Consider the following 266,780-nt stretch of genomic DNA (forward strand, 5'->3'; position numbering starts at 1 on the left):
GGTGGTTTTTACTTTGACCAGCCTGTGGTCTCCAATTCTCCTAAAATGATTTAATAATAATAATAATAATAATAAAGCATGTTTTGTAAGGTTTATAGAGGGCGACACGGTGGCTCAGTGGGTAGCACTGTCACCTCACAGCAAGAAGTTCCTTCTCCCCGTGTCTGTGGGTTTCCTCTGGAAGCTCCGGTTTCCTCCCACAGCCCAGACACGTGCAAGTAAGGTGAACTGGAGATACAAAATAGTTTATGACTGTTTGATATTAAACTTCTGACTGTTTGTCACGAATGTAACCAAAGTGTGCAAAACATGACATTAAATCCTAATAAATAAATAAATAAGGTTTATGATGATGTAACTAAAGCTTTTGATGGTTTACGTCTATTGGGACTCACTCTGGAGAGGTCAGAGGGTAACGATGATTAGAATCTGGACATCTACACTTTGTAGGGCCCTCAGAGTTAACAATATTTATTTATTAGGATTTTAACGTCATGTTTTACACACTGGTTACATTCATGACAGGACAGGTAGTTACTGCTTAGACAAGATTCATCAGTTCAAGTCAGACAATTTTGTATCTCCAGTTTAACTTACTTGCATGTCTTTGGACAGTGGGAGGAAACCCACATGGGGAGAACATGCAAACTTTACACAGAAAGGACCCAGACCGCCACACCTGGGGATCGAACTCAGGACCTTCTTGCTGTGAGGCGACAGTGCTACCCACCGAGCCACCCCTATAAACCTTAATTTTACCCGATCAAGTAAATCCCGGAGTTCTCAATTCTTATAAAAATTTATTTTTAGTGGCAATTAAACAAATCAAAATGACATCATCTTCATCTACACTGAAGACATTAAATATAAGACCAGGCTTCGATGCTTCTTATATTACAGGAAAATCAACAACAGTTTTTAACCAAATATCATCGATATCATCATCAAGCCATAAACAATCCGTCATGGACACTTTATTTATTAAAAGTAAAATCTTTTGGCAGGAAACTATAAAAACTGTTTCATTTTTCTGCTTTTTCGACTCCTGCAGCTGCGTGGATTTGGTGGAATTTCAGAAAGTGATGGATTATTGGTCTAAGAACGTCTCTGAGGTTTAAGTTAAGCTCCTCGGTCTCTGAGCAGGGTTCTTCATCACTGCTCGTTCTGCTGACCCTCGGCGATGGAGGACACCGCGCCCTGGCCTTTATTCACGTCGCTGATGCAGGCCCACTGTCCGTCCACAGACTCCTTCCACAGAGTCACCTGAGAACGCAGAACCATGATTGAATTATGCTGCATTATTAAAGACACTTTTTGCATCACTTTTGACACACTGATTTTATTTCCACAATGACATCATGAGTGCAGCAAAGGTTTGTTTGTTCGTTGTTAAACACCATGTTTACACATTGGTCATTCTCATGGCAAGATGGGTACCTAGATTTTGTACAGGTTATTTATTTAGGTTCTTTGTCTAGTGTCCTTTCTGTGTTTTGGTTTTCTAAAACAATTTCAACAATTGTATGTTATTGCAAGTCTTTGTCATTCTATGTTATATTATGTGCATTTTGTCAATAAATGTTCAATGGTTATTTGTGTATTACAGTGGTCACATATCGGTGGACGCTCTTCCTTCACCAGGGTCCAGCAAAGGCGTTTTTTTACTTTGGCCAGCCTGTGGTCTCTAATTCTTCCAAAATAATGTAATAATAATAAGAAAAGGACCCGGACCGCCCCACCTGAGGATCGAACCCAGGATCTTCTTGCTGTGAGGAGACATTGCTACCTACCGTGCCGCCCTCCCTTTTTGTGTAAAAAAAACTGAAATGAAATCAATCCCACCTTAAATAAATAAATGAATAATACAGATAAAGAAAGTCTCCTCACATAATACATTTGGCTGGAAAATTCCGAACCTGGCAACCCTGTAGTGACGTCAACCAGGCGAGGTGAATAATGTCAGCGCGCTCTGCTGTTTAAAGTGAATATCGATTCTTTATACATGTGAACTGATGTGAATCGTTACACATGTGAATCGATTTTTAACTGTCTTGTGGTGCATCGTTACATCCCTAGTTTATAGTGATGTAACTTTGAAGCTTTTGATGGTCTACTACGGCCATTGGGACTCACTCTGGAGTCAGGGGGTAATGACCATTAGATTCTGTACTACTAAACTCTGTAGGGTCACTCAGACGCACTCAGCATTTAGCAGACGCCTTTATCCAAAGCGACGTACACTACTGTGGCAGTATACCGTCCAAGCTATTGTGGGTTGAGCCTTGCTCAAGGGCCCAACAGTGACAACCTGGCAGTAGTGGGGCTTGAACCAGCGACCTTTTGATTACCAGTCCAGGACCTTAACCACTAGGCTACAACTGTCCTTCCCTAGATGCCCCTACAGCCGTTACTAACACAAATACATCACCTATTGACTTCACTACAGCAGAATTTAAAGCTTTGTGAGCATTCCTCTCCTCAGGTTGGGAGAATTTCTCTCCCCCTCCTCTCGATTAGGCAGCCGTGCCAACATCTGTTGCTCTCGGGGAATTGGGCTTATGCTAATTACCAGTTGATGGTGTTCAAGATTAGCAACATCGGCTTAACGACATCAGCATATTTTGTGCGAAACAATGCACACAGACAAAAAAAAACAAGTCTTTACATAACAGACCATACAGGTCGTCTACATTCAACTATTGATTTAAACGGCATAAATCAGGTTCTGATTTATTTCAGCGGCGACGGCTTTTACGCTCCATTTGCAGATTTTAAATCAGTTGGAAAATGATTTGATTTACAAATTTATTTGCTAATGGTGCATTTTTTTAGAATTAAAGCTTCCACGAAGCGGATGGACCCTGAATAGTGACAAGGCGGGACCTCTCGCTGAAAGTGCAGGGCCATTTGCAAACCCTCTGGTTTGTTGGCATCATCTAGCTCGGTTAAACACAGGGTAACACACTTGGTTTTACTCCTACAGCTAAAAGTGGCAGAAAATTGAGGACGTTCGTTAATGCATGATGTCCGTTCGTCCTGCTGTTACATTTCTCTTCATTAGCCACTTTATGTCATGAGCGTCAACAACAAATACTGCAGTACATTTAGGCTGTGAAGGAATTTCAGTGGCCTGCACTGAGCCCAGACATCAGTAAAACTTCATATCGAAGCCAAGGACTGACCTCACAAATGCCTTTTTGACTTTAAGGCCACAAATGTCCACAGACACACTTCAAATCTGAAGTGGAAAACCGTCAAGAGTGGGGGCTGTTCTAGCTGCATTTACGTATCTTTATTAACTTCCTAGCAAATCAACAGTCACAAACGTCTGCTGTTAAGTACATCAGTGATTCCCTGTGATCTGGGGTCTGTGACATGGCGTTAGGGGTCTGTGTTTTTTTTTTAAAAGACAAACAGACATCTGACGTTAACGGATGTCCTCAATTTTCTTGCATTTAGGAGCTTTATGAGTAAAACCAAGTGTGTTACCCTGTGTTTAACCCGAGCTAGATGATGCCACCAAACCAGAAGGTTTGCGAATGGCCCTGCACTTTCAGCAAGACGTCCCAACTCATCACTATTCAGGGTCCATTCGCTTCGTGGAAGCTTTAATTCTGAAAAAAATGCACCATTAGTAAATACATTTGTAAATCAAATCATTTTCAAACTGATTTAGCAGTGACTTTATTAATAATAAAAAAAACCTGCTTTCACTCTGACTTGTTTATATTTTCAAAACAGAATAAGGAGAAAGAGGAGACATTGCTACCCGCTTAGCCACCGTGCCGCCCTCCCTTTTTGTGTAAAAAAAACTGAAATGAAATCAATCCCACCTTAAATAAATAAATGAATAATACAGATAAAGAAAGTCTCCTCACATAATACATTTGGCTGGAAAATTCCGAACCTGGCAACCCTGTAGTGACGTCAACCAGGCGAGGTGAATAGCGCCAGCGCCCTCTGCTGTTTAAAGTGAATATCGATTCTTTATACATGTGAACTGATGTGAATCGTTACACATGTTAATCGATTTTTAACTGTCTTGTGGTGCATCGTTACATCCCTAGTTTATAGTGATGTAACTTTGAAGCTTTTGATGGTCTACTACGGCCATTGGGACTCACTCTGGAGTCAGGGGGTAATGACCATTAGATTCTGTACTACTAAACTCTGTAGGGTAGCTTTATGAGTAAAACCAAGTGTGTTACCCTGTGTTTAACCCGAGCTAGATGATGCCACCAAACCAGAAGGTTTGCGAATGGCCCTGCACTTTCAGCAAGAGGTCCCAGCTCATCACTATTCAGGGTCCATTCGCTTCGTGGAAGCTTTAATTCTGAAAAAATGCACCCTTAGTAAATACATTTGTAAATCAAATCATTTTCAAACTGATTTAGCAGTGACTTTATTAATAATAAAAACAAACCTGCTTTCACTCTGACTTGTTTATATTTTCAAAACAGAATAAATGAGGCACCAGAAACAGTGCAAGCTCAGCGGCTAAGGCACTGGACTAGCAATCAGAAGCAGGTACAAAACCTACCACAGTAAAGTTGCCACTTGTGTTTAGTTGTTTGTTTTTATAAAGCCATGTTATCACATTTGTGATATTCATGAATGCATGAATCAGTGTTTAATGCTAGTTGTATTCGTCTTGTATTATATAAAAATATGTTTTCAGTCGTATATTATTAGGGAATTTAAGTCAGTCTTTGTAAGTCACTTTGTATAAGATTCGTCTCCTAAATGCTGTAAATGTAAACATATCAACATACGACACGACACGACACAACACAACCATCCACGCCGATGATGATAGCTGAGGCACCCACCTTGTTGTCTCCTCCAGACACGGCCAGGATGTTGCCAGTGATGGACCAGCTGACGTGCCACACCACATCGTTGAATTTGTGCAGGAGTTTAGCAGTCCACGAGTTTCCGGACGGGTCGTCGCACGTCCAGATGAACACTCGACCGTCCTGTGAGGGAAAAAATGATTTGGCTTAACAGCCTGTCAGGTGTAATAACCTATGAAAAAACTTAAAGCTGAATTGGGTCGATGTGCCATCGTCTCCAGGTAACAACATCTGGAGTGGAACACACTGGGCAAAGCAATCCAATTAAGGAACGTGTGTCCTGTTTATACTGGTCTAATCAAACAGAGTGAAAACGACCTTTAAAAAACTGAGGTTAGGAAGGAAGGTGCTGTGAGACTGATCACCTGAGAGCAGCTGGCAATGGTGCTGGTGGGGAGACCAATAGATGGAGCCCAGCCTACATCTCTCACCCAATCACTGTGTGCCTCCAGCTTCTGGTCCTCCTTCCACTGGCCATCTTCTTCTCTGCAAAGAAATCAAGTACAGACAGCAGTCGTCAGCACAAATAGTGACCAGTGGTTGATGATTTTGTGTTAAACTGTTGGTGTTCAGTTCGTTCTTACTTCCACAGCTTGACCAGGTTATCACAGCCCCCAGAAACGAATCTCTTGACGTAGTTGGGTTTCTGACCCGTCGGCTGCTCTATGAGACTGCCCGGAACAACAGCGGGAGCCCAGCTCACTGCGTTACAGCCGATCTGTCATCGAGGAAACAGAGAAAGACCATTTACACCAGATCAGAACAATCATCTCAAACACTGCACAACAGGTGCAGCTATAAATCTGTTTTGTTTATTTGGTTTTTCTAACGCTTTGTTTACGCAGCTTTAAATTAGATAGATTAAAAGACAGGCTGGCTTTTCTAAACTATATTTACAGTAAATACTCACCGTGTGCGCGTTATTTATCTTCTTAATGTCCCACTGTCCATCACCGGTGTAGGTCAGGATTGAGATTGCACCATCGGAGCTTCCGCAGGCCAGAATTAAACCGAAGTCATAGGGTCCCCAACAAATAGAGTTCACTACGAGAGACCGGAAATGCACGACGTCATTCAACAAAATGCACCAGCGCATTAGGAAAACTGAGGTGGTCTATTAGTAAAGCCACCACCACTGAGGATGCGGGTTTGAATCGCAGTGGTGCTGCTGGACAAAAAAAAGAAAATTCTGATGAGTCTAATTTTGACCCAACATCTTGTCATCTACTGGTTAGAGAGAGACATCGAGAAGCCTACGGGCACAGTGACAAGCACCCACTGTGAAATTTGGTGGAGGATGCATAAATTAATCTGTGTATTATAAAATCATGTCCCACTGCCAATCACCCATGTAGGTGAGAATTGAGATTGCACCATCAGAGCTTTTGAATCACTAGGGTGAAGCAGTGGTCAGTAACACTACATTCCAGAGGTGCTATTGGCCTGCTGGGTGTCTACACAGACATGATTGGGTATGTCAGAGACAGGGGGTGGTTAAAGCTCTGTGATGGACTGGCTTCCTGCAGGCAGTGTTTCCCAGTGGAACCAGACCCACTGCAACCAGGACCAGGATAAAGCAGTTAATGAAAATAGAATAAAAGTCCCTAAACGAACTAGTGAGTACCTGAAGAGTTGTGTCCCGTGTATTTGTACATTTTATCCCATGTGCCGTTTTCTTCTCTCCAGATGATGACTTTTCTGTCGTAGGAGCAAGAGGCCAGGATGTTACCGTAGGTGGGGTGTGCCCAGGCCACCTGCCAAACTGGACCTTCGTGTCTGCAGAGAATCAAGCCGGAGCATTAAAATCACCCAAGACTTTATTTAAAGACTAAAATCTCGCCAATATTTCATAAACGGCTTGATGTCGCAATCTGATTCAGTGAAAAAAAGTTATACTGTAAAACCCTAATTACAAAATCAAGATTTCACAGTTACGATCATAAGGTGGTGAGAGCACGACAGATCCACACCATGTGTACAGTTAAAGTTAACATACATCAACAGGAGTCATATAAGTACTGCCTGAATGCACAAGCTACACAAGCTACAAATATATAACATATAACAAGTAAATCTAAAACAGAATGGTATCCTTCTCTCCTATCCTTGTTCTCATTCATTTTCAAGCTGCTTAGTCAGATTTTATGCTCTAAACCATTTTTGCTTCAAAAGATCCTAAATAAATAACACATAATCAGTGTTAAGCTCTTTAGTCTGGCTGCACACATCCTACATTTTCAAATCAGTAACTTATAACTCAGAACCTCTCATGACCCAACCGATTCCACACAGAGTCATTATTAAGACTTCTCACCCCCGCAGATCAGCCACAAGAATCTGTCCACCGTTCTTCACATCGAAGATCTTGACAGAGCGATCAGAGGAGCAGGTCGCCAGCCTGGTGCCATAATAATCCATCTGGGCGTCATGCTAAATAAGAGATGATTACAAAATAAGAAGCTGCACGAATTAATAAAACGAAGGGCGAGCAGTTAATGAGACACCAGAGATACTTACAATCATGTCCTCATGTGAGGTATCCACGGTGTTGATGACCGACACCTGAAAGAAAAGTGTGATATGAATAAACATGGTAGCTTTTACATGACTTTAGAGTTCATATACAGTATATGTACACCGATCAGCCATAACATTAAAACCACCTCCTTGTTTCTACACTCACTGTCCATTTTATCAGCTCCCCTTACCATATAGAAGCATTTTGTAGTTCTACAATTACTGACTGTAGTCCATCTGTTTCTCTGCATGCTTTGTTAGCCCCTTTCATGCTGTTCTTCAATGGTCAGGACCCCCACAGGACCACCACAGAGCAGGTATTATTTAGGTGGTGGATCATTCTCAGCACTGCAGTGACACTGACATGGTGGTGGTGTGTTAGTGTGTGTTGTGCTGGTATGAGTGGATCAGACACAGCAGCGCTGCTGGAGTTTTTAAATACCGTGTCCACTCACTGTCCACTCTATTACACACTCCTACCTAGTTGATCCACCTTGTAGATGTAAAGTCAGAGACGATCGCTCAACTATTGCTGCTGTTTGAGTCGGTCATCTTCTAGACCTTCATCAGTGGTCACAAAGCATACAGAGAAACAGATGGACTACAGTCAGTAATTGTAGAACTACAAAGTGCTTCTATATGGTAAGTGGAGCTGATAAAATGGACAGTGAGTGTAGAAACAAGGAGGTGGTTTTAATGTTATGGCTGATCAGTGTATACAGGTATGCTCAGTATATATACACGTATATACAATATATATATATTTATAAATTCATTACCAATTAAATAATCTATAAATAAATAATTGTTATGTATGAAATAAACGATGCGAGTTTAATAACAATAATCACTGCATGCTAATGTTAGCTAAACAGCAGTAGGCTAGTTTCTAGTTTCTCAACGACCACACAGTAGTTATTAAAGTTGTACTCACCATATTTAAAAGTAAAGTTTCTAATAAGAATTAAATTAATAAACGTATTTACGGTTATTTATACTCGGTTCGTTCTGATCGAACCGCTCTGTGTTTTCGACGTGGCAACCAGTAATGTGGACCTTTAACTTCCGGTCACGGCTGGTAAAGCATTTCAAAACAAAAGTCCCAAATAAAAGTACACGCAAACCTTACATTACATTTTCATCAACCGCTTTATCCTGATCAGGGTCGCGGCGTTTTGCGTGTTTTTTTACATCAGTAAACAGTCGGTGCAAGAATGCAACACCCGGAAAAGGGCACGTCCGTATTTTGGGTGGCATCCTAAACCCGATAAAAAAAACAACCAAAATAAAAGTAAAGTAAATTATATTAAAAAGATAAAATGTGTTTCTTGTTTAGTATAGACCCGAAACTAATCTTCCTTACTGGTATAAATACAATCAATTAATTCCAATCATTACACGCGTAAAGTAAAAAAAAAAAAAAAATGTTAAAAAAAATCCAAAAGTTTGAAAGAAAAAAAGCAACTCAAACAGCAACTCTCACCTATAAATACAATCTGACACAAAAGATTCACATACCTGGCAGCCAAATTCCTAATTAGTTTATCTTCTAGGTTAAATAAAACAGCATCCTCTAATATTAACAAACCTAAAGCATTTTGTTGTAAATGATACTTTCTAAGAATTCCAGGGTTGGGGGTTAGAAGGTCCTGGGTTCGATCCCCAGGTGGGGCGGTCCGGGTCCTTTCTGTGTAGAGTTTGCATGTTCTCACCATGTCTGTGTGGGTTTCCTCCGGGTGCTCCGGTTTCCTCCCACAGCACAAAGACGTGCAAGTGAGGTGAACTGGAGATACAAAATCATCCATAACTGTGTTTGATATAACCTCGTGTGAACTGATGAATCTTGTGTAATGAGTAACTACTGTAACTGTCATGAATGTAACCAAAGTGTAAAACATGACGTTAAAATACTAATAAATAAACAAATCTAAGAATTTACTGAGTGTAACATACTGGGAAATATTTTGCACACAGAACAAAATATTTTACACACTATATTTTATACATAATCTTAGCATATTAGGTGGGTGGTCCTAATGCTTTGAGTTTTAAATTTGTTTACACAGAAGCAAAATAATAACATTGATAAAATAATTACAAAGTAAAAACTAAAAAAGTCACATTAAAGAAACAAATAGCAATAATATGTTTATTATTGCGGCGGTTATGCACTTACCTTTGAACTATGACAGGAAAACGTATTGAAAATGATCAAAAAAAGGTTTTAAGCAATGTCTAGGACTCCATCGATCCACAGTGAGAGCTATGAACTCCCAACAGGAACCATTTCAAATGTAGTAAATGTTTACAATTGTGGCCAACATGCAAACAAATTTCCGAAAAAAAAAAAAAATTGGAGTTTTTAGAAAGTGTCATTTTACCTGAGATCCTTTTGATCCTTGATTTTTGATGGGTACTTGGGTGGTGCAGCGTTATTACACCAGCGGTATTACACCAGCCCTCTACCACTGGGATCTAGTGCTGCTATTGGCTGGTTGGGCATCAGAGTGGGGTGAACAAGGCTCAGTGATGGACTGGCACTCCATTGACATCAGACCCACTGCAAGCCTGACCAGGATGAAGCCTGATCAGGGTAAAACATGAAAATGAAATGATTTGTGCTTGAGGAAGACTCTGGCAGCATGTAGGCAGCCTGTGTAGTTTGCAGTCGGTGGCTTTGAATGCAGCCATTTATTTTGACCCTATTAATAACTGTCTCTGAGATCATGTTACCCAGTACAGACCACAGACAGACGCTTCAATCACCTGTTATGCTCTTAGTCAGCCAAACATTTAACTTTTTTATTTAAACACAGACAGGCCGACTGATTTCTGAGGTTTGTGCTAAAATCTGAGGAGCCAGAATGTCAAATGTCACCTATCACATTTCCAACCTGTTGGAAAAAATGACTTCGACTGACAAAGACTTTCGGTAAGAGCGCCTGCGCTGAGCCGCATGACTAATATTAGCCTGTAAAAATAGAATATTAATGAAATGCCCTGCAGTTCTTCACATCGTATTATCTTTTTACACTGCAATCATCACAGTTTATATGGAAACAACATGAAGGAATCATCTGACTGACTAAATGTTATGCTTTTTATATTTATTCTAGATGCACAGGTCAGTATTGCAAAGTTCAAGTGCAACTGTGTCATAAGACTGAAAAAAAACCCTAAAACACAGTTTAACAGTTGCTTATGCTGGTGTCTTTACATTTCTTTAACCAGTCACATTATAGATCCTTCCCTAAAGCAAACATGGCAGACTCACTAAGCTGCTAATACCTGTAGATAATATCTACAATGATCTTTTCCTTTAGATAATAAAAAACAGACAAGCCAGGGAATTTAAAGGACACTGAGACTCAAAATGACACTTAAACAACACAAATGTGCACTTCTGGCGCTGCTGCATGTTTCTTCAGCCGTAGCCCCAGCACCCAAGGCGAATCAAGCTCGCTCAGTTGTTCCAGCAGCTTTAAATGAATAATTAATGGTTTTTGAATTAGATCTGAGCATCTGGACAAATTTCCAATGACAACTTAAGTCCCTCCACCTTTTAATTTGGTAATAGACCACTGTTCCACGGATTTTTAAGTTAAGTTAAACTAGCCCTATTTGTATGAGCGCAGAGAGCTGACTAAATTACACTTTAACAGTACAAAATGTACAAAAATTTCCTCCCAATCTAATTGTTGCCTGTTCCCCTGTGTCAATTCTTCTTGCCACTCATACCTCCCAACGCACAGGTAAGGAGGGCTGAGACTATCCTGTGCCCCCACGGACAATCACGTAGTCGCATGGTACATTACAGACAACTATCATCTGCGTATGGAGAGACAAGCTTTATACCCTGTGAACACACCACCACTAGTGCAGGCTCCTGGACCAGGCAGCAGACGTCACAATTGCACATCGGCAGTAAAACATTCATTCTAATCCTCCCACAGGCACAGCCGACCTGGTCAATAGCGCCACCTGAATGGCCAGTGATGTATGCTGTATACTGGGACAATTTATTGACAAGCGTTATAGCTAGATGGTGTTAAATCAACCTGATTTATATAACCATAACCGTTATTAATATCTATGTACGCTTACATTCTAACAAGAGCAAAGACTGAGACATTTCTGAACGAATCAAGTGTACCAGCATATCAACATATCAAATCAGAGCTTTTAAAACAAGTGAGAATTTTTTATTATTATTTTCTATTCTTTAGGTTTATGGCCACCAACGATCTAATGATGGAACTACAGAAGGATTCGATAAAACTGGATGAAGACAGTGAAAGAAAAGTGGTCAGCATGCTTCTGAAACTTCTAGAGGACAAAAACGGAGAAGTTCAGAACCTAGCTGTGAAATGGTGAGTACCTTAAAATGTTTAATAATCAGCATGAACACATAATTTAAAGATTGATATTTAATCAGGTCTGTTCTGTTTCTGTGACTGAATGATTGGAACACATATTTCTTTGTGTTTAGAATTATGCAGTGGTGCAGAAAGTTCTATATTGTTCTTTAACTTTGTCACATGACCTCCTCATTTCTTGATATTGGTTATGATTGACCAAAGCTGTGACTTCTCTGTGGTCATATAACTGTAACTGTACCCAGTTAAAAAATAGATAGAACAGCAGTCTAATGCCAGTCAGGGAGGCTGAGAAGCAATTTGTCTGGAACATACATGACAGACACTATCCACTATCCAGGCTTAATATCTTCTTTATGTGCTCTTTTGGAGCTGCTGCTTGTTTCTTCAGCCGTACCCTCAGCACCCAAGGCAAATCAAGCTCACTCAATTGTTCCAGCTGCTTTTAATGAATAATTAATGATTTTTTAATTACATCTGAGCATCTGGACAAAATTCCAGTGACAACTTAAGTCCCTCCACCTTTTAATTTGGTAATAGACCACTGTTTCATGTACTTTCAAGTTCAGTTAAACTAGCCCTATTTGTATGAGCACAGAGAAGTGACTAGCTATAGTCAATCATAATTATATTGATCCAACTCCAAATCATGAAATCCCAAGCCGACACGTATGTAATTGTAATGTGGATGGTTATGAATGATGACTATAATATTATGTAATATGATCTGTGCAGTCTGGGTCCACTTGTAAGCAAGGTGAAGGAATACCAGGTGGAGACGATGGTGGACACGCTGTGCTCAAACATGGTGTCGGACAAAGAGCAGCTACGTGACATCTCCAGCATGGGGCTGAAGACTGTAATCGCAGAGCTTCCACCACCATCTGCAGGTGAATTATTACAGCATATTGTAACAATAGAGGGGGCGTTTCATCGTCTTTTCTTGACCCAAAGGTAGCTGAGATATGCCTCTTCATACACTTGTGATTGGCTGTCTAAAAGGGAGTGGGCAAGGCATCGTGATTAATTGGTATCCTGTCCAGGCTGTGGTACTGCATTGCTCCCAGGGATTCTGGGAAAGCCGGACCCACCACGACCCACCCAACCTGCTTTCAGTCAGACACACTTCAAAAAATCCAAAACCTTGGGAGCATTTGTAGCTTGGTGGTTAAGGAACAAGACAAGTGATCGAAAAGTCACCGGTTCAAGCCCCACCACTGCCAGGTTGCCACTTTTGGACCCTGAGCAAGGCCCTTAACCCTCAATTGCTAAGATAGTATACTGTCACAGTACTGTAAGTCGCTTTGGATAAAAGGGTCTGCTAAATACAGACTGAATGTAAATGACTGAATGATGAAATAGGCGTGTCTACATCATTTTAGCCATATAGCACATTACTGGTAGTCGTACTGTTTTTTATGCTAAACATTTTTGTACCTGTTCACCTGTGTAGGTTCAGGTCTGACCGCTAACGTCTGTAGAAAGATCGCGGCTCAGTTGATCAGCGCCATGGCTAAACAGGATGACGTGTCAGTGCAACTGGAAGCTCTGGATATTCTTTCCGATATGCTGGGAAGGTATAACATTTCTTACCGGAGAAACTCTCTCCTGAATCATCTCAGGACATCATCTAGATGGTGATTCTGCAGAAGCTTCTGATTATCAGATCCAGAATTAACATCCACAAGGTTATTGTGGTCACGCTCAGGTCTGCATCCAGTTCCAGGAACACTGGGTACAGGACAGGGAGCTTGATCCTAGCTTTAATCTTCAGTGTCTGTGGAGTTTTCTTGGTGCCTTGGTGCCGTGTTAGAGGCGTCCCAGGACAGGCAATGGAAGAACCATGACTGATGCACCTCATACTATGAAGTCATTCCAGTAAAACACCCACTACCATGTTATTACCATGTTAGTGTCATTGCAAGGCTCTTGGGTGTGCAGCAGTCTGTTATGCTAGCCCATGACCATTGAGATCCGAGGTTGAATCTCAGCAAAGCTATCAGTCAGCCAGTAGACCACACAGACATGACTGGTGGAACAGGACCTTCCGCTACCCTGACCAGGATAAAGTAAATAGTGTCACTGCAGCTTTGAGAATGTTCCACCATCCCATCCAAAGATCTTCTGGTCCCCTTTAGGGCTTCTTTAGGTGTCCCTTTCAAGGGGGGTGTGTACAATGCAACAAATGTGCTACAGTCAGTAATTGTTTACCCACAATGTTTCATCTGTATGACTGTATGGTAGCTGTAGCTTATAAAACAATCAGTGAATAAACACACTAGATAGATAGATATATAGTTCCTAATAAAGTGCTTGGTGAGTGTTTGTGATCAATATTAACAGAATGTTCTATCTCTGTAGGCTGAGCAGCACACTGGTCAGCTTTCACCAGTCCATTCTGACCAGTCTTCTACCCCAACTGACCAGTCCTCGTATGGCGGTTAGAAAACGTGCCATCATGGCGCTCGGTCACCTGGTGCCCAGCTGCAGTCCTGCCATCTTCACCCAGCTCTCTCAGCACGTCATCGGGGAACTGACCCGAGGATCACCCGCTGCTAACACACGTACCTACATCCAGTGCCTGACCACCATCAGCCGGCACGGTGGGCACCGAGTCGGTGAGATCCTGCTTCGGTTTTATGGTTATTTCAAGAGCTTACACACACTCGTAAGAGAAGTGTGTGTCATTTTTATGTATGTTTGTTTTTTCTGTGCCTGAGTGATTGGACTCACCCACACTCGGTGCCAATTTAAAGTAGCCAGTCCACATTTTTACATGTTTTGAGAAGTGAAAATGAACTAGAGGAGGAACCTGGAGGAAACCCACAGACCCACACCAGGACCTTAGAACTGTGTGGCACCCAGACTGCCTGCTGTACCACTTAAATAAAATACAAATAAATCCAAGTGGGTGGCACAGATGCAAAAGCGTCTGCTAAATGCCGAAAATGTAAATGTAAATGTGTCCTCTGTCTGTGTGGGTTTCCTCCAGGTGCTCCGGTTTTCTTCCACAAGTCCAAAGACATGCGGTCAGTCTAATTGGAGGTACTAGAAATTGTCCTAAGTATAATTGTGTGTGCTCTGTGATGAACTTGCGACCTGTCTGGGGTGTTTCCTGCCTTTTACCCAAATAATCGAACCCACTGCAACCCTGACCAGGTTAAAGCAGTGGTTAAACAGACTATGAATGAAGGTACCAGTTGAATGTGTTCCTCAGGTGAGCACCTGGAGAAGATCATCCCAACGCTGGTAAAGTTCTGTAACGTGGACGATGATGAGTTAAGAGAGAACTGCTTTCAGGCGTTTGAAGCTTTCGTTCGTAGGTAAATGTTTTAAATCTAAACGTCTCGATTTTAATGATCAGGTGTCGTATTAAAATGTAAACTTTCTGTTATTTTTTTGGAAGGTGTCCTAAGGAAATATCGCCTCACATCCCTACAGTGATTAAAATGTGCCTGAAGTACATCACCTACGACCCGAACTACAACTACCAAGCAGAAGACGACCAGGAGGACGCCATGGACATTGAAAATGGAGAGGATCAGGACCAGGGTTCATTATTTTTTTCTAAATTCCTTGGAAATTAGGGCTTGTTCACTGTCGATACTTTAACTTATGGCCTAAAGCAGAGGTCCCAAACCACCGGGCCGCACAGTGGGTACGTGGGTCATTTATTACCGGGCCGCACAGAAAGAATAAATAATTAGAGACGCTACATCAGCAATGAAAACACTGCTTCCATTGCCAACACACGGGTGTTTATCATCTCATATCACCCTCAGGTGGAAGCAGGGTCTCGTTGCAGCGAAAAAAGCTCATTTGTGAACAGTATAGTTGTTCTATTTTAAGTCCCTCCGCCCCCGCCGATCTGTGAAATTATATTTTATATGAAACCGGTCCGTGGTGCAAAAAAGATTGGGAAGTGCTGACCTAAAGCACAGTGGTCTAATGCACCAGCCTTCCACCATACAGAGCTTGAGCTCTGGAGTTTGAATCTCAGACATGCTATCAACCAGGCTGGGCGCAACTGGCCGTGCCTGAGGGAGGGAGGTCGACTGGGTTTCCTTGCCGCTGCAAAACTGACTTTGGATTTTGAAGAATCAGATTTTTTTAAATGGAATTTAAAAACCTGTGGCATTGTTTGGGGGTTGGTGTCCCTTTGCTGTCATAACAGCTCTTACTCCTCTGAAAGGCTTTCCACTAGAGATCTCTAGATACTTGTATAACACATGGTGATTATTTTGCATAGTGATCTTGTGGGTGGCTGCTTGGCCTGCCACTTCATTGCTGAGCTGTTGTTGCTCCTAGACCTTTTGTGGTTTGCAATTACAGATTCAGTCGGGTAAATTAAGGAATGTATTCTCTAACAGTGCCATGTAAATCATGACTAAATAATTAAACAGACTGTAGTGGTGTCCATATATATATATATATGCACAATACGAGTAACTTTCTCGTTCCACAGAGTCGGATGACGAATACAGCGACGATGACGACATGAGCTGGAAGGTAAGGCGCTCGTCTGTGAAGTGTCTAGAGGCGGTGATCAGTACCCGGAGAGACCTGCTGGTGGAGCTCTATGGGTCCGTGTGCCCATCTTTAGTGGGACGCTTCAAAGAACGCGAGGAGAACGTCAGATCAGACATTTTCTTGGCTTTTGTGGCATTACTGCGGCAAACTAAACCGCCTCATGGGGCCGCATTAGATACTGGAGCTAAAGAGGACCCTGCAGTTACCCTCCTGAAGAAACAGGTATTAGAGTGTGATAGAAATAAGCATGAAGTCATTAAGAATAAAGATGATTGTACACCAATCCTTGTTGCTGCTCCTTGGTTTGATCCAGAATGGTAGCTGGTCTAAAGACATTGAGAACCACTGCTGTAAATACTTCACTTCTCAAACCAGACGTTCCTTGCATTCGCAGGTCCCCACAGTAATCAAGGCCTTGCACAAACAGCTGAAAGAGAAAAGCATGAAGTCCAGACAAGGCTGTTTCAATATACTGACGGAAATGGCTATTGTGCTTCCTGGGGCATTGGGGGAGCACATTCCTGCCCTCATTCCTGGTAAGTTCTCTGTCCAATTTAGTCTATTATAATGATCCACTGTTTCATCATCTGACTATAAGATTGTTGGCTATCCCGTATGAATAAGTTGTACCCATTTAGTCATTGAGCATGTATGATGTTAGGCACCAATGTTGGACAAGTAGGCCTGGCTGGTGATCAAATCTTCAATACAGGTCAGGGCTAGAGGTTGCCAAAAAGTCAGAAGCATAAAATATATGATATACAATTGCTGTTATACACCTGTTTGCATTGGGTGTGGCTAAAACACCTAAACTCAATCATTTAAGGGCTTCAGTCAATGGCAGGGCATAAAGAAATACTGTATTTTTTTTGTTATGAGAGTTTCAATTATTTATTTATTTATTTGGCACGTGTTTTATCCAGAATGACTTACAGTTGAGGGGCTTGTTCAAGGGCACTGAGTATTAAACACACAACCTTTTGATGAGTAGTACCAAAACCAATGAGCGACCACTATTACCTTTCAAGCAGAGCAAATCGACCATCATGTTGTCTGACAGCTGAAGTCTTTGCACTGTGTTCAAGCGCCAATTGTTACAGAAAATCTGAGGAAATATTGAGGCAACAAAATAAAAACTGTGTTATTTAATGCTAGCTTGGTGTCAAGGCCCCAAAAGGTACCAATCTAAAATCTAAGTTTCTGTAATCATCTCTCCTTCATATAAATGTGTTCTTTTTCCACAGGCATTGTCTACTCCCTGACTGACAAGTCTACCTCTTCAAACATGAAGATCGATGCTCTCTCCTTTCTCCATGTCCTCTTGACAAGCCACACCCCAGAGATCTTTCACCCCCACATTAAGGTCATCCTGCCACCGGTGATTCACTGTGTTGAAGATCCTTTCTACAAAATCACATCTGAGGCCCTTCAGGTGACCCAGCAAATGGTCAAGATGATGCGGCCCTTAGATAGACCCTCGACCTTTGATGCAAAGCCTTATGTAAAAGATGTCTATGCTTGCACCTTGAAGAGGTTAAAGGCAGCAGACATCGACCAGGAGGTAAAGGAGCGGGCCATTTCCTGCATGGCGCACATTGTCAGTCACTTGGGTGACCAGTTGGGTGGAGACCTTCAGTCCACCTTGCAAATCTTCCTGGAAAGGCTGAAGAATGAAATTACCAGGCTCACAGCCGTGAAGGCTTTGTCCATAGTGGCAACATCTTCACTTAAAATAGACCTTAAATCAATCTTGACTGAAGGGATCCCGATTCTTGCATCGTTCTTACGAAAGAACCAGCGAGCCCTCAGGCTGAACACGCTAACAGCCCTGAACATAATCGTCACAAACTACAGCGACAGTTTCAAGCCTGCCATGATCGAGTCTGTGTTGAATGAGGTTCCTGCTTTAATTCAGGAAAGTGATATGCATGTATCTCAGGTGGCCATCATGCTTCTGACATGTATGAGCAAGGTTTGCCCAAACTCTTTATCAAAGATTGGAGGCACGGTCTTGCCTGAAGTGCTCCATCTGGTCCATTCTCCATTATTGCAAGGAGGGGCCCTCAGCTCCATTGTTGAGTTCCTTCAAGCCATCGTTTTGACCAGGAGCAGCAATACTGGGTACAGTGACCTTATGAAGTCTTTGACTAGTCCTTTCTATAAGGCTAAATCAGCCGAGTCTATGCCATTGCACAAACAATCCTATTACTCAGTGGCAAAATGTGTAGCGGCACTATCCTCTGTTTGTCCCAAGGAAGCTTCTGGAACCATCACTAACCTCATCCAGGAGGTGAAAAATCAGAAGACTTCAGAATCCATAAGGATCCTGTCATTCCTTTGCCTGGGAGAATTGGGGCGTTCAATGAACCTGGGAGCTCACAAGGAACTGAAGACAGTCATCATGAACGCCTTTAGTTCCCCTAATGAAGAGGTGAAGTCTGCAGCATCTAGTGCCCTGGGCAACATCTGCGTAGGAAATCTTGAAGACTACTTACCATTTCTGTTGAAGGAGATTGGTGGTCAGCCTAAGAGACAGTACCTGCTTCTTCATTCCCTTAAAGAAGTGATCAGTACTTTGCCAGCTACGAGTCTCAAGCCTCATGTGGAAAACATTTGGACTCTGCTGTTTAAGAACTGCGAGTGCCCAGAAGAGGGTACCCGTAATGTCGTGGCAGAGTGTCTGGGCAAACTGACACTGGTCAACCCAACGGATTTTCTGGCCAGGCTTAAGAAGCAGTTATCCACAGGTAATCTGCTTCAAGTTGCTTTAGGCAACATCTGGTAAGAGTTTATTTTAAGGGTGCTAACACAGGGCTAAAGTGGGCATATGAGATACTGTCCTGTAAGGGGTCCAGACTTCTAACATAGTTGATTGACTGTTTCTTGTTTTCTTGTTTTTAGGGTCCCCTCTTGCCCGCAGTACTGTAGTGACAGCCATAAAATTCACCATTGTAGACCACCCCACGTCCATCGATTCACTTCTTAAAGAATGCATAGGTAAGACCACTCCAGGTTTTGTGATAGTTCAGTTCCATTCAAAAACACAAGTACACATGACCTAGATGGGCTGGTTTTGTCACTTCCTTCACTAGGTGACTTCCTGAAGACCATTCAGGATGCAGACCTCAACGTGCGGCGTGTTGCCTTGGTGATGTTCAATTCGGCCGCCCACAACAAGCCTGGTCTGATCCGCGGTCTCCTGACCACCGTCCTTCCAAACCTGTACAAGGAAACCCAGATCAGGAAAGAGCTCATTCGAGAGGTAGCTAACACTGCATGCAGTAAATTTACTTCTATACTTTCATACGACTTTATAAGGTTTGTGAACTCTTTGGAATTACTTGAGTTTCTGCATCACTCATCAAATGCAGTCTGATTTTCCTAACAAGACCAGGTCTGCTGGATTTTCCTTTAAAAATATTTAAAGTCTGATTCCACTCTTGTTTAGGAAGCCGAAGAATGATCTGTTCATGTAAACCACGTGCTCATCTGAACTAATTTTAAAGGGCCTCAGAAGTAGAACTGGCTCGGTTTTTAAAGATCTGGATGTTCATAAGAAAGAATCTGGTACTACAGTATTACACCCTAACCTGGAAAAGGTGAAATTAATGCTATGTGACCAAATTCTCTTTGTTTACTGTCCAATAACCAAAAGCACTGCTCTTCAAAAACACTTTTGGGACAGGAAACTACTCCATGGAAAGATGAGAGAAAAAATTTAGATTTTGGCAGAAATACAGACTGGTATGCGGTGGAAAAAAAGGCAATTAGCACCAACCCCAACTGTAAAGCATAGTGTTTTGCTGCCTCAATGCTTGGACAGCTTTTAGCAGTCGATAAAAAAAGAATGAATGAATTACCAATTAATTAATCTACGCACAGACGATTGATTATGTCCGAGGAAACAGCCGAGGACCCACAGTTGATTGACGGCCTTTCCGGGGTGTGTTACTGCATTGCGCCCAGTGGTTCCAGGGAAATGAAATGAAATAAAGATCACATATTACTGATGAACGTAAAACTGTAGCTAATTCACAACCACTGCACCTGAGGATGAATGTAGAATACTTCTGAGGCATTTATTTAATGCAGGATTGGTATGTTCTTCACTCTTTCAGGTAGAGATGGGTCCCTTTAAGCACACAGTGGATGATGGGCTAGATGTGCGTAAAGCAGCTTTTGAATGCATGTACACACTGCTGGATAACTGTCTGGAATGCCTGGATATCTTTGAGTTCCTCAACCACGTGGAAGAAGGTTTAAAAGACCATTATGACATCAGGGTAAGTTAAAGATGCCCCACCCCACACCCCCGAGCACTTTCCCTTACCGAAGCTTTTACCAAAGTCATTTATTGTTTTTAAATAAACACATGTAGTGTTGGTACATGTAGGTAGTGTTGGTGCTGCACAGCTGTCATATGATGTATGGATCGTTCTTCCTTTATTCGTGTGGGGTTTCCTTTAGATATACTAGCTTCCTCCCACATTTCCCTTCATTTGGTTTTCCTCAGATGTTAACTTTTATCATGCTAGCAAGACTAGCCACTTTGTGTCCAGCTGCCGTGGTCCAGAGGTTAGATCGACTAGTGGAGCCCCTCAGAGCCACGTGTACTACAAAGGTAATGTTCCATTATTCAGTACACCGATATTAAACCTACTGATATTTACTTCAAGCGGGTCTAAAATCAAAAGAAATACTCCCCTTCTCCCACTGAATCCATCATACAGTCCATGCACATGTAGCATCTCTGTGACCACGACATTTATCTGAATGTTTAGGTAAAGGCCGGCTCGGTGAAACAAGAGTTTGAGAAGCAGGAGGAGCTGAGGCGTTCGGCTATGCGTGCAGTCGCTGCTCTATTATCCATCAGCGATGTGGAGAAAAGCCCCGTGATGGCCGACTTCGCCACCCAAATTAGAACCAACGCAGAGATGGCCGTGATCTTTGAAAGCGTTCAGGGAGAACCCATGTCGGGAGCTGTGGAGGCTATGGACACTAGTTAAGACTTTCACCTCAGTGTGCTCTACAATGCGTGTGATTTAGAATTACAGTGGACTTGTGAATAAGGATGTACTGATGTAGTTCTGATTATTTTAATATTAAACAAGAGTGAATTTGCACTATCAATTAACAAAACATCAAGTATTTTTTTCCCCCAGGAAATTTCTTGCTCAGCAGCTTCCAAGCCCAAGATGTAAGCTCTTATGACATTTGGACATTGATTCTAAACATCATATCAGCTGCTATGGCCATTATCATGGCTAAATAAAAGGTTTCATCTTAGACATTGACCCTTGTGCATTTTATAATGTGAGGGAAGCCTATTTTTTGGTGTTCCTTGGATCAAATCTGACCATTTGTTCAATTTCCTTCAGCTTAGGCAACAGACCATAAGAAAACTGTATGTACCTGCGACATTGTGACCTACAAGTACTTATAACTGGCCCTAAATATGACAATTGCAGAGCACGTGGTTGTTGCTTGATGTAATGGTTGGGAATCCAAGCAACCCCATTTATATGAGCACAGCACAGTTAAACCACATGATTTCAACCCCAAAATGAATCACGCAAGTTGCTGGATGTACAATTTAGATCAGACAGTGTGACATGTGGTCACTGCACAGAGTCAAATACTCACATACTTGCACTATTGGGCAAGAGCTACGTTACATAAAATAAACACCATCAGCTCAATCAACATCAACACAGTAAAATATGGCTGATTTCAAAGTTATTGTACAGTTCTAACTCTACATTATATTTACACTTATACTAGAACCCTTGAAGCATCATGATGCTGCGTAATTTAATAAGTTGTAAAGACGTAAATTATTTTTTAGTATAATAAATAACCCGAAGCTGCTACTGTTTAATTTCTCCTCTATTTCTTGGGTTCCACTATCATTTGGTTTCTTTGCACCTTGATTACAGCCAAAAAACGATCAGACAAGACTTGGCTTTTATAATTTTTAACTTTATTGAACCAGCAAAGTTCCAGATTATTCGTTCTCCTCGCTGCGGAGTCTGGCGTTGGGGTTTGTGACCTTGATGGCCAGCTGAGCCGCCCGCTCAACGATCAGCTTCCTGTTCTTTGAGGAGACGTTGTGGGCAATTTCTGCACAGTAGCTCCTGCAATATGAAAGCAAATACGATGTGTGAGCAAAGTTTAAGCAAGTGTGTCAAATTCACAATCGCATTGAACATCAGTACTATAGCACAGGTATTTAAATGCCATCACTACATTTACAAATGATGGATTTGCTGTGAGAAACCTGTTGCAGATTATCTTCCACCAGCAAGCTACGGGCAGAGCTCGAGGTGGAATGGGTATCTCCTCTGCCACACTTTCCCTCCACACTCAATACCTGACATGAACATGGTAGATTCGGCAGGTACAAAGGTGGAGAGAAAACCAGCAAATGAGCGAAGACTAATAAAATAAAGCTTTAATTGAATGTTTACATGAGACATGCAGAAAGCACAATACAGACAGAAACTGAACAGCCAGTTACACAGTGTGCAAAACATTAACACTACTACTTATTGGCCAAACAATTTAAAAGAGTGCGCTGAGACAAATGCACCCTTAGTGGGAACCAATCCTAGTATCCTGCTCTCACTGGCAATTTCTAACAGCTGGGCTACAACTTGTTGCAGTGAAGTCAAAACATGGTAGAAACAACCAGAAGCTTAAGGACAGATGGGCTCCTGGGAGAACTGGGCTGCTACACAAATCTCACCAGACACTTCCATGTTAATAATTTTACATCCTGTGAATCCTCGTGTCTGGATAGATCAAAAACAAACTGTTGAAATAACACCAGGTAAAACAGCCAGTGCAAATGAACCGATTGGTAAAAAATCCATTACGGGAAGCTTTTACTTTAGCAGAGACGCTGAAGAAAGCACTTACTTCACCTAACACAAACTCTAGGCTCTGAGGGTTTCATTGTAATATCAAGGCCCAGGGATCATATAGACTTTTGGTAGCTTGTTACACCTTACTCATATCACCTATATGAAAGGCCAGAAATAATTTGTACAAACAGTACATCACGTTCCATTGCATGGATTAACAAGCAAGGTATTGGACTGTACACTGTAGTCTGTACACTACAGTCTTTACTTAAGACTGTATTAAGTTCTTACTTGTTGCTCATTAAGAGAACTTCAAGCTCCTTGACATTGTGCACTAGGAACTTCTTAAATCCGGAGGGCAGCATGTGCTTGGTCTTCTTGTTGCTACCGTAACCGATGTTGGGCATCAACATCTGGCCCTTGAAACGCCTACGGACCCTGTTGTCAATACCTCTGGGCTTCCTCCAGTTGCTCTGCAAAACACTCATAGTTAGTATTTGGAATAAACATGGAATTCAACTGTTATAGTATAAAATGGTTCTATGGGTAATAACAGAAATGCTGAATTTCTAGTTACTTTATTCTTCTCAGTAAATGTACACTCAGGCTGATATTTAGATTCATAACAACCTTCAAAACAGTATTACCAAGGAGCTGAACAAGCTAGGGTACAAATATACTAAAGTTGGACACCAACTTTACACAAGACTACAAGGTGAGGGGAAAAAACCTCCCAAAAGTGCACCATGCACTATTAAAAGGCACAATTTCAACACTGCAATGTTCAGAAAAAGCAACCAGTTGCAGAAAACAAGAACAAGACTTACCCTGATCTTAACATAGCGGTCTGACTGATGTCTGATAAATTTCTTGGTCCTTTTCTTGACGATTTTAGGCTTCTTAAGGGGTCTCAGGGCTGCCATGATGACTGCAGAAAGAAGATATATAGATACGTTATTGATCCCAAAGAAAATAAAAGTGCCAGTAAAAAAACAACAAACATAACCAAGATTGAAAGTAACGAATTACATATATTGCATAACTACAGTGCACACAGAACATAAGAATAATATTTAATCTATTTATTTATTAGGATTTTAACGTCATGTTTTACACTTTGGTTACATTCATGACAGGAACGGTAGTTACTCATCACACAAGATTCCTCAGCTTTTTTAATGTCAAACAGTCATGGACAATTTAGTATCTCCAATTCACCTCACTTGAACATCTTTGGACTGTGGGAGGAAACCCACACAGACAGGGGGAGAACATGCAAACTCCACACCTGGGAATCTAAACCAGGACCTTCTTGCTGTGAGGCGACAATATTTTATTTTAATTATTAGAATTTTAACGTCATGTTTTACACTTTTCGGTAACATTCATTGCAGTTCACAAGTTTAATGTCAAACACAGTCATGGACAATTTAGTGTCTCCAATTCACCTCACTTGCACATCTTTGGACTGTCGAAGGAAATTGGAGCATCCAGAAGAAAACCATGCAGACACAGGGAGAACATACAAACTCCCCACAGAAAGGACCCGGACCACTCCACCTGGTGATCAAACCCAGGACCTTCTTGCTGTGAGGCAAGAGTACTACCCAGGGATAAAGTGCGTTTAATCAAATAAATCCACATCAGGTCCAGTAGGACCTGGAACTTGTGAGGTGGGACTATGAGGAGCACCTGAAACTACACCTGTGACTAGTACTTCCACAAAACAAACTAATTTAAGTCCTACAGTGATTTGGAACCAAAATTTTTAAAAGATTAGATAAACAGAGCTGCATGCTCAGTGTTTAATGCAGAGCTCCTAAAGAAACCAAAACCTGCATCAGAGAACCGAGTTTTCATGCGTGTAGCAGTTAGCCGGTTAGCATAATTGAAGCTAACGATTAGCACGGCTTAATATCAAAGTCTGACCAAAACACAATTCTTACATTTTATGAACCAACATTAAGCGTAAATTTTATTCTAATAGATTTATTTATGCTACTTATAACTTACAGCTTTAAAGCGAACTGCTCGCTAAACACAGCGCTACTCCACACAGGCAGCCATGTTCGCTAGCTGTCATTTTAATCTAAAAAATCTAACATATTAACAAATTTAGACTACAATATGACCGCTAAAATGATTAAAGTACATTTAGACACAAATATGTACAACGATGAGTGGGATTATTGTGTTTGTACAGTAAGATGGAAGCAGATTTTATTTGGCACTCACCAGTTAGTCTGTGTCCACCAACAGACCGAGAAGAGAAGAGGAGGAAACAAAGCGCGGAATGCTGGGAAATCAACTCCCAAACACCGGAAATACACACACAGCCGGCTGCTTTCAAATACAACCTTGTGTTCTACACTAGTACCCTACAGAGTGTGCATAACGTATTATGACGGACACCCTATTTAGTAAACTATAGATCTAAAATCAAGTTATTTGAATTACAACCCATGATATAGCGTTAGAGTCCTTGCGTTTTTAAGTTTTCTGATTTGTTTATAGTGCTTAATATAATTGTAATGAACCCGCTATAAATAATAGACACTATAATAAACAACTTATACACATTTAAAAGTATAATGACTGTATATTTGCTGAATGTATATTTTTTTCTGCATGCGCAATACTTAACTACAATGTGCAATTCTTCGTAATGTCAGTATTATCATTATTATTATTTAACTTTTGATGTACCTTTTTAGTCCTACATATTTTTCTTCATTACTAATTTAGTTTTTCAAAATGACAATAAAGTAAATCTTGAATGTAACCTAATAATTAAATCGTAAAACGTGCATAAGTTATGGCAGATGTTATATTTTGTTCTATTTATTCAAATGTTAGACTCAGCAAACTCAGAAATAAAAATAATTAAACACTTAATACATTATTTTAATTTTAAATAAATGAATAAATAAATACAATCGACTTAAAATATTTCTATTAATTTCTATGACAGCAAGAAGGTCCTGGGTTCGATTCCCAGGTGGAGCCGTCCAGGGCCTTTCTGTGTGGAGTTTACATGTTCTCCCCGTGTCTGTGTTTGGTTTCCTCTGGGAGCTCCGGTTTCCTCCCACAGTCCAGTAGTACAGTGACAGTGGGACAGTGATAGCCTAGTTGGTAGAGCTTTGGACTATCAACCAAAAGGTTAAGAGTTCGAATCCCAGCTCTGCCATTCAGCCACTGTTGGGCCCTTTGGAGATACAAAATTGGCTGTGAAGGTGTTTGACAATGAACTTGAACTGCTGAATCATGGGTAACCTGTGACAGCCTGTTTTGTCATGAATCGAACCAAAGTAAAATCCTAAAAAAAATATTTTGTCTCATATTTAGGGGTCACCACAGCAGATCTTTCTGGTCCTACTACCTGCTTTGGGACATTTTGTATGCACTATTGATGGGTGACTTTCCTGACACAACCCTCTTTTTTTATCCGTCCTTGTGAACATCATGGCCAGTCTGCCACCATTACAAGGCAAGAAACACAGCACTTTCTCAAACTTTAAAGTGGGTATGAAAGGCAGTGGTAGCTCAGCAATTAAGGTAATTGACTAGTAATCAGAAGTTTGCTGGTTCAAGCCCCACTATGCCAAGTTAGCATAGTTGGGTCCCTGGGCAAAACTCTCAACTCTCAGTATCTTAATGATAATTGTAAGTCGCTTTGGATAAAAGCGTCTGCTAAATGCCGAAAACGTATACAAATACAAACGTATACAGGAACAGTGGTAGCCTAGTGGGTAGAGCTATCAACTAAAAGATTGGGGGTTCAAATCCGGGCTCTGCTATGCAGCCACTGTCGGGTCCTTGAGCAAGGCCCTTAACCCTGTCTGCTCCAGGGGCGCCGTACGATGGATGACCCTGTGCTCTGACCCCAGCTTCCAAACAAGCTGGGATATGCGAAGAAAGAATTTCATTGTACTGTACACGTGTATATGTATGTATAACAAATAAAGTCTATCTATCTATCTATCTATCTATCTATCTATCTATCTATCTATCTATCTATCTATCTATCTATCTAAATGTGTGTAAGTGGAATACTCAAAGACACACACACACACACACACACACACACACACACACACACACACATATGGAAGAACATACCAAACTCTCAACAGACAGTGGCTGGAGGCATGGATCAAACCCAGTTTTCAAATTAAGGTTAAGCTTGCTTAGAAGAGCGGTAATCAGGACCAGCTTTAAAACATCACTGATGGTTTTAGATGTGGTTTTGAGTGTCTGGTGTCCACAAAGGTTGCAACATGACTTTTTGTCATGTATTTTTGTCTTGTGTCATTTAACTTGCAGTCATCTGTTACAGCTTCTGCATTTACTTGTTCTTTAAAGTGGCACTCGTTCGTTAAAGTGAATGGTGTGAAACAATTAGCAACTGAAATTCTGAAAGGAAGTGAATGTTGCATAAGACCCTTTATACAGTAAATACAGTACCGGACAGAAGGAGCGGTCGGTGGGCGTGGCTTCAGCAGGACGCTGCGTTCACTCGGACCAGAGCTAAAGAAGCTGAGTGAAGTGTAGGTGTTGCACAGTTTAGTATTTTAAGGTTTTAGAGTTTTTATTGAATTTTGGACTGCCGTATTTCACTCTCATATGGAGGGAAAAGACGAGGATACGGGTGAGTTACTGTAAATCCGTCTCTATTTTCTTATACAAAACCCCCAAAGTCTGAACCCTCCTGGTCAATTTTCCTATTTAGTTGATTTTAAGGTTGTTTGTTTGTTTATTACGATTTTAACGTCATGTTTTACACTTTGGTTACATTCATGACACGGTAGTTACTCATTACACAAGATTCATCCGTTCACAAGGTTATATCAAGCACAGTCATGGACAGTTTAGTATCTCACTTGCATGTCTTTGGACTGTGGGAGGAAACCGGAGCACCCGGAGGAAACCCACACAGAAAGGACCCGGACCGCCCCACCTGGGGATCGAACCCAGGACCTTCTTGCTGTGAGGCGACAGTGCTACCCACTTAGCCATTGTGCCGCCCAGTTGATTTAAAGTAAAAATAACACATTATGGTACAGGATGTATGTTTTGCACATTTAAATATCTATCTGCTGTTTATTAGCTACATTTCACTTACTGGGAAAAATGGCATGTGCAAAATAAATGGCACATTTATAAGTTTATTTACTTATTTATTAACGTCATGTTTGACACATTTTGGTTACATTCATGACAGAAACGGTTATTTATGGTAATTACTGGTTACACAAGATTCATCAGTTCACAAGTTTAATGTCTGTTTACTGTTGGAGGAAACCGGAGCTCCCGGAGGAAACCCACACAGACACGGGGAGAACATGCAAACTCCACACAGAAAGGATCTGGACCGCTCAATCTGGTGATGGAACCCAAGACCTTCTTGCTGTGAGGCGACAGTGCTACCCACTGAGCCACTGTACTCACATTTATAAGATGATATTTTTTCCCTATATTGTTAAATTCAGTAATGAAAAAGGAATATAATTTAATGTATTGAAAAATGGCATATTTGCTAACTATTTTACTTAGAATATGAACATAATGTGAACTTTTGTTCATGCCTATAAGGCTTGCTCTGTGCACAGGGGCACAGTCATGCTGGAACAGGATACGGACTTCCCTAAATTGTTGCTGCAAATTTGGAAGCATAGAATTTCCATTATATAATAATTATATAATTACACCTCTTTGCAATTGCTGTAGAATGGCTGAAACACATACATTTAGAAATTATAAGGGATGTCCCAAAACTTTTGTCCATATAGTGTAAATAACAGTTTATCTTGTGACCCTTTTTAATGTTTTACTCATGTGACTTTACTTGCTGTGTAGACAGCATATGATTGAAGAAAAAACAGCACTAAAACCATTGTAAAGATTGTTATCAGCTTGCTTTTTAGACAAAAAGTATACAACCTTGTTAAAAGTCTGTTTCTTAGTACCAACTGTTCCACTACAGTAGAACTGTGATCTGAGAACCACTGGTTGTATGCAGAGCACCCTGAGGTGGCCTGTTAGATGACCTGGGAATATTTGAAACTCTGCGTTTAGCGTTAAAGAAATATATAGTAGTCAGTAGCTACAAATGACGAGACAGAGGGCGACGGAGAAAGCTGACACATATATGCAGCCAACCATTACAAAGCGATAATGGCGTAGTGACATGGCACGACGTGAGTCGCAGTCATGAGCCCTCTGAGATTTATCTTTACAAAACCTAAAATCAAACACCTCATAACAGTCATACATTATGCTAGGGTGGACTGACACCAGGACAAATTATGCCAGCTCTAGTGGATCAAATTTGTTTGTAATAGTGAGGTTTAAAAATGAGCTGTCCTGTACACGCCATTTAGTTACTGCGATAGGCCTACTGTTTTTTGTGTGTGTGTGTGTGTGTGTGTGTGTGTGTGAGATGACTGTGGTACTTGGTCTAAATATTCCTGCACCACAAAAACGACATAAGTTCATGGGAACAGAACTTTCCAGTGTTGCTTAACATCTTGTGTAATTTTATTTGCAACTCAATCTTTCATTTTTCTTTTTTAAAATTCTATTTATGCATTTCACCCTTTTTCTCCCAGTCTAGTTATATTCAATTACCAGGTTGCATATCACATCTACTCCTTTGGACCCCTAACGTGCCCTCTTCGGCATGTGCAGTAGCCAACCGCCTCTTTTCTTTCATATTTTATTTATTTACCCAATCAAAATGGTTAAGGGCTTTAAAGGGAGCTGAGTATGGTTTAAAGGTTCCTGTGCAATCTAATTAACTTTTTAGGAGTTGCTGATCTGTTATTAAGGATGGCAGGAGGACATTGGGGTGTTTCAAATGAAATAGAAATAAATATTAATAGATCCTGATATATGTGTATATAAGATAATGTAGAGATGTTTGTAGGTCAGTGCCAGAATGTTTAGCATGAAGAATAACATCAGCTTGTTCAGAGAGACCTTAACCATTTAATTATCATTATATAACGTTATATCATTAATATCCAGATGTGCCAGATTTGTTCTCTCAATCACATTGTTAAGTCTGCGTTGTGTGTTGAATAAGTACTTGAGTGCTTTAGGGTTCATGTTCATGTTAATTTATCCATTGTTGTGTAGCAGTGCCACACAGTCTGCACAAATAAAGCCATGAATTGGTCCCTGGGTAGCAGCTTTTCCCACTGGGGCAGTTATACTAACTATACATCCAAAACCAGTCCAATAAGCTTCGATCTACAGCACACTATTAAATGCTTTGTCCAGGAGATTAGGATGTGCTTCTGCCTTAATGTAGCCTGGAATATTTATTAACGAAGCAGCTATATCTGGATTTTTGTAAAAACTTAACATCCCTTAATATTTACCGTTTATCTACTATAAACTGTTTGTCTCAGTTTTTGCATATTTGGCAAAAAGAATGATTTTAGATTAATAAACAAAACATATTACACAAGGAGAACACATTATATTTACCAGATGATAATCTAGGGGCAAATGGAATAGACCAAGAGTGGGGGCATGGCAAAGCTGGGATTCGAACCCACTGTCTTCCATTTGATAACCTGAAATAATGGAACCAAAAAGTTGCTGATTCAAGCCCAACCAACACCAAGTTCCTCCTGTTGGGCTCCTGAGGCCCTTAACCCTCAATTGCTTGCATTGTGTTCAATCAGAGTTGTAAGTCGCTTTGGATAAAAGCATCTGCTAAATGCCACAAATGTACATGTACTTTACATTCATACCAACTGATATTCACAATCTGGGGGGAAAAACCCTTCACTTCTGCATGTAATAAATGTTTTCATTGTGTGCTGACAGCCGGCCAGTGTAATCTTGGTTTAAAAACACGTGTTTTTTTTTCAGAGTTCTCCATCTGACCCCGGCAGTCTATTTTCAGAACATTGTTTCTCCAGCCACTGTGCTTTATTCTCTCCATTCTTCTACTTTCACTCAAATACCAATCTGAAGTATGATCTCAGCTGCATTCATGCTACTATTTATATCTCCTTCATAGTAGTATTGTTTATTGAGCTAAGTGTGAGAACTACTGGATTTATAACTGTATTCTGGCCACTTTCCAGTCAATAGTCCAGGACCTTAAACACTGAGCTGCTATGTTCTGTTTTTTATATGATTTTATATCATCCAGACGTAAGCCACAGCTGATTTCAGCTGTTTAATTAATCAATCTGTCTGGGTCTTGGTTTCAACACGTAAAGCTTTACATTGTTGGCATTTAGACTTGAAATAACTCTGCCCTTTGTAAATAATATAGGGTGTGATCAACTAGGAACAGTTACTGGAGTGGTGAACACACATAGATTGAACTTACCACCACAAAAAGGAGAGCTACCTGTGAGCTACCAGAGCCCAAGTCTAAGAGTCATTTTGTCTATAATTCATGTTTCTCTGTGATGGAATAGACATTCGTAATGCTAATAAAGAAAGGCAGTTCAAACATCTGTTACTTTAAACTCTTGGTTTAAATGCAGACTATATTTCAGTTCCTCCAGCTATTTCTCACATTATTCTGCTTTTGTAACCAGTGCATTGTGGGAAAACACGTATCCTTACCATTAAAAGTGTACTGATACTCTGTGGCCAGTACAATATCTAGAATTACATCTAAACATACAGTGTTTGGGGAAGAGTTTCTCCTACAGTTTCAGCGTTTGTATTTGTTGTGTTTATTGTATAAATGGTTTTTATCTGCACTGTGTATGCTGTATTGTTTATACTTGTGTTCTGTGCTGCACCCTGGTCCAGGATGGACGTTGTTTCGTTTAAATATGTACTTGGGTTTAGCTGAAATGTAAATAAAGCCTCTTGATCCTGATCGGTTCTCTCTTTATAGGCTCGTTTGAGATCATTCCTGAGGAGGGACCTTCAGCGCCCCCTGCAGGCTGGCTGGACTCTGTAACGGGTTATGAGGACAGTAAGGGAGGAGGTAAGCATCCTAATTGGACTCATATTTGACTGAAATAAACGATCTTGTATATGATCTCTGTAGGACAGATATCAGACCTGTATTTGAAGATCTTATGGTAAAAACTGAGACATAGAGTGCAGACCTGTATAAATCTCAGGAGCCTCTGTAGAACGAGAGGAGCCCCGTTAGAAGTCAAATAGATCTAAGTCGTGGCAGTCTTGTAATTTCAGTGATTTTGGCATCAGTTTTCCTTTTGACTGAATAACTAAAACACTTCCTTTTTTATGAAAACAGAAGTATGTGTTTGCTACATACAGTTTTGTAATGTCATTTAACTTTGTGACATGGCTGCCCAATTCTCTGTGCTCATAAAATAAGGAAATAGTTTGATTACATCCATTAGACTGAGCTACACTATGATAGAAAGGCTAAGAAGCTCTGTATAGATGTCACAAAGCAGATCATGGATAGTGAGAAATGTCTCAGAGTCAATTTTATTAGACAAACAGGGGGGGAACAACAGCCAAGCAAGCAGTCAAGCAAAGTACATCTCTAAGAGGCTGCTGGGCAAAAAGAAGCTTTTGCTCCCAAAGAGTTATTTATTCTTGTAAAACCCAACAACACTGTACCTGCAGTGAACGTGGGAATTGTCTTTCTTGCTGCCATCCAGTGGCTAATAAAAGGGATTGATAATGCCTAAAAAAAGTTAATTTATCCTCATATCTGTCAAATCATTTTGTGTCATTTTTGGTTTCATTGTGAAGGTTATGGTCAGAGGTAGGATTATGGTTATTAGCTTCACTTTATTATGGTTTAGAAATGCTGTTTTGGTTTACACAATGTCAAAATATCCACAATTTAAAGAGGCTCTTGTTCAAAAAGTAAAAAGTAAACACATTACAGTATTGCTGCTTTATGTTTGATTTGTCATTTATGTTCCATCAGATTGCACGGATCAGATCTGTCCTCCTCCTCCTCCTGACTTTGTGCCCCACCCTGAGAATGACAGGAACGCCTCTGTCCCTGATGTGATGTATGTAACTTTTCGTACACATCAGTACAGTTTATTATAGGGTCGGTGAGATATTCACTGGGGTCCATAGTTCTACTTACACTAGTATATTAATCCTTTATTTTTAAAACTAAAATAAAATAAAATAATAAATAAATCAAGGAGAATCTAGTGCTTTTGGTACTGGTGTTAGTGTTTTGGACCCTAATGATTAACTATATGATTGTATGTATGTATGTGTATTATAACTGAATCTAATATGAATGAAATTGATTTTTCAGGGTGCCTCAGGTGTCTGAAGATGTGGCCCGAGAGGCTTTGCTCAAATTTGTGGGAAAAAAGTGGACGTACAGCAGTAAACCAGCACAGAACCTGGTCTTCAAGGATTTAAGACCTTATACAGTGTATCGTGTAAGTTGTTTAAAGTTATTTTATTAGTGAGATGATTACGCTGGGTTGCCACTGCAAACTTAAACCTGATGTGTATCCATACAAAGACTTGATATACTTTTTTACATATTTTATAAATGATATATATTTATATTTGTGCTTCAGTATCGCTTGGAAACATTTACCGAGTCCAGATTCAGTGCTTGGGAGTGTGAGACATTTACAGGTACTGAATATCACATTCATCAGGTATGTGCTGATAATTATGCAGCACAGCTCATTTTAAAGGATGGTATACTCAGAACATAATTAAAAAGAACATTTATTTAATGCCAGTGATAGCTCAGTGGTTAAGGTACTGGACTAGTAAACAGAAGGTTGCCGGTTCAAGCCCCGCCACCACCAAGTTGCCACTGTTGGGTCCCTGAGCAAGACCCTTAACCCTCAATTGCTCATTGTGTTCAGATCATTGTGTAAGTCGCTTTGGATAAAAGCGTCTGCTAAATGCTGAAAATGTTAATGCATTCATTCAACTGTCTTTTTTACAAGTACAAACCCACTTTTTGGAAAAGTTGGGACATGTAAAATGTAATACAATGAACGATCTGGATTATAGAATTTGTAGCTAAATTAAGTTAAATGCACATGTATTATTGTTTAACGTTTCATTGTTTTATGATCAGGTCAGTTTGTGGACAGGCCGCAGAACGGCAGGATCCCTCCTCCGTGGGAGGTGCAAGTGCAGTACCCACCCAAATTCATGGACACAGTCCAGAAAGTGCGTGTGCCTCACACCTCCTTTTTAAAGGTACTGTCTTAATTAAAACACCTTTATTTAGTAGTTTGTCATTTACTAGAAAGGCAGAACTAATAAACTGGCAATTGGGCTTATGTATTTCTACAGTATATAAATAACTGAGGTTTTCAGCAGGACCAGTTCATCACATTAGTGACTAATTCAATTTGAATCCATCTTGTATAAGGTAGCTACGTATATCCAGTACCTAGCCATTGGGGGGCACATATCAGTCCCATGCCTGGATAAATATGGATAATTATAAGGGTTAAGTCACGAATATATATACTGTATATCCAGTAAATCACTGTAAAGCACATTTGTCTACACTACTACTTCATGAGAACTAAAAACCAATAAGTCACTTACATGGACGCTGTGTGTCTCATTCTGCTCTTTTTTGCTGTTTTCTCAGCCATGTCATTCATGCAATGGGAGAGGACGTGTACGCTGTTCGCACTGCTTCGGCAGGGGATGGGTAAGTAGACGTTTAAATCAGAAATTCAAGTCAAGCATCAAGTGAGGCTTGATCAGTGCCCAGCCATACAGATGCTCTTTTGACTGAATGGCCACAACTTCCCACAGACATACTTCAAAGTCAAAAGATCACATAGAGGTCTAAGTAATGAAAATTTGAAATAGAAATAGAACCCCTTGTTGTGGACACACTCTTTATAAGTGCAAATTACTCGTTTTTGTTCCTTTGTGCTCAGGCGAGTTGTATGTCATGTCATGGTGCTGTACATGGCCGGAACAGGAGATGTGTTGGTTGTCATGGAAGAGGACGGAGAGTGTGTGTAACCTTCTTTATCTACTCTATAAATGATTATAATTACTGTTGTGATACATATAGCGTTAAAATTAGCATGATGTCGAATTTATACAAGGAAATCATTTTTGTAGGTGTTCGTGGTGCCATGGCAGCGGCCATAAAACGTGTGGCAAATGTAACGGCCATAGAAAACTGGTGCATTTCATCCAGCTTACAGTCACATGGTAAGTGTTGGATTGGATTAATAAACATTCAGGTTATTAAGAAACATATTTTAGTTCTACTGGCATCGAAAAAGCCTCAGACTATAATACTACCACCACCGTATCAGTAGGTGGTGGTAGTTTTGTTGGGTTGCATTGCATTATCTGGTCATTAAAGCCAAATTAATCAATCAGTATAGAGCTTTCTGCAACACCAAATTAGTAATCTAAGTTGCTGTATGTACATATATTTGCGTATATTTGGCTGATAGCACCGCTGTGGATTTGAACACTGGATCCCAGTGCGCCACTGAGTGCCATGATGTTCACATTACTTATTCTGAAAAGTCAATGAACTCACAAGACTCGCATGACATGCACTTCCTGTACACGTGTATGTAGACTTTTGTTAGTGTATATATGTTTTATGACTCTATTATAGGATACTGTTTATGTTTGTCATATAATATTCCTCAGGAAGAACCAGGTGTATGAATTTATACCTGACCACCTGCCCGAGTTCCCCATAAAGAAGTTTAGTAAGGTTTCTGGGGAAGCATTCTTCATCGACGAAAATCTATTGGTAACTGTTTAATCATTAATTTAATTTACAACTAATTAGGCTCCATAGAAACATTTATAAACTACAAGGTCTTCTGTTTGAATATTTTTTAACACTGGTTCAATATGGATTTGTTTTTGTGCAGCACTACCACTGAACCTAACATTATGAAAGTGATACTAAAGTTCGAGTTATTTTTGCAGGTGTATCCTATAGTGGGCTTCCCTGAGCAGGAGATTTGTACCGCCTCGAAAGAAGCCATCAATGAGCACCTAAACAAATACTCCTCTGTCAGTCGAATTCTGCAGCAGGTGAGAGAGAGAGAGAGAGAGAGAGAGAGAGAGAGAGAGAGAGTGTGTGTGTGTGTGTGTGTGTGTGTGTGTGTGTGTGTGTGTGTGTGTGTGTGTGTGTGTGTGTTGATAGATCCACTAGGGGGCAGCAAGTGCTTTCCAATTTCCATTCTGGATTGCTGCTGTAATGAAGAGTTGAGGATATATCTCAAACCACGTAGCGTAACAATGTGCTAAATAACATTCCAGGTTTCTTGTAAAAACTGTTTGCATTATAGTCTCCTTCTTACAGTATAATGATTCACATAATATGTGTGCTCAGAAAGGTGAAAAGATATTGGGTAACAATAAACAACCTTCATAAACATCTTTTTAAAGTTTCAGATTGCAATAGAAGAAGTAAAAACATTCATTATGGTGCATGTCTCAGGTTTCCAACAGACGATCTGTGGATGTGGTTATTAAACCTTATCCCAACTGTAAAGTATGGTGAAGAAGGCATCATGACTTGAAGTTACTTTGGGTTAAAGGAAAAAAAAAAAAATTTAAAATTGTACCAAGCGCTTCCAAAGAAAAACGTTAGTAGCATCCATCACCTAAACTGGATAATGGGATCTAGGTTACGCTCATGTGACCTTAAATGCGCTTAAATGATTTAAAGTCGACTCACTGTTGAGCAAGGCTGGTCAGTTCTGCTTGTTAATAGCCATGAAACCTACGATAGTCTGTGTTGTTAGTGTAGACAGAATGTTTTGTCTATTATTATGACTTAAAAGAAAATAAAACCACTTTTTAATAAAGTATTGTTTTCTCTTTCTTTATTCCACAGCGCCAGTCAGTGGAACTGGTTCCTCTCACTCAGGCCTTCTACTCTTACAACGGAAAAGACTACGACTATTTTGTTTATGGAACTGAAAAAAAGGTTCACACCACTAAATATCCGACCTCATGTGTAATCCTGTAACATCCAATACCCTCATCAGTACTGTTTCATTATTTACGTTCTTATAGCAAATACAGGCTGTTGAGCAGCGGTTAGCATTTAAAACAGTGTACTACAGAGATTGTTACAGGACTGAAATCATAATTAAGCCAAAAATCCATTGTATTTTTTTCATTCAATTTATGTTTATGATGTTTATGTCTGTTTTTATTGACAGTCGTGTGTTGTAGAGTTGCAGAAACAATTTCAGAGAGTCTGAGACAGATATGTAAACATTTGCCTAGTATCAAAAGCTTAATGTATTTTAACATCTGAGAAATTCATATTTTACATGATGAAAGTGCTTGCAGGGGAAAGTTATGTATGTTTAGATCTTTTAAATGTATAAAGTTTACTTATTTTTAAACCACTATTTTGTATTTTAATAATGAAAAATAATGTTTGATATTCTGTCAGTATTTAGCCCTGAAAAAGCACTAGATTCAATATTGTACACTACTACATTAATAAATAAAGTAAGTCATTAACTGCATCTGTATTATTTGTTTTATTCGAAATGGTAAAATGTCTTTGGAAGGATGATCAGGTTTCAGAGTTACGGTGGATCTCTTGTGGTAAAGTAATGGAAGCAAAGAGCCCAGAGAACTTGACCGTGTTTCTAAAGGTTGTTGATATATGGTTCCGCTTTGCATAGAAGAGTCTTAACTTTCCAGACCAACTGTTTTGTTTTATAGGTGCATACTAGTTTTTAATGTTTTGCTGTCTGAGGGACTGAAAGTCATTTTGGGTTTTTTCTTTGCCCTCGAAGCACAATGATCTTTCCAGATGCTATGTTTTTTGTTAATGCCATAGTCCATAGATGGTAAAAATCCTGAATTGTTGGCATTCATGCTTTGAGAAATGCTGATAAACTGACTACTGGTAAATAGTCCCAAAAGAGGTTGGCTTTCTTTTTTACTAATAAAATTACAAAAGTGCTAAGCAACAGTAGAATCAACTAAGAAAGATAAAGCTCTCATATCTCATCCTGCGTATCCTTAAATTCACAAACAGTAAATGGAACATAGTTGTTATTCTTAAGTTCACCTGCATAAAGCCCAGTGTGTAATGCAATAAGGTACCATCAGCTACATGAGGGCCAGGCAGGTGAAGAAAGAAAATACAGTATAAGCTGCACTTTTGTTATGGAAGGCCAAATGGAAACAGAAACGTAAACAATTTACATTGTTAATGGTTCACTTTAGAGCACAAAATTCTCTTTAATAAAGAAAGTCTATGAGGAATTGTAGACCCATTTCCAAAATATAAAAATGCAGATTTACATCTTAAAATAATTTATCAAATATATTCATGTGTGTGTTATTTATTAGGATTTTAACGTCATGTAACATGGCCCTCATGTTACATTTATGACAGAAACGGTAGTTACTGGTTACACAAGATTCATCAGTTCACAAGTTCAATGTCAAACACAGTCATGAACAATTTTGTATCTTCAAATCACCTCATTGCACGTCTTTGGACTGTAGGAGGAAACCCACATAGACACAGGGAGAACATGCAAACTCCACACAGAAAGGATCGAACCCAGGACCTTCTTGTGAGGCGACAGTGCTACCCACCGAGCCACCGTGCCACCCCGTCTGAGTGTGTGTAACAGAAGGTGAACGATGTTCCAGTCATAAATCAGGGGAATATTAATGACCATGGTTCTGGAATGGGATGTCCAACAAGCTTATGGTTAGGTGCCGCCATAGTGGCTATTTACTGTAGAAGGGCAGGTATAGCCTAGCAGTAAGGTAATGGGCTAGTAATCAAAAGGTCGCTGGTTCAAGCCTCACATCTGCCAGGTTGCCATTGTTGGGCCCTTGAGCAAGGCCCTTAGGCCTACTTGCTTAGACAGTGTACTGTCACAGATAAAAGATAAAAAGCGTCTGCTAAATGCCAAAAATGTAAATGTAGAGTAGTCGATTGGCTGGTAGTTATGTGTTATGGAACTGCACATGGTCACAAGATGCTTAAATATTTGTGTTATTTGTTCTTTTGTAAAATACGTTGTGTTAATGTTAGTGGTCAAATAATGATACAATAACATAGTAGGAGGAATATATTAGTTTAAAATCCATTTAATGGATTTTAAAGGATTTAAGTACTGGAATAGTAATCAAAAGGTTGCTGGTTCAATCCCCACCACTGCCAGATTGTCACTGATGGGCCCTTGAGCAAGGCCCTTAACCCTCAATTGCTTAGACGTCTGCTAAATGCCGAAATTTAAATGAAAATGTAAATTTGAAGGTAATTTAAACCTGGTGTGTGGACCGGAATGATGCTTGACCTGTTTGGCGCTCCATATTGAGTAGGCTTGGCTCTGCGCGCACGTGCCTGTTGTTTATAGCATCTGGCTGAGCGCGAGACGTGGAGAAGAGACACGCGCGTCATCATCCCAACTGACTGACTGACCGGTTCTGTAACGGATCAGAAAAGTGGAATAATTACATTCATTTATTCATTATTAAGAAGAGAAAAGGAGAATAAACTTTTAATCTGGTAAGTTTATTTAAAAAAGCTGAAATTGTACTTTTTCAATTCAGCTTAATTAACTTTGGGAGAGTTTTGAGAGCTGAGGTGTTGTGACGGTTGGCACTGACCGTTATTTTAAAATTTAAATTTCAGTTCTTTTGTTTGAATGAGAAACTGTAGTTCAGTGTTTATAACAATTATTAAGTCTAAGTTAACCTCTAAATGAACAACATTATTTTAGGCACAGAAGTTGAATAGCAAAGCCTCACAATAAGAGGTGTTCAGTGTGTTTGTGATGAGTAATGTCCTCTAATTGTTTTGTTTTCCTGTTATTCTTGTTTCTTCATCCATCTATCAAACCCACTGTACTTGCCTATCATTTGTTTACAGTGATGTATTAAAGGTTGATAAACTATATAAATATTCTTTAAAACATCACTCACCAGATATGCAGTCAGAATGTAGAATAAATGTAGAATGAATAGATGTAGAATAAATGTAGAATGAATAGATGTAGAATAAATGTAGAATACCAGTGATGATAATCCTGGTCATACAAGGAAATTGTGCTTTTTACAGTGGACAGTGTTTCAACTGTATAGCAACTGTATAGATTCCAAGTCCATAAAACCCCTGATGAGGGGGGAAGAGGACACGGAAAAACTCACTGAATTCCACACTCAATAGGGAACCATCCTCCTTGATTCTGGGGCAATTTCAGTTCTTATTCTCACCATGGAAAAAATTGAGCTTAGGGTTCTTGAGCATGGGAAAGGCGCTGTCTAAATAGAAGTGATGATACTGATTTTTATTAAGTTTGAATAGACTTTAATATTAACATATAGGATAAAAATATCAAAACATATAGTTTTATACAGTATTGTTAGCAAAACTATCTATTTGTAAAATATTTGACAAATCACAAATCATCTTTTTTATACTGGCTAGGGGCCACACTTCGCTTTTGCTTGCAATATATATTATTCCCTTACAAATAAATTTAAAAGTTGTGATCCCTAGTTTATCTTTAATTGTGATATTAATAGTATAAGATAATAAACAAGAAATACACAAATGTTCTTTTTTCTATTCACTACAATACCAACATCAAGCTTTTACATACACTGACCATATGCCTTTAATAAGTGCAGCGGTCCAGAACTGTGTAAGGGTTATATGTTTTAATGTAGTTTGTGTCCAAGATTTATTTTTGTACAAATGTCGCCCCCTGAGCACTACATTAATTAATCAGTGTTTTAAAAATGTCACCCCTTAACCGCTAACTTTATAAGTTAATATGTTTGTAAAATATTAACTTTTTTAATGGCCTTGCATAAGAACATTATTAAGAAATTGCTAAGTAGTGTATATTATATTGTATTGTAACATCACCACCCATGTTAAAGATGTTAGGTTATTGTTGTCAGTTTCTGTACTCACACTACAAATCAGTTTCCATCAGCTCGAGTACAGCACATTTTTGTGGTTTTTATTGATCTCACACCTGATTTAACAGTTTATTTAACGACTAGGCTTTGTGGGTATTTAAGAAACGAGAAATCACAGAAGCGTGCTGGACTCTGGTCCTCCAGGACTAAAATTGATGACCCGTGATGTGGCCTCATTAGGAGCTTTGACCGTATCTCCCATGAGTGTTAGTTTTACACTTTAAGATTGATGGATAGTCTGAGGAATGTTGAGGATTGCTATAGAGATTCTTTGGTGTGGATTTAATTCATTTGTATGTGAGATATGCTGGTTAACTCACTTGAACTAAGGCTTTAAGTCATGAGTCAATGTATTTTTCATGCTAATTTAGGTCACAGCACAGATTTGCAACAGTGTTGTGGAATTTTATCTGTTTTGGCCATGACTGTAGTGCGTAGTTTGTTTCTGTTGAAGTGACCTTTACTTTATGAGTACCTTCTTGTACCCATACACACTATTACAAACTATTTATTTGCATATGCACTCAGTCCAGTCCAAAATGTAACTAGGCAAAAAAGCTTAAGAGCCTCTAAAGTACATAATCACTGTAATGAACTGGCCTGCTTTCTAAGGAGTATTACCCAATATTTCCGGGATAGGCTTTGAACCCAGCATGACCTCCATCCGGCCCTGAAGCAGTTAGAGTAATTTGTTTAATTTTACTTGAATTTACAAAATAAACTAGTAATAAAGGCTGTTTATAACATTTTGTTTAAATTGATTTGAAGGTTTTTTTGTTTCAAGTGAATCTTGCGCTACGCAATTTCTACAATCTGCGAAGGACGGACTGTTCAGCATTTTGCATACTTACCACTGAAATGACTGCTGAGTGCCGAGTGGCACAATTGTCTATATTTTTACCTCATGATTGAAATATGTTTGAGATTATGAGTTTAAATCCCCACAAATCCACAGACGTCTGTGGCATGATCCAATGAGGGCATTCCCATCCACCTTGTTTGTCAGAGTGATGCTAGACACGAGCTGTGTTCCGTTAGCACAGACATGCGTAATAAGGCAGTTGGCACTTTTGCGAGCGTGTTCACTTGCGGTGTGGTGCATGAGCAGCTGGTTTTATTCGCTTCAGGAGGAGCTCAATTTAACTCTCACCCTCCGAAAAAACTTATCCCCCATGGATAAGGCCTAGGTTCATCCTGGTATTTAGGCAACCAGCTGTAGCGTATCGTTACTAGTGAGCATAATTTACTTGCTGGTATGAAAATCACGCTGCCTTCCTTTAAAGCAGGTGTATCCTGGTAGAAGAACTTTTAGAAAAAACAGCTCCTCAGTTGCATTTCCCGAGGCCTCATCGCTTGTTCACAGTTCTGTTCAGCCTTAACCAAGCCTCAGATTGCTACATTCTAGCAAACTGGGATAAAGCTTGTTCCAGTTGTAAGGGAGGAAAAGGGTCATTGTCCCCTTTGACAATGAGAACTCACTGTGGTAAAGGTCAAGTTTCAGGATGTGGCTCTTGGAGATCGTTTTTCTTTCATACTGTTTATACTAGAGGTTCTAGTACAGGGCTTGAATGATGCTTACACGGGATCACTTACCTTTTTTGCATCATGGTGCGACTTAAGGGTCTGGCTGCGCAGTGCTGTAAGAAATTGTCACTGTTATTGCTTTGGTTTCACTGGTTTGTTCCAGAACAAACTAAGCAGGCATGTAAAAAACATCACATCACATTGTCATGGCTGCTTTATTGTGCAGGCCAGTATGTAAGGCATTGGGCCAGAGGTATGTCTGGATTCTGTCTGCCTATGCATGAATAAGTTTCTCTGTTCAAAACTCTCCAATCCATCTTAATTTTCCTTGATTGGAATGTCATTGCACTTGCATTTTCCATGTTGTAACAGTTCCTCCTGCTTTTTCCCAAAGGGTTTTTGCAGATCTAATAAGATAAGTAAACAGAAATCAGTCTTAGTAGTTGGAAAATGTCTAAGACTAAGTTGGCGCTTGGGTGGCTCAGTGGGGTATTACAGTTTCCGGGTGTGTACACAGACATAATTGGCTATGTCAGAGGGGCGAAGCGGGATTAAAGCCCTGTGGTGGATTGGTGCCCTGTACAGACTATTCTTGCCTTGTGCTCAGTGTTTCCTAGAATCGGACCTGCCGCGACACTCACCAGCATAAAGTGGTTGATGAAAATAAAAAAAAATTAAATGCATAGAATGAAATTCACAGCTCACTCTACAGTATCATATTTTGTATTGATTAGTAAATAGAAATACATTTATACCACACAATCCCATTAGCTAAAACAACAGATTTAGGTAAGCTTTTGTGCACATCATTTGCACCCTGGTTCAAACTCATTTTATACCTGTACAGTAAAAATGAAATGATGCATTTAGTATTGAGAAATAGGATTGTTAATCAGTACTTTATATTAAGTTTATAGTAATTATTCGCAGTCAGTTATCAGACATTAAACATCTGCACAGATATTGTTCTTCAGGGTGCTCAGAGTCAGGGTGTGTGTCTGTAATCAGTGTGTGTGCTGGTGCAACACTGCGGAAGTTATTAACCACAGTGTGTGGGAAACAAAATCAGCACTGGAAGGCAAAATAACTTTAGTAAGCGGACGCTATGTGCAGCCGAGCCATTGTAAAGGGGCTGTTGTAGCTACTGTGGGTTGGTTGTCTCAAATGTGTTCTTGCTCCATCCTCTCCTGCTTTTCCTGTGTGTGGAGGAGTCAACGAATATCGAAAGAAAGAAAAAGAAGGGCACAGACCACCCAAAAAGAATGTTACTTGTGTCCAGCTAGTGTAGCCTGTTCTTAAATGCTGTGGAAAATCCTGACTGGGTCATTTCAAATTCAGTTTCCCATAGAAATCATGGCAATGTGAATAAGATAAATCACTGACCTCCACGTTAATTAATTATAGTCAAGAAGTTTCCAAAACAAATAAATAAGTCCATTTTTATTGTATTTAAAACAAGCCTGGTAATTGAAGTATGCTAAGTTTATTATTACTATAGTTATTGTGTCCAACTCTAGCATTAAGGATGTGACATTTGAACTTTATATCACTGATATTTAAAATAAAAACATTCATATATTTATGGACAAAAAGCATTCTTTCATGGTTGACATTTGCTTGGAACTGCTTTTATATTCTAAAACATTATGATTATAAAAATGTTCAGTGTAGTGTAAATAAGTGTGTTAAATACCAATTACAGTATAATTACCTGTGAAATCACATTGGCTATTTTATTCCTGGTTTACTTGTCTTGGTTTAAAAATTGGCAAGATGACAAACAGCTTATTTGGCAAGTCTTTTAATAGCCCATTGTATTGCTTTCTAATATCCTAATTAATTGCCCTGCTCTTATGAAGTCAACAATGACTGAGCCTTGCCAAACAGTGCACTGCCTTTCCAGTGTACATCTGAGTAAATGCACTGGCCGGCGCCAGCCTCTGGTTGACTGGCTGCTTTAAATGACTTTATGTGGGGCTGATTTCCTTCATGCATACCTTCAGATGGACAGTGGTAAATCTGGACAATAGCTTTAGACACTATAGATGTTAAAGATGTTACAGGGGTTGCCCCAAATTCTTCCACGCAAACAACTCGAAAAAACGATTTCCTCATTAAAAAAATTATTTGTGACGTGATGAGGAAGCACATTTGACGTAAACCAGCCTATTTTTGTAACCCTATTGTTCTCGACTTTAAATGACTTTGCTGGTGGAAGTGAATTAATCAGCAGGTTGTTCTCGAACTAGGGGGTTGTACAGTAAGTGAGTGTTGTGCCCCCGTAGTTTACAGTGTTTACCACAAAAATGTTGAATGTTTTTCCTCATGTCCTAATATAGATAAAAAAATCATTTCTACAAGTATTAATATTATTATTAATAAATAGCTATTTATTGTTACTGTTCAACTACTTTTTACAAATAATTATTACAAATTATTTTTAAACAAAAGTTTTTTTTAATGTTCTTAATTTTTCTTTGCTCAATTAGCAGACAAAATGTTGTGATAAATAAAAATGGTTTAATACATCAGGTTTTCAATGCTGATTTTAAACAATTGTGTTGGATGAAAAAAGTCAAGTAAAAGTCCTGAAACTCCAAAGCATTATCTCCTCACTAAGAAATGTTATTTGTGATGCAACCGAGAAATTCCCTCAGTCTGAGCCAGTCTCTTACTGTTCCTTGTTGTTTTTGGTTTTAAATCCATCTGAATTTTAGTATTTTTTTTAAATAGGAAGTTAAGATGGCTGGGGTTAGTGTTCCCAAGGCTGTGATTACAGCGTTCAGACTTTGGATTGTTCGGAGATTGGAAGTAACGGGAAACGACCCTCTCAATAAACAGACCAGTGTCAAGGCTTTGATAAGCTCCTACCAAGTAATCTAAAGCCTGTAATGGGAAAGAGCTTAAAGTGTAAAGTGATCATATGAACCTCTGTGCTACTGAGAGAGTTAAAGAGCTTTTCATGTCGTAATTAACACACATTAATAAAGGATAAATCAAAGAAACTTCTTCTTGAATGTGGGATTGTTACACGTGTCTGTTCGCATCTAAGTACACATCTAAGTTTTTTCCATGTCTGTGGGTTTTCCCAGTGTTCCCTGGTGGCCCCAGTCTTTACCACAAACCTGAACAGAATGAAGCAGTTACTGGAGCTTAGTGTGTCGGAGAGACCTAAGCTCCAGTACATCCATTACAGACACAGCCAGTCATGTCTGTATGTGGGCTCCCATCCAGTTGATAGCACATCTGAGATTCAAAGTTTGCAGATCATCATGAAACTTTCTCTTCTAACATATGTCCCTCTTACAAAAGCGCATGCTAGTAGTTAGCTGCTATCATCTTTTTCCTCTGACAATCTTAGTGATGGGTTGACCACACCTGGAGCAGAAACAGATAGCCCTCGTATGGATGTGTGCTACGATGACCCCTCCACTCTCCAGGGAACCTCACCTCCCAATGCAGAACTCCTGCTGTGTTTTCTCTTGCACTATAACAACCAGCATTGGAATTTTTCAGGCCAAAAGGGCCAAGATAAATCAGCTGAAGATTATGTACAAGTATGCATCAGGCAGACCTACAAGTGGAGTTAAAGACCCATTGTTGGCCGCTTGTTTGTCTCTGATTTACATCTTTTCTTGTATCATCCTGCAGTTCCTAATACTCTGGTGAGTGAAGTTCTAGAGGTCTTACAAAAAGATTGAGCCTGTCCAGTTTGGTTTTGTAATTACGCATTCCTCTGATTGTGTAAATCAGTTGCATCATGCTGCATAAGTTCAGAGCTTTTAAGCTTAAAGTTTGTGCCCCTTAAACAACTTTAGCTTTTGAAGCCCTTAAAGCCTCTGACAATATAATATACTTTGAATTGTATACATTTGGGTTAATATGTATTAGGTAATGATGCACATGATGCATGTTGATAAGCATTGTGACATGAATGCAGGATTTGGCCTGTATGTAATAGCAATATCACAGCTCAGAAAGCAGTGCTGAAATTTTGATTATAGTGTAGTGTAGTAAGTCTTTTGACAAGACTCTGAAGTAATGCAGACATTAGCAAATTACTCTTTAAGACCCTGGCAAAGTAAGCAGCAGGTAACCATAATTGCTTCCTCGCTTTAGTACATGTCCTCTTATGTCGGGCCGTATATACACTAAGCCTAAACACTTAGCAGACTTTCCTAACAAGCAGCGTCCAGATGACGCCATGACAGACCCCAGCAATTGTGGACGATCCGTATATGTCCTTACTTAATGCCTTAGGGACACGGAGAGCTCTGGAAGTACTTTGCGTAATCGAAACAGAGGACTTGATAATTATGCCTCCCTAACCCAAAGGCACATGCAGTAAAAGAAGCTAATACAGACACTATGTATTATAACTGCATGCACACATAGTGAGGTCTGATCTTAGTCTTGGGTTGCTTTACATGGAGAAGTATCCAAATAGGGTTCTGAAAGATGAGAGAGAAGATAGCCGTATTGTTTAAAACAGACTGGCTCCACTGTCAGTATAGATTAGTGTGGTTTGATTTACTGCTTGGATATTTAGTTTTCTGTATGAGGATGCATGAACGTGTTTGTGCTTAAAAACTGATTAAAAATATTGAAATTATTATTATTGAATTTCTTCTGCAATCATTTATTCTCTGTGCTAGGAGGAGTGTATTCTGACACATTGTACACACTGATATATAAATTGCATAAGCTTTTACTGTCTTTAAATGTTCACTCGATAGTTTTATATAGTTATATAGTTATATAGTTTCTATAGTAAGTGAACAATTTTACTACTGAATTTAGTTTGTTCACAGTGCCATTGTTTTATGTGTCATATGTATATGCACAGAACTGTACAAATCTACATTGAACTTAAGTTATCTTATATTGTTATATGATATTGTGTCTTTGTTTTTTGCAGCATGTTCTATAAACTAAACAATAGCAAGTCTTTAAGTCTTTTATACTGGTCTTTGGCTAGGGCATCCGTTCATTGTCAGGCTTTACAGCAAAACGAATAGGTTTGTTGTGCAGCAGGTGCCGCACCCTCTTCCATCAATGCAGACTAAACACCCAAAGAAACACAATGTGTCTAGACTCTTTCTTGTAAGACCCCCTGCCGAGAAAAGTAAGAGCTGAGCCAATATTTATCAAGTGTCTTAAAGTCTGAACTTGGATCTAGTATCCGCTTCATCTATGACATTAATTCAAAATCGGAAGAAAAAGTGTTTGTCGTGCTGTGAGTGGTGTTGTGTTTGCATGCTGTGTGCTCCGAGTGGAGTAAAGGTCATGAAGCCGTAGTGTGCACCGCTATAAATCTCTGAAAGGAAAAATCTTGTGTGGGTCTCCACACATCTAATGAGAGAATTGTCACCGTGCTCTATTAGCATCGTCCTGCCATGCCATGTTTTGAACGGAAATCCTCTATAGTGGGGGGTTTTCCTTGATTTGTCTAACAAAGTCAGTAAACTGTCATTACTGTTTCTTCCCCTAACAAACAGTAATGTTTTTTTCTAGTTGTTTCCAATTTCCCCATTGTAGAGCCACAGACCGTATATGTGCAAATTAAGAGTAAGAGTAAGTTATCACATAAAGGGGGTGATAACAGGATAATAAAAGTAAGCTTTTTCCAAAATCCATGGAAACCTAGGAAATACTTTTTCATTTATATTACTGAGGGTAATGCCTTGCATTAATGCTTTACATTACCAATACAGGATCAAATTAGATGGAACATTTACAGTTTACAATATATATAATGTATACTGTATAATTCATGTTATAAACCACAATACTTTTTCAACACTTAAACATATAACTAGTATACAGAACTTTCAGTCTTTTTATTTGAGTACATTCAGAGGAAACAGAGTCACAGTGCTTCATCTTTTGCAGTATATGCATGGTAAACTCCCAATAGGTGGGTGTAAACTGACAACATACTCATCCGTGACTTTTCCCAGCCGATTTCCACTGCTGGTTCAGGATTCCCAGATCTCAATGAGAGTGCTTTTTCTATAGGCAGCAGCCGAGTGCGAGTGTTAGAGTGACAGGATTAGAAAGGGTCTTTCTTTCACAAAAAAGCCTTTGTGGTGACATGAGACGTCATCGTTATTCGGTGAGCTTGTATGGGAATCAGTTGCCTCTGAATACCAAGTGATTCGCTCTGAATACCTTTACCCAAGTTCAGGAAAATAAGAGGTGGTGAGATTCCTCCATGTTGTGCACAATTAACGGTTTGTGTAAAGCAAAGAGGACTTGTGTAATGAAAAGAGGATTAGGAGTGAGAATGAGCAGGGTGGTTCAGAACTGTCAGCCAGACAATTAGTGAAACTACACTGACACTGTGCACAGGCCTGTAGGCTAACGACAGCAGTGCTTTATGTAGAAATGGAAGTGCTTGGCACCGGCAGTTGCACCAGTTTGTAGGTGTTCATGCTCTTTCTGCTGTATTTTGCATCACCCGTAGTCTTCAGTAGAAATGTTTAAGATTACCTAAATCAAACCAGGAATCATCTGGATTTTGTCATACATGGAATCAGATCTGACTGTAACTGCTTCATTGTGGGTACAGTGGAAAACCAAGAAGCCTCTGAGCTCTACTATGAAACATAGATCATTTACATAATTCTTAAGTGAACCAAAGTAAGTGAACCCTCACTTTGATTTTCATCTTTAGAAGCAACTTCTTTCTGAATGTTTTACTGGGAAATGGCTAACCGTTAGTAACTTGTAGTGATCCTACAGTCTATCACTGCATCTTAAGAAACAGCCGCTATTCCAACCACTGAGTGGATAAACACCTCAGATTCACTTTACAGCATCACACAGAGCTTTTGCCAACATTCCTTCACACACATTTTCTGGCCAGTCAGTTTGGATTTACCTATTTTGGACCAATTTTGGACATCTCAGTTTATTACTTCCCTGACTTTACTTGCACCTCTCCTGCTTATTCAGCTAAGGAATTTAGAATGAAGTATTTCAGATGAACACACTCCACCAGACAAAATGAAACCGTGTCCTTTTTTTGGCCTAATACCAACTTCTGGATTTTCTCAGTGCTGAAACCTCTGAAGTGGACAGTGCACCTTTTTGTTAGCCAGATGTTGCTATGCAGAGGTGAAGAATTCAGGCCTGGAGATGGCCTTGTGGCCTGGTATGTGAATGAGTGGAGATTTCTTTGGTCCAGTGATCATACCATTCAGAACAGATCTGAAGCAGAGGGGCTGTTTGTTGCTGTGGGAGGTTAGAACTTTAGATATGTGAGAGTAATATCCCCGAAATGTACTCCAATCAATCTCTGTCACACAATCGATACCCTCGAGTCTTTTGTTGAATACACCCACAAGTACATAGCTTACTGTACTGAAATGATCCCCACACTGAACTGCCAGATGATGCAGGATGGGAGGAATGATTCTGCGGTTGTTGAAAGCTGAGACACATTTTCATATTACTCAAAGGCAGCTGAAATATCTTTGTTATCTTTATAGCTTTGCGTGCAGACATTAAAGTGGGTGGTGGTTCTTTTGACGGAAAACACCAGGCACTGTCCTTTAAAAACAAGGCACCAATTCAAATGTTCACACCTAATTCTTATCAGATGACCTGCATAACCTGTAGCAAGACACAGGTTTATATGTAATGCTAGGTTTTGTCAGTCTCAAGCATGCAGGACACGGTTTCTCATGTTCTGAAATGTTTTAAGTGACCTCAGATCTTTGGAGAAATGTGGATTGACGTACACTAATCTATAAAGAACATCTAATTATTTTTCTCCTCCTTATTAATGACCTTTTACCCCGAAAATAAAATAATAATTAAATAGCAGAAGTTGAATGGAATGGTTCCTTTTGACTAACTAAACTGCCTGTTTAATGTAGAAATAGATCAAATAGCATTTTTATTCAGTTACATATTAAATATTTTCCTGTAATAAAATTAACACATTGTTGATTCATACTGGCCAGTCTACTAAATCACATACTTGTTCAAAAGTAATGGATAAAATACCTGATCCTAGTTGTCTAGTGTAAAAATTACTTTTTTTGTTTAAAAACAAAAGAAGTCATATATGTATACGTGCATATATGACATGATTATCCTAGTAAATAAGACAGAGTAATTGTGTACTTATATTGCTTCCTTATCTTTTGTTCTCACTGATTCTTGTTGGCATGGGCTGCCTACAGTAGCTCAATAGCTTCAGACTATGTGTCTCCACTGCTTTGCCAACTTATGCCCATGGGAGCGATTAGAGAACTTTAATGGCACTAACCATTGAATCTTTTCCTAGTTTTTAAAAGATGTTTCCTGAATAGGAAACAGATCTATCAGCTGTCACTGTTGATCATGCTGTGCTGCTTCGTTTGTTTAATCGTTCCACCGAACAGATCTCAGTATTAAAACAGTGCAAGTGTTTCTCTTCCACATGCTTTGTGTTTCAGTTTTAGAATAAAAGGACTGGCTTGAATTAGCTAGCTTGGCATCTAAAGCCCTTTTGGATACACATCCTGCGTGCATTAAGCTGCTGTCTTTGCAGTTGTTTAAACAGAAGATCCCGCTGCTTGTTTTTCAGCTGGTTAAGTCCACTGTTGTTGCCTCTCAGGGTGGTAAAACTTTTTACAGCCCAGTAAGTATCACAATGGGAAGACGACAATTTTTCCCGGCTACACTGGACTTCATTAAATCTGTTCTTTTAGCTATAGCATGTAATTTTTCTTTACATCTTAACATGACATTATGTTAAACTATAGTAAGTAACTGCTAGATTTGACACTTGGCATTCCATTAGGAAGTTATTGTGGTTTATCATTAGATTGGGTCATAAGACTATATAATAGGCTAATTAATTTAATTATTTAATACACAAAGGAAGATCATTTCCATATTTACACTACCCAGTGTGTATTTGTCTGGATGAACCATTTTAATTAAGGAAGTTATCTATGTATCTATTTTAATAAATTGGTACATGGTGTGGCAGAATTAAAGTCATGAGTAGTACAATTTCCTTTCCATTTATTTAGATGTATGCACTGTAAGATATTTATTTTTGTTTATTTTATGTAACACTTACATTTGTTGTCATTTGTTCTGTAAGTCTGAGGAACTGGACTTAATACTGCTCATAGTCGTAATTAACTACCATAATTAATAACTAACATCATTTTTTAATTCTGTCAGTAAAACACTAATTCACAGCTTAGTGTAGAAAGCATGGTGGGTGGGTTTTGGAGTCACACTCACAAAAAACATTGTCACTCAGCATGTCTTATTAATCGTCCTGCTTTGGGAAAGGTGGGAATGTCTAAACTGGTGACATGCCAGACGTGATGAGCGATCACTGAAGCATATCTTGGGAAAGTGCCTTTTCTGTTCCTTCTATTCTGGCCGAGCTCAGGCCCGCTAAGTCTGTGGGGGACATAAAGGAGCTCATCTATTACACTGACAGCACCAACGCTGAAATCAACTCAACAGCAGCCGTCATGTTCCTGGCTGAGTCTCTGCATGCCTGTTGTCTTTCCACTTTTTAATCTTAGCGTTCTGCACATGAAAGAGCTCAGTGTGTTTGTGCTAGGTGTAGGGGCTGAGTTCTAACAAGAAATATCTCAATATTCTTCCACTTGCTTTTTTAACATGATTAGGCACTTTAGTGTTCGCTACAAAAGTTCTCAGATCTATTATTTTGAAAACTTAAAAAGAACAGTCTGTCTTAGACCCTGTTAATAAATCAGCTTGTTTTTCCAAACGCAGATTGTCAGATAATTAAGACCTGAGCATGTTTCATATAAAACCTTTTTATTTTCTCAGTTCTTGTCTGTTGTCCTTGGCCTGTGTTCCACAGCTGCAGTATACAGCGATTAGGTTAGATTTATTTTCCATAGATTCCTTAGTTGGAAGTCATGCAATAAGCTGTTCAAGGCTTTGCCTGGATGACTGTTACTAATGACAGGGATTTAGCATATATGTCAGTTATTGTAATTGGTAAATCTACATGTAAGTTCTGTGCTCAGAAATCTGTGGTATTTTTTTCTGATCGGTAAGTCATATATCTAAGGAAACTGGAGCCATAGCAGAGAAAACAGCCAAGGGCCGAATTTCTTCCCATTCAACAGCCTTGTCACATGGAAGTGCCTAAGTATAAGCTACTTCCTCTTCCTGATGCGTGATGCTTTTCCCACACTTGTGTGTTTGTTTTCTTTCCTAGTATTCAAAAGTTAATGACTAGTTTGTACCTTGGTCTTAGGAAATCAAGCTGTGGATTTGATTTGACTAGACTTATCAATGTTGTCTGATTAAGCAGAATCGCACCAGGACAAATATGTTTATAATGTCAGTGTGTTATATTACTTTTATCTATCTTGGAAATTGATGTATTAACAAACTACAAAACACACTGGTCTCGTCTGTGGTTGTAAATACTCATGATCATTCGAGTGTACTTAATTACTGCTGGATTCGTTTCAGAAATGGAGCTCAGCATGTAGGGATACAGCAGGAAATCTCTGTCAATGCATTAATGATGATTGAAAGTACATTTGTATTCTGAATATAGCAATGATCCATAGAATTGCTGTTTTAATATGTATTTATGGGATGTAATTCAGATACTTTTATTCCTCTCAACTGCATTTTGTCACTGTTAACAGAGTGATAAAATCCCTGAAGGACTATTTAGCAGAGAGGTCATATTTCTTATTTTATTAATAACAGACTGGTTCACTTTCTCCTTAAAAGCATATTCTCATTGATCCAACAATGTAAGTTAATTTGTTAAGCTAGAAAGATTAATGGCATCGCAGTAATTAAGAGGAAGTTAGTAAAGGCCTCTGATCTCTTGTTGAGTCGAGCACCTGCAGTGTGGGTGCTGTCATAAATCCAGTCCCAGGCATGGGTCCAGGTCCTGAGGAGATTATGCAGGTCTAGGGTGTAAATCAGCAGCCACACTGCAGCCCAGATTCTACCATAAAGCTGTTGCCTCCTTTGTTCCTTTTTATACTCTCCAGCCATCCCCATAGACCTGTAGGGATTGTAAGAAGATCACCAGGACTTGGTGTGGCGACTGGTGACTCAATTTTGGGTTTTTATACTGACATTAAGTTTGGTTTAAAATAGAGGTTGTGCTTTAGAGGTCTTTCTTGAGGACTTGAGTTTGCTTAACATCCTGTTCTATTGTTCTGTGTTGAAGCTGCATTTGTGTAAATAAAAAAAAAAATGAATGGCTGGAAAATGTTCATTTTGCATATGTTTAACCCCTAAGCTTATTTCACGTGTGTTTGAAACTCTCCCTGGGGGTCTTTGTGGTAACATAAGTGGTTCTCTGTGGCTTAGGCTACAATAAACCCAGCATGGGAAAAGGCCTGGTACGTATAGCCAGTACAAAGATGGCTACTCATTCAATTAGCTGGCATATTTTTGGTTTCTCAGCCTCAGCAAATTAACGAAGCAAGAAATCTGATGAAAGAAAAGTATTTCAAACCGGGCTTATTATTAAAACTTCCACCATGGTTCTGTGTTGTGACATCACAGTATTGTTTACGGTGGGCTTATAATGGCCATTCAAGTGTTTTGAGGTTACACAAGCAATTTGTTTACACAGCATGACCTCTGTGGGGAAATAGTATAAAGATTGCAGGGGTCTGATTAGCCATGGGAACGCTTGTCTAAACAATGCCTCAACTTCCCCTTGGGGTGAACCCTGTCCAGAGCAGGTCACACACTGGCACACCACTCACACGCATAAGGGTCAGGTATCGCCTTTCTAAATAATCATGCCCTGGCTTTAAGGGTTTGCGCTTAAGTACTCACTACTATAGTAGATGCTAAAGCACTCCTCGAGTGCTCCTGACATCAGGATGGCAATGACATTGATGAGGATGTGCTGTTAGCCGGTCCCAGGCTGAGTTTACTTTGGACTCTTTTTAGAAATACGTCAAAAAGCTAAGTGTCGTTGTGCAGAAATGTCAGTAGCCCTCTTTAGTCTCGTCGAGGCATCCTCAAGTTGAAGAGAAAAAGGTCGTATTTACGTACTTTCAGTCCCGTATGGTGCTTTGACCATAAATGGACATGCTCAGTACTAGGTAAGTAAATCTGTTGGCATGAGTATGTCATGTTTAGAAGTTTATTTTTTGCACATTTAGAAGTCCTAAAGATCTTAACCACATCTATTTTATTACTCTGTTGATTACTTCATAATATTAAATACACACAGGTGATCCAAGAGTCATGGCTGGTTAATGTATAAACCTGGATGAAGCATCATCACATTAGTAGATGCGTATTGTTTTGGGTTTTGGACAGCTTGCATTAATTAAGCAAACAGTAAAATTACACATAGAAGGTAGATGGGGCAACATAATGAGCCTAACCAAAAGTAAATTAAACTCAAAATGTACAAGTCGAGCCAAACCAGAAGAATTAATCAGACTGATTAGTGTTTGATTAACCCGCATTCATCCGATCATGCGTTGCCAGCATTTGCTATTCCTGTATCATGAACCGCTCATACATGCACACATGCTTCCAATTATCGACCTCCAGTAAAGGTATATTTTATCAAAGAGAATATGATGTTTGTGAACACTTTATGAACATTTATTCCTGACTGTTCCTGTATCCATGTGGTCCCTACAGCTGAATAAAAGTAATGTAAAGGAAACTTTCTGCATCGGGACCAGAGGAAACTGGAGATGAGGATCGTAGGATTGTGGAGTGCAGGCTGCATCTGTCCACTGCTGGTCGTGCTGCTTCAGTGGCTTCTGCCGTCCATCAGAGCCAGTGGAGCATGGAACCAGAACATACCACGACTGCAGCTCGCCCATGCAGGTCAGAAATGAATAAAGCTATTTAATGTTTAACATTTTTAACATAATTTACCATTTTGTTTTGCATAAGCAATCTGCTTTTTCTACTTAAGTATGTTACCAGATGAGATGGTTGTGAATTATTGCTGCAGGAGCGCACAAAATAGACACACCCACCCTATTTTGTATTTTTAATTTAACATACAGTACATATTAAAGCTCTAAATGCTCATGGTCATAACTGGAATAAAGTCACCATTTGCTTCCAAAACAGGTTTAATTATCCTGAATGGTTTATTGAATGTTGAAGCATCCTTTCAAAAGGAAATCCACTCTAGAACTTCCATAATGGTTCCATAATGGTTCATGTTTAAATCTGGTGATTCGGGCTTCATAAAAAGTGCTTATATTTATACTGGCATTAATTAAATAATTCTTAAGTGACTATAGCAGCATCTGTGGTAATCATCAACTCATTGGCAACCCATATAAACGGTTAAAGGCATCATTTAACTTCCTTCTAACAGAATTTCATCCAGATGTTGGAAATATTGACTCCACATTTTGTAACCTTTTCGAGTGTCATGCACCACTTCACTGGATTTTAATACAAAAATCTTCTAAAATCGTATTAGATTCAATTAATATTTTAATGCTACAGCAAACAATGCCATTTAAAGCACTTTTTTGTTGCATTAAAACATGACCATTAAGCTACCACTGAAAAAGAATGGAAGAGAATTCCTGCCGTCTTGTCCCAAAATCTAGTTTAGAGTGTGGAAGGGATGTTCAGGTCTTGAGATGTAGTGTATGTATCGTACATACCTTCCTATCTTTAAAATGAGGACTTTTATTGTAATGTTGCATTGATTTAAACGATTATTTAGTTACTCATCTTTAATGTTCATGATTAAGTTAGTACTGTAAGTTATTCTGTAACTTTAATAAATTAAGAGTGAAGTTGAAATGTTTAATCTATTTTTCGACACAATGTTATCAGACATCGTAATGTGGACAGTAGTTACAGTTTCTACAAAACACTATTCCCATAGATAATGTCTCGCCCCTGGTGACATTTTCCTAGTCACCCCACAGGGTGTCTGTCTGGTCCTTCCTGCCACGTTGTTGCGCATCCCAAAAGCCCTCATCTGTTATCAGCTCATCCCAGTCCACAATTTGCACTGACCTCCAGAACCCTCCGGAACCAGCCTGGACTTAGTCGACTTCCTAACAGGAAAGCGCCTTACAGTCAGGCGTCAGACAGTTACAGATCGTCTGTATCTTTAATGTGCCTCCCATTATTCCCAAACGTGTACATTATATCTAAGGCACCAGTGACTTTTGGATATTAGAGCTGTAGAGAGACTTTGAAGCCAGACGATTTTCATTATCAACTGAAAAAGGCGACTAGTGTTGCTTATAGGTGTCTGTCAAGTGGCCAATCTCCTCTGTCAGAGAGTATGTTAAAAAATGCTTGTGCACGGATATTGGGGTAAAAGCACCCTTCTGTAGTGGGACAGTGGTACTTCATGTGCATGTAACATTTTCTTGGCCGAAGCCCTGCAATGGATTGCTGCCGTGTCCAGTGTACTCCTGCTATGCGTCCAGTGTTTCCCAACCCTGACCAGGATAAAGCGGAATACTGATGACCCTGTGAGTTTACAGTAACAACTGATACCACGCTGTGTTAACTTCATAACTGGAGTTAAAAAGCTGGCTTGGCTTCTGACAGAAATACAATAAATGGATATTCTCGTGTCTCCTGACATTATTTCCGGTGCTTTCCAGTGTATTTCGCACTTAAATGTTTTTCCAAAACAGAGTAGACAGACAGCAAAATGGATTACAACCAAAGTAATCATGCTTCAATGACATAATGTCTTACTTTTTCCTAGCATGAATGAGCTGCACAATTAATTTTAAGTCTGGCCGCTGCAGTCTGTGTCTCAAAGACAACAAATGACATCAGACCCTGACTCATTACCAAAAACTGTGAATTAAGGGGAATTTTCAGAGTTTAGGCTCTTCTTTAAGAAGGCGCCTTCTAGGAATGCTACCTATTCCTAATAGCAATGCTCTTAGTGCCACGTGGTGTCATAGCGATGACCCCTGGCTGTGTGACATCTGTGTACACATTCCGAATGACTCTAAACTTCAGGTTCGACCCACTGAAGGCGTCAAGCCCGGACACTGAGCAGAGCAAGCAGGTCTTGTGAGGAATGCTTTCAATTAAAGGACAGACACAAAAAAGGGGAATGCTGGCTCTGTGGCATGGGGCAAATCTTTATCTTTTACACCATACCAAGCAGATAAATGACCACATTGATCCTAAGGACCAGAGTGTAACCTATTATTTGCCATTTTAAAATCTGGTGCCGCTGAACTTTGCACAAATAACACAGCAGAACATTCTGTTGTTTTATATGTATTATGAGACAGAAACGGACTGTTTTAGTACTGCATAATGTTCCAAAAAGAGCTGTTAAATCTTTATAATTAGTGATTTTTGACAATAGATTATCCAGATTTTCCCAGTGTAAAGGGATATGCCCAGTTAAGCATTAGCTGGACCACCAGGCAGGTAAAATCTTTGTTGACTGTCTCATGGGTGTCACACTTGGTTTAAAAAATCTACCCAGTATTGATTCTGGTCAATATTGTTCCTCTCTTGACCCTAACACTCGGACAGTGCAATAGCTCTGATCCTATCTGGGATAAACTGGGATAAAAAAAAGCATTTAATTGTACTGTACAAGTATATACAGTATGTATATATGACAAATATAGGCATTCCATCCACTGCCCCAAACCTCATTTTATGAAGTCACTCTAAAATTCTACGACTTTTATCACTTGTTACCCTTTGGGAAGAAAAAGATCTGTTGTTGGCTATCTTTAAAAAGGCATGAAGCCGTATCCTTTTGATAAAACTTAACTCACACTTAAATAAACCAGTCTCTTAATCTCACTCATCCACCTGATCATCTTTTGCTGATAAAATGACAAAACCATTTGGACTCAGTACTAGAGATAAGAAAACCTGAACTGTATGTGATTGTGTATCTCAGGCGAAGCAGCAGGTCTATTATTCTTGTTTAAAGCAGAACAGGATCTGGAGTGCCTCACTTGCCTGAAGTATCTCTCTGTGCTCTCGAGTGTGAGGTGCAGCTTATTATTTGTAGCACTGCATGGTGGAGTCTCTCCGGGGCTTGACGTGTCACAGAACACTGCGAAACATAATGAAGTTAGCAGCACACAGGGCTGAGGGTTACAGTTCTGTCATGAAAGCCTCTCATCACCGCTGTGTGCTATTGACGCTCCATTACCCACAATACCCCAGGGAGTCCCAGCTCATCCCACACAGCCAGATCGCTAATACAGTGACTCATTCCGTGTCTAAATTAGTGAGCATTATTTGTGTTCATTCTACGCACAGAAAACAGCTGTGGCAGCACATTGTGGTAAAGTTTTACATTTTAAAGCAGAACAAAGCAGAAATAAGCTATACAGAACGATCCTTTTGACTGTCAAACTCATACTCTGGATTTAGAGTCCAGTGGTGGTGTTCTTTACATTACTCACAACATTGCACTGCACATGAAAACCAAATTCCTGAAGCTCCAAAGAACAGGGCTAAAATTGCTTGGAGATTCTGTATGGAACTCAGTAATGAGTATTGCGACCAAGTAAACTTTGGCTTTTTAAGCTTATGTGGTCTTCTGCTTCACGTTTGTGCTTTTCTGCATCTACATATTTCTATTTACATTTACACTACTGACAAGGGTGAAACTAGTAGGGCAAACATTTGAAGAACTGACATTAAAAAGGTGGCATTCTGTGTAAAAATGTACCCTTTGGATCCCACACTGCCTCACAGAAAATGTGTGGTCCTACATTTTAAAACATTGGCATTTCATTTAATTGTAACCGTTCAGTCCTACACAGGCTCCCATTCTTCGCTTCTAAGACCACCAAGTGTAAATGAGTGAATACGGAAGAGAGGGGGCTGCTTGTCATTCTGCCCGTTTTTCCTTTTCCACACTCATCAGGGTAATGAGACTGACCCTGAACACCTCACGCAGTGGGGTTTGTGGGTAATTATAGTCAATGGTTGCCAATGACCCAGCTGAAGGACCTGGGGTGTAATAGAGTCTCTACAGGTCCTCCAACTTCAGAGTGAATTTCTGGATATTGCAAGTTTGAAAAGTGGAAGATGAAGAACGCTGGAAATTAGGGTTAACTAAACTTCCTTCCTGCTTTCCAGAAAAGCATCATTTCTTCCTTTGGAGAGAAAATAACCACAGACTCCTACAATGAGGGAACTATTTTCATCTGGGCTCAAATAAACAATTGAGTTATTTTTGTGGCTGCAGCAATATACCGTGTAAAATTAAAGAAAATTTATTTGATTTGCTGGTTAAATTGCTTTTATTTCAGATGAAGCATTAGTTCAAAGAACTGGCTCTCCCTGTCCTATTTATTTATTGTTATTCCGGTGCACAGCTATCTGGTTGTAATGTAATTTGATGTACTTCATTACCCTGTTTCGGTTTTGATGCGCTCCACCCGTGTTGTTTTAAAACAGTCGACCTTTTTACTTTTAAATGCACCACATCTGCATATCATCGATAGCTGATTCCTCCTGGATCTGTTAAATGCAGGAGGAAACCTGAGCAGAGCCACATTTTCACCTCTTCATACTCCCTTTCGGCCTTCCTGGACAAACAAAGGGAAATTTTCTTAAATTAAACTTGGAAACGTCACGGTGCCGATAAGCACTAAAGGGAGGAAGTTTGACTGTTTGATACAAGAGAAAACTTCTGCTGTTTGTCATCTTTATGACCACAGATGCACATCGTAGCTATCTCCTACAGAACATTAACAAATCAATCTCAACCTATCAATAGGTAAATATTGCAAAAAATTGCTCTTGGCTCTGACGCTTGACAAGAAAAGTGGAAAAGTTAGTTGAGATGTGAAAAGAACGCTGGAAATTGATTTTTAATTAATAAATAAATGGTGGAAAACCCTATGTATAGGTTGCAAAGCAAAGCTGTCAATATTATTCACAACAGGGATGGCCTAGCCATTTACATTTCAGCTTTCACTACATGCCAATGGCACCATCATACTGTACCTAAGGTCCACTGTATGACTTTAATCACTGTGAAAATGTGTAAAAATTTGCACTCTCTCTTGCTCATACACAACAGCCATGCTATGTGGTCTCCTTACGTCGTTATGCTTTCCGCTGTGTTATGCTTAATTAATTTGATATAAAACTCTGCCTTGAGTCATAATAAAAGAATGGAGAATAACCAAAGACAGCACGCTTAAGAGTATTTCCATGAAAGGGACCAGACCTTTATGTCTTGAAAGACCTGCTCAACACAAATGTACACAAATTGCAAATTTATTTCCTTGATGTGAGGATAAAAATCGACTCTAAGAAAAGCAGCTGCAAGCACAAAACCACACTGAACACCATATACAAGTCGAATGAGTAATTCTGACCACTTGGCATCAACACATTAGCTAGATTTAGGTCTAAGCCTGACCACAGTGGGAGTTCTGTAGTCATAGTCCTGCTCCCACTAACGATGCTAATAGTTAATATCTGCAAATACATTGATAAGCAGAAATGCATTCCTGGCTTTAGCAGGTGTTTGAGGTTTTGACTCAGAGAACCTGAAACCTTTGCCATTTGACGTATTCACTGCCCAGTGCTTTGCTTACTCAACCATCAGGCTGCAAACGCAGTGGCATGGGCATATTTCTCTGATTCACTCCTTCTCTGCCTAAGCACCTAAGAATCGTTTCCAAATGTCGGCATCTTCATGTTTTTTCTGTCACTCGAGCCTGACGTCCAATCAAGTAGCCTGAAACAGATGGAAAATTAGAGATGTTGTGGCAGATGGTTTCTTCCTAATAGCTTAATAATCTATATGGAGTGGGTGTTACTATGGCTGTCGTGACAACAAATCATTAAACAGGACATGGTTCTATACACCTGTAAAAAGGGTTCGAGAAATGTATTATTTCAGGTAATAATTAGTATGATTAGGACAGCTTATCATCAATGTTTGTATTGTCTTAGACGTACATGTGGATCAACCATTTTTTCAAACCAGTATGCCGTGTGATTGGTCACTATGTTTTGAGGATGACAGAAAGTATGCTGTTAAGCTTATGTATAAATTATTTTAGTTCCATTTTTTCTTTTGGCTGCTTCTGTAATGTGATGTCCGCATACCTGATGTAGCACAATTGCCCTTTCTGACAAACCCTTAGAAGTGAACCCCGCCTCGCCAATACAATGTCTGTGTTGTTGACTGGTCAATAGCTAGACCAACACTGCTGAAATCCATTTAAATCTAAGTTATAAGTGGCGCTGTGCCACCGCAAAGGACAGGGATTTCAATCCCAGTCATTTTTACTCACTAAAGGGGTCCCAGCCCTACATTAATCCACTATTGGAAACTTTAACACAGGATCTGCCTTTTTCCATATATTTTACTTACCCAGATGTTGCTATTATGGCTGTCATTGACTGTGATTTAATTCACTGATCATTGACTTCCTAGAATTTTTTTTTTTTTTTTGGAGCCACATTCGTGCTCTATTGGCTTTAAACATGTCTGATGTCATCTGATATTTATCTGTGAGGTGCAGGTGTTAGGCACACATCCAACACATGTCTGCTTTTCATTGTAAAAGTTGAAAACAAAGACTGGTAACACGGATTCCTTTCCAAACCTCTTGTGCACTATTACTTTAGCACCATGAACTAAACAGAACCGCCCTCCTTACAAAGGGGGGAAGATAAGAGAACTAGGCCTGGACTTGATTTCATGGATTATGGTTGGAATTATGTTAGATCTGTCACTATAGATACAAAGAAAGCTCAGGGCAAATAGTATTTCTGGGTGGCCTAATCTGTGCAAAAGGACTAATCCCAGGTTGCTCTATTTTAAGAAAATGTTAATCAAGACATCACCCTTGACCTGTGAGATCTTCTGTGTTTCAGCGGCTTGACTATTTAAGATCACAGCTGAAATAAAACCGAGTCAACTTTGCCCGTGGGTGTTGACCTACAAAGACTAATAGGTGTTAAAAGAAGGCACCTTCAAACTGCTAATCACTCCAAAAGAAATCATGCAGACATGAAAGCAAACACATTCGACCTTCTTTTATTATCAATCATAATAGTATCGTGCAATTTTGTTTCCAGCTGTCTGTAAGGAGTTTGGTATTTATCTGGGTACTGGGTACTCCAATTACCAGTTGTATCTCCTCTACTGCTCTAGTCCCCGGCTCCTACTGAGGAGGGCTGGAGTAACACATACCCCATCCAACCTTTGTGTAGAAGCCAGGTGCTTCTTTTCACCTGCATGAGGTGGCTTCACACAGGGATCAGTAGTGCATTATTCTTCATTTTTTATAAACATGTCTGTGTAGGTACTCGACTGGCTAATAGCAGAGCTGAGAGTCGAACTTGAAAGACTGAGATCTTAGCAGTGTTGGGCTTCCATGTCCACATGGCGTGTCCCTGAATAGGTGGTGCGGTTACATTGTGGATTACTACATGTAATGTTTGTTTTATTTTAAAAGCTGGGATTTTGTCAGCACAAACATACTTTGAAGTACTTTACACATTTACTGATTTTACAGGTTGCATTGCTATTTATTTTCTTTAGCAGTGTTGTGTTAGTGTTGTGGATTGTGAGGATTAGTGTGTGATGCACTGCGATGCTCCAGTTTCAGGATCCAGGAAGGTATCAAACCTGTCAGAACACTTATCAGATCAACTTATTGCAAGAATCATTATCGATAAAATGTACAGACAGAAAATCTAAAAGACTGAAATGCTGAAATAATACTAAATATAAAAAACACAGTATGCAATGAATCACAGCTTTAGACCGGTATGTGTGGTTCCTATGACCAATCCCAGATGTTGCTGACCATCTGCATCACGTCTGCCTTAATTAGTGCCGTTCTGTGCAACATTGTGAGCGCTGACCCCATCTGGAGGAAGAGCACCTTTATAAACACGTCAAGCCTTCTATCAGCTAACCAAACCAAAACCACTCAGCTTGGGTAATCCCGGAGAGCCAGTGCGCTCACTGATGTTTTGTGTTTGCACATTCATGCTTGTGACGTTCACAGTTTTGACTTTCCCTTATAGAGCCTCCAAAATTAATACCAGCTTGATGAGGGATCCTGTATGAGGTTGCCAATTGGAATCAAGCCACGTCTTTTTTCTTTCAAACTGAAGATGACCTCTACCACCTGGTTTCACCTCCATTTGGCATGACTTCTTACTGAAACACTCCATCGAGGGGGAAAACCTGCAAACACACACACACACACACACACAGATGTGTCTGCATGCAGGGAAGAAAATCTGGTGTGTCTTGTTCATAGAAATAAGATGTTAGAAAATGCGTGATAAGTGAGGCAGAGTTTATTAGTCAGGTGAAAAGTATTAAAATATGGGAAATGTTTTTGATCTAATTTGTTGAGCTTTAAAAAACATGTGTAACATTCAAATCAGTCAGTGTTTTTGTGTGAATGTGCACACCTTGACCAGGTGGAGTAGGTGGACATCCAAACATCACATACTAGTCTCCATATATAAGTAGGGCTTTTCATTAAGGTTTGAGACTACAGGGATTTTCCTATATTTCATGTTAAGTGCATAATTAAGGTTTGGCAGCGATTTTGGGAAAAGTTTGCAGTTGGCATTACAATCCCTCTCGCTGCATTAAGGTCAAGGTTCTCAGTACGCCAGTAATGTTCTTCCATTCTCAAACTCTCCTTATGGAGCTCAGTTTGTGCTGAAGCAGGAAAAAGGCTTGACTCCAAGTTGGAGGCACTGAATTTTGTTGCATGGGGTTTTTCCTTTACTTGAACTAAGAGGCTGATCACCAAATTACCCAACATAGCACCACACCATTATTCTTCTTCCAATAAACCTTTCCTTTGGTAGGCATCTGTAGTGCTCCTCTGGCACCAGAATGTATGGTTCATTTTGCAGACTGGAATTAATTAAATTAGGGGTGTCCAGATATTAAAAACATAAAAAAATTATGCAGTCCTGGATAGGTTTTTTTTAAGACAGTTTTATTTTTAAACAGGTCAGTATTATTTGTGAAAAAGCTGGTGTGTAAGCAGTCTGTCAGAATTCCCGTAATTGTGTTTGGGTTAAAGTTCAGTGGTGGGTACATGGTGGAAACCCAGCTGAGTCAGAATTTAGTCTAACAGGTGTTGTGATTACTTTTTGCCCTTTTTTAATGGGTGCTGTGATGGATGGCCCTGACAAATACCAGTTGGAGGATTTATTTGTACTTGTCACTGAACCATTACCATGTCTTAAGTCCAGTTTCATTTCAGTTTGTTATATGACTGGTCTGAAATAATGAAGTCTATATTCATGGTAATTTTACTAATGATTTACTAGTAGAATGAAGGTTTAATGATGGTTCTGTCATTGCGTCTTTGCAAAGTAAAATGTAGGTCTTAGAGGTTCAGCTCAGCTGTATGTCTGATGGACATGTTTGGATCTAAGCAGTAAATCTGCTGCTTTATTTCAGAAATCATCTACATGCTGTTGTTTAAGTCAAATGGCCCAGTTTGGCAGTCAAATCTCCATTAATAATCACAATTTTTTTAAAGTACTTTCTTGTACTGTCACTATAGACAGAGTAAACTTTTGTGTCTGTGGTTTAGTTTTTAGGATTTTGTGCAAGCCGTAAGTATCTCTATCTAGAGCACAATTAGGTGATAAGTGATTTAACGTACACTTATGACTTGGACTGTCCTGTGGTTCAGGTTATTGTAGGTTTGGAGTATATCTCAGAAACACTGCATGAATGTTGAGACTCCATTTATGTAACCTAGTAAATATATAAAGTGATTATACAAAAATATATGGAAAAGTAATTATACCTATTATCTACAAATAAAGAATTTAAATAGTGTATTTTAGGGAAAGATAATTACTGATTTAATATGGCACTATAATGTCTTTATCATGGTAATCTATTCAGCAGGCTAAATTTATAATTGAAGGGTTTGTGGTCAGTCATGGTCTTTAATAGTCTGTTATTATTAAACTCAACAGGACATTCTTATTTCTAAACAATAAACTCATTACGTTCAGGCTGCTCTATAATGTCTGGATGTACACTGATTCTTTAGAATTCTTTATTATGAGAGCGGAATGCAAACGTCTGTCATGAAGCTCTGAGTAGCTGCTGAAGAGGTTACTTCATCACGGCCACTCTACACTTCTCTCTCAGTCAATTCATCTCCATCAGCAAGTAGTGTGACGTGGTGACAAGTCCCACTGCTCCCAAGAGCCAGGGATGGGAAAAGGGGTTTCTATTCAATGGATGGCATAAGCTACTGTTCAACTTGTAATTTGTACTGTGGGAACACAAATGGAAGTATTTGTTTTCAAAATCACTGGACAAATGGGAAAAATAATAGGGTTGTTATACAGAAGCCTAAGCTTAAAGCATCCTTATACTTTTATACCCACATCATATACTTTTAATGCACAGTTAATAGAAAGCTGTAAAATGTTTTTTTTATGTGGTGGGAATTAAATTACTCCAAAAGGAAACAACATCCAAAACATTTGATTAAGGTCCATGATCTTTAGTTCTTAAATTGTATCTTGTTTCAGTCGTCAGTCTTCAGATAAAAATGTCTGCAAACTGCATAAAGGTAGCATTAATAGATCTATTGGGTGGAAATGCACACAAACAGCAACAATTATCCCAGCTATGAAGCACAGTGAAGAAAGCATCGTGATTTTAGCCACTTTGTGCTATCACACAACAGTGACCCAAAATACATGTTAATCAACAACTGAATTGTTTAAAAAAAGAAGATTTGTGTTCTGAGAATGTTGTAGGTGTAAGTCACTGCTAAATTGACACTGTTGGGCTGGTCTGGATTTATATCGGTAAGCAGATACAAGAAAACTTTTAAGCACAGGGTTGTTGAACATTTAATCAGCTTGAACTATTAATGATACTTAATGTGTTTTATGAAAAAAGACATGAGAAGTACTGTTGTGTTATGAGATGATGCAGAATGTGTATGTTGATTCATATGATTTGAATAAAGAGTAATTGATTAAAAATCATTTTGCCAACCTAATTCTTTCGACTATCACATTTTATCCCTTGACACATATGACAAAATATGTGTCGAAGTATATACATCTTTTTGTGAACCCACACTTCACAACGTGTAAAGTTTCCAAAAAGCTACAAAGACTGCTTTTAGTCAAATCACAAGCCGGTATGTAATTACAGACGTCCCCTCCCAGTCCCCAGTCTGATGGACACGTTGCACGTCAGCCAGGGGTGTGCAGGGTTAATTGGCACTGATTGGACCAGGTCATTTTCTGCCTTGTTAAATTCCCTTTGCCAGAGCGGGGTGGTGGGGTCACAGCGAAGCATGCTTCAGCTATGAGGAGAGTATGGATGTGTGTGTTGTGTATGCTTAACCTGCATGTGTCCGATATAACTGTTTCCACAGTTCCCACCTGGGACAACACACTCTTATTTCTCCACATGACTATCGGAAGGCCTATTTTGTGAAAGTGGGCCTAAAAGGTGGTTTTATGGTGTATGATTGACATATTTATTTTACATGTCTTGCAAATTAATGGCACACTCTCCTTGACCCTGACCATGAGACATTTGATTGACATGGACTTAAAATGCACTAGTGATCTTTCGGATCAGTGATTATTTTGTCTACAGTTTATATTTGATAAATTATCTAAAAAGCTTGGATTAAAATTCTTCAACCATCATCTTATAACTGTGAGCCAACAAGCTGACAAATGTAAAGGTAAAGCATGCACGTTCAGCCTCGAGGGTTTAAAAAATCCTGTGACTGTTCATACATTCTTCAAACAACCAATTAAAGTTTATACTACAAAGCACCGTTAATGCCCTGCACATTTTGCTGTGATATGCAACATAGCAAATGTATGTACGACACGTTTTAACTAGTGAATGTGGAATTTTAAGCAGTGAGTTCATAAAACTGCTAATACATGCTCTATAGATCAACACAGGCAAACTAGATACACTATATGGCTAAACGTATTTAAATATCTTATTTTAAAAATAAATGCTATTCATTTATGCTCATTCAGTCAAAAGATGACAGCATTTACTTGGCAGAGCACTGATGTTGATGATCTGGTTCTTTCCAGAGCTGCTGAGTGGGGCTTAAACCAAGTTCTTTATGTCTTTATAGCCTTTCCTAAACTGTTGCTGCACACTCGTGTCTGAAACACATGAATTAAAAAATTAGAAGGTGTGTCCCTATACTTTTGTCCATATAGTGGACACAATTAAATCTTATCAGATTTCTGCCCTGCTCTTATCTGCTAGTGCTACGTTGTAAAGTGGAAACATTCAGGAGCATCAACAGCTCAACAAGATGACAGAAGTGGCAAAGCAGGTTTCATGGCCGAATAAGTTGGGTGGTGTAAAGCACAAGACATTCTATCAGTTCTTTGTAGCAATGAACCACACTTCATCATCTGGTCTCTGATAAACATCTGTTTTGGCAGATGCCAAAGAAACACTATCTGTCTGAATGATTGGATTAGTATTTCCACTGGGCCAGTTAGTTTTAGGAAATGGGGATGTTAGTGCAGCTCACAGTGATCTGCCCCCCTTAGCTAAAGCCCTGACTACAACCTCTAGCCTACAACCAACATCTCCTCATCAAACTGGTATACTGAACCTAAACCAGGCCTTATCACCCACCAGTAGCTGCTGCTATATTCACCGCTGTTTCTGTTGATGAATAGAATTGAATGCCTGCAGTCAGATTCTGAAATCCAGTGGAAAACATGTTTAAAGCCATGAAATTCAATGTGATGTGCTAACGTTGAGTATCTAGCAGCATTAATGCGTCAGTGTTCGTTCAGCAATGCATGTTAATCTCACATCTTTCCATTTTTTTGCAGATCTCAGATCAAGTAACAGTTCAGCTGTATTCTGGCACGGTGGCTTCGGGGTCGGTGGGTATTACGAGACTCTGCTGTTAGATGAAGATCGTGGCTGGCTGCTGGTTGGAGGAAGAGACTATGTCTACATGCTTCATTCTGAGAATCTGAGCCAGACTATACATAAGGTCAGCTCACCTAACTAACTTTAAACAACCTAAATAGGCATGTACAACAATGTATTCCAAGAACTAACTGAAGTATATTAGTATTTTAAATGATCAGCCAGTATTATCAACACGTCAAGCTGCTTAATAATGTAGTTGTGGTGGTTAAATACTCTACAGGACTGTGACACTATGACCGTTAAGTGCTTATTGCTTTTCTCACTTCATCGTGCCGAATGCCTCGCAATTTATCATGAAAATTATGACGTCTCATGAGGCTAAAATGGCGTTCGTGCATGAAACAGATGAAGCTAACAATTTCCTGACTGACAGAGTTGTTTGAGGGCAGGCTCGTGTTAGATTGCAGTAGTGAGTACCATGTGTGACCCTCTGTCACCAAATACAATATACAGTCTTAGAACTAGCAGCAGTTCTCTCGGCCTGTACCTGGGAACAATTTCAGAATTCTGAACAATTCAGAACTCAGCGCTAAGAACATTTAATGTCAGACTGTTACGTGGGAGAGAAAGGACTCAAATGCGGAGGTTAAAGTAAATAAAAGTTTATTTATTAACAGAAAAACACAGAACATCACACACAAGACAGAACTCAAAAACAAACATAAGGAACCCCGATGGACTTTAGCTGGGGAATGCAGGCAGCAACAAAAAGAAAAGAAGAAAACTAAAAGACGCTGGGCGCGAACCCCGGCCGCTCGGGTGAGAGCCGGGCGCGTAACCAGCGCGCTGCTGCAGCGGGGGGAAGCAGATGACTTCATGCGCTTAAGGCGCTACAATTATTTTTTGGCTACAATGCCTCGAAATCGCCTCAGGCGCAGTTCGAGGTAACAGACGGCTCCGTTATCAGCCGCAGCTAGAGCCAATCTGTTAAAGCCCACGAAGAGGGTGCAGATTCGAACCGGGTGAGCTGGCAGTACGGCCACGCGCTTGGCGGTGTCGCCACCCAGCGGTTGCAGAATCCCAGACTACATGTTTTACGCTACAAAGCCCCGAAATCGCCTCAGGCGCAGTTCGGGGTAACAGACGGCTCCTTCATCAGCCGCAGCTAGAGCCAATCTGTTAAAGCACACAAAAGGGTGCGGATTCGAACCGGGAAGGCTGGCAGGACAGCCGCGCACTTAGCGGTGTCGCCACCCAGCGGTTGCTGAATCCCAGAATAATTATTTTTAAGCTACCGAAAACCCCGAAATCGCCACTGGCGAAGTTCGGGGGAAACAGAGGGCTCCGTCATCAGCCGCAGCTAGAGCCACTCTGTTATGCAAACTGAGTAAAGCTCCTAGTGCGGATTCGAACCGGGGGTGCTGGCAGATCAACCGAGTGTTCTACCGAGTCGCCACCCACCGGTTGCCGAATACCACAACTAGAATAGCTAGGTAGACATTAGCGGGGAGAGGACCAGCGCCGTGTCACGGGGCTGGCTTCACCCGCTAATGCTAAATACTAACGGGCAAAATAAAAACAGTACGAGGACTGCACGACATCGCACCACGCTACTTCTAAGAAGGTAAAAGAAAAGCTAATTACCTCAACCTTGCAGTCTACACACCCTGATGACCTAATGCCACCGGGGGTACCTCTAAAACTACAAAAGAAGCGTGGGGGAGCCGTCAGCAGTCCCCACGGACACCGCAGTGCCCAAAACAAAAGGAACAAACAAGACAAAAAGGTGCGACACCTGCAGCCAGGCGGCGTACCCTTAAATAAGGGAGCCGCAGCTGCAGGTCGTCCACCCTAACGAGCTGGCCTAGTATTAAAGGCCTAGCTCTGTACTGCTCTGTAAGGCCTGTGACGTCAGGGAAGAGTGGTAAGTCCCACAAACGCCACAGAACCATTACAGTACCCCCTCCTTAAAGGGACCTCTCCTGAGGTCCCTAGCCAGCGGTCCAGTTCCCCCAGGTTGCTACTGGCAACCGGGGGATTCCCCCAGGTTGCTATAAGCAACCAGGGAGTGCCCCCCCAAAAAAATTATTGGGAGAGAATGGGGGTCCTCCACTGAGTCCAGAAATGGTCGCACCTTTCTGTTACGTGGGAGAGAAAGGACTCAAATGCGGAGGTTAAAGTAAATAAAAGTTTATTTATTAACAGAAAAACACAGAACATCACACACAAGACAGAACTCAAAAACAAACATAAGGAACCCCGATGGACTTTAGCTGGGGAATGCAGGCAGCAACAAAAAGAAAAGAAGAAAACTAAAAGACGCTGGGCGCGAACCCCGGCCGCTCGGGTGAGAGCCGGGCGCGTAACCAGCGCGCTGCTGCAGCGGGGGGAAGCAGATGACTTCATGCGCTTAAGGCGCTACAATTATTTTTTGGCTACAATGCCTCGAAATCGCCTCAGGCGCAGTTCGAGGTAACAGACGGCTCCGTTATCAGCCGCAGCTAGAGCCAATCTGTTAAAGCCCACGAAGAGGGTGCAGATTCGAACCGGGTGAGCTGGCAGTACGGCCACGCGCTTGGCGGTGTCGCCACCCAGCGGTTGCAGAATCCCAGACTACATGTTTTACGCTACAAAGCCCCGAAATCGCCTCAGGCGCAGTTCGGGGTAACAGACGGCTCCTTCATCAGCCGCAGCTAGAGCCAATCTGTTAAAGCACACAAAAGGGTGCGGATTCGAACCGGGAAGGCTGGCAGGACAGCCGCGCACTTAGCGGTGTCGCCACCCAGCGGTTGCTGAATCCCAGAATAATTATTTTTAAGCTACCGAAAACCCCGAAATCGCCACTGGCGAAGTTCGGGGGAAACAGAGGGCTCCGTCATCAGCCGCAGCTAGAGCCACTCTGTTATGCAAACTGAGTAAAGCTCCTAGTGCGGATTCGAACCGGGGGTGCTGGCAGATCAACCGAGTGTTCTACCGAGTCGCCACCCACCGGTTGCCGAATACCACAACTAGAATAGCTAGGTAGACATTAGCGGGGAGAGGACCAGCGCCGTGTCACGGGGCTGGCTTCACCCGCTAATGCTAAATGCTAACGGGCAAAATAAAAACAGTACGAGGACTGCACGACATCGCACCACGCTACTTCTAAGAAGGTAAAAGAAAAGCTAATTACCTCAACCTTGCAGTCTACACACCCTGATGACCTAATGCCACCGGGGGTACCTCTAAAACTACAAAAGAAGCGTGGGGGAGCCGTCAGCAGTCCCCACGGACACCGCAGTGCCCAAAACAAAAGGAACAAACAAGACAAAAGGTGCGACACCTGCAGCCAGGCGGCGTACCCTTAAATAAGGGAGCCGCAGCTGCAGGTCGTCCACCCTAACGAGCTGGCCTAGTATTAAAGGCCTAGCTCTGTACTGCTCTGTAAGGCCTGTGACGTCAGGGAAGAGTGGTAAGTCCCACAAACGCCACAGAACCATTACACAGACGTTTGCTTTTTAGTTTTGTGCAGTAGCTAACAATTAATGGAAGAGTAGCTTATTAACTGAATTATGAATAGTTTTGCACAATAACAGGGATAGTCTGGGTCTACAGATGTAACCCAGCATTGTGATGCAGTAGAGTTGGTGCTGCATGGATCCAGACGTCCATGTGGTCCTGTGTAATACAGAATCATAAACATGATTTTCCAAATGTTATTGTAGCCAATTCCTATGTGCTAGCCAAGGCTTCCCAATGATCTGAAAGGGTGTGGTTGAGCATGCAGTTCTCCATACACATAAAGTTATTGATAGTTAGCAGATAGATTGGCTTACATTGCTACATTGCTTGAACTGACATTGAACAAATGCATTACAATACAAATCTAATCAGAAGTAAAAAAGTATGAACGTAGGGTGTTAAAACAGGGTGCATAAATAATGCGGATTTAGTCTTTAAAATGTGACAAACCATTATTTTTCTTTTAAAAAATAGGTTTTCATTATATAAATAAATGTCTAATATGTTGGTTTGAGTTGAGTTACACCTGTTTAATACTCTTTAAACCATTAATTGAGCTTTCATACTTTCTGGATGAAGCATTGTCATCAAGAAAGATCAGAAAAAATTGATCAGGTATTTAGTTAAAATAGTTTTGTATTGATTGTAGTGACTATTCCTCTTAAGGTATGAAGTTGACTTAAAACATACCAGTAAAACACCACCCCCCACAGCATCTGTGCACAGCATCAGTATAGATGTATGTTTTTTTTAAATGCATTTGGTTCTTACTTGTTGTTTGATAATAATTATTATCCAAATAAATTAGACCAGCAAAGCAGAAATGCTCTAACAACACTTCTGATCCTACTGTTTACTGTAGAAACTACACTGCCCTGTACAGACCGTCTGTTTTGTCTAAGCCCTGGGAAAACAGCTTTTGTCTTGTCCATTTTTAGATTCACTGGCCAGCTGGACGGGAACATATTGAGCGGTGCAAGCATGCAGGGAAGAATCTGTCGGTAAGTCATTACAGCTTTAAAAGGCTAAGGAAGTTCAAGTTCTTTTTCAGTACCAGCTGCTGTATATAGACCAGACATTCTCCCACACTGATACAAGCAACACATTAAAGGTTTTATTGATTAATCTACAGTATAATCTATTTAATCATTTATAAGGAGGTATGTTCACTGTCTCTTGTCATGAATATTTCCCATTTGAAACATCAGAGAGTCTATTGTGTGTTGATTTAGAGCTGTTTTACACCCCCCACATTCACCTCATTCAACTACCTCTCATCAGGCTTTAATCTGGTATGATGTTGTACCTTCACAGACTGACTGTGCCAACTTCGTGAGGCTCCTTCAGCCCGTCAACAAAACTCATGTGTATGCATGCGGAACCGGAGCGTACCACCCTCAGTGTACGTTCATTGATCTGAGCCACAATGCTGAGGTGAGAATGTCTCTCTTCTTTCGGATGAGCTGATATTTTTTGTCAGCCCTGTCATTGTTTATATTGCTCTTTCTACTGCCTTTTATAGCTACCGGCCGTTTTATATCATTTCTCCTTTTATGGTTTGTTACGGACCCACAGGTGGCATGAATCAGACAAAACGACATTTAACCATGCTACTTTGTCAATATAAACACCACGGGGGTGAATAACACCCTTGGTCACGCACCAAGTCCAGGCTAACAATGAAGACATTATATAAAACAGGTTAAGAGGGTGACATGGTTTTCTGTCTCCTAGGAACCTGCATTTAGACTTCCAAGCAATGCTGTTGAGTCCGGGAGAGGGAAATGTCCCTTCAGTCCACATGAGCCATTCACCGCTCGACTCAGTGGTGAGTATATCCAAGTGAAGGATTTTCAAAAGATCTGCAGTAGGAAAAACTGATGATCTTAGTCAACCACTAAAAAGCTCTTTATGTAAGCACCTAGTTGATTAGGAAAATAATGCTTAAATGTAACAAATTAATTTCTTTTTGTGAGTTGTGATTTAAAAAGGCAAAAAGTCATTTAATTTATTTATTACAGTATAATATGTGAGCTGTCTATTATTCTGGCCCACCATTGTTGGGTTCCAGGTTTGAATCTCAGTGGGTCTATGGGCCGGCTGGGCATCTACATATCTACACATCTAGAGCCCTCTGTCCGAGGGATAAAATGGGGGTGTAGGGGTGTTGGCCAAAGCCTAGTTGGTAACCGGACCGGGATAAAGTGGTTGTTGGAAATTTGTGAGGCACTTTGGCCTGTTTAGCTCATACTCCAATTAATAATAAAAAAGCATCTGCTGGCCTGCAGTAGACATTAAGCACTCTCACACAAGACTTCTTAGTTTCACCTTCAAAAACACAAATTTATTTAGACTTTTCTCTCAAACCTATGTGACCCACTTGAGAAAACACATATAAATGCCAATTGCTTATTAAATCCCCCCGTCTGTATGATGTCATTGATATAAGAAACAGTACAACTCGGAGAACTGTCTTTATCTGGTTTTATTGTTTCCTATAATTACATTGATAACTGACGTGATTAAAAACGGCCTTGTTGTTAATATCTTGTTATTCTTTGGTCAGGAAATGAAAGTTAACTGCGCAATTCATAATTCTTGCTTTTTTACAACTACATAACCACAGACTCTCTGGTGACCATAATACATAAACCATATGCTTCTAAATTAAATACCACTGCATGGTCTACAGACTTCTGTTATTATCACTGAATTATGCATACAAGGACAATCTGGAATCAACCCAGATTCATAACTGGTCACGGTATTAAACATGCACTGAATATCTGAATACACGTTTGTAATGAAACTTATTGATGTAATGTCTCACTCACTTTTTTTGGATAGATGGAGATCTGTACGCTGGAACATCAGTGGACTTCATGGGAAACAATGCAGCCATATTTCGCACCTCTGTCCACACAAGCAGTCAGCATTACATCCGTACTGAGGCTTACCACGACCACTGGCTTAATGGTGAGGATTCCTAAAAGTAACTATATAAGGTTATATGTGTTTTTTACTGGTACTGTGCACAACCTGTCAGTCAGCCTGCAATCCATCCATCACTAAAGAGAGACCACCACAGACAACATTAATATTTCTATTTGATGCTTTGGTTTCATCTCAGAAACATGCATAGGGATGTATTCAAGCTTTGTGGGCAGTATTTCTGGGTGGCACTGGATCCATTACAACTCAGATTTAGATACATCTGTTACTAGTAAAGATAAATAAAGAATCTTGAGACTTTTAATGCAGCATTAAGGGTGGTTTTGTTTTCATAATCTTTATGATGTTATTTCTTCCCCAGAGCCGGAGTTTGTGGGCTCCTTCTCCATCCCCGACACACACAGTGTAGATGATGACAAGATCTACTTTTTCTTTAAAGAAACAGCTGTGGAGTCTAATCAGCTGGACAAGCGCATCTACAGCCGAGTGGCCAGAGTCTGTAAGGTAAGGCGGCTGACATTGATTGTTAGTGGAGAACAAAAACAAAAGGCTAACTAGAAAATCACAGGTTGATAAAATGAAGCTTTTGAGGACTTCAGTGAAAACTGGGCATGAACAGTGTGTACAGTATAAGGCTTGTAATTTAATTCCTATAATGCACATGCTGGTAATTTGGTGTGAAGAAATGGAAAAGGTTTGTTTGTTTAAAAGCATATAGAAGTGCATTTTAGTCTTTACTGTTAAATAGTGTATTGTAATATATAATGTGTGTTTTTAATATCGTTATGTTATAATTTCCCTTTCCACAAACACTGGATTTACCTGCTGTCATAATGGATAATAGCTAATTCGTGGCCACTACAGCAACCCAGTTTTAAATAAAAGGTTCTTTAACCAGTTCTTTGAAACTATATTAAGTGAAACTGTGTGGCCTCTTTACTGGCATGAAGTTACAACTGAAGCACCTTTTGTTTTTGCCTGGTGAAAAACAAAAGGCTGCATTCCAAACCACGTACATTTACATTTTTCGGCATTTTGACCAACGCTTTTATCCAAAGCGACTTGAGGGTTAATGGGCCCAACAGTGCCAACTTGGCAGTAGTGGGGCTTAAACCAGCAACCTTTCAATTACTAGTCTAGTACCTTAACCACTAGGTTACACCTGCCCCTGTAGTACTACTGTAAGTAATAGTTGCACATTGTGTATCACAGGTGTATGAGGTTTGGGATGCATCTAATCTGCAAAAATTTAAGCAGGTAGATTTTAGTAAACACTGTAAATGTAAATGAATTCTGACATTTGGCTGCTATCAGACAAGTTGCTGATAATATAAACCTGGAAATTAATGTAGGCTTGTAGCATTTTAGACATGAAACTGGGTAAAGTTATGTTTGGTAAAACTTTAAAAGACACTGTGATGTTATATTGCTGTTGGCTTATAAGATTTAAAGAAAATACTTAAACTAGTTCCAGATGTTAAAAATACCAAAGGAATTGTTAATCATCTAATGTGTGGTTTATGACATTTTCATCCGGTGAAAAATCACCTCTGAAAGCAAGTAGCTACAGCAACAGAATGTGATGAATGAGATTACCCAGCTCGATCATTATCGCCAGCATCCATTAAAAATCTGTTCACACTAAAGGAAAGCATTTCACACTTCTCTTAATAAATCATATGAGGTGTCATTCGATATTGTTCATGTGTTTGTCAGAATGACATTGGCGGGAAGAGGAGTCTGATTAATCGCTGGAGTACCTTTCTGAAGGCCAGACTGATCTGCTCAGTACCAGGGCCCGGAGGCATGGACACACACTTTGATGAGCTAGGTATGCACACATACTTCATTTATTTAAGTTTTATGAGACAACACTCAGGACTTCATTTTCAGAGACAGAGAAATACAAACATGAAAGCTAAATAAAGAGATTTAAAGTCCTCTGAAGTTTAATGTAGGTGTGTGAGGTGCTGTATTGATTTAGGTTAGAATAAAGCTGAGTTTTATTGAGCACAGATGACTGCAGTAGTTAAGTATTAACAGGAATGGAGAGACAGATTTTGGACTGACTTACTTTCTAAACTCAGCTGAAGGGGGATCTTAAGGATTTGCGGCTCTCACAGAGGGTGTGAAATTTGGGATTTAAACATGAAGGCCACCTCCTTAATAGAACCCTGGAGTTCTTTTTAGTCTTTTATTTATAAGGATTTATGCCAGTTGAGAAATTATATGAATATTGCACATTTATATTATTCTTGAAGCTAACATTTTACTATTTAATTATAAAATAGTATTTTTTATCCATAATCTATTTTCACATGTATTAATTCTGACAAAAATTATCTTTTTTTAAAATACATTTAAAAAACAAAATTGAGTAGATTTTTTTATGTCACCTATAATTAAATATTCAATTACATTTGCTTTCCTGTAAAATGTTTTAATCTACATTTGTTCATGTAGAGGATGTTTTCTTGTTGGAGACAAAAGACCCACAGAATCCAGTCATCTACGGAGTCTTTTCAACGTCCAGGTAAGACTCAACCCCCTAAAACTTATTTTTATTATAACTCTTTATCTTGAGCGACTGAAAGATCCAGGCACAGTTTTACTGTTCTATACTACACCGCAAGTATGAAGTAAATGAGCTGTTGCTGCATTTTGTTCTGGCCTACTCGCATTTATTCATAAAATGTTCCTTTTTTTTGTTTGTTTTGTTTTATTTTTTCCTGCCTGGTGTCAAAAGTTGTAAACAAAATCATCAGCACTAATTACAAGCTGGACTGTTTTGGGACTGTTTATAGCATCATCCAGCCAAATCTCCAACACTGACACATTTATGTTTTATATTCCTTTGGTTTGGAATATTGCAAAGCGCTGGTAGCTGGCTTCTTAAATAGACTTAAGCTAGTACAGAATGCTGCAGCTCCTGGTTTGGTTCTTTAATCTGAAAAAGAAAGTCTGATCATATTACCCTGATTGTATTCACTTTACTCTGACTTCCTGGTAAATGCTGTATTGACTACAAAGTTCTGCTAATGGCCTTTAAAGCCCTTAATGGTTTAGCTCCTGCATATCTGCATAGCTGATCTAAAGCCATACAGCCCAAATGACTTCATTTAGCCAATTCAGGACTTCTCTTAATCTCCAGGGTCGATTGCAGGTTATCTGATGGATTACAAGCTTAATAATTAGCTTTCGTTTTAAATTGAAAACACAATTGTTTATTATATAGCACTGTAAATGGATAATAATTTGAAAATAGTAATTAAAAAAAGATGTAAATAGAAATACAAAACTTATGGCTTGCTGACTTTTGAAGAAATTTGGTTATTTTAAAACTAATGATCTTCCTCTTGTAGTCATTTAAAATATTGTTGTATTTATTATCTTTTTTAAGATCCATAAAACTGTATCATCTGAATATCAGTCTAAAAACAGTCAAACAAAGAACATCTTAAAGCAATAATTACATTAATAATTATTTATGATTAAACCTGAATGTAATAAAATGCATTAATTATAAATGCTAACTAAAACGTTTGAATATCACCAATAAATCTAATTTCACGTTGGTGAAAATCCCTAAAAACCGCAGCACAAAACTTCAAAGTGTGTTTAAAAATGTTCTCACAGATTTACAGCAGCTGTACCACAGATACTTGGATTTATGTAATGTTATTAAGTCTTTTTGTCTCCTCATCTGACATCAGTGGTCCTACGCCCTTAAAAGCAACAATCTGGGTGCAAAAGTCTTCTCTCGACTCTTTCAGAACAATCTGTCGTGGTTCCTCAGGAGATGGCAAGGTTCACAGGCCATTCAGTATGGGTCAGAGGTGATTAGGCTCAAGGGCCTGTTATTCTAACTCAGCAGCAGGCCAAAATTCACTTCCTCTTCTTTTCTTCTTTTAAAAGCTCGGTCTTCAGAGGCTCGGCCGTCTGCATCTACTCTATGGCGTCCATCCGAGCCGCCTTTAATGGGCCCTTCGCCCACAAAGAGGGTCCAGACTACCGCTGGGTAGAGTATAAAGGGAGAATCCCGTATCCACGGCCTGGGACAGTGAGTATGTGTGTGTGAACCGGGGTGTAGGCTAAAGTAGCGGCTGACTAATTGGAGCCATAACAATGAAAACAAATGTGGGTTGATGGTTAATGTCTAACCACAAGTGTTCAGTGAATAAGTAATATTTTCTCAAAGATTATGATGCACTCATTTCCCATCAAATCAGATCGAATGAGGTCCATTTTAAACAACATCTTAAGCTTAGAATTACATCATCATTCATTATAACAGCCTAAGCCAGAAGTGATTTATAAAAGAAAGCATTTTTAATGAGAACTATTCATAATTCTACTGTCCTTCACTACTAACTACTTCACTCTCCCCTCAGAGATAATAAAAACTATTAAATGTTTGAAAATATAATAAATGAAGTATTAAGTCACAAATATATAAAGTATTAAAATATGTATATAAAAAATAGTCATCATTGACCATTGAAACCGACTGAAACCCACTATGAAATATTGCAGTATTACTACTTCACCCTATTATTTTTGCACTTAACACTATCCTGTCTGTATCGCTCCAATGTGCTCGTCTGACATAAAACAAAAGCTCTCTAGAACTCTCTAGAACCCCCTGTCCAAATTAGTTCCTTATTCACTCTCTAATTACTCTTGCTTTAATTCAGCTCTCCTAAAACAAGCTAATTTCACTACTGTCGTGTTCCTACAGTGCCCAAGCGAGACGTACGACGCACTGCACAAGTCCACCCGCGACTTTCCTGACGATTTGGTCAGCTTCATGAGAGGCCACCAGCTGATGTGGGAGCCAGTGGTGCCAATCCACCGCCGGCCGCTGTTTATGCAGATCAACGTTTCTTACAGGCTGAAGAAGGTGGTGGTGGATAGAGTGGAGGCGGAGGACGGCCAGTACAACGTGCTGCACCTGGGTACAGGTATGTCGGACAAGTGGTCTTATGAGCTTAACTTGGACCACCTTGGATTTCTCAGATGTTCTTTGAAGTTGAGGAAAAAGCAAAAGCTTACAGATCTGTCTGTTTTTTCTAGCACCACTGATAGTGTGTGGGATCCACTATAATTTACCAAGTCAAAGAATGACATTTGAAGGCAGTTTTAAACATTCCAAGCTACATTTATTTAGAAATGTTTGAATCTTTAAATTAAGCATTTTAGACACTTTTTTCTTAATTAATTTTAGCACTTTAAATAAGGCACCATGCACCATTTTATCTAAACACTTATCTAAAACACTTTGGCCTACATAAACAAACCCATAAAAGCTTAAGTAAATATAAAAATCTTTACTGCTGTACATTAGAGCAGCTGTGGAGCTCTTCTCCTTCGTTTTAAAGCCTTTTCATGAAATAAAAAACATGTTAAATGTATAAGTTGGGTATCATATTTATAGATATAGAACATTTATAGTATAGAACATATCATATTTTACCTTCTATCTTCTTAAACAAGCATGTTTGCTTTTAAAGCAGTCAGCCACAAATAACATACTCCATACTTAGTCTAGTATTGGTGACCAGTTGTGTATTCCAATCTTTAATAGAACAATAGTAGTCTGTGTCCACATTTGTTCATGACCTTGGCTTCATTGCTGTGAAACTTGGCCGACATTCTGGAAGCAAGACTTCTATTTTTGGAATTTAAACGTGTCAGTGATCTGTGCATACGTATTTCTTATGCTATTATAAACTTTTTCCGGTGTATATAAGTTGTTGGACTGTTGAATAAACACCACTTCTTGCCGCACTGCGATGTGCCAGGTGACATTTTTTACTCACTTACGTAAAACGCTACCGCTTTGTACGAGTCTGTGAACCCTGCCATGTGTAAGTGAATCATTTAGGGTAAGTACAGACTCTTAATGCCTTTGTGTGCAGAGGACATTCTTCCTTCCTAACCCATCCTACAGCTGGTAATCAGACAAGTGTAACAGCTGTTAGCCATCCGGGAGTCGGGGTAATCCGCATTTGAGCTCCTCGTCTTACTTATTAGGTGCATTTACTTCTGCTGTGTCAAGGGATGACGGGGTAATCACAGTGTGGGAAGCGTTTAAAAACAGTAATAGAAGCCTAAGGAGAATAAAAGGTCAAAGTTCAGGATTATTACTGAAATTTGAGGCGGGTAGATAAATTGAAATAAATGCTGGATGCTACAGGTGAATCAGGCCTTACATTGCACTATAAAAAATAAATCGTCAAGAGACAGATTCAGGTCTCAAGTCTGGAATGCACTGAGATAATTATTTGCTGATTTTATGTTATGTTAACTGCTGAGTGATAGTTAGCCTATGAACCCAGGCCATGTCTGGATTACATTTTTGGTAAGTAAGTAATAAAATACAGGTTTGCTTTAAAACTCTTTGCTGTAAATTGTGAGTAGTCATAGTTTAAAAGACTTACATTACATTAACACTATTTTAAAAGGTAAAAGTATTTGAATGTTATGGACTGGTGACCTGTCCGGGGTGTTTCCTACCTTGGTGTTACCCACCGTGACCCTAAGTAGGATAAAAGCAGTTGTAAATGAATGAATGAATAAATGAATGAATTTGAATTATTAAAAACTAAATTTAAATTACTTTAATGGCCCATTCCCATTGACTTAAAACGTTGCTACAGTTACTTACAAGATGTTACTGTTTAGACTCTTTATTTGTAGCCTAAAACATCCAGCATTACAAATTACATTTTGTCTTTGTGGTATATAACTTTTTTAAGTTATTTTTTATGTTTTGTTTTTTTTAAGTTATTGTGGTTTTGAATGCAGAAGAAACCCCAGAATATTCAGTTTTATTTTCTGCTTATTAAAAATTGCTTTTTTAAAATGACATACCATAAGACTTTAATTTTTTTGTACTTCTTAGAGCATCTATCCAGCTTGTTAATAACCATTATTTGTTTGTAGATGATGGCAAGATTCTAAAGGTGGTGTCCATCCCCAAGGAGAACTGGGAAACTGAGGAAATCATACTTGAAGAGCTCAGTGTCTTTCAGGTAATTCAGCAATCCATATGTTGACCTGCCATCTGATCTTTGGCCGGGTGATTTCTGTGGTCAAATCTTTCCTGAACCGATATAAAAAAGATCTTCCGCATAGTTCCTAGGGTTTCCTGCCTGCCTGACTTAACCCAGGCAAAGGGAGGAAGAAACAAATAAGTAGGCAGCAACAAACGAGCAGAGAGGATCATCTTTGTTTACTTAAAGAAAGAAAAGTCAAGATCATCCATTTAAGGATTTAGACAGCAAGAAAGACCTTCAGGGACACAACAGGAGGAACTAAACTAAACTAATATTTCAGGCTTCAGGGTTTAATGGAAGGTGCCAAGGAAACGTCAGGTAAAATAAATAAGTTGCAGACTTCACAAAAAATGCTTTTAGAAAATTAAAGCAGCAAAATAATGTCTAAGATTATGATTATTATTTTTAATCACGTTCACCATTATTTATCAGTTGAGGATGTTTGGGTGGCACAGCCTTAAGTTCTCTTCATTTTAATGGTTAGCATAAATAGACTTTAATTAAATAAATAAACAAAGCATCATTCAATTAAGTAAGTAAATGTGTGTAAGGCCCAAACAGAAATTTCTATTAGATTCTGTTTAAACACACACATGGGCACACACACATTTCAGCCACTTCACCTGCAGTTTAAATGTAGTCAGTTTAATTTGCTTTATCTAATCCACCGGTCAGCTGAATGCTATTAACTCACCAGATTAGCAATGTAAAGAATTACTCAGCATTTTACAGCCATAGCAAAAATGTAGGTGTCTCAGTGCTATGGCTCCTGGCAATTAAGATGTGATACAAACAGATCAGACACAAATTCCTCTCTGAGCCATTTGTAAAAGAGAGAGTTGTTTTAAGAGTCAAGGCCCATTTGCTGGCAGCGTTATGGAGAATAAATGAAGCAATGAGCCGGAAAAGCCTGCAACTTAAAGAAGAGCCCAATATACCACTTGTTCAGTTCCAACAATGCGTGTCCCCCCCTCTTAACAACTCCCTGATTCAGGAGATGATTTATGTAGGCAATTTAATCTATGTTGACAATTTGTTTTCTTTTTTTGTCTCCTAGAGTCCAATCCTGAGCATGGAGCTGTCCACCAAACGGGTATGTAGTGATGGATTGTGCGTGTTTATTTAATGTTGTGTTTATTTAATCAGATAAAAAGAAAGCTCACTCTGATTGATTGAAGTATGGTTTTTATTTAATCTATAACGCTGCATCCTTTAACATGAATAAACCTTAAAAATCTGATCTATGGTGATGAATAGGCATTGTGTATATTATAAATGTTCATGACTCCTGATACAATGACGATGCATGCTGGTATATACAGAAAACCTAAAAAAAATAAGTGAAGAAAAATAAAGAGAGTGTACCTGTTCTTCCTAATCGAGACATAATATAATAGTAAGGTTGCAGTGCATAAAACCCTCAGTTTTCAGCGGTACAAAAACTATGCTTGGGTGGCACAGTGATTTATTATGCTTGCCCACCACCACTGATATCTGGTTTTGAACATAAGCAGTGTATTTTACATGGGATGACTTAGACTTGGTGATGGATTGGCGCCCTGTCCAGGGTGTTCTTGCCTTACGTTCAGTGTTTCATGGTGGGACTGGACTTGCCATGACCCTAAACAGGATAAAGCGGTTAATGAAAAAACACAGCCATGAGTCTACAAGTTCTAGACAGTTGTGCAAGGCATTTGTCGTGTACACCAGGAGAACAATACTGGCATAGTACCCTTACAATGATTGTTTAAACTGTTTTATAATCATCAGATCTCCACCTTGCTAAATAATTATACAATATTTCTGATTGATATATTCAGAAGGATAAAACAACTTTGATTAACTTTCCCACAAATGTGGATTAAAAATTTGCACTTAACTAAAGGGATTCAGCTCAGTTCAATGCCAAGAAGAGATTGAATTATTAAATAATGAAAAGATCCAATACAGTATAATACCTAAACATTTATTTTTTCCTTTTTTAGCAAGCCTTGTTTGTGAGCAGTGCTGATGCAGTGGCTCGGTTGCCACTTCAGCGATGTGAACTCTATGGAAAAGCCTGTGCCGACTGCTGCCTGGCACGAGATCCCTACTGCGCCTGGGACGGTGCCACCTGCAGCAGCTATTTCTCCACTAACAAGAGGTAAGCTGTACAAGCTGTAAAAGTCTGATTTAATCGTATGTCAGACATACAGTTATAGACCCTAATGCGCACTGACCTGGTGCAGTATGTTGTGTCATCATACTGAACACGTTGCTCATTTAGACTCCTTTGAAGCATTTGTTCATGACTGTTTTAAAGAGTGAAATTCTGCCCGAGGCGGGCATACCTGTGTCTCGTTTTGAATATCTCTTGTTTATGTGCGACTGTTTACTGTAAAGCGAGCACGGAAAGCAGTCTGTTTGTTTATGAGGGGTGTAAAAATTTACCCCTGTTTTATAGGGATATGATGCTCTAGGCAGAGCAGTAATGAAGTCTGCTAACCCAATAAAGCAAAATGGCTCTTCTATGCCAGCTGCCTGGGGGGCCTAGCTTTATGTAAACAATGTGAAAATGGGAGTAAATCTGCCCTCGGTTGCTATGTGCTAGTGAAGGTTTACATTCTGTTTAGTATAAAGACTGATAAAGAGTCGGGTTTCTTCTTGCACTGGTGTTGTTTTACATAACAGTTAAACCAGTCAGTTCCACTGCTTGATAAAAATGTGTAGAAATGATTTATTGTAACGACTATGGATTTTATGGATTAAGAAATAATCCATAGCCTCAGCACGTATCGGGAACCACGCTACAGTCTTTATATTGTTTTGCTGCTTGTGCCACCACAACAACTAGACAATAGAAGTCACTGTTGCAGCAGCCAGTTGTGTGTGTTGAGGATGGCACTACCAAGTGGCAACCTGAGGCAGATGTAGCTCAGCGGCTAAGGCACTGGACTAGTAATTGAAAGGTCGCTGGTTCAAGCCCCACATCTGCCAGATTGCCATTCGCAACATATACAGTCACAGTGGTGAGTCACTTTGGAAAATAGTGTCTGCTAAATGCCAGAAATATATACATAAAGTGGCAAACCCATCTCCCCCACATTTAGCTATGTTAAGCTGTGATTCTCTGAAGCAATGCTAATAGAAAACCATCAGATAATACTGGTTGGTTATTTATAGTAATGATGGTAGTGAATGTGTAAAAAATACTAATTCAATGTCTTTAAGATTGTAGAAAACTAAAAACTTATCTGACAGACTAACTTGCTCTGCACAGGCGCTCACGCAGACAGGATGTGCGTTACGGAGACCCCTGGAGCCAGTGTCAAGATCTGGCAGACGGTAATAACCCTAAATTTCTCCTCGGAGTACAACTGTCACCACACAGAAAATGACTTTGGCATGTTTATTTCTTTCATGAAAATTAGTCTTCAAATCTTTGATTAGGTCATTAAGACTGAACTGTTGAATTCTTTAATGACCCCCCTCATCGCTGACTGGATATCAAATTCATTTCAGGACCTGATGACACCGAGCTGAAAGTGGTTTATGGAGTAGAGAACAACTCAACTTTTTTGGAGTGCGCTCCTCGATCTCCTCTGGCAGCTGTTAAATGGTCCGTGCAGCCGAGCCACAGTCAGAGTACAAGAGAGGTCAGAACGAACACACAGACGTCAACACAATATATGATTTCAGTACCGCACTGATACCAATATACAGGTTTTTATTAACAAAAATAAATCAACTAGGGCGCTCGGGTGAAGCAGCGATAAATTACGCTTACCCAATAGCACTGGGATCAAGGATAATGCAGCTGATAAAAGTGAAATAAAATGAAAGTACTAAAGGGTTTTATAGAGGGTTTTTAAGATGCAATACACTGTAAAACAATATTGCTCAGTAAGCTTGAATTGGAACATGTACAGTGTATCACAAAAGTGAGTACACCCCTCACATTTCTGCAAATATTTTATTATATCTTTTCATGGGACAACACTATAGAAATAAAACTTGGATATAACTTAGAGTAGTCAGTGTACAACTTGTATAGCAGTGTAGATTTACTGTCTTCTGAAAATAACTCAACACACAGCCATTAATGTCTAAATGGCTGGCAACATAAGTGAGTACACCCCACAGTGAACATGTCCAAATTGAGCCCAAAGTGTCAATATTTTGTGTGACCACCATTATTATCCAGCACTGCCTTAACCCTCCTGGGCATGGAATTCACCAGAGCTGCACAGGTTGCTACTGGAATCCTCTTCCACTCCTCCATGATGACATCACGGAGCTGGTGGATGTTAGACACCTTGAACTCCTCCACCTTCCACTTGAGGATGCGCCACAGGTGCTCAATTGGGTTTAGTCCATCACCTTTACCTTCAGCTTCCTCAGCAAGGCAGTTGTCATCTTGGAGGTTGTGTTTGGGGTCGTTATCCTGTTGGAAAACTGCCATGAGGCCCAGTTTTCAAAGGGAGGGGATCATGCTCTGTTTCAGAATGTCACAGTACATGTTGGAATTCATGTATCCCTCAATGAACTGCAGCTCCCCAGTGCCAGCAACACTCATGCAGCCCAAGACCATGATGCTACCACCACCATGCTTGACTGTAGGCAAGATACAGTTGTCTTGGTACTTCTCACCAGGGCGCGGCCACACATGCTGGACACCATCTGAGCCAAACAAGTTTATCTTGGTCTCGTCAGACCACAGGGCATTCCAGTAATCCATGTTCTTGGACTGCTTGTCTTCAGCAAACTGTTTGCTGGCTTTCTTGTGCGTCAGCTTCCTTCTGGGATGACGACCATGCAGACCGAGTTGATGCAGTGTGTGGCGTATGGTCTGAGCACTGACAGGCTGACCTCCCACGTCTTCAACCTCTGCAGCAATGCTGGCAGCACTCATGTGTCTATTTTTTAAAGCCAACCTCTGGATATGACGCCGAACACGTGGACTCAACTTCTTTGGTCGACCCTGGCGAAGCCTGTTCCGAGTGGAACCTGTCCTGGAAAACCGCTGTATGACCTTGGCCACCATGCTGTAGCTCAGTTTCAGGGTGTTAGCAATCTTCTTATAGCCCAGGCCATCTTTGTGGAGAGCAACAATTTATTTCTCACATCCTCAGTGAGTTCTTTGCCATGAGGTGCCATGTTGAATATCCAGTGGCCAGTATGAGAGAATTGTACCCAAAACACCAAATTTAACAGCCCTGCTCCCCATTTACACCTGGGACCTTGACACATGACACCAGGGAGGGACAACGACACATTTGGGCACAATTTGGACATGTTCACTGTGGGGTGTACTCACTTATGTTGCAGCTATTTAGACATTAATGGCTGTGTGTTGAGTTATTTTCAGAAGACAGTAAATCTACACTGCTATACAAGCTGTACACTGACTACTCTAAGTTATATCCAAGTTTCATGTCTATAGTGTTGTCCCATGAAAAGATATAATAAAATATTTGCAGAAATGTGAGGGGTGTACTCACTTTTGTGATACACTGTATAAGCTTTAAGCTGTAAGTATAAAGTGCTAATAATGTCATAATGTTAAATAAAAGGCCTGTCAGAACAACGTTCCCCCAAAACATTCTGTTCTTTTTCTGATTAAATTGGTTCATCTTAAACCCTCCTGAGTAAATACTGAGAGTAAATATTGAGATGTTACCTTGCTTCACTGCAAACTATCATATATTGCTTGATTTAGAGTGAATCAATAATATGGTGACTTTATTTTCTAGCTGCATCATGGTGAAGATGATATCAGCATCACACAGAGAGGTCTCCTCCTGCAGCGCATCACCTCCTCAGACGCCGGCCTCTACCTGTGCACCTCCCATGAGCACTCATTCTCTCGCACACTGGCTCGATACGAGCTGCAGGTCATTCCCCAGCAGCACGTCACAAACGTCCGCAACACACATCTCACCGAGTCCAAAGTGGGTGGAAACTTCGCCCCGTCATCGCTGAGCTACAAAGACCTGCATCTGATCGGAGTTAGTGGACTGACAGCAGATGAGTACTGCGAACAATTGTGGTACCGGGAGAAACGGAGGCAGCAGAAACTGCGCACGCTAAAGTGGAAGCAGACGGCAGAAAACCGAAAGGCTAGAGTCCGGCGGCAATATGAGCCGTAGCTTCAGGGAACGTATATGAGAGAAAATGACATTTGAGGAAAACTAAAGGACACATGAGTTTATTAATGGGTTGTTCTTGCTGTTTGTGGATCATTCCTCCCCACATCACTAGAGAGCTTTTATTTCAAAACATATGATACATATTTAATAAGAGTACTCAGAATAGCAACAGATATGGTGGAACTAATTTTTCATGCATAACAGCCAGAGATGCTTATAAACCATTCGGCTTCCTGTATAGTTGATATGAAACTTAAAAACAGGAAATGATTTATCTTAACACCTACACTTCATGGACAAAAGAATTGGGACACCACTCCTTATTACGTTTAGATATTCACAACACACACATTCCTATCCAATGTGTGAAGTAAATTATGTAAAATAAATTATATCCCTCCAAATATGTGGCAACAGTTTCAGAAAACCATTCCTATTTCTTCTAGTGTGACAAGCAAGCTCAATAAAAACATGGTTTGGTTTGGCAAGTCTGGTGTGGAGAAACTATTCAGAGCCCTGACCATAAGCATGCTAAAAACCACTGGGGTAAAATGTTGATGAAGAGCACGGCCTTCTCGTTTTGAGTTCTTTTGACTGAATAAGCATCTCAAAAAGAAATTGGTGGTGTCATCCTATTAATGCCCATGGTTTTGGAATAGGGTGTTTAGCAAGCTCATTGGAAGGTGTCCAAATAATTTTGGCCATATAGTGTATTTAAAAGAATGCATTCAATGATTTAACAATAAGTGGAAGTTTTTTAGGCCACAGTAAGTCTGATCAGGGAGGGACATACTCAACACAAATACGTTAAATGCAGACGCGTCCAGATTGATTGACTTATTTTTCCTAAGAAAACAAAAACAACAAAAAACAACACTTCGTCCAAACATTTGTATACATCTAAATGAAATCACTTGTGTATTTCCCAAGCACAATCATATATCAGTGTGAAAGGACTCTAACAATACCTCACGCATGGCATGTATTCATCTGAGGAAAATTCTGGACCATAACAGGTGCCTCTGAAGTCGTGTAGACTGGAGGAAGCTCACCACGCCTGCTACACAACTCAGGATGTTCCTTCATCTGTTTCCTTCCCGTCCAGGAACAATCTTCTACATGAACAACCTTAAACAATCCGGACCGTTTTCCTTTCTGTATTGTAGAGAAAACAAGGCAGTTGTTCAATCGATTCCTGTAAGAGCCGAGATGAACATTTAGCATCATGTCATGCTGACGATGGCAACCGAATCCTTATAGCTTACATTCATTTAAGTGCCAAGACGTCTTTTCATCCAGTCATATTGTAACAATCAGACATTGCTGAGTGGTGTTCAGATAGAGACTTTTCGACTCTAAACTGGGCATTTGTGTTGGACAGAACCTCAAAGTGTTAAAGCATCTGGCAGAAATAAGCATGAAATATAGTGGAAATTATTATCAATCCTTTCTGAGTAGTGTCACTCACCATAAAATAGCTTCCAAAGTCATCTGGTTAACAGTGATTTCTCTTCTAAACTTCACAAACCAAATAAAAATCGTGTCTAAAAAATGTGTTAATTAAAAGATAAAAGGATAAAATCAGTGGAAAAAATAATTGGCATGTTTTTTTTGTTTTTTTTTGCACAAATCCCTAATGAATCAAAATAGGTTTGGTCATGGGTACCAGTTTAACTCACACTACAGGATAAGGATTCACAACCTGGTCCTGTGGGCTAGATGCAGAAATAGTCACTTTGCTCCGTATTTGTTGTGTTAAAACGCTCTTAAATCTATCCAGTGTTACAAATTCACTACTGTGATTTTATAGATCTTAAAGGATCAGACAGCTTCATAAGCAAAAAAATAATGTCATGAATGTGTCCTTAATCTTTATGCATTTTTCTACTTTACACTCAGATTTGAGTTGATTTATCAGTTTAAACTAATAAATAATGATCTGTGAATTTTTTGTCTGCCAGTTTACAAACAGGTTTGACTGTGACTCAAGATTTACTATACCTGTACCTCTGCTTTAGGCTAAGTAAAGGTGGAATGGGTCAATCATAGAGGCAGGATTATTATTACACCTGAGTAAGTCAGTTCTGCAGGATAAACAGGGACGTAGTAACTGCTTCCTGCAGCACAGATATGGTTACATTTTACCTGGTTTGGCCAGGATGCACATTTAAGCTTGTGGGCTCAAACGTACATACATTCAGCTCTTCGTCAAGCTGGTGAATAAACACCAGATTCAAGGGGTCTAAATACTTCTCTGAATCTACTGTATAAATGCAAGCACAAGATTATTGTTCACCCAAGCAGATGGTAAATAAAAACAAATGAATAAATGATGTAAATAAATATTTGTCCAAAATAATATACAATAACATTCAATTCAGTTTACATTCCAGTTTAAAATTTGTATAAGCTGTCACTCAAACATTCATTGTACTGTGTACCTGAGTAAGGTGTGCACAACATGACATTTGTCCCACAACATAGACGTGTTACTTCATCATAATCCTAACACTGATCTGATCCAGACTCAGGATGTTTTGAGCTGCTGTACAATAACCGCCTGCTCATTTTCATCTGGTGTTCATTTTCACTATTCTTCTAACCTGTACATCTGGTGTTGCATTGTTATTATTACTATTATTGTTATTATTGTTATTATATAATTGTGGCCAGTCTGCTATATCTGCTAAATGATGTTTTATTATTTACAGTGTTATTTACAGTGTTATGGTTATTTATGGCTTATTTAATCAGCATCGGTTTATACTGAAACAATGTTTGCATGTCTTAATCTGAAATCAGTCAACTGTCAGTTTGTGTACAGTTTCATTAAACATAACTCTGTATAAATAAATACTGTGTCAAATCAATTAAAACGTGTCTAATATTCTGTCTAAAATTCTCTGGGTGAGTATGTAGGTGCCTGACCATGGATTTTTTGGAAATCTTATTCCAAAACCATGTGCATTACTATAGAGTTGGCTTTTGCACTTTGCAGTCCTAACAGCTTGATGTTGGAACAGAAGGCCAGTTCATCCCAAATGTGTTAAATGGGGTTGAGATCAAGGCTAATAGAGTTGGAAAAGCTTTTTTTTTTGCAATTTGTTATATCGTTTTAACTGACTTAATGAAAAATGTTAGATTTCTACCAATATTAATGTAAATAATAATAATATTGGAAATATTACTGTACTAGATGTTCTTTAGTTTGTATATGGTAGTTATTATTGCAGGATTGATTGTAAAACATTGTTAAAACAATCTTATTCACAATTTAATTACCATTAGTAATCTGTGGTTTAAAAAGGATTAGCAGGTTGATGTGGTTTTAGCAAGTGCATGCAGGCTAAAACTTTTTTTACTTGCTTGTAATATTAGATTTGTAGCTTTAGGTCTGAAACTGAAAAGCAGTCTGAGCTCACCAAACATGTCTTGATTCATCATTAGGACAAACTTGAGAGGTGTTTTGGCTGAACTGTTTATTTAAACTATACTTAATATGCATTTATCTAAAGTTCTTTCTATCAAAACCATTTGTGGAGTTTACACCTTCAGCATTTAGCAGACGCATTTATCCAAAGTGACTTTCAGTACTGGGACAGTATACAGTCTGAGCAATTAAGGGTCTTGCACAAGGGCCCCAACAGCAGAAACCTGGCAGTGGTGGGGTTTGAACCAGAGACCTTCTGATTACTAGTGCAGTACCTTAACCACTAGGCTACAACGTCCCAACAGTAGTTAATGAATCTACTGTCTATCTGAAACAACAACCACCTGAAGCGTATTAAGCATAGCAAAATATAACTGCTTTATGCAGGGTAGGTATAGTTCTGGAACAATAACGGTTTAGTCTGTGTGATCTAGAGCTGAAAAAGTAAACAAACCAACCACGCCAGGACTTATTTTCTGACGTGTGTAAGCTAATTTCCAAACATAAACCCGAAAGTGCTGTTTAAACCAGCAATAAAATTATACTTAGCGACAGAAACCAGTTTGGAACAGTGATTAGGGACTGGTAATCTGTCCTGCGTTTGTTTTTTGAGTCGGAACCTAATTTTAAAATATTAATATAATCGTAGAAACGATGACTAGCCTGAATATATACTAGCGTACTAAATAGTGTGCCAAATGAGTACGCCACCTCGTGTTAATCTGTAAAAGCGCACTATGTTTACATACTATTACTTTCAGTAGTATGCGGCTAACACATGTAAAGTAGCCACTAGAGGGCAGTATGAGACAATTATTAAAATACAAACGCTTATGTATTATTACTCGTGCATTTATTCATTTTTACTAACCGCTTTATTCTGGTCAGGATCGAAATCAATCAGTTTGGGGAAGGTCATCCTTGCCCCCATGCACAAAACAAAAGGAGGAACTTCATTAGCCCAAGGAAAGCCATGATCCCACCCCATTATACACATTTGGGTTGAATAAAAATGTGTAATTGTGAGCCAGGTCTTTTGTTCCAGGTCAGTACCTGGCCTCAGAAATGCTCTATCAAATGAACAGGCATAAATTCCCATAGGCACACTCCAAAAGATTGTAGAAGTTTGTTTATTATTAGGATTTTACCGTCATGTTTTACACTTTAGTTACATTCATGACAGGAACGGTAGTTACTCATTACACAAGATTAATCAGTTCACAAGGTTATATCAAACACAGTCATTGACAATTTAGTGTCTCCAATTCACCTCACTTGCACGTCTTGGACTGTGGGAGGAAACCGGAGCACCTGGAGGAAACCCACGCAGACACAGGGAGAACATGCAAACTCGAATCCAGGACCTTCTAGATTGTAGAAGAGTGGAGGTTAATATTTTTGGGCAAATTCATATACATGTCTTTTGAAATGGTTTTGAAATGGAATGCTCAGCAGGCTCACAGTCAGGTGTCCTGATAGAAAGGACTTTTGGCTATATATGAACACACAAAAAAAGAATGTTACCTTTGATACTGAGTGTATAAAATAAAGAGTACAGCTTTCATTCTGCTTATATAATTAAAAAAAATGACTATCAAACAATTCTAAGCCTCTCTCTTGCTCAGAGGCTTTTTAAAAACAGACCATAGCTTCCTAAATTCTTCCAGGAGAGCAAAGACCTGTTTCTTTTACATAACACCAGCCTTCTCTTAGTTTATCTAAGTGCAGCACTGAACTGAGCACATACCGTTACAGACACTGTTCGGGTCCTCTATCCTGAGTTCTTTATTCTAGGCCAAAGATTACAGAGCTTCATCAACCCAGTTTTGCTCTAAAGCTCTCAGCATTCTTTGTACATACTTCACTTCTAACATCCTTTATAAATGATTGGCTGGGTTTATCCGTCACTGAGCAGAGGCAGGAAAGTAGAATAGATTATAAATAAAGGAAAAATCTTTTTGACTCCAGATAAAAGCGGCTTTGTGCTTTTGTTGGTGTTATTCATCATCAGAATGTTACTTTTTCTGCCTCACAGGTTAAATTGCAATTGAGGCGAAACAGCTTTTTATCCTGGTTTAGTCAATGCAATGTTTTCAGAATTAAATTCAGCATCGATCCATCCATCCATCCATCCACTCATCTATCCATCCATCTATCCCTCCACTCATCCATCCAGCCATCCATCCATCCACTCATCCATCCATCCATCCACTCATCCATCCATCCATCCATCCATCCATCTATCCATCCACTCATCCATCCATCCATCCATCCATCCACTCATCTATCCATCCATCCATCCATCCATCTATCCATCCACTCATCCATCCATCCATCCATCCATCCACTCATCTATCCATCCATCCAACCATCCATCTATCCATCCACTCATCCATCCATCCATCCATCCATCCACTCATCTATCCATCCATCCATCCATCCAACCATCCATCCACTCATCCATCCATCCATCTATCCATCCATCCATCCATCTATCCATCCACTCATCCATCCATCCATCCATCCATCCATCCATCCACTCATCCATCCATCCATCCAAAATGTACATGCATGCATCTAATACATGCATCTAATATTCGGATTTATGTCTCTCATTTTCATCCAGCCAGAAACACACTCACAAAATGAAATGCTTTGATAAAATGAAATGAGAAGTGCAGTGAACACGATCACGCCTCCCATGAGGGTTCCATCTCTTGCTCTAGTGAGAAATCAGTAGACGATGAACTGTAAGAACACCAGCAGGTTTTCTAAGGCAAAATCTGTTTCTGCAATTGTTATGTCATGTGAGAAACTAGGTTTATTTCACTGATTTATGTAGTTATGGCAACATCGTGGTCGAGCTGATGGTGTGGGTGCAGTAAAGCAAAAGTTCAGATCTGTATCTGAAGAGTTCTGCATTTTTCTCTGGTCTCCATGGGTTTTCTTCATGAACGTGATGATGAGATTCGTTAATTGATTTGTTCTTTTCTCTTCATTGTTCAATGCAAAAACATTGTGAGACACCTGAGAGTCCATGTGTGCAGTTGGGGGGTACAGGGTACATTTCATTTTGATTACATTTTTGTTTTAATAATTAATGGCTGAGATCTTAGGTGCATATAATTATACAGTGGAAACACTAGTGTGTCTTAGTAGTTAAAATATTGTAATGAGGGTTGAGGAATGAGCGTCTCAGTAGTAAGTTCATTCGTTGTCTGTTTAATCCTGGTCTAGGTCAGGTCAGGTCACCAGTCCATCACAGGGCACACACACATACACACTAATACCTTGGGCATTGTCTTAGACTTGTTGTAAGAAAACCAGAGCACCTGAAGAAAACCCATGCAGACACAGGGAGAACATCCAAACTCCAAACAGAACAGACCCTGGCTGTCTGGCTGGGGAATCGAACCCAGGCCCTTTGAGTTTTTGAATAAAGGAATCTGCCACATGCATAAAGGTAAATTCTGTTCAATTTTAGAGTAAAATTTAGACATATTCATGATGCTTTTTGTTGTGCACGGACTCCTAAGAAGAAGCAACTACTAATTCGTTGTGCAGCCGCTATAAGTCTAGTCTTGTCCAGATAATTACTGCCAGAATGAGGAATTATTGAGGCTTGGACAGATGGTGCTAAACCCACATCCAAACTGTGGCGTGTTGAATCTGTCGATGGTCTCTGCTCAGAGAGTGCGAACTGAGCCACAGTTTTAAAAGGAAGATCATTGTACCTTAACGGTGGATCCATAAAGGTGAAAACTCATTATAACTGTGTAACGAATTTTTTTTTTTTACAATACTAGCCAACAATAACAGCAAATAGTGCAAAACCACACTGGTGTACGAGATTTAAGGGAATTTTAGTTTGTATTATTATTATTCATTCATTCATTGTCTGTTTGACTACCGCTTTATCCTGGTCAGGACTGTGCTGGGTCTAATTCATAGGGTAAAAGTCAGGAAACACCCCAGTGGGGTCACTAGTCCATCGCAGGACACACACACACACACACTTTCAATTCTAGGCAATTTCTAGTAGCTCCAACTGACTGCATGTCTCTGGACTCATGGGAGGATACCAAAGCACCCAAAGAAAACCCATACAAACTGAGTACACAGAAAGCACTCAAAAAGGGAATCGACCCCAGGCGCTTCTTGCTTGAACCACAGCGCCACCATGTGGCCCTATTTCTATTATACACATACTGAATGTATTGACGTGTTTGAACACCGCAGTTCTGTTCTATTATCTACTACTATTCGAACACTTTGTTTCCACAGGCAGGATGAGTTTATAACTCCAGATACCTGTAGGTGGAGAAGTCGAGCTGTAGGTAAGACCGATGATCTAGACAAACACAAAAGCCTTATTTTTCTCCATGTGTTGCGTTATGTACAATAAAATGACTGCTTTAGCTTATATTTTTTTATTTTAACCAGATATTTAAAGAGTTCATGATTTTACTGTAGGTTTAATAGCTTTAATACCTCCTTCATCCAGTTGTTTTCAGAAAATTTGCACATCATTGGAGTATAATACTGTAAACAGCAGAGCCAGTGGTATCCCAGAAACACAATCATGATTGAGCCCAGAATTTGGAACTTTGGTTAGATGCCTATACAGACATGATTGTCAAAGTATGATGGTGAGAGGGTCAAGGAGATTACAAATAACTGCTGCAATTGCGGCCTCTGCTGGTTGGTCAAAGGTGCCTGGACAGGCATGGTGAATAATAGAGATCAGTGGGTGAATCTGGACTCCATACTGCTTTCACCTTGGGCAGGTGAAAAGAAGCGGTTGGCAACTACACACCTTAGCTACAACCCTCATTGGTCAAGTGATATATATATATGGATGTGACTAAATTGGGAGATAAAGGAAAAAATACATAATTATAATATAGATAGAATAAGACATTAAGACCAAATTACTGACCCACAGATTAGAGTTACTGAGGAAAACAGCGCTAGTGATTTTGACTGTGCGTGACCCATTGACCCGCTGTGACCCTGAGTGTGAATAAAGTTAATGCACGTCTGTGCGGTCACAACAAGAAGGTCCTCAGTTTGATCCCCAGGTGGTGTGATCCAGCTTTTTTCTGTGTGGAATTTGCATGTTCTCCACGTGTCTGTGTGGGTTTCCTCCGGGAGCTCCAGTTTCCTCCCACAGTCCAAAGACGTGCAAGTGAGGTGAATTGGAGACACAAAATTGTCCATGACTGTGTTTGATATTAAACTTGAACTGATGAATCTTGTGTAAGGAGTAACTACCTGTCCTGTCATGACTCATGGATGTAACAAAAGTGAGTAAAACATGATGTTAAATCCTAATAAATAAACAAACATTCTCTGCGGGAATCGACACGAAAGTTCCGGAGTCGACTCGTGATAATTCCGTGTCGAAAAAGAATCGACTCTTTTGGATCAACTGGTTCATTTAATTGTAATGCTTCTTTTTATTATTATTATTATTTAAATAATGTTGCTAAATGCATTTTGTAGTTTATTATGAAGTCATAAGACTACAATAAATCTGATTTATACTGTAGAAATAAAGCAGTTCGGTTAGGTACCATTGAAGTGGATCTGAAACAGTATCTGACCGGCACAGTGTGACAGCTCGCAGTCGGCATCATGTGACGGCTGAACGGTGGCGCAGCGCGGTACCGGTAACACGCCGGACATTTCACTGCTGGGTTAAAAACACCCACGCGTGGGTAAATCCAGTCTGCGTAACATTTGCACATTGGATGGATGGTGCGTGTTTACACCAAGAGGACGCGCCGACCGGAGAATTACACGTACGCGCGTGCGTGCGCACTGATGCTCGGAATTCCGCGCGACTGACTCACCGAGGATAGCAGAAAGCACTTTATATAATACGGTGCATGCACAGCACGGAGCATGCACCCGGTACACAGTCGCGGTTCGGACATAAGCAGACGCGGTGATTTGCACGGATCTTGATTAACTTTCATGCCGAGACAATCATGTGGACGCCGACAGAGGACGAAAAGCTCGGAGTCGGTGAGTTTGCGCATTTGATTCTCATAATACGTGTGTGCTCGAGGTTTAACGTGATCTGTAATCCAGTTCTGACCAGATATACTCTCTAAAATCTTTACATTCAACGAAACCTCAGTAAACGATGCTGCAGTGAGCGCATCTGAACCTCCTGATGATGAACGGCTGCGCAGCTTGTGCACTCTTGGCTCGGTATTTGCGCGCTATAACAACAAATATGTAAAATCATATTCATAATGACGGTTTGTAGCCTGACAACACAGGGACTATTTAGTATTCAGTATCTTAGGTCATAGTAGGTGCATGCTATGCCATTTTTGGCTACCCGAGGGCGCCATAATGCACCCCCACCTTTCCAACAGGTGCACAAAATGCAGCACGATTATTAACTCCAGAGAAAACACCTCACAAACCCAAAACTGGTGTAGTACAAATACAAATATCAGTCAGTATATTCGCACAATAAGCTGGTGAATATTGGTGTGATGGATTATTTTCCTACACGTTTATCAGTCTTGGTCTGAACATTAAGGCCTGAACATTTGAACCACTCCATGACGCACAGCAGCACAAGTTGCTGGAACATCTAACGCAGTGAACAGAAACAGAACACAAAGACAAAATGGATGAGTATCCTACTGCTATGAGTCTGTTTTCACACTGACTTCTGAGTCATCATTATAAGAACTGGCACTGTAGACTAGGCCTGAGTACTTGTCCAAATTACAATAAACGCACAATAGAATCATCAGCTGAAGTTGGTGTCCTGTTTGCTTAGTCACAAGCATAATGTCACTTCTTACGTTCGTACTGGCTATGACTGTTTATTCCAGGATCTGAGGTGTCAGATTGTTCTGTACAGTACCTTGATTACCACAAACAATGAATTTTACACAATGGAATGAACTGTATGACAATATATGATACATTTGTTTAGTCTAGATGAGCAGTTGTTGACTTTTTAGTATAAAAAACAACAGTAATTGTTCTTGCAGTACAAATATGATGGGTTGAGATGAGAGGCTGATGAAACACTGAAATATTCATACCACCTATAAAACCACCTCCTTGTTTCTACACTCGCTGCTCATTTTATCAGCTCCACTTACCATATAGAAGCACTTTGTAGTTTTACAATTACTGACTGTAGTCCATCTGTTTCTCTACATACCTTTTTAACCTGCTTTCACCCTGTTCTTCAATGGTCAGGACCACCACAGGACCACCACAGAGCAGGTATTATTTAGGTGGTGGATGATTCTCAGCACTGCAGTGACACTGACATGGTGGTGGTGTATTAGTGTGTGTTGTGCTGGTATGAGTGGATCAGACACAGCAGAGCTGCTGGAGTTTTTAAATACCGTGTCCACTCACTGTCCACTCTATTAGACACTCCTACCTAGTTGGTCCACCTTGTAAATGTAAAGTCAGAGACGATCGCTCGTCTATTGCTGCTGTTTGAGTCGGTCATCTTCTAGATCCTCATCAGTGGTTACAGGACGCTGCCCACGGGGCGCTGTTGGCTGGATGTTTTTGGTTGGTGGACTATTCTCAGTCCAGCAGTGACAGTGAGGTGTTTACCACCTAAATAATACCTGCTCTGTGGTGGTCCTGTGGGGGTACTGACCATTGAAGAACAGCATGAAAGGGGGCTAACAAAGCATGTAGAGAAACAGATGGACTACAGTCAGGAATTGTAGAACTACAAAGTGCTTCTATATGGTAAGTGGAGCTGATAACATGGACAGTGAGTGTAGAAACAAGGAGGTGGTTTTAATATTAGGGCTGATCAGCGTATCTTTACTAGTTTAATGCTACTATGATATCACATTAAAGTGCAGCATTGTGGTCTCTAATGCATTTCACTGTGTTCATGTGAGTGATGGACATAAATGGAACACCAGTGGCTCACAGGTTAAGGTTCTGCAGTTCATCTTTGTTGTTTTATTGTGTTTGTTTGTTCTAATAGTGATTCTAGGCCACCCTGTTGAGTCTGGTTCTTCTCAAGGTCCTTGGTTTGCTTAACAGGGGTTTTTCTGGTTGTTGGTACTCGATTCTGCTGTAAAAGGCGCTATAAAGATCAATTTGATCAGAAGGTTGAGAGTATATGCCCCACCAATGACAAACCACTACTGTTGGCCTTATGTAAGATACTCAACTTCCAAATACTGACGTTTCTCCAGCAGTGTGTTATTAATCTACTATTTACATACTTAAATCCTCCAGAAAATCGACTGATATGGTTGGATCTTCATGTTTACTATTGTCTTGTGTGTTGATATGTTTGTGGTTCATGTACATACTGCTTTCAACCACCACCTAGCATAATTCTCCAAGTTATGGGGCTTTTTCCTTTTAATTTCTGTGCCTGCGACAAGACCTTAATCCATATCCAACAGCTGCCCACTGCAATTATGCAGCTGTTAGCAAAGAAGTGTTCATAAATCCTAACACAAGCAGAAACATGCTGCAATCTGCATACCAAATACTAACTGACAGCTCAGAACAGTGTACAGTTAGAAGGCAGACATGTTTTGTGCACATTTCACTTCTGTTGTGCTTACAGTTGCAAAAAGTGCTGTGTTTTTTATAAAACAAAGCCTTCGGAGAGGTAAAGCGATGGTTTTCAAACTTATATTGTAGAGCTAAAATCTAGAAATGCATAAACTTGAAACATGTACATCATGTCTGTGTTCTAGCCACACTAGTTCATGACAGGGTTGTGTGGCATCATTTTGATGAAGGCCCTTCTATATTTAAGCATGATCATGGCCATGTGAGGCTTGACAATTTTGATGAGTCCCAACATCAACCCCATTGGACACCTTGGAATGAATCAGATTTGATAACGAGCCGGATCTTTATGGCCTAATCGCACAAATCCTCTGTCGAATCCCAGTGGCCACAAAGACACACAGGTCTTACCAAAGAGCAAAGGCTGTAATCTGAAGGGCAAGTCCATATTAATGCAGATATTTTTGAAGTAAGATGTCCAACAAGCTCATGATCAGGTGTCCACACACTTTTGGCCATATAATGTACACCATAGAACAATAACTCTCACCCAAAGCAAACCCAAACCCCCCAAAACATTCTCTTTTCTGGTATAATTCCTAAAGTAAAATATTGTAAACAGTTATTTGGGGCTTGCTAACACTAGTGTGCCTACAGTCATATGTTGGGAACTAATCTATAATCCTCCTCGATCTCGATAGGACAGTTGTATCATTCAGTGCTTCATCATTCCTACTGGTGTATTTGGTTTTTGTGGAGGTATAATTTATTCTGTCAGTCTTGGAATGTCTTGCAAGGGTGCTTTGCATACCACTACTGGTACCTTTACCATAGAAGAGTCCCTAATGGCTAAACACTTAAAAGTACACTTGATTTTATTTGTTTTTAATATGAATGTATGTATTTTTGGCATGACTGGCACAGTGTCAGAAAGCCCTTCAGGCCCAACTTTATAGGTAGTGCTGTTGATGATACGTAGATCACACACCTTGCTAAATCTTGCTTAAGCCAATCAAAGCCAGAGCATCATTTGCACATGTCAGTGAAGGCCAAAAAGAAAAACCTATAGCTTTGCATCCTATAGCTTCTATACAGCTCCTATAGTTAAAGTTTCTGTCCAGCTGTAAAAAAATAACCGTTCTAGCATCAGCCATCATGAACTGCTCCTTTGTACGTGAGAGAAGCAGCTCAGGCATCAGGTTCCCATCACTTTGTTTTCCCCACCAGGCAGTTTTGAATGATTTATTCACTCCATGTTGATTCAGTGTTGTGCGAATGCTAATGCTACATGACATTTTAGATACAGTAGCTTGAGGTCAGAAAGACTTAATAAAGACACTGCAGTGCCTTGTTAGCCGTCCAACTGCTAGCTTCGGTTACGAACGGGGTTTAGTGTGACGGGGACGTATGGAGATGTCCACATCAGTCTGAGGACAGTTGCTGATTTATGTTAGTAAATGAATTCAGTGTGAGTATCATCTTTAAGTCGTCACCATATTGAGGCTGAGAGAATGTGGACACCCCTCAAGTGTTTCATCTATGGCTAAAAGGTTCGTAAAATCAGTCAAAACAAAGTCTGTTAAGACATAGTTTGGTCTGGAACAGCCTGCACAGAGCCTAGACTTAAACCGTATTGAACACCACTGGGATTCATTTCAATGTTGTTTGTTTGTTTGTTTGTTTATTAGGATTTTAACGTCATGTTTTACACTTTTGGTTACATTCATGACAGGAACTGTAGTTACTCATTACACAAGATTATATCAAACACAGTCTTGGACAATTGAGTGTCTCCAATACACCTCAATTGCACGTCTTTGTACTGTGGGAGGAAACCCACACGGACACGGGGAGAACATGCAAACTCCACACAGAAAGTACCCGGCCTGCCCCACCTGGGGATCGAACCCAGGACCTTCTTGCTGTGATGCGACAGTGCTACCCACTTAGCCACCGTGCCGCCCCATTTCAATGTTGATTATCCTGTATAGACTTCCCACCCAAAATGCCATTTTACCCAGGAAGACTGCAAGACTAGCCCAAAATACCATTTTAACCAGTGATGTCCAGCCCCAAAGTTTTTTAATATTGTACTTTTTCTACCTTATGGGACCAATAGTGCTCTCAGGAAGCTGTAACAGTCGCAAAGGGGGGAGTAAATAGATGCAACTTTATATTAATTGTCTTAGGTTTTGAATGACATCTTTAACAAGACGTTTTGGGTGAGCAACACTAAAACTTCATTAACACTGAATGTACGAGGGTTCTTAAAAACGTTTCAGTCATCACTTTTCTACATCGTCACCTTCTGATGCATTTTTGTCCAGCATTGTACACCTATTTAATGCCATCTGCAAATCAGATGACGCTAAATCCGGACTATAAGCGTCTCTCAGTCTCTCAGACACGACCGATTACTACTCCTCCACCCTCACCACTTATAACCAAAATATAATTTTTGAAGATCCCTCAAATATAATGTGGCCTTGTGAATTAGATTAAACAATCCCAAGATGCACGTCGACGTAAAATTTAGCAAGGTCAATATCGTCCGGTAATCTACAGTCTTCCGGGATGCTCTTCTTAAAAGCCGCTGATTATTTTCTCTTTAAATCTGTTTGACCTGGTGAGCTTACCAAAAACCCCGGTTAACAGCAGAACGTGGAAGCTACGGTATTATAATCTAATTAAATGTGTATTGGTTGGAGGGCTGTTAAAGCTGGCACTCTCAGACATCCAGCTCATTCTCAATATTCACCGTATGAATATTCATCTCTGCGTAATGAAGAGGCCGAGCTCAATTAGCGTAGAACAGCGACGGCCAGCAGGGAATCGGTACGGTCGAGGAAAACAAGTGGAATGATTGGCTATTGTCGCTCATCAGATGGTTGAATTGTCTCTTGATGAGCAATTTACCGTTCGCTCTGATCGGCGTTGTTATTATGTGTTGTTTTAGTCCAGCTTTTGGTTTAGGGGTGTGAATTTCTTTTAACTCATAGCCAGAAGATTATAGCATCCCATTAAAACAACACATCACAAGTTTTTATACATCATTGAGTAAAAACAGTGTCACGGTAAACATGGCAGAGGTGTAAAACAACAAGATGAACTCAAACGGCTTGAATGTAGATTTGATGCCATTGTAAAGCGCCTACCCAGTACGCTTCCACTGTCACTATCTCTGTTTTTTTTACCCAGAAAGCAGTGCTAATCAGATTCTAGCTCCTGGATGCGGATGGCTTCACTTTAGAGCCACTATCACATCGTTCCTTATGTTTTTGAAACGCATAAATGGGGCCACAAGGTCGTAGTGGGTGGAAAGGTGATGGATCAGCAGTGAACAGGCCTGTTACTCTCCAAGGTCCTGAATTTTTTTTTTTTTTTTTATTATTTACATGGTACCTAGCAAACTGCAAACCTGGATATGTGTCATTGGTTATTTATTTATTTATTTATTAGGAATTTAATGTCATGTCTTACACACTTTGGTTACATTCATGACAGGACAGGTAGATAATGGTTACACAAGATTCATCAGTTCAAATACAGTCACAGGTAGGGTTGAGCGATATTGCTGATTTTCATACCGTCTTCAAAAATACGGTATTACCGCGTAGGGGGAGGGGGCGTGTCTGTCTGTTAGTGATGGGTCACTCGCGAACGATCCGATTCTATTGAACGGCTCTTTGAAATGAACTAAAGGAACCCGAGTCGCGTGTTCGAAAAGCTAGGGAGCTCTCTACATATATTTTTATTTTATAATGACTGATTAATTCCGTCTACTGATGCGAAGCGGAGTGGGTGAAATACAGCCGATTAGAACTGCGCAGTTATCACGGGGAGCGAGCGACACACACACACACACACACACACACACACAGAGAGAGATAAAGAGAGCGCTAGTAGTATTATGACAAATAATTGAGAAAAAACTCGTTTAATGATGTTAAATCTGATTGGTTCATGGCGTGTATGTTTTAAAGCAGAAACAAACACAGGCACAAACACATCTCTGCACAAGAGAGGATTTTTATGAAACTTAATGCAATGCAACCAGTCTGTCTCTTTCCTGTAGTTTCCTTTTAAAATAAATCTTTTTTCTCATTGAAGTGTTGTTTGAATTATGCCTACATTTAAGGCAAGGTAGCAAAATGTTCATGATCGTTCATCATTGATATTAATATCGGGGCTGTCTTATACTAAGCTAACAGTTAGCATTTTGCCATTCAAACCAATGGGATGGGATAGCACAGTGCGCAAGCATGTCAACTCACAAGCTCGATTTTGCAAATAAAAACACGTGCAAGTTTATACAAGTTCAATAATCATTTATTTACGTTTGAAAATCATTCCGTTTCTCCGCACCGTCAGCCATGTTTTAAGCCAAGGACACTTCCGATGCTCACTCGTTCTTGAAATGTTAAGATACCGAACTACAGCTTATTAAGGCGTCTAAGGTTTCAAACAGCCTCCTTCTCGGGAGCGCGCATAGGATGATGTAAAACGTGTCTATGTAGAGCGCGCACTAGTTTTTGTGTCATCACCTCAGTGAGCACCTCCACAACCAATCAGTGAGCTCCAACCTCCTACCCCTCCCACCCCTCCCTTACTGTGGATGCGCGAATGTCCTAATGTCTCCGTTTTTAAAGTAAACCCGAAGCAGAAATTTGGCGCTTCACATTTTTTTAAAATACCGTCACCATTTTTAAATACCGTCATCATTTTTAAATACCGCGGTATGCCGTAATAACGTCATACCGCCCAACCCTAGTCACAGGTGGCTCGGTGGGTAGCACTGTTGCCTCACAGCAAGAAGGTCCTGGGTTTGATCCTCAGGTGGGGCGGTCCGAATCCTTTCTGTGTGGAGTTTGCATGTTCTCTCCGTGTCTGCAGGCGTTTCCTCCAGGAGCTCCGGTTTCCTCCTACAGTCCAAAAACATGCAGTCAGGTTAATTAGAGACACTGAATTGCGCTACAGGTGAATGGGTGTGTGTATGTGTGTGTGTGTGTATCTGCCCTGCGATGGACTGGCGCCCCGTCCAGGGTGCTACTGTGTGCCTTGCGCCCATTGAAAAGCTGGGATAGGCTCCAGCACCCCACAGCGACCCTAATTGGATAAGCGGATAATAAAGTGAGTGAGGAATACAGTCACAGACAATTTAGTATCTCCAGGTCACTTCACTTGCACGTCTTTAAACTGTGGGAGGAAACCGGAGCTTCCGGAGGAAACCCAAACAGGCACTGGGAGAACATGCAAACACATACAAAGAACCTTCTTGCTGTGAGGCGACAGTGCTACCCACCGAGCCACCGTGCCGCCCCCATGGTTATCTGTCAGTTAAGGCAATAGAATTGTCCCATAGTAGGAACGGATGCTCATTTTATTTATTCTGAATGCAGCAGTACTTAAGACGACGTTAGTACTTGAATAATTTAGCACACAGCGATGGGGTGTATCGATCTTGGAACGACACAGTGCACTACATATCCTATTATGTTTGTGCCTTCGACAAAACATATATTTGTAATATTAATTCTATAACAGCTTTGAACTTCAATAATCCCCCTCGGGATAAATAAAGTATCTATTTAACTGTTTAACAGTAGTAAATGGTATTTTCCTAGTGTTTACTCTTATAAGTGTAGCAGTGAGCATGTTACTATTAAACTGGGTAAACAGCTCCTTTACAAATATCCAGTGCAACCAGTTAGACAGCACATCCTGCCCAAAAGGCACCTCCAACCAATCAGATTGCAGATCCACCCCCAAATGCCCTTGTGCACAAAGCAAGCTCTATAAAGACGTGAAGAGAAGCTCGGTTTAAAGAAACTCCAGCGTCCTGCACAGAGCCCTGACCTCAGCACCACTCAACAGCTCTAAAGTAGAATAAAGTAGAATATCACACACATGCTGTCATATTTTGACTAAATGGGCACAAATTCCCATAGACGTACTTCAAAGTCTTGTGAGAATCCTGTCAGCCAAGCTCACGGTCAGGTGTCCAAATACTTTTGGCCACACAGTGCACTTTTGTATAAAACATTCTTCAGTGTGTGTTTGTGTGACCTACATCGCAGGGAAGTCGTGCACACACACTTTATATTGGAGTTATCCTGCAGCCTAAAGGGACCAAAGCATTGTGGGATTGGAAGCGAGAGTTCAGATGTTGTTATGGTAACCACTGGTACAGAAAGGCCGGATCTGAGCGCTTCTGGCTCAGGGATTCCTGCATTGCCATAACAACACTGTGGATGGAGTAAAACATGCAGTCGGATTGGCGTTGTTTCATAAACACGTCCAGTTCAGTGAGATGCAGGACGTGTTAAACAGTAATTACATTAAACTTAAACTGAAGCGTGCAGTGGGTAGCTCTGTCGCCTCACGGCAAGAAGGGTGTGGGTTCTATTCCCCGGTTAGTTTGCATGTTCTCCCTGTGTCTGCGTGGGTTTCCTCCCACAGGTCCAAAGACATGCAGTCAGGTCATTTGGAGCTACTAATATTTGTCCTAAGGGGGTGTGGGAGTTTGGGCTATCAGTTGGTTTACATAAACTGGGATAAGACTAATATATGTATATGTATATATTTATCACATGGCCAAAAGTATGTGGACACCCTTGCCAGTTACTAAGTTAGCCACGCCCATTGTGAACAAAAAATAAATGACGTGCTTCATTTTTGTGTTTGGAAAACATTCAGTTCTGGCACGATTGTGACATCAAATCCAGTCTTTGCTATGCTGCCACTGTTGGGCCCTTAATCAAGGCCCTTAACCCTGTCCGCAACAAGCTGTCATTGTTCTGTAGACGTTTATCTGTATATATGACGAATAAAGGCTTTCGTCAAGTGTGTCTGAGTGTCTGAAATGTGATCGACTGGCGACCTGTTTGTGGTGTTACCTTCTTTTCACGCACTGAATCAGACCCACTGTGACCCTGACCAGGATTAAGCGATGGTAAAACAGACTATGAATGAATAAATGAGAACTTTAATTATCTGAGTCCTCTGAATGTTTCTCTCGTTAGGGGTCTTTACATTTACATTTTCTGCATTTAGCAGATGCTTTTATCCAAAGCGACTTACAGTACTGTAACAGTATATTGTATTATTGGATTCTTTTTCTTCTTTAGCTTCTTTAGCTTTATATAAACGATCAGAAGTTGTCGGCGTTCCTGGACATTGTTGACGTATCTTTTCTGTGAGAGGTAAAGTCAACATTGATGCAGTTTTATGTGACGCTCCATTACATAATCTTAAACATTATCAATGCAGCGTCGTCTGGTCTGAGAGCTGGAAGGTCATGAGCGTTGGTTTGAGGGATGATGGGATGTTTTATAAGCCGAGGTGCTGTTATAAAGCTTTTAGTTTACTGCCTGGGCCCCTGGATACCTAGCGTCAGGTAGAATCGATCGTTTCTCTGTATATTTCTGAGGAAACATGCCAGGCTTGATGAGAATCGGTGGAGATGAGCGTGTGGGAACGTGGAAAGGTCGATGCACATCAGAAAATTTACAGTCGATTATGAACGATCAGCCCACATCTTTCTTTCACACTTAGCCTTCTATTCATCTGTCTTCTTTAATCCTCGACTGCGTCATCCTTCCCTCCATCCACGCCATCCACGCCAGCCACGCCAGCGCCGTTCTGTAGACACGTGTTTTTCTCGCTCGTACTGCTTCTCTTTCCTCCTGCGTCTCTGCTGATGGGAAATCACTCCGCCCTGATTCCCCTCCCCGTGCTAATGGAACTGTGTGGTAACTTAAAAAGGTATAAATATTTAAGTCTGATTTACTTTCCGGCGCATTAGCATGCTGTGATCATTTGGGTTGCCAGATATCCTCAGCACACATTGGTTCCGCTCTGCAGTAATGACTGTTAGGAGTGAAGAGCTCCTACGACCATGAGCTATTTGGTCAGCCGAGCTTTTTATAGTCACTCCTCTACATAGTTTTGGAGTGTGTCTGTAGGAATTTGTGGTGACTTATAATGGGAAGGTTTGTGGTTCTAACCCTACTACTGCATGGTTCCCACTGCTGTGCCTTTAAATAAGCCCTTAACCCACGTTTGGCAAATAAGATCAGAATATTACATAATACATTTGTGAGCTCTGGCACTGATATTCCTGATTCCAATTCATCCCAAAACTGACACTTAATCATGGATCTTGCTCAGGGACACAGGGGCACGATGCTGAAACAGAGAAGGGTCTTTCCCAAATTGCATTTGCTAGCCTGTGGTCCACCTTGCATAAGACATAGATTGGCAATGCGGTTGGGGAACTGGAAATGTCCCAATTATTTAAAAAAGTGTTGTAAAAACACAAAGGTGGGTTTTATAACCCAGTCATTCTAGCCTCTGTTTGTGTAATCCTCCACTACAGCTTTATTTGTCTTTTTTTGTCTATTTTCTTTTTTTCTGAAGCTGTTTTGATTCATGCTATTACGTTTCTCTCCGTTTCGAGTTCAGCCCGCAGGGAGACTATAAATAGCGGCTTTGTCAGAAGTAATTGAATGACGTCTCTTTGTGTTTTTTATGGTCTTCAGAAATCTCAAGCTTCATCAAAGTGCCCATTGATGAAGTCTATTGTACGTCCGAGCTTGTGTTCCATCGGTCCGAGTGCATATCTGCAATGGATGACATGGTCATGTGTTCCAGTTTATAAGGCGAGATGACCGGTGTGGGTTCTATGTTTGAGTGTGTTATTTTGATAAGAGATCTGTTCGGATGAACCGTGCCTCAACAGGACAAGCCTGATATCGATTTTATTAAAGGCTCGGAGGTTCATCAGTCCACAGTTAGCCAGATCGTGTACAAATGGAAGAGTAGGTGGTTACAAACAACCAAGTGTAAAAGGTAGAAAATAGCAAATCCATCCAGTTTGGTGTTGCATCTGTCCATGAGTCGTCTTTATTTCCATAGAAATTCCGAGCCATCTGAAAGCTCCTTTTGCCTGATCATAAGCATGTTACAGAAGTTGGTGGCCTTCCTGGACATTGTTGACGCATAGTTACTGAAACACAGAATAAAATAGTTTTAATGCAGGAAAACAGAGAGAGAGAGGTAGTGTAAGCAAAAACTCACGGACACTAAACACTGCACGTCAAGTTTCACAATGCTTTATTTGCGAGTGCAGGCCTCGTCTTCAGCTATAGAGGATGAGGAGTAATTATAGGGCTCTGAGAATGTTGGGCTGGAGTTCAGTGTTGGGTTCCCTTTTTGTTCTGGGTAGCCGAACCCCCCGCCACCCTTTTTAATTTAGGAAAACAAGTTAAAATTTACATAAACTTGAAAGAGACCTGTCGCAAACAAGTGCATAAAATCAGTGATAAAAAATAAACAACATTCTTCATTTTTGTGGCAGCTGTTCGGAAAAGGCTCAGATCTGGCGAGGTATATATCATATTATGGTCCTATATTATAATCATCATCCCATCACAAATGCAGGGCAGTTGTAGCCTAGTGGATAAGATACTGGACTAGTAATCAAAAGGTCACTGGTTCAAGCCCCACCATTGCCAGGTTGCTGCTGTTGGGCCCTTGAGCAAGGCCCTTAACCCTCATCTGCTTAGACAGTATACTGTCATACTATTGTAAGTCGCTTTGGATAAAGGCGTCTGCTAAATGCCGAAAATGTAAATGTAATGTAAATGTAAATCCCGCTGTAACGGGACACAATAAACGCGAATTCTGAAATGCTGTTTACTGTGTAAAGCTCGACCTGGCACCATAGCTAGTCGCTACTGAGATGTTCGTTCATTTTAAAGGATGCAGGATGAGCAGCAGTGACTCTTGACTTATTAACTGTTGTTAGATGTTTTTTAATTGGCAGTATGGAACCATGAGCTGAATACAGATTGTCCACGTTAGCTTGCAGGGTTTTAGCTGTATGTTCCAGAAGCAAATTCACGTTCACATCCAGTGAGAGAAATAATATCAGTTGTAAATGTTCTCCTGGGTGGTTCACAGATGCAGGACAGGAACAATGTTGATGAGGTGTGAAACGATGTCATTTGTCTGTTCTTCACCTCGTGTAAGGGAGTGACTGGATATGAAGCAGCGAGCTCTGAGACGAGAGCGTGACTGTAATGTGACGTCGCTGCGAGTCAGCGAGCGTGACCGAACTACGAGAAGCTGAGCGAACGCACGCTGGTGAGCCGTTGTGTAACGGAACGGTGATTTCACATCAAGTGAGAGTGAACTCGGCGCGCCTCCTGTCTTACATGAATGAAATGGAAACCGAGGGTATAAGTCCGGACGTATTTGGTCCCCGGACAGAGGAGATGCAGAGACGTAGTTGATTCTGGAAAACGTTGAGCTTGGGTTTGGTGTGTATCCCCTCTTCTTTTCTATCTATTGGATAAAAGCTTCTGCTAAATGCTAAAAATGTAGATGTAAATCTATGACAATGATGTGAAATTGGTCTTCCAGAATTCTGTGAAGGTTTTCCACTAGATCAGGGATGTCCAAACCACGGCCCACAAGCCATTTGTGTCCCGTTAACATTTTTAAAATGGCTCACGAGGTATTTTAGGAATAAAATTAAAGTTGACCCACTGCTAGTCATAGCATAGGGATAATGTGATCAGGGTGTGACTCTCTGTGTGCAAAACTGATCCACATATGAACTCCTGCAGGTGAAAAGTAGAGAGGAAGCGTAATACAATCGCGTAATTGGATATAACTAGATTGAAAGAAAAATTGGGGACAAAAAATGCACAAAATGAACAAGACGAGAAGAACAAATCATACTTTCTTGTTTTTATTGTCCTAATTGTTGTAATTGTTTTAAATGTTCCAAAATTTCCAGACATGGTGTTGGGAAACCTGCATGAGATACGTTTTCAAAAAGAGCACATTTAAAAGCGAACTAAAATGCAACGTTTTAAAAATTGCGAGATGGAGCAGTGAACGAACACGGAGCTTTAAGCCGCTGTAATGGTGGCTTAGCCTACTGGTCCAGTTAGTGAAGGAAACACCATCTGGTCTGTAATCCTCCGGGTCCATCCCTCTTTGTTCCTCTGTGCCTGGAGGCAGAAATGATGTGAACACACAGCGACACGGTACAGTACGGTACAGTTCTGCCTACAGTACACTGCAGTCCTGTCTTTATAATAAATACATCCTACTTATTTCCTACATAGAGAACCACAGCATCTTCTGCTTCCAGTTATTATTTCTGCTTTACTTAAATAATGTTCTTATGGGAAGAACCTCGAACCTGAGTTTTCGAATCTCTGCGCTGGTGTGCTAGCGGAATATCCTGCTGTGCCACCTGGGCGCCCATGTTGAAGGTATTTGATGTGGTTCAGTCTTGTAAAATAATATCTTATGGACTTCCCCAAACTGTTGTAACCAGCTTGGAAGCATATAAAGCACTTTATATCGTTGATTTGATAGTGGTTGATATGGTTGATTTGTCAGTAATGGGTGTGGCTTAAATACCAGAACGTTTACCTATTATCCACAATTTATGTTGACCAGCCCTACACCAGTCCAGTGTCCAGTGTTAGATGTAATTAGAGTTTCCAGTCCGGTCTGCTGCTGCGTGCTGTTATACTTCATATAAACGATCATCACCTCATTAACTTCCTGCTCAGCGTTTGCCCGATCTCAGCTCCGCTCGGCAGCAGGAGTCCGGCCAGTTTGGCCTCACTTTAAAAGTGGCGCTGACCTCTTTCAGCGCTGCTCTGGCACTGCCGGCCATCGGGTGGACAGATTGGGAACAGACGGTCGTCTGGATGCGCGTTAAAACTTCGGCTTCCTGTTCATGGCTGAACGGGAAACGCCACAGCAAGCCAAAAACTCACCGGTACAGAGAGGAAGAGGAAGAGTCGGAGGCTGGAACAGACGCAGAGGGAGCAGAAGGAGGCCGAATCTCCACGGGCTCGCTGAGAGAGAACGTGTATTAAATATGAGAGGTGACAGGTTGGCTAGAAAAGGATTTAGCTGTTTGATAAATCACCAGGAGAGGCACGAGCGGGACACAATTCAAAAACCCAAAACTTTCTGTGGAGTTCTAACTTGGTAAATATTTCTTGCTGCACTGACGTTTGAGCGATGGTCTCTTAGAATGCACAGTGGTGGGTCTAAAATGTTATACTTGTTATGGTATACTACTAAATTCACAGGAAAATGTGCTTCATTTCACATATCTCGCTATTCAAAAATCACAGATTTTACAGATTGTTAAAGAAAAGAGCCACATTTCACCACGGTCATTAAATGACACTCATAAATTAAATGATAGAATAAATGGAAGCTACAACACACAACAACACACAACCTTAACGGTTGGATGTAAACCAAAAACATCAAGCGACGGTGCAAGGCTTCATGTTCCGTCTCGTCCATGTTTTGACGCCCACCCTCCCTCTGCGTCCACAGAATTGGTTTTTTTGGGGCTTTAGACTTTGACATCTTGGACATTTTGACTTACTAATTGCTAACTGAATTGCCGTAGGTGTGAGGCACTTGAACGCTACGAGATTGAAAAATGTTAAATTGCTAAACAAACACCTTAAAGTTTGAATTTCACAGCAAATTGCATCTTACACTGGAAACGGCTCGTTTCACAGTTAGTGATGTGATTTTCACGGCCGTGAATTAGGTAGGGTCCTAATCGTCATATATACAAATACAGTACAGTCAGTACATGACTTTATTTTCTCTGCATATCGTTTTGGGGGACGTCTTAATAAAAAGTGGCAAGCTGTTCCACAGATTTGGGGTGGCCACAGCCACCGTTAGACCCTTGAGCAAAGCCCTTAACCCTCTCAGACTGACCCTGCACTGTACACGTGTATGTATGTATAACACATAAAGGCGCTCTGTGTGGTTTGTTCTGCTGGACTCTCAGCGCTGACCCATTATTCCAGCCGTTTGGTCGGTTCAAACCGCCTCGAGCGAGGCTCCTAATGTTATGGGGTCGTGTATGTTTGTGACATGCTAGCGTTTCATTTACAGAACATGGATGTGAACAATGTCTCTGACCTACTTTCATAGGAATTCATGCTTCTCATAATACACTTATTCTGACCTAACGAACGGTACATGGCTGCTGCCTGGCGCATTTTTAGGGGAAGACGACTGGCTTTTAACATCCAAATCTAAAAGAAGAGATTTAAAATGTGAAAGTATTGGGACGCCCTTTTTGATTGCTGAATTTGTGTGTTTTAGCCACATCAGTTGCTAATAGGTGTAATAAATCAGTCATATAAAGTAAATGATATGCTTCCAACTTTGCAGCAATAGATTAAGGAAGGCCATTTCCTCTATAAAGCTCTATAATTCCTTAAGTCCTCTCACTGCTAAATGTGTTTGGTGGCCGAACACCTTCGCCAGGACTTAATCCAACGATACGTTGGTGGAAATTTGGCATCAAACTCCTGTTTTACATCAGTTTTACTTTTACATTTACAGTATATGGCAGATGACTTACAATTGAGACTTACAATTGACTTACACTTGATGGTTAGAGGTCTTGCTCAAGGGCCCAACAGGCAGATTTGGGGCTTATACCAGTGATCTTCCGGTTACTAGTCCTGTATTTTAACCACTGAACCACCACCGCCCTATCATCTATGCAGTTCAGGCTTAATAGGAACCTTTGGAAGTTGTGGACTAGACCTGTCACCCAGTAAGCTAAAATGTCCCTCTAGGCCGCCCTGCAGAAACGAATAGTTAATAAAATAAAAGTAATAAAATAATTCAGCACAGCAGTGCGTATGTACGACGCATCACATCCCAACTGTGTTGCAGTGTCACATGACTCATCACATCCCTGCAGATACACAGCCTAATCAATAGCTCCTATTACGGGCTGAAAAATAACACTACTGTGACTTTTTTGTCCTTCCTCATCCCCCCTCCCGCCCCCCATCCGACAGGGATGGAAACGACACAAAAGACAGAGAGAGAGAGACGGTGTTGCTCGATCAGAAATGCTTGTGTGGCACATTCCGGCTTGAGTCAGACCTCCCTGTTACGTAGCCTGGCACATCATATACTACAAGCTCAATTTTTATACAGTATTAACACACCAGCAGTCCATGGGTGGCATAATGCCAGTTCTGTTGCCCTTAAAATGATCCAGACTCTAGAAAAAGGGCCTCATTTGGCAGATGAGTTGATGAGTGTGTATAATATGAGATGACTTGATTAACACACATTCTACAGCTAGTTTTCTTTTTGTGTATTTTATCAGGATATCCTACATAGTACATTTATAATTAAAATATGTAGTGGTAAAATACATCAGCCGAGCTCTGGGGATCCGGGTTTAGAATCTCAGAGCATGTTCTTCACATTTGCTGACACAATATCTGCTCTTTTCAGCTATAATATCTTATGCTTGACATTGTTTACACATCATATTCCAGTAATTTACCTTTTTCTGTGCTACATATTGTAGAACTACACTACTGGTATGCGCTAATTAAACAGACTGTATCGTCTACTATAGTCAGCTTTCAGGTGGGATGTTTGGGCTTTTGGATTTAAAGCAAAGCTGTCATAATTCACACACACACACACACACACACAACACACACATGCTTCTCACACTGACTTGATTTTTTTTCTGCGGTTTATATTTTCCAAACAGCTTAACAAATTTTTTAGGTCAGTAAGTTGATCTGATTATCCGACTGTAGCGGGACCCTGAAACAGAACGCCTCCCACAGCATCACCACACACACACACACACACACACACACACACACACACTAATTCTATGTTTTTGTTTTGTCCCACTCGTTCATATTGCATTAAAACATACTGTTTGCTGTTTGCCCTTCAGCTCAGGGGTTACAGACCTCGCTGTCGGTTCTGTACTGTTACTGCAGCCTACAACAACATTGCTGATAGACGCTGTGTGGGCAGGAGAGGGAGAGTTGAAGAGAGTGGGTGGCAGGGTACATTATTTTGCTATTGTTGAGTTAACCTCGGTGAACTTTTGCAGCATCACTATATTAAACAACATACAGTAAAAACTCCTAAGTTTACACATATTTTTAATTTACTTATAAAATACAGACAATATTTTCTGTGTTTACAAATGTTTACATACCACATCATCTGAAATTAGTCCTGATTTCTGATGAAGCATACACTGTCAGAGACATCTATTGCTGCTGTTTGAGTTGGTCACTTCATCAGTGGTCACAGGACGCTGCCCACGGGGTGCTGTTGGCAGGATATTTTTGGTTGGTGGACTAGCAGTGACAGCGAGGTGTTTAAAAACTCCATCAGCATTGCTGTGTCTGATCCACTCATACCAGCACAACACACACTAACACACCACCACCATGTCAGTGTCACTGCAGTGCTGAGAATGATCCAACACCCAAATAATACCTGCAGAGAAACAGATGGACTACAGTCAGTAATTGTAGAACTACAAAGTGCTTCTATATGGTAAGTGGAGCTGATAAAATGGACAGTGAGTGTAGAAACAAGGAGGTGGTTTTAATGTTATGGCTGATCGGTGTATGGCCTTCCACACGTCGCCCTTGGTTTAAAGTGGCTGTGCCGGATTTGTTTGCCATTTATGTAGTAAGCATATGACAAATAGAGGCACCTACAAACATATGAGAAACACAAGCTTGCCCTGTCATGCCTGTCCATTAAAATTCCATCTAATGCTGCATAATCCTTTATTAAATACTTTTGTCCCTGTTGTCACCCGCAGGAGACGCTGCCTTTCACCTAAATTAAACGTTATTGTTAACGACATCGGTGGCACAACGTCAGTCAACCCAGACTCTCATTTCCATGATTGGATCTGGATTAAGTCATTTGTTCTGATGGGTTTGTTGCAGGAAGCTACTGTGGATGTAAACCGGACAAGCTGAGGACCCAATCTGACCATATTAAACATATTTAATTAAATCTTTAGACTTGCTGGATAGTAGTGAAAACATTTTGTGAATTATTTAAGGAGGGTGAAATATGTTTATGCATAATTATCACATCGGTATATTGGACATGCCCCCCACCCCCTAGATTTGGAAATATAGATGAGTTCCTACCCTGCATTGGTCCAGTTTTAAATGTATTTAAAGCTCCGGTGTTACACTTATAAACAGAAAGAAATGAAACATGGATTTTCCCCTTTACGACACTCACAAAATTCAGCTGACAAAAGACTAATGCCTGTGGTTTCCGAATCACCCGAATCAAACACTTGATTCCCATCCTCCAACCGTCAGTGACATGGCTGATAGATGCCAACACTACCAGCCAAACAGCCTATTCAGTGTATTTGTCGTGGCAGCAGGCGGTGTGCCCAGACTGGCAATGAGGGTGCTAAGTGTTTAGGTAAAACAGGCTCTGGATGAGAGCGAAACTAAATGCATTGTTCAGCAGCCGCTGCATTTCTGTCTCATCCATTCAGTTTATTGTCGTCCTCAGGCTGGGGCAAAAGCAGCTCACTAAATTTTGGGTCAAAGAGTGTTTTAAAGTGTTTTTTCTGTCCTGTTTCTGTCAGAGCGTGCAGTATTTGGACATTTGGACCTAGCAAACATATGAGAACAGTCAGTATCTAAATCTGTTTTTAGGATGCTGGTTATAAGCAAAGTGATCGAAGAAATGAACTGAATTCACAATTTGGGAGAACATTTTTCTGAATTGATGAGTTTCAGGTTTAGGTTGTATTTATTGATGCAGCAGCGGTATGTGCTGAGTGACAACACGTTTCCAGAGCTCTCTGAAGTCCATGTGGCAATATTTACCTCACTTTCTTAACTGTTTATCCAATCAGGGTCACAGGGGGGCTCACAGTAACACCAGTCCATCACAGGGCAGACACACACACACAGACACACACACACACACACACATTCACCTATAGGGCAATTCAGTGTCTCCAATTAACCTGACTGCATGTTTTTGGACTGTGGAAGGAAACCGGAGCTCCCGGAGGAAACCCACACAGACACGGAGAACATGCAAACTCCACAAAGAAAGGACCCAGACCTCCCCGCCTGGGGATCGAAACCAGGACCTTTTTGCTGTGAGGTGACAGTGCTACCCACTTAGCCACCGTGAGTTTACCATTATACTATTTTATTGAATAGGATAAAGCGGTGGTAAAACAAAGACAATGAAGGAATTAATGTGTGATGCAGTTTATGTTTATCCATGTCCCTTAAAAGAAACCAAATTAAGTTTTTAAAGTAGCCTAGTCGAAGTCCAGACTTCAACTGAATTAAAATCAGGTGGCAGGACATTAATGGGGCCATTTATACTCAAAAGCCCCCCCAGTGTGGCTAATTTGTACTAGAGTGATTTAATAGACTGATCTTGTTATAAGCTTTTCCAGTCACTACTTTTTTTTACATGGGTGATATAGGTGTTACGTAACCATTTGGTACGAGAATCTGAATCATTTGATGTGACGTTTTCTCTACGCTGTATTTACATATGCTTTACTTAATCCTCTAAAATATAAGATTGAATATGAGTGTAAGATTATGTAAGGGCTGTGTGAGAGCGGTTCTGATCTGGGTCGGGTTACGTAAAGCCTGTGCTCTGCCAGATCAAGTGAAATTTGGATAACGACTTCAGATACATGAGAGTGAATAAAGGCTGAATGATTGTGCGTGGCTGTGAACACTCACTCACCTGATTGGCAAATAGTGAGATTTTGCTAATGAGTGTTAATCAGACTGCCATCTAGTGTTTACCATCCTCAGTACAGTTTTCATGAGAGGGATTTACACATGCTGTGCTTTTCTTCTAATACTAATATTCACATGCAATACAAATGTGAAATGTGTATGGGGGGGGGTGTACAACAATATTCAACCACTATTTTCTGCTCACGCTGGAGGATATTTTCAGAACTCGCTGTTGATTCTGAAAGATGCATCTCACCCTGGACACGATCTTTTTTCTCTGCTTCCACCTCCAGACTTTTTTCCCATTGTGCCATTGTAAAATTGAATAAATACTGCCCTCCTACCCCCCCACTTCAGCATCATTGCAATACGACTAGTACTGAAGTGTAAAGTGTAAAGTCCCTGCACATTTTGCAATAATACTGTTATTTGTACATGTGCATTATCTCTACTATAGAAAATGTGACACCTATTGTAGCACGTATTAAATTTTTTTTATATACTATATATATATATGTATATATATATATACTATATATATATATATATATATTTATATACTTTTTCTCTTTATACTTTTACATCTTAATATTTAAAGACTTCATTGTGTGTATTTTATAACTGTAGTGTGTATGTGTATGCCACAGTGTATGTTCTTGTTTTTCCAAGCACAGAAAATGTCGTAGTATTTTATATACACCGATCAGGCATAACATTATGACCACCTTCCTAATATTGTGTTGGTCCCCCTCTTGTATTCTGACACCTTTCTGTCAGCCTTTCTATTAGAACCAGCATTAACTTCTTCAGCAGTTTGAGCTACAGTAGCTCGTCTGTTGGATCAGACCACACGGCCCAGCCTTCGCTCCCAACGTGCATCAATGAGCCTTGGCCGCCATGACCCTGTCGCCGGTTTACCACTGTTCTTTCTTTGGATCACTTGTGATAGATACTGACCACTGCAGACTGGGAACACCCCACAAGAGCTGCAGTTTTGTCTCGTACGGTTGCTTAGTGTTGATCACATGTTCTTAAAAGCCTGATTTCATCTTCCTTACTTTTCCTCTATGTCCATGTACAGGTTTCACCTCCATATGAGTCTACTGGCCAGGCCAAGGCTTTTAACAAATGTAACTTGGTGATTATTTTTTTCCATATCCTTGTCAATTTGACCATCACCCCAGTGCTCACTGCCACTCATTATGTGTACATTTAAGGTGGATATTTGCACTGGAAGCATATTTAATAACAAAAAAAAAATATGGTTGAATATTTGTTTCCTATTTTAGTAAATCAGAATCAGTCTGTGTGTTTGGGTCTGTCACTAGCACACATGAATTGGTTTTATGTGTGTATTGTGTGGTTTTATGTGTGTATTGTGAGTGTCACTGTATGTTTGTGTATCCATTAGCAGTACAGGTGAGGAGGTACTATAGACCCGGAGCATGATATGCTGAGTACTGATTTCCTGACCTGCTTCTTGTGTTGCTGCAGGCTAGAGCTTCACTTGTCTATAGTCAGATGACTAGTGCACCCGTCACAGTCCCTCATGTGAATTGCACTAATCAGACGCCCACAAACAGAAACACAAACACAGAAACACACACACACAAACAGAAACACAGTGAGTGTGAAGATTTACACCTGGTTTATGTACCCAGAATCACTTTCTATTCAAAGGAATTCTAATCTAATGATCTTATTTAATCTTTATTAATATAATCAAGTCTCTGAGTTTTTGTGGTACTTTAAGTTTAAATCCTTTAGGAAAAACACTTGTAATGACGTTTTTAATTATTTACAGTTAATAGAATCCTAACAGAGAAAGACTCGGCACGTCTTCCAGTTCTTTCCTGCAACCTGCAGCAGCACTTTCAAATAATGATTAAATATTAATAGTCTTTGGGGATAGATCACATATGGTATTATTTAAATTAAATAGTGTCTTTCCTGTCATGTTCTTAAGTGAAAAATGGATTAAGGTGGGATTATGATGAAAAAAATCGCTCTTTGATTTAATCCTATATAAACCCGAACCGCTAATATTTTCTTTCTGGAATGAACACTGTTGAAAATACAGGGGGCTGATGTTACTGATCTTTAATCACATTAGAATAACCAACTAACAGATTGCTTCTTAACCAGTTAGTTTAGGTTAAGAAGGGCCACAGACTAGCACATTTACGTTTATGACATTTATACGATTTGAGCAATTGACAAGTGCTCAGATAGCAAACAGTGGTAGCAGTGGGGCTTGAACAGGCAACCTTCTGATTACTAATCCAGTTCCCTAACTGCTGAGCTAGCACTGACCACAGAACATGCCCCCTGCTGGCCAATCTAACTGACCAGCGGTGGTTTCTTGCAGAGCGTCGGACGCAGAATTAAGGCGCCTCAGTAGGAGCATTTTAAGGGATCTAATCATTTAGGCACGCCCTCTTCTCGGGAGCATAAGATTACGTAAAATGTGTCTATGAAGAGAGATCACAAGGTTTTCAGACAGACTTGTTATGAGCTCCATTAAGACATGGTTTAAGAGTTAAGAGTGTGGTGTGGAAGAACTACAGTGTGATTCCTTATAACTTTGGGTTGAATTAGAACAAAGACTGCAAGCCACGCTTTCTCGTCCAACATCGTTGTCTGACCTCACAAATGCTCTTTGTCTAAATGCTCACCAGTTTCTGTTATAGCTGCAAAGCGGGGTCAAGCAACTTTATATCAGTGACCATGATTTTGGAATGGCACGTCCAGCAAGCTAATGGCCATATAGTGTATCTTTTATGTACATTCATTTATTAGTTTATGACCTTCACCTACCACATGTACTTTATGGAAACACAATTGCCCATGTTGCTTTGTACACTTCCACCTATTATACAAACTGTGTCCACTTGTGACTTCCTGGGGGTACCTACAATCTAAGGACTATTAGCAAATTAACGTTATTCCAGAACAGAGTTCATTTGAATGTAAATATTGTTTTGCACCCATCTTGGATGTGTTTCTGACCATCTCATTTTTCTGTCTGTCCTCCTCAGTGATCTGCAGCTTCCGTGGCTCCGTGTCTCACGGCCTGATTCTCGAGCTCGGAGAGACTGTTCAGATCCTGGAAAAGTGTGAAGGTAAGACTGAGTTCAGCCAAAATATCTTCAAGGTGAAAGACTATGTAATCCCTGCAGATTAAATAATATTAAAAGAACAACAACAGCTAATATAGACGCTAGGGTGGCTCTACACAGGCTGAAGGTCTGCGCTGGATTAGTGCTCTGTCCAGCGTGTTCCTGCTCTGTAGTAAATACAGGACCCATTGCGACCATGACCAGGACAAGGTTGTTGCTAAAAGTTAAAGAAAATGAAAGTGAACAAGGTGGCACAGTGACCTAATATGCTAGCTCTCTACTGCTAAAATCTCAAGCATTCAAGTTCAAATCTCAGCTATACTAGTGACCTGACCTGGCTGTGTCTGAGGGAGGGAATGTGAAGGTCCCTCAGCATGATGTGTGGCTCTTTAATTTAGCTGATTAAAGACTTCCCTAGCTACTCTTCTGAGAAAGCTTGTCAGCCTATGTCTGTGGGAATTGGTATGGCTGGGCTCTGATGTTGGTCAAGAAAGTCTCAGTTGATGTTCCAGTTCATTCCAGAGCTGTTCAGTGAGGCTAATGTCAGGACTCTGTGCTGGTCACTGGAGTTTCTTTGATCAAGCTTGCTTATTGATCTTCCCTAAACTGTTGCTGCAAAGTTGGAAGCATATCATTTCCTTTATATAACTGAGTTATTACATCTGTTAGCAATTGTTGTGGCTGAAGCATATAAATTCAAGAAAAAGAAGGGGTGTCCAAATACTTTTGTTCATATACTGGTTTTGAAGCCATATCTAAAACTGTAGGACTTTACCAGACCACAGTGAGAGTTTTAAAACAAAGATGGGATTAGCCTGCTGAAATGTGTACAAGGGCTCAGCGACAACTTATCCGGGAGTCAGAAAAGATTCCATAAGAGGCCTAAACTGTTCATGCTTGTGTTAACTTGATCCTGTTCTGAAATCAATTTAAATAAAAGCCGTACGTGATGTTTAATGCACATAATTTTATAATAAAGCATCATTATAAGTACCAGAAACACAAATCCTGAATATTCTGTATTATTGTAGGTTTTATGACCCTCTGGGTTCTTCGGTTCGCTTGGTGTATGTTGCGATTTAAAGGTCAGTCATAAAGAAAGCTCGTTGTGTTCCGCTCTCATCGTAGCGTGACTTCAGTCTGCCGTTTGAGGCCCGCGGGCCGAGGATGAACGATGGCACTGGAACACGGAGCTCGTTGCCCTGATGTCGTTCAGTGATGTGTTACCTTCTAAGTGAAAGTGAAATATGATTCGGTCTGGGCTTCAGCGCTGGATGTCACCAGCTATTTACTGTTTATTTAAAATACATTGACTGCAGCGCTGGAACTGGAACGTCTCTGCTGTCCTCGTGGTTCCTCGTGCTAAATAAACAGCCGTTTATAAAATGTAATGAAATAAAAAGGTGTTTATTACCCAAGGTGTGCAGTACTGATGGAGAAATACTTTTATAACCTACTCACGTAATATATATATTCTATTTATTGATGCATTTTCTCTCGATTTAGTGTAGTCAATTTGTCTTCTTGTGGATCCCTAATTTTATTTGAGGAGGGTATATTGCTGCTCCGTGAACCCTCTGACCTGTGCGCAGTCCTAGTGGACTCTGCACAGGTGCCTCGGTCTGCTAACCAGGGTCTTTGCACAGCGTTTGAAGACCCCACCCACTTAGTCTGGTCTTTTCCCCACCCAGCAGACTCGCTGGCCAATTCTGTCTGCTGCAGGCACTGCCAATGGTGCCCGCTAGATGGCAACCAGCCGACCGGTAGCAAAGCCGAGATTCGAACCGTGGTGCTAGTGGAATATCCCACTGCACAACCTGGGCGCCCTCGCTTCAAATTTTTTATATTTTTTTTGGATGTTTGCTACTTTCACTTAAATGAACGTGTATAAACTATTTAGTGAACTATTAACAGATTGTTAAAATAGCAGAACCTGCAAATGTTGATAAGCTAGCTTAAACCTTGTACTAAACGCACTAACTAAGACGGGCGGTGCGTGATTAATGCAGCAGGTGCAGCATCTCATTTGGGACAGAGGGACAGAGGGGTGCAGGTGTGCCCCACGTCGCCGGGTGCTCATGAATATTTTGTGCTGTTGTAGCAGACGATCATTAGCAAACAACGCTATCGACACGTGAAGTCATCAGCTCAGCGAGTCGATGTGACGTTACACGCTCTTCCTTATTTAAATCACACCTAGGTACAAACAGGTACCCTGTCCTGCATGATCACATGACCTTTTGGACACTGTTATGAATTAATGTGTTGATTTTAGACCCTCATCAGTGTATTGTACTCATGGCCACCAGTAACCTCGTTTCATTTTCCTCTTTCAGGATGGTTTCGAGGATTCTCCACGAAGAAACCTGATATCAAGGTAAACTGAATTATCTTCCACATTAAATCACTTCAGATCTTCAGAACTGCATGATATGATTTAATCAGTGGAAAATATCTGTGAGACCTTTTCATCTGTGGAGTTTTTGTCACGCTGGGCTTTATTACCACAGCTTAAGCTTGTCAGGAGTCAAAACCATGATGAAATTTTAGCCTTGTGCTTGGTCTTTTCTCTCTTTTTCTTTTAGTTAAGCGTAGAGATTAGGTTTCTGCTCCTGGGGACCCCGATCGCATCTTTCTTATTCGCCCATACATGCCAGTCCCTCGCACGTAGAGTCACACACTGATCTCTGTACAGGCGCCTCGAGCTACTAACCAGGTTCCTTACACAGCATCAAAGACCCACCCAGCAGAATTTTGTCTGCTGCAGGCACCACCAATCGTGCCTGCTAGGGGGCGCCGAGCCGACCGGTAACAGATGTTTTTATTTTATTATATTATATATTTTCTCACAGTATAGGCCGCCGCACATCATCCAAAATACTCATAATTTTAATCATCTAGTCATCATTTTAGTCATCTGATCATGTTTAATAACTATTTGATAGTTGTTTTACTAGCCAGGATTTTAATTCACATGATTTATTTTACATTTGCACGCGCGTGTGTGTCATTTCCTTTTGAGATGGACCAAACACTCAGAACTCAGTAATAAACTGTAAACCTTACAGTTACTGTAATGCTTCCTGCTGTGCTGTATGTTAATGCCGTTTTATATTTAACTTTAACCATACAAGTTACGTCTTGTAGTGTGTCCGTTTTAGAATTCGCTTCACTTGACGCCGCAGCTGATATCACAACCTCCAGCTTTTATTTAATCTTCAAGCACGCTTTACTTCTTCATGCCTTCACTGACCTAATTGGACACTGACCGGGCTTAAGCCAGTGTGAAGCGAAGACGCAGCACGCCTCACTAAGCTCCGCTCGGAAGGAAAGGTTTAGGGTGTGGAAGGAGGGGGTTTAACAGCAGGTGAATCATGTTTGTCATGGCTCGATCCGTCTGCTGCACATTTTCAGGGCCAGGTGGAACCTGAGAGGAACACGTTGAGATTATCTGCTGTCCTTTCAGTAGGTCCTTATCTCAAACTCCCACTTCACACCTGAGTATGATTCTGTATCTGCTGGAACATTGGAGGAAATAAACGTAGGTAAATATTATTAACAAATCAATCTTTACACAAAGATGCGCAGTAGAATTTAAAGTAAAATAAATGCCATTTATATCTTTGGACTGTGGGAGGAAACCGGAGCTCCCGGAGGAAACCCACACAGACAGGGAGAACATACATTTATATTACATTTAAATTTTTGGCATTTAGCAGACGCCTTTATCCAAGGTGACTTGCATTACAGTTACAGTATAAGCAACTGAGGGTTAATAGCCCTGCTCAAGGGCCCAGCAGCAGCAACCTGGCAGTGGTGGGGCTTGAACCAATGACCTTTTGGTTACTAGTCCAAGACCTTAACCACTAGGCTACGATCCCCATATAAACTCCACACATACAAACTACACACAGAAAGGATCCTGATCACTCAACCTGAGAATCGAACCCAGGACCTTCTTGCTCAACCTGAGAATCGAACCCAGGACCTTCTTGCTCAACCTGAGAATCGAACCCAGGACCTTCTTGCTGTGAGGCGACAGTGCTACCCATCATGCTACCCACAGTTCATAGATATTTAAAATAAATATCTGTGTAAATAAATAAATAGTGCATGCCATGGAACAGTTGTGCATGTTATGATCAGGGGTTTATTACATGTCAGGCTGATGGTAGCCGTGATCCTATGGCATCAGTGACTCGCCTCACAAATGCTGTTTTGACTAAACATAGAAAGATCCTCAAAAGCGTGACCAGTACTCTAATATAAGCAGGATGGGCTGCAGGGTTACTAACCTGCAGACCGATTTTATCATCGTCTGCCACCAGGTCTAGTGCTCGTCTGGGCACAGGTGTGCCACCCCGTGTGTCGTTTCACACATTCCTTCAGGTAAATCCTCCACGTGTGTGTGTGGATGATGCCATGTGGCAGCACTTCAAAGCGCCGTGCTGGACCTGCGCTGCGTTCCCACTACGTACCCAGTGCCAGGATCTCGTGCCAGCCCACACAAATCTACTGTAGAGGTGACACAGCTGGCACAGGGCCTCTAATTAGTAATAAGCATGCCAAGCCCATGCGGAGTAAACTGTAGGTTCGCCGGTACAGTGTGGATGAAGTGAATTCCTGTTCAGCTGTGTGAAGGACTTTTCTTAGTTACTTTATTTGGGAATAAAAAATCATCCTACACTCCTGAGAAGAGGGCGTGTCTAATTTCTTAGTTCCCTTAAAATGCTCCTACTGAGGCGCCTTAATTCTGAGTGATTATCTGACTGAATAACGAGGGAGCATCCGACGCCTCCTCAGCTCTGAAGGCAATCCCAGCATTCAGTGCGGCACAACTTTTCTCACAAAACACTACAAACTTGGTGGACGAATAAATGTGGAGCAACCAACAGAGTTCTTTTCAAAATGTAAATAAATTCTCATTGATGTTTAATGTGTATAAAGGTAGAATTATACAAGTGTCGTTTATTTGTAAATTGGGGCTCGTCAGGGACAGTTTAAATGTTTTCGGTACACGGAGGGAGACGTTAGCTGGCGTGCTAGCTGGTTGTGCCACCTCAGCCCATCGGTTTGAACGGCCTGAGGCTAACTGTGTTAGCTTAGTAAGCGAAAACTGCAGTGACGAAATGGCCGTAATCGCTGTATAAGTAGTGCATCTAAATAATCTGTTTTATGAGTTCGAGGTCTTATTAGAATCCTCTCTACTGAGGCAGCTGATCAGGTAGGCAGTAGGCAGCAAGGCAGCTCACTAGGTTTTCAGACAGATACTGAGAGGGGCCTGGATGATTTGCTATACATGGTCTGGTCATCAGTCTGTGATCTGAAGCGTATATAGAATTGGGTTACGCATCTAGACAACATTGTGAAGTTCAAAAGCAAGAGACGTCATCAAAAAATACATTCACAGTCCATACGTCACCATTTATTCTGGAAATAGACTCTTATTGTCTTAAATCTGTAAATCTGTATTGATTTAGAATAAAGCACACCACTATGAGACTGTGGAGCAGTACAGCTGTGTTTACTGGGGTGATAAATCCCTCTTTACCATCCTCAAAATCCTCAAACAGCATTCAAAATGCATAAAACAGTGAGATTCCAGACGAGAAATCTACAGAAAACTAGGTCCATGGCGGAGCTGGACTGGCCTGCACGGAGCCCCAGCAAGACCAAGCCTTTAATAACGCCGTTGGGTTACAGTAGGATCTATTGGGATCGGGTCGTGTGGGGGGTATTTTCGAGGACTCATGATCGGTGTGTGGATAACTAGAAGACGCTTCGGGCTGTAACAGAGAAACGGATGCGTGACTCAGTGCTAGTCTATAGGGGAGAGATGTTCCGTCTCCTGCACCGCCACCGCCGCCATGATTGATGACTCCAGCGCTGCCCAGGAGCAACAACATCTGAACCAGAGCAGCGGCGAGGAGAACGAAGAGCAGTTTACAGCCGGATCATCAGCCATGCAAGATAGGAGCATGCTAGCTTTCATGTGCATTACACCAATACAGGTACACCATATGACCAGAAGTGATCAGACGCTCGACCATCAGCTTGTTGGACATCGTGTTTCAAAGAGTGACCTCTGTGTGATCTTTTCAGCTATAACAGCAGCTGCGCTTTTTTCTACTTATTGATGCGTTTTCTCCATTTTTCTCCTAATTTAACGTAGCCGATTAGTCTTCCGCTGCTGGGGATCCCTGATTGCGTTCGAGGAGGGTATATTCGCCTGCTCCATGCCCCCTCCGACGCGTGCGTGGTCCCTCAATCCCTTCTTTTTTTGCCTGGACTTCGGTGGCACATGAGGCTCATCCACTTCTCTATAGGCACCTCAGGGTTCTTGCACCAACTTTATTGTTCCGGTCTTTTCCCAACCAGCAGACTCAATGGACGATTTTGTCTGCAACAGGCACTGCCGACTGTGCTTGCTACATGGCGCCCAGCCGACCGGTAGCAGAGCTGAGATTCGAACCGAGGTGTTCAGAATTTCAGCGCTGGTGCGCTAGCAGAATATGCCGCCGTGCCACCTGGGCACCCTCTTTTTGCTATTTTTTGAAAAATGTATGTGGGAATTTGTGCCCATTCTGTCAAAAGATGACAGTATTTGTATGGCTGGGCACTGATGTTGGTCAAGAAAGCCTCAGTTGATGTTCCAATCCATTCCAAAGCTGTTGAGTGGGATTGAGGTCAGGGCTCCGTCTCTCCTAATTTAGATATCATACCAATGAAGAAATAAGGAAGCGGCATTGTTATATTGTGGGGACGCTTTGCTGCTGTAGGGTCTGGTCAACCTGCCATAATGGATATGGATACTTGGTGCACCAAGGGTCACTGAGTTGACAGCATACGATTGACTTTATATGCAGTAGGTGTGGTGAAACCTGGACACTTGAGCTTCATAACCAGGAGGAATGTTTACATACCATAAAGTGTAGCACTAAACTGGTCAATAAGTTGATTTGTTGTTGCTAATAAAGCTAAACTTTCTGTTCTAGCTAAACCTCGTCATCCTGTTCTTAAGGCAAAATGACAAGAAGCGTTTTGTCAGGCTGGCAGAGCTGGCAGACAAACGAGCATCTCCCAGATTAGCATGAGCCCCTATACAATAAGCTAAACAATAGAGCTCTGTTTGATTGACAAGCGAGCGATGCGGACTGTCAGCGGTTTAAACAATGCACATTCACTGAGCGAAGAGAGTCGGCTTAATAAAACGCTTGGCACGACTGACAAAGCGCGTTGGCAAAATGATGGGCGCCCAGTGGACGTTTAACACGAAGCATAATCAGTGTGGCTCAGCGTGGTGCACTTTTATCTAGTTTGTTCTTTCAGGGAAGTTTTTATAGTTGCATCTTAATGTCTTTAAAGTTAAATGAGATGAGAAAAGATGCTTGCGGGTTCGAATCTCAGCTCTGCTACCGACAGGGTGGGCGCCTACATGGACGATGACTGGCTCTTCTGAGGGTGGGAGTACCGGAGGGGGTTCCTACTGGCTGATTGATGCCGCTTGCACAAAGATGGGTGATAATTGGTCTGTGACTCTCTGTGTGCTATATGGATCTCCATTCAAATCAACCTTGTTTATGTATATATATATATATATATATACTGTATATGTACACACACACATACGTAAAGGACCCTCACCTGTTGTATTTAACAGCTTAACAAAAGTCAGGGTTTCTCTCAGGTTCAGCGCAGAAGAACGTCTGTAGCCTAATCCATTTTAAATCAAGTACAGTCGCGATATGATCGATTAGCCCTCGTACGTGTTTTCACTTAACCAGAGACGAGACGAATCTAACAGGAAGTGCTTCTCCGACATTCTCGGATGGTTTGTTCATGCAGACCGTCTCTATTCTGATCTTCTTACCAAACTCCATGGGCTGGAGTCCCTGGAGATGAATTCAGCCTATTAGAGCAGATCATTACTCTTCACGAGTGCAGGAACGCAGGCTGCTACCACACACGGGGAGCGATCGAGTGGGGGGTCAGAGAGGTGGTAAGAACCTGACAGGCTCTTATTTACACATGGCTCGGCTATTAATCAACGTCAGCGTGAGTTCTACGTCCAAAATATCTTATAGCTTACTAATAACTGGACCAGTTTTTTAAAAATGTATTTATGTTCCAAAAATTACTTGTAAATACGAGGGATCTTCAAAAAGATAAAAACTTTTATATTTTGGTTATAAGCGGTGAGACTGGAGGAGTAATAATCGTCCTTGTCTGAGAGACTGAGAGATGCTTATAATCTGGATTTAGCTCCATCTGATTTCCACTTTTTTGGACGCTCAAAGAAGCTTTAAGGGGAAGAAGATTTTCAAGTGATGATGATGTGAAAGCAGCGCTGCATCAGTGGCTACTCGCTCAACCAAAAACATTTTTTGCTGATGGCATTAAAAAGTTGGTACGACGCTGGAAAAATGCATCGGAAAGTGATTATGTAGAAAATGATTAAACTTCAGACCCATTAAAGTAGCCACCTTTTGTATACTGTAACTGAGCTGGACGTGCCACATTATTGAATCGCGAGGCGAATTGACACACCTACAAGTATGGAAATAGAACCCAAGTGCAGGCCTCTTTTCTTATTGTCCTTATTTGACTGGTCAAACCAGGGATTTGTTTACTTTGACCAGTGTTTAGCTGTGTTTGATGTTGTTGTTTTGTCAGCCACCTAAAACACAAGCTCTTGTTGCTTTGGGTCGACCAGATCTCTTTTGGTCAGTTTCCCCAGTTTTGCTATGGACAATTGTGTCATTATTTGGTTGCTGGACAGCCTTTTATGTTTAATCCCAGTCTACCAGACGACAGGTAATAGTGGACTCGCCTAGCCAGGTGTCAAGCATTTATTTTGGTTTCTAATTTTTATACCCTCAGTTAGTATAGAAATAAATAACACCAGACTGTGTCTCCCATAATAAGCTCTGTTTATCTGCATGTTGTGTCCTTTAATTTCTCCCCTCATCCCCAACCCACCCCCTGCCTCGAAAACACGAGTACTGTGACCCTCCTGCGTGCAGATCAGAAAATGTGAACGTGTCCCAAACAGTAAACATGCTGTAGTAATGTAAGCTAACTACTACATATGGGGTCATCAATACACACACAGACAGTGTTTCTGCTCTCATAACCCAACGAGGTTCGTCTCAACCCAGCAACTAACTCATAGGGCTTTCAGAGAGGTGGAATAGTGGGTGGACAGAGGGGGTCCCGGGCAAACTACTGTACCCAGGCCCCATATATTTGGGAAATATGTGTACTGAATCTGTTCATGTACTTTGTTTTTATTTAACTCTTATCAAAAATACAGGGGACACCTTTTACCTCACGCGGATGAGGCGCCTGTTTAATAATTGATGGTTACAGTAAAAGCACTTAACGCATTTTAAGTGCAGGCGTTGATATTAAAACCGCTTTGTGATTAGACACGATGGTGATTTGTTTTGGTTATTAAGTTAAAATGGCTTTATGGTAATTTCTGATTGCGTTACAGCTTAAGGATGTGTTCACTATTTCCTAATTAATTAAATAATTAATTAAATATACAGCACAATAATGAAGTCCATTCTTTCTTCGAGGCTGTAAAAGCCAACAATGACTCTGGAAAATATTAAAGGAAATGATTAGGCACATTTACATATTCGGCATTTAGCAGACACCTTTATTTAAAGCGACTTACAGTACTGTGACAGAATATTGTCTAAGCAATTGAGGGTTAAGGGCCTTGCTCAAGGGCCCGACAGTGACAGCCTGGTAGTTGTGGGGCTTGAACCAGCAACCTTTGAGTTACTAGTCCAGTACCTTAACCACTAGGCTACAACTGCGACATCACATAAGTATGTAAATACATTAACTCATATTCACTAATTTATTCTTTGTCAGTTTTACCGCTGTTTTATCCTGGTCAGGGTCATGGTGGGTCTGATTGTTTGGATGAAATGCAGGAAACACATTCAGACGGGTTGCCAGTCCATTATAGGACACACACACCTATAATGCGCAATATTTAGTAGCCCCAACTGACCTGACTGCATGTCTTTGGACTTGTGGACAAGGAGAACATGCAAACTCCACACCCAGACAGAAAGGACCCAAACAGACACATCTACTAGTCAGCTAATATTTCTAGGAGGCCACGTGTAGCTGTAGCTCTGATCACCTTCACAATTGATCCTGATTTTTTTATTCTAATCCTGAGAATAACAAAGTTCCGAACTTTTAGTTCATTCGTTCTTTATAAACGTTATTATAAAAGAAATCGGCGTGTAGGACGATGATTGTGGAACGTTAATTATATTCGCCGATTCTTCCTCCTCGTCACCGCGTGGTTGTTGTTTGCAGGGACGCCACAGAAAGGTCTGTTTTTACCGTTTGAAAAATGAAACACACGTAGTTATTATCTCACATAATGGAGAATAAAAGGCTCGTTCTGATGCTGCTGACATGCAGAGGCTGTTTTTTTATTCTCTATTTTATTTATTAAAGCGGAACATGGTGTTCTAATTCGTCTCTGCGCTACTTGGTTTGCTAAATTGTTTAAAAAGCTCGCTGGGAGCAAAACCATTACTCACGGTCACTGTGGTCACCAGATCCACCACGGCATACCTGAAATTCTTACAGACATCTAGGAGTCGTGGAAGAGCCGCTTCCATGCAAAACCGTTCAAGGTCCAGACATGATACACTACATGGACGAAAGTATTGGGACACCCTTTCTAATTTTAAATTAATGTGTTTCAGCCACTGCAATTGCTAACAAGTGTAATAAATTTGGAATGAACTGGAACATCAACTGAGGCTTTCTCAACCAAGATCAGTGCCTACAGTAGACATACAAATACTGCCATCTTTTGACTTAACTGGGCACAAATTCCCACAGACATACTTAAAAGTCGTGTGAGAAGCCTTCTCAGAATAGTGGATTTTATAGCTGAAAAGATCACGATTAAATGGGACGTCCAGCAAGCTCATGGTCAGGTGTCCAAATACTTTTGTCTGTATAGTGTATGTTGTCTTAATAACAAACCTTATGGCATCAGTTTATAAATATTAGAGCTTAATAAAAGTATCCTGTAAAGAATGTTAAAGATTAGATAATAAACATTCATGTGCACTCGCCCCAGCAGCTCCTGAACTGCACACAGTAGCACTGATTTATTTATTTATTTATTTATTTATTTTCCTTTCCCCCGGTAGTCCCGGCGCCCTGTGGCGCAGCCTGTATGCAGTGCTAAATCTATCAGTCATGATGAACAGCTGAATGAAAGAGGAGAGGTGATGGCGAAGTGTGGAGCGCCTCTGCTGCTGTGCGGCTCTGCAATTTTGCTGTCGGCCTCCCGCCGTCCCTCCCAAAGCCAAGGGTTCACTCATGCCTGATGCAGATCCGGTTTAAGAGTTCCTGTTAATGCATATTCAGGAAAGCCAAAAGTCCGGTAATGTCTGGTTCTGCCGTTACCACCCAGTGTCGGTTATCTGACCTGAACATGCATTTTTTATTAGGCATTTAGACCATTAAGAACAATATGTCTGACCCCCCCCCCCCCCTCCCCCCTCCATGCAGAGGCTGATTTATTGTGATCATGGACGACCGCAGACCAGCACACGCACTATTAATGATAATCTACATAATCCAGGGCAGATGGAGCGTCTTTATTTGTCATATATACAGATTCACATGTACAGAACAATAAAACTATTCTGTTCAAACAAGCAAAGGCTCTCCCCTTCCTCTCTTCCTTCCCTTCCTTCCTTCCTTCCTTCTGTTCGTCCTTCCTTTCTTTTTTTCCCATCCTTTCTTCCTTCCTTCCATCCTTCCGCCCTTCTTTTCTTTCTTCCTACCTTTCTTCCTTCCCTCCTTTCTTTTGTCCGTCTGTCCTTCCTTCCCCTCCTTCCATTTCATTCTTCCCTTCCTTCTTCCTTCCGTCCGTCCTTTTCTTCCTTCCTTCCGTCCCTCCATCCTTCCTTCCTTCCCTGCTTCCTTTTGTCCGTCTGTCCTTCCTTCCCTCCCGTCCTTCCTTCCCTTTTTTCCTTCCTTCCTTCCTTCCTTCCTTCCTTCCTTCCTTCCTTTCTTCCTTCCTTCCGTCCGTCCTTCCTTCCTTCCTTCCTTCTTTCCTTCCTTCCTTCCTTCCTTCCTTTCTCACACTTATTATAAATACCTCCGAACTATGATCAATTACTGGCACATACCAAATAGACAACTTTATTTCTACCTACTGCGTTTATACTTTCCATTTTCCTTAACTGCTTTTCGTATTTGACTGTTTTGTTAGCGAAGCGTCCATAAGCCATAACTCCAAACGGAGAGTTAGGATCATTTCCAGAAGCCGGCTGAATGAGGACAACAGAAGTGCTGCGTTATCTATGATTTAAGAAAAGCTTTGCATTTGTAATGAGCTCTGTGCTGGTCTGGCCTCTGTATCTGCAGGCTGGTGCGAGCTCACAGGATGAAGACGACCGTATATTTATCTGCACGCTACCGTATGTGCTGGCTCGTCTTTGTCCTCTGATTTATGACACGTTTTCTCTGAGCTGTGCTGAGCTGAATGGTGTGGTCGGTAATCTGGATACAGAACTATCTGCTTTCAGTCATGTGATAGTAAAAGTGACGGTGTTTCCTGCAGGTTGTATTTTGGGAACAATAGACTTCAACAAGCTATAAGTACTCATTATTTTTTTTTTTTTAAGTCATTTATTCTTTTTTATAGTTACTTTATCCCAGTCAGGGTCACAGGGGTTCTGGAAATGAACCAATTTGCAAAGGTAGCCCTGACAGAATCACAAAAACAGTCGCAAGTGGAACTTTTTGGTCGTTATACCTGTTTCATCTGCTGTAAAGTGAACTCAGCATTCCACAATAAGAAAATCATACCTGTTTACTGGTGTGAGGTGCTCTGGTAATTCTGATGGAACCATAAACGCTGCTCTCTACCAAAAAATCCTGAAAGAAAACGTCTGTACTCAGGGGACAAGACAATGATCCCAAATATATGAGGGTTCTTCAAAAGGTTTCCGTGTTGTACCAACTTTTTAATGCTGCCTAGCCATTGATGCGCCGCTGCTTTCACATCATCATCACATGATAATCTTCTTCCCCTTAAAGCTTCTTTGAGCGTCCAAAAAGGTGGAAATCTGATGCCGCTAAATCCGGACTATGAGCGTCTCTCAGTCTCTCAGACACGAACGATTACTCCTCCTTCACCCTCACCACTTATAACCAAAATATCCCTGGTAGGAGCAAGTCCAACACTCAATGACCCAACCTGACCTAAACCTGATTAAAATGCCGCATTTAATAGGAGGTTTATGCTCAACAGATTTACATTATGGCCTAATTCAAGCTTAAATACCCCACACAGTGGTGTGAAAACAAAGATGGCAGATCCAGTTAAGTTGGGAGGGTGATATAGGTGTTACATAACCTTTACCTTTTAAAAATATGCTCATTTCATTATTAAGGTTCTGATTTATTTTTGTTCCGTATTATATTTTGTACAAGGACCTGAAACCATGTAGTGCTGTGAGTCTTAACCTTGGTATTTTTACAAACCATTAATAAGTAGTTTTAAGTAAATAAATCTGTATTATGGATTATATATGAACAAGCGTACTAGAATTGTGTTAGCGTAAGCTATACTGCACTGTACTATACGTGGTGATGATGTTAAAAGGTAGGGTTGTGGTAGGGTGTGGCAGAATTTAAGCCAATAAAATAAGCTCATTGGTCAACAAAAGTATAAAATTCATAATTTATTATGACAAATATGCAACAACGGGAGCACTGTCGCCTTACAGTAAGTCGGTCCTGGGTTCGATCCCCAGGCGGGGCGGGGTGGTCCGGGTCCTTCTTTGTGGAGTTTGCATGTGCTCCCTGTGTCTGCGTGGGTTTCTTCCGGGAGCTCCGGTTTCCTCCCACAGTCCAAAGACATGCAGTCAGGTTAATTGGAGACACTGAATTGCCCTATAGGTGAATATGTGTGTGTGTGTGTCTGCCCTACGATGGACTGGCGTCCTGTCCAGGGTGTTACTGTGTGCCTTGCGCCCATTAAAAAGCTGGAATAGGCTCCAGCACAACACCCCCCTCCCCCCCACGCGACCTTAATTGGATAAGCGGATAAGAAAATGAATGAAATATGCAACCACAGAAAATAGTTTTCTCCTCTGAAAGATCTTCCACTAAAGCAGTTGGTTAATTCGCTTATTTTCGAAGTTCTTAATCACTCAAAGCCCAAAACTCCTCCCAGTGTTTTCAATTTTAGGTGATTTGATATTTTTTGACTGAGAACTATCCTTCTTTTGCACTTTGTACTGGCGCTTCTGTTTACACAAAGCCCAAAGCAAGCCTGTGGCACACTTACACTGCTAAGCGAGAAGAGTGGGCACGACGCTAATGCGCCATCTGTGTTAGCTCTAGGGAAGGTTCACGTTTCTAATTCGACTCCGACGGAGGCGTGCTGTAATTCACATTATATGGAAAATTATATGGAAAGCGGGTCATGTGATGACTGGATGATGCTTGGATGGGTGGATGCGTATGTCGACACTTTACTTCATTTACATTTACATTTTCTGCATTTAGTAGATACTTTTATACAAAGCCACTTACAGTACTGTGACAGTCTATCGTCTGTGCCATTGAGGGTTAAGGGCCTTGCTTAGGGGCCCAACAGTGGCAGTGGTGGGGCTTGAACCAGCAACCTTTCTATTAGTAGTCCAGTACATTAACCACTAGGCTACGACTGCCATGATTTCAATACAATAAACATTAAATTAGGGAAGCCCTTTAGCTTTCATTGAAATGTGCCTAGGGGGATTTGTGCCCTGTCAGTCAAAAGAGCGCTTGTTAGGTCAGGTATTGTTGTTGAATGTTAAGGTGTTTAATAGAGTTGAGGTCAAAGTTGAAAGAATAACTTTTACTTTGTGTACACACATTTTACACTCTTTTTGCACTGGTTGTGGCTTAAACACCTATACTGAATGATTAGAAGTGGTGTCCACATACTATTGGTTTCATTTCTGGATCATAGAGTCATAGCAGAAATGGAAATTAAAATGTGATTTGACTGTCCTACAAGGTGACAGAAGAAAGTATATAAGGGTGTTTATTATTTCCTGTGATATCACATTCACAGAGCCTCTGTGTGAGACTCACAATCCAGTCTCTGGGGTATTTCATTAAGGGTTTTTCCATCAAATGCTATTGGCCAGTTGGGCATCTACATACAGAAATGATTGGCCCTTGAGGTGCTCAGGTGGAGCAGCGGTAAAATACACTAGCACACCAGAGCTGGGATTTAGAATACATCTTATCGAATCTCAGCTCTGCCATCCGGCTGGGCTGGGCACCTACATGAACAACGATTAGCTTGTTGTTCATACAGGATGGGAGCCGGATAGGGACCTCATAACTTAGAAGTTACGACCTCTGCTGGCTGATTGATGGCGTCTGCACAAAGTAGAAGAATAATGCTGATCAGGGTGTGGCTCTCCGTGCACTGATTGGCATGAGAACTTGCCTTGTGCAGGTGAAAAGATGCAGTCGGGTACTGCTCTCGCTTCGGAATGTTTGGCTATATTTAAGGAGGGGTGGTCAAGGCTCCACGATGGATTGGCATCCTGTCCACGGTTTGTTACTGCATTGTGCCTAGCGATTTCAGAAGGGTAAGACACCCCACGGCCCTGACCAGGACTTCCGTTTATTTATTATCCCACCTGGAATAATCTTCATATCTCTCATTAGATCCATAACAATGAATCTGCTCACGTTCTACAGAAACATCACCACACAGCGGATTTTACTCGCGTGTGTGTGGTTTAGCCAGTCTGTGATTACTAGAGCATGCTAGTTACTGGTCCTGCAGATGGAATCCCCTCATTAGCATACGGAGGTCTGCATGGGGACTTTCGGCGTCCTCGCTAACTAATGAGCTTAACCATGCGACACAAGAAATACATGAAATAAAATTTTATTTTAATTATTACATAAGTTATTTTCATTCTGAGTGCTACATGGGCTGAATCATGAGCTGTACCGACACGGAAAAACAGTCAAAGTTTAATAATTACATTTATTATAATTATAGTTATTTATAAAGCCGTAGACCTTTTTATTCGGCTTTGCATTCAGTCATTCAGTAATTTATTATCTTAGCTAAACCACGTATAGTTTTCCTGCCTAGTTACCACTTTGGGGTGATTGCTAGTCATTATTGTCCCTATTGTTTTACTCAATTTTAATGTGCTAAATGATGAAAGACTGAACTAAACAGTGAAACAAGGTTTTAGCTTCTGAATCTCTCTCTGTCTCTCCATCACACTATTTTTAATATCCATAATTATCATACATAACACAAATGTTATTATTTTAACTTGATTTATTGCTGTTTTTGTTTTACAGGGCATTTTCCCGGCCAGCTTTGTGTACCTGCAGAAGGCCGTCGTCACCAACAGAGGGTAAGAGCTTCAAATACAAAAACTGATTCAATAACAGAGAAGCGGAGCTTACTGTGAACTTCTTGTGAGCTTCTTGTCTTATGTGTATTTTACTAATTTATTCCTTTTGGTAAGCTTTTTATTTCTGGTTGATTTGTATATAGTTTTTAGGACTAGTCACACTTTTGTTAGTGTTTAGCTCACTGATTACCTTGATTTAATAAAGTTAATGGACATTAGAGAACTTTAAACACCAAGGAATAATGAACCAAGTGGCTGTATGTATATTTCTGATCCAGGAGACAACTTTACTAGACTAAAAGAAGTGTGTTCAAATGATTTAGTCTAAACAGACACACTTTGGTTACATTCATGACAGAAACGGTAGTTACTGCTTACACAAGATTTATCAGTTTAAGTTTTAATGTCAAACACAGTCATGGACAATTTAGTGTCTCCAGTTTACCTCACTTGCATGTCTTTGGACTGTGGGAGGAAACCGGAGCTCCTGGAGGAAACCCACACAGACATGGGGAGAACCTGGGAATCGAACCTAGCCCTAACTTGCCATGACATAAATGACATGTTCCTTACAAGTGTATGCAAACTTCTGACTAACTTAAACTTACTAAAGTGAATAATTACTATAAATTAAAATAATAAACGTTGGCGCTCGGGTGACGCAGCAGTAAAACATTTCACATTTCGTCAATAGTTTTTAGTGATTAAATTGGCTGGACTGAATTGCTCAAAGTGAGAAAGTCTGACACAACAGCTACAAACAACCAAAATAACGAAGGTTACTGATCATACCACCATCTTTAGCTTAATATACAAATACAATGTGTGACAATTAGTAAAACAAATGAGCTGGTATCTGCAGTCTGGTCACTGTCCATGATCCTCTCATTAGTCAGTGGTTATCAATTAAAAGGTTGAGAGATCTGCCATGCAGCCACTGTTGGACCCTTGAGCAACACCCTTAACCCTGTCTGCTTGAAGTGTACTGTGCAATGGCTGACCCTGCGCTGACCCCAGTTTCCAAACAAGCTGGGACATGAAAAGAAATAATTTTGTTGTACTATGACAAATATAGGCCTTCCATTTGAGTCAGGTATATAAGTTATAGATACATTCACCTGGAAAGCTCATGTAAATAAGTTGTGTCCCAGGTTACAACAGAGGCTGCATTTCATGAGCTTCCTTAGGATTAACTTAACTAAACAAGACATGAATAAGACAAACAGACAAAGGACAAACAGACAAAGGACAAACAGACAAAGGACAAACAGACAAAGGACAAACAGACAAAGGACAAACAGACAAAGGACAAACAGACAAAGGACAAACAGAGTCACATCAAAACAGTCTCCCCTGACTGTTCCCCAGCTCCCCTCTTAAATACCCTGAGATGAGGGACAGCTGGGGCTAATTAGCAGAGGGGACAAATCATGACAGGGGGCGTGGTTGGAGACTGAGAGAGGGGTGTGGCACATAGGAGCACAGGCGCTCCAGCAGGAGCACACAGAGTCTGGATTCATGACACTGGGTAAATAAGAGGATTGTGTCAGGAAAGGCATCCGGCGTAAAAACTACCAAATCATATATGTGGATGAATGATCTGCTGTTGTGACCCTTAACACGAGCAGGTGAAATTAAAGAAGAAGAAAAACATGATGTTGTTGAGAGTTTGATAAGCTGTGGGTCATACGTGCACTGTATGATGATTTGTTCATGACGTGAACATCTCAGTTGGCCTTCTTTCCAAAGACCGCCTTGAAGATCAGAGGAAAAAACGAGTCCATGTTTCCTTAGTTGATCTACGAGAGGTTTCTGCTCAGAAAAGCACAAAAATTGCTGGCTGACCACTCGAGTTCCAGCTGAGTTCCAGCTCCTACCCTCTGGCACAATACAGCATATAGAATGCCAAGGTTGGCACTATACCAAATACAGTATTAATTATAATGGCAAATAAAGAGCATCATTTATAGATAAGGTAAGTTGAATAGAATTAGTGGCATATGACGGTAGGAACCTTTATAAAACTGGACATGTTCACTCGTAGGTGTGAATGTTTTGACAGACATTTCCAGTGACAGAAACAAATACCGGTTTTGACATGAAGACAACGTGTTGATGTAATCACATCAGTTTAGTGATCGCAGTTGTCACCTCTCCGCCCCTCGGCTCCTTTCGGGTCCTGTGTGTGTGTTCAGTGTACCTGTTCTAATTCTAGGAAGCTTAGTACTGAGATATGATTAGTGCACCTCTGTTCCTGTACACTGTACCACTCTGTACCACGCTGTACCACGGGTACGACTCTGAGCTCGTGGATACGTTCATAACACCTCAGCTTGTTATTTCAGTCAGTTCTCGTGTCAGCTTCACCTAACAATACACGTTATTTCCAGTGGCTGAGGAAACAGCAACAACAGTGACTGGTATCACTGCAAGCTGCTTCCATAGTGCAACTCAGGAGAAAGAAGCTTGGCATGAGCTGCGTGCTTCAAGATAGTTAGATAGATAAATAGATGGATGGATGGATGGATGGATGGATAGATAGGTAGATAGACAGATAGTGCTAAAATATTTGTGTTTGTGTGTGCAGGCAGTACGAGACGGTGGTGCCCTTCGAGGACCCCATTGTGACTGAGGTCACCTCCACTTTGCAGGAATGGGCCGTGTACTGGAAGCAGCTCTATGTGGTAAGTATCGGCTCTTCAGCCTCCGTCTGGGTTCAAGCAAGAGCTCAGTTGTGTTTGAACATGCAGTGTCCAATGTCCTTCCTAGATGCCCTTCCCTATCCAGACTTTGATCCGACATTAACAAAAAAAAAAAAATTTACGCATGACTAAAATCAGAAGATACTTGTTGTTACGTTTTTTTTAAATATTCATTAGCTGTTGTCTGCCCTACGGGCGTTTTCTCAGTGGCATTAGACCTTCTATTACCCTGATCAGAACTCCCACCACCAAGCAAAAACATCCACATTATTTTAAAGTGTTTAGGATTTTATACATTGACCTGATGCTTATTGTGAAATGCACTTATACACTTATTTTGCCCATGTCCACTCTTTTTTGGAATGTATTCCAGGCATCAAATTCTGACTGGATTAGCGTGCTGCGGACTGGGTTGGATGCAAAATGAGTTGGTTTAAAAGAGGGCTGCTGGCATCATGTGGTTGAATTTAGGAAGGTGAAAGAAGAACTTCAGTCATGGTTTAAGGATTGGCTTAAAGCATTGCTTATAACAAACCTTAGAATATGGCCAAAAAGATGTGAACCCCTCTTGAGTAGTGAGTTGAGATGTTACCAGACAGTAGGTGTGGCTGAAATTAAAAATGTGACCCTCATTTAAATAATTGAATTTGACTTTCTTGTGCAACAGCGATTCCTGAGCTCACAAATGCATTTGAACTGAATTAAATTCCCACAGACACACTCTGAAATCTTGTGGCAGGCTTTGTCAAAGCAATGAAGGCTTTTCCAGTTAAAAATAGAAGGCACGGGCTGGTCGGTGCTGCTCAGTTTCTAAGATCTGGATTCAGTTCGATTTGGATTTGTAGATGTTTCACCCTTGTTTGCCATCTAGCACATCGAGTTCTGTTATCATGTTCATGACATTACAGTTAGCTTAGCAATTTATAGTTACCTTACCGTGTCAGCTAACATCTCATTATACCCAGCCAGACATTTTAAACACACAGCTAAGGTTGGAACCTCATTATATCATCGGCTGAAGAAGCTAACCTGCTGTAAAATAATTAGGATAATTCCGTTAGAAGAGTAGCGTGGCGCACACAATGGAAAGCGACGCTGATCTCTGACAGTGTGCTTTCTGCAAACCTCATCCAGATTATTCACCATTAGTGGAAATGATGGCTGTGATAATGGCTCGGAGGGTTTTTTTCCCCTCTTGCTGCATGATGTAACCAACAATGTTCTGTGCCTTCAAGAAATGATCGTGTTTTATTTATTTATTTGTGTAGCTCTGCTGTCCTGCAGAAATCGACTCAGAATTCAGAAAGCACGCAGAATAGATGCACTGTGACTTTCCTGGTAGTGTTTTTCATGGCTAGCCTGGGTACACCAGGTCCAAGTCATTCTAGTTATAAAGCTTCAGTGTTAGAAAGGTGGACGGGTTCACTGATTTGAATTTGTGCTCAGGGCTTAATATTTATGCGACGTTATGCATTTCAGAAGATCGTGCACTGGTCAGTTTTCGGGATGTAGTCAGTACTCTGTGTCTGTCAGTTCCAGTAAAAAAAAGCATGGGGTTTACCAATATGTTAGTTCATCTTTTCTTTTAACCCACCCATTGTTGGCACTTACATGGCACAGCCGTCTATTACTCTAGCCCACCCTCGCTGAGATTGAGGTTCAAACCTATCGCCCAGCCAGGCATCTACACAGACGTAGTAGGCTTTGTCTATAGGGGTTTGGTTTTCTACACCCTGCGATGGATATGGATCAGTGTCCTGTCCAGGGTATTCTCTTGGTGAAACTGGACCCACCAGATTCCTGATCTGGACTGCAGGAGTGCCAGTCTAGCACCAGCACTGTCTGGTTGCTCGGGCATGCTGTTGTATTTCAAGGGACTCACCCCCAGTATTCAAATGTGCTGAAAATGTACCTCCAATATACTGATGTACACATTCTAAATAAAGATATTTTACTCACTTTAATGTTCCCATCAGTTGTTACTGCATTGCGCCCAGTGATTCTGAGGATGCCGGACCCACTGTGACCCTGACCAGGATAAATCGGCAGTAAAATATGAAAAAAAAAATATATATATATCTGTAGCTGATTCGAACTCTGTCATCACATCACTACACCACTGACTTTAAAACTTCCTCAGATTTCCTCAGAATGGCCGCAGCAGGGAGCGCCTAGTAAAAACTGAGTAAATTATTTCCCACAGCACTAAAAGCACAAGCTTCCAATCGTCTCACTTACCCAGCCGAGCCTGAGCAGATCTGAAGTGGCACGGCGTGTCCTTTGATTGCGTATTTCTGACTTCCTTGGGCAGAACGTCGTGCCTCTCAGAGTCATTTTATATTGATAGGGAGTGAAATGTGGGCCTCAATAATGATGCTTTGGTCAGAAAGGCGGCTTTATGTTCTCCATCGATACTCCGCCAGTGCTGAGTGGAGCGGTCCTGCTACTGCTGTTGGTAAACTGATCCGAGATGACAGACAGAAATACAGACAGACAAATCAACAAACAAACAGAAAGATGGAAAGGCAGGTGCGTGGACAGGAATTCATAGTTTTATGAAAAGAAGACAGGAAGATGGACAGAGGAGATGGACACAAGTGTGGAAAAATAAACTGTCCTGATTTTACTTGCTTCTGGTATTACATGGTTTTCACATGGAACGATTTCAGATCTAAACATTATTTTAGACAAACAGAACACGAGTAAAAAGACATCAGAGTCAAGCAAAACCATAACCATAACCCTAACCATAACCCTAACCCCAACCCTAATGATAACCCAACCCTAACCATAACTCTAACCATAACCCTAACCCTAATTATAACCCTAACCATAACCATAATTATGACCCTAACCCCAACCCTAATAATAACCCTAACCCCAACCCTAATTATAACCATAATTATAACCCCAACCCTAATTATAACCCTAACCCCAGTTATTCCATAACCCTGGTCGGTTATACAGGCAAGCGGACACATTCAAACATGACAAACATATGGATGTATGGACAGTCAGACATAGGCAGGTAGGCAAACAGATATAAATGCTACTGGAACCACAGGCACATGACAAACAGATACAGGGACCGATGTCCAGACAGACTGGGGGACAGACAGCAGCAGAGGTGGACGTGTAATGTTAAACCTTTCTGCACGAATCTATCAATAAAATACATAGATTTATTTCCTGGCACACACACACAGACACACACACACACACACTTTACCATGGTACTTCCTCTCTGCATGTCATTATTCAGTATTATTGTTATGCAGACTTGGTAGATGTTCATGTCACAATCAGACCAGAGTTGTCGGACATTGAGAGCCATTAAAATTTCCCCCGCATCAATCTGCAGTGCTTGGACGGTTGCTAAGCAACTAGTTTTTTAGTAGTCAGTAGTTAAATGCACTTGCTATACGAAGCACAGAAATGTCTGAAGGCTAGTCGACAACATGTGGGTGGTCAGTACAAAAAAATCTTATGCTGCATGCATTGCTGACCAAGCTGGTGGATTCCTACAGAGAGCTTGAACACGTTCGACAGAGTTCGCTATGCTATCGGTATTCTTTCACCACTCATGACAGTGCCTAGGTCATTAATAAATAGAGGCGACCGTCCAGCCAATCATGGACAGTCAGTCTGTTGAGCGCCTGACCTTGTGTTTTATTACTCAGCATATTTTTATATGAATTGTTGGTCAGTCAGTCGTTTGCTTGGTTGGCGCAGTGGTAAAGTGCTCTAGCCCAATAGTGCTAAGGTCTGGAGATCCAGGGTTCGAATGTCAGAGGTGCTATCAGCCTTTAGGGCATCTGCATGGACATGATTAGATTGGATAATGTCTGGCCTGGTGATTGGGAGGTGGACTTGTCAGTGCCACTGGTGACCTGTCCAGGGTGTTTCCTGCTTTTTGCCCAATTAATCAGACTCACCGTGCACTTGACCAGTATAAAGTAGTGGTTAAACAGACCATAAACAAATGGGCTCATAATCACACAGAGCGACGGCGGCGTTAGCTTTATTCTCTAAACGCACCTCAGATTGCAGCTTCGTCAACAAAAGATTCACTTTTGTGATCCGTGTCTCATTTTATAAGTACTGCGACCTTCATCAAAAGATCAGAGATCAAAGCAAAATACCAAAGTCCATATTCATCAGAGGGAGCTTTTGATCAGCCAGTGGTGTGAGGGTGACCATTTAAATTTTCATTAAGGCTCTTTACAGTTCCAGCATGTAAAAACTTCAAGAATAGTCACATGACTATTTTTTACAGGCATCATGACCCTCTCCAACCACTAGGGGGCAGTCGGACAACTGTATAGCATGAAACCATCATCTCTTAGACTTTCTCTAGTGGTCATAGCCTTCAAGAGAGGGAAACTACAAGCTTGACAGACAGGACTGTTGTAGTAATTTAGTCCTTCCAAGAAAACACCCTCACTGACCCATGATGACATGGTCATCTGAGTTTGGTGGTCTGCACAAAGCCCTGACCTCAAACCTACTATACATCTTGGCCTCAGCTCCACTGAGCAGCTCTGGAATGAACCGGAACATCAATCAAGACTTTTTTAACCATCGTCAGCATCCAGACATAAAAAGTGCTGTCATTGTTTTGATTAAACGGGCACAAATTCCCACAGACATTCTTCAGTCTTATGAGAAGTTTTCTCAGAAGAGCAGTTGTTGTTCTAGCTGAAGAGATCACACCTCACAAAAGGTCACTTGATTTTAATAGGATTTGTTTTTCAAATGAAATGCCCAACATTCTCAGGTGTCCACATACTTTCGGCCATTTAGTTTATGACATTAAATATAAACTAAAAATCAAGCTAGAGTTAGCTTTGACGTTAACGTTAGCGCTGAGCGATGCCAGTTTCCTTCTTGTGCGATTGATCTCCGGTTAATGATGGTAATGAAGGGTCATGATCTTATTTCTCTGAACTGCCATCTATTGACTTTTATTAATCGACTCTGGTGCAGAGTTTTGTGTTTCTGCAAGAGTCTGGAATCCCAGGCGTGAACATCCAGGCGGTAACAATGTGCCAGACAAAAAACGCTTACGAAGGTTTCACGCTAAACCTGACATGTTTTTCTGGAATACATTACTTGTTTCTAGCAGCGCTTGGGTGGCGCAGAGGCAAAGTACACTAGACCGTTACTGCTGAGATCTGGGGATCCAGAGTTTGAATCTCAGCTGTGTTATTGAGCGTATTGGGCGTCTGCATGGAGATGATAGTCTAATATCAAGGGTGGGGGTTGAGCGAAACAGCCGAGCCATTGCAAGGTACACTTGTCAGTGTGCCCTCAGTGCTGGTCCCCAGTCCGGATAGAAAAAACTGTGTTAAATCTGATTCTTCACAGTACTCTCAAGAGTCTGGTTCCTCCTAAGATTTAAGAGTTGGATTCCTCCTAAGACTCAAGAGTCTGATTCCTCCCAAGACTCTCAAGAATCTGATTCCTCTTAAGACTCTCAAGAGTCTGGTTCCTCCTAAGGCTCTCAAGAGTCTGGTTCCTCTCAAGACTCTTAAGAATCTGGTTCTTATTGTTTTAAGGAAGTTTTTGTTGCCACTGTCGGCTTGCTCAACAGGGATTTTTTAGCCTGTTGGTCCTGTATTATTTAAAGTTGCCTTGAGACAATGTCTCTTGTAATAAGCGCTATTGAGTCTGTTGTGTGGGAAAAGACCAGACTAAAAAGGGGAAGAGGTCTTTGATGCTGTGTAAGGACCCTGGTTAGTAGCCTAAGGTGTCTGAACAGAAGTAGAGAAGCCTGGAGATTAGGGCGTGGCTCTCTTTGAGTGACTTCTGGCCTCACGTGTGAATTTACCGAAGGTGTGGGCGAGGTGTGTGAAGGTGTGCACATGTGTCGGAGGGAGTGTGAGGCAGGTAAAGTTACCCTTCCTCGGACACGATCGGAGTCTCCAACAGCGGTTTTATTTTTTATTCAGCATGTGCATTTTGCATTCAAAACCTCGTGCGACCGTGCATCGATGCTCAGACTGATTCAGCCTCACTTAAAAAGGCATTCTCACACTTGCATTCTCATCCGGATAAGAGTCTCTTTTGCACCAAGCGACTCTCCTCTTTGCAACCGCTGCAGAATTTCTCGGAGAAGCATCTGCTAAATGAATAAGCCTTCATGGCTCATTATTCCATAAGCTACAAAGCTAGCACTTTTGTGTGGAGTGTTTGTTTAAACTTCTTTCCTCAGCTCATCAATGATGGTCCCATTTCCAGCCCCACAATTCGCTCCGTGGTTAACGGCCCTCGTGAGGAACATTCCCACCCACTGATGGTGCATTTTACAGTTTGTTTTTCTTCCATTAAAGCTGGTTTGGTGCTTCCATATTAAGTTTTGTCTGGCTGTCCTAGTTTTTAGACCATTGACTCCTATGTCAGAATTAAAGCTCTGTCCCAGTCCAACTTTATTAAACACGTTTCTTGCTATTTTATTCATGCATTTTCGCCCTTTTTCTCCACTTCCGCTGCTGGAGACTCCAATCGTGTCAGAAGACGGTATATTAGCCTGACACACACTCCTTCCGACACGTGTGCAGTCCACTGATCCCTTCTAATTGCCCCATACTTCTGTGAGGTCAGTTTTGCTCATGGAGAGTCATGCCCTGATCTCCACGTTCCTCCACTTCTGAACAGGCATCTTGGGCTACTAACCAGAGTTCTTTACACAGCGTTAAAGACCCGACCCCTTTCCAGTCTGGTCTTTCCCCACCCAGCAGACTTTAGTGGCCAATTGTGCCTGCTAGGGGCGCCCAGCCGACCGGTAGCAAAGCTAAGATTTGCAATATTCCACTGCACTACCAGTGCTGAGATCTCGAGCTCTCGAGTGAATCTCAGCTCTGCTATCAGTCGGCCGGGCGCCTACACAGACACCTGATTTGCTATGGGTCTATTTGAAGGAGGGACGACGGCTGAAACAATGATGCTCGTTGCTGGTGCAAGTACGACCGCTGCTGTCTGATCCGGGTGCCAACGTGGATGCCAGTGCGTGGATCTTTGTGCACAATAAAAAGCGATTAAAATCGGTCAGCTTCTGGACGTGCTAGAGGAGGCGTGTGCTGCCATGTGCCGCTCTGCAGCCTTTTACTGCCAGCTTGGGTTCTGTGTAGAGAATCAGCTATGTATAAAATTAGGATCATTCCATGCCAGTGAAATTGGAAATGAAAATGCACGTGCACTGGTTGCTCGATGTGTCGAACTGGGATTTTGTTTCTGGCTGGTGATGAGGAATTGTTGGAGAAACAATTATGGCATGACACAGCTGGTGCGCTGTGACTGATATCCGTTCGGACCAATCGTCGGGCATCCTCGGGGAGCCGGTGCGGGAGGGAGCTTGTGTGTGGGCTGCTAAGAGCTTCATGCGATGTTAGTTAGGTAAGAGAAGCTGGGGAGGGCGTGATTATAGGGGAGTTTGGGAAGGGAGAGAGACGTGAGCTCCGTGGACGATAGACGCGCTAATCCGTACGGGTTTGTTAGGAAAGTTAAAGTGTTTAAGATAAATAAAGAAGTGCGAGGTTATAAATATAGGCTCCGCACCTTGACAGCGTTCCGCTCCTGGTTTCCGTGAGTAGAAGGATGAGCGTGAGGTAGAGCGAGCATGTGCATTAGAGAGCCAGAGCGAGAGCGGTCGGAGAGAGAGGAGAGCGAGACGGCTCGGACTGTTTGACAGGCTATTATTTGCTTCACACGTCACACTCATGTTTACATCTTCCTCTCTGGAGCTGTGGGAGAAAGCGAGAGGACGGCTTTGCTTCCACAGCGGTAAGTCAGCATGTTTTCTCTGCTTAAATCTATTAAAGATCTGTGCGTTTGTGCTCTGAAGGTTTTTTTTTTCTCATGCTGAAGGCCTGCTGGGTAATTTCTTGTAGCAGGTGAAGATGTGATGATTGCTGACCAGGGCCTGGTCAGGTCAGTCCAGAAACAACAGAAGAACTTTTAGGTTTGTTAGGACTTCTTTAATTACCTGGAGGCTTCGAGGTACAAGCGATGCCACAGTGAGGAAACACAATGAATTAAAATGATCTCTGTAGCATCCACAACATCAGGACTTGGTATCCTCTCTTCTTCTGGTCAGGATTGTGACCTTTTGGCATTTCTTTGTCGGCTTTTGGTGCTGGTGGGACTTGTTCTGTTCACAAGCAAGCCAATCTTTATTTTTTCAAAAGCAGATACTATCCGTGATTATGACTTTTTGGGAAAGACTTATAGAAGTACGTCGTCCTGTGTGGGCGGCACGGTGGCTTAGCAAGAAGGTCCTGGGTTCGATCCCTAGGCGGGGCGGTCCGGGTCCTTTCTGTGCAAAGTTTGCATGTTCTCCCCGTGTCTGCATGGGTTTCCTCCCTCAGTCCAAAAAAACGCAGTCCGGTTAATTGGAGACACTGAATTGCCCTATAGGTGAATGGGTGTGTGTATGTGTGTCTGCCCTGCGATGGACTGGTGCACTGTCCAGGGAGTTACTGTGTGCCTTGCACCCATTGAAAAGCTGGGATAGGCTCCAGCACCACCTGTGACCCTAATTGGTTAAAAGGATAAGAAAATTAATTAATGAATGTCCTGTGTGAGTGATGGAACCTCTTTGCTGGAGACCAGATCTCTGTGGCATCGACAAATCTGGATTCCTTTTTGTTGTTGGCCTTCTTTTATCTGAGTTTCCTGTTCCTTTCTGCTAGTGATCATCTGGCATGTCCGGCGGTGATAATGTTACCAAAATAAAAACATTAGAATAACATGCTTTGGATTCTGAGCTAAATACATTCATAACACATTCAGAGCTTCTTCGTGGACACCAAGAGAGGGCTGACATCTCCTCTGAGCTCTTTTTATCTTAAATAACTCTGGATCTTGAACTGGTTCTGTTCAGGTTCTGTTTCAGAACCTTGGTGCTACCCAGAGTACCGGACCCTGTTTGCACGGATGGCGCTGCACATCTGAAGTGCACAGTTTACCTCTTTATATCATTGAGGTCTCTGAAGCATGAACTACGCAGCACATCAAAAACGCATTTGTTCTTAAACTGAGCCTTCCAGGATCAGCACTGCGACTCTAGCTTGATCTAATTTGTAATGTAATTTTGATCTGGTCAGTGCTGGTGTCCAGTTACGGCCTGTGGTGCTGATCCTTTGGTGCATTTTGCCAGTCCTTGGTTCAGACTCTTCCTGGTCCAAATCTTCTATGATTTAAAGCTGGATTGGCTGAAATGTTTCCTTGTGTGGGATGATTTTTGGAAAGCTGTTCTGGAGGTGTGAATTGGTTACCAATTTGTGGCCAGAATTTGTTACCTTGGTCTGTAACACTACCTCGCTTCTTCTGCAGACTGACTATTCGTTCAGAAGCTCATGTAATCAACATTGTGACCTTCTGATGTAATTACCAGTGATAATGGCCTTTAATTCATTTAGCATGGTTTGTTTCATTATCGTGACGTTTATAACAGGCAACAAGAACCTTCTGGAAACCCTGGCTCACATTATAGTCCACTTTATGGATTAGATTTAGGTAAAAAGCTTTATAAGCACTTCTGTTTGCTAATCGATTGTTAAAATCATATGAATACAAAAGCGCAATTAACTTCGACTCCTTCGTCCACATGTGGGATATTTTGTGAGAACCTGTAAGATCCTTGTGGGAATCTGGAGCTGCAAAAAAAAATGACCTGTGTGTGTGCAGATCCCTTTAAATCTCTGTAACACCATTAAAACAGTCATCATTCATGATTATGTAAGTCATTAATCAGTTAAAGATGCACCGAGCACTTTTTTGCTGAATAATCGTACACCTTACTGTATCTACAGAGCGGCGAGGGTTTTGTGAGCTGTACTATGGTAAATACGTATTGCTGTGGGTTTTGGTGTTCATATTATAGGGGTTGTGACCTTAATATAATACATGAGCTAATATGCATGATCTAATGGGATGTTCCTGTTGGCTTTTACTGGTGACCACCAGACATGACCTGCAGAAATGATCCTTGACTCCTTTGATATGTTTGCACTCAATCCAAGGCCAGACATCGACTGGATCTTTCCTAGAGCTTTTGACCATTAACAAAACAGCAAGAAGGGCCTGGGTTTGATTCCCTGGTTGGATGGCCAGGCTCTTGGAGCTACAAAAAATTGTCCTAAATGTGTGTGTGTGTGTGTGTGTGTGTGTGTAGTTCCTGCCTTTCAATCAATGAATCAGATCATTGCATTCTCACCGCAACTCTGACCAGGATAAAGCTGATAAAGGATGAATTGTGACCAAAAATCCCTATTTGTGAGACGTTTCACACACTTAATGTTGTGATTGATATGGTCAAACCAGACCAGACGAGTATTATTATAAGATTTCTGAAATATAGAGGGTTTAAAAGACTGAAGCTACGATGCACCACCCACACGTACACTGTCAAAACCAAAAACATCTAGAATCTTGTTATGCCTGCAGTCCGATCTGTGCGTTCAGTTTACTTTCCCTGCTCTTCCTTTCCTTGTTTTTCCATAATTTTGGACTTTGTACCATCTTACAGTGCCAGTCTGGCATCGTCATGGCTCCTGGCACTGATGGTAGCATCAGCATCAAACCAGAGAAGCTTGTGGGCTCCTCTGATTTTGGTGTATTAGCATGCTGGTGCACCATGTGTGTTATTTTCTTGCTCCACCACCCACTCCGTCCATTGATCGTGGGCTGACTCACACCTCGCCACCCACTCACTGTGCCAGCGTAACAGCATCATGGCTGCCTTTACCTGCCATAGTCAGTTTCCTCCACGCTAATCTGTATCCAGCCCACACGTACGTTTGAAGGAGACAGAACAGAACGGTGGATGGTTACCCAACAAAAAACAAGAGGAACGCTATGTGACCAAAAGTATGTGAACACCCGACCTGACGAGAACTTTATGAACGATGGATTTGAAGTACTACTGTGGAAATGTATGCCCATTCAGTCAGAAGGGAAAATACTGAGGTCTGGCAGATGTGGGGCTGAAACCTGTGATCTTCTGATTACTAGTCCTGTACTCTAACCGCTGAGCTACCGCTGCCAATTCAATGTTGATGCCTGTAGTTTTGGCATGTCCTGTCGAACACGCTCATGCTCAGGTGTCCCAATATTTTAGTCCCTATAGTCTCAGCATATCACTCACTTTCTTAACCACTTATCCAATTAGGGTCTGGTGCCGGAGCCTATCCCAGCTTTTCAATGGGCGCAAGGCACACAGTAACACCCTGGATGGGGCGCCAGTCTATCGCAGGGCAGACACACACACACACACACACACATACACACACCAATTTACCTATAGGGCAATTAGTGTCTCCAATTAACCTGACTGCATGTTTTTGGACTGTGGGAGGAAACCGGAGCTTCGGAGGAAACCCACGCAGACACGGGGAGAACATGCAAACTCTGCACAGAAAGGACCCGGACCCTAATTGGATAAACGGTTAAGAAAGTGAGTGAGTGAGATTGTACTACTGTGGGGCAGTTATGACCTACAGAGCATAAAATGCCATTCATTCATTGTCTGTTTTATTACCACTTCATCCTTGTCAGGGTCGCGGTGGGTCCGATTTATTGGCCAAAAGGCAGGAAACACCCTGGACAGGTTGCCAGTCCATCATACTGCACACACACACACACACACACACACACTGGTCGCCATCGAACCCAGGACCTTCTTGCTGTGATGAGACAGTGCTACCCACTAAGCCACCATGCCGCCCAGTACAATATTATACAACAGAAAATCAGAAATGTGTACACGCACTCAAACAAAAAAGGGGGCGGCATGGTGGGTAGCACTGTCACCTCACAGCAAGAAGGTCCTGGGTTCAATCCCTAGATAATGTGGTTCAGGTCTTTTCTGTGTGGAGTTTGCATGTTCTCCCAGTGTCTGTAAGCAGTAACTACCTGTCCTGTCATTAGTGTGACCAAAGTTTGTAAAACATGACATTAAAATCTTAATAAAATAAATAACAAACAAAAAAGTGGGAGCAATTCACTCTTAATGTGTCCCAATACTTTTGTTCATGTAGTATACGTCATTATAAACATCTTTAATAATATGAATAATCTCTTCATCGTGCGTTTGTGGGTTATTTGGAAATTTAAGGATAAACAAATGAATAAATAAATGATAAAATGAATATAATATTAGTATAATCTACCCTAATACTAGAGCATTTTTGTGATCAGGCTTCGCATGCGATGCTCGGCCCGATTGTTTAGTTTCCGCCTCTCACTGATGAGCTGCGGATGATTTATGATCACGTCTTCATGTTAGAAAATCTCATTTTCTCCTAAATGCCCTTTCACATCCGGAGCTCTTTCAAAAAAAATAAAAACACTGCAAATATTAAAGCTCATAAACATTTCATTTCTCTCATCCACGAGTTTAAATTCTCATCTGTGCAGATAAAATATCACGAGCTGCGAGTTTTCCCACTATCGCGGTATTCATTAACTCACGGCAGCTTCTAATGGATTCACGCTGAAAGCGATCCGTCCATATCTGACAAAAAGGGAAAGTGCATTGTGGGTAATGAGCATTCCTGGAGATTCTGTTACGGTGGAAAGCAGTGCAGGCAGGGAAAGTCTTGTAGTGGATCGGATTAAAACCACATCGCTTCTATTCTGTTGCTGAAACGTTTTAATGCCTCCTGAGGGTAAATGTGTAGGTTTACCCTGCTGGCAGAAGTACAGAATATGACTTTTCACTCAGCGCTTATACGACAATCAAATCAATAAATATAAGAGTCACTGAAAAATAGGAGAAGTAGAAAAGACAACAACAACCCTACCTTATTAAAAATAAATGTAAATAATAATAATAAGACATTGCTGCACTAATACAGCATTCATCAGTGATATTGAGGACAGGCGACCGGGTTTTGTTAAACGTCTGTGTTGTTTAACCTGTAGGCGTGTAGCTTTTCCAGTCTAATATTGCTCAAGGGTTCCTAGAGCCACCAGTTATGAGTAGGCAAGGAGGAAAGCGGCTTATTTCTAACACAGCCTCTGTTGCACGTACGGCAACTCAGCTAGCACACCTCTCCTCTCCTTCAACACACACAGATCTCGAATCTCGGCGGTGATGAGCAGGCAATTTAGACTTCTGCACCACCAAACTACTGCAAATTAATAATTAAATTTAACCTTTGACTGTGATTAGCTGCTTTTATGTGGTGTTTCCATTATTTTGTCCCTCAAGGTTCCTATTTAATCCCCATGTTTTCTGAATGACAGACCCAAAAATCTTTCCAAGCTCACTGAGGTGCAGCTTTTTATCAGATGAGATTGTAGGAAGGCGATATTTAGATCACGCTGGTCGTTTTCAGGTGGATGTCAGTTTAGATTTGTTGATCTCCGCCCTGAAGTGTTTGACCTCTGATCTTGTGGCAGAACAATGTTGGACACGTCTGGCCAAATACTGTTTTTTAAGAGGAAAGATGAGACAGTTTTTGCAGCAAAAACCCCTCGAACATTACAATTTATATTAAACTATAAACATTAAACTATATATAACGCACAGTTTCTGAAATGTTAAATAAATAAATACATAAATAATAATAAATAAAAAAAATAGCCAGCTTGGCGCCTCACATATAAATTTTGTATTAATGTTTATCAGTATAAATAACCTTTAATTATGATTATAAAATTTGACAGCATCAATGAAATACAATGCATATTATAAAATATGGGTATTTCTTAATAGCTTTTTTAAATTCTGTCTATTTCTATTAATCTTGTTGTATCCACTTACATAGTTCTTTTTTTCACTAACTGAGGATGGCTGTGACTAACAAATGCCCTTTGTGACATGTAAGGTTACCAACCACTTCTTTTCACCTGTCAGAGACAAATTTAGAGTCATGGTGAAATTTTGTATGCAGCAGTTTGATCCTTGGGACACTTCAAGCACTGCAGATGGAATTAAGAAACGTATGGTAGAAACTGTAATGATGGTCTGTCAGTGTAGCAGTTCTGTGTGTGTGTGTGTGTGTGTGTGTGTGTGTGTGTGTGTGTGTAAGTAATGCTTTAAATAAAATAAATCTGCTCTTCTCATACAATCAGGTCTCAGATGCACTTTTGTCATGAATTTTGACCCTTATACTGTTTGTACCCCACAGAAGCATAAAGTGGACCTCTTCTATAAGCTGCGTCACGTGATGAACGAGCTGATCGACCTGAGGCGGCAAATGCTATCCGGTCATCTGACCCAGGATCAGATTAGTGAGATCAAACGCCACATCACGATCCGCCTGGACTGGGGAAATGAGTAAGTACACGTGTGTGTTTTATTACAATTCTTGAAGTTTGTTGTTTTACTGTGTCTAAAGTAAATGATATACTGTGATTAGTGATCAATTTCATACTTAAACTGGACATACTGTATAATGACTTTTTTATTGAAATACTTTGTTAATAATAAACTAGGAGGCTATGCTACAAAGGTAAAAAACACCCCTCCTAATAATTGAGTTCAAATGTTTTCATCACAGTTATTACTATTAATATGAATATTAAAATAATATATATATATATATATATATATATAAGGCAAACTATTATTTTTAAGTTTGTGGCAGCAGTTTAGAAAAGATCACTTCCTGTTACAGCAAAGCTATGCCACTGTGCATAGAACAAGGTCCATAAAGTCCAGACACTGTTAGTGCTGTTCTAGCAAGGTCGTGTTGGTGTGTTCAAATACATTTAACTATACAGTGTGTAGTTATTATAAAATATGCTGGGTCAAATGTATATTTATTTAATGAGGACTTTAATCAGGTCTTTTCGGAAGGGCCAAGAAACGGTGTAAAAGCTAAAATATGATAAAGCCTAAAAAGACTGGATTGAAGACCAGTAGTATTATGGAGTATTATGGAGTATTATGGAGTATTATGGAGTATTATGGAGTGACAAATCCAAGCTTGAAAAACTTGGGTCCATTTATTGACAGTATGTGAGAAGAAGAGTTGAAGGACGATGTAAGAATGACCGATTGCAACCTTCGTTAAAACACGGTGGTGGGTCTGTCCTGGTGTGAGGCTGCATTTCTGCCAGTGGTGTTGATGGGATCATAAATGCTGAAAAGTACAGTCAGGTTTTAATTCATCGTGCCGTTCCTTCTGGAAAGCATCTGAATCGGGAATGGTTTGATGTTTTAGCATGATCATGATTCCAAGCACATTGCTAATGCAGTGAGATCATATTTAGAGTGATGAACCGGCCAACACAGAGTCCAGGCCTGAATATGTTAGAAGCAGTTTGGGATTAGCTGGACAGAGAAATAAATAAAAGAAAGTCTAAATCTGAAGAATATGAATATAGATGGTCATTAAAACTTAGCTAGCGTTGGCTTAGGACTTTTACACAATACTGTACGTTTGACCCAGCATATTTAAAAATAACACAAAGAAATAAGTGTTCCAAAAAAGAGCAGTCGCAGCAGAACGTACATGCTGTAAAATACACGACCGCAACAACTGTGAGTAAACAATCGTACCTTCTTTGTGCGCTAATTAAACTGACCGCTGAGCCTCGTCTCTGTAAGGGTGATTCATATTTCCTGGGGATGGTTTTTATTAATTAGTGCGTCTGAGATCTGTCAGACCTCTGTGTTCGTCCGTCATCACGATATGTCGTACAGGCTAATAAAAGCTCAGACCGTTGGTGTTTCAGTAAGAGAACGATACACAGTTACTCAGGAGTAACTCGGTACTTACTGCCTCGTAGATTCTGAGCAAACAATGTGGACGATCGGCTTTATTTAGAGACCCACCGAGTTCCACGTTTGGCTTCATTTATCTCTCCGTCAGCGGTTTAACTCACACTGCTGCATTATTTATTAGCCGTGCTGTAATTCACCGTTTCCACAATGCTTTTGTTTTCGACCACACACGACTCGGAATATACACGCTCACTGAGCACTTTATTAGGAACACCCATCTGGTACGTCCATTTATTTATTATTCATTCATTATTTTATAAGCTACACCTGGCATACAGATGAGCCTTTGTTGCTCTGTACATTTGTCTAGACCTAAAATCCCAACAACACTGCTTCACCTGCTACACTCATACGTTTACATTTTCAGCATTTAGCAGACGCTTTTATCCAAAGCGACTTACAATTACGACTGAACATGATTTTGAGCAGTTGAGGGTTAAGGGTCTTGCTCAGGAGCCCAACAGTGGCAACTTGGCAGTAATGAGGCTTGAACCGGCAACCCTCTGATTACTAGTCCAGGACCTTAACTACTGAGTTATCTCTGCCCATTTAGCACCTCTATCCAAAGGGACTTACAGTACCGTGACAGTATACAGTCTGAGCGATTGAGGGTTAAGGGCCTTGCTCAAGAGCCCAACAGCAGCGACCTGGCAGTGGTAGGGATTGAACCAGTGACCTACTGATTATTACTCCAGTACCTTAACACACACACGACCATCTTATTACCTTGTGAGTGTCATTACAGTGCTGAGAATGGTGAAAAAATGTTTTTCAAACAGTGGTAGCCTAGTGGGTAGGGGTTTGGGCTATCAACTGAAAGGTTGAGAGTTCAAACCCCAGCTCTGCCATGCAGCCACTGTTGGGCCCTTGAGCAAGGCCCTTAACCCTCTCTGCTCCAGGGGCGCTTTACGATGACTGACCCTGCGCTATGACCCCAGCTTCAGCTGGGATATGCAAAGAAAGTATTTTATAGTACCATATGTCTGTATATGTATATATGACAAATAAAGGCGTTCTATAATTGTTTGGGCACTAAAGTCAACAAATTATTCCTGTTTAAAAGTGGATTTTTAAAACTGTTCAGCTGGGTAATCGTACAAAGCCATGGTTGTTTTGTTTCTGCAGTTTATAATGTGCAATGTAAAAAATAATTGTACTTCATTACTAACTTGCTAAATTGGACAAAAATAGTTTCCTGACCACGCTTTATCGTGTTTGGAGTCACGGTGAGTCTGATTTATTGTTCAAAAGGCAGGAAACACCCCGGACAGGCTGCCAGTCCATCACAAAAAATATAAAGAGTAAAGCATTATTTATGGCCGGTCTGAGCCGTTTGCTCTCAACTGGTCAGGGATAAAATGAGCACTGTGGCCGAGAGCCAGTACTGAAGCCAGCACACTCCGGCCCTCCGAGCTCCCAGTCAGCCAAATCAACAGATGAAGATAAATTACTGCTGCTGGTGGAAATTAGGGAAATACTAATCACTTATTCACTGTCAGGTGGAGGAAAGCTGGGGCGCTAGCAGGTCTTTTACTTCATTAATAGATAATGTTTTTGTGCTCAGGTGGTGCCGCAGCCTTAAACGATGGCCCACCACTGCTCAGTCACGACTCAAGTCAAACAGTTTGCCGTGTCTGTGGCTCTCCATGGTCACACACCAACCACATAATACCATGGGCATGGTTGTGGAGGGCCTGGTGCCACCAAGAAACACTGGACACAATGCAGGAAAACATTTAAAAGGCAAAAGATGGGACAGCATGGAAAGATCAAGCTTTACCATGGATGGAGATGTTGAAGTGGTGGACAGCTTTGTTCTACTTGGTTCAGTTATTAACATCAAAGGATCCAGGAGTCAGGAAATAACACACAGATCAGAGAAAGATCAGAACTGTCTTCTGTCCAGACTTTGGTCTTGTCTGTGGTTTTTTATATATGTGAAAGCTGGACGATAAACAAATTGGGACAGAAGGTTATAGAAAATCTATAACTTTGACATTGGTGCATCAGTGCCTGCTACATGGGTGGCTTGCATATTTTTGAAGGTACTACTGATGCCAAGGCGTATTTTGGGATTTCAGAGAGTCCACGGTCATTTCAGCTAGACACTGTCAACCTTGTTTTGCATGTGCTACAACAATGTGGCTTTATAGACAGAGTGTGGGTGTGCTCGACTGGCCTGCCTGCAGTCCAGATTAGTCACTTGTTGAAAATGTTTGACGCATCATGAACACTAGAATCAGAGAACGACAACCACAATTGTTGCGCAACAGTTCCATGGTTAAAAAGTGTAATTAATAGGAATTTTAATTTTAATTGCGGTTATTTGTTTGGTATTTATATGTAAACTTGTCATTGTCTCAGCATCAAGTCACAGACAGGTGACCTTCCATTCTCCTAAAACTGTCATGCTTTATATTTTCCTGAAATCCATGCTTTACTCATTGATGGCAAGTCAATCAGGTCAGGACTAGCACAATACAGGGACACAGGGACAATACAGGGGACACTTACTTTCATTGTACAAGATGTCCCAACTTTTCTTGAAACGGGGGCTGTATCTAAAATATTAACAACAATCTACTGGATGTAAGTTCCAAGGGAACTAAAACAACAATGATCAATGGTTTTGTGTTCCTGAACAATGACAGAGGAGTTTATAAGCACCCCAGCATCCTCAGGGAACATCAAAGTCAACATCCATGTCAGCTCTTATGAAGGCCATATGTTCTTCAAGGTTGTTGAGAGCTCTGCACTTTTACTCAGTACCCTGTCAGCAGAATGTGGCTGGCAGACGCAGCGCTGGCTATGCTAACACAATAATTGAGTAAATGAAATAAAATAGAAGGCACTCGCTGCCACATGCTGACGTTTATAGACAGGCCTGAAGGACAGGAGAAATATAATAGACGTTTCATTATCAGTCTGTGTATCCGCACTGTGTTATGAATGTGTAAAGCCACTGACATTTCTGCTGTCACAGGTCAGTCCAGTATGAGTTAAATAAATAAGGCCCAGTTTTAACTGACCTGGTGTCCCTGACCTGCCTGAACTTTTATGTCAATTTACTGTGTGAAGAGCTGCATTACTCTCAAATAATCTGACCCATCCAATAAATGAATGAATTTTATAATCTAATATTACAAAATCCTAAATTAATGTTAAATATTACCAAAATTGTTCCAAACCTTTTAGACCAATTAGATTTAGCATGAGAAAGCTATTGATTTAACATTTTATAATCCATTCATCCAAGATTAAATATATATTCATATCCATTATTTAACATAATTTAATGTACATTTTTTTATTAAATATAAGTCTATGACATGGATGATGCATTACTATTACTACTAGTACTTTTACTATTGCTATTGCTTCTATTATTACTACTAATGCTACTTATACTACTACTATTAATACTACTTATACTACTACTACTGCTGCTGCTATTATTACTGCTACTATTACTACTGCTACTACTACTACAACTACTACTACTATTACTAATACTAAGTACTACTATGTAAGTAGTAATGCTACTTACACTACTACTATTAATACTACTTATACTACTACTACTGCTGCTGCTATTATTACTGCTACTATTACTACTGCTACTACTACTACAACTACTACTACTATTACTAATACTAAGTACTACTATGTAAGTAGTAATGCTACTTACACTACTACTATTAATACTAATACTATTAATACTACTTATACCACTACTACAGTGGTGGCTTAGTGGTTAAGGTAGTGGACTAGTGGTCTGAAGGTTGCCGGTTCAAGCCTCACCACTACCAGGTTGTCACTGTTGGGCCCCTGAGCAAGGCCCTTAACCCTACTTAATTACTACTACTGTTAATACTACTTATACTACTACTATTAATGCTACTTTAAAACTACTACTATTATTACTAGTAATGGTTCTTATTACAAATACTACTGCTATTACAACTGCTATTACTACTACTTACACCCCTACTACTACTAATATTACCACTACTGTTAATACGTTGCTAATATTTATGCTACTACTGCTATAACTACTGCTATTGCAACTACTACAACTATTTTTATTCTGCTACTACTGCTATTACTACTTACTAATAACTAATGCTACTTACACCACTTGTACTACTACTACTTCTGCTACTAGATATAATACTACTACTATTATTTATTGCACGACTGCTGCTATCATTACATACTGTTGGGTCCTTGAGCAAGGCCCTTAACCCTGTCTGCTCCAGGGGCGCCGTAAGTTGGCTGACCCTGCGCTCTGACCCCAGCTTCCAACACCAGCTGGGATATGCGAAGAAAGAATTTCATTGTACTGTACATCTGTATATGTATATATGACAAATAAAGGATATCTTTCTTTCTTTCTTTCTTATATATATTATGCTACTACTAATACTACTACCACTACTACTCTTATTATTATTGCTACTACTACAACTATTTTTATTGTACTACTACTGCTATTACTACTACTAAGTGTTTGTATATCACATGGTATTGTTTCACACTAACCAGTGTTTATTATTACACTGTAAATAATGCAGTCAGTACACCGTCAGACTGAACACTTGGTTTTTGTTGTATTAAGCAGTCGTTGTGATTAACAGTGTACAATGTGCAGCAGATACCAGGCTGGTGCTTGGTGTTTAATATACCAACATTATTCTGAGTTTTAAATACTGTTCTTTTATTTCTACCGCTACTAATGCACGATTGTCTCCCTGTTCTGGGTTTGATTGTCTTTTTTTTACTGAACAGACACTTAGGGCTCGATCTGGTACCAAGGAAGGACTTTGAAATGGTGGATGCAGACCAGATTAGCGTCACTGATCTCTACAAAATGGTAAGTGTTACTTATTAAATCGCAGTTCTGCACAGAACCCTCACCTTAAACATTTTGAACTTCTTTGGGATTCATTAGTATTAGATGAATTAGATCATCACAGTAAACATTATCAAAGAGTTCAGTGCATCAGATTCGACCAGATAGACCGCAAATATCCTCCAAACCAGGAGATGTTAATTAAACGCTTGCATGTTAATGAATCAGATTATAAATTTGCGTTCTGTATTTCTAGAACGAGACCAAATGTGCTTTTATTTTTGCCCGATATCAGAAATTTTTTTCTGCTGTAAATTTGTCTCCGCTCCCGTATACCCGACGTGACACCGTCAGCAGAATAGCTGCCAGTGTGATCATTATGGTTGGTATGGTATGCAGTGCCGCCCTGGCCTTGGCACCGGGGTGACACACCTGCAGGGCCTGTTGGCACTCACATGGAAGAAGAGTTGGCAGGGACGTCAGCACCTCGCCTTTTCTTTCTCCTCTCATTTTTCATCGAACGCTTTATCAATCACCGCCAGTACAGTCTGTTATAAGGACAAAAGTATTGGGACACCCCTTGTAATGATTAAATGATATGCTTCAGTCTTTGCAGCAACAGTTTAGGGAAGGTCCATTCCAGTTCCAGCATGACTGAGCTGCTGTGCACAAAGACATGAAGAAAAGCTCGATTTAAACACTCCAGTGACCTGCACAAAGCCCTGACCTCATAAATTAAAGCTTTTTTGACCAACATCAGTGCCTGGCCATACAAATGCTGTCATCTTTTGACTGAATGGGCACAAATTCCCACAGACAAACCAAAGTCTTGTGAGAAGCCTTCTCTTCTATTTTAACCGCATTTGTTTTTGAAATGGGACGCCCGACAAGCTTGTGGTCAGGTGTCCGAATACTTTTTGACCATCTAGTGTAACTTTAACTATAAATGTCATAAATCTTTCACCTATTTCGGATCATTTGGTGGAAACCTGAAACACATACATCACTGTCGACCTTCCTGCCAAACGAACGTCAAAAAATAAAGTAAAATTTGATGCTTGTGGAAACACCATCCATCAGATGTCAGTTTTTAAAGACCCCGAGCACAAAAGCACTGAAAGCAGGTGGTTTTTGTGTCCCGTTCGGAGAGAACTCACTCCTCAGGTTCTTTTTGGATGCCCGCTCGCACTGAGTTGGCGTTCTCTGTTTGATTCAAAGAGTTTGTGGGAGGAAGTGAAGCCGTTTGCCAAAACCGAAAATGCAACTCAAGTGGGCAGAGCTGTAAAAGCCTCCACATCCTACCCACCTTTAGGCAACAGAGAAGCTCCGAGTGCTGCTAACGTTGACCTTTGTTTTGTAGCAGCGTGTTCAAAGCTTAGCATTCTGAGTACTATAAAACTCCACAGGTTTGTGTAAAGACTGCTGAAGCTAAAAAGCTACTCAATACGTACAGACTACCGCTGGTATCCAGGGCTTATGTCCCTAGCAGTGCTATCGGCCGGTCAGATGTCTACATTGACCTGATTGGCTGTGTCGTGGTGTGTGTGTGTGGGGGGGTGTTTTCTGCCTTTTTCCCAATAAATCAGACCCATCTCGATCCATTATAGGATAAAGCGGTGGTAAAGGATGAAGGAACGAATGAAGGAAGAAAGGAAGGTAGGTAAGTAGGTAGGTAAATAGGTAGATAGGTGGATAGATAGGTAGGTAGGTAAGTAAATAGGAAGGAAGGGAGAAAGGTAGGTTGGTAAATAGGTAAGTAGATAGGTAAAGAGAAAGAAAGGGAGGTAGGTAGGTAGGTAAACAAGTAAATAGGTAGATAGGTATTTAAATGGGCAGGAAGGTAGATAGGTAGGTTGGTAAATAGGTAAGTAAATATGTAGGTAAATAGGTAAATAGATAGAAAGGTAGGTAGGTAGGTAAGTAGATAGGTAAATAAGAAGGAAGGAAGGTAGATAGATAGATAGATAGGTAGGTAGGTAGGTAGGTAGGTAGGTAGGTAGGTAGGTAAATAGGTAGATAGGTATTTAAATAGGCAGGAAGGTAGATAGGTAGGTAGGTAGGTAAATAGGAAGGAAGGTAAGTAGGTAAATAGGTAGGTAGGTAGGTAGGTAGGTAGGTAGGTAGGTAGGTAGGTAAATAGGTAGATAGGTATTTAAATAGGCAGGAAGGTGGGTAGGTAGGTAGGTAGGTAGGTAGGTAGGTAGGTAGGTAGGTAGGTAGGTAGGTAAATAGGAAGGAAGGTAAGTAGGTAAATAGGTAGGTAGGTAAATAGGAAGGAAGGAAGAAAGCTCCAAATTTGGAAGAGAAAAAGGGGTCAGGCTGTCAACCACGTATAAATAATCAATCAGGACACATTTAGGGTGTGTATGACAGTAAATGTGGATGTATGTAAGTATATATAAATGTAGCTGTGACTAAACCCCCTCCAGCACATCACATTACATTTGTAGAAACGTGTAAATGTGTTGGACATGCTTGCTAGCTTCATTGTTCGGCGCTGTTTAGGATTAATGAGTCTCTCGGGGAGTGTTTAGCATCTCTAATGCTACAATAACCCAGAACAGAAGGAGACTGTGAGTGGTTTTGTTTACTTTCTCTAAATTTAGACGATTCCCTGCCGGAGTGGTGGGTGACGCCTCACTAGCTGTCAGGATATCAGGACGTTTGCACCTCGTGCGTGTTTCATCAGCGTCAGTGTTACAGGATTAGAAAATCATCAGATTTATTCTGAACACACACAGATATCAGAGGGAAACACGGGCTGTGCTGTAGAGCATCCTAATCAGATGATAATCCAGTAAATCCTGGATAATTATCCTGATCAAACTGAGACGTGATACAGTTGTACTGAACATGATTGGCACCCTGAACACTGAGAACACCGTGTGAAATATCCGCTGTAATGAAGAGTTCAGAGAAACGGCCTGGATTTATAAACTCTGATGTTTAATACAGAGAAGTGTGTGTGTGTGTGTGTGTGTGTGTGTGTGTTTTGTCTATGTATCAGTGTGTTGTATTCAGATTGGTGTGTGTAATTGTGTGTGTTTGGTCTATCAGTGTGTTCTGTTTAAAGTGGTGTATGTGTGTGTTTTGTCTGTATGTCTCTGTGTGTGTTTTATTCAGTGTGTGTGTGTGTTTTATTCAGATCGGTGTGTGTATATATGTCTCTGTGTGTCGTTTTGTGTGTGTGTGTGTGTTTTGTTGAGAATGTCGTGTGTGTGTGTGTGAGAGAGTTTTATTCAAAGTAAGTGTGTGTGTGTGTTTCATTTGTATGTCTGTGTGTTTTACTCAGTGTGTGTTTGTATGTGTGTGAGTTTTATTAAAAGTAAGTGTGTGTGTGTGTGTGTTTTACTTAGAGTGTGTGTTTGTGTGTTTGTGTGTGAGTTTTATTAAAAGTGTGTGTTTGCGTGTGTTTTACTTAGATTGTGTGTTCGTACGTGTGTGAGTTTTATTAAAAGTAAGTGTGTGTGTGTGTGTTTCATCTGTATGTGTGTGTGGTTTACTCAGAGTGTGTTCGTATGTGTGTGAGTTTTATTAAAAGTAAGTGTGTGTGTGTGTTTCATCTGTATGTGTGTGTGGTTTACTCAGAGTGTGTTCGTATGTGTGTGAGTTTTATTAAAAGTAAGTGTGTGTGTGTGTTTCATCTGTATGTGTGTGTGGTTTACTCAGAGTGTGTTCGTATGTGTGTGAGTTTTATTAAAAGTAAGTGTGTGTGTGTGTTTTATCTGTATGTGTGTGTCTTTTACTGAGTGGTGTGTGTGTGTGTGGTTCGGAGTGGCTGGGGGTTATTGCCCGGGGCTCCCCCTCCACCCCCTCCCCCCACACACACACACACGCGCGGTGTAGTCGCGGCTGACAGCGCAGAGTTGTTGTTGTAGCAGCGTTAACCTCTAACCTGAACAGACACACTTCAGTGAAGATTTCTCACAGATGTGTTCACTCACTTCCTCCTCTGTCTCTGTTTCCCTAACAGCATCTGTCCAGCCGACACAGCGTCCAGCAGAGCACGTCACAGGTACCACACACTGCCCGCTCCTCTCCGAGGAACTCTGCCACCTTTCACTACGATTTTCCCTTCGTACAGAACATCCTGAGCCGTGTGGAGGTCACTCATAACCCCGGGCTGCTGTGCACCTGTTTAGCGCTTGAGTTTTAGTTACGACTTTATCTTGAGTTTTGGACGCACTACTGACTTTTACTACGACTATGATTTTTGCTACGACCCAGGCAACACAAACAAAACATTAAATTAAAACACACAACAAAATGAAGTTAATTAAAAAATGGCAAAATAATAATAATAATGACAATCTGGTCCCACTGGGGTTTACAAGGTGTAACATAAAGCTTTCACACGGGGGCGTTCATGTACAAGTTCACTTTGTCTTTATGTGCATGTTTAAATTAGTTTATTTAATTATTATTATTATTTTCTGCGACCTATTTTTTTTGGCTTGCAACCCAACCAAGGGTCGCAACCCACAGAGATGTGTGCTGAGACATCTACTTTCTAAAACTTTCTGGGCGTTTTTGGGTGTTTAGGGTTGGGTTATTTTCCAACATTTCTTTGAATCCATGGATACGGACCGTCGCCATACAGAATCACAGAGCTCAGCGTATAAATACACCCTAACCAGGATGCCAGATAATAATCAGGCAACACAAACAATACATCAAATTAAAACACAAAATGAAATCTACTTAATTAATAGAAATAATGGCAATCTGGTCCCACTGTGGTTTACAAGATATAACGTAAAGCCTCTACAAGGGGGTGCACAAGTTCACTTTGTCTTTATGTGCATGTTAAAATTAGTTTATTTAATTATTATTATTTTTCTCTGCAGCCTTTTTTGGCTTGCGACCCACCCAAGGGTTGTGACCCAGGGTTCAAAAAACGCTGGTTTAGACAGACATGTGTGCTGAGACATCTACGTTCTGGAACTTTCTGGGCGTTTTTTGGGTGTTTGGAGTTAGGGGTGCTGTTTTCCAACTGTTGTTTGAATCCAGGGATACGGAAAGTATTAAAGTTAGCATAAAGTTTCCTTGATGTAGTGTTTTCCAAATAGTCTATATAATTTTGGGACCGTCGCCATCCAGAATCACAGAGGCTCAGCACATAAATACACCTTAAACAGGACGCCAGCGCCCGCCCACGTGGCGCATGCAAGAAATTTCCGCTAGCACACCAGCACCGAGATTCTGAACAACTCGGTTCGAAATTCCGGTCTGCTGGGCGGCATCTAGCGGGCCTAATTGGCAGTGCCTGCAGGGAGGGATGCCCGGAATATGTGGGTGGGGTCTTCGAACGCTGTGTAAGGATCCCGAATGGTGGATAGAGTCACCTGTGCAGAGGGCATGGGTGGAAAAGGCTTTGTAAAGGGCTGCGGGCGGGTCAAAGGAGGCGTGAGCAGCAACATACCCACCTCAACTGCAAAAAAATCGGGGATCCCCAGCAGTGAAAGACAAATTGACTACACTAAATTGGGAGAAACAGGACGCCAGATAATAACCAATCAACACACACTTACTATTCATCTAATTACTCACTTACTTGCAGTAAAAGCACAATTTAGAGCAGCCAATCCACTTAATGCATGTTTTTTGCCCACTTAAAAAGAAATATTTAGCTATATATTGTATATCAGACTTAAGTTGTGCAGTTGTTGTTAAACTCTTTTATCTTTTTTGCAGGGGGACGGTGCTCGACAGCGGCACGGGGATACGTGCCGGATTCCTGTACCTCATCACCTGTTTGTAAATCTGAAGAGCTTCACTTACAACACGATCGGCGAGGATACGGACATCTTCTTCTCCCTCTATGATCTCCGAGAGGGAAAGTACATAAGGTGAGGAGGACTGTACACGCGTCTGTATATGTAAGAATACAAAAGTTTAAAGGCTTTAAATGTTAATATTTAAGAGAGAAGGTTGCAGTAATATGGCCCTAGATTTTGGATATTTTCTATCGTTTGTTTCTAAGTGTTGCTTGGTCCCACAGAGGAACGTTGTATAAGCACCAGCAGAGTTGAATGCCGGCCAGATATTATTCACAGCATCTTGGTCTTTATTTCTTTCTCACTCTCCACCCACCCACCCACTCAACAGAGGCTTGACGGTCTTCTAGCCACCCACTTTAAATCTGTCCACTTTTTCCTCACAGGGTCAGTCACAAATCAGGGTCAGCACACAGACTGACGTATTAACACATGATTGACCTGAAGGGTTATTGGAGTGGAATGGGAAGCTGTGGATCAGTATAGATGTGTATAGATTTAGTATTGTGGGACTGTAGGGGTGTTTGGATTAATTCTGCTTCGCACAGCCCGTAGTGCACCCCTTGTTTTGAAGACCCCACCCACGTAGTCATCCTGCCCTAGCAGAAACATGTCTGCTGCAGGCACCGCCAATTTTGCCCGCTAGATGGCGCCTGGCCGACCGGTTCAAAACTTGGTGTGTTGAGCTTAATTTTCGATCAGCAACTTCTTTCCTGCTAGACTATGGACAACGTCACTTATGTTTCTTCAGCTTGTTATTAATGGCAGACCTGTTATTGGTTGTTTTTGTTGACTCTACAGTAAAATTTCCCCTCTGCATAATGTGACAGTTAGTTTATTTTCTTTGACTTTCCCTGGACATAAACCCCCATAACGCAGTGCACAGTGTGCAGTATATTCTTTTTATTTATTGAAAGTTCCTCCCATAAGGGCACTTTTGGTAGCTTAATGCATTTTAATCTCCTTTATTCACCCTTCATGTAATAACTGGAACATCTGGCCCAGCTTGTTGCCCCGTGGCCTCTTGAACAATCCCGCTGTTCTTTTTCATTAAAGCTCCCGATCTGATTTACTCTCGTATCATGAACATAAAAGCCACGAACTGATGGGAGGTGCACGTCATTATAAATCTGTTATACACACTCTGATCTTAGCTATTGTCCAGGTATGGCTGTCATGATGTTTGCACTGAGTAATCCCCTGACTGTAATTATCAGTGTTCACTTTGATTATTGTAGCTTGACTGATAAAATTCCTCATTATTTTGATAATATGTTTTTGTCACGTGAATTTAATGTATTACAATGTAGAAGTGGGTCAATATTGGCCTCAAAATTTTATTTATTTTATTTTATTTAACCAGGAAATTAATCTCACTGAGATTTACAATCTCATTTGCAGGAGAGTCCTGGCCAAGATAAGCAGCAACATAGTACATAGTTACACTTACACAAACAACATACGACAAACATGAATACATAATATAGACAATACAATGCTCATTTAAAACAATTACAAACCGTTTTACCTATGTCTATATTCAAAAACATGTTTTTAAAATAACTTAAATTCACCAAATCCTGCAATTTTAAAACATTCTGCAGTGTATTCCAGTCTGATGGTGCAGCATGATTAAAAGCCTGTTTCCCTAATTTCGTACGTGCCAAGGGGACCTTAAGAAGATACAAGGTGCAAGAGCGCAGACAATAATTTCCAGGTTCTTTACGATTTATAAAATTGCATAAATATGAAGGTAATAAACCTAAAATAGACTTATAAATTAAAATGTACCAATGAGTTAATCTTCGTGTGGTTAATGAGGACAGAGCTGCTTTTTCATAAAGAACACAATGATGCGTAGAAAACGAACACTTTGTAATGAATCGCAGTGCACTATGATAAACAGTGTCAAGTGAACGTAGATAAGATATGGGTGCATACATATAAATAACATCTCCATAATCAATTTCTGGTAAAAAAGTGGCACAGACAAGCTTTTTCTTTGCTTGAAAGGATAAACATGATTTATTTCTAAAATAAAAGCCTAATTTAACCTTTAATTTCTTTGTGAGCTGAGTAATATGAGCCTTAAAAGTCAAAGAACTGTCTAACACTAAACCCAAATATTTATATGTGGATACAGTTTCAACCACACTCCCCGACAAGGTGATTATTGATGGAAGATTTAGTGGCATCTTATTTGACTTTGTAAACACCATTACTTTTGTTTTATCAGCATTTAAGACCAATTTCAAATTAAAAAGTCTCTGTTGTATAATTGCAAAATTTTCCTGCAGAATACTTACAGCCTGATTTTGAGTTTTAGCTGAACAATAAATAACAGTATCATCAGCATAATAATGAAATCTTGCATTTGGCACATTATCACAGAGACTATTTATGTAAATAGTAAAAAGCAGAAAAAAATGCTTGATCAGATACTGTATGATGTTTCCATATTTTCCAGTTTGATAAGCTGACGTACACTAACTCTAAAGATCAGTCAGAGATCATAGATATAAACAAAGAACACAAAGATTGTGTCTTTCATGCAAAGGTGTAATTTGGCAGAAGGACACCAGCATATACTTTATATGGTCTATTCAATTTGTAAAGCGATCTTGGGTTTGTGAAAGGCGCTATATCACTCACATATTTTTATTATTATTATTACTGTTATTTGTATTATTATTATTATTATTATTATTATTAATATGACTTTTATTTTTAATATTATTATTTTTATTATTATTATTGTTATTATTATTATTACGGTTATTTTTAAATATTATTATTTATTATTATTATTATTTTTTTTTTAAATATTATTACTATTATTATTATTATTATTACTATTATTTTTTATATTGTTATTATTTTTATTACTATTATTACTGTTGTTTTTAATATTATTATTATTTTTATTATTATTATTGTTATTATTATTACGGTTATTTTTTAATATTATTATTTATTATTATTATTATTATTACTGTTATTTTAAATATTATTATTATTACTATTATTAATATTATTATTATTATAATTTTTTGTAATATTATTACTATTATTATTATTATTACTATTATTTTTAATATTGTTATTATTTTTATTACTATTATTACTGTTGTTTTTAATATTATTAATATTTTTATTATTATTACTATTATTATTATTATTACTGTTATTTTTAATAGTATTAATATTATGTTATGTCTGGGTGGCACAAAGGTCTATGATTTGAGCCCATCCCTGTAATCTGCAATCTGGGTTCGAATCTCATTAGTGCTATTGGCTACCTGAAGGTTTACACAGACATGACTGGCTAGGTTTGGGGACCGAAACCCTGCAATGGATTGGCATCTTGTCCAGGGTGTTCCAGCCTGATGCCCAGTGTTTCCCTTTAAAACCAGACCTGGCACAACCCTGACCTTATAAGAGAACTTGATGAACATTAAATATATACATATATCGTATAAAAGAATCTCATAAAAATTCCTGCTACTGTCTATATAAGTGCATCTCCTCTATCATACAACAGCCACCATAAGCTCAGCTGGAGGATGAGGGCCAACAAATGCTTTACCTTTCAGGTCAGACGTCATCTCGTTACAATCGACATGCTTCAAACAAGCTGACATGGCACGATCGATCACGGAGACTGGAATAAGCAAAGCTAATCACTTTCCTTCCACAACAATGCTTTCAGTATCATTGGGGTTTAACCTTGTGACCTCCAGATGAAAATGAAGATGCTTTCTGTTGCACCACTCAGGGTTTAGAACTGGGTTTTTGTACCAGTTATGCAAAGCAGGACACAGATGCAAATTTTTAGCTAATTAGTGCCCTGGTTTACGTTTCCTTTCACTGGATCAGTCGCTCTTTAAAGGAAGTTGATGTCAGTGCTGGTTACATAATCCAGCGTTTAATTAAAAACGTCTCGGTGTCTCTCCTTGATTGATCCATTGTGCTGTGGTTCAGCTCTCGGTTCTTTTTCCTCACTGATCCAGCTGTGTGAACGTGTCGCTTTGTACTAAACAAATACAACATAAACGTTCAAGCCTTTACACGCGCTGCAAACCAGGCTCAACACAATAGACACAAACATTCCTGCATTTACATGGAACACAGCAACAGGAAAACACAGCTTTGTTAATGATGGACGGATTTAATGAGCATTTGTTGTGCTGGACTAAGTTGGCCTGACCATGAGCTTGTTGGACGTTCCACTACATGATCTTTTCAGCTTTAACAACAGTGAGAAGACTTCTTACAAGACTTTGAAGTATGTCTGTGGGAATTTGTGCCCATTCAGTCAAAAGATGACAGCATTTGTATAGCATGGCTGGGCATTGATGTTCCAGGTTCATTCCAAAGCTGTCCAGTAAGGCTGAGGTCAGGGGTCTGCGCAGGACACTGGAGTTTCTTTATATCAAGCTTTTTCTCTGTCTTTATAGAGCTTTATTTGTGCACAGGAGCACAGGGCCTTCCCTAAACTGTTGCTGCAAAATCAGAAGCATATAATTTCCCTTATGCAGTATAATTGATTTATCACTGTGAGCAACTGTTGTGGATGAAACACATGATTTCAACACATGAAGGGCAGTACCCTAGTCGTTAAGCTACTGGACTAGTAATCAAAAGGTCGCTGGTTCAAGCCCCACCGCTGCCAGGTTTCCACTGTTGGGCCCTTGAGTAAAGTCACAGTACTGTAAGTCTGCTAAATGCCAAAAATGTAAATGTAATTAAAAAAATAGAATGGGTGTCCCAATACATTTTTCCATATAGTGTATGATAAGTAAAACAAAGACTCAAGAGTAGTGATTAGTCCGTGTTAAATGACTGTGTTGTCCAGATTAATAAAGATCTTGCATTCCCAATATGCTAATTATTTAAAAAGCAATTTCTAATATTTATTATTTATATAATATTATTTTACCAGAGACTGAAGGGTGATTATGAGACTGTTAAAGAAGGAAGTGTTGGGCTGAAGGTCAGGGTGGCTTCGGCTTTGAGACCCTTTTTCTTTAATTTATTTGTTTAGATTTGTTTAAATTAAACATAAAGAGTTCAGGAGGAAACTCAGAGGATGTAGGTGCAGGAACTGATCAATGAGGAGAAAAGGGGGTGACGGGTAAATGTACGGACAGTCAATTAGGAGTCAGGGGCAGCTGTGTCCTTTTCTCAGGTCATGGTATGTGGTATTCTTGCTTTCTTTTTACCACTCGCGCTCAGACTTTCATCACCCCGCCGCTCTGGCACCATTAGGTTGGATTGCGGTGGACAGGAAGTGCTCTCCTGTCTCCCCTTAGATCTGATTAGTGCTGCCCACTCCTCCACCTTCGCTGTCATCCATCCGTCTCTTAATGCAGCTTCTCAAAGCCCCCGTACTGGAGACAGTGGTATGACATTACAGTAAATATATTCACGTCAACTATATACAGTGTATCACAAAAGTGAGTACACCCCTCACATTTCTGCAAATATTTTATTATATCTTTTCATGGGACAACACTATAGACATGAAACTTGGATATAACTTAGAGTAGTCAGTGTATAGCTTGTATAGCAGTGTAGATTTACTGTCTTCTGAAAATAACTCAACACACAGCCATTAATGTCTAAATAGCTGGCAACATAAGTGAGTACACCCCACAGTGAACCTGTCCAAATTGTGCCCAAATGTGTCGTTGTCCCTCCCTGGTGTCATGTGTCAAGGTCCCAGGTGTAAATGGGGAGCAGGGCTGTTAAATTTGGTGTTTTGGGTACAATTCTCTCATACTGGCCACTGGATATTCAACATGGCACCTCATGGCAAAGAACTCTCTGAGGATGTGAGAAATAGAATTGTTGCTCTCCACAAAGATGGCCTGGGCTATATGAAGATTGCTAACACCCTGAAACTGAGCTACAGCATGGTGGCCAAGGTCATACAGCGGTTTTCCAGGACAGGTTCCACTCGGAACAGGCTTCTCCAGGGTCGACCGAAGAAGTTGAGTCCACGTGTTCGGCGTCATATCCAGAGGTTGGCTTTAAAAAATAGACACATGAGTGCTGCCAGCATTGCTGTAGAGGTTGAAGACGTGGGAGGTCAGCCTGTCAGTGCTCAGACCATACGCCGCACACTGCATCAACTCGGTCTGCATGGTCGTCATCCCAGAAGGAAGCTGACGCACAAGAAAGCCAGCAAACAGTTTGCTGAAAACAAGCAGTCCAAGAACATGGATTACTGGAATGCCCTGTGGTCTGACGAGACCAAGATAAACTTGTTTGGCTCAGATGGTGTCCAGCATGTGTGGCAGCGCCCTGGTGAGAAGTACCAAGACAACTGTATCTTGCCTACAGTCAAGCATGGTGGTGGTAGCATCATGGTCTTGGGCTGCATGAGTGTTGCTGGCACTGGGGAGCTGCAGTTCATTGAGGGAAACATGAATTCCAACATGTACTGTGACATTCTGAAACAGAGCATGATCCCCTCCCTTCGAAAACTGGGCCTCATGGCAGTTTTCCAACAGGATAACGACCCCAAACACAACCTCCAAGATGACAACTGCCTTGCTGAGGAAGCTGAAGGTAAAGGTGATGGACTAAACCCAATTGAGCACCTGTGGCGCATTCTCAAGTGGAAGGTGGAGGAGTTCAAGGTGTCTAACATCCACCAGCTCCGTGATGTCATCATGGAGGAGTGGAAGAGGATTCCAGTAGCAACCTGTGCAGCTCTGGTGAATTCCATGCCCAGGAGGGTTAAGGCAGTGCTGGATAATAATGGTGGTCACACAAAATATTGACACTTTGGGCACAATTTGGACATGTTCACTGTGGGGTGTACTCACTTATGTTGCCAGCTATTTACACATTAATGGCTGTGTGTTGAGTTATTTTCAGAAGACAGTAAATCTACACTGCTATACAAGTTGTACACTGACTACTCTAAGTTATATCCAAGTTTTATTTCTATAGTGTTGTCCCATGAAAAGATATAATAAAATATTTGCAGAAATGTGAGGGGTGTACTCACTTTTGTGATACACTGTACAGTACATATACAATGTATATTTTTTTATATCTTCATACTTAAATTAAATTAATTAATAATTTATTTTGTATTTATGGATTAATAAGGATATGTTCATTAAAAAGAAATTACAGCAGTCCCTTGATATTTGTGGGGTTAGGGCTGCAAGAAATACTCATTTTAAAGAAAGTAAAATGCAGATTGTGCTTGGTTTTAATATTAGGCATGTTGATGTTGTTTGGTAAGATTGAAATAAACAGATAAAGACGTCATTTAAAGCAAAATCCAATCCAGCTCTGCAGTGAGGTTCTTTGGGAGGTTGAATATTTTTCTGATTGCAACTGTAGGTCTCAGATATACGGGAGATCTGATCGTATTCTGTTTTGTTTGCAGCGAGAAGTTCATGGTGAGGCTCAACAAAAACGGAGGCCCAAAGAACCCGGAAAAGATCGACCGTCTCTGTGCTCTGTTCACGGTAAAACAGAATCTTACTGTTATAGACAGACAGATAGACACATAGATAGATAGATAGATAGATAGATAGATAGATAGATAGATAGATAGATAGATAGATAGATAGATAGACAGACAGACAGACAGACAGACAGACAGACAGACAGACACTTTTTTGCTACACTATTGACTTTTTCAGGACCGTTTAATAATTCCTCAGGTTCTCAGCAGTCAGGAATTTGTAACGGCTGATTTATTTAGCCTAATTTAGATATTGTCAAAGCAGTTTTTACTGTGTTTTTCTTGTTTGTTTGTTTTTTACTACTTTTTACTTTAGTTTATGTATTATTTTTTGTTTCTTTATTTTAAAGGAATCCTTTCTTATTCTTTCTTTTGATAACTTTAGTTTCATCTTAAAAACTGCAAAACATCTAACTGCATCTAAAATGACGGAATAAAAACACTATGGTGCATTAGACAGAGATTATGTTCAGTTATGATTATAGTGGACAGAACAGTTAGAGAGCGATAGAAATGAGACTCTTTAGTTCAGCGCTCATTATTCTGTATTACATTCATCTGCCCGCTGTTTAACTGCTACACGAATGTTGTGTAATATTTCTCTACAGGACCTGAGTAATAAGGACATGAAGCGAGACCTGTACATCGTAGCTCAGGTCATCAGGACGGGTGAGCGGCTTTCTAATCTTCCCTAAATAAACAGTTACGTTCCCTCCACCCCCTGCACCCCCTCCTGCACCCTCATGTGCTTTCTTCCCTGTGAATGGACTGTGTTCCAGTTTTTGTCGTGTTGGATCTGCTCTGGCGTCTCGAGAGCTCTTATGTAACTACAGAACAGTCCGTCCCTGCTCGAGATGCTGAAGTAGTGTACTTTTATTAGATTTGGTATTTAGTCACTGTGGCAGAATTTCCTCATTTAGACCAATTAAAATACATTTATGTACCATTTATGTCATCATGACTCTCTGGTAATGAAAGTGCATGAAATTTAGGTCTTAGAGTATTAATGACATTAATTTTATTCACATTAAATTTTTGATTTTTAGATTAAAATGTTTCATTTACTGTGTTGTAATATTTTTTATTATAATTTAATAATAATAACATTGTTACATAATAATTATTAACTATTTCTTATTTATTGTATTTAAAAAAAAAATACTTTTTTGTTTTTACTGTATTTTAACTGAATTAATAAATTTAATTATTTTTTTCAATGGATTTATTTGTTACCAATTATTTATTTCTATTTTTTCTTTCTTTTCCCTTCATTTTTCTTTCTTTTTCTTTTCCTTTTATTTTGTTATTTTCTTTTTTTTCTATTTATATATATTATTTTTTTACTAATATTATTATTTATTTATATATATATTTTTTTTCTTATAGTGTTTTTGCTATTAGTATTTATTTAGGTTAAAAAAAAGGTTAATTTAAATAATAATAAATATAAATAAAAGTAAAAGAACCCTATCTACCTCTCTGTCTCTCTCTCTCTCTCTCTTTATCTGTCTGTTCCTGTCTGTATGGCTGTGCTGAGGTTTTCAAGCTAACGTAGTGGTTTGTGCGTGCAGGTCGAATGCTGCTGAACGACTCTAAAAAAGGCCCCCCTCACGTGCACTACAGACGCCCGTACGGCTGTGCAGTTCTGGCCATGAGCGACGTTCTGCACACCATTTCTGAGCTGAAGGAGGAGAAGGACTTCGTACTTAAAGTCTACACGTGAGTTCCTCGTTAACGCACAGCTCAAACTGGAATGTCGGTATCTGCACTGAGAGATGTAGAGAGATGTACTGAATCCATCCTGAAGGTCCGGGGTTAACATTATCGCATGTTCTTATTTGCAGCTCTGAGCTGCACTTGCTCGACTGTGTAATACACGTTTCACTTGCAGCCTGTTCCCTCATGGACGTTATTTTGGGTTTGTTTGCACACATGCAGAACACTTTTGTTGTCTGGGGATGAAGCCGAACCGGTGAAGAGAGAAAGAAAAACCCCAGCAACACCCCAGCAACACACAATTTCAAATCTTGTGACATGCCGGCGATCAGACTGACGGCTAATCATGAGCTTTGAAAGCCGGAGCTCACCGTGCTGCAAGTGTATGAGAAGGACGATTACAGAGAGCTATTACTCGCAGCCTCGGGTTCTATTTCTGACAATTATTACCATTTAAAAGAATGCAGTAGGACCTTGGGTGACACACAAAGGCTGTGAAAGAAAATAATAATACACTGATTTAATGGTTTGCTTCGGCGTTTTACTGCACTTAAAAAGCCGAGTGGGACAAACTAACAGCAAACTGCATGAGACCAAATCCAGTGTAAGTAATAGATGTGACCTGGTCACATAAACCAGATGCCACATTGTACATACACAGTTAACACATCCCACACTGCAAAACCTGCCAAAATTTCCTTACAGTTAACAGAATGCACAATTTACCACCACACAAGACGCTGAATCCACATCAACATCCAAACCAAAACTGATAAAGTTCCTATCAATTACTGGAATAAAAGCACAGATCTGATACCCTACCCATCAAGGACATAGCCTATGCGCTGTCTTGCTGTTAAAACCCTTATTAACTAATATGTGTTAGAAAAGCCACACTAGGAATACTATTAGTGACTAGCTCAAACTGGTTTACAGGAACAAAATAATATGCCGTATATATCAGGGGTGTCAAACTCATTTTCACTGAGTGCCATATCTGCATTATGGTGGCCCTCAAAGGGCCGATTGTAACGTATCCTGCTGTGATTGCAGTCTGCCTTTTAAGTCATGGACAATTTGTTGTTTCTCTTGGAGGCTAAATTCTGTGTTCGGTGTCAAAATGCCAAATTTATACTGTATATTTATAACGTATATCTGTTATGAGGCAGAAAGGACCCAAGGTGCAGATTCTTTAAAAAAAATTAATTTTATTTATTTTATAAAATAAAAGACAAAGTAAAAGACAAAACCAGAACAAAAAGCAGTCGGGAGAACCCCGATTGCGCCGCAGGTTCCGCAGGCAACTGAAACAGTAAAAAGAAAAAAAAATGATAAATGAAAGCGAGGCGCGAACCCTGATCGCTCCGATGCTGGGCGTCCGCGCTACCGTCTCGCCAACCGGGGGATGAGAACTGCCCAGGCAAACGCGCTTAAGAGGCGCTGTGGAACTGAAAAGAATAAATACAAAAATAATAAATGAACGCGAGGCGCGAACCCCGGTCGCTCCGATGCTGGGCGTTCGCGCTACAGTCTCGCTACTCGGAGGATAGCAACAGCCCAGGCAAATGCGCTTAAGAGGCGCTGGGGGGCTGAAAAAGAAAAAAGAAAAAAAATGAATGAGAGCGAGGCGCGAACCCCGATCGCTCCGATGCTGGGCGTTCGCGCTACAGTCTCGCCCACTAGAGGTTAGAGAGCTACAAGGCACAAAGAACAGATAAGCGTCTGGACCAAGCGTGGCACCAGACGCTGAAGTCCTGCTATTAGCAACAGGGGAGCTTAGCACAAAGCTATAAACAAACGGGCAGCGCGAGGGCTGAGCATAATCGCACCGCTTTCCCTAAGATGAAAGAAATGAAAGGACTATACCTCAGCAAAGCGCTTTACAATCCCGAACGACATAAACCACCGTTCGGGCTACCGTCTTTCCCTGTCAAAATGGGAGCGAGAGGACGTTCTCGCCACCGGGCTTACACAGGCCAACACAAACAAAGGTGCGACCCCCGCTGCTGCACACTGGCAGATTAAATAAGCCAGGTGCAGCTGCAGGCAATCGCCCTAATCAGCCGCTCTCCTACTAGAGGCCTTGCTGGGTTTGGGTCTGTAACGCCTCCTTCGCCGGGAACCCGGGGTAAGTTCACCAGCTACCGCAGGCACCCTAACAGTACCCCCCCCCCTAGGGACAGCTCCCGAGGTCCCAAGACCCGCTGCTTGGTTCCTACGGAACTCGCGGATCAGTTCAGGGTCCAGGATCTGACGAGCCGGTACCCATGAACGCTCCTCGGGGCCGTAACCCTCCCAATCCACCAAGTATTGGGTGCTACCCTGCACCTTCCTGCTACTCAGGAGGCGACGCACCGTAAAGGCAGGGGCACCCTGGATGATACGAGGGGCGGGGGGTTGTGGGGGGGGTCTAACTCCTCCGCACATAAATGGTCGGAGTTGTGAGACATGAAAGGTTGGATGCACTTTCATTTTGGGAGGAAGCTCCAACCTATAGGTCACCGGGTTTATCCGCCTGACCACCTTAAACGGACCAACGTATCTGGGTGCCAACTTGTGTGGGGCACCTCTGACGGGGAGATTCCTCGTCGAGACGAGGACACGTTGACCCGGCCGGAAAGTGAGAGCCGGTTGCCGCCTGCGGTCAGCATTGCGCTTCATGGAGCGCTGGGTGGCCAAAAGGACCCTCCTTGCTTTGCGCCAGGCGGCGCGGCAGCGGCGGATATGAAGCTGTACCGTCGGGACCGCCACTTGCTGCTCCTGCTCTGGAAAGAGCGGAGGAGGGTACCCGAACTGAGCTTCAAACGGTGACATACCCAAAGCCGAGTGATGCAGGGTATTGTGGGCGAACTCAGCCCACAACAACTTATCGGCCCATGCTGCCGGATTCCCTGCAGTTAAACACCTGAGCATCTTGCTCAGGTCCTGAATTAACCTCTCCGACTGCCCGTTGGACTCAGGATGGTAGCCTGAGGATAAGCTAGCCGTAGCGCCAATAAGTTGGCAAAAGGCCCGCCAACACTGGCTCACAAACTGCGGGCCCCGATCCGACACAATGTCAGAGGGGACCCCATGTGCTCTTACCACATGTTGCAGGATGATCTGAGCCGTGTCATTGGCGGATGGCAGCTTGGGCAGTGGAACGAATATACAAGATTTGGTGAACCGGTCTACGATTACCAGCACCGCCGTGAATCCCCTGGACTTTGGCAAACCTGTCACAAAGTCCAGAGCAATATGGGACCACGGTCTAGAGGGTACTGGCAACGGGTGGAGAAGCCCACGTGGGCGCTCTCTGGTGCTCTTATTCAAAGCGCACACAGGGCAGGCACGGACAAAGTCACGTACCTGATTCTCCATCCCCGGCCACCAAAATCTTCGGCGCAACAGAACCAGGGACTTAGTCGCGCCTGGGTGCGCCGCAAAAGGGGATGCATGGCCCCACTCAAATACCTGACGGCGAACTGTAGAGGGGACATACAGTCGATCAGGAGGTCCCCCACCGGGGTCCGGCTCTGCCCGTTGGGCATCCCGGATGACCTTAGATATTCCCCAGGTCACTGGGGCCGCAATCTGGGTCGAAGGGAGAATGGGATCAGGCTCTGTCTCCGGTCTGGTCGGCTCCCACTGTCTCGACAGGGCATCCGGCTTACCATTTTTGGAGCCCGGCCGATAGGACAGCGTGAAATGGAAGCGTCCGAAAAATAGAGACCACCGAGCCTGACGTGAGTTCATCCTCTTCGCTTGTTGGATGAACGACAGATTCTTGTGGTCTGTCCAAACAAGGAAGGGATGTTTAGCTCCCTCGAGCCAGTGGCGCCACTCGTCAAGGGCCAACTTGATGGCCAAAAGTTCCCTGTCTCCAACCGGGTAATTCCGCTCGGCTGGAGTCAGGCGATGCGAGAAGAAGGCACAAGGGTGTAGCTTCTTCTCAGGGCCCGCTCTTTGGGACAAAATTGCCCCAACCCCGACCTCAGAGGCATCCACTTCGACAACGAAGGGTTCCTCAGGATCGGGCAACTGCAAAACCGGTGCAGTGGTCAACAGAGACTTAAGCCTGTCAAAGGCTTGTTGGGCCGGCACCGACCATTTAAAAGGCCCCTTGCCAGTAAGGGCCGTCAAGGGAGCGGCGACTGTACTAAAGTTCTGAATAAATCGCCGGAAGAAATTTGCAAAGCCCAGAAACCTTTGCACTTGGCGGACAGAACTTGGAGTAGGCCAACTCTCCACAGACTGGATCTTAGCCGGATCCATGCGCAGGGCGCCCTGTGACACGATAAACCCCAGGAATGACACTGATGGGGCGTGGAATACGGACTTCTCCAGCTTGACGAATAAACAATGATCGTACAATAGCTGGAGAACCCGTCGGACGTGCCCTATATGCTCGTCAATGGATCGACTAAAGATCAAAATGTCGTCTAGATATACATAGACGAAACGATCAAGGGTCTCCCGTAGGACCTCATTGATAAACCGTTGGAAGACCGCCGGTGCGTTCATCAGCCCAAAAGGCATCACAAAATATTCATAGTGGCCAGTGGGTGTGAGGAACGCGGTCTTCCACTCGTCCCCCTGCCTGATCCGAATCAGGTTGTACGCGCTGCGTAAGTCAAGTTTGGTAAAAACAGTGGCTCGCTGGAGGGCTTCGAAAGCCGTGGCCATCAGCGGCAGCGGGTACCGATCCTTGATCGTAATGGCATTAAGACCGCGATAGTCGACACAGGGGCGCAAACCGCCGTCCTTCTTTGCTACAAAGAAAAACCCCGCCCCGGCCGGGGAGGAAGAAGGACGGATGAACCCCTGTTTAAGTGCCTCACGCACGTACTCCTCCATAGCGACCTTCTCCGGACCGGAGAGTGAGAAAAGGCGCCCCCTAGGAGGAGAAGTGCCGGGCAACAAGTTGATGGCGCAGTCGAACGGTCTATGGGGGGGCAAGTCCTGCGCCCTGGACTTGCTAAAAACCTCTTGCAGGTCATGGTACACGGCTGGTATCTGGGCCAGGTCCGGGAGCTCCATCTTAGGGTCCAACGATGCGGCAGTCGTACCCGCCTGAAGGAGGCAAGAATCCCGGCACCGAGTTCCCCAGATGAAGATCGAACCGGTGGCCCAGTCGATCTGAGGGTTGTGCTTGGTCAACCAGGAGTAGCCCAACACCACCTGGAGGTGAGGAACACAAGTCACCATAAATGTGATGTGTTCCTCGTGGCTGCCTAGACGCAACGTAAGAGGTTGGGTCTGGTGCGTGATGGGGCTACCCCTAACCGCCCTGCCATCAACGGCATAAACCGAGATGGGGGTCGGTAGGGGTTGAACCTCGATCCCCAAGCCGCGTACCAAGTTGATGTCAATAAAATTTTCTACGGCCCCAGAGTCCACACAGACCTTTAGGTTGGTGTCCCCTGAACCCCAACGCAGCTGGGCCTGTAGGAACAAGCCATGGCGGAGGATGTTTAAACGGCTCACTCCCAACTCCCCGAATCGAGAGTGGCCTACTCGTTTAACCGCCTCCGTGAACGAGGAGGAAGGCTCGAAGACGGAGGTGCAGTCGCTCGAGTGGAACCCAACTGCATGGGTTCAGGATCAGGAGACACCGGTCTGGACGAACCCTGAGGCCCGGAAAAAGAGGGTCGAACCCCTCGCTCCTGCATTCGCTGGCGGAGGCGAGTGTCGATGGAGGTGGCCAGTGAGTAAAAGGCGCTAAGAGTGGTGGGGAGGTCACGAGTGGCCAACTCGTCCTTGATGTTCTCCCCAAGGCCCCGGTGAAAAATGGCGGTTAACGCCCCCTCGCCCCAACCGCATTCAGCGGCTAGGGTGCGAAATTCAATGACATAATCCGCCACCGGCGGACATAGTAGCCTAGGCCCTGCTTCCCGCCCTCCAGAGGGGTGAAAGAAGGTGTCTTTGAGGGCACCCCTAAACGCACCCTCAGAAGAACACTCGGGAGCGTTCTGCTCCCAGAGCGCAGTGGCCCACTCCAAGGCTCGGCCTGTTAAAAGAGAAATAATAAAGGCCACCTTGGAGCGTTCTGTGGGGAAGCGTGATGGCTGTAACTCGAAGGCCAACGAGCACTGTAGGAGAAACCCACGGCACTTTTTGGCCTCTCCTGAAAATCGCTCGGGGGGCGGAATAGGGGTCTCGCCCCCCAGGGAATTTCCGGGGGGGCCAGGAAGATGGCCATGATGGCTTGGGCCGGTCTCAGTAGCCGGCACACGCAGGTAAAGATCGCCTACCCGCTGTGCCAGCTCTGTGAGCGCTAGCTCATGCCGGCCCAAAGCCACCCCCTGGTGGCGCAAGATGTCAGTTACCGGGGAGGAATCTGCGGGGTCCATATTACTGGTCGCACCTTTCTGTTATGAGGCAGAAAGGACCCAAGGTGCAGATTCTTTAAAAAAAATTAATTTTATTTATTTTATAAAATAAAAGACAAAGTAAAAGACAAAACCAGAACAAAAAGCAGTCGGGAGAACCCCGATTGCGCCGCAGGTTCCGCAGGCAACTGAAACAGTAAAAAGAAAAAAAAATGATAAATGAAAGCGAGGCGCGAACCCTGATCGCTCCGATGCTGGGCGTCCGCGCTACCGTCTCGCCAACCGGGGGATGAGAACTGCCCAGGCAAACGCGCTTAAGAGGCGCTGTGGAACTGAAAAAGAAAAAAGAAAAAAAATGAATGAGAGCGAGGCGCGAACCCCGATCGCTCCGATGCTGGGCGTTCGCGCTACAGTCTCGCCCACTAGAGGTTAGAGAGCTACAAGGCACAAAGAACAGATAAGCGTCTGGACCAAGCGTGGCACCAGACGCTGAAGTCCTGCTATTAGCAACAGGGGAGCTTAGCACAAAGCTATAAACAAACGGGCAGCGCGAGGGCTGAGCATAATCGCACCGCTTTCCCTAAGATGAAAGAAATGAAAGGACTATACCTCAGCAAAGCGCTTTACAATCCCGAACGACATAAACCACCGTTCGGGCTACCGTCTTTCCCTGTCAAAATGGGAGCGAGAGGACGTTCTCGCCACCGGGCTTACACAGGCCAACACAAACAAAGGTGCGACCCCCGCTGCTGCACACTGGCAGATTAAATAAGCCAGGTGCAGCTGCAGGCAATCGCCCTAATCAGCCGCTCTCCTACTAGAGGCCTTGCTGGGTTTGGGTCTGTAACGCCTCCTTCGCCGGGAACCCGGGGTAAGTTCACCAGCTACCGCAGGCACCCTAACAATATCTACATTTATATTGTCCTCCTTTACCACAGACACGCCTCATAACACAAGAGATGTACCGGTTTCTCTTCTTCCCATCTTTTGTTAAATTCCCTTTTTTCTGCTTCAGTTTTCTCTTCTTGGACATTTTGGGATTATCTGTAAATATTTCTCAGCATCACTTGTTGGGAAACCGCCTCAGTTAAACACTGGTGTGGAAACACTGCCATCTAGTCCCTCTTTGTGGGGACTGCATTGTGGGAGATGCAGTTTATGTACGATGTTACAGTGTATTTAAAGACAATCATATACGTCTTTAAAGCTCTCGCTTACACGACATGTGATATATATTATTTACTGCTGTACGTGATACAGTACAGGCATTAAAAGTCTTCTGACTAAAAAAGTAAAAATATTGTTACTTATATATAACTACAAATAGAAAATTTATTCATTTTAGTTCATTAGTTTTATACACAACCTACAATGGTTCTGGCCATACACTCTAGACCTAACCAACCATGTCTCTGTAGACGCCCGACTGGCCGATAGCACTGCACCCCATTCACCCCCTTAACTAGAATTCATTTGTGTCAACAAACTGGCACAGCTTATATTAGACTCATTAGCCTCTTGGATTAACGTAGCTGTTCATGGCTTTTACGTTCGACGTCCTAAATATTTCATGTCAGACGGGATCGTTTTCCGAAAATGAGGAAACAGCGGCTCTCGTGGTGTTACGGCCCTCTCAGACTCTTCACATGCATTAGCAGGACTGGAGTGGTGTGATTATGGCTGAGGATCAGAAGTGTCAGCCTCATTATGCTGTTTGGAGATCTGCAATGCAAGCTGACAATTTATTGGACTCTCTGATGTGCGAGTTGGCAGCTGAAGTGTTCGCTTTTGTCGCGAGACCACATTTAACTCGCTGACAATGTGGCCAATAATATGTGGACACCTGACCATGAGTGATATGACGTTGTCCTTCCTTCGCTATTCTTGGAAGGCTTTTCACAAGATTTTGGAGTGTGTTGGTGGGAATTTGTGCCTAAGAGCAGTGTTCCGGTTCATATCAGGGGTGTCCAGAGGGGTTGAGATCAGGGTTCTGTATGCAGGCCACTGGAATTCTTTCACACCAGGCGCCAAACCAGTTATAAGTGTATCAGTGACACAGGGACAGAACCTGCCACCTTCCTACCAGTTGTGTTCAGTCAACACTTGGGCTTGTAGAATAACAGCAGGATTTATTTTAGGCTAAAATTATGTGATAATAAACTGGCAACCTTCTGATTACTAGTCCAGTAGCTTAACTTCTGAGCTACTGCTGCCCTGTCCATGTGTGTCTGCATATAAAACGTTTCTATGTACATTTGTGGCACTTAGCAGATGCTTTTAATCCAAAGCAACTGTTTGAGCACTTGAGGATTAAGTGCCTTGCTCAGGGGCCCAAAAGTCCTTCTGATTACTAGTCCAGTACCTTGGACGCTGTGGTAACGCTGAGGTACCACTGCTTTGCTCCATATTACCATCACAGTCTTTATATCAGCTAACAGCCTTACAGCATCAGAGCACATTATGTTTCATCACTTTATTGTAAAGGACAGACAGTCTGCAATATTCATCCCTGTTCTCACAGCTGTATTACTTTTTTTCGAGGTTTCTCTGCATGTTCAGTCCATTAGGAAACTAAAACTCTGTCAGAACGAGCGTCGGACCGATGGCAGACTCTTACACCACTCTGAAACACCACTGCAGTTTTTCTCCTCATGACTGATTAATGCTCACTTTTCATTTTTCTCGTAGATGTAACAACGAGAACGAGTGGTACCAGATCCACGAGAACATCATCCGCAAGTCCAGCACCAAATACACCGCGCCCAGCACCAACTACGGTACGTGCTACAGTACATGCATTATGATGTAGTGCTATCACTAAAATAGGTCATTTCTGTTATATGCTCATGCTGTTCTTTTATTTTAAACATTTTATTTAAATATTATGTATTAAGTACCTTGCTGGCTAGGGATGTAATGATACACTCTACCCACGATGCGATACGATTCATGATTCTGAGATTATGATACGATTTTTTTCCTGTTTTTTTTTAACAAAATGAAATTGAAGACAATTCATGACAAAGTTTTCTTTTATTACTTCTCTTATAAATAAAATACTGTATTTGTGCTTATCTTTTATTCATCTAAATAATAAATGTCCTTTTATTTCTGAGGTAGGTACAAACTATGCCAAATAATGCTTATTGTGTAAAAAAACTTAAATGAAATTTTAAAACAAATCCAACATTATATAAATAAATGAATAATACAAAGAAAGAAAGTGTCCTCACAAAAATAAATTTGGCTGGAAAATCCCCTACCTGGCAACTTTGTGAAGTGCCGTCAACCAGGCGAGGTGAATGGTGCCAGTGCCCTCTGCTGTTTAAAGTGAATATCGATTCATCTTAAATGAATAACCGTTTCGAATCGTGGCACATGTGCACTGATTGTTAACTGTCTTGTGGTGCATCGTTACATCCCTACTGCTGGCTATACACATCATTTTCCAGCGGTGGAAACTTTCCTCTCCGCCAACTCAGAACTGATGGCTCAGGGGGCTCTTGGGTAATATTAGACTGAAAAAGCTACGTGCTTACAGGCTGGGGTCTGTACAGACGTATTACAAAACTTGGTCGCCTGTCCTTAATACTATTAATGAATGCTGTATTACTCTGGAGATAAAGAGAGGTTGGGTCCACCCCCTCACCCTCTGGATTTTTAAGTGTATGGGGTTGTTTTAATCTATCTTTCATTCTTTGTAAGTCACTGTATGGTTTGGTTTGATAAAAGAAAATCCTAATAAAGGTAAAAAAAGGTCAAACTACAATTATGATGCATCATTACAGTTATAGAGCTCAAGACTGAGTTTAATGCTCTTGCAGGAGAACAATAAAAGCCTTACTTTGTGTTCTGGTTAACAAAAAATAGCTTCCGTTGCTCTAATTAATAGAAACACCATCATTCTCATCAAGAACAGCTCAAATGATGCTTTTTAGACCAGGGGCGTGTGAGTACCTGTCCAGGAGGTTGTGACATTATGATATTTTTTTTACTTCTAAAACTAACGCAATTAATTTTTCACCACAGGACACTTATTTCATTAGTCATGCTGAACACACACACACACACACACGTTTAATGTTATGTAATGTTCAGCTCAGTCTGATAAAGGTTGCAGGTGTTTGGGTTGGGGGGCGCAAGTTTGAGATTGGCACACGGAACCCCAATCAATCTATTTTGGCAGTTTCTTAATGCTGTGGCAGATCTCAAGACAAATGAAACCTTACTTAATATATTTTAACCTCAAAAATGCAAAATGACATGTAGAGAAGTGGACCGAGACGTGTGAAACACTGACCGTATAGTGAGAGACTGGCTGGAAAATTCGGATTCGTATCTTGTCGGAACATTTGCCTCATCAAACTGACCTCACGACACACAGCGCTGTCCACACCGGGGCTGCTTCACCTCCTGGTAATTCAGCACTTCCTGTCAGCTGTGTGTGGGGTTAAAGGCTTTATGAGTGTGTCAGGGATCTGAAGAATTGAATTGACCAGTCTACACTGAAATGTCACATTTTTAAAACAGCAATGTAGAATCAATGTCAAAGCTGATGTATCTGATGTAGGTATTTGTTTCTGGTGTGGATTTTCTCATCCAGTACTGAGCAAAGCCAAAGAGCTAAAGCTATCAGACCATCAGTGTCAGAAAAAAGTAATTCTTACACTCTTATGCAAAGGTTTGGAAACTGTCTGGTTAAATAAAGTTAATTTAGAAATGTGCCTTGTACAAATGTTATGTCAAATTCAGATGCAAAGAAATATACGCAGATGAGCCAAAACATTAGGACTGCTCACTTAATATGTTAAATAACGTCTAAAGGAATCCTGTGGTATCTGCTACCAGTACATCACCATCACCTGTGTGGTTCATCCTACAGTGCACCCTGGTGCATCTCCTCCATGGCTAAATTTCGGAGGGATTTAGATGATTCCAAACAGTCCTCGTCTGGGCGTTGGAATGAGCCGGTGTTCGTAAATGAATCACCCCAGACTCACTTGTCCTCTGGAGATTGACTCCGTTTCCAATCTCATTCTCAGCTTGTGGAGGCTGACAAAGATGTGTAGGTTTAATCTAACACCCTGGATATTAGGAGATCGTGTGTTGCTACACTAGCCTGCGGTTGTTCCCAACATTTTAGGAAACATCTTGTGTCCAGATTCAGTGGATGACCAGGTGATTACCAGCATGCCTACAGGTGTCATATTATAGAAATATTTTAAATGGCCTTAGCTTTAGCTTTAGGGAAACCCTGTGGTCTCCTTTATATGTAATTTAAAGGAGTAATTTTCTTCATATTATTGATTTATTACAACTGTTAGGAACGTTTGTGGCTAAAACACATGAATTCATATATTAGAAGGGCTGTCCCAATACTTTTATCCATATAGTGTAGCATACTTAATCAAAATCAGGGGAGTCAAACTCATTTGCACCGATGGCCACATCAGCATTATGGTCGCCTTCAAGTGCTGTTTGTAACTGTATAAATGTAACTTCTCCTCGACATATGATGTGGAAAAATAACTGGATTGTTTACTGGATTGGACGAATTTATTGACACGATCGTGGGTTCTTACAGCAGTGGAATAGCTGAAGAACAAGGAACAGATACTGTGGGCCTCCCTTTATACTGCTCTGGTTACATCACATTGGGTGTTGGACTTTGGAACCTCCATTTTTCGCTAACTGTTTCTTATTTGCTTACAACAGCTTCAAGACAGCTTAATAACAAACATGATATCTAATTTTCCTTAACAGATATTGTAAAATAGCCTGAGACACTTTATCACACACCATCCTCATCCACTGATCTTTGCTCTCAGGTCATTATTGCTTTGAGTCTCTATTAACTCCATGTGAAGCTGGTCAGGAACACTGTACACATCAACGATAACAGGATTGGCAAAGATGGCAAATCCGTGGACATTTTGGGATTATTTGTAGATATTTCTCAACTCCATTTGTTGGAAAACCACCTTAGTTAAACGCCGAGGTGGAAACACTGAGATGTAGTGGCGGGATGCGGGATCTAGTGAGTTTGAGGATCACAAAATCAACATGCATTGTGGGAGATGTAGTGTATGTATGATTTTACAATGTACGCTTTAAAGCAACATAGACTTAAGACACTTTTTAAGGTTTGACACTTGATCTAAAGCAGAGGTCCCAAACCACCGGGCTGCAGACTGGTACCGGTCCGTGGGTCATTTATTACCGGGCCGCACAGAAAGAATAAATAATTAGAGACGCTACATCAGCAATGAAAACACTGCTTTTATTTCCAACACACGGGTGTTTATCATCTCATATCACCCTCAGGTGGAAGCAAGCGTCTCGTTGCAGCGAAAAAAGCTCATTTGTGAGTAGTGTAGTTATTCTGTTTTAAATCCCCCTCGCCCCTGCCGGTCTGTAAAATTTAATTTTATATGAAACCGGTCCATGGTGCAAAAAAGGTTGGGGAGCGCTGATCTAAAGGGTAAAATAACAACAAATCAGTGGTGTGGTTATATGATAGAATGCAGTTTGAGATGCAGCCTGAATGTGCTGTTAATCTTGACGAGAACTTGTCCCAGAACCAGAACTCACACTTTAAGAGGGGTGGCCTTATACTTTTGGCCATATAAAATGGATTTCATGTAGTTTGAATTGAATCTGTGAATTAAATTAGGTTAATAGCTAAACACCTTGTTGGTTGCCTGCTAGCAGACAGAATTCATGATTAAGAGTCTTGGTACGTCATTTAAAAGCTGAACTGGGATTGTTGAGTCCTGGATTTTTTATCTGTTCGTCCGTTTCTTTCCTTCTTTGTATTTTACAGGTCTGATCATCTCTCTACAGCTGCTCCGAGGAGAGACGGATCAGATCCGCAGGGAAAATCCCATGATCTTTAACCGGGGCGTCGCCGTCACTCGCAAACTGGGTTTTCCTGATGTTATTATGCCAGGTGAGCTCTCTGATTGTTTCATTATAAGGGCAATGATTATGATTGTCGTAAGATCGAAGGAGTTACTTGACTCCAAAAGGGTTTATTTATTGATTTTTTTAAATAAAAAAAATTGGATTTGTGGAGTTAATTTTTTTTTTCTACACATACTGGTGCTCAGGTGGCACAGCGGTAAAACATGAGTCTACTACTACTGAGCTCTGGGGTTCATATTTCAGCAATGCTATCAGCCGGACAGGCATCTACGCAGATGATTGGCTATATCTGGGGAGAGGGGGGGTTGGCAGTGGGGTGGGCTGGCTGAAAAGTCTAGCCATTGGGAGTTGCACTTTGTTCTAGGAGGAGCACGATCCAAAACATCCAAAACATTCTGGTTCACATATCAGAACTGGCTCGGTTTTGTGCTAGATTCCCTTCCTGACACGTCCATTTTTTGTGACTGGTACTTAGAACAAGTACACCTTCCAATGGCTAGATTTTCTTGACTATATGTAGCCCATTCTAGCTCTTTTCACCCTGACGAGCCATTTTTGAAAGCCAGCAACAAAGTTCTGCTACAGTTGGTTGGATTTTCAACCAAATTTGCTAGTTTTAAGAGATAGAATTGACTTTTTAGTGTGGCTCAGATCTTCTTGATTTATGAAGGCCGTTGGAAATGCTTAATTATAGCCATTGATGTAGCTGTTCTAAAATCATTATTGACTTGTGTTTTGGGTCATTTTCCTGCTAGAACAAAGCACGCCCCCAGTTATAGGCAATAATATCTGCGTTAGATGCCTGTCCGGCTGATAGCATTGCTGAAATTCGAACCCCAGAGCTCAGCGATTGTGGACTAGCATGTTTTACCGCTGTGCCACCTGAGCACCAGTATGTGTATAAAAAAATGTAGCATATGGATTGAAAACAAAACAATTTTTATTGGAAAAATGAGTAACAATGCAGCCCTGCTGGATTAGTTTATGGAACTAATTAAAGGAAAAGGGATTTGATGAACCTTTATATTGCTTTATGAAGGTAGGAAATTATTCCCTTATAAAAGACGTTAACAGACTCCTTTAGGAGAGAAAGCAATTAAAAAGTAAACGGTCTCTGTACCTGTGACATTATTATTGCTGCGTAATGATTAAATGAGGCTAAATCGTGGAGTGCTGAGCTAGGATTCTGTTTTCTTTACATAATGAGTGATTTATCACAATATATAAATTATTACACAAATATCATTTTTATTAGAAGAAACAACCTGCTGGAGCAAATCCTGGATGAAGTGACTTTACTTAGAGATGAACACGATGAGGATCGATGCTCTTCTGGTCTTAGGGGCTAAGTGGACTGCAGCACCGGCGCATATAACAGTGCAATCCCTGTGACTCAGCACTAATGCAGGGGGGATCGGTACCTACGCTATTAATAACCCCAACATTATTTATACCAGCGTGTACTTCTGGAGCTCTGACTCACCCTGTTTAGAGTCGCAGCACACACACACACACATCATACTTCCGGTCACAAATCCCTAACGTCAGAGTCTCTGTAACTGAAAAGGACGAGGTGTTGATTAAACCGAGGCTCTCATCTCGCTCTCAGCTCCCTCCAACAAACACAGATTGATGAGAGTCGTGTTTTTCTCCATCTATATTCCGACCAGAAGCTTCTATTCCGAGTCAAATTGACCCGTCCCTCATAACAGCAAAAAAAAGGACTCCCTCCGAGATGGCTCAATTATAATCATGGCCGAGGTCGCCGTTCTTAAACGCAGCGTTTTGAAAAGCCGATAAGTCAATAAGCCCCAACGAGCCCCGTCGAGCCCCGGGCACCGTGCGTTACTTGTGTATGCATTTCTAAATAGACTTAGAATCAATGGAAAGTAAGAGACTGACTGGACGGACCCTATATCATGTGAATAGCTTTGTGAAACTGAGCCTGATCTTACCGATCCGTTTCTAAAATAAATTGTGTTTGTCTCTCTTCTTCTACATTTCTGTTTCCACTCTCGATGTCTTTTAAGAACTGAAGATAGACGATTGTAAGTGTGACCGCCACACGCCCGACTTTGTCTTCACTGCTTCCTGTAGTTGGTCTAATCTTTAAAATAGGGATGGGCATTTTATTTACTGAGACAGCAATTCAGTTTGGTTTAGTATGCACGCACTGGGTTCCAGTTGGTCCAGGGTAAGGATGTAGACTGGGTCTTTTAAATTACAGTCTGCTTTTAAGACAGCCCTTGTTCAAAGAGGTCTGTGCATATACGTGGCTGACGGAAAACATCAGCAGACCGAACATTTACACACAAGTTTCATTTATAAGCACAGTTGGGTGCACAAATTGCACTGAAAATTCACAGAGGTGCATTTAGGAATTAGTATTTTCATCACATAAGAAATTTCTACTTTTATAAAGTCATAACTGACTCCATGATAGAGTGACAACAATGAGACATTAGAATTATTATTATTTTACATTATTTTAATTATTGTGTATGCAGGGCTTAAATGTGCATCTGTGCTGGTGAATGAAACTCTTACACCAGTGTAAATAGCAGCTTCATATAAAGGTAAAGTCCCAGACTGCTATAGTAAGCTCCTTGTAAATAAATGTATATGATGCATTATCCGGAAAAAAAACACAATACTGTGGCCAGTTTCACATCTGAGAAGAATCTGGCTAAGAGTTTTATTTAGATTTAACATTTATTGTTGTATATTTAATTAATTAAATGTTTAAATGACATAAATGAAACCCTATATTCTTATTAAAACATGCCATATTTGGCTCTGGTGCTTTGTCCTTTATTATACAGCCCATCCTGTTTCGATAGTAGTTGTTCAACAAGTAAAATCTCTGTTTATTTTAACATTTGATTTTGAGCCACTAAATTTGCGCACCTAAATTTATATCTGTGTTTAAAAAAAACGGACTATATATTTTTATACAATTAGATAATGTAGTACTTGTGCCCGTCCCTACAATTAACAGCAGCGTAGCTTGTATCTCTAGATATTAACATGTGTGGTACTAACACCTGAGTGAATACTTTTTTTAAAAGACAGTAATAATATTTAAAATAATATAAAGATCCGTGTAATTGCTAAATTGTGGGTACAGTTTACAAATCTGTGGGTACAGTTTACAGATCCATGGGAAAAGTTACTAAACTGTGGGTCTTCACATAGTTTCTCGTTAGTGACCCTTTAGGGGCTCCGTACTTTTAAAACCAATGTTTCTGAGCTAATTTGTGAGCAGATAGCAATGAGCTAAAGTGCTAATTGATCGCGGCGCTGTGACAGCGACGAGAACAGACCGTGGGCCGCTGGGTTATCCATTCTGCTTTTTCATAATTAGCACCAAGTTAGCGTGTGGCTTTCTGTGATGAAGAAAATAAGAGGGTCGGGCTGCACTTCAAACTAAATAATTACGTTTGTTTGAGTCGTTAATAAGAGTGTCCACACAATTCTGTTGATTGGCGTGTGTGCTGTTACATGACTGCTAGCCGTGCCATTTTGTGTTATGCTAATACGACCTTTGCTAGAATTGAGGTTGAGGTCTGTGAACGAGGAAAATTCTATTAGGATTCTGTCAGGATTTAAACTGGACGTTATTTCTTCAGCTCAGTTACAAGAGTGGATAATGAATTCTTTTGGTAAAAAGACCAAAATGTCTTTAACATTCCTCAGCAGCTTTAGAGGGAATGATATTTGGTTGTTCTATCTGTCTGTCTGTCTGTCTGTCTCTTATCTATCTCTCTCTGTCTGTCTGTCTATCAATCTATCTATCCATCTTTCTGTCTGTCTGCCTGTCTTTATATCTATCTATCTATCTATCTATCTATCTATCTATCTATCTATCTATTTGTCTATCTATCCATCTGTCTGTCTGTTTTTATATCTATCTGTCTGTATGTCTGTCTGTCTTTCTATCTTTCCATCTACCTATATATCTGTCTATTATCTGTCTGTCTGTCTGTCTGTCTATGTATCTATCTATTATCTGTCTGTCTGTCTATCTGTCTATTATCTGTCTGTCTGTCTGTCTATGTATCTATCTATCTGTCTATCTGTCTGTCTGTCTATAAAAAGCTACAAAAGTGACTGAATAGTATTAACCTGCTTTCCTTCTACAGCTGTTTCTAAATGAACTAGATTAACAACCAGATAGATTTTCTCCTCTAATGTCTGTCTGAAATCTTCTTATACCGAACGCTGCTGCATGTCATCAGAGTTTATCGACTAGCTTTGAGTAAATGTTTTCATTTCAGATCTTCGGTTGTTCATACTGTCGTGTTCGGTGAGATGCTGTATGATCTGATATTGTGTGGACGCCCCTCCTGATTATTGAGTTCTGGTGTTTCAGCCACACTCATTGCTAACAGGTTTATACAATCAATACTGTTAAAAATGTTTTGTGCTTTTAACTTTCTGGCAACAGTTGGGGAAATTCAATTTCCCGTTCCAGCACAGACTGGCACGAATTCTCTCAGACACACTCCAAACTTTGGAAGATGTTAGCATGGGCGTTATATAAACTACAAGCTCCTTGTCTAGTGTCTAAATACTTTCGACCATGTTAAAGTCTCGTGTGTTTGTGTATTCTGTAGGTGATATACGTAATGATTTGTATCTCACTTTGGAGAGGGGCGACTTCGAGAGAGGAGGGAAGAGCGTCCAGAAGAACATCGAGGTCACAGTGTATGTGCTGTACGCTGATGGAGAGATTCTCAAAGTAGGTTCTGAAAATCCGAATTAATAAAACATTAGACACGTTAAATCCGAATTTAAAAATAAAGTTATACCATCATAAATGTGGACATTAGTTTAGGATCAGTGAAGCTTTAGACACTCTAAACAACATTACTAATTACAGTTGAGGTTAAAAATTTACATATACTTGAAAGACATGGCAAGAAGGACCTGGGTTTGATTCCTCAGTCGGGCAGCCAGGGTCCTTTCTGTGTGGAGTTGGCATGTTGTCCCTGTGTCTGTGTGGGTTTCTTCTGGGTGCTCCGGTTTCCTCCCACAAGTCCAAATACATGCAGTCAGGATAATTAGAGCTACTAAAATTGCCCAATGAATCAGACAAACCGCAACCCTGACCAGGATACAGTGGTGGTAAAACAGACTATGAATGAATAAATGAATGCCTCCTTATTGTATTTCAACTTCAATAGAACCTTAGTTATTAATTTAAAGTCTACCCACTACTACCAGCCTGTCCAGGCCCTCAACAGACACAGTTGGCTACGTCTGAGGGAGGGAAGGTCGGATAGGGATTCTCTGCAGCACTGATCCATTGCACCAGACTCCCACTGTCCCACTGGGGTGCCAGCATAAATAGTGCAGGATCACATAGGGCAGGGTTTTCAAGCGACCCACATTTTGTCCATGATTTTAATCCCCACCCAGGCAACACAAACAACAACACAACAAAACGAAACACAAAACAAAATAAACTTAATTAATAAACATGGTGGCAATCTGGTCCCACTGTGGTTTACAAGATGTAATGTAAAGCCTCCACTAGGGGGGCGTTTGTGCACAAGTTTATTACGTGTTTGTGCCTGTTAAAATTTGTTGATTTAATTGTTGATTTTCTCTGCGACCCATTGTTTTTTGGCCTAGGGCAGAGCGTGACTCTTTGTACTCTGTATTGCTCTCTGTGAGAATCCACTGCTGGTTGGTATAAAGAAGCAGTTTAGGAATAGTCTGTGACCCTTCTTGGCCATAATAAGGGTTCAAGTGCCAGATGAATCGTAGTGCAGTATTAACAATGACTAGACTGACCAAAAAATAAAATGCACATTATTAATGTTTCTGAAAACCTCAAACCCATGAACATCTGTAATTAACATCTGTAATTGTTTTAACGTTAGGACTGCATTAACCTCGGCTCAGGAGAGCCGAACATCAGCGAGCACCGATCTCTGGTTCTCTACCACAACAACAGCCCTCGCTGGAGTGAAGTCGTCAAGCTGCCCATCCCTATCGACAGATTCCGGGGATCGCATCTGCGCTTCGAGTTCAGACACTGCTCAAGTACGGGCACTGAGACACATTTTAAGATTTAGCACGTTTTAGGCCAGTGGATTTCGATTAGAACAGCAGTTAAATGATGATGTGTCCATCAGGAAACAGTTTTTTAAGATCAATGACAGGTCCATAATTCACAGACTGATGTCGCAACTCTAAATAAAATCCACAAAGGTGTTATATAGTCCAGTCTGTTTATTAAAATGTCATGACTCTCCGTGCATGATACAGATCCCGGTATGAACCCACCTAAAAAAATCTAGGCATAAATTTCCCAAATAACCCAAAAACGGTTCTGTCAAGGTTTGTGTATTTGCTAAAAATGTAAAGCATGATCTGGAAACGTTCTGTTCCAACAGTTTTACAGTGGTAGCCTAGTGGGTAGAGCTTTGGGCTATCATTTAAAGATTGTTGGTTCAAATCCATCCTGCTATGCAGCAACTGTTGGGTCCGTGAGCAAGGCCCTTAACCCTGTCTGCTCCAGGGGGCCGTACAATGTGTGACCCAAACAAGCTGGAATATGTGGAAAAAGAATTAGAAAATGATTGGAATGTTGCTTTGAATTTGTATGGCACTTAGGCTATTGGTGAAGATACTGGACTAGTAATCAAAAGTAATCGCTGGTTCAAGCCCCACCACTGCCAGGTTGCTGCTGTTGGGTCCTTAAAGCAAGGCTCTTAACCCTCAATTGCTCAGTAAGTCACTTTGAATAAAAGCGTCTTGGATAAAGTTTGACATTTGTTTCTTGTTCCTGCAGCTAAAGATAAGGGTGAGAAGAAGCTCTTTGGCTTCGCCTTCACACCTCTAATGAGGGAGGACGGTACGACGTTATCCGACGAGAGTCACGAGCTCTATGTGTACAAGGTCAGTTTACCTTCTGCTGTCCATTAAATAAACAAAATAAACTGCTGTTTATCTCCTCTATTAAAGCGAGATATTTAAAGAGTCCATTAATGGGATGTGAGTATTAAATTTTAATTAGATGCCTTTTAGCCGTTATAAATTCAGATAACAAAATGAATCTTTGTTCTGCCGTAACATTAAATGAATTATGCAGTCGCTTACATAAAATCAATGCAAAGTGCATTACATAAAGCACATAGAAAGTTCAGCGAAAATCAATAAAAGCTTGACCTTAAAAAATCAGAATGAAGGATGTAATTGCGTTTACGGCCTGAAAGTGGTTTAAGAGCAGATCATAATGGTTTGATAGATAGTGCACTTCAGTCTGTACATCACATTCTATCGAGTAAACTACTTTATAATCACACTGTGTTTTATAGGACCGGGACACTCAGCTGATTTCCAAAAAGGGTCGCATCTACGTTTAACAGCCAAACTGATGTGGACAAGCTCATGATTTTTCATTTAGGTTTAGGTTCAGGTGTTTTAGCCACTTCTTGTGCTAAAATGTGTGTAAAATGAAAGGAGATACAAATGAACCTCGATTTAACAGACTAAGTGCTAAACATGCACACATGATAAACAGTAAAGCACTTTGTAGTTCTACAATTACTGACTGTAGTCCATCTGTTTCTCTACATGCTTTGTTAGCCCCCTTTCACCCTGTTCTTCAATGGCCAGGACCCCCACAGGACCACCACAGAGCAGGTATTATTTAGGTGCAGTGACACTGACATGGTGGTGGTGTGTTAGTGTGTGTTGTGCGGGTATGAGCACAGCAGCGCTGATGGAGTTTTTAAACACCTTACTGTCACTGCTGGACTGAGAATAGTCCACCAACCAAAAATATCCAGCCAACAGCACCCAGTGGACAGCGTCCTGTGACCACTGATGAAGGTCTAGAAGATGACCGACTCAAACAGCAGCAACAGATGAGCGATCGTCTCTGACTTTACATCTACAAGGTGGACCAACTAGGTAGGAGTGTCTAATAGAGTGGACAGTGAGTGGACACGGTATTTAAAAACTCCAGCAGCGCTGCTGTGTCTGATCCACTCATACCAGCACAACACACACTAACACACCACCACCATGTGAGTGTCACTGCAGTGCTGAGAATCATCCACCACCTAAATAATACCTGCTCTGTGGTGGTCCTGTGGGGGTCCTGACCATTGAAGAACAGGGTGAAAGCAGGTTAAAAAGGTATGTAGAGAAACAGATGGACTACAGTCAGTAATTGTAAAACTACAAAGTGCTTCTATATGGTAAGTGGAGCTGATAAAATGGACAGTGAGTGTAGAAACAAGGAGGTGGTTTTAATGTTACGGCTGATCAGTGTATTTCTAAGACCTGGAACATTCCTAGTGACATTATGGGAGTAACATTTATGGTGTAGCATCAAACCAGCCATGGGTGAAAGCACAAATTTCCATCCAGAGACTAGCAAGACTTACAAAATGACCTGATGAAGGTGGTTTTTCTGGCACAAACAAATGAGGCTTAAGACCAGAACAAGCCCAAGCATGGAGGCTGGTCAGTGATAATGTGGGGATGTTTTTCTTCTGCAGGAACTGGCAACCTTAACCCGGTGATTTATATCACAGAGTCACAAAAACACCAAGTCACTGTGAGGACGAACGCTCTGCCCTCTGTGGTGAAACTGAACCCTGGTGATAATTGGACTTTCCTGCACGCTTTCAAGTCAACCAAAGCTTGTTAAAGGAATCAGTCCTAAAATATCCTGGAGTGGCCCTCTTGGTCTCCAGATTTAAATCCTATTGAAAATCTTTAGGGGATTTAAAGAAAGCGACCGCAGCACAAAAGCCATCAAACCTCAGTGAGCTGGAAGCTTCTGCAGGAGAACAATGGGTGAAGTTTCCACAAGAGAGGTGTCAGAAACTTGTTACCCAAATGCCTTATTAGAGGTTATCAAGGCAAAAGGAATTTCCACCGAGCACTGAGGCTGAGGGTCGAGTAAAAGTGCACGTGGACGTTTGTCAAGGGAACTAAATGTTTTTATTTAAACTCCTGACTTCTCTGTATAGAGACTTCTGGTTGTAGAATTTTAAATCTATACACATCTGTGTAGTATTTGAAAGGCATTGAGGGGTAAATATTTCTGATCGCCACTCTGTGATTTAAAATCTGAGTCAGTAATCCTGTCATGTTGGCTTATATTAGTAAGGTCACCAGTGTAAGCAGTAAATATTATAAATAGGTTTGATCTAAAAGCCCATCAGTAATCCTGTCTATTTATCTATATGTCTGTCTGTCTGTCTGTCTTTCTATCTCTCTATAGGTCTATCTGTCTATCTATCTGTCTGTCTATCTATCTGTCTGTCTGTCTGCCTGTCTGTCTATCTGTCATCCAACTATCTATCTATCTATCTATCTATCTATCTATCTATCTATCTATCTATCTATCTATCTATCTATCTATCTATCTGTTTACCTGTCTGTCTGTCTGTCTGTCTGTCTAACCGTGACAGTTATAAATAAATAGGACTTAAATATCTTTTCAAAGTTCCTGTCAGGTTAGCTTATGCTAGCTAGCTGGTTGGTGTTAGCAGTGAAGATTATTCACAGACTGTAATAAATGCATGTTAATAATAATAATGTTAATAAATGAATGTATTTGCGTGTTTGTTATTAGGTAGGAAATGTTTTTGTACTATTTTTACATTTAATGAGGAATTAATGCAGCATCCTTGTCTTTTTATTCTTGTAACTAATAAAACAGTAGTGTGAAGTTACATTGATTAGCTGACACTGTGTCTGTTGTAATTTTTAATGCGTGTAAATGTTTCCAGTGTGATGAAAACACGACGTTCAGTAACCACGCACTGTACTTGGGTCTGCCCTGCTGTAAAGACGATTTTAACGGCTGCCCCAACATCCCCTCCAGCCTCATCTTTCAGCGCAGCATCAAGGAAACCCTGTGGATCTCCACACAGCTGTCCTCCACCAAACTCACACAGAACGGTAGCACCGAGATGCTTTATAAACATACAGCAGAGAGTCTGAACTTGTATATTAATAATTTAAAGGTGTAATTTATTCACACCAATTTATACTCTCTTCTTAGTGGACTTGCTGGCTCTGCTGAAGTGGAAAGCTCATCCCGACCGGGTGATGGACATCATGAGTCGACTGCGACATGTCAGTGGAGAGGAAATAGTCAAAGTAAGCGCTATCTTGACGCTGGTTTGAAAATATTAATGAATGTAATGCATTAGCATGTAATATTAACACACCGGTATTACTTCAGTTCCTTCAGGACATCCTGGACACGCTGTTCTCCATTTTGGATGACAACACGGACAAATTTGGCCCTCTGGTGTTTCAGTCTTTGGTAAGGTCCATTTATTTTCAGATAATACACTTTTATTAATGCATACAGAGGGGGCCAAAAGTCTGAGACCATTAGTGAACACCAAGCTATGATTGATGAAAGCCTTGGTATGGTCAGTCCCACAAATAGATGTGAAGCCTGGACACTGAAGAAAAAGGAAGAAAGACACATTCAGGCGTTTGAGAGCAAGTTCAAGTTTTTGCATCAGAAAACTGCTAAAAACTCATTGAGGAAGATGATCACCACTGAGCGAGCGTACGAGATGGCCAGAACAGAAAAGGAGCTTCTGAACATGTGATGACGCAGTGTTATGATTGAACTGGTGGAACGACTCAAAAGGAAGATCGAGAATAAGCTGGATTGACAACATCACGACGTGGATGGCATTATCAGGGGCACGAGTCAGAGGGCACTGGAGGCCGCTGTGCAGCCAACCATCACAAAGCGATGACGGCGAAATGACATGACGTGTTTATTGATGCTATTTGTACATATTTTGGTTTGTAGGCACATGTAGTACCTTTCTGCAGTACCCATACCCAATATGTTTCTGCAGTACCCATACTGGTTTGTGTGTGTGTGATTAATGGTAGGACTCAGCTGGCAGGAAGCCAGTGGTTATTAGATCACAGCTGCCTGCATTGGCGGCCTGTGGGGAGTCTTTAGCTTTTCAGCCCTCCGTGCAAAGAGTGGAGGAGTTTTAGCTATTACCTCCCTAATCACATCTGTCATATCTTTATAAAGAGCACATTTCTCCACTGAGTTTCCTTCATAAACCGCTTCTGATCATTTAAATTGCCAGGCTAATCTCATAAATACGTTTAATACGTTTCGCAACGCTGTCTATTTAACCTGTCGTGTTTATAAGAGGGACGGTTTTGTCTGTGCTGACCGTACTGACCGTACTGTGTGAACGTGAGTGATTAAAACGGTCATTTTGATCGCATTGTTGATAAACGCTGTTGGCTGGATATTTACGGTTGGCGGGCTGTACTCAACTTAGCACTGCTGCTGCATTTGATAGCCATGTAGTTATGCCACGTACATTGCCACGTATGGTCTGTATAATATATACTGTGGGTGGCGGATCGAAATAATGGTAGGATTTTTTACTAGTTTATTTAGACATTTTCTCCCTTTTTCTACCAATTTATCGTAGCCAAATAGTCGTCCACTGCTGAAGACGCATCGCGTCCAAGGAGGGTATATTTGCCTGACACACGCTCCCTCCGATCCTCTTATTCGCCCATATTTTGGTGAATTTGCACATTAAAATAGAAGAAACTCTAGAACTGGCATAGAATTAAAACCATCAAGCTTTATAAGCTTTGCAATTCAGTGTAAATTCTTTATCTTCTCAGACTGACAGCTGCCACTTCCTGTTGCTCTAAAATCAGGTCAGAAATAATTAGAGCAGCGCTGATGCATGACGACCCTTTTCAGATCCCCAGTTTGCTCTTGCCCTCCTAAGCCAGGGTTTTCAAACCCTGGGTCGGGTCGCAAGCCGAGAAAATTGGGTCGCAGAAAAAAATAATTATTAAAATAATGTAATTAAATAAACGCAACCGCCCCCTTGTTGAGGCTTTATGCTATATCTTGTAAACCACAGAGTAAGCTGCATTGCTTGTGTTGCCTGGGTCATGTAAAAAAACCTGTGTTTTTTTTTACGGGACCCAAATGTGTGTCACTTGAAAAAAAGTTTGAAAAACCCTGTGCTAAGCTCTGTTTGCTTTTGCTGTCTTTTTTTTGACCAGATATTTATTATCAATCTTCTCCGGGACAGCAAATACTACCACTTCCGCCCAGTGATGGACACCTACATCCAGAAACACTTTGCTGGAGCGCTGGCCTATAAGTAAGCTTGTTTACATTTTGAAAGCAATAAAATTCCATAATGATTATGAGGGATCTTTAACTCTATTTATTAAGAATTTAAAAAACAATTAACATTTGCACTTACACTTACTTGTCATTCAGCTTCATACCAACTTTTTTATGCCATCAGCAAAAAATGTCTTGGGTGAAACTTTTTGAAGATCCCTCGTATATGTTAAGCAACACAAAATTGTAAATAATGTTTAATTTATTTGAATGCTTTTGTTATTAATACTGGGCGACACGGTGGCTCAGTGGGTAGCACTGTCGCCTCACAGCAAGAAGGTTCTGGGTTCGATCCCCAGGTGGGGCGGTCCGGGTCCTTTCTGTGCAGAGTTTGCATGTTCTCCCCGTGTTTGTGTGGGTTTCCTCCGGGAGTTCCGGCTTCCTCCCACAGTTCAAAAAACATGCAGTCAGGTTAATTGTGTGTGTCTGCCCTGCGATGTACTGGCGCCCCGTCCAGGGTGTTACTGTGTGCCTTGCGCCCATTGAAAAGCTGGGATAGGCTCCAGCACCCTTCCTCATTTTTTGGCTCATCGGTGTGTTTTTGTCTCCAGGGAGCTCATCCGCTGTCTGAAATGGTACATGGACCGCTCAGCAGAGGTGGTCCGGCAAGACCACATCCAGGAAGCGATGAGGGTAAGATCTAGTTTAGTGAACCAGTCTAGTTCCATTTCCACACAGGTGCTTTCAGGTCGTTGCTATTAGGATCCTGTTACTGCAAACTGTCAGATTCTGTGGATGATTGTTAAACACATCTTACTCATCCCGCCACCCATTGTGATGCAAACAGACGACAACAAGTGGCTCTGCAAACAGCTGCCGGCGCTCATGAGACTGTAAGTGCGTAACGAATGAAGTGGATGTAATATTCATGAGTCCTGGTCAAGCTGTGATTCAGGTCAGAGAAAACCTGGATGAATATTTTATAGATCTCACACTTTAAACAGATGTGTCTGCAATTACTCTGTACAGGGAATAAAACCTGATATACAGTGTCCAGCTTACATGTGATCTAATGTCTGGTTTTATTGCAACATATACTGTATATAGAAGCTGATGGTTTTGTTTGCACAAACATGGTTTGAATTACAGTGGAGGCATGGGGGGTCTGAACCTCATCCTTAATACTTGGACCCACCCAAAAAGAAGTAAATCATGAGTTAGGTGAGGGGGGGTGTTGGGTTAGTTAGCTAAACTGTACCATCAGGAAATACTTAGGAAAAGCCTAGCTGTTGTTAGTATTCATCAATACTATCAGAAAGCAATAAAGTGTATTAAACAAGCGCGATTAGCTTCTGACATTAGCATACAGCACCTTCTCTGGCTTACGTCATAGCAACCTTATTGAAGACGCGACCAATAATGGTAGTGAAGGCAGGCAGACGAGATGAGAGATGGTACGGTCGACTTTAGAAGTCTTTCTAGCTTGTTGGTCGTCCCATTTCTAATCCATGGACATTAATATAGACTTGACCCCTTTTACTAGTTACAACAGCCTCCACTTTTCTGTAAAGTGTTTTAACAAGATTTGAATGTGTGCCTGTGAGAATTTCTGCCTATTCAGTCGATGGTCAGGCACTGATTTTGGGCAACAAGACCTGGCTTGGAATTGGCTTTCCGAATCCCCAAAGGTCTTCGATATAGTTTAGTTCCTTCATACCTTCCTCATCCAACCATGTCTTCTAAACAAGGGTAAAGTTATTCTTAACAGGAAAGGGACTTCCCCAAACTATGCACCAGTTAGCAATAGGTGTTACTTAGTGTATAATAGGGAGGAAGATCATGTTTACATGTACAACATTTAGTGGATACTTTCAGCCAAAGCGACTGAATGCAATCCAAGCAATTAAGGGTTCAGAGCCTTGCACAAGGGCCCAACAGTGACAAGTTGGCAGGGTGGGGCTAGAAACAAGCTACATTTTGATTTCTAGTCTACTACATTGAGCCAGTACTGCCCTAAGACCTGACTAGGACCTAACACAGTGCAAACAGCTGAGGGTTAAAGGCTATGCTCAGTGGCAATTAGCAGTGCTGGACCTTGACTCAGTGACCTTCTGGTTACATGTAAAGTACTTTAACCACCCAGCCACTGGAAGTGAAACTGTGATCATTTCAGTCCATTTCAGCACATGGTTCAGTTTTACTGTGCAGTACCCACACAGACCCCCAAGTGTTGAGACCCAGAAGTACAAAATTGACATGAGATGTAGTTATATTATATCTTACCTAACTGGAACCTAAAAGTGTGACCACACATGCATGTAATATCCAGTGTCCACAAACTGTAATAAATGTTTGGAGTGTGATTGTTAAACCCTGTTTTCCAGGCGCTGGAGTACCTGTTTAAATTCATCGTACAGTCGCGGATCTTGTACTCTCGGGCCACCTGCGGGATGGAGGAGGAACAGTTTCGGACCAGCATCCAGGAGCTCTTCCAGTCCATCCGCTTCGTCCTGAGCTTGGACAGCCGTAGCTCAGAGACTCTAATCTTCACCCAGGTCAGACGGCTCAAAAACCTTCTAGATCTAGATCAGGGTGTGGCTCTCCATACACAAAACTGATCTGCATATGAACTCACCTCGTGCAGGTGAAAAGATGAAGTCGGCTACTGCACGTGTCGGAGGGGGCGTGTCAGTTTGGCTCTCCTCAACCAGGGTGGGGATCAGCATCAGTAGAGAAGAAGCGTAGTGCAGTTGGGTAATTTGATACGCTAAAAGTCAGGAGAAAATGCATAAACAAAAATATGTAAATAAAATATATAGATATTTTATATGAAACTGGTCCGTGGTGCAAAAAAGGTTGGGAACTGCTGAGCTAGTGTTAAATACTTTACTCCTCAGTAAGGAGTGGACCGAGAGGTAGTGAAATGAGATCTGCTAATTGGACATGACTTGATTGGGAGGAAAAAATTGGAAAAATGCAAATTTTCATTAGCATGACAGTTCTCCTTATTAATTCCAAGACAATATTCTGATGTTAAGGAAATAGCATTTGCTTTTACCAGTGTTTCTTTAATTGCCCCCTTTTTTTATTACTTTTGACTTGAACCGTCTGTACCTCCCTGACTCCTCCTGGCTCCTTCAACCCCTTGTTAACCAATTCAGGGCCCTCAGCCTCCTCTCGGACCAGAAACCACCAACCAGACGAACGCTGTGCAGCCACTGAGCTGTAGCTCTCCACGTCTATCTCTGCTATCAGTAAGTACCTCGAGGTCTCGGCACGGCAAACTGACGGATGCTTTTGAACCCTGATTCACCCTGCAGCCGAAGTGTCGAAACCATCACCGAATCTTCCTCACCAAACTTTCACACAAGCTCCGAACCCTCCTCGACTCCTGGATCGTGTTTTCGTCTTTATGTTTTGCTCACTTCGGATGTGAAACCCTCACAACCATCTCACAAGATGTTCAGATCCTTTCCTCTCCACCCTCTCATGACTCGAGTGTTTTCCTTCACAGTCACTCGCCAGGAATTGATTCTTGCAGAGTTTGCAGGAGCAAAAAGTGCAGCAGGGGCAATTTATTGACGTGTTAAACAGAACATACCTGGACCATTTAGCTACGCACAGTAGCACAGTAACATCTCGCAGCTTGATGGAATGAAGGCCACTGCTGCTTCTTCTTGCTCTGTGGACTCTGTAGACTGAATGTTTGTTTCCAGTCTGTAATCAGTCATTCCTTACATTTTAATAGATGTTTTTTATTCTTTCCAGGCGGCCCTGCTTAATTCCTTTCCGGCCATCTTTGATGAGCTCCTGCAGATGTTTACAGTGCAGGAGGTGGCTGAGTTTGTAAGGGGGACCTTGGGGAGCATGCCCAGTACGGTCCACATTGGCCAGTCGATGGACGTTGTAAAGCTGCAGTCCATTGCTCGAACTGTAGACAGCAGGTTGTTCTCATTTCCAGGTACGACTTCTGACTATTATTATTTACTGTTTTATTCTATTAGGGGTCTCGGTGGGTACAATTCACAGGGCAAAGGGCAGGAAACACCCCGGACAGGTTGCCAGTTCATGAGGGCAAACACACACTTAGGGCAATTTTGTATCTCCAATTATCCTGACTTGCACGTCTTTGGTCTGTGGGAGTGCCCGGAAACATGGGGAGAACATGAACTTTACACAGAAAGGCTCCACATGGGAATCAAACCCAGGACCTTCTTCCTGTGGGGTGACAGTCCTACCCACCAAGCCACTGTGCCGCCCTTCTATCACCATTACATTTACATTTTCGGCATTTTATTCAAAGCAACTTACAGTACTGTGACAGTATACAATCTAAGGGGCCTTGCTCAGGGGCCCAACAGTTGCAACCTGGCGGAGGTGGGGCTTGAACCGCAACCTTCTAATTACTAGTCCAGTACCTTAACCACTAGGCTACAGCTGCCCTACATGCTGCCCTAGATGTTTTCAAATTCAGATTCTTTTGTTGTTGGTTTATAAGTTTCGAAGATCTTTGTTGTCATTTATTATAGTAATTATAAATAAATACAATATTTGGCCAAAAGTATTTGGACACCCGACCATGAGCTTGTCAGACATCCAATTTAAAAAACAAATGCTATTAAAATAGAGATGTGACCTTTTCAGCTAGAACAACAGCCGCTCTTCTGAGAAGGCTTCTCACAAGACTGAGGTTTGTCTGTGGGAATTTGTGCTTATTCAGTCAAAAAATGACTGCAAGATGAAAACCTTAGTCAGTGTTCCAGTTCATCCTGGAGCTGTTGAGTGGAGCTGAGGTCAGGGCTCTATGCAGGACCCCGGACTTTCTTTAAACCGAACTTTAAGAATATAATTTCCTTTATATAATTGCTACACATTAATTCAAAAAGTAGAATGAGTGTCTTAATACTTTTTTTCTGTATAGTGTATATACAATGTAGTGGAACCTAATAAAGACGTGACTCTGGTCGATTTGCCTCAATATTTCCTTCTGCACGACTTTTGCTTTATTTGATTGTTTGTTTGTTTGTTTTGCTCCTGTTTCAGAGTCTCGGAGGATTCTGTTGCCTGTGGTCCTGCACCACATCCATCTTCATCTGCGGCAGCAGAAAGAGCTGCTCATCTGCTCGGGCATCCTGAGCAGCATCTTCTCCATCATCAAAGCCAGTTCACTGGTAAAAAACACAGATCACTTACACAGGCTAGACAACTGGCGTTAAACCTTCTGGTCCTGTTTGAACTGGGTCATGATCAGAGCTTCCCATTGGCTCTTAATTCCCATTATTTGTTGTGGCACCAGGCCCACTGTGATCCTGATCAGGGCTGGTTGGTGAAAATCAGAAAATACTTCTGATCATAGCTGTACAGAGTCCAAGAGAATGTGAATAGAGTGTTTTATCCCAAATGCTTCATGCTGACCAGGATCAAAGTGGGTCCATTGGCACACCAAAACACTAGGCACAGGGGCAAGACCAGTAACATTAGCCTTGGAACCAGTGAACTCCAGGGCGAGACACACTAACACCCTGACTTCATCACCTAGGCACCATATACAGTAGATCAGTCCAGTCCACCTACTGGCATGGTTAGGATTAGGAGGTGTGAGGAACCTACTCAGAGTATCACACAGTTGATTTTTGTTTGCTTGTGTGTTTCTGTGTGTCTGTAGGAGACCTCGGTGCAGGAGGAGGTGGAGATGGTGGTGGAGAGCCTGCTGGACGTTCTTCTGCAGACTCTGCTCACCATCATGAGCAAGTCTCAGGCTCAGGAGGCGGTAAGAGGCCAGCGCTGCCCACAGTGCACGGCTGAGATCACTGTTAGTAACTAACAAATCTGATTCTTCTACTTCTGCCCGCCTTCATCCTGCCCTCCGCCGTGCCATCCTTTGTTCTCTCTCCTGTCCAAGCGCATTAGACTGCAGATTTTCTTCTGTCTCTTACCCAATTTTGTCCCGGCTTGTTTCCCCCTCTTATTTTCATTCTCGCCCATCGTTCTCGGGTTTTCTTTCCGTGTCTGGAATTGCTGCTTCTTTCTTCATTACCCTCATTCTGTCTCTCCGAACCGCTATCTGTCTTTATTCTTCCTCTCACTCACACGCTCGTGTTAGCTTACTGGTTTTTCTGGGTTTGTAAGAAACATCTAATAACTGTTTTTTTTTGTTTTTTTTTTGTGCACAACGTGTGTCTTAATCTTCGTCTGGTCACTTTCTGATCAAGGACACTGTTGGCTTTCTATTTTTGGCTGGAGCGCTGTTCTTCTTCCAGCATTGACTTTAAAAATTAAAATCCCAACAACACTGCTGCATCTGATACACTCATAGCATAGCTTTTTTTCACACGCTGCTTCTTATTATGTGTTACAAATGCCTGCAGATATTCTGTTCTCATCCATTTATCCAGAACCAGCCCCTCCTCTCTTTTATTTCTACACTTGTGATTGGTCTGTTAAAAACCACCCAACAGTCTGATTGGCTCACAGCAATCCTGGTGCTTTTTCATTTGCAGGGTGAATACGTGTCCTGTCTTCTCTCCCTCCTCCGCCAAATGACAGACATTCACTTCCAGCACCTCCTCGATAACTTCCAGAGCAAAGAGGAGTTAAAGGTGAGTTCCTGAAGTTCCTAAACCCAACATGAACCCATAAAAAGATTGATGCATTAGATGTTGTGCCTGTTTTCTTTACATTTATGGTATCTAGCAGACGCCTTTATTCAAAACGACTTACACTTGTAGCTGTGTCAAGGGCCTTGCTCAAGGGGCCAACAGTGGCAACTTGGTGGTGATGGGGTTTGAACCAGCAACTTTCTGATTGACATTGCACACAGTTCTTAGAATTGTATGCATCTGATTGATGCATTGTGAAGCTCCGGCAGAACAGTTCATGTGCTGATCTTGTTACTAGAGGAACATTTGTGTGGTGTATCAATTCTGCTGAGCTGTTGTTGCTCCTTGATGGTTGCTTTTTATTATTTGGTAAGCTGTAATAGTGCCAAATTTTGAATGGCTTGTTGGAATGGTGGCGTCTAATAAAGGCACGATGTTTAAAGAGACGTGTTTCAGGCCAGGGTGTCTTGGGGATACTTGAGGATAGTTTTCTCCCAACCCCCTAAAACATGCAGTAGGTAGATTTGTTCTTTAAATTACCCCAGTGATGAAGTGCTTATTAAAACAAATGAACAAATGTTAAGGGGAAACATAAACCTGCAGAAACGGAGCATCAAAGCGCCGCAGGAGTTTCGCAGAACACACGGGGAGGAGAAAATTCCAGAACGCATTAGTTCAGCCTCATTATGCGTGTTGTAATGCGTTTCCGTCCTGATGTTCCGTCTCACTTTCTGTCGCTCTGTTATTTCAGGAGTTCCTGCTGAAGATTTTCTGCGTCTTTCGGAACTTGATGAAGCTCAGCATTTTTCCCAGAGACTGGAATGTGATGCGTCTGCTGACCAGCAAGTAAGAATAAAAAAAAAACGTCCTGTTCATTCTTCATCTTCTCATCTTCTCTAGTTCATCTTCTGTTTCATCTCTTGCTGGTTAATGGCATGAAGCCCACTGGGAGTCCTCGGTGTTATTGCCATCGTAGCTGTTAAAGATTTTCACAGAGCTTGAGGAGAATTAAATTTTTTTTAACTCTTTCAGAGCTTTTTTCATTTGTTTGTTGTGAACAGGGTCAAGAACATCCAAATCATCAAAAACACATGTTATATATACTAGGTGTACAGATATGGACCATTTTATTCTTCTCATTTAGTCAAATACAATTTTTTTATTCTTACAACATCCGCCAATAACAAGCTGTCCAAAATAGGCTGCAGACTAGTGCACATTTCCTAATTGGACAGAGACAAATTCCTACATAGCCCTTTTCGACCAACGTGGAGCAGGTTTTGGTTCAGTTCATAAACATAATTTTTGGTGCTGCTTTACCAAAATTAATTCCAAATCAAAAAGCACCTGGAACCAGAGAATAGTAGGTTTATCAGCACAAACCTGATGATGTTTAACACCCGAGTACCTTTTAAAAAAAAATTTATTTATGCATTTTTTTCACCTTTTTCTCCCTTTTAACACGCCCAATTGCCCGATTGCATCATGCTTCCTCTCCACCAATGCCGATCCCTGCTCTGACTGAGGAGAACGAAGCTAACCCACGCCCCCCTCTGACACGTGGGCAGCAGCCGTATGCATCTTATCACCTACACTTTGACGAGTGCAGTGCAGCTCAGCGTTGTGTACGGAGAGACACACCCTGAGAGCACTCTTTTCTCATCTCTGTGCAGGCGCCATTAATCAGCCAGCAGAGGTCGTTATTGCATTAGTTATGAGAGAGAGACCCTATCTGACTTAGTCCCGCCTATATCTGAACAACAGGCCAATCGTTGTTCATGTGGCCGCTCAGCCTTAGCCGGCAGGCAGAGCTAAGATTCGATACGATGTATTCGAGATGTACTCAGCCACTGAGTACCACTGAGTACCATTTAAGTGTCTGTGTGTGTCTTTTTCTCTCATTTTGTTTATCATTAGTCCAAGAGTTTGTCGTACAATCTTGCACCTGCTCTTGTAGATTAACCTACAGTTTATGAAACCGTTGGTTCTTGGTTCTAACAGGAATGTTCACTGTGTCTCTACATGTCGTTTTTTTCTCCTTGAGAACTTCAGGAGCTTCATTGATTTTATTTCTGTTGCAGCATCATCGTGACAACAGTTCAGTATCTGGCTCCTGCTCTGCACAAGAACTTCACAGACGCCGACTTCGATTTCAAGGTGGGTGGCTTTGATTAGCACACACACACACACACACACACACACACATACACAAATACACTGAAACATACATACTCATGTTCACGCACATGTGACACATTGGCACACACACAAATACACTCACACATAAGCAAACACATATACATACATATTAAACACACACTGTCACACACACAAATAAATACACTCACTTATACATAAGCACATATGCACTTACACTCATGCACACACACACACACACACACTCATTCAAATACACTCAAACATACATATTCATGTTCACGCACATGTGACACAGTGGCACACACACATAAATACACTCACACATAAGCAAACACATATACATACACATTAAATACGCACTTAAACACACACACACACTGTGACATGCACCCTTAAAACACATTCACATTTAAAACACAAACACATATACACACACAAACACTCACACATACACAAACACAGTCACACACACGCACACACACAGTGGTGATGACAGACTGTCCACACTGCGTGATACAGATGGCTCCACTGGGCTCCACTAATCAGGAAACAGCAAAGACTAAATAAAGGGCTTCAATAGAAATCCGTAAAGCAGAATTCAGACGCCAGACATTTCTCGGCTTTTTACCACAATGTTGGGAGAGAAAACGTTGTGCTTTAGTGTCCATTTATCAAAGTGTACTGACACGCCCGTATTTCCATTCGGATTAGATATGGAACTCGTACTTCAGTCTGACAGTGCTGTACATCAACCAGCCCAGTCTACAACTCGAGACTTTATCTCCAGCCAAGAGGAAGAAGATCCTGGACAAGTAAGACTTATTCCCTTATTCCTACTCTGTCATTTCACAACAGATAGCTTGAGAGGCACGATTATTTATATTAATAAAATTATATCAGTCAGTTATGTGTGAATTAATGTGTCGGGTCCAGACGCTAGCCCACTACTGCTGAGATCTGAGGATCCAGGGTTCAAATGTTAGTGATGCTACTGGCTAGTCAGGCCTCTGCATGTCTGGCTAGTCAGACTAAGGTACTACACTAGTTATCAGAACGTCACCGGTTCAAGCCCCACCACTGCCAATTTGCCACTGTTGGGCCCTTGAGCAAGGCCCTTAATCCTCAATTGCTTAGACAATATACTGTCACAGTACTGTAAGTCGTTTTGGATAAAAGATTTTGCTAAATGGCGAAAATGTAAATTGAGGTGTCAGAAAGTTCAGAGTAAAGACCTACAGTATAAGGAAAGCAGGACAATATTTTTGTATTAAACAGCATCTCATGGACAGATCATGAGCAGAATGAAATAACAAAATGGGTAAAAGTGTAAAAACTGAATTCTTTATGATCGTGTTAAAACCTGATGTGTCACGTCCAGTTTGTGTCCCTCTTAAAAAGCTAGCGAGTTCCTCGTGTGATCTCAGTGCCTTTAGCTCTATGACTATTAGGTTACAGTTTGTTAGCACTTTCTCTCTTCTTCCTACCAAAATATTTTCTGGTGATTTAAGTGACCCCTCGGGAGCTAAAACCTCTGTGGGACGTCAAACTGAATTCCGTCACAACCCAGTAAAACCACTATAAATAGCGGCAGACGATACTGGTGGCGTGTAAGGGCAGATGTTTGGAATCACCGACGGCACCTTTGAAAGTTTGTCTGTTGTAATTAAGCTGAAATACTTTATTATTATTCCAGTCATTAGTCTGAAAGTCCAGAAGACAAATCGAGTACTTTGCAAGGATGAGCAAATAATGATTGATGCAGATTGTCAATGCGTTTGTCAGTGTAATAAATGATGTGAAACATTAGCCGGTGGATGTTTTAGCTGGTGGATGCTAATTTTAAACGCAGCGTGAGGGAACGGATCCCTGCTGGCGAACTTCGGAAAGGCTTACATGCTCTCAGAAGTACTAGCGTGTACCTTTTTGTCAATGGGGAGGTTCCTTGAGAGCACATATTTACAAAAGAAAATGTGCATTATTGTATCATAAACTAATTACAGGTCGGACCTTAAATGACCTGTATGTACGTTTCCATTTCTTACAATGGTAAAAAAAATCTATTATATTGAATTAATCATACATTTTCCAGCAGGACTGTGTCCCCAGGGCACAAAGCGAGGTCCATTAAACAATTTTTTGACATATATGATGGAGAAAAGGTTCAGTGGCCCACACAGAGCCTTGACCTTCACCTCACCCAAACATCTGATTACATTGGTGCAAATCCCCATAGACACACAAGGCAGACATTTAAGTTTTCCCCAAACAGTGAAGAATGTTGCTTTTGAGATGCTTTGTTGTTATTATTATTAATATTTTAATTATTACGGCTTGTTTTGACACCTCAGCCAGACAGTAGGAGTTCCTGTTGGTCTCCCCTCCCTCAAATACAACCAACGGTGTATTGAGTGCCCAACCAGGCCTTAAGAATTAAGCCTTGTCCCTTTTGGGCACCCAAGGGGTCCAACATACTTTCTTTTAGCTTGTGGTCCTGAGCTACTATGTACAAGGAGTTTGGTATGTCTGGTTTTTTCCCACCACTCAGAAACTGTAGAAGGTGGATTGGCTACTCTAATGTTCTCGAGCTGAGAGTGCTAATTTGATGTGCTGTAGATGGTACACTATGCTGCATCTTTAAGCTTGGATTGATATCAGTATTGTATTGCATAAATGTAATGATTCACATCAGCAGTAGGTGAAGTGGACAGGATGCTGAGTAAGTGTTTGTGGTGAAAATCTAAAATGTGTGTGGTTTATGATTAATGACTGTGAGACTGCGCTGCTTAGCGGCTGACTGTGTGTTTGAAACGAAAGTCCTTTTTTCCTGTTAAGTACTTTTCTGAGCACTAAAAATGTATCCCGGATGATTAATTGCTAGTTCTTGGCTCAGTGTGTGTGTGTGTGTGTGTGTGGAACAAGCTCACCCTTCCTTGCCCTGACATCCTAATCATTGTGTTTGCCTTCCCAAACATGAGCACACACATTAATGCTCGGTTTATCTTGCATACAAGCACAACAGCAGACGTCGTCCGACAGCGTTAAAGTTATTTTGAATCTAATATAAACCTGTTATTAAGTCTTAGAGTCTGTGTTCCAACTGCATCTCTGGTCCTACCCAGTGTCCTTTGGAGTAGCAATTCAAACTTTTTTGCACCCATTTTGTGGATGAAAGTGTCATCCAAATGTACTAAATTATGTTTTCAGTCCTGGCATTTGGTTGGCACAGCCAAGGTTAAGGTCCTTGCTCAGGGGCTTAACACTGGCAACCTGGCTATGGTGGGGCTTGATCCAGCAGCCCTCTGATTACTTGCTCAGTTCCTTAACTCCTGAGCTACCACTGCTAAGCAGGTGGTTATAATGTTTTGGCTCATCAGTGTATCGCATCTCCCTTCCGGCAGGTCTTCCCATGTCCATCAGACCTCCACAACTGACTGATAATGAAACCAAAGATTGCCACACCACCCCACGGCTACTCTCTCCACACTGGCTTCCTGTAGCTGCCTGCATTTAGTTAAAAACAACGATACTCGTCTACAAAGCCAAAAACAGGCCAACCCTGACTGACCTTTTGAATTTGAGGCTGTCAAGCAGGACAAGCATCAAGGCTCTTCTCTTTAGTAACACCAAAGTGGTGGAGTAAACATCCTCTGTCTGAACAGCGGAGTCTCTTTACATCTTCAAAAGACAATTACAGAACATCATTATCTCTTTATTAATTTTTTTATTGTCTGATTTACCAGCGCTTTATTCTGCTCAGGGTCGTGCTGGGTTTGATTTATTGGGCGAAATGCAGGAAGGACAGGTTGCAAGTCCATCACAGATCACCTCTTTACTAAATACTAACTTAGGGTGACCATATTTTGGTTTTCAGTGCAAAAACATGCAAAGAATAGTGCACACAGACTACAAAAGCCGAATCCCAGAAATGTTTTAGATATTTTGAAATCCCGGCCGAATGCATTTTTTAGGTTCAAACAAGAGGACATGTCCGGGGAAAAAGAGGACGTATGGTCACCCTACTTAAATGGAAAGTGTCTGTTCTACCTATTTTTTGTTCTATCAGGGTTCTGAAAGATTCATGTTTGTAGACTGATGTTTACTTGTACTAGAGTAAAGAAAGACAGCCACCACTAAAACAAGGGCTGTGTGATGTGCTCCACACACAGATAAACAGAGAAATGTTTTTGCTGTTAAATCTGAAGTGTTATTTTCACACATCACTTCACACTTCTCTTTTTGCACAAAAAATTTTGCACAAGAACAAGAACTTCTGTTACAGCATCCTAAAAAGACTCAACAATATGCTAGAAGACTCAACAATACACTTTTCAATGTCACTTGAGGTACTTAATCAACAGGGTCAACCTCATGTATATAAAACATTTTTACTCCCTGTTGTTCCTTTATTTTATATTTCCTGCTTCTTTTTAGATCTATTACATATTTAATTTTACTCTATTCTAGCTGGAATACAAGAAACAGAGTATTTTATCGTTTAGTGTGTTTACTGAGTTAGCTCCTCTGTTGCTCTGGATATTAGCATCTCTGCTAATGCTGTGAATGTAAATGCGGTTTGCCTTCATCGTTTTCACACTTTATTATTTACTGTCTGCTTCAACGTGTATTAAAAACCATTTAACGTTTCAAACAATGTGTTTTTATTGATTTCTGGCAGGTATGGTGACATGAGAGTCATGATGGCGTATGAGCTATTTAGCATGTGGCAAAACCTGGGTGAGTAATTTATTATCGGTCATTTTTTAACGGCTGATCGTCTCAGGTCATTTCAGAAAGACAACAGCGACCTCTATAGACAGAAGTTAGTATTTTCAGATTAAGGCACATTCCAATGTCACATTCACCACCGCTTTATTCTGGTCAGGGTCACGGTGGGTCTGATCCACTAGGCGAAAGGTTGGAAACACCTTGGACAGGTCGACTGTCTGTCACATGTCACACACACATACACTCACACACGGCATTTTACTAGCTCTAATTAACCTGACTGCTTGTCTTTGTACTGTGGGAGGAAACCGGAGCACCCGGAGGAAACCCACACAGACAAGGGACACGGGGAGAACATACAAACTCCACACCGAAATGACCCAGACTGCCCGGCCAAGGAATCAAACCCAGGTCCTTCTTGCTGTGATACGACAGCGCTACCCACTACACCACCATACTGTACTCTGTTTTTTACATTTTTATCAGGGTGGTATGAAAGTAAAAAATCAAACAATCATGGTGTCATGTGTTCCAGTATCAAAAGATGATGAAAAAGAAAGAATAATCTATTTAATGACAAGCATAAATGTATGTGGACACCTGACTGTGAGCTGTTGCAAAATTATGGTCTTTAATACAGAGTTGCTTCCTTCCCCCCTTGTGGCTATAACAGCCTACATTCTCTGGGAAGGCTTTCCACAAGACTTTGCAGTGTGTTTGTGGGAATTTGTGCCCATTCAGTCAAAAGAACACGTTGGGCCAGAAAGCCTGGCTCATGAAAAACGTTCCCATTTATTTAAAAGGTGTTTAATAAAATTGAGGCTGGGGCTCTGTTTTTCATTTAATTTAATTGTTTTTGTACTGATTTTATTCCAACGGGGTGTCCACGTACTTTTGGCCACATAGTGTAGATCTGCTGGTTTATTTACTTTATTAATAAACATAAATAAACATATATAAACACACAAGCACTGTTAGTATTATTTGTCAAGACATTTTAATTCAGCCAAAGGTTCTGAGCATCCAGAAACTGAGTTGGTTATGTGATTGTATTTTCCTCCCAGGTGAAAATAAGATTCACTTCATCCCGGGGATGATCGGGCCCTTTCTGGGTGTGACGCTGGTGCCTCAGAGCGAGGTCAGAAATATCATGATCCCCATCTTCCATGACATGATGGACTGGGAACAGCGCAAGAACGGCAACTTCAAACAGGTGAGGGTTGTATAAGAGTAAAGGAGTTTTTATTTAACACTGTAAGACAAAAGAATGACCAATTTAAAGGAGCGTGATGATTTTTCGGCAGGAACTGGAACATCTCATGTGTGTTTGTGGTTTCAGGTGGAGGCAGAGCTGATTGATAAGTTAGACAGTTTGGTATCTGAGGGGAGAGGAGACGAGAACTACAGGGAGCTTTTCGGTTTGCTGTGAGTTTCACAGTTTCCTCTGCAGTAAAGCTTCATCTGTTTCTTATCTTCTCTTAAATAAATAACATTTTCTTTACGTTGCTCTTACACTACTAACCTCACTGTGTTTGTTCCGTGCTGCCGGACGACAGTACCCAGCTTTTCGGACCCTATCCCAGGTAAGATGGAACTAACCAGCTGGGTCTGTATTAACACCAGCCTGCTGCGTGCCATCCTCCAAGCTTCTCTTTTGCTGAAGGGTTCATTCTGTTTCGAGCGTTGAGTGCCATTGAGAATCTGACATCATGTTTGTTTGTTTGTCTGTCCTTGGTGTCCAGTCTTTTAGAGAAGATCGAGCAGGAGACGTGGCGTGAGACCGGCATCTCTTTTGTCACCTCGGTCACTCGCCTCATGGAGAGGCTGCTGGACTACAGGTAGGAGTTTCAGTTCCAAGATTTCCAAGATTAGTAAAAGAGATGAGCTCCAAATGCCCACAACTGAATTAGGGTGCAAATTAAAAATAAAAAATAAAAACAGATCGACTACAGTCAGCTACTTGTGCAGACACAAGGTGGGCATTCCTAGCCTAGATTTGGGCTAGTTTTTGGCCTACTATCAGACTTGATATCCCCTAAATTTTGTGCTTTATGTAAACAGGGACTGTATGAAGGGAGACGAGACAGAGAACAAAAAAATCGGCTGTACCGTCAACCTGCTGGTGAGCTGAGAAACGTTTACTAACTTTCACCACTTACGCTCGGCCGGACTTTTGTCCCCCTCTGGTGCGGCGGCAGTCACATCGCTGCTTGTTCTTTCCTCCGCAGAACTTCTATAAGTCTGAGATCAATAAGGAGGAGATGTACATCCGCTACATCCACAAGCTGTGCGACATGCACCTGCAGGCCGAGAACTACACAGGTGAGGAACGCGCTCAGGTAACGTGCTCAGGAGACTGTGTAAAGTGGAGTGGTGGAACTCACGGGTTGCTTTTCTCCGCAGAGGCTTCGTTCACATTGCTGCTTTACTGGGAGCTGCTGCAGTGGGAGGATCGACCCCTCCGAGAGTTCCTGCACTACCCTGCTCAGAGCGAGTGGCATCGCAAAGAGGACCTCTGCCGGAAAGTCATCCACTACTTCAACAAGGGCAAGGTATGACTTTCAGGTCATGTTAAAAACTCACGGACGCCTGGGATTGGCTGGAATTTGGTAAACATCCCATTCCAAAACCTCTGTGACCCCAGTGGCGTTCATGTACAGGTTCATTTTGTTTTTATGTGCCTGTTAAAATTTGATTATTTAATTACTATTATTTTTCTCTGTGACCTATTTTTTGGCTCGCAACCCATTCAAAGGTACTCCGGTGTAGAACAAAACCAGGCTAAACTGTGAATGATCCACATTGTTCCACTCAATGTACTGGTTTGTCTCCTCAGTGCTGGGAGTACGGGATTCCGTTCTGTCGAGAGCTGGCATTACAGTACGAATCCTTATACGACTACCAAAGCTTGAGCTGGATACGGGTGAGTCCAGTATAAATATATTCGGTCAGTTTATTCAACTTGAAGTTCAGTACCAGTAACGTGTGTTTTAAATGTGTGTATAGAAAATGGAAGCGGCGTATTACGACAACATCATGGAGCAGCAGAGACTGGAACCCGAGTTCTTCAGGGTGGGCTTTTACGGCCGCAAATTTCCCTTTTTCCTCAGGGTAAGCTTGTGTAATCGTTTTCTCTCCCCCTGTTAACATTTAGGAGTGGAACCGATGAGCCAGAGCGAGCGCCGTTATTTCCTCTCGTGCCGAAGGTTACGCTAACGGTCGTTACGTTCTCATTTTCACGCAGGAATTCTTTCATTGGTGTAAGGAAAATTGGAAAACGTTCTCGTTGCTGTGAAGTTTAATTTATTTGCTTTGTCGGCGCAGAATAAGGAGTTTGTGTGTCGGGGACACGACTACGAACGGCTCGAAGCGTTCCAGCAGAGGATGCTGGGAGAATTCCCACAGGCCATTGCCATGCAGCACCCCAATCAGCCAGATGAGGCCATTCTGCAGTGTGATGCCCAGTGTATCCTTTAATATAGATAGATTAGATACGTTAAACTTTGTCATTGCTCATTACAGGTACAAGGCAACGAAATGCAGTTAGTGAATAGTAGCATTGTGCCAAAAGCCAGAGAATATCAGTAAATGTATATATCTATGATTAATACATACTTAATACTATAGCTATTTACATATATGTACATAGTTCTATATACATAATTGTAATAATTACAATAATCAAATGAATAAAAATAGGATTAGCTAAGTATGTATTATAGTAACAGTAATAATAATAATAAAGATGTGTAAAATAAATAACCATACAACTACAGCTATAGCTATATAAAGACGCTGCTAAATAACTATACATATACGGGTAAATAATAATGCAGATATTTATATGTATGACAGTTTTAATGATAATAATGAATAATAGGTCCAGTGTGTACTCCGGGGTGTTAGTAGTGTTAGTGGTGTAGTGTGGTGTTCAGTGATTGAAATAAAGTAATATGGGATATTTGTAGGATTATTATCCAGATTTGTTTTATCGGGGTAGGGGTGCAGCGTCCAGCCACACCAGATAACACTAGTCATAAGGCGGGAACAGGGCACTAATTGATCACACAGCTTTCAGCAACCAGTCCACCTACTGATATGTTTTAAGTGGTTGGAGTAGATCAGGGTTTTTGCTTTTTTTTTTTCAAGTGACCCACATTCTGTCCATGATTTTTGTAGCGACCCAAACAACCTAAATCAAAGCATCTTACTCTCTCTGTTATGCTCTACTTCTCTCCCAGAGCTGTAGCCTCCATCACACCCCTCCTCATCCAGACAAAGAACACACCACACTGAAAAAGACTCAGCACACACACACACAAAAGTCTATGCAGCATTTGCACACGTATTCAGTATCTAATATTTAAAACTACAATGTAAATTTACTTGAGCAGAGTGTAAAAATGTCATTTTATTTTTCAGGATGTAAATACTACTTTTACTACTCCTATCTTTTTCTGTACTGCTACTATCTCTATTGGAGAGATGCTGTGCGAAATTTCATACATGTACATGTGTATAGTGACAGTAAAGATTCTATTCTACAATCTGCAGAATGTAACATAAAGCCTCCACAAGGAAACGTTCGTGTATACGTTTATGTGCCTGTTAAGTAGTAAGTTTATGCGACCCATTTTTTGACTTGAGACCCACCTTCAGGGTTTGAAAATAGACCATAGTAATATCACTGACCTGGGTAGATTTCGTGGAGGCGCCCGTGTGCCACTTGCTCTAGCATCTGTACCCTCAACCTGTAAGTATTTTCCTGACCCGAAGCCACTCAGACCTTCAGATCTACGCCGTTTCTCCAGTTTCAGAGAACGTGGACGTGCTTCAGATGGACCGCGTGCCGGACCGCATCAAAAGCTTCTACCGAGTGAACAACGTGCGGCGCTTCCGCTACGACCGGCCCTTCCACAAAGGCCCCAAAGACAAGGAGAACGAGTTTAAGGTCAGATCATGAGCTGTTATTGGGACAATTGGGATGTTTGACCAGTCCTCGTTTCTCACATCGTCTCACAACAGATTATTATTTAGCATGTTCTCACCTCAGAGGATTTTCTACAGCCAGGATGAAATAAAATGACAGAGTGAATGAAGTGAGTAACCGTTTTTAATCATGTGTTACACCTCCATGTGTTTGCAGAGTCTGTGGATCGAGAGGACCACGCTGATCCTGACACACTCACTGCCCGGCATCTCTCGCTGGTTTGAGGTGGAGAAAAGAGAGCTGGTCAGTGCTTCCTCGTGTATCTATTCATCGGCTGTTTAACCATATTGAGCTGTATAAAACCCCGCTGTACTAAACAGCACTACCACTTCCGCCAAGACTTGAGTCTCAAATTCGAGATTTAGCTGTGTTTTAGTACAAAATGATGTGGATTATTTTGCGGTTTTCCAGGACCAGGTGAACCCAGGTGCACCCTATGGTGCAGGCTGGTAAATCCTCTATAGATACTACTACATTACAGAGCACTCCATCATCTCATCAGGTGTTTATATTCTTCTTATATAACTTTACTTAACATTTAACACCTCTGAGATGAATTGGAATGCCAAGGATACAAGCCAGGTCTTTTTAACAAGCATCAGTGTCTAATCTCACAAATGCACCTTTGACTACTTTCAATATATGGACAAAAAGTATTGGGATGCCTCGTCTAATGTTTAAATGTATGTGTTTAGCCAGAGCAGTTGTTAACAGGTGTAATAAATCAATAATATAACGAAAAGTATATATCTCCAACATTGCAGCAACAGTTTAGGGATGGCCCTTTCCCGTTCCAGCATGACTGTTTCCTTGTGGACAAAGCAAGCTCTATAAAGACATGAAGAAAAGCTCAGTTTAACAAAACTCCTGACTTCAGCACCACTAAACAGCTTAGGAATGAACCGGAACATCAACTGAGGCTTTCTTGACCAACATGAACGCCCAGAGTTTCGATTAGACTAAGTGGGCACAAATTCCCACAGACATAACTTAAAATCTTGTGAGAAGGCTTCTCAGAGGAGTGGCTGTTGTTATAGCTGAAAAGATCACATAGAGGTCACTCTATTTTTTAAATGATATCCAGCAAGCTCATGGTTGGGTGTCCAAATACTTTTGGTCATATGGTGTATCAATGGGGCTGGTAATGTTTGTGATGACAGTGTCCGAATACTTTTGTCCACCCCTGCTATAATGTCTATAACACAATTCATTCCAAATCTGTAATCATGTCTCTGGCAGGTTGAGGTGAGCCCACTGGAGAACGCCATCTCGGTGGTGGAGAACAAGAACCAGGAGCTGCGGACCCTGATCAGTCAGTACCAGCACAAGCAGCTCCACGGCAACATCAACCTGCTCAGCATGTGTCTGAACGGCGTGATCGACGCCGCCGTCAACGGAGGGATCGCCCGTTACCAGGAGGTAAGAACCGAGCCGGAACACATGGGTCTGTACAAACCTGCTGCTATCAAACGCTCAGCATTTATCGTCAGGTTACTAATTAACTGTGAAAGATTCGTTAATAACAGCTGAGCCGCTGTCAGGCTTAATTAACGTTCCTGATGGAGCTAAATACTGAGGAATTAGATGCTAAGTGCTAACACAGAGTCAGTGTTGCGCTCAGGTGCGTTCAGGTTTATGCTAATGTAGGTTCATTTATTCTAACTAATCATTCTGGTCAGGGTCGTAGTGGGTCCAGCAATACTCAAAAACGCTGGGCAGATCCAGATATGCTCAACAGGTAACAACAGTTGCCAACAGGTGTAATAAATCAATGATATTAAGAAAATTATATGCTTCCAACAGTTTGGGGAAGGTCCTTTCCTGTTCCAGCATGACTGTACCATGTAAACAAAGCAAGCTCAGTTTAAAGGAACTTCAGTGGCCTCACTAAACAGCTCTGGAATGAACCGGAACATCAACTAAGGCTTTTTGACTAACATTAGTAATCAGAAGGTCACTAGTTCCAGCCCCATTACTGCCAGGTTGCCACTGTTGAGCCCTTGAGCAAGACCCTTAACCCTCAATGGCTTAGACTATATGCTGTCACAGTACTGTAAGTTGCTTTGGATAAAGGCGTCTTCTAAATGCCTGTAGGACAGTTGTAGCCTAGAGGTTAGAGTACTGGACTAGTAATCAAAAGGTTGCTGATTCAGGTCTCACCACTGCCAGGTTGCTGCTGTTGGGCCCTTGAGCAAGGCCCTTAATGCTCTCACAGTACTGTAAATTCACACAGACATTTCCAGAACAGTGTTTGTTGTTGTAGCTGAAACGATCATATAGAGGTCACTCTAGGTCACTGTTTTAATAGCGTTTATTTTTGAAATGGAGATGTCCGACAAGCTCATGGTCAGGTGTCCAAATACTTTTGGCCATATAGTGTATAATATACTTATTGATATATTTATTGTGATGATGATGCTTTTGTTTTAGCCTAAATTAATTTAGCATAATTACAGTGTGTTCTCAAATAGCTTGGTCAGGTTGTGCATTTTTCTTTTAACGTAAATAAAAGCCGTACACACACACACACACACACACACACACACACACACCTGTTTCTGTTTATTTCAGGTGTTCTTCGATAAGGAGTACATCACCTCTCATCCGGAGGACACAGAGAAGATCGCTCAGCTGAAAGATCTCATGCAGGAACAGGTAAACGTCGACGCCGTGCTCTCTGTACGACAGAGCTGAGCAGCTTGATGTTCTGGATATGAGTGCTAATGAACCGGATCATGTCGTAGGTTCATGTTCTCGGGGTCGGTCTGGCGGTCCATGACAAACTGGTGCACCCAGAGATGCGTCCTCTTCACAAGAAGCTGATCGATCAGTTCCAGATGATGAGGAGCAGCTTGTGCCTCGTAAGATACCAACCTCAGTCTGCACTCAGTCATTCCTTGTTATTGGTGTTACGTTTACGGGCGTGTCCTGGGATTTTTCTTTATTCTTTCTCTGAGGACTCGATTGTCACAGGCGCTCTGAACGTCTTACTGCACTATCTCGCTTTTACCCACTTTCTCGGCTGAGGGCTGCGGATAAATTTAAGTCTTTCATTCAACGCATTGTTGGTTTCCGTGAATTTGGCCACCTCGGTTATTTTACCTTTACCCCATTTACCCATTTTTTTACCATGGTATCACACAAGATCAGCGATTAGATAAGCGAGCATAGAGTTTGGGTATTTACTGTAGTATTCACTGTGGTGTTTGTGTGGGTCGTGCAGGGTCTGCCAGGCTTGGACAGACTAAGTGCGGTCTGCTCTGGATCCAGCAACCCGCGGGCCGTCCTCACTTCCCATAATCCCATGAGCCCGGACAGCATCAAACTCATGCACAGACACAGGTGAGCACAACAAACACACACACACACACACACACACACACACACACACACACACACTGAACGGGTATCATACATTAACGTTTATTATATCAGTATTAACATTCAAATCCAGACACACAGTTGGGTCCCTCACAGGTACTAGGTACTAAGGACCGTCCATGAGGTTTTGTTTAGTTTGTTTTGTTTTGTTTTTATTTTTGTTTGTTTTATTTTTGTTTTTGTTTTGTTTTATTTTATTTTATTTGTTTTAGTTTTTTTGTTTTTGTTTAGTTTTGTTTGTTTAGTTTTTGTTTGGTTTTATTTGTTTTTGTGTTTTTGTTGATTTTTTTTGTTTTGTTTTGTTTTTTTGTTTTGTTTGTTTAGTTTTGTTTGGTTTTTGTTTTGTTTTGTTTTTATTTTTTTTGTTGGTTTTTTTTATTTTATTTATTTTTTATTTTTTTTATTCGTTTAGTTTGTTTTACATACCCTTACCCCTCCATCCCACCTATCATCCCGTCGTCTTGGTCTCTAAATGTGTCTCACTCATCTCACTCTCTCCTCTCGTATCTCCAGTGAGACTGGGAACCTTCTCATCCTTACTGATGGAGTGCTGATGGAGCATTCTGAGGAACTCTACCGCATGCAGGTCAGCACACACACACACACACACACACACACACACAAACCCCAATATATTTTATTCCTTGATATTGTGGTTTCACAAAAAACATTTGTCCTCTTCACTGTTAATCTAGGACTTCATGATTCGTATTTGCGTACTAAAAAAATCCCTTTTTTTGGGTGTATAAGTGTGAATTGCCATGCAATGAATTGGTGCCTCTCCTGCTGAGGATTGGAGCTCCTGCCCTGCGGCCACTGTTTCCCATTATAACCAGTATGCAGCGGTTAAATAAGTGAATTAATAAATGAATGAATGAAAACCTTTTCTTATATCATGTGGAAATTTCCAGCCCAGCCCTTCGACGTCCAGCCTGAGCTCCACACACTCCGCCCCGCCTCAGATGATCAATTCAGGGAGCATCCGAGGTGAGCCGACGACGAGCACTTCTATCACTTTTAGTACAAGTCGAGCGTTTCTCAAGTTATAACCTAGTCTGTCACTTTTACTTCTCTCTCTGTGAGCAGTCAGTTCTCCATCACTGCCTGATAAATACCGGCACAACCGGGAGATGCTGATGCTGCTGCCAGCCCATCGAGATCGGCCCAGCAGTGCCATGTACCCCAACCTCAATGAGAATGGACAGGTATGAGCAAAAAACAAAACAACTCCCCAAACCCCAGCTGTAGCCGTAAACACCAACACCAACACAAACACCAAGGAATTGCGAGGCCAAGCCACAAAATTAAATGACAGTATTGATTTTTACATTATTCAATAAATAAATAATAGGAATTGCTATAATTGCTAGAATATATTTGACTCAACAGATATATACAAAAAACTACAATTAAAAATAAAAATAAAAAACAGAACTTCAGATTGGTCTATCTAGTGGGGGCCAAAAGTCTGACATCACTAGTAAAAATGCTTTTATTTGGCATTTCTCATACATTTCTCATACAACCTATAGCACATTCATCTGAGGCCAGAAGTCAGAAATCAGCATCACTTTTAATTTTATTTAAACAAGCCTTCCAAAAGAAATGGCAAAACGAAAAGTGGACTATGAAAACAGGGGCTTGCAAGACAGGTGGGAGGCAGAAAATCTATTTACATATATTAGCGTTAAACCAGTTTAAAAGAATCAAAGAATATATTTTCCTTGTGTACTTTATCCAATATCCTGTTTAATAAATGTTGACCCACTTTTGCCCTCGACATAGTCCTGTTTTTTTTTTTATTTTGGCCGTCTCTGTAACTGAGTTTGACACCTCGGATGTAGAATATATACGTTATAGTCTGTGTAATACCAATTTTCTCTTCCTCCCAGCCCACCAATCTGCAGAGAGCTCTGTTCCATCAGGTGATTGGTCCATGCAAACCATGCAGTGACCCCAACCTGTCGGTGGCTGAGAAAGGTGAGCGTCTCTTTTTGTCCAGCACTGTCCTGTTTCTGGTCTTAAATTCACATTCAGTTGTCAAACCTTAGATTAAACCTCAAGCAAACACTACCTAGTCCAGCACTGCAGATTACTGGCTTCTAAAATGATCGCTCTGTTTTACCCGGACAGTGCTGACCGCTCCGAGCAGTTGGAGTCTGGACAGCGGCACCAGAGACGCCCTTCCTTTCCTGTCTGCTCACGTGGGAGGTGTGATGGCTCCGCCGGTGCCTCCTCGCAACTTCCCTCATGGTAAGAAAAGACGATTACATCAAATAAATATTAAATAAATAAATATGCTTCTAAATCTGTGCAACAGTTTAAGGAAGGTCCTTTCCTGATTCAGCGTAACTGGTTTAGCAAGATGTGAAGGCACCTCATAACCCAATTATACGCTCATTAGATGAACTGGAACATCAGTGCACGCCAGGCCTGTTCCATCCTCGGTGCCTGACCTTAAAAATGCTTTTTTGACTGAATGGGCACAGATTCCCACAAGCAAACTCCAAAATGTTGAGGAAAGCTTTCACATAACTTTCCAGATCCACCAGATCTGTTCGTATATGGAAGCGTGTTATGTTATGTAGTGTGTCACATACTTTGGGTGACTCACAGTTTAAATCCTGAATGTATAAATTGCGTAGAAAGAATTCTTGACATTTCTTCATTTCTGTGTTTTCTGTGCTTTCTTTTTCCATCGACTTGTTTTCGGCGGCTTCGTGTAGGCCACTTCTCCATGCACTTTGATGCTTTCCAGCACCAGATCGGTGAGCTTCCTCCAGCTCTTCCTGCACGCTCCTTACGAAAGGTATCCTCACCTACACCTACATTCCTGCCCTTATAATACCCGGCACGCATGCCACCAGCACCCTGGAACGCCATACCTTCACATACTTTGGTCTAAATTCCCTTTACCTGCACGATACAGAGTGTTTAGTCCGGACTGCTCGCCTTTGTTTTTGTCCCTGCGCTGAATCATTTGGGGTCTCTGCTTATCAGCGGATCGATCCATACAAACGTGTTTAATGAGAGATCGGAGCGAGGGGTTAAAAAGGGGGCATCTGGTCTGGGAAGCGTAAAATACCAACAGCTTTGCCACCTCTCTCTGGCATTTAATTAAAGCAGTCGGCGGGCACGGTGCTCACAGAATAAATTACACCAAACTGTCAGGAACAGGTGAGTCGGTTGATAAAATGTGTGTGTGAACACAGGGTAATAAAGAATAACACCTTGGTATTAATTATTTAGGCTGTGGGTAATCAGGGGGGCGTATGAGGGGAAACGTTAGAGCGATTTTAAGGGCATGTGACTACCACGGGTCCTAAAAATATTAGGACATTGTTTTTTTTTCAACCAATCCATTCATTCACTGGATTATAAAGGGTCACGATGGGTCCAATTCACTGGGCGAAAGGCAGGAAAGACCCTGGACAGGTCACCAGGACTTTAGTAGCCCCAGTTGACCCGACTGCTTGTCTTTGGACTGTGGGAGGAATCCCACACAGACACCTAGGAATCGAAACCCACACCTGAGAATCGAACCCATGACCTTCTTGCTGTGAGGTGCAGTGCTACCCACCGAGCCACCATGCCACCTCACTGGTGCCCCATTGAACTCAACACCATAACATCTGTCTCATGCCCTATAGGTCATTGTAGGTCAAACCTGGGAGTGGTTGCTTAATGAGTAGAGCTTTGGGTTATCATTTGAATAGTGTGGGTTTGAATCCCACACACTGGCCGTACAGTGGCTGACCCTGCACGTGTCGTTCTGCACACGTGTATTCTATTCGTAACCCCCACCACTCTTCCTTCTGCTTCCAGTCACCTCTCCACCCTATACCTGCGTCGCCTACGAGTCCTCAGTCGGTTCTCGATGGCAGTAACTCCACGCTGTCGGGCAGTGCCAGCAGCGGCGTCTCATCCCTGAGCGAGAGCAACTTCGGTCCGTCCTCGTCAGACGCTCCAGTGCTGGACACGACATCCGGGTGCCACGCGTGGACGGCGGACGCCGATGAAGCAGACCCTTCCAGCGTCCCGGTGCGCTACAGCATCTCTGAACCCGACGTCCTGGACAGCCTGAAGTCCGCTCCCTGCCGCAGCTTCTCCGCACCAGTGGGCGTGATGCCGATACTGCCTCAGGAAGGACACCACCACATCCACGCCGTCCACGCCGGGTACATGGGGCATTACCACCTGCATCAGCATGACCCCTCTTCTGTTCTCCCCCCTAAACCGTTCCTGAGGGAGGGGTGCATCCCTGAGGAGGACTTGAGGCCTGTGCCGAGGCCGCTGCCACGCAAGATCTCCCAGCCGCTGCTCAGCAAGGACCAGGAGCAGGCCAAAGTGGCATGGGAGCATGGCATCAGTGAGCAGTAGAGACGGCGTGGGCAGATCTTTGTGAATTGAGTGAGTGAAGCGAGGTTTGAGTTTTGGTCTTGAGTCTGATTGGTGGTTTGGTTGCATTACCTCCAGAATGATTTTCTGTAAATCAGTGCTTGCCATTTTCAGGGTTTCTGTCTTGGGATGTTTTGGGATGGAAATTGAATTACAAGCGACTGGATTTTGCTGGAATCGATCCAAAAGATCTTTTACTGGCCACTGTGGGAACATCATTAATTCTGGTTCATCACCCATGGATGAGCACAGCACAGTTTTTTAACAGGCTGTGAGCCAAAAGTCCTATTCGGATGGGTTATGTTTAACGTCAGGAGGTTGGATTATATATGGGAATTTACGTCATTAGGGCATCTTTGACCATACCACAGTAAAAGGATCTATAGACAGGGCACCAGCACACACATTGTTACTACAGCACTATTGTTACTGCACTGGGCTTTTTTTATCACCATCCACATTTTGACACCCATTATGGCACCTCTGAATGTCAAAATAATCCCAGTATGAAATGCCGTTTTGGTAAATAATCTGTTACATCCCGTTGGATTTAAATTCTCCATAACATTGGAGCCAAAGTGTCCAAGTTAAAAAGCAGAATCACTCACTCACTTTTTTTACCTGCTTATCCAATCATGGTCGCGCGGGGGGGATCCTATCCCAGCTTTTCAATGGGCGCAAGGCACACAGTAACACCCTGGACAGAGTGCCAGTCCATTGCAGGGCAGACACATACACACACCCATTCACCTATAGGGCAATCCAGTGTCTCCAATTAACCTGACTGCATGTTTTTGGACTGTGGGAGGAAACCGGAGCTCCCGGAGGAAACCCACACAGACACGGAGAGAACATGCAAACTCCGCACAGAAAGGACCCGGACCGCCCCGCCTATGGATTGAACCCAGGACCTTCTTGCTGTGAGGCGACAGTGCTACCCACCGAGCCACCGTGCCGCCCTAAAAAGCAGAATCATAAGCCGAAAAAAATTGGTAATAAATGGTAAATAATAAATAAATAAATAAATAAATAAAGGACAGTTGTAGCCTAGCGGTTAGGGTACTGGACTAGTAAGGTCACTGGTTCAAGGCCCTTAACCCTCAATTGCTTAGACAATAAAAAAAATGAAAGCGTCTGCTAAATACCGAAAATGTAAATGGTAACGTGTACGTAAACGCCCCCTGGTGGAGGCTTTATGTTACGTCTTGTATAGAGAGAGTAAGATGCATTGCTTGTGTTGCCTGGGTCGTGTAAAAAATCATGGACAAAATGTGGGTCGCTGAGATAGATGACAGTAAGTTACTTAAGATAAATTATACTATAGCTATAAGCTGTATATATGTAATGGACATGTAGTTTATTTAATATCAGGCCCAACTTGCACAAACACCAGTGCTAACAAAGCTAAAAACAATCCGAGACAAGACAAATAAAGTTACTTTCTTCTAGTTTTTATGGCCCAGACTGACAGCCTTTATTTTGGCTTTGTATAAATATATATTGTCTTTTTGGTGTCATATACGTTTAAGTGTACATTCAATTCAATGAAGGTTATTTTTTCCTCTGCTCCTATATACACTATATGGACAGTTAGAAGGGGTATTGGGACGTCCCTTCTAATTACTGAATCCATGTGTTTCAGCCACAACAATTGCTAACAGGTGTAATAAATCAGCGATATTCAGGGAATGATAAGCTTCCAAGTTTGCAGCAACAGTTTAGGGAAGGCCCTTTCCTGTTCCAGTATGACTGCACCCCTGTTTCATGAATAAAAGCTCGATTTAAAGAAACTCCAGTGTCCTGCACAGGGTTCAACAGCTCTGGAATGAACAGGAGCCATCAGCCATACACATGTTGTCATTCTTTGACTGAATGGGCACAAATTCCCACAGGCATACTTAAAAGTCTCGTGAGAAGGTGCTGTTATAGCTGAAATGATCACATAGAGGTCGCTCTATTTTAATACCATTGCTGTTGAAATTGGATGTCCGACAAGCTCATGGTCAGGTGTCCACGTACTTTTGGCCATATGGTGTATAGGGCTCACCACAGTGGTATTACGTTTTAATGTCATAGTACTTCTTTTACAGTTAAATACGAGTCCTAATTGTTGTAAAATGATGTATTTTTTTATTTAAATAGTATGAATTAATGCAAATAGTTTGGCATGTTCAATATACGCAAAAACAACCACTTCTTCTGGATCAACGCACTTTAGCACTTAGTTCTGAAGCACCAAAAAATATATATTAAAAGTTTATTTGATGTTTGGATTCGCTTGATGGTTTGATTGAGATCTTTGTGTGTTGTTTAATATCCTGTAATTACAGACTGATAAACGACCTGCTGGAAATGTCTCGACACTTCAGAAATGCTTATTTATTTCCCCATTCAGAACCGTCAGCAGAACAGTACACGTTTTATTTTTAATAATAATAAAAAGTACAGCAGATGAAGAGCTGAAATAGGAAATTCGAGCTAGAGCCGCCACTAAATCTACACTGAGAGATCTCGGTACACACGATTTCTTATTATCACGCCACAAAGGCAAATCAATCAGCCACTCGGAGCACCAACATCCACTTAGATGAACACACAAGCCATTTCACTGACGTCTTCACAGCGGCGCTGCTTTTGGACGTAGCACGCTCCCTTACTGCTTAATTTCTCTCTCGTTCAGTTTTCCTACAGATGAATCTATTTTTAGACAGAGCGAATAAAAACCTCCCAGACTTTATCTAATAAAACTGTATAGTAAAAATAAAAATACAAGCTTATATAGAGTATTAATAATAACATAAATACAGGGCGATGGGTGTGGACCTTTAAATGACGTACGCTGGTTATTATGCAAGTGAGGGGATCCTGAAGACCCTTTTAGCTGCTGAAGGGCGTGCACTGATTTCCTGATGGATAAGTTACGCTGTGTAAATGATTATTTTCAGACTAGAAGATGTATTATATAAAGTTTCTAAGATTTTTCTACAGTTGTGCATGTTTACTAAGACGATGACTTTCATTTTCTTGTTACATTTACCTTCCTTAACCTAATCATTCCCAATTCCCTGTTACAATGCCGCATGCACCACCTCCACGTAGGCCGGGGAGAGCAGCAGAGTTTGTCCAACATTAAATGGGATTTCTTTGGTATACCCACCTCCCCTAGTGCTGCAGGAGGCCACCTATGTAACACACACAATTACTGCGGCATGTTTAATAGGGAATAAAATGTAAAGCTTGATTTATTTATTTTTATTTTATTTTTTTTGCAGACGATAGTGTAAAGGTATTCAGATCCGTATTTGTACAACATGCTGACGAATTACAAGATAGCGCTCATGTTCGGTGACTTTTTTAAGGTTCATTCACAGCAGAAGACGGTTTGATTTTGACCTGCATCTGAATGTCAGATAGACGTCGATGAGACGGGCTGCATGTCTTCTTCTTTAGAGGATTTATTTTTGATTTTAAAATGAAGTTTCTAATCTCTCAGAGCTGTATACTGTAGAATGCACAAGATATATCCAACATATTTAACCCTCGTTATACTTGAAGGATGTCAGAATGCAATCACTGTATTGTATCATATGGTGTGTGTGCGTGTGTGTGTGTGTTTGATATCTGATATGTATAGATATACAGTGTATCACAAAAGTGAGTACACCCCTCACATTTCTGCAAATATTTCATTATATCTTTTCATGGGACAACACTATAGACATGAAACTTGGATATAACTTAGAGTAGTCAGTGTACAACTTGTATAGCAGTGTAGATTTACTGTCTTCTAAAAATAACTCAACACACAGCCATTAATGTCTAAATGGCTGGCAACATAAGTGAGTACACCCCACAGTGAACATGTCCAAATTGTGCCCAAAGTGTCAATATTTTGTGTGACCACCATTATTATCCAGCACTGCCTTAACCCTCCTGGGCATGGAATTCACCAGAGCTGCACAGGTTGCTACTGGAATCCTCTTCCACTCCTCCATGATGACATCACGGAGCTGGTGGATGTTAGACACCTTGAACTCCTCCACCTTCCACTTGAGGATGCCCCACAGGTGCTCAATTGGGTTTAGTCCATCACCTTTACCTTCAGCTTCCTTAGCAAGGCAGTTGTCATCTTGGAGGTTGTGTTTGGGGTCGTTATCCTGTTGGAAAACTGCCATGAGGCCCAGTTTTCGAAGGGAGGGGATCATGCTCTGTTTCAGAATGTCACAGTACATGTTGGAATTCATGTTTCCCTCAATGAACTGCAGCTCCCCAGTGCCAGCAACACTCATGCAGCCCAAGACCATGATGCTACCACCACCATCCTTGACTGTAGGCAAGATACAGTTGTCTTGGTACTTCTCACCAGGGCGCCGCCACACATGCTAGACACCATCTGAGCCAAACAAGTTTATCTTGGTCTCGTCAGACCACAGGGCATTCCAGTAATCCATGTTCTTGGACTGCTTGTCTTCAGCAAACTGTTTGCGGGCTTTCTTGTGCGTCAGCTTCCTTCTGGGATGACGACCATGCAGACCGAGTTGATGCAGTGTGCGGCGTATGGTCTGAGCACTGACAGGCTGACCTCCCACGTCTTCAACCTCTGCAGCAATGCTGGCAGCACTCATGTGTCTATTTTTTAAAGCCAAACTCTGGATATCACGCCGAACACGTGGACTCGACTTCTTTGGTCGACCCTGGCGAAGCCTGTTCCGAGTGGAACCTGTCCTGGAAAACCGCTGTATGACCTTGGCCACCATGCTGTAGCTCAGTTTCAGGGTGTTAGCAATCTTCTTATAGCCCAGGCCATCTTTGTGGAGAGCAACAATTCTATTTCTCACATCCTCAGAGAGTTCTTTGCCATGAGGTGCCATGTTGAATATCCAGTGGCCAGTATGAGAGAATTGTACCCAAAACACCAAATTTAACAGCCCTGCTCCCCATTTACACCTGGGACCTTGACACATGACACCAGGGAGGGACAACGACACACTTGGGCACAATTTGGACATGTTCACTGTAGGGTGTACTCACTTATGTTGCAGCTATTTAGACATTAATGGCTGTGTGTTGAGTTATTTTCAGAAGACAGTAAATCTACACTGCTATACAAGCTGTACACTGACTACTCTAAGTTATATCCAAGTTTCATGTCTATAGTGTTGTCCCATGAAAAGATATAATGAAATATTTGCAGAAATGTGAGGGGTGTACTCACTTTTGTGATACACTGTATGTATAAATCGCACACTTTTTAACTCAGCTTTGTTTGGATGTTTGAGAGGGAACTGAAGTCATGTGGTCCCCAAAGCGTAGATAAATCAGTACTCATTTTCCTTAGCACACCTCTTACTCTATTTAAGTCACTGATCATAAAAATGATTATGTATCATGCGGTGAAGGTCAGAAGTTTACATACACTCGTAAGGGACGTCTGATGATGCCAGTCTTTTAATTTGAATGAATTTCTGCTCCTGAATCTGTGAGAATCACTGTAACATAATTGTTTGACAGTTTTTTATTTGAGAAATTTCTAACCGATATATACATACAAATATATACATACAGCAATATAGATGATTAATGTGGTGCTGCTAAAAGCTATATAATCTAAAACAGTATTTTGTTAGTGATGATTGACTCTTGCTGGTGACTAGAGTGTGTGTGTGTTGCTTGTGACAATACAAACAGGGTGAGTTTGACTGACTAATCCACAAACATCCAGTAGCAAAGTTCTGTAAAGATCTTTAAAAAGTGAGTCACATTTTCACACATGAATCATTTAACTTGGATCCATTTCTAACCAACTTCAAATCCAAAAAACCCAAAGTGTGACCTTAGGCCGTAAACAAGCTTGACATGAATTAATAGCAGCTGGAATCCCCTGTTCCAAAATCATCACCTTAAAGCTTAATTGAACTTTATCGATCACAAATTGCTTTGTTCCTTTGAGAAGATTAAGTTGTTTGGCCATGATGACCAGATGAACTAGGAAAGGTGTGTGGCATACAAACCCAACATCACTGTACCTGCTGTCAGACGGGTGGTGGTTGTGCTATGCTGTGCAGCAGGTTTGCTTCAGGAGAAGGAAACAACTTTACCTTCAGTTCTTGAATACTGGGGGTTGCAGCATGACAATGACACATCGCACATCAGAACAGGTTTTAGACCAGCCAAGTCAGGCTAAAACAAGTGTTCCTAAAAGTCCTGATTAAAAAATATGAGAACAGTATTGAAAATTCAAGTCTGTGAGTGAAAACCAACAAATTTGGTTGAACGCAGTTGTGCCAGGATCGAGTCAAAATGGTCTAAAAGCTTGTTGATGGTTATCAAACGTGACTGATGGAGGTAAAAAATCTAAGTCTGTGCTGTGTGGATGTTTCTTTTTGTCATATTTATTTAAAGCTCACAATAAACATATGATAGAACTTTGGACCAAGAACTAAGTATTCCAGTCATTCAGTCACAGATAAAAAAAAAAACAGTAGCAGAAATCCTTAAAATCCCAAAAGTGTAATGTCATACTCGTCCCTAACAATTGTGTGTACATTTTGACTTTATTTATTCAGTACAGATGAATTTAATATGAACGCTGCAGTTATAATGAGGCAGTATTATGACATATTGTTATTGAAGTTGTGCGCATCACAGACGACTTTGCATATTTTCAGTTTCTATTTTTGCAGTTCGATTTGTTTTTAATATATATTTTATTTAATATGACCTACAATTAAGGTGGAAATGATTTGCTTAAGAATTTGAGTGTTGTAACACAACCCTAATAGAGGTGACGTTCAATCAATTATGTACTGTAAATCCTACTGATAAAAGCACTGAGCCCATTATAACGTGTACAATTAGAATTCAGAATGCTGCTGTTTAATATTTAGGAAAATGGCAATAAGGTGAAAGAAAGGCAGAATTATGAGAAACTCTTTAGTGTTTGTACATAAAAATCTGTAGATTGAGAAAAAATACCTAATCTTTTAATTAACATCGCATTTTAATAAATATGCCCCACTGTCGGTCTTTATATATATAATCCTGTGTATTTATAAGCTTCAGAAGGGCAAATCATGTATAGATTGGAATTAAATGTCTGCCTTGTACTTTCTGATGTAAATGTGTTTTTAAAACTACATGTGAGCAGGAACACACTTACTCTTTTGATGGCTAATCAATTCTTTTGTGTATTTTGCATTGAACGCTAAAGTTACGTTTTACCATTAAGAAACAAGAAATATTTGTACAAGTTTTGTTATTATTTTGTTCTTTTTTTCCTCTTTTTGTACATATTGTGCTTGCATGGACGAAATGTGACGTAAACTTTAGATGTAAATACAAATTTTTTTCTCACTCAGTTAACTGCTGTGATGTGAAATTCATTATTAATGCCTAACATTAAAGGTAATGGTTTATCCGCTTATGGCTGACTTGACTTATTTGCGGTCTCATTGTCATTTTTATCAAATGTATTTTAGCTTTGTGTTTAAGGTAAAAAAAATTGCACCATTAACACATCTTTTAGGCCAGAGAATTAGTTCTCACCATGAATATTCAACTTTTCAAGCAACATTTAACAACAAAGACTGACGATAAACAGACATAAACAAATAATAGTGAACATTTATTCTTTTCTGGAAAAGTGTGTAACAAGCATTTAATCCCAGGAAACGTACTGTAAATATCACTGACATAAAAAAACTGTTTTGACATGAATGCCCCTTGTAAGTCTATATAGACATTTGACTTTAAGTCTTTATGGTAAAATTAATGGAAACGTATAACATTCTGGATTCAAGAGTAGGGCCAGCACTTGCCTCCAGACAAGTGCAAGAATTCTTGTTGGAATGCAGTCAAACAGGTCCTAAATCATTCAAAGGATAAAGAATTTAGAGATCTACTTCCAGAACTTTCAATAATAGTTCAATAAGGTTCAAATCTGGTCATTGGGAAGGCACTTGACTCTTATCCTGGTGATCAAATCACTTTTATTGTCACGTCAAATTAACACAGGTGTGAAAGGTGAGTGAAAATCTTGGGTGCATAGTCCCTCACAGTTTTAACACACATTAAATACAAAACACACATTTACTTACATAAAACTAGCACCATTTGTTCAATATATACATGCAAAGCTATGAATGTACAGATATACTAATGTAATAATAATAATAATACATTTTATTTATATAGCGCTTTTCAAGATACTCAAAGACGCTTTACATAAGACAAATAATCAAAACAAATACGTACATACACCATACAAATCATAGTACAAAATCAAAATAGTACATCAACATCAAGAATAATTAAGATAAAAACAAAGAGAGCAGCATAAGACAGTTCATTAAAAATTAGCTAAATTATGAGAGAGAACAACAAATATAGAACAATTTCTTAAAATTAGACAGAAACAGGACAGATTTACATGCAATCAGGAAACTGAAAACTTTACAAGTTTTAGGATCTAGGACTTCACATTTCTGTGTGTAATTAATGTTTTTTTAAACAAACAACTTCTACAACCCACTTCTGAATAATTGTTGCAAAATCTGGATGTAGAAACATCATTGAAACAGAATGTTGGGACCAAAAATTTCTGTAAAATTGTCTTATGTTAACTGGATGATAAACAACTAAGCAAAGTAATCACTGGACCAAATAGTTTTCATCTAATGGTGCCTAAACTGATGGTGCATAAACATTTCCCTTTATTTTACAGTTAGAAGCAGACTATGCATCCTTTGGCTCTATACATTCAAGATCCCATTCGGATGTAGGAAATTTGGAAAAAGAAAATCTATTCCTCATGATTTGTCATGTTTGGTGTATGAAGCAGCTTCTTAGTACTGATGCCCAATTTGGGATTTGGTGTTCAGGTTTCATGTGTCCACAAACTTTTGGCTGTGTAGTTTTTATTTGCTTTGTATAAATCTATAGCTTTGTATGTGTAAAAACAAAAGCTTAGTAGTTCGTTTCCATCGTTTTGATGTAATAAAGCTATCGTTCAACACATTTTCTGAATTGTAGTTCTACCGTACACTTTTCAAACTACAAACATGGCGTCTCTTTGCAAACGGCAAACCTGAATTTCGTCCAATCAGAACGCGCCAACTGGACTCTGCGCTTACGTTGTACAAACATTGACTAATAAGAACTGAGCGCGTGTGGTCGAACCCATGCGGGAACCAATCACATTATGAATAGTGGCAGAAGAACCAATAGAGTGTGTGTGTAGGCGGGCTTTATCGTCGGAGGCTTTCCCGAAGAAGTCAGTAGGCTATAGCTTTAGTGTTAAGGAGCCGGTATCGATGTTGTGTATGTACCGGTTTTTCTCTCATTAATGATACTAATTGGTGGAACTTCAGACATGTTTAGTTTAAGCGGACTTTCCGTGGCTCTTGCGCTCGCTTTAGTACCGACCGGCAGCGAAGCTTTGAAAGAGGGAGACTGTGAAGGTGAGTTCGTGGTTGTATCTTAAATCAGCATACTAGCATACTAGATAGTATGGATCCACAACATCTGTCACTACTTTCCTTCCACACTATCTAGTACGTTAGTACGCATGTAGAAACGTATAATCGTTAATAGTCATTTGTGCTGTTTTTTTTGTAAAGCCACTTTATTTTTTTAGTAACATTGTATTTGTCAGGCCTGTAAGTGTATTAAAAAGTATAAATTAACTTTAGAGTTTCATATATCTATACAAAATATACATACAGCACCTTCCATTATACATATGTTGGTGTAGAAAGTTCTACAATGTCTATTTACTTAGTGTCATGGCCTTGTAATTCCTTCTAATTAATCGATTACAGCTGTTGACGTCTCTGTGCCTATATAAATAGGGCTAGATGGATTGAACTCATCACATAGCACATGAGGCAGTATTACCTCCCAGAATTGAAAGGGAAGAGCCCCTGAAACAGACTGGTAGCTCAATGGTTATGGTATTGGACTAGTGATCAGAAGCTTGCAGGTTTAAGCCCCACATCTGCCAGAGTGCCACTGTTGGGCCCTTGAGCAAGGTCCTTAACCCTCGATTGCTTGAATTGTGTATGGTCACTTTGGATAAAAGGGTCTGCTAAGTGCTGACAGTGTAAATGTAATTGGGGCAATTTAACCTAGTGGTTAAGGTACTGAACTAGTGATCAGAGGTTTGCAGGTTCAAGCCCCACGTCTGCCCATCTGCCAGAGTGCCACTGTTGGGCCCTTGAGCAAGGCCCTAAACCCTCAATTGCTTGAATTGTGTATGGTCACAACTGTAAGTCGCTTTGGATAAAAGCGTCTGCTAAATGCTGACAAATGTAAATGTAATTGGGGCAGTCGTAGCCTAGCGGTTAAGGCACTGAACTAGTAATCAAAAGGTCACTGGCTGAAGCCCCACCACTGCCAGGCTGTCCCTGTTGGGCCCTGGACCTTATATGTAGTACTGTAAGTCGTGTTGGATAAAAGCGTCTGCCAAATGCCGTCAGTGTAAATGTAGAACCCTTGACAAACGGTCTGCCATGTATTAAAAGGTGCCGGAATGTGGCTGACACTGTCCACCGTCAAGCAAGCTTTGCCTCATCATGGGCGGAAATCAAGAAAAAAATGGAGACTGTCTTGGCCTGCTTTTCAAATTGCGTACTACCCACTGAATAGTGTAATAAAGAAATACCCCAATGGTTTTTATGGCAACCAATAGTAGAGCATCATATAGTGCTGCATAGTTACAGACCAGTCAAAGAGCGATGCTAACTCCTGTCCACCATCATAAGCACCTTCAGTGGGGATCCAGGCATTGCAACTGGCCGTCAGAGCAATGGTTTGATGAAACCCATTTTTTCCTGTAGAAGAGATGGATATAGGATGCAGTGCAGGACGATCATCTTGGTACAGGATACTACACCTTATCACCTGCCAGTGTGGCTCTTACCATAACACAACATCTATTTAAATCTTTACCATATGAACTGCAATAATTTTAAGCTTTAGATGCTTGGACCGACCAGTATAATGGTCCCACATTTGTGTTGAGGTACAGTATATCTTAACATTTCTCTCTTGTCGTCTCTTTTTACAGTGTGTTTAAGCTTTTTTGGGAAGTTTTATCAGTCTTTAAAAGATGACAACATACAGTTCACCAGTGATGCCATTGAAAAGGCTCTGGTGAAAACCTGCAAAGATGCCAAAGGAAAAGAAAATCGACTGGTAGGTCACTTCTTTTCAGTGTGCATGTAAATACCGTGTGAAAATGTTAAATTTACCTCAAATTTACCTTGGTTCTGTTTTCCTGTTACACTCAGTGCTACTATATAGGAGCAACAAGTGACGCTGCTACAAAAATCATTAACGAGGTTTCCAAACCACTGAGTTATCATGTTCCAGTGGAGAAGGTGTGTGAGAAGCTCAAGAAAAAGGACAGTCAGATCTGTGAACTGAAATATGGTGAGTTAATATTGCTGTATGTTTAGTTTTTTATATTTTCTATAAAGCGTCCAGTGCTGGCACAGTAACTATAAGGTGTATTTGAGATGCCCCAAGGTGTGAAACTTGTATGGGAAATGTTTAAAGCCGTGTTTTTTTCCCTCAATTACTAGTTCATATTTCACCCTTAGTGCTGCAGGCACTTTTGACCAAGGAGGGTCGTAACTAACACACACACCCTCCGACACAAGTGCAGGCAGGTTCATATGGAGATCTGTATCATGCACAGAGAGTCACACACTGATCCCCATTATCCCCCGTCTCTGTGCAGCCCTATCAACCAGCCAGCAGAGGTCGTAATTGCAGCCAGCTATGGGCAGCCTGCTGCAGAGCTGTGATTCGAACTAGCTAGTTTGAGATGCCAGTACTGGTGGGGTAGTGTGCCACTAAAGACAGGATAAAATAAGCAGACAGAAACATAATGCCTCTATCTATCCATTTCCTCGGCTGCTCCCGTTAGGGGTCGCCGGCGGACCGTGATCCGCATTATTTATTTGGCACAGTTTGGACCGGCTTTGGACCGGCACTACAGTGCACTGGTTTATGCATTCTTGCGGCTCGATACCTATAGGACAATTCAGTGTCTCCAATTAGCCTGGCTGCATGTTTTTGGACTGTGGGAGGAAACCAGAGCACCCGGAGGAAACCCACGCAGACACGGGGAGAACATGCAGACTCGGCACAGAAAGGACCCGGACCGCCCCGCCTTGGGATTGAACCCAGGACCTTCTTGCTGTGAGGTGACAGTGCTACCCACTTAGCCACAGTGCCGCCCAGAAACGTAATACCTATCTTGCCATAAAATGACACATACATGTTAAACATGGCAACAAAATCCAAATTAATAAACAAGTAAATCACAATGGGTTTTGCTTAACTTTAAATCGTCATATGCGAGATTTTAGCCACATGATGTATAAAAATGTTCTTAGACCGCCAGTAACAAGATAAGCGGGCGTGTTTAGTGTTTACTTAATGTTTGTTTGTCAAATATATTAATATGTTCTATATATTTCAATAAAGGTACGGCCTGATTGTTAAACCTGATTAATTTTACTAAACAGAGCTTCTGCTTGCAAATTTGACTTGCAAATCTGCTCTGGTGCTGGTTATTGTTGAAAACAATGAGGCAGTGATACGATAATGTTCACCTGAGATACAGTTTTGAAAAGGATTGAAGTGTGTTTATAAAAACATTAAATGCAGTAAAACACTTTGGGCAGGACTCCACCCACCGCTGGGGATTTGAACCTTGGATCCCAGTGGTGGGTTAGGATAATTTGCCACTGTGCCACCCAACCTCTGTGTATATAATTCTGTATTGAAGTATTATAGTAGGTATCATGAGGTTGGTTTTACTGCCCCTCTAAACACACGCTGCCCATTTCTTTCCTTATTTGGTTCTTTGGAGGTTCCTACAAGCTTAAAAGCTTCCTTTTATCCTGGTGTTGAAGAGACTTTGGAAGAAGAAACCATAAATAAAATGTTTGTAGAGCTAGGAAGCCTGGTCATGTCCTCTAAGTGCACTTTTGTTATTCTTTCAACAGATAAACAAGTAGACTTGAGCACAGTAGACCTGAAGAAGCTGAAGGTGAAGGACCTGAAGAAGATTCTGGATGATTGGGGAGAGTCGTGTAAAGGCTGCGCTGAGAAATCAGATTTTATCCGCAGGATCAACGAGCTGATGCCCAAGTATGCACCCAACGCAGCCCAGGCACGGACTGACCTGTAAACTCCTACAGGACTTATGGGATGGACAGAGTGGTAAAAGAAAATCAAGGATGGGCGATATACGTACACGCACAGCTAACCGACCATCGACGGGGACCGAAGTTTTGTTTATGTTGCCCTTCGTTCTACTGATCGTGCAACCATTCTTCCATACTGTAAATAACCTACAGTCCTGTCCTGTGTTTCAGCCCAAACTCCTATAGTATAAATAAAGTGCATAAAAAAATCTAAATTTTAAAGCATTGAATACCAGTTTGTACCCAGGCCAGAAATCCTATCCCGCTTCTGGACTGAAACAAAGTACAGCCTCAGTTTCATTCTCTTTATTCCTCACGTGACAAAACATTCACGTCGGCAGAGACGATATTTATTCCTAGACGCCACGATTAAGATCACAAGCCGTCGTCATCCTGTAGATCCACTGTAGTTTCTCCTCTTAGGCTTTTTATTTGACTGTAAATGGTGTAAAACAGGGAAAGTGGGAGATGTGGTTCAGTTCAAATGGACTCAGATTAACTGTGGACGTGTCTGTAAAACGTGTTTATTAAGGTTGTACTGTACTTTTTCATTAAAATAAGAAAAAAAAATGCTTTTTTTTGCTTTTTTCCCCCCGAATATTGTACTTTTATTAAATTAATTTAATAATGCTCATATTAGTGTTTAGTCATTTTCATGTGTCCATCCTGACTCCACCTGTCTTCATCTCCTCCAAAGGGTATTAAAAAAGCACTCGGTTTTCGACCTCCAATCCCAGCTGTGCTTTCAGCCTGGCTGATTGTTGACCGAACGTCAACGCCTACGTCGCTGCTGCAAATGCGACCTCTTCTGGCTGGTTGAGGCAGTAGAGGTGGGGTTATCACAGAAAAGTACAGTGTGGCTCACCATATCCCATCCTGGCTGGTGAAAAGAAGTGGTCGGCGACCACACGCATGTTGGAGGGGGGCGTGTATTAGTTGTTTAAAGCTGGTTTGACTGCACACGTGGAAAACTTTATGGAACAGCGGCAAGGTCGGAAAGAAAACCCACCTGATCATCTAAAGCGATATTCATACATATGGTCAAATGCAGTTTGCTGTGACCCTGACAGAGATGATTAATAGGAAAAAGAACTTCATGGGCTTCATTATATAAAATATACAGTATATTTTTAAATGCAGTATTTTTATTGTAATGATGCACAATCAGTTTATGCATTTGTAGTGTTTTGTGTGAATAATTAATAGAACATCTGCAAAAAAGCATTAGGGACACCTCATATTTAATTATTTCTTATTAAGCTAATAGGTAAGTTATATTTACACAACTGTTTAATATTCTAAGCCGGAGCAGCAGTAAATTATACCAAGCAGATCACTTTGTGTGTGTGTGTGTGTGTGTGTGTGTGTGTGTGTGTGTGTGTGTGTGTGTGTGTGTGTGTGTGTGTGTGTGTGTGTGTGTGTGTGTGTGTGTGTGTGTGTGTGTGTGTGTGTGTGTGTGTGTGTGTGTGTGTGTGTGTGTGTGTGTGTGTGTGTGTGTGTGTGTGTGTGTGTGTGTGTGTGTGTGTGTGTGTGTGTGTGTGTGTGTGTGTGTGTGTGTGTGTGTGTGTGAGAGAGAGAGAGAGAGAGAGAGAGAGAGAGAGAGAGAGAGAGAGAGAGAGAGAGAGAGAGAGAGAGAGAGAGAGAGACTGCAAAGCACATTATGGATGAATGAAATGTCAACATTTGCAAATACTGTATAAAGCAAAAGCCTTATCGGCTATTAAGATTTATTTATTTTTTTCTTTTCCATGAGTGTAATGTTGCTATATGAGAGTAAGCAACCAGACAGAAGGAATAGTTGCAAAAACATTAAATTCTTAAGACCATTAATGTCTTTTTTAAGTGTATATGTAACTTTGTATGTAGTTTATTTAGGCAACACTTTGTCACCCCACTCTACTCTATCTCTCAATAGAAAGGGACCCCTGTAGGACTGACCAGATGATGTTTCTATCGTCTATATCACACCTGGGCATTGTACAGCCCCTGGGTTGGGGACCGTAAATAAATATTTATTTATTAGAATTTTAACATCATGTTTTACACACTTTGGTTACATTCATGACAGGAACAGTAGTTACTGGTTACACAAGATTCATCAGTTCAAGTTTAATGTCAAACACAGTCTTGGACAATTTATTGTCTCCAATTTACCTCACTTGCACGTATTTGTACTGTGGGAGGAAACCAGAGCTCCCGGAGGAAACCCACGTAGACACGGGGAGAACATGCAAACTCCGCACAGAAAGGACCCGGACTGCTCCAGCTGGGGATCGAACCCAGGACCTTCTTGCTGTAAGGTGACAGTGTATAAAACTGTTTAGTATTCAAAGCGGTGGCACGGTGGCTTGGTGGGTAGCACTGTCCTGTGTCTGTGTGGGTTTTCTCCGGGAGCTCCGGTTTTCTCCCACAGTCCAAAGACGTGCAAGTGAGGTGAATTGGAGATACAAAATTGTCCATGACTGAACTGATAAATCTTGTGTAACCAGTAACTACCTGTCCTGTCATGAATGTAACCAAAATGTAAAACATGACGTTAAAATCCTAATAAATAAATAAATATTAATTTACGGACCCCAACCCAGGGGCTGTACAATGCCCAGGTGTGATACAGGCGATAGAAACATCATCTGGTCAGTCCTACAGGGGTCCCTTTCTATTGAGAGATAGGGTAGAGTGGGGTGACAAAGTGTTGCCTAAGTAAACTACATACAAAGTTACATATACACTTAAAAAAGACATTAATGGTCTTAAGATTTTATTAGAATATTTATTTACTTATTAGGATTTTAACATCATGTTTTACACACTTTGGTTACATTCATGACGGTAACGATATTTGGGTGATTCTTCAATTGGGGGAACTTTTACGTCCCCAGGTTATAAATTTGTGTAAAAATACTTTATTACAAAACAAATATTTTAGGTATTAAAAAGATCATTCATTGCATCACTAAAAAAAATTACATACCAAAATAATTATGATTTCCATTTTTATGATGATTTAAACATCAATATTTTGCTACTTTGGCCTTGTCCCCAACCCAGACTTTAAAACTTCTCTGTTCTAATAAAATGCTAAAAAGTTATTAAATCATTATAAAAATCACAATATAAGTTTTATAATATTTTAAAAAGAAACAAAATGTTTTTCTTTTTCATATTTGTACAACCTATGCATATTTTTGAGCAATATATTACTGTCCCCAGCATTATCGTCATTACAGCAACAGTGTGTGGTTTCTGTAGGGAATCATTTGAAGGTAACACTTGTTTATGTTGTAACCATGGAAACAAAGACTCGCAAGGAAGCACATGCCAGCCATGAGAGAAGATTAACATTTTAATGTCTGGAAATGTGAGTAATTTAATCATGTATTCCTCCTGATCATAGAGTGTATTTATTCAGCGTCATTACCATTTACATCACTATGGCAGTACTTTACCAAAAAAAAAAAAAAAAGAAATTTACACATTATTTATATGTATTTAAAGTGCATCTTGTACTAGTTGTTGACTAGCTTTAGCAAATCCATGGCCTAGCTAGTTTTTTTCTTAAAAAAAGTAAAAATTGTCATTACCGCAACACGTCATTACCAACACATAATGACATTTTCCACTTTGCAAATAAATATGAAGTATTAAAATTCTATATAAGCTCAATTGTAGCCATCTTTGCTCTAAAGCATGTAAGCATTATCTTGACATAATTAAAACTAAATTATTACTAATTTTATTTTTCAAAAGTTAAGATGGTAAAAAGAGCCCGCAATTGAAGAATCACCCATTTACTCATTACACAAGATCAGCTCACAAGATTATATCAAACACAGTCAGTCATGGACAATTTTGTATCTCTAATTCCCCTCACTCGCACGTCTTTGGACTGTGGGAGGAAACCCACGCAGACACGGGGAGAACATGCAAACTCCACACAGAAAGGACCCGGACCACCTCGCCTGGGGATCGAACCCAGGACCTTCTTAATGTGAGTGAATTTTGAAGCCTCTTCTGGTGACGTCATGACGCTTTGCGTTCAGGCACACAAACCCCGCCCACCGGCCGAGCGCGCACGGTCTCATTGTCCAAGATGGCGGTGTAGTGCATCGCTTGTGATGCCGAGGTTTTATAGTTTTTATTGTTTTTAAATGATTTATGTGCGTTTATTTCCGCGCTAGATTCTGAGCGGACGCGCGTTTCGGTTTTGCACGTGGATCGCGGTGCAGCAGCCGGACCGGTGTGTGTGTGTGCGTGTGTGTGTGCGCGCGCGCATTTTTCTGGGTGGTGGAGAGAAGCAGATCAGAAGATGAAGCGTCAGGCGGAGCGGGAGGTCAGTCCGAGCCGAGCTCTGGCCAAACGTGTCCGGGAGAGAGACCGGGAGAGAGCACGGGAGGAGCGGGGAGGGCTGCTGCCCCGGCCTGCGTCCGCGCTGCCCAAAAACAAACCGTCCGGCGCCGATCCGCTGGGTGGCAGCAGGAGTCTGGAGTACAAGACTTTACTGATTAGTAACCTGGGCTCTCAGATGACCGATGAACACGTGGAGGACGGACTGTTCCACGAGTTTAAGAAGTTCGGCGATGTCAGTGTCAAGCTCTCTCACACGCCCGAATTGGGGCGAATCGCGTACGTGAACTTCCGGCAGACCGAAAGCGCCCGGGAGGCACGGCACGCCAAGTCTCGACTCGTCCTGTACGACCGTCCCCTCAAAGTCGAACCCATGTACGTCCGGCGCAGGAGCCCGACTCCTCCGGAAGCGCCGTTCATCCCCGTCCACGCCTCGTACCCGTACCGCCAACGTTCTCTCTCCCCCGGACCCGGGGGCATCCGGGACGCCCGGGCGAGACACTACGTAGACGCCCTGACTCTGCGAGAGCGCGAGCGCGTTTTGGACTACTACGCCGCCCTGGAGGAGCGAAGCCGCGCCTACGCGTACCCGCTCCCCGAGGACGACCTGATGCCCGAGGACGACCAGCGAGCCACGAGGAACCTGTTCATCGGCAACCTGGATCATAACGTCTCGGAAGCCGAGCTGCGCCAGGGTTTCGACAAGTACGGCATCATCGAAGAAGTGGTCATCAAGAGGCCGGCGCGTGGGCAGGGCTGTGCGTACGCCTTCCTCAAGTTCCAGAACCTGGACATGGCTCACAGGGCGAAGGTCGCCATGCAGGGTCGGGTCTTCGGCGGCAATCAGGTGAAGATCGGCTACGGCAAGGCTAATCCTACGACCCGGCTCTGGGTGGGCGGCTTGGGGCCGAACACCTCGTTGGCGGCCCTGGCGCGAGAGTTTGACCGTTTCGGCAGCATTCGGACCATCGATTATGTAAAAGGGGACAACTTCGCGTACATCCACTATGAAAGTCTGGACGCGGCGCAGGCGGCGTGTACGCAAATGCGCGGATTCCCGTTGGGCGGGCCCAACCGCAGGCTGCGTGTCGACTTCGCGAAGACAGAGGAGAACCGGGCGTACCCGCAGCAGTACCCGCCCCCGCCTGTACCGCTACCGACGCATTATGATGTTCTCGCTGATGGATACGGGTGCCATCGGACCCTGGAGCGGGAGATAAGAGCCAGAGCTCGCTCGCCGTCCCATCCTCTGTTTACAGAGCGGGAACGTGGCCCGGAGAGAGACTGGAGCCCGCCGAAAAATACAGAGCGGCGGAGCACCGAAGCGTTCGGCCGGTCGAGGGCGCGCAGCCGGAGCCGGGAACGGCACACGAAGGGCTGGGAGGAAAGACGCAAGCGCAGGAGTCGGAGTCGGAGCCCAAGTGCTGGTGAGTCGATTGAGGACAGAGGGCGATTACGAGCACGTCCGGGGCGCCCCACGACCCCAGACGACAGCCCAGACAGGGTCCGCGGGCGCCTCCCTGACTCGACGTCCGATCCGCAGGACCACACGCCGGACGGCAGTCGACATTCCAGCGACGAACGTCACACGCTCGACTCCAAGAGGGTCGGAGATGCCGAGCGCAATCACCGCAAGAACGACCCCGAACCAGATTCTCACTCCGAGAAGCCGAAAGCCGAGGAGAAGAAGCCCAGCACCCTGTCCGAATACGCCCAGACGCTCAGCCGAGTCTGGCACGGCTCCCTCGTGCTGAAGAACAGCCTGTTTCCCACCAGCCTGCACCTCTTAGACGGCGGCGCCAACTTCTTCCTGTCGTTGCTCAAGGACCAGTCGGAGAGCGCCAGGATCACGCAGCTGAAAATCGCCCAGCGGCTGCGACTCGACCAGCCCAAGCTCGACGAGGTGAGCAGACGGATCAGACTAGGCGGCGCCGACGGGTACACCGTCCTCCTGGCCGTGCAGGGCCCGATGGACCGGAGCTCGCCGCCCCCCGACGGGCTTCAGAAGCGTTTCCTGCGCAACCTGGTGACCTACCTCAGGAGTAAGCAGGCCGCCGGGGTGATCAGTTTGCCTCTGGGCGGCCCTAAAGACGGCGAGTTGGGCGGGATGCTTTACGCCTTTCCGCCCTGCGAGTTCTCCCAGCAGTTCCTCCAGAACGTTTCCAAAACGCTAGGTAAAATCGAGGAGGAGCACCTGGTGGTCGTCATTGTTCGAGACACGACTCAACCGTAACACTTTTTTACTGCAACAAACTCACAGGTTTAAAACCCAAAAACATTTTACTTGTGGATAAACTTTGTTTTCCAGAGATTTACTGACAGCTACAAATGTTTATCTGACCAGGTTTCTTTTTTTACAGCATCGATTTTGTCCACATTTTTATAAGCTCGACTGTTATGTTTGTTTTTATTGAGTTTGTTTAGGGTTTGTACCCCATTTTTAAGTATTTTTACACACGAGGCGGTTTCATGCTGGTTTATGTGATGGGCGTTTATCAGGAATATTCTTGGGAGGGAATGTGTTTAGGGATGTTATTCGAATATCCATACGTCACAATTACATTTTATTATGACAGATCAACTTGTTTTCTGTCTTAAAATGTAGATATAAAAAAGCATTTATCTGAAATCAGGATATTCTAATAACAGTGGTTAATGCCGTCCATAATGTTTATGTTAAACATTACAGTGCTTTATCTTAAGCAGTTTACTATATTTACTACAATTTAAGGTTTGCACCACGATTATAAAAACTTTTAGTTTGTCATTTTGTGGCTGGTACAGTTTTTGTAAAATGAAACTTCTGACCGTTCTTGACCCGTAGCGTCGCTCAGCACCTCATCGCTGTTCAGATCAGAATCAAACGTAAAACTCACGCTTGGCTTTAAAAAGGTATTTTTCAGGGCTCTGGCCACAATTCAGGGCACAATTGTGGCTGTAAAACTATTGAGAACTATTCGAACATTACGTGCAAGTTAGTTAGCTAGTCGTGACCATCAGAAATCAGTCATAGAATTTTTTTCAATTGGGCATCTGTGCAGTGTTGGTACAGTGTTTTTACCCTCAGTGTATTTAGAACGATTGGAAAGTTTTAATTTACACAAATTTTTGACTTTCTGAGGCATTAAACTGTTTAACGGCCTGTGAAGTCGCTCAGTAACTTAATATCGTTTATTACTTTTTAAAAATTAACTACTAAAACTTATTTTAATTAAATAAACAATATCAGCACAAATTATAATTTTTACAGCACAAAGAGCATTAACAGAGGGACTGATATTAGATATGATTAGATTAGAGACTAATACAAGTCTCTGTCCCATGGCTTTATCATGCTGTTCATTTAATGACTGTACGTGTAGAGCTGGGTGTCTGGGCGATGTGATTCTATATATCTAGATCTATCATCTGTCTGCCAGTAGTAATCAAGCAGCACTGATTTATACTGTGGTTCCACTGCATTGTTAGATTGTGCTTGTTGGATTGTAAAACCTGATAACGTGTCTCGCTTGTTCAAACATAGAAAAAAATAACCAACCAGCAACTTCTGTGAAGTTTTGACCTCGATGCTGCGTAGAGTAACATCACACTGTTAAAATATGGCTAAAGAACGCATGTTTAGTTTTACAGCACAACCGTACTGCACTATTTTGTCAGATTTGGGTGATGACGAGGTGCTGCAGGCTATCACGGGTCATAAAATGTAAAACTGACGCCTTAAAATGAGTGGTTTGTCTTGGTTTGCTTTTAGAGGTGTTATTTGGGCTCTTTATTCCAAACTCTAGCCTAAATAAGTCTAATTTAATGTTGCAGTGAGTAACATCACTATGTTTTTAGTTGACGGTTTAGTCCATTGGTTGCCATGTCTGTATAGCAGCACTAATCAGGACTATTATGGAGGCATTTAAGGCATTATTGAGTTTTTTTTATTTTTTTTACACACGTACAAGAAACACATGAGAGGATTTCGGTGCAGTTTGTACTCGCACCCAGTTTAAATTGGTTGGAATGTGGCATGGAGTGGGTAGAACTTTGGTTCTGCCTTGTTTTTGTTGTTTGTAATAGTACAGTCAAATTCTGACAACCACGCCTTTATTGTTTACATTTTATGACCGGTGAAGTCACTCAGCACCTTGACCACATTCAAATCTGCTCGTTTATTTGTGCCGTGTGTTTGCAGCCTGTAACAGGATGGAAATTTGTAAATGGTGAATTTTCTTTGAAGCGTTTATCAAAGCAAGAATCAACACAGACCAATAAATACATACAGTTTTAGGGTGGAGCTCTTAAGTCATTTTGTGCTTATATGTGCTTTGGTGAAATTAAACTTTATACTTTATGATCTCCACACTGGTGTCATCTAAAACCAAAATAATATAAAATGTTCACTGGTTTCTTTCTTTTTGAGTTCCAGATGGTCCTGTTATGGTGCAGAATGAACATTAACAGTGTCTGATTGATGCATTTAAAACACTATAGCCTATATACACCGATCAGCCATAACATTAAAACCACCTCCTTGTTTCTACACTCACTGTTTATTTTATCAGCTCCACTTACCATATAGAAGCACTTTGTAGTTCTACAATTACTGACTGTAGTCCATCTGTTTCTCTACATACTTTTTTTACCTGCTTTCAACCTGTTCTTCAATGGTCAGGACCCCCACAGGACCACCACAGGTATTATTTAGGTGGTGGATCATTCTCAGCACTGCAGTGACACTGACATGGTGGTGGTGTGTTAGTGTGTGTTGTGCTGGTATGAGTGGATCAGACACAGCAGCGCTGCTGGAGTTTTTAAATACCGTGTCCACTCACCGTCCACTCTATTAGACACTCCTACCTAGTTGGTCCACTTTGTAGATGTAAAGTCAGAGACGATCGCTCATCTATTGCTGCTGTTTGAGTCGGTCATCTTCTAGACCTTCATCAGTGGTCACAGGACGCTGCCCACGGGGCGCTGTTGGCTGGATATTTTTGGTTGGTGGACTATTCGCAGTCCAGCAGTGACAGTGAGGTGTTTAAAAACTCCAGCAGCGCTGCTGTGTCTGATCCACTCATACCAGCATAACACACACTAACACACCACCACCATGTCAGTGTCACTGCAGTGCTGAGCATGATCCACCACCTAAATAATACCTGCTCTGTGGTGGTCCTGTGGGGGTCCTGACCATTGAAGAACAGGGTGAAAGGGGGCTAACAAAGCATGTAGAGAAACAGATGGACTACAGTCAGTAATTGAAGAACTACAAAGTGCTTCTATATGGTAAGTGGAGCTGATAAAATGGACAGTGAGTGTAGAAACAAGGAGGTGGTTTTAATGTGAAATAGAAACAGTATTACTATTATTTGCACAAAAGAACGAGACTAGTGTGTGAGGTACAGAATGTTTAATTTGCTGTTAATCTGATGTATTTCATGGAATTAAAGCATATTGTTTGTGCTACAATTGGCCAAACAAGCGTAAATCACACATTTTGTGGTAGGAAAGTATTACTGTATTACTGGGGCTCAAAGTTTGATTTGTCAAGAACTGTACCTGCATACAAGTAAACCCCCATCAAAAATGGTTTCTGATTAAATGGGGATCCAGTTTTTGCTGAAGTAACACTAAAACCTGAGCACATTCATTTATTTTATTCTGTTCTGTCTATCTTTGTTGTTTTTTTTTATACAGTTTGTAAGAAAAGGAAGCATTTACCTCCAGATAAGTTGACTAAACACGTCCCACATGGTTTATAACAGAGGTCCTCAACCTGCGTCCCACAAAACACGGTCTCTGATCATCATGCCTGTAATGACTGTATTTGTTGTATTTGTTTGGCCCACAGTGCTGAGATTTGGAGATCCAGGGTACGAATCTCCGCGGTGCTATCGGCCGCTCGTGTGTCAGCTCGGACCTGATTGGCTAATGTCCGAGGGGGTGGATGACCCGAAACAGCTTGGCCACTGGGACGTGCCAGGGCTTATTGCGCTCTCGGTGCAGGTCCCAAGCCCGGATAGAAATAGGAGTAAAAACCAGGTCTGCTGGGGCGACCCCGAATTACCGGAGATTGTGTGGCCCACAAGAACAGCTTGGTTGAGAACCACTAGTTATAAATATGAAGCATTAGATAAACAGTCATGTTTTGTACTGTACTGTGCTTGTGTGAGGTTAAAACACTACTCTTACATCCTTTTTTGCTCTTTACGTTGAATCTGTATAAGAACACACACGTGATCTGTTCCAACACTCCAACACTGTTTTTATAGCACATGCATATTTTTTCATGATTTTATGCTGTCTTTAAGAATATATGTATGCTATGTACGAAAAACATGTAAGTAAACATTTCGGTCTTTTTTAAATCCTTGTGGCTCTCGTTCTTTTATTACCGTGTTTTGCATCATGAGTAGAAGCTCAGAAGCTGCACGTAATGATGCTGAATGTTTGGATTCGGAGCATCCGGAGCTACTTCATCACCTTCATATCAGTAAAAGGAAGATCAGTGGTAACCAGGCAACTGTAATTACTGTGCAGTTTAATTATTTATTAATTTATTTATTATGATTTTAAGGTCATATTTTGCACATGGGTTCCATTCATGACAGGACTGGTAGTTACAGGTTGCACATGATTCAGCAGTTTACCCACAACCCACCGAGTATGACCCGCTGTGCCACCCATGTCGAAGTGAGAAGTGTGGACCTGAAAGTGAAGCTTCCTAAAGTGGGTGTGTGACACGACAAATGCAAATTGTTTTTCAGTTTTCATCTCTCTCTTTTACACACACACACACACACACACACACACATATGAAAAGCTTTCAACAGTTAAAGTCAAAGGTTTACACACTTTTACAGCTACACTGCGAGTAAAAGAGGACACGTTATACGTTTGCCCATAACTTTGACAAATGTTGATCAAATTCTTTCACTGTTGGACACAAGAACAAGGTCATTTTATTTATTTAAAATATTGGTTACCAATATTGAGATCATTGACAAGCTCCTCCCGTGTAATTCTGGACTGACCTCACCTTTCTCAGAATCATTCTTACCCCACCAGGTGAGATCTTGCATGGAGCTCCAGAGTGAGGGTGACTGACTGTGATCTTGTATTTCTTCCATTTTCGAATGATCGCACCAACAGTGGTCTCTTTCTCACCAAGCTTCTTGCTGATGGTCTTGTAGCCCATTCCAGCCTTGTGCAGGTCTACAATCTTGTCCCTGACGTCCTTTGATAGCTCTTTGGTCTTGCCCATGGTGGTCGAGAGATTTGAACGGAAGAAACTGATTCTGTGACAGGAGTCTTTTATACAGGGACAGGACTAATTTGTGTGCCTCATGGGCACATAACCGGTCTGTGGGGGTCAGAATTCTTGCTGGTTGGTAGGGGATCAAATACTTATTTCCCTTAATTAAATACAAATTAATTTATAACTTTATTTGATGTTTTTTTTCTGGATTTTTTGTTGATATTCTGTCTCTCTCTGTTAAAATAAACCTTCCATAAAAATTATAGACTGTTCAAGTCTTTGTAAGGGGGTAAACTTACAAAATCAGCAGGGGATCAAATACTTATTTCGCCCACTGTATATGGGTCATTCTATAATTTGGGGTACATTTCACATCACCAAAAAAGTACAAAAACAATGTTCTCTCTCAATTAAACAATCAGTGGTTCAAGTTAATATATTCCTTTAGTGTAACATATCCACTATTTGCAAAGCTTAAGCATTAATTAATTTTTTATTTTTATTTAAAAGGGACAGTAGATGTAGACTACTAGGTAACTTAGTTGACAGGTAACATAGTTGACAATTTCCCTATTTTGACCCATAACTTCAGTGGTAGACCTTGCCTGGCTGACCACGTCATTTCTTGAACAGAATAATGTCTAATTTGAACATACAGTGTATCACAAAAGTGAGTACACCCCTCACATTTCTGCAGATATTTAAGTATATCTTTTCATGGGACAACACTGACAAAATGACACTTTGACACAATGAAAAGTAGTCTGTGTGCAGCTTATATAACAGTGTAAATTTATTCTTCCCTCAAAATAACTCAATATACAGCCATTAATGTCTAAACCACCGGCAACAAAAGTGAGTACACCCCTAAGAGATTACACCCCTAAATGTCCAAATTGAGCACTGCTTGTCATTTTCCCTCCAAAATGTCATGTGATTTGTTAGTGTTACTAGGTCTCAGGTGTGCATAGGGAGCAGGTGTGTTCAATTTAGTAGTACAGCTCTCACACTCTCTCATACTGGTCACTGAAAGTTCCAACATGGCACCTCATTGCAAATAACTCTCTGAGGATCTTAAAAGACGAATTGTTGCGCTACATGAAGATGGCCAAGACTACAAGAAGATTGCCAACACCCTGAAACTGAGCTGCAGCACAGTGGCCAAGATCATCCAGCGTTTTAAAAGAGCAGGATCCACTCAGAACAGACCTTGCGTTGGTTGTCCAAAGAAGCTGAGTGCACATGCTCAGCGTCACATCCAACTGCTGTCTTTGAAAGATAGGCGCAGGAGTGCTGTCAGCATTGCTGCAGAGATTGAAAAGGTGGGGGGTCAGCCTGTCAGTGCTCAGACCATACGCCGCACACTACATCAAATTGGTCTGCATGGCTGTCACCCCAGAAGGAAGCCTCTTCTGAAGTCTCTACACAAGAAAGCCCGCAAACAGTTTGCTGAAGACATGTCAACAAAGGACATGGATTACTGGAACCATGTCCTATGGTCTGATGAGACCAAGATTAATTTGTTTGGTTCAGATGGTCTCAAGCATGTGTGGCGGCAATCAGGTGAGGAGTACAAAGATAAGTGTGTCATGCCTACAGTCAAGCATGGTGGTGGGAATGCCATGGTCTGGGGCTGCATGAGTGCAGCAGGTGTTGGGGAGTTACATTTCATTGAGGGACACATGAACTCCAATATGTACTGTGAAATACTGAAGCAGAGCATGATCCCCTCCCTCCGGAAACTGGGTCGCAGGGCAGTGTTCCAGCATGATAATGACCCCAAACACACCTCTAAGACGACCACTGCTTTATTGAAGAGGCTGAGGGTAAAGGTGATGGACTGGCCAAGCATGTCTCCAGACCTAAACCCAATAGAACATCTTTGGGGCATCCTCAAGCGGAAGGTGGAGGAGCACAAAGTCTCGAATATCCGCCAGCTCCGTGATGTCGTCATGGAGGAGTGGAAAAGCATTCCAGTGGCAACCTGTGAAGCTCTGGTAAACTCCATGCCCAGGAGAGTTAAGGCAGTTCTGGGAAATAATGGTGGCCACACAAAATATTGACACTTCAGGAACTTTCAATAAGGGGTGTACTCACTTTTGTTACCAGTGGTTTAGACATTAATGGCTGTATATTGAGTTATTTTGAGGGAAGAATAAATTTACACTGTTATATAAGCTGCACACAGACTACTTTTCATTGTGTCAAAGTGTCATTTTGTCAGTGTTGTCCCATGAAAAGATATACTTAAATATCTGCAGAAATGTGAGGGGTGTACTCACTTTTGTGATACACTGTACATTTGAATAAAAATTATAAAAAAAATTTTTTACCATAACAATGTATGTAACATAGTTGACAGTCAATTAATATACTCATTGACAATGTTCTATTATAGATAAAATATTTTAAAAAATAAGAGGACATATTCACCACAGTTTGTTCAATATACCCTCCACAGAGAAAAATGATATCATGTAATGCTGCTCACACAGTTTTAGAACAAACCATTTTTGAGTTGCTGAGTGGAGTTCTGTTAGTAACATAGTTGACAGAACTTTTGCGGACATTAATAAATAAAGATATTTAAATTATTTAAAAGAGAAACTCAATTTAAAAAATAATATTTTTCTTTAGTATTTAAACTTTTGAAATAAATAAAAACAGAGATGTTGTTGCCCTTAATGATTTTATTCGTTATTTTGAAACCAAGGCACCCTCAACTTAAAAAATGGACACAGCAAAAACTGTTCATTTAGGAAGATCATGACAAATTTCAAGTTAAATGAAGCATAGGATGCACATAATGTTTTTGTGATATAACAATGTTTTCCATTAATAGGTAAAATATGACATTTTTAAAGAAAATTGTTAGAATAAATATAATTATTATCATTGGACATGGAATGTACCCCAAATTATAGAATGACCCATATACAAGTACTAATCTAAAAGAGTGATTTAGGGAGACAAGACGAGAGGTATAGAAGTGTAGTGTTGGCCAGCACATGGTACTGAGTAAATGATAAGTGAGGTAAAAATACATACACACGCGTTGTGATTGTTTTGATTTATTATTATTATTATTATTATTATTATTATTGACAGTTACAGATTTTCGGGAGGGGTGGGTGGGTGGTGACTTTTGTGGAACGCTGGTTATAACTCAGTCCAGTGTTACTGATCATGACCACTAGATGTCAGTGTTGTACCACGTGGTCAGTCCGGTTTTCCCCTCAGTCCTGCTGTAAACACCGTCCTAATGATCTTACTTTATTAACATTATTAACATCTGACACCTAAATCTGCTCTGTAGCTGGTGTGTACGGATTAATTCCTCCCAAAGATCGTGTTAATGTGGGCTAGTTTATTAAAAACATCAGCAGAGGAAAGTGAATTCAAATATTTATTAGGTTTATGTGTTGAATGAAACAGCAGGCAGTGAAGCTTCACGGCTGCCAATGATCTTAAATCCAGATTGTTTTTTAGCTACAGGGGGTTAAAAACCCTCTAAATGCAACATATTTGTAATACAGAAACATTTCAGATTACTAGATCACTAACCAAAACTAATGCATGTTACTTCTCAAGGCAGATTATATTAAAGGACAAAGCTAACCAACACCCATATCACCCATATGTAAAAAAATCTATTTCAACCCGACTAGTAGTGAACCTTTAATCAGAAGTAGCTAAAAGGAGCTGAAGCATCATTTCTATTAACTGCTTGTTTCAGGTCTCGAACACTTCAAAGTTGCTGCTGCATATTCCCAAAACAGCTCAGCTTTAACTCATGGGCAGATGACCTTACAGTCTCCTCAAGAGTTTTCTAATGGAGTGAGTGGGATGTATTATTTCTTTACTATTGGTAAGTTATCTACATCCTATTGCAGCCAACCATGATGACATTTGCACCTACATACTATTAATAGAATGTTTTTGCTATTAAACGCTGTATTTCTTTTATTTGTTTGCTTTATAATATAATTGTCTAAAAAGTTGCACATATTATTATTTATTTTGTAGATTTTGTAGATTTTGTAGCTAATGTTTCTAATGTTTCTCGTGTTTACTAGTAGTACGTTCCTGTTACCCTTCTATTATTTTCATTTTTGCTTAGTTGCTCTTGTATTTTGGGTTAATGAATACTAAGCTGGGCGGTTAATAGGCGCAACGGTCTATTACGCTAGCCCACGACTGCCAAGATCCGGGTTCGAACCTTAGTAGGGTGTCTACAAAAACATGATTGGGTGTCTGAGAGCGGATGTCTGAAGCCCTGCGATGAATTGGTGCCCTGTCAGGACATTCCTGCTTAGCGCCCAGTGTTTCCTGGTGGAACCAGGTTCGCCGCAACCCTGACCAGGATTAAGTTGTTAATGAAATTGACACGAAATGACCACTAAGCTTAGCAGAAGCTAAACATATCTACTGCTCTTGTGATGTTTGAAAAAAAAATATCACCCAGATGGCCACTTCTGGATGTTTTCACCTCTGCTGAATGAAATGAACTTTACGTGACATTTAAAAATAAATAAATAAATAAAAATCTGTGATCCGCATTCTAAGATCTGCACAAAGCTTTCCAGACTTCACTACTGTCATGCTTGTGGTGATTCTAACGGGTCACATCAGCCAAATCTGCTCCACTGGTTCAAAAGTATACATACAGCAACTTAGATTATTAATTTGGTGGTGTATGACACTCTATAATGTCTTAATTTTGTGACATGACCTCCTAATTCCTTAAGATAAATAGGGCGTCTCAGATAAATAGGGCTATTTTACTGCTTCCATATGGAACAGGTCCGGATGAGAACTCAAGCTGTCTGCTTATGCTAAATGGAAGTTTGTCTAGATGTTCAGATGTGAATCAAGATCCACAAAATACAGGCACGACATGAATAAATAGCCGCACAGTGAACTTTACGTGACATCCGAAGCGACTCACAGTATAACTGTGACAGTATATTGTCTAAGCAATTGATGATTAAAGGCCCAACAGTGGCAATCTGGCAGTAGTGAGTTTTGAATCAATGACCTTCTGATTACTAGTCCAGTATCTTAACTGCTAGGCTACAACTGCCCTAAAAGTCATGATTTGTGCAATTGCAGAACCAGGTGTTTCATTCCATGTGTGATTTTTGGATGTGGGTGGTTCACTTTGCTCCTCTCATGAATATAAAAGCTGCTGCCTGATGATTAACTGTCGGCATCACGCCGCGTTCGAGTTGTTCCTCGTTGCTTTTACACAGGACTTGCATCATGCTGCATCTGTAACAGCGGTGAAATCATTCATGAATCCCGTTCCTGTGCTGGTGGGTCTCAGCTCAGATGTTTTTTCTCTGGACTCAACCTGCTGTTCATTAGCTCGTTCAGACCGATTCCGTCTTAGCTCAGCGTCTCTAGGCTGATTAATTGAGTGAACTGCTGGCCGAGCAAAAAGCGGGTTTTCCAGAGATGCTTACTTTAGTGTAAGTTAACAGGCTTTGTGTTCATCCGTCAGCCTGATTTTCAGCCGCACAAACAAAAAAATAAGTCTAAAAACATTTGGTAAGCTCCTATCGAATTACCTGCCTGATTAGTCCGAGAGACGAGCTTCTCGGGGAAAGACTTCATCTGTAAATCCTCTTTAGTTTGGACTCGCTTTATTATCTAAAAGCATCTTAACATGGTTACAGCTCTTTTATTCAGCAGCTTATCGGCTCTGGGTCGGGTGACTGTTTGTCAGATTACTATTCAGACCTGGAATTAAGTTTTAGGATTTTGACAAACGACACAGACGGCTGGAAAACCTAATTGGACCAAAAGAAATGTTGTTCATTTATTATTTATTATTTTATTTGTTCTTATAATGTAGGTCAACTCAATATACACCGATCAGCCATAACATTAAAACCACCTCCTTGTTTCTACACTCACTTTCCATTTTATCAGCTCCCCTTACCATATAGAAGCACTTTGTAGTTTGTAGTTGGGACAGCATGGAAAATGTAAATATTAAAAAAACACAGAGTTTCTTACATTTACTTTGACTTTTATTTGATGTCAGACAGGATGAATTTGAGATATTTCATGTTATATCTGCTCAACTTCATTTCATTTATTAATAAACATCCAATCCTGAATTTCAGGTCTGCAACACATTCCAAAAAAAGTTGGGACGGTAAAGCATTTACCACTTTGTAACGTTGCCGTTCCTTTTCACCACTTAAAAGATGTTTTGGCACCGAGGAGACCAAGTGATTTAGTGTTTCAGCTTTTATTTTGTCTCGTTCTTCCTGCAAACACGTCTTAAGATGTGTAACATTACGGGGTCGTCGTTGTTTCAAAATTCTCCACACGTTCTCTATTGGGGACAGGTCAGGACTGCAGGCAGACCAGTCCAGTACCCGTACCCTCTCCTTCCGCAGCCATGTGCAGCATGTGGTTTTGCAAAAAAATAAAATGCTGGACGTCCCTGGAAAAGACGACGTCTTGAAGGCAGCATATGTTGCTCTAAGATCTCAATGTACTTTTCTGCATTAACGCTGCCATCACAGAAGTGTAACTGACCTTTGCCAAGGGCACTGACATGACCCCATACCATGACAGCTGTATATACATCACCATAATACCTTTTAAAGTGAAGGGGGTTGAATATTTCCAGTTGCAGCTGTATGTATAGATGAGTATTGCGTACACAGGGTTATTCGTTATTTTCTCACCTCAGGAAAATTTGTGGAAAGGATAAACCTGGTAGTTACACCTGGCATTAAATCAGGTAGAAAATAACTAAAGTTTTCCATTAAAAAGCTGAATTTTATGTAAAACAATTTCGGTGAATTCAATCCTGTGTACTATTCACAGGTAATTAATCACTGAATGATCTGACAGGGTTGAATAATCGTCTTCTTGCTCAGGTTTGAGCGTGCGGCCATTTTCCCCTCTCTTATTTCTTATTCACATGACGTTGGCAGCATTGTTCTCTTTTAACCACGAGTCTCGTTACCTTATTGCGGTGTTCTTTTCGACGTCCCTGATCGATGGTGCGCTGGCTGGTGGTCCCCTGGGAAACATGGCACTCTCTGTGTGTGTGCGCAGAAGTTCGACCCGGAGCACTCACTGTAAGCCGGCCCTGCGCTCCTAACGCCCAGGAAATGGAGGGCAAAAGTAATGAAATATTAATGCGCAATGGTGAGGAGCTCCAATGAAATCCATTAAAGAGAGCAAAAATCAATCAGACGTGGCCCCGCGCCATCAGACGGGGAACCGGATCCGGACAAATGAGGCGCTCTTATCTCCCCTTGGCTTTATTTTGATTGTAACAAAGAACCCACAAAGAGCAGGCATTAGTAATAGCGTGTGGCAGTACCCATAATGCCGTGCTGTAAAAAGTGTCTTATTGTGGTTCTATAATATTTAGAATAAAGAAATACGTTAGTGTTGATGATTTTCCCTTTTTCAGACCCTTGTATCCTTCAGCTCTTAATAATATTAGGATTTTGATTTACAGTTTAAAGCACCGGCATCGATGGGGAAATCATGGCATCATGATACCAAAACTGTATTTTCGAAACCAGTACCAAGTCTTAATTTCAGTTTGGCTGGCACAGTGGCTCGGTGGGTATCACTGTCGCCTCACAGCAAGAAGGTCCCAGGTTAGATTTCCAGGTTGATCGGACCGGGTCCTTTCTGTGTGGAGTTTGCATGTTCTCCCTGTGTCTGTGTTGGTTTCCTCCGAGAGCTCCGGTTTCCTCACACAGTCCATGCAAGTAAGGTAAATTTGGTGACACTAAATTGTCCATGATTGTGTACAAACACGTTCATGTGGATTTTCTGAAAATTAGCTGGGTTAAAAATATACATTCATGTCCTTTTCATCAACCGCTTTATCCTGGTCAGGTTCATGGCAGGTCCAGTTCCACTGGGAAACTGGGCGCATGGCAGGAAAACCCTGAACAGACTGCCTGTCTATCGCAGGGATTTAGCCATCCTTCAGACATGGACAATCATGTGTGTAGACTTATAACCTAACAGGACTTAGATTTGAACCTGGATCTTAGCATAATGGACCACTGCACCACCCGGGCACCCTAATGGGTGGGTCGTGAGCCAAAAAAAGCAGGTCACAGAGAAAAATAATAATTAAATTAACAATATTTAACAGGCACAAATACAGAATAAACTTGTACACTTATACCCCCTTGTGGAGGGTTTACATTACATCTTGTAAACCACAGTAGGACCAGATTCGTATTATATATTAATTAAGTAAATGTGGCTTGCTTGAAAATAAGGTTGAAAAACTCAAGCCCTAATGCAGTGCCCTAAGAGACTGAAGTCAGCATGTAGTGGTAAAGTCTCGCTTAAGGTGGAGCTCAAGGCAGAAACCGAATCACAGGCTTTCTAAATACCCTTCTGGAGTAAAATATTTGTATCTATGTAATAAGTGAGGTTATCAGTGTAAGAAGCTCTTTAATCCTTGTGTAGTTGTTTGTTTGTTTATTAGGATTTTAACGTCATGTTGTACAGGTTGGTTACATTCATGACAGGAACGGTAGTTACTCATTACACAAGATTCATCAGTTCACAAGGTTATATCGAACACAGTCTTGGACAATTTAGTATCTCCAGTTTACCTCACTTGCACGTCTTTGGACTGTGGGAAGAAACCGGAGCTCTGGAGGAAACCCACACAGACACTGGGAGAACATGCAAACTCCACACAGAAAGGATCCGGACCGCCCCACCTGGGGATCGAACCCAGGACCTTCTTGCTGTGAGGCGACAGTGCTACCCACTTAGCCACGGTGCCGCCCCCTTGTGTAGTTGTAATATTCTGTTTGCTCCCGTTGTCCTGAGGGTTAAAATTGACCTGCCTTGACTAAACCCCTAAAATAATGCGGTTATATATTTTTAACCCCGAACCTATTTAGCAGAAAGAAACAACTTGTCCTTTATCACAAACTTTAGGAGAAGTCAAATTTCATGTTAATATAAGATTGAGGGGATTTTATCCGCTGATAATCACATTGGTGGGTCGTTTTTTAACCTAAAGGCAACACAAGGGTTAATCAGCCTCGATGATTAGCCGAATTGCTGTAGCACATTTACAGAAATTGTCCTGCACCCTTTGTTGCCGGACACAGAATGTAATTCGTGATGGGATGGCACCCGTGGGACATTTAGGAACACCAGTATGGTATTGATTTTTTTTAAGTCTGTAATCCATTTACTCTAACGCACCAAGGTTTTTACACTAATGGACAAAACTATCGGGACGTCCTGGGAATTCATTCTGATTTTTCAAATATACTAAGGAAATTCTATACAGTTTAATACAGTTTAGGGAAGGCCCTGTCCTGTTCCAGCACAAACATACCAAGCTCTATAAAGATGTGAAGAAAAGCTCAGTTTAAAGAGTCCTGACCTTAGCCCCACTTAACAGCTCTGGAATGAACTGGAACATCAATATCAGTGCCCAGCCTTTGACTAAACAGGCACAAGTTCCCACAGACATCCTTTAAAGTCTTGTGAGAACAGCGGCTGTTGTTATAGCTAAAATGATCACATAGAGGAGATGTTTTAAAAGGAAGGTCCAACAAGCTCATAGTCAGAAGTCAAAATACTTTTACAATGTGAGTAAAAAGTGCAAAATGGAGCAAATTTGTGGCTCTTTTTCGTAGCTAAATGTGCCAGTCTAAGACTGAAGCTCGGTAGATGATACCAGCAGAGACTCACTGTCTTTGTTCTGTCTGGCATGAAGGCAGCTGACACCTATAAAACACTCCCAGCTTTGTTACATGCCCACAGAATCGAGCTTTTTACTGCAGAGAGACGCAAACTCAGAGAAAAGCACCTCCAACAACAATAGGAGGTCTGTTCCATCAACCCCGGATTATGTGTGTATTTTTATACCATGAGCTCTACACACACACACACACACACACACACAGGCAGTGCGATCCTGTTTTGCTTTATTTTTAAACAGACCCTGTTGCTTATTACTAAAGATCTTCAGCGGTTTGTGCTTTTATTTTTCAGCCAATTTCTTACAAATAAGGATGAAAAACTCTCTTGAAACATGAAGCTGCGGCGTGGAGGAGGAGATGTGATGCTACCAGTAAAGAGCTATTTTAGTTACACAGAAATAAGTTCCACATTTACCTACATCTGTACCAAACAATGTACTGTACTAGGATCTGAGCTCAAGCTTCATGTCGACCTGATGAAACTTCTAAATGCGACTGAGGTTAAACAGAAGATGCTTTGTCAGCATAGCGGTAAAAATCCTAAAAGTTTCTGCCCCTCTTTCTGTCAGATCCTACCCCGAGGCTAGGAAGAGACCCGACTGGCAGATGGCACCGGGTGGCTCCCTCGGCTCTGAACGATCCCATCTAGTGATTGTCTTTGCTCTTTTGGGGGTTCTGTCCCCACGGGACGATGAAATGTTATAGCAGAGGACTCAGGGATTTTTAGTAGAGAAACCATATGCATGTTTCAGAGAGAAGTGGGGGGAGATGGTTATATCTACAGAGTGTTTCCTCTTACAAATTCTTCATACACATCAAAGTTATTACTGAAGTAATATATCCAAAAATAAATAATGTTAGTCCAAGCCTAATTTAATTCCCTTTATTTGTACTATTCCAGTTTGGATGTACTCAATCTCCCTGCGTACTTTGGCGACCTCTGCAGATTGCAGAACACCCACTCTTCCAACTCGCGTGAAAGCACCGTCTGCTTCTTTTTACGCCGACCAGCAGCAGATTCTTGTCCCAGACTTAACCGGACAGTAGGAGGCACTGTTGCAGCGGCAAGGAAGTAAAACCTGTCCAGCGTTAGCTATTCCTGCGTTAGCTAACAGCTAAAAACCCTGTCCGATCACAATTAATAGAGCTTCTTTCAGACAGCTGAGTCAACTGATGCTGTTTACTAGATTTTGTGCAAATAAGATGCAAAAATTTGTCAAAATCTTATTATGGATTCATTTGTTGTCTGTTTTACCACCGTTTAATTCTATTTAGGGTTGTGGTGGGCTCAAATCCCATTAGTCCAGGCTAAATAATTTGTTACTGTCTGTGAGTAGAGATTAAATATGAAAAAATCAAAAGAACAAAAACTAGGTTGATCAACTCTAAATAAAGATATATAAGCCTTTCCCCCATGTTATTGTATATGCGGATTTGCTTATATTATTTATCTTCTATATCTTCTTATATTATTTGATTTGCTTATTCCATAGAATAGAAGGTGCATCTTTAATCTATCCAAAATAAATCCAGTTTTTGGCATTTAGCAGATGCTTTTTATCCAAAGAGACTTACAACTGTGACCATCTACGTTGCAAGCAATTGAGGGTTAAAGGCCTCGCTCAAGTGCTTAACAGTGGCAACCTGACAAATGGGGGTTTGAACCAGCAACCTTCCGATTAATAGTCCTTTACGCATCCAGTGAAGACCCTACAAAACACTTCCAGACTGTGATTCCATCTCCACCAGACTTCACAGCTGGCACCATGTTAGACAACTGTAGTGTTACTCTGCCATTTGCCAAACCTGCGTCCATTTATAAGCCTGCCAGATGGTGACGACTCATTAATCATTCTAGAGAACTGGTTTCTGTCACTTTAATCAACACTGGACATAGTAACGGTGTTCGGCTGGTGTGTGACGGCTCAGACTTGGACTTGGAAACTCGATCCATGAAGCTTTGATGAATTTAGGAGTGTGAGTTACTTCAGAGAACAGATTTTTATGGGCTTCAGCTGAGCTTTTTTGGTCTATCACTTCACGGCTGAGCTGTTGTTGCTCGTAGATGTTTTTACATTAGAATTAAAAGCACTTGACATGGGCACAGAACTAGCAGGGCAGAAAATTGATGAAGGACTTGATGAAGATGCTGTCAAGATACTGCAAACTGAAAGTCAATGAGCTCTTCAGTGCGACTCTGTCTAGTGTTTGTCTACAGGAACTGCCAGGCTGCATGCAAATTAATGTAAAGTCAACAGATTCTACGGGTCTGTCCGAAAACCTAGTGAGCTGCCTCGCTGCCTACTACCTACCTGATCAGCTGCCTCAGTAGAGAGGATTCTAATAAGACCTCAAACTCATCAGGCAGATTATTTAGACGCACTACAGCGATAAGGACATTAAAAGCCAGCTAATGTCTCCCTCCGTGTACCGAAAAACGGTTAAACTGTCCCTGATGAGCCCGAATTTACAAATAAACGACACTTGTGCTCCTTTATTCAAATAAAAAATCAATAAGAATTTATTTACATTTGAAAAGAACTCCGCTGGTTGCTCCACATTCGTCTGCTATATTTGGCATTTTTTGTGAGAAAAGTCGTGCGGCACTGAATGCTGGGATTGCCTTCAGCTCTCTCTCGTTATTCAGTCAGATCATCACTCAGAATTAAGACGCCTCAGTAGGAGCATTTTAAGAATTCTAAGAATTTAGACATGCCCTCTTCTCGGGAGTGTATGATGATGTAAAATGCGTCTGTGTACAGAGATCGGACAGATTCTGTAATATTAAAAGATCACGATAGGTAGCATAAATACATCACGTCTCAGTTCCTGTAAAGCATCTGTTTTATTCGCACCCATCGTAGCCGTCGGAGTAGAAGCAGATTTGATAAATGAACGTAAATGGAACTCCTAACTCCTAACATAAGTGCTGCTGGAAGAGATGCTAAAACGCTAATGCACCGCTGTGACGGGCGTGTTTCTATATACTGGAAACCATTATACCCAGTGTGAGTGATGAGCCGCTGATCGATTAGCCATCGTCTGGACAGATATACGACCGGAGACTCGAGACGCTGGAGAATAAAAGCTCAGTATTTATAGATACCAGAGTAAAGAGTTTTCAGGAAATGAAATTCTTATTGTTATATTTTTAATGTACGGACGATGATGTTAGAAAGGCGGAGCAGCTGAAGGTCAGTCGATACTGACTGGACGGAGGAGGGCAGGAGAACGTGAAGGGTGTACAGATGAATCATGTAGGAATTTACTCATGCAAATGAAATAAAATAAATGACATTGATTAAATTGATTTAGGTTTCATATCTCTTAAAAACACACAAAAACATTTATTATATTACGTTTTTTAAGTGTTAGCACACACTACGATGATGTATTGTCCCAAAAAATAAAATATTACAGTGGCCCTAACCAATTGTTTCACCTCTTTAGTGTTCTGCAGTATAAAAACATTAAGGTCCTCAAAAAGGGGAACGTTCCTGAATCAGGGATTTAATTACTGCACTGAGCGGTGCGAGTGTGTGTTTATGATTTACGCTGGTGTGTTTTATCATTTTCAGGTCTATTCAGGAACGTAAGACTGTGAGAAGCTGTGAATTGATGCATGCATGATTTATTATTGGTGACTAAGCAGTAAATGAAAGCAAAGCATAAAAGAGAAGGAAAACAGGCCATAAATGTAAATCAACAGAATCAGTTACAGTCAGTTACGGTCATGTGGCATAAATATAATCAGTAAGAAACTACAGGAGAGCCGAGACGACTGGTGCGACCGAACTTCAGCAATACATGAGATCACCGCTACAGGCATTAGTGAGCAGCCTTTCTGTTTACGATCGTATTCAGCGTCTGTAACTCTCTCCCTCTGGTCCCGCTTGAGGCTCATCGTCAGTACTATCAACACGCCCGCATTAATTCAGAAACGTACCAACAAGCCGTCCATACTAAACACGCCGCCCCGCATTTGATCTGCTTTGTCTCACTGAGTGCGTTTCACTTTCTTTTAGAATTAAAAGCACAGAGATGAATATGAATACGAGGAGACAGTCGATCTCGACATCCGGTCCACGTGGAAAGAATGAAAATCTTCCTTATGTACAAAATCTGCTTTCAGAAAAGTTGGGACGTTTCATAAGATGCTATAAAAAGAAGAATACAGTGGTATTTTGAAACTCGACGACAATTGGTTTTGGAAGTGGCGTTGAGTTTAAAGGCATTTTATCCCATAAGGATGTTTGGGAAACCTGTTAATGTGTTCCATGGTCCTGTGGAACTGCTTATATTTTAGGCTCATGTAAAATAATGTGGTTGTTTTTGACACTTATACACTGAAAATAACACAAATATAATATAAAAGCACTGAAATAGCTTTACTTCTTTATTGTTTCCTTATGCTTCTTAATCGTGGAGAGGTTTGAGCTTGAAATACCGTATTCCTTTGCAAGTTCAGTACCGGCGCATTCACATGAGAAGCAGCAAAACTGATTTTAAGACGCTGTGCCGTTATTTCCTATGGAGTGTGACGGAGGTGCGTAAAGCTCAACGTGACTTATTGTATTAAAAGAACAAGCAAGGAATTTCATTAGTGAAGAACTTATGAGCAGTAATAATGTCTCCTTCTTTTAGTACATTAAACCACGATAAGCGTTTTAGACTCTGGGAGAAGCTGATTCTGATTCTCACAATTTCTCAGAAGCTCGAGCTGTAACAAGTTTAAAAGTGAAACAGGGAGGAAAATCCAGATAAACACAGATACATGTGGAGCTGTAACACTGGATCTGACACTTATTCAACACAAATGCAGATTCATCTCATATTCGCACTTGGTGACGTTTTACCACACTGCTAAAGCTGTTTAAGGTTTAAGGTAAACGTTGAGTTTAAGGGTACAAATTTCTCTACGAAGGGCGTAGATTTTGAGTTTAGGGGGCTTCGAGTTAGAAGGTACCACTGTATGATGTTTGGTATCAAATTAAAGCTAATTAATATTATTATCCTTTCTTGTGATGAACTGGTGACCTGGTGTCTGAGGTGTTTTCTTCCTTCGCCCAATAAATCAGACCTACCGTGACCCTGAATAGGTTAAAGCAGTGGTTAAACAGACAATAAATAAATGAATGATCATAAATGACTCCAGTGCG

The 266,780-nt window shown here is 41.2% G+C and overlaps 8 protein-coding genes across 10 annotated transcripts; 6 read left to right on the forward strand and 2 right to left on the reverse strand.

The window, feature by feature from the left end:
- Nucleotides 1–780: 780 nt before the first annotated feature.
- Nucleotides 781–8,418, reverse strand: sec13 (SEC13 homolog, nuclear pore and COPII coat complex component). Its single transcript, XM_062986873.1, has 9 exons — nt 8,305–8,418; nt 7,371–7,415; nt 7,168–7,283; nt 6,478–6,629; nt 5,764–5,897; nt 5,438–5,571; nt 5,219–5,339; nt 4,830–4,976; nt 781–1,263 (listed from the first exon to the last, which is right to left on the reverse strand). Exons 1-9 carry the CDS (start codon nt 8,305–8,307, stop codon nt 1,153–1,155), a joined length of 963 nt encoding a protein of 320 aa, XP_062842943.1. The 5' UTR covers nt 8,308–8,418; the 3' UTR covers nt 781–1,152.
- Nucleotides 8,419–10,075: 1,657 nt separating this feature from the next.
- Nucleotides 10,076–21,415, forward strand: cand2 (cullin-associated and neddylation-dissociated 2 (putative)). Its single transcript, XM_062986964.1, has 15 exons — nt 10,076–10,302; nt 11,597–11,740; nt 12,482–12,636; nt 13,200–13,323; nt 14,108–14,364; nt 14,964–15,069; nt 15,153–15,298; nt 16,212–16,498; nt 16,671–16,812; nt 17,521–19,023; nt 19,178–19,273; nt 19,369–19,538; nt 20,395–20,559; nt 20,790–20,897; nt 21,058–21,415. The coding sequence occupies exons 1-15, from the start codon at nt 10,235–10,237 to the stop codon at nt 21,280–21,282; spliced, it is 3,696 nt and encodes a 1,231-aa protein (XP_062843034.1). The 5' UTR covers nt 10,076–10,234; the 3' UTR covers nt 21,283–21,415.
- Nucleotides 21,416–22,234: 819 nt separating this feature from the next.
- On the reverse strand, nt 22,235–25,448 carry rpl32 (ribosomal protein L32). Its single transcript, XM_062986319.1, has 4 exons — nt 25,375–25,448; nt 23,967–24,067; nt 23,431–23,612; nt 22,235–22,410 (listed from the first exon to the last, which is right to left on the reverse strand). Exons 2-4 carry the CDS (start codon nt 24,060–24,062, stop codon nt 22,281–22,283), a joined length of 408 nt encoding a protein of 135 aa, XP_062842389.1. The 5' UTR covers nt 24,063–24,067; nt 25,375–25,448; the 3' UTR covers nt 22,235–22,280.
- Nucleotides 25,449–27,717: 2,269 nt separating this feature from the next.
- On the forward strand, nt 27,718–37,515 carry ssuh2.1 (ssu-2 homolog, tandem duplicate 1). Its single transcript, XM_062986887.1, has 12 exons — nt 27,718–27,787; nt 32,012–32,104; nt 33,032–33,119; nt 33,380–33,509; nt 33,654–33,714; nt 34,172–34,296; nt 34,700–34,762; nt 34,998–35,077; nt 35,188–35,280; nt 35,737–35,842; nt 36,025–36,132; nt 36,941–37,515. Exons 1-12 carry the CDS (start codon nt 27,763–27,765, stop codon nt 37,073–37,075), a joined length of 1,107 nt encoding a protein of 368 aa, XP_062842957.1. The 5' UTR covers nt 27,718–27,762; the 3' UTR covers nt 37,076–37,515.
- Nucleotides 37,516–39,536: 2,021 nt separating this feature from the next.
- Nucleotides 39,537–90,933, forward strand: si:dkey-49n23.1 (semaphorin-3D). Its single transcript, XM_062986174.1, has 18 exons — nt 39,537–39,601; nt 55,183–55,374; nt 68,362–68,528; nt 72,847–72,909; nt 73,223–73,342; nt 73,643–73,736; nt 74,756–74,884; nt 75,222–75,364; nt 76,577–76,691; nt 77,324–77,393; nt 78,776–78,920; nt 79,599–79,821; nt 81,806–81,894; nt 82,976–83,011; nt 83,904–84,061; nt 85,178–85,242; nt 85,420–85,553; nt 87,651–90,933. The coding sequence occupies exons 2-18, from the start codon at nt 55,239–55,241 to the stop codon at nt 88,044–88,046; spliced, it is 2,283 nt and encodes a 760-aa protein (XP_062842244.1). The 5' UTR covers nt 39,537–39,601; nt 55,183–55,238; the 3' UTR covers nt 88,047–90,933.
- Nucleotides 90,934–97,285: 6,352 nt separating this feature from the next.
- On the forward strand, nt 97,286–229,326 carry dock3 (dedicator of cytokinesis 3). Of its 3 annotated transcripts, none has more exons than XM_062987080.1 (54): nt 97,286–97,506; nt 120,671–120,754; nt 123,088–123,128; nt 137,147–137,202; nt 139,790–139,886; nt 154,040–154,188; nt 160,429–160,513; nt 164,466–164,507; nt 166,187–166,341; nt 173,678–173,759; nt 174,367–174,427; nt 175,330–175,477; nt 184,474–184,562; nt 188,609–188,734; nt 193,326–193,450; nt 194,598–194,760; nt 195,512–195,618; nt 198,471–198,642; nt 198,746–198,843; nt 198,929–199,012; nt 200,767–200,867; nt 201,445–201,526; nt 203,218–203,388; nt 204,602–204,794; nt 205,877–206,004; nt 206,499–206,645; nt 207,334–207,432; nt 208,184–208,278; nt 209,514–209,589; nt 210,304–210,404; nt 214,268–214,326; nt 215,382–215,530; nt 215,657–215,742; nt 215,874–215,900; nt 216,060–216,155; nt 216,379–216,439; nt 216,546–216,639; nt 216,721–216,869; nt 217,154–217,240; nt 217,324–217,428; nt 217,642–217,783; nt 219,102–219,268; nt 219,464–219,550; nt 220,547–220,726; nt 221,879–221,962; nt 222,052–222,168; nt 222,531–222,649; nt 223,202–223,274; nt 223,600–223,675; nt 223,775–223,893; nt 224,581–224,668; nt 224,822–224,941; nt 225,415–225,497; nt 226,514–229,326. In XM_062987080.1, the coding sequence occupies exons 1-54, from the start codon at nt 97,470–97,472 to the stop codon at nt 227,066–227,068; spliced, it is 6,117 nt and encodes a 2,038-aa protein (XP_062843150.1). In that variant the 5' UTR covers nt 97,286–97,469; the 3' UTR covers nt 227,069–229,326. The 3 variants fall into 3 exon arrangements, with proteins under 3 accessions (XP_062843150.1, XP_062843152.1, XP_062843151.1); XM_062987082.1 differs by having other exon boundaries at nt 206,499–206,603; XM_062987081.1 differs by lacking the exon at nt 215,874–215,900.
- A 7,036-nt stretch (nt 229,327–236,362) lies between these two features.
- On the forward strand, nt 236,363–240,903 carry manf (mesencephalic astrocyte-derived neurotrophic factor). The gene is made up of 4 exons (XM_062986501.1): nt 236,363–236,544; nt 238,152–238,279; nt 238,375–238,516; nt 240,103–240,903. The coding sequence occupies exons 1-4, from the start codon at nt 236,430–236,432 to the stop codon at nt 240,285–240,287; spliced, it is 570 nt and encodes a 189-aa protein (XP_062842571.1). The 5' UTR covers nt 236,363–236,429; the 3' UTR covers nt 240,288–240,903.
- A 3,693-nt stretch (nt 240,904–244,596) lies between these two features.
- rbm15b (RNA binding motif protein 15B) lies at nt 244,597–246,880 on the forward strand. Its single transcript, XM_062986500.1, has one exon. The coding sequence runs from the start codon at nt 244,610–244,612 to the stop codon at nt 246,878–246,880; it is 2,271 nt and encodes a 756-aa protein (XP_062842570.1). The 5' UTR covers nt 244,597–244,609.
- Nucleotides 246,881–266,780: the final 19,900 nt, after the last annotated feature.

The sequence above is a fragment of the Trichomycterus rosablanca genome, chromosome 24, assembly GCF_030014385.1.
Source record: "Trichomycterus rosablanca isolate fTriRos1 chromosome 24, fTriRos1.hap1, whole genome shotgun sequence".
NCBI lineage: Eukaryota > Metazoa > Chordata > Actinopteri > Siluriformes > Trichomycteridae > Trichomycterus > Trichomycterus rosablanca.

Bases quoted from the DNA above. Each gene is read 5' to 3' on its own strand.
- sec13 (XM_062986873.1), bottom strand. The intron at 6,630-7,167 runs GTGAGAAGTCTT...GATTCTCTGCAG, and splicing joins CTTGTGGCTGATCTGCGGGG to ACACGAAGGTCCAGTTTGGC. The intron at 5,898-6,477 runs GTACTCACTAGT...GGTCTCTCGTAG, and splicing joins CACGGGACACAACTCTTCAG to TGAACTCTATTTGTTGGGGA.
- cand2 (XM_062986964.1), top strand. From the start codon at position 10,235: ATGTCAAATGTCACCTATCACATTTCCAACCTGTTGGAAAAAATGACT. The intron at 16,499-16,670 runs GTATTAGAGTGT...TTGCATTCGCAG, and splicing joins TTACCCTCCTGAAGAAACAG to GTCCCCACAGTAATCAAGGC. The intron at 16,813-17,520 runs GTAAGTTCTCTG...CTTTTTCCACAG, and splicing joins CATTCCTGCCCTCATTCCTG to GCATTGTCTACTCCCTGACT.
- rpl32 (XM_062986319.1), bottom strand. From the start codon at position 24,062: ATGGCAGCCCTGAGACCCCTTAAGAAGCCTAAAATCGTCAAGAAAAGG. The intron at 23,613-23,966 runs GTAAGTCTTGTT...AGTGTTTTGCAG, and splicing joins ACCGCTATGTTAAGATCAGG to AGCAACTGGAGGAAGCCCAG. The intron at 22,411-23,430 runs GTAAGAACTTAA...TTCATATTGCAG, and splicing joins GTTCTCTTAATGAGCAACAA to GAGCTACTGTGCAGAAATTG.
- ssuh2.1 (XM_062986887.1), top strand. From the start codon at position 27,763: ATGGAGGGAAAAGACGAGGATACGG. The intron at 33,715-34,171 runs GTACTGAATATC...TTTTATGATCAG, and splicing joins GGAGTGTGAGACATTTACAG to GTCAGTTTGTGGACAGGCCG. The intron at 34,297-34,699 runs GTACTGTCTTAA...CTGTTTTCTCAG, and splicing joins CTCACACCTCCTTTTTAAAG to CCATGTCATTCATGCAATGG.
- si:dkey-49n23.1 (XM_062986174.1), top strand. From the start codon at position 55,239: ATGAGGATCGTAGGATTGTGGAGTGCAGGCTGCATCTGTCCACTGCTG. The intron at 55,375-68,361 runs GTCAGAAATGAA...ATTTTTTTGCAG, and splicing joins ACTGCAGCTCGCCCATGCAG to ATCTCAGATCAAGTAACAGT. The intron at 68,529-72,846 runs GTCAGCTCACCT...GTCCATTTTTAG, and splicing joins TGAGCCAGACTATACATAAG to ATTCACTGGCCAGCTGGACG.
- dock3 (XM_062987080.1), top strand. From the start codon at position 97,470: ATGTGGACGCCGACAGAGGACGAAAAGCTCGGAGTCG. The intron at 137,203-139,789 runs GTAAGAGCTTCA...TTGTGTGTGCAG, and splicing joins GCCGTCGTCACCAACAGAGG to GCAGTACGAGACGGTGGTGC. The intron at 215,743-215,873 runs GTGAGTTTCACA...GCCGGACGACAG, and splicing joins AGGGAGCTTTTCGGTTTGCT to TACCCAGCTTTTCGGACCCT.
- manf (XM_062986501.1), top strand. From the start codon at position 236,430: ATGATACTAATTGGTGGAACTTCAGACATGTTTAGTTTAAGCGGACTT. The intron at 236,545-238,151 runs GTGAGTTCGTGG...CTCTTTTTACAG, and splicing joins GAAAGAGGGAGACTGTGAAG to TGTGTTTAAGCTTTTTTGGG. The intron at 238,280-238,374 runs GTAGGTCACTTC...TGTTACACTCAG, and splicing joins AAGGAAAAGAAAATCGACTG to TGCTACTATATAGGAGCAAC.
- rbm15b (XM_062986500.1), top strand. From the start codon at position 244,610: ATGAAGCGTCAGGCGGAGCGGGAGGTCAGTCCGAGCCGAGCTCTGGCC.